The sequence below is a fragment of the Cervus elaphus genome, chromosome 24 (assembly GCF_910594005.1).
Source record: "Cervus elaphus chromosome 24, mCerEla1.1, whole genome shotgun sequence".
NCBI lineage: Eukaryota > Metazoa > Chordata > Mammalia > Artiodactyla > Cervidae > Cervus > Cervus elaphus.
Window position 1 is genome coordinate 59,711,695 of NC_057838.1, and position 280,791 is coordinate 59,992,485.

Below are 280,791 nucleotides of genomic sequence, written 5' to 3' on the forward strand. Positions count from 1 at the left end.
AAAGGGCAGTGCGGGAGCTGCTGGCCTGAGGCTGCTGCCTGGGTTGGGTGGGGGTGGGGGGCAGGGGCTGAGAAGGCTGGGGCATACCCCACCAGGTCTGACACTGCTCCTAATTCCAATCTCTTGCCAACCTTAGACTGAGCTCTAGGCCTTCACTTCTCCCCAGACTTCCCAGAGGACAGGTGTGAGGCCCACGTGGGATGTGACAGATGGTTTGGACAGACCGGGGTGGGGGGCGGGGAGTAGAAAGAGGAAGGGGTGACAGAGCAGCCTGCCACCTGACTATGCAAATGGCCTCTCTGACTCATTGCATCCCCTACACCCCACCCCTGCCATGAGTGTAGGGAGGAAGGGAGCTACTAGGTTATTTCAAAATTCTCACTTCCTTTGTTCTCTGAGCCGTCGGCACGGGAAGTGGGCGCCAAGCATCCTTCCCTGCAGCTGCCGCCCAACCTGCCTGCCAAACCCTCTGGAGAAGCCGCATTCCCTGTCATGGTAGGACAGCAGCCCTCGGCCCCCGGGGAAGGGGACAAGGTGGGGAGGAAGTGATGGGGAGAAACACGGGCTTGGGAGCTACAGACAAGGGTGGGTGAAAGGGACAGTCACCCAGGTGGCTTGGGAAACGCACTGAACCCTGAAGTCATGAGCCATGAGGCCCAAACTCACAGCTTGGTGAGGAGGCTGGGGCTAAGGGCTGCTCTTAGCGGTGGTGCTGGGCTCACTGGTGGTGGTGGTGCTGGGCTGCAAGCCAGGGGGACGCCAGGGCTGTGCCCTGTCTGCCTTTGCTGCCCAACCTTCCCTCCAATTTGTTCTGACCCACAGCAGTTTGAGTGCCTGGGCTGGGTAAGGTGGGCAGAGCATGAAAGAGCTGGGCAGTGGCCATCCTGGCCAAGGCCCTGGGTAGTGGCCAGCCTGAACCCCAGCAGGAGACCCTCATTCCCACCTATTGCCCAAACGGAGCAGGATTGGTTGGGGGGAGCCTGGCAGAGAGCAGAGGGAGGTTTTCAGGGGCGCTGGAGGGACGGGAAGATGCCTCTTTGCTTGGGAGGAAAGAGAAATGACCTCTGAGGAATGGAAGGGGGAAACAAGGGTGAGCCTGGGGAGGGGGGGCGGCTGTTGACCACCAACCTGGCTCTCCTGTCCAGCTAGAGTTTGGTTTTGAGTGAAAGGCTCCATCATGAGTCTAGATTGTGGGTCTCAGGATGAGCTCTGATTCCTTTCTCTGAGTCAAAGGCTGGGTCTCAGATCTGAGTCCAAGTTCCCCATGGGCCTTGGAGATGTGATGGACACTGGAGAGAGAAACAGGAACCTCCCTGGAGGGCTGGGAGAGACGGAGGTGGGAGCTCTTCTGGGAAACCCCCAGAGAGATGGGGCAGAGGAGGTGGAGCTGGGGCTGTATCCTCACCCGGCGCCCACCTTGCAGGGCCCCTACTGTGCCCCGCACCCCCTTTCTCTCCTGGTGCAGGCGGCGGCACTGGCAGCGGCCCTGGCTCAGGGCACCCTGCCTGCCTTCCTGCCCTGTGAGCTCCAGCCCCGTGGTCAGGTGAACTGCAACTGGCTGTTCCTGAAGTCTGTGCCGCACTTCTCGGCTGGAGCCCCCCGGGCCAACGTCACCAGCCTCTCCTTAGTCTCCAACCGCATCCACCACTTGCATGACTCCGACTTCGTCCACCTGTCCAACCTGCGGGTCCTCAACCTCAAGTGGAACTGCCCGCCGGCCAGCCTCAGCCCCATGCACTTCCCCTGCCGCATGACCATCGAGCCCAACACCTTCCTGGCTGTGCCCACCCTGGAGGAGCTGAACCTGAGCTACAATGGCATCACGACCGTGCCTGCCCTGCCCAGTTCCCTCGTGTCCCTGTCGCTGAGCCACACCAGCATCCTGGTGCTAGACCCCACCCACTTGGTCGGCCTGCAGGCCTTGCGCTTTCTGTACATGGACGGCAACTGCTACTACAAGAACCCCTGCCAGCGGGCCCTGGAGGTGGCCCCGGGTGCCCTCCTCGGCCTGGGCAACCTCACGCACCTGTCGCTCAAGTACAACAACCTCACGGAGGTGCCCCGCCGCCTGCCCCCCAGCCTGGACACCCTGCTGCTGTCCTACAACCACATTGTCACCCTGGCACCCGAGGACCTGGCCAATCTGACCGCCCTGCGCGTGCTTGACGTGGGCGGGAACTGCCGCCGCTGCGACCACGCCCGCAACCCCTGCAGGGAGTGCCCAAAGAACTTCCCCAAGCTGCACCCCGACACCTTCAGCCACCTGAGCCGCCTCGAAGGCCTGGTGTTGAAGGACAGTTCTCTCTACAAACTAGAGAAAGATTGGTTCCGTGGCCTGGACAGGCTCCAAGTGCTCGACCTGAGTGAGAACTTCCTCTATGACTACATCACCAGGACCACCATCTTCTGGAAACTGCCCCAGCTGCGCAAACTCAACCTGTCCTTCAATTACCACAAGAAGGTGTCCTTCGCCCACCTGCACCTGGCGCCCTCCTTTAAGGGCCTGGTGTCCCTGGAGAAGCTGGACATGCACGGCATCTTCTTCCGCTCCCTCACCGAGGCCACGCTCCAGCCACTGACCCACCTGCGCAAGCTCCAGAGTCTGCGTCTGCAGCTGAACTTCATCAACCAGGCCCAGCTCAGCATCTTTGGGGCCTTCCCGAGCCTGCTCTTCGTGGACCTTTCGGACAACCGCATCAGCGGGGCCGCGACGCCGGCGGCCGCCCTGGGGGAGATGGACAGCAGGGTGGAGGTGTGGCAGTCACCCAGGGGCCTCACTCCAGGCCCGCTGGACACCGTCAGCTCAAAGGACTTCATGCCAAGCTGCAACCTCAACTTCACCTTGGACCTGTCACGGAACAACCTGGTGACGATCCAGCAGGAGATGTTTACCCGCCTCTCTCGCCTCCAGTGCCTGCGCCTGAGCCACAACAGCATCTCGCAGGCGGTTAACGGCTCCCAGTTCGTGCCACTGACCAGCCTGCGAGTGCTCGACCTGTCCCACAACAAGCTGGACCTGTACCATGGACGCTCGTTCACGGAGCTGCCGCAGCTGGAGGCACTGGACCTCAGCTACAACAGCCAGCCCTTCAGCATGCAGGGCGTGGGCCACAACCTCAGCTTCGTGGCCCAGCTGCCCTCCCTGCGCTACCTCAGCCTTGCGCACAACGGCATCCACAGCCGCGTGTCACAGAAGCTCAGCAGCGCCTCGCTGCGCGCCCTTGACTTCAGCGGCAACTCCCTGAGCCAGATGTGGGCCGAGGGAGACCTCTATCTCTGCTTCTTCAAAGGCTTGAGGAACCTGGTCAGGCTGGACCTATCCGAGAACCATCTGCACACCCTCCTGCCTCGTCACCTGGACAACCTGCCCAAGAGCCTGCGGCAGCTGCGTCTCCGGGACAATAACCTGGCCTTCTTCAACTGGAGCAGCCTGACCCTCCTGCCCCAGCTGGAAGCCCTGGATCTGGCGGGAAACCAGCTGAAGGCCCTGAGCAACGGCAGCCTGCCGCCTAGCACCTGGCTCCGGAAGCTGGACGTGAGCAGCAACAGCATCGGCTTTGTGACCCCTGGCTTCTTCGTCCTCGCCACGGGGCTGAAAGAGCTTAACCTCAGCGCCAACGCCCTGAAGACGGTGGAGCCGTCCTGGTTCGGCTCCTTAGCAGAGACCCTGAAAATCCTAGACGTGAGCGCCAACCCGCTGCACTGCGCCTGCGGGGCGGCCTTCGTGGACTTCCTGCTGGAGATGCAGGCAGCCGTGCCCGGGCTGTCCAGACGCGTCACGTGTGGCAGCCCAGGCCAGCTCCAGGGCCGCAGCATCTTCGCACAGGACCTGCGCCTCTGCCTAGACGAGACCCTCTCCCTGGACTGCTTTGGCCTCTCGCTGCTAATGGTGGCGCTGGGCCTGGCAGTGCCCATGCTGCACCACCTCTGTGGCTGGGACCTCTGGTACTGCTTCCACCTGTGTCTGGCCCGTCTGCCCCGACGGGGGCGGCGGCGGGGCGAGGACACCCTGCTCTACGATGCCTTCGTGGTCTTCGACAAGGTGCAGAGCGCAGTGGCCGACTGGGTGTACAACGAGCTCCGTGTGCAGCTGGAGGAGCGCCGTGGGCGCCGGGCGCTCCGCCTCTGCCTGGAGGAGCGAGACTGGCTCCCCGGCAAGACGCTCTTCGAGAACCTGTGGGCCTCGGTCTACAGCAGCCGCAAGACCATGTTCGTGTTGGACCACACGGACCGGGTCAGCGGCCTCCTGCGCGCCAGCTTCCTGCTGGCCCAGCAGCGCCTGTTGGAGGACCGCAAGGACGTCGTGGTGCTGGTGATCCTGCGCCCCGCTGCCTACAGGTCCCGCTACGTGCGGCTGCGCCAGCGCCTCTGCCGCCAGAGCGTCCTCCTCTGGCCCCATCAGCCCAGTGGCCAGGGTAGCTTCTGGGCCAACCTGGGCATGGCCCTGACCAGGGACAACCGCCACTTCTATAACCGGAACTTCTGCCGGGGCCCTACGACAGCCGAATAGCACAGAGTGACTGCCCAGCACTCCTTTAACCCCACCCCCCACTCCCCGCACACCACCCCCCCCACCCCGTCTTGCCTCTCTGCCTGGGATGCCCCAACTTGCCTCCCTTTGCAATCCCACTGCTCTGTCTGGCCCCCTGGCATAGAGCAGGCACACAAATAAATGCTGCTGGAGGGCCAACAGCTAACCCTGAGCTCACTGGAGGTGCTATTGGGAGGAAAAAGGGGAGAATTCACCAGGCCTAAAACAAAGGGGGGAGCAAGAGGTGATTGGGGGTAATTACCATGGAGGAAAAGGGAGGGCCCACAGGGCTTAGGCTGGCAGGGTTAGGGGGGAAGCTGCTAAGGGCAGTTGTGTTCACTGGCATCTTTTCCGGACAGTGAGGTCTTGATCCTTCCCAGAGAAGAGACTGGGTCTCCTGACCCTTTCGATTCAAGCTTGGCATTCCTCTGTAACTGGCCTCAGGATCTATCTCCCTCACCAGCAGGGCCTAGGGTGCCTCGAGGGCAGGCAGGGAATCTGCAAGCCTGCTTCATTTCTGACTGGCACCAGATTCCTAAGAGGTGGCAACCAGGGGGAATGTTCATTCCTAAAGAGATCAGGAAGATGTGCAGCAAGCTCAGAGCGGGTGACTGCGCCTTCTGGTGGCCATGTTTATGCTGTACCAGGGAGGCTGGTCCAGGCTGGGGAGAGGAAGGCCTGTGGGTGAATCCAGGCAGCAGCGAGCTGAGAGCCAGGGAAGAGTCTAAGGTGAGCTCACAGCCCATCCCTTTCTGTATCCACCTTGAGTGCATGCTGAATCTCTCTGTTCTGCATCAAAGGGACACCTCGGTGAGCCGTCACCTGGCTTCAAAGGTGGGGCCTCCCTTTCCTGCCCCTGCCTCTCATAGCTGATTGTACATAGGTGGGAGTTGCAGCCACAATGGAGTGTGTGTGTGTGTGTGTGTGTGTGTGTGTGTTTCTAGTTTTGATGCTAGATTTTGGTGTAGACTTTGGGATGCTGCTGGGAGCCTCGATGTCCAGTGTTTGGAGAGAGCCTGTTCAGTGTCTCCACAAGTGCATGAGGAGTCATGGGTCCTGTCAGGCCCAGAGTCCTTGAGCTGCTTTGCTCAGGCCGGCTGTCTCCCATCCCCACAAGTAAACCTGCCCTTTGAGGAACAGAGGAGACACGTGCAGCTCTTGGTTGGAGCTGGCGTCTGGGGCGCTGGGAGAGAGGACCCAGCTGAGCTGGCCATGGGCCCAGTCTGGGGCTGCTCGGGGGCTCAGGAGCTCAGCGCTCTGGGCTGGAAGGTTGGAGCTCAGGCAGACTTGGCTAATCTTGCAGCCTGGTTGTGGGGATCCCTGGTAGGGACAGGAGGCTGCTTTTCCTCCTTCCAGGCTATAGCTGGGAGAGAAGTCTAGGCCACCTTCTCCTTTCTGACCTGGGTACAGAGGCTCCTGCTGGAGGCTGGCATTCCCTATTATCTGCCTGCCTAAAAGAAAGACAGAGGAGGGTCTCTGACTATCTGCAGCCCCATGAGGGCCCTGATCCAGTCCAGCTTCTGGAGGAGCAAGCTAGCATGGCTCCATGCACTTCCTTAACCCATGCTTGGGGAGAAAATAAAACAAGAACTGTCGTTCCCCTAGGCTGGAGTCTTGTGGGTGGGGCAGAGGGGGCTGCTGAGTGGCTCTGAGACTGTTCTGGCCACATCTGGGAGCAGAAGTCAGGACCCTGCCCAGGGCACCACATTTGGCGTGTGGGAAGCACAATTTGCCTATCTCTGACCAACAGAGTCTGCCCTGGGGCAGACCCTAGCTAGGACCTCTTCATTCCCGGCCATGTACTCATGCTCCCAGTCCTGGTTCTTCTGAGGATTCAGAAGAAGAGCATCTTAGAGATAATGCATGGGGGCTATGGTTGGAACACTCTTGGGCTCCACTTAAATCAGTCTAGAGGCGTCTGTGGTGCTCAATTCAATTTGCAGGGGAAAGTTCTGCTGTCATCGACCACATCTAGAGGCAGAGCCACTAGCCTGGGCTCTGCAGGGGGTGCTAGGAACTGGGCTCCTGTGGTCAGGAGGGACGCTGGTGGCTGGCCCTCTCCTCCACACTGCTGCACGTCCTCAACCATTAACACTGCCCACAACATGGCTTTGCAAGGCTGGGGAAGAGATGGGCCTTGGATCAGATTACCTGGGGTAACCACCAACTCTGCTATTTGGGTTATCCTGGGCAAGTGCCCTCCCCTATAGAGACTGCACATCTGCCTGTGAGAATGGCCAGAGTTACTCTGCAGGCTGTTACAAGTATTTATGGTAATGTGTTTCAAGTCTAGGAGACCTAGCTGATTGCCCAGTGGTTATTTTTAGGTGAGGGACTTATGCTGAGGACAACCAGCTGATGGGACTTTGAGAGATTTTTCTCTCTCTATCCAGAGATAGAGCCTCCTGAGTCAGGGCCCTTGCCCAGTGCACTACAGGGGTTCAGAGGCAACTGTGGTGGAACTGATTTCGGATGCATGCAGCAGTAAGTGCCAGTTTGCAGCAAGCAGCCGGGAGCCATTGCTGGAAGCAGGGTCTTACTTTCCCAGTCTGGGAGTCCTAACCACTGGACCACAGTGGAGCTGAAGAGGAAAAGTTAAAATTTTTTATAACCTCCTTCTCCTTCTGCCTCTGTAACTCAGCTTGCCCCTTACAAAGTCTAGATCACGTAGGTCATGTAGTCTTAGAAAGTGGGGACTTGCAATACTAGGAACTGGAGTTTATCTCACTCACCCTTGTCCTGCTCTTTGCAATCGCCCAGCCCCTGCAAACCTGCTTAATCATGCCTGTTCAGGCCAGGCATCCCCCTCCCCATCTTGACCACTGTACCCGTGCGCGCAAAACCCCTTAGTTTAAACCAGCCTATTAACAGCTAGTGTTGCCCACTACAGTCTGTCTATAAAAACTCTGTAATCCCTTTGTTCAGGGCTCAGAGCTTGGAGTATTAATTCCTCTGGGGCCGCTGGCGTAATGAATCTGAGTTCTCTAACTCTCCAAGCGTGGTGCTTGGTTTCTTGAGTACTGGTTTCTGCAACAGAGCCAGCAGTTAGGCTAAGGTCCCTAGTCTTTGCCTGCTTAGTCAAGAACAAGGTAGGAGGTATAAGGTAAAGGGTAAAGTAAACAGTTTATTGAAAAGAAAAGTACATGTGGAAAGGCACACAGGTGAGCTCAGAGAGAGATTCTCGCCTTTTTGAAGTTTAAATCCTTTATAAGGGGTCAGTTTTCGGGGTCTTTGTCTTCCCTCAGGCCAATCATCTTGCTCTGTCTCCCTCTGGTTAATTTGTCTTTGGACCCTCACCTGAGGTTTGCACACATACACCTTAGCCAAGATGAATCTCAAAGTGAAGGCTTCTGGGAGGAGCAAAACTCATTATGGCCTGGAATAACCTCTGATTTTCAACTCCAAGGAGCCTTTCTGAGCATGTGTAATGCCTCCCTTATCCTTTACTCAGGCAGGGTTTTTGCCTCTCTTTGTCCTTGTCATGATTATTCCCTTGAGATGTTTACAAGCGACAGAGACTGGCTATTTACCCTGTTTCTGAGGTTACTTCCATTTTGGAGAGGAAACAGGAGGCTGGTAGTAAATTCCTCAACTGGAGCCCACCTATCTCTTGCCTCAGGAAATTCAAAGAGGAGGCTGGCTGATTGTAAATATCCAACCTGGAGCCTGTCTATCTCCTACCTCAGAATCAGAGGCTCACGAACCTGGGAGCAGGACTGGGGCACCTGCATACCCACCCTGCTGTTGCCTCCTTGTGCTTCTCTGCCACTGGGGATCAGTGAGTGCTAGACAAGTCGAGGTCTGGGCACAAGACTTAGGACAACTTGACGGGAAGAAATGTGAAAGTAAGGAAATTCTACCTGCTAAGATTCTAACTTACAGCTCTCCCATTTTCCTCTAGGACACGTTATTTAATGCCCTGAAAGTGAAAATGTTAGTTGCTTAGTCCTCTCCAACTCTTTGTGACCCCATGGACTGTAGCCCTTCAGGCTCCTCTGTCCATGGAATTCTCCACGCAAGGATACTGGAGTGGGTTGCCATTCCCTTCTCCAGAGAACTTCCTGAACCAGGGATCGAACCTGGGTCTCCTCCATTGCAGGCAGATTCTTTACCATCTGAGCCACCAGGGAAGCCCATTTGATGCCCTAGGCTTCTGAATATTCTTAGGGAGCTTCCATGACACCATCCATTTTCACACTTCCATCTTTATTAGAAACCTTGCTTACATAAACTTCTCCTATGTAAGCAGGTGATGAATCCTTTCGCTCCTGCAGCAGTGCTCCCCAACATTTTTGGCACCGGGGACCCGTTTTGTGGAAGGCAATTTTTCCACCAACAGGGATTATACAGGGAGATAGGTTCGGGATGATTCAAGAGTGTTACATTTATTGTGCACTTGATTTCTATTACTATTATATCACCTCCACCTCAGATCATTAGGCATTAGATCCTAGAGGTTAGGGACCCCTGCCCCGCAGAACATCCCATCATCCTTTGTCCTCATAATCACAAACAGCAGGGAGAAGCTGAGGTAATGACCTTGTTGACCCCCCCTGGCTCTGAGTCTAAACGAGAAGGAAGGTGGGTCTTGATAAGCATTGGGAGAGAAACGTGACCCAAAGTAGAGGGGAAACTACTGGACGGAAAGGAGGTGGAGGCAGTTCCAGGCGTGGGAATTTGGTGGACAATGGAAGGGCCCTGAAGGCTGTCCTGGGGGAACAGGGCTGGGAAAGCTGAATGAGGGCGTTTCCTGAGCTGAAAGGAACCTCGTGGTGGTTCCCAAGGGATATGACTTCCATCTTACCCAGGGGTCCTGCCCGGTGCCTGGCTTTATCTGATGGGACCAGGACTCAGCCAGCTCTCTCATCGCCTGGCCTAGTTCGGGGCATAGACCCACCCCCAGAGGGTCCGGAGTTGAGGCCAGGAGTCTCTCATTCCTCCAGTTGCTTGGCTGTTCTTCAGCTCATCTATCCATTCTAGAAAAGTAATCTTGCAGGTTTTCACAGGTCGCTGTTATAGGTTGAAAGCTTGTGTCCCCTCCTTGGCTGAAACCCTAACCTCAGGTGATGGTGTTTGGAGGTGGGGCCTTTGAAAATCTAATTATTTAAATTAGGGTAGGAGGTAGGCCCCTCCGTGGTAGGATTAGTGGTTTTATAAAAAGAAGAGGGGGGGATTTTCTGGTGGTCCAGTGGTTGAGGCTCTGCCTTCCAATACAGGTTTGATCCGTGGCAGGACTAGGCTCCCACATAGTGTGGGAGAACTAAGTTTGCAGGCAATAACTACTGACCCGGCAGTTCTCTAGGGCGCACATACTGCAACTACTGAGCCTGCGCACTATGAAGCCCACGTGCCTCAAGCAGCTACTGCGCATGTGCACTCTGGGGCACACCTGCAACTACTGAGCCTGCGCACGTTGGAGCTCAGGTGCCACAAGCAGCTACTGCGCATGTGCACTCTGGGGCACATCTTCTGCAACTACTGAGCCTGCGCACTCTTGAGCTCACGTGCTGCAGTTACTGAGCCTTCTCAGCTCTGAAGCACAGGCGCCTCAAGGAAAGGCCCGTATGACACAACAACTCGACGCAGCCAAAAAATAGAATAAAGTAATTAATTTTAAAAAAAGAGAAGAGGAAGAGATAAAGGTCACACGCATTTATAGCGAGCGAGAAGACAGTTGTCTGCAGGCCAGGAAGAGGACCTCCGCCAGTAACGGAATCTGTTGGCAGCTTGACCCAAGAAGTACAGCCTTCAGAACGGTGAGAAACGTGGTTTCTTGAGAAACGACGGTGTTGTTTAAGCCCCGCCCTCTGTGGTGTGTAGTGACAGCCGAGACAGACCCCTTTTGCTTACTCAGCACATTTGCTTCGCGTTCGCTGTGTGTCAGGCCCTGTGGGTGGCGCGGGACTCGAGAGTGTCGGGGAAACGATCTGCAGGGTGAGCGACCAGGGCTTTGAAGGGCAGTGCAGCGGGGAGGCCAGAGCACACAACAGGGAAATGTCTTAGCTCTGGCATTCAGGGACGGTCTCTCCGAGGATTCTTCTGAGTGAAGAGGGGCAGTCACCTCACGAGCCAGGGAAGAGAAATCCGGGGGAGAAACAATGGCTAACACCAACCCCTGGAAGCTGGTGGGAACCTCCATGGGTGTTTGAGACCCAGGAGTCTGTGTCTACACCTGAGGCTAAGTGAACGGGTAAGGGTGGGATGGGTGATGAGGTTGCAGAGATGGATGGGATCTTGATACCAGAGAATCTCATCAGCCTATTATGACAATCTAGAATATTTAAATATAATTTATTCATTTGGCTGTGCTGGGTCTTAGTCGTGGCGTGCAAACTCTTAGATGTGGCATGTGGACTCTAGTTCCCTGATCAGGGCTGGAACCTAGGTCCCTTGCATTGGGAGCTTGGAGTCTTAGGCCCTGGAGAACCAGGGAAGTCCCAACCATCTGGAATCTAATTGGTACAATTTGAAAACCCAGAAAAATTTTCTGCAGGGGAGGGACAGGACTTGATTTTGGGGGCGGGGGTAGGGAGTGCTGCAGCTTATGGGATCTTAGTTCTCTGACCAGGGATTGAAACTGAGCCCTCAGCAGTGTAAGCGCTGAGGCCTAACTGCTGGACTGACAGGGAACTCCCTATTTTTTAAAAAGCTCTCTCAGGCTGCTGCGTGGGGTAGAGGCTGGGGCTGGGGCAGGTGCCAGGGTGGTGGCGGCACAAGCAAGAGAGAAGCAGCAGAGGTGTCGGGAAGTGGTCTGGCTTGAGGTGTATCTTTGAGATAGAACTTACATGATTTGTTAACAGTGCCATGTGCGTCAAAGCGAGCTGACTTCCACACGAGAGGCCGGAGTTAGTGGATCGATAATGGCAAGATGAGAAGGGTAGGTAGTGGAGGAGTGGGCAGCCCTGGGCGCCGTCAGGAGCTGCATGGTCAGATGCTTGTTTATTGGCCATCCGTGATGTACGGCTTGACTGAAAACCCAGAGTGGGGTGTGTGTTGGAGGCATGGAGAGATCCTCAGAGAGGATCTGCAGAGGGGAAGCCTAACATGCAGTCAGAGATGAACCCAGTGGGCGCTCAACATTCAGAGAACGACCAGCTCAGGAAGGAGGAGGACAGTCAGGAGAGGTCAGTGGTCCAGAAGCTTACAGAAAGCTGGAAAAAGGCTAAGGGCAACCACCTCAAATACCACTGGGAGATCCAATGAGAGGCAAAGAGAACGGGCCGCTGGATTTGGCAAAGACATGCATGATGTGGCAAGAAATGAGGGGCCTCCACAAAGAACAGGCTGAAGGACCAAATGGGGAGAGCTAAGCAGAAAAGGGCAGAACAGAGGCGGCAGCTAGGTGGGGGTCAAGACGGAGAGAGAGCTTGTTTTATTATAGGATGGGTGAGCGCCTGCTGCAGGCCCACGGGAAGAAGGTAAGAGCCGGTTGCAGGAATGCACAAGAAGCCATGGGACTCAGAACACAAGGGGCAGGAGTCGGGGAAGGCGCACGGACGGTTGGAGACCACAGTGCAGGATCTGCTGGTGAGACCAGCCTGGACTGCCTGACTTTCACAGGGAAGTGTGAGCGCCAGGGCTGGGGGAGGGAGCGGCTGCCGCAGCACTGACTGTTTGGTGTGGGCAGAGGCTTGGACTGAAGCGGCTGCAGCTGCGGGTTGTGCCCTCAGAACTGCTTGGGTTTGGGGCACAGCTGGGCCGGCCACCGCCTGGCAGGCATTAAAGCCGTGCTGACTTCCCTGCCCTGCCTGTTGTTAGTGCTGCAATGAACATTGGGGTACATGGTGCACATGTCTTTACACATTAGATTTTTCTGGATGTATGCCCAGGAGTGGGATTGCTGAATCTTATTTTTAGTTTAAGGAACCTTCATCCTGTTCTTCACAGTGGCTGTACCAACTTACATTCCTACCAACAGTGTAGAAAGGTTCCCTTTTCGCCACATCCTCTCCAGCATTTATTGTTTGTAGATTATTTTTTTTATAATGGTCATTGTGATGGTGTGAGGTCATACCTGTATGTTTGGCTGAGCAGTATTCCATTGTATATATGTAATCATTAACAAAGGAGGCAAGAATATACAATGGAGAAAATACAGCCTCTTCAATAAGTGGTGCTGGGAAACCTGGACATCTACATGTAAAAGAATGAAATTAGAATACTTCCTAACACCTCTATGTAGTTTTGATTTGCATTCCCTGGTGACTCAGATGATAAAGAATCTGTGTGCAATGCAGGAGACCTGGGTTTGAGTCCTGGGTGGGGAAGATCCCCTGGAGGAGGGAATGGCTGCTCCAGTATTCTTGCCTGGAGAATTCCATGGACAGAAGAGCCTGGCAGCTACAGTCACCAGGTGGACACGACTCTGAGTGACTAACACTTTGACTTCTCTCTAATAATTAGACATGTTGAACACATCTTTTCATGTTTGTTGGCCATCTGTTTGTCCTCTTTGGAGGGATGTCTGTTTAGGTCTTTTGCCAATTTTTTGATAGGGTCGTGTGTTTTTGATATTGAGCTGCATGAATGAGCATCTTGTTATTTTGGAGACTAATCCTTTGTTGCTTTGTTTGTAAATATTTTCCCCCATTCTGAGCGCTGTCTTTTCGTCTTGTTTATGGCTTTCTTTGCTGTGCAGAAGCTTTTAAGTTTAATTCAGTTTAGTTCAGTCGCTCAGTCTTGTCCGACTCTTTGCGACCCCATGAATCACAGCATGCCAGGCCTCCCTGTCCATCACCAACTCCCGGAGTTTACTCAAGTCCATCGAGACAGTGATGCCATTCAGCCATCTCATCCTCTGTCGTCCCCTTCTTCTCCTGCCCCCAATCCCTCCCAGCATCAGGGTCTTTTCCAATGAGTCAAGCCTTCGCATCAGGTGGCCAAAGTATTGGAGTTTCAGCTTCAGCATCAGCCCTTCCAATGAACACCCAGGACTGATCTCCTTTAGGATGGACTGGTTGGATCTCCTTGCAGTTCAAGGGACTCTCAAGAGTCTTCTCCAACACCACAGTTCAAAAGCATCAATTTTTCGGTGCTCCGCTTTCTTCACAGTCCAACTCTCACATCCATACATGACCACTGGAAAAACCATAGGCTTGACTAGACGGACCTTTGTTGGCAAAGTAATGTCTCTGCTTTTTAATATGCTATCTGGGTTGGTCATAACTTTCCTTCCAAGGAGTAAGTATCTTTTAATTTCATGGCTACAATCACCATCTGCAGTGATTTTGGAGCCCCAAAAAATAAAGTCCGACACTGTTTCCACTGTTTCCCCATCTATTTCCCAAGAAGTGATGGGACCAGAGGCCATGATCTTAGTTTTCTGAATGTTGAATGGCTTTAAGCAAACTTTTTCACTCTCCTCTTTCACTTTCATCAAGAGGCTTTTTAGTTCCTCTTCGCTTTCTGCCTTAAGGGTGGTGTCATCTGCATATCTGAGGTTATTGATATTTCTCCCTGCAATCTTGATTCCAGCTTGTGCTTCTTCTAGCCCAGTGTTTCTCATGATGTACTCTGCATGTAAGTTTAATTAGGTCACATTCATTTTTATTTTCATTACTCTAGGAGGTGGGTCAGAAAAGATCTTGCTGTGATTTATGTCAAAGAGTGTTCTGCCTACGTTTTTTCTAAGAGTTTTATACTGTCTCACCTTACATTTAAGTCTTTAATCCAGTTTGAGTTTATTTTTGTGTATGGTGTCAGGAAGTATTCTAATTTCATTCTTTTACATGTAGCTGTCCAGTTTTCCCAGCACCACTTATTGAAGAGGCTGTATTTTCTCCTTGTATATTCTTGCCTTTGTCAAAGATTACATATATACAATGGAATGTCACTCAGCCATAAAAAGGAACAAATCTGAGTCTTTTGTAGTGACGTGGACGGACCTAGAGTCTGTCATACAGAGTGAAGTAACTCAAAAAGAGAAAAACAAATATTGTATATGAACGCATGTATGTGGGAGCTAGAAAGATGGTACAGGTGAACCTATTCGCAGGGCGGGAGTAGAAATGCAGACATAGAGAATGGACATGTGGACACCACCGGGGGAGGGGAGGGTAGACTGGGAGACTGGGCTTGACATATCACTACCATGTGGAAAACAGAGAGCAGGTGGGAAGCTGCTGTCTAATACAGGGAGCTCAGCTCCGTGCTCTGTGATGACCTAGCGAGGTGGGATGGGGGCGTGGGAGGGAGGTTCGAGAGGCAGGGGATACGTGTATAGGTACAGATGGTTCACATTGTTGTATAGCAGAAACGAACACAACATTGCAAAGCAATCATACTCTAATTTTCAAAAAAGGACATGCTAGCTTCCGGCATTCTGGGAGGCCGTGCCATCCTGGGTAGGGTCTGGAGCCACTACCTTGGACCAGGATATTCTCACACATCTCAACAATACAGACTCAGTTTAAAGGGACGAACGACTTTCTGATTCAGTAGCCAGTAAAAACAGGAACCCTGATTTAGACAAGAATTTATTTTCTGGACTACGTGTTTACCATAGATTAAAATTAATATAATTTAATTCACATACAAAGACAACTATGGAGGGACTACCTGGATACAGTGTGACCTGGGGTAGGTGGACTAACTTAGGGCACAACACACTCAGGCCTGAGCACACACCAGCTTGCTCATACCAGAGAAGTAGGATTTCTCTCTTTCGCTCATCATTTCAAAATGTAGTGGCCTCCTGCAGAAGTTGCACTCGGCTGAGGAATGTGGCTTGAGTTCCAGCCCAACTCGCTTCCATGTGGCCAGCAGATGATCTGTGAGGAGAAAGTTTTTTAGGATTAGACGAAGTACATACCCAGGACAAATGGAAATATATGTCCTCAATAAAAACTTGTACACAAGTGTTCACAGTAGCATTCTTTCTTCCTTTTTCTCATGATAGTCAAAAAGTGGGAACAACCCAAACGTCCACCAATTGATGGATAAACAAAATGCGGTATATCTGTACTGAGAATTATTTGGTAGTAAAAGGGAATGAAGTACCAACTCAAGCTACAACATAGATGAAACCTTGAACACACTGTGCTGTGCAATAAACCAGGCACAAAGGGTCATATATTGTACGATTCCATTTACATAAAGTGTTATGTATAGGGAAGTTCACAGACAAAAACTGGATCAGGGCTGGGATGTGGCTGCAAGTGGTGTAAAGTTTCTCTCTGAGGTGATAAAAACATTCTGGCATCAGAGTGCTGACGGTTGCACACCATTAACTTAAAAACCACTGAACTACGTATTTTGAAAGGTTAGAATTTGTGATATGTGAATTCTATCTTAATAGGCTGTTACTTAAAAAATAGAGAAAACCCAGGTCTGGCTTTACTTTACACCCTTCAGAGAAGTTGCTCCCACACGGCTCCACTGTGCGGGACGGCTGGTTCCTTGTGGAGTAGCCCTAAAGGCTAGAGGCGGGGAAACCACCGTGGGCCGCGGTGGAGGCTCAGGAGGGCAGCACACCTCCGAGGCAGAGGCAGCTATGAGCAGCCTGTTCAGTCTCTGCCTTCATGTGGATGTGGGGGAAAGGACTGGGTTATACAGAACTGTGAGAGTCTGAAATGCTGAACAGAAGGGGTTAGGTGTGAGTCAGTTTTCAGAGAAGAGAGAAGTGCAGAGCTGAGCTCTGGAGGCCGGGGCAGGCTCAGGCTGTCAGGCATCTCTCCTGCCCAGCCACCACCGGGGGTCCCGGAGTCACACAGACAGAGGCATCGATGGGAACATTGAGCAGATCAGCAGGCTCCCTCAGTGCTTCCCATGAAGTGGAGCAAACGACTAAACGTCTTTCACACTTCTGTACCACCTGAGAATATTCTTAATTACTTGGAAAAAGAAGAGACAAATCTGAATGGCTTGAGTTATAAATGCTGCAGACAGCTTCACGCCACTCTCCCTCGGGGCTCTGGCAGCTCTCTGGCTACTCACCCACAAAGTAGCTCATCATCTGCGGCGTGTGGTGGGGCGTGGGGGCGATGCGCAGCAGCTCCTCGCCCCGGGGCACTGTGGGGTAATTGATGGCTTGGACGTAGATATTATGTCTAGTCATTAGTTCATCACAGACCTCCGTGTTTTTAGCAGCATCTGCCACCTAAGATTGATAATAACAGAAGATAAGGCTGGAACCAGACAGCAGAGACTAGTCACACACGTGTCCAAGTGGCTTGGGCTCGAGTTGCATATGCAAACCTGGCAGAGAGGCAGAGTGCTGCCCCGACACCTGCAGTTTAAAGGGTTGTTCACCACAGATCAGAGAATGAAGCCATATTAGAAGTAACTTTCACACTGATCTCCCTCCCAGGCTCTAGAGGGGGGAAGCGGGAGCTCCCGTGAGCCTATTGTGATGGCAGTGGATGTGTGCACCCTGGGGATGAAGGCAGCTTTGGTGATACCAGCTCTGCTACTCAGATGAATTCAACCGTGACGCCAACAGGCTGCCCTTTGTAGCAGGCAGAGCAAGACCTATGTCACAGTGAAATGAATAAAAAGCCATACTTCAGAGCTAGCCAAGCTCCGGCTTCTAGAGCTTCCCAGACACAAGCTCTGTGTTTACCCTGTCAAGGCTAGTGCGCTGGAAAAGGAACCTCTGCTCTAGCCTGCTGGGCTCAAAGGCTTCATTCTCATTGCTGAAGTCAGCCAAAGGCAGAAACATGGCAGATGGCTACTGGCTACAGCCCTTTGCCCCAACAGTCACCCTGCCCAGCCCAAGTTCAGGAAGGCGTGAACCAGAACATCTCCTGGTCAAGTGCAGAGGCCCAGCCCCCAGCAAGTCCAGTCACAGGTCATTACCCGGACAGGGATGATGTGACTGGGGCAGTGGACCACTGGCAGGCCGGCATCCATCAGCATCTGCCTCATGAGCTTCACATTGCGCTGGTGTTGGCGGCGAAGTGCCCGGCCCTCAGCGCTCCTCAGGATCCGCACAGACTCCAGCGCTCCAGCCAGCAGCATGGGCGGCAGGGAGGTGGTGAAGATGAAGCCCGCTGCATAGGACCGGACGGTGTCGATCAGGGAACTCGTGCTGGCGATGTACCCTCCAACGCAGCCAATGGCTTTGCCTAGGAGGAGACAGGTTCATTGATTACAGCGACTGCCCTAAGTGTGCACAGCCAGGCGCTGCAGAGCCTCAGAACACTTACTCTTCTCTCTCTCCTTTGTTTGTCCTAAGACTCAAATCAAGGGGCAGCAGCCCATTTCCAAAAGGGAAAAAGCTGAGAGTGTTACAAAGGGGTCTTGCCCAAAGTCAAATGGCCAAGCTGGTGTCTGACCAGGATCAAAGCACAGGTCTCCAGACCAGGTCTGGCACCAGCGGCTGGTCCCAGCGTGCCTAACACTGAGTGCCACCTCCCCTCTGTCTTCCCTTCCCACCCAGGGCGGCTGCATCCCCCGCACTCTGCACTGCACCTGCTCTGGACGGGGTCCAGCTGGGTGCTCACTCTGAGTGTTACCCTTGAGGCCAGAATGTCAGCCAGCTAAAGACACTAACTTGTTTTGGCAGGACTGGTATTAATTTCTACTTAAGTAATCACAAAACTCCAACAAGGAGTGTTTGCTGGATAAACATGAAAACTCAGACCCTGTTATGGTTGATTTAGGGCTGGCCTCATTTTTCAGTTCTTCATGAGTTCCCTTACATAATCAGTATCTCAGATTTCAAGATTAAGGACTCCAGGAGAGTCCTCCTCGATCTTAAACATTATATTCTGTAATTAACATTCTTGCTTCAACCCCACACATGGCTGGACTGGTATAAGCTGTCACAATGGAAAATTTTTCTCTCCAGCCCTTTTCATCTCTCAGGGACCACACCTTCAAAGGGCCCATGCCATGAGAGCTCTTTACAAGAAAAGGGAGGCTGGAATTAGGACACTTGAACAAGAGTTCTCCTGGCAGGGCTCTGCCCCAAGAACCCCAGGCTCTCCTGGTCTGCACGACGTCCTCATGCCTCTTGACGGGGCTGAAGGACACTCTTTTTTGCTTGCCATCCTTTACAAGGTGCAGGCTGTAAAGTGGCATTTTAGCCAGCCAGTGCATGTGTCTACAACTGCTTTACTAACTTCGGAAATTCTCAAATTTGTATAGATGACATTTTTATTTCATAGACGAAGAGAAGGCCTATAGTAATTGTCTGAATACTGTTCACTTATATTCTTCAAACTGAGGTGGGGTCTACTGTTACCTCCATGAGGAAACTGAGGCACAGAGAAGTTAACCGCCAATCCAAGGTGACACCAATAGTGAGTTACACAGGCAAGACTTACACCCAGCAGGCAGCATGGCTATGGCTTCTGGAGTTGCTCCAAGAGACGCTGCCTCTCAACTAGGAGGAGCAGAGGATATACAAAGACACTGGGTGAACTGGACTGTTCCCACGCGCTAGCGACAGAGCTCGGCACTTCACCACACAGCACCTGAGCCGGTAGCTCCAGGAGAACAGCACTGAAATTCTTCCTTTTGATTTCTTTTTAATATAAGGGAACAATCTGATGCACAGACAGTAAAAGCTATTGCCACGGTGTATACCTAGAGCCACAGCTGTGTTTGGAATGAGCTCAGAGGGCAACAAATGGTACTTCCGTCATGTTAGGCTATGAGATTTACTTTGATTCTGCGGGCCAGGTCTCCATGACTCAAGGGATTCTGCTAAGCTGTGCCACTCACTGAGAAAATAAAAACTTGCTCAAAAAAGTGACCCAGGCTTTAGATGCTATCAGACCATCCCCTCACCTGACCCATTAGACCAGCAGTCCCTGGTTTTGTTGTTTAGTTGCTAAGTTTTGTCTGACTCTTTTGCAACCCCATAGACTAGGCCCCAGGCTCCTCTGTCCATAGGATTTCCTAAGCAAGAATACTGGAGTGGGTTGCCATTTCCTCCTCCAGGGGATCTTTCTGACCTAGGGATGGAACTCTAATCTCCTGCATTGGCAGGTGGATTCTTTACCACTGAGTCAGAATTTAATTTTAGTATGGATTACAGACTGTGCAGAGCACACATACCAAGTGTTCCAGAAATTATGTCCATTTTTGGCATAACTCCATCCCGATCGCCAATCCCTCCGCCTTGTGGCCCATAGAGCCCCACTGCGTGGACCTCATCCACAAAGGTGATTGCTCCAAACTCATGGGCCACGTCACACAGCTCTTCCAGCGGGCACACTGCTCCTGAGGAGAGACCACAGACCATGCTGAAGCACTTGCTGTCTCACAGATTTCTGTTTTGGTAAGGGTTAGAACACAATAATTTACCTTCTAAGATATTTTTAGTATTGGGGAAAGCAATGAACTTCCCCCAGTTTCTGGACTGTTTTGAGATTTGGAGCTTAGTAAAAGCCAAAGTAGAATATCTACAATCACCCAAATCTATACAGTGTCCCCCAACTACAAAATCCTGGCAGAAAGTGAAAAGAAAAGAAACTACAAAAATAACATCATGCTTTTAAGTTCAGGCCTTGTTTTCATTAAAAGTTTTCAGGCTGGCCTCTAGATAGACTTACCGTCCATTGAGTGGACAGTTTCAAAGGCGACAATCTTGGGGACAGCAGGGTCGGACCTCTGCAGCAGTTCTCGGAGGTGGCTGACATCGTTGTGGCGGAAGATGTACTTTGGCACTCCGCTGTTCCGAATCCCTTGGATCATGGAGGCATGGTTCCCAGCGTCAGAGTAAATCTCACAGCCTAACAAGACAAAAAATGCGCTTTATTGCCATCTGTACCAAAGCCAGATTATTTTCTCAACAGTCAAGGACAACAGACTTTGCCCTGAAAATGCTACTTTGCCCTATAGGAAAAAGACCCTGCATGCCAGTTTCTTTCTGGCAAAATAACTAACTAGTGTTTCTCCTCTGAGAGGGCCCATAGATATAAAATAACCCAGTGGCACGCAGTTAATCTGCTTTCAAATCTGGCCCTCTCACTCCAAACTCAATCAAAAGATAACTACACATGATTAAGAGAATTCTCCAACAGATTTTCTTGGAATACAAAGCACACTGGAAGCAATTACTGTAAGGACAAGCCCTGCAAGTCTGATTCTTCATTGTTATCATGCTCTACCAGAACTCAGAATGTTAACTCAGTTAACACTTCATGCTCAACTCAAGAACAAATGCTCCCAGTTCCTAGCATATCTCTTGAGTGGTTTTGGTCTTTTTTGTTATCTCCCTGTTATTACTAAGAAACCCAGACAATTCTAAGGCACCCACAGCAGGCTTCCTACCTGGCATCATCTTAGCCAGAGTGAAGAGGGTTGAGTCGTTGGCCACAAAACATGAGGAGAACAAGAGTGCAGCATCTTTTCCATGGAGGTCAGCCAGCTCCCGCTCCAGGTCCACATGGAATTTACTAGTTCCAGAAATATTTCTAGTACCCCCTGCTCCAGTACCATGCTGTTTCAAAGTGTCTCTTTAAAAAAAAAAAAGCAGACAGAAAATAAATCTCATGGTTCTGAATACTACAAGAACAGTTCCTCCCTCTAGGATTCAGGAGACTGAAACTGATGTTGATGTAGCACTTCTTTCCCTGTGAATATGTGGCCAGAAGTTTCAATCACTTCCTGTCTAGACTGGGTGGGAGAAAGTCTCAACACCAGGGTGATGATGCCTCTGGGGGGATCAAGAGCAAGTGTCCACTTACCAGTCTTAGTTGAGCTTAGTTAATTTACAAAGGTTTCTTTTCTCTGACAAACATCTCTTTCTCTAATAACATGACCTCAGGCTCTAGAGGGACATCTTGACTGATTGTCAGTTATACCCTCTGCGAACCAGTCCCATAATCTTAGGCTGTCTCTATTATTAAACCTCAGACTGGGTTCCCTCTGGCAAGCCTCCTTGGGGAATTTGGCCAGCAACTCTCTCAGGTGTCCTTAACCATGGCTAACCTCCTGAAGGACATGAATGACAGGCTCTACCATCCCACTGCTGCTCAATTTGTATTTCTCCATCCACACCTACAAGGCAGGGCAGGTATGTGCAAGACTGCTTGGTGTAAGAGGAGTCCTTGCTTATGGAGAAGTAGGAAGTGAGCAGACATGTAGTCAGTGAGCCCAGAAACTTGAACCCTTGCATAAAGAGGGGCTCCATCAACTACTTACACGTTACGGTGCCTTTAAAATTTTCCCCTATAAAAGATCCAATCCCTGTAAATTATCAATGTCTTGTTAAGTCATGCCAATGGTATCTGAAAGCTGAGAGCTACTTACATGACGGCTCCACACACCCGTGGGTGGCGACTCATTCCTAGGTAGTCATTGCTACACCAGACAGACACCTGCTTTTTGCTGATGAGAGAGTCCGAATAGTCATCTGCCATGGGGAAGGACTGCGCCTTCCGGTTCACAGTTTTGAAAACTCGATAGCTATGGTCATTTTTTTTCTCATCAATTTTCTTCTCAAAGAAACGATCATACTGAAAAGTGCAAACAGCTAAAAACCAAACAAAAGATGGAACAATCTGATGGTTAAAAAGCACATCTAGACTTTGGTGGAAGACCTGGGTTCCCATCCCAGCTCAGTCACTTGGCAGTAGGGAGGTTCTGGACAAATGAAGGAAGTACTCATCTGGGCAAGAAGACTGTGTATGTCTCAAAGGACACTGTATGTGCCAAGCATTTAACACACACCCCCGCCCCCGATAGCTCAGTTGGTAAAGAATCCTCCTGTAATGCAGGAGACCCCGGTTTGATTTGTGGGTCAGGAAGATCTCCTGGAGAAGGGAAAGGCTACCCACTCCAGTATTCTGGTCTGGAGAATTCCATGGACTGTATACGCCACAGAGTTGCAAAGAATCAGACATGACTGAGCGACTTTCACTTTTCACTTTTCGTGAGCAGACAGTAGGTGCTAAGAAGGAGGAGGCAGGCTCTCAACCGGACTGGCATTTACTATAGACAAGAGCACCAACCTGCATCAAGCAAGGGGCATGGTTTTTTTTTTTTACTTAATTTGGCTGCACTGGGTCTTATTAATAGTTGTGGCATGCAGAATCTTCCATCTATTAGTTGTGGTATGAGGGATCTTTAGTTGCGGCGTGTGGGATCTAGTTACCTGACCAGGGACGCAACTCAGGCCCCCTGCCTTGGAAGTGCTAAGTCTTAACCACTGGACCACCAGGGGAGTCCCAGGGACGTGGTTTTTAATCCTCAACTCACCATGCAATTATATGTTTAATCTGATGTATGTTTAAGTTATAAACTGTCTTGCACTGGGAAAATATCAGGGAGACTCACATTTTGGCAAGTTATCTTGAAGAAGGTGGGACACTCCTTCTGGTCGTTGCTTTCGCATGATATCCTGAAAGTTCTTAAACAGTCCATTCAGCTCCCCTCCTTCGGTCTTCACATTAATCACACTGGGATTCACTGAGGTTTGGGCAACCTCTGGAATACAAGTAACAAGAGGCACAGGGGATCAGTGTTCTATTCTGAGTCCACAATACCTTCCAGACATATTGTCAAAAGTGGCTTACTGCCTAGTTCATAAAAATAGCTCATCATAACCAAAGTGAGATGTAACTGAATATATGAAGCCTCTCTTCTTTAGTTACTGTTTCGTTTTGTTTTCAGAGCTACCAGCCAGCTTTGAGGAATATTAAACTCCAAAAGCTTCCCCGCCCCCCCAGCTGGTTAGCATGCCTTCCCCACTGTACCTCCCAACCCTAACTGAGACAATTTTCTTTATAGAAAACAATTCCAGCCATTTGATCATTTCTGCTGGTGAGGTTTCTTGGGGACCTTGTGTGTTCCATGGATACAGCCACAAATGGAATTAAGGCTTCCACACAACTACCACCACTAACACAGCTTGGGAGTCCTGAGACCAGCACTAACTGCAGTAACACTGTTTTTTCCCTTTTATTCCACCAGATGATGGGAAAGAAACACAGGGCAACCAGTAACAGTTTATGCCTGTGGGGTATTTTCAGAAATTAAAGAGTTACTGTAAAAGCTGGTCACACCCTACACAACACACAGAGAAAAGAAACTCCCACGTTTTACCACACAGTCCCCTATCTAGATGAGCTTTCTCTTTGGCCCTAAAAGAGGAAGATGCTGACACAAATACTCCTCTAGTAATAGCTCAGACAAATCTGAGGGTCCAGAGGAGCCGAAGGACCTCTTCACTCTTGTGAGGGTCCCTGTCATGCTTACCTTCCCTCACGGCATGCATCTCCTGCACATCTTCCTGAAGCGCCAGGCTGGCTTTTCGGAAGACACTGCTGCCGCCCTGGCTCATCTCGGCTGCCAAGAAAGGGCATTTGCTCCCAGTGCCCTGGCTCGAGGCAAGGGAAGGGTGTCCAGACGGAAGCTGCGTGCCATCTGTAGTCTGCTGGGACCCATCAGGAGCCTGCTGCGATCTGTCGGGAACCTGCTGCACCTCGGCTTTGGCGGTTTTATCCTCTGAGGGGGGAAACGGAAAAACTGAAGCATCGGATCTGGCCGCTCAGGACAGAGGCCCACTTGTTTCTTGAGTTGGATTATTTTCAGTAAATCTGCCCCTAATACACTCAGTATATTTCATGAGAGGACACACTCTTGAAGGTAACTGGAAGTGGTCATACAACTTTTTCTCTGCTATTATTTTCTAAACCAAAAACATCAGTTTAGATTCTTGACCAAAAAAGCTTACTGTTGCTTAACATATAAATTATCAGATTTCTCTAAATGGCTCAAAGAAGTTCATGACTTAACACAGTTGGCTGGGAATCAATTTCCTAGACTTCCCTCTCCCCTTGAGCAAATGTGTTCATCTTCCTCTGAAGTCTTTCTTCATCATTCTGGGATACTCCTGTGAGTCATAGGCCAGGCTAGCCTATAACTTGGGTAAGATGTCTCCATACAGTAATACAGTTTTTATTAAAATCTTCTAAAAGGAAAGTAAAAAAAAAACCCCAGATATGGGACTTTCCTGGCAGTCCAGTGGTTAGGACTCTGCATTTCCATTACAGGAGTACACAGGTTCAATCCCTGATTAGGGAACGATGATCTCATATGCCATGTGGCATGGCCAAAAAAATTGCTTTCAAGTTCATTTCATTCACTATAAAAGTCATTAAATACATATTCATTGTAGGAAGTCTAGAAAAACAGAGATCTATCATTCAAAACATAACCATTAAAAAAAAAATAATACCCATATCAGGACTTCCCTGGTGGTCTAGTGGCTAAGACTCCACAATTCCACTACAGGGGGCACAGGTTCAATCCCTAGTTGGGGAAGTTGCACATGCTGTGCGGTGTGGCAAAACAAACAAAACACCAGAAAACAAACAACCCCCGCCATAACCACTGCAGACAACTTGGCATATTAACTATCTTTTCCCCTTTTGTGCAAGTTTAGAAAAAGTTTTACTTATTCTGTATGTTGTTGAAGTGAAAGTCTCTCAGTCACTTCTGACTCTTTGTGACCCTATGGACTATGCAGTCCATGGAATTCTGGCCAGAATACTGAAGTGGGTCGCTGTTCCCTTCTCCAGGGGATCTTCCCAACCCCAGGATCGAACTCAGGTCTCCCCCATTGCAGGCAGATTCTTTACCAGCTGAGTTACCTCTACGCTTGTTTTAATATGCCCTTTTCATTATAAAGATCTACATAAGCTAGTAAATATTTTCTGAGTATCATCTGGGATGGTTACATGATAGTCTGTCAAGTGGACAAGTCACATTTTACTCAGCCAGGAATACAAGAGAAATCTATGGCTAGGACAGACTGGTAAAACAGGGTTTTGATTGTTCAGTAAAAAAAAAAAGCCGTAGCTAATTCCTAAACAAGGGTAAGGAGGAAAAAAAAGTCCTACAAAGGATTAAATCCTTTCTACTAAAAGAATAAAAACCATTCTTTTCTTACAAGTTCACACCCAAAGAACATACCTAACAAGCCTATAGGGTAAATTATTCCCCAGAATTAAGTGGAATCTGAAAAGTTGAATTCTCTCCTGGAAAAGACAGACCAGAACTAAATCTCTGATCTCTTTATTAAAAACAAAATTTAAAAATTAATATACAAAGTAAAGATGTGTTAAAAAAAATTACTACTTTAACAAATGCTGTATGATTCCACTTAAGTGACATTTCTAGAGTAGTCAAAGTCAGAGAGAGAAGGTTCGATCATGTCTGCCAGGGCCTGGGGGAGGAAAATGGGGGGTGGAGTTAGGATTGAGTTGCCAGAGTTTCAGTCTGGGACAATGCAAAGAGTTCTGGACAATGGATGGTGGTAACGGCTGCAGAGCAATATGAATATACTTAATACCACTGTATACGTAAAAGTGGTTGCGATGGGAAGTTTTATATTATATGTACTTTGCCACAGTAAAAAAAAAAAAAAAAGTAAAAAAGAGAATAAGGACAGTATGCTGGCATTTAGTTGGAGCTCTGTTACTGGTTCTGACCAATAGATGTTATGTGTTGCTTCCTGGCTAAAATACCCAAGAGCTGGTGGGGATCAGTGAGTATTTGATGATATTAGGAAACTGCATCATCTTTTAGGTGTGATAATGGTACTGTGATGGTGGTTTAAGAACTCATATCTTTTAAAGGTACAATACTGATATTTACAGAGGGAATTTCTGAAACCAGTTTCAAAATAGTACAGCGGGAGTAGACACGGTAAATGGGGACACAAGTGAAACAAAATTGGCCCTCATTGATTATTGTTGTTCAAAATTGAAATTTACTGTTATGAAAAGTTTTTAAAAGATGAGCTGGTTTGAGACCTTCTCACTTTCCCCTCAAGCAAGAGTGACCCCAAAGCCATCTATTTCAGAGGTAAACCTTTAGGACACCAAAGTGTGGAACACCAGGTCACTGCTTAGAAGACAATGGCCCTGATGACCCAAAGTGTGAACAAGATAGAAATCTTTTGTGTGTTAAGCCCCTGAGACTCAGGGGTTGCTAGATACCTCAGTGTAGCCTAACGTAACTGAAAAGCACACAGGCACAGCTGACTTTCTGGGCTTCCCTGGTGGCTCAGATGGTACAGAATCTGCCTGGAGAAGGAAATGGCAAGCCACTCCAGTACTCTTGCCTGGAGAATCCCGTGGAGAGGAGCGTGACAGGCTATAGCCCATGGGCTTGCAAAGAGTTGGACCCAATTGAGCAACTAACAGAGTTGACTTTGAAGATGGTTTAGTCTGGAATAGCCCACGTGGTCTGGAGCCAGACAAAAAGATAAAGTATAAGATAAGTGACTGCCTGAGACTTCCCTTATGGTCTAGTGGCTGAGACTCTACTCCCCAGTGACGGAGGCTTGGGATTGATCCCTGGTCAGGGAACTAGATTTCACATGTCGCAACTAAGACCTTGGTGTAGCCAAATAAATAAGTGATTTTTTAAAAAAGGGGTGACTGCCTAAGTAATTAGCAGGAATTTGGGGAAGGCATAGCACAGAGAAAGCAGTTGAGGGCAAAAGGCACAGGTCAGGCAACATAGCAAAGGCAAGGAAAAAAAAAAGAAATAAAAAATCACAACTTTAGAAGTTACAGGCTTCTAGATTCCAACTTTACAGAAAGATTCCAAAGATTCTTAGCCTTACGTGAATGAGACACTGACAGACTCCCAACAGATACCAACATGCAACCCATAAGGTGGAACACTGGCCACTGTTTCACCTTTAAAGATGTGAAAACTAAAAGTGCCTACTTTGTGGGGTTAGGATGATGATTCCATGAGATAATCTATGCAAAGAACTGAGCCTGGCACAGAGTAACCCCTCAGCATGATCCTCATCAGCACTGTGTACCAGAACTGCTTCCAAGGTTATAACGAATGCAGACATCCCGCCACCCTCTACTTCACTGCTAATGACACTTACTCTCATTAGCTGGAGGGGTTTCTGTGACCTGCTGGCAGAGTACTGCTGAAGTGGACAGGGCCCGAGGGGCTGGCTTGGCCCCAATTTCCATCATCTTAGGGCAGTTTTGGGCATAGAACAATAGAGATTTGCCTGCCTTCTGCAGAAAGGCGTGAGGCACTCGAGATAAGAATGGGCAGCGACGAACAACAGTCTCCATCTCCCGGAGGTACACTGATCCTGCACAAAGATGAGGAGTGACACCAACACTTGTTAATATTTGTGCAAATACCACCCCAAGGTCACTGGATTGTCACCTGAAGTTTGTAGCAAGGGTACCTTGGGATACTAACGAGTCTCACTCAAAAATGTCTAAGGACAGCACTGATGAGGGGCTAAGAAGTGGTGACCACATGCAACCCAGATCACCATCTTCTTCATTCCCCAGCTACCTACAAAGGCACCTGCAAAGCTACTTTACCAAATACCGTAAATAATGATGATTAATAAGCAAGGGGTTGGGACATGAGGGACAAGTCAGGAACAGGTTTGGGAAGTCAGAAGATCCTTGAGAAAGATGCACAGTGCAGATAAGACACCTTGGCACCCACCCAGGTGGTGAAGTGAGGCCAGGGAAGAAGCCACTGTCATCCATCCAAGCAGAGAGGACTCTTAGGGATCCTGATCTTCTCCTGGTCCCCACACACTCCCAAAACTCCCAAGAAGGCATCCAGTCCAGCCCTGGGTTCCTGAGGCCAGGATTTCCCCGAGGGTATGCCCCTACAGTTCCATGAACTGGGCATAACTGAGAAAGGAGAGGCGTACAGAAGGCCAAGGGTACAAGGGGAAACGCCGCTTGGACTAACTGGGAAGAAAAGTGAAAGTGAAGTCACTCAGTCGTGTCCGACTCTTTGCGACCCCATGGACTGTAGCCTACCAGGCTCCTCTGTCCATGGGATTTTCCAGGCAAGAGTAGTGGAGTGGGTTGCCATTTCCTTCTCCAACCGGGAAGAAGCAAGGGTTAAAACACGAGGGCCTTGGGTCTGGCGGAAAGCGGTGGTCCTGGGCAGGGGAGGTCAGAAGTTATGGGTAGAGGTGGGGGAGGAAGTGTCTAGGACTCGAGATTAACGATTAACGAACGAGGTGTCTAAGACAGGAATTCGGAAGCAGTCGGTTAAATGGGGAATGGCCGTTCGAAAGCGGTCGATTAAATGGGGAATGGCGGAAGGGGCCGATGTGGTAGGAGATCGGGCACAAAAAAGGCTGACCCCAAGGTGGCGGGTGATTAGTGCGGTGGGGGATGGGGTCCCAACGGCTAGGGCAGCGGGGCGCCGGCAGGCAGGACACACTGGGGTCGGGTTGCCCCAGGCGCACGAAGAGCGCGGGGCCCTCACCTGCGCGGGGAACTCGGCGGAGGTGGCGGAGGCCGCAGGTACCCAAGTGAAAGCGCCGAACCAAGCCTTGCCCTTGTCGACGAGAATCCTCAGGCCGCGATCCCTGTCGTCCTAATATACACCCAGATGGGCAGCTGCGCATGCGCCGTGGGCGAGCGCGGCCTCTGCGCAGGCGGGCCGCGGAAAGGGCGGGGCGAGGCGAGGGGGCGCTCCTCGGACTTGGACTTGCTGGGGGTTTCCTGGGACTGCCTGTAGCCGGGATGAACTGCAGTGCTGGGGGCGGATACCTTCACCCCGCACCACCTTGCCGCTTCCCCCACCAAGTACCCCTATGCTTCAGAACCATTTGTGGGGCATCAAAGGGCAGAGTTGGGGGGGAAGCACCTCTAGGGCAACTGAGGGATTATATGGCTATAAAAATAGGTGCCTTGGGTGTAGAGGAGAGGGGAAACTAGGAGTCCCAGACCAGGGCCTTAAGCAGTATCTGACACACCCAGGCTTGTTTTTATGTGGGTGGGAGTGGGGGAAAGAGAGGGACAGGGGAGGCTTCCTGGAGGAGATGGGACTGGGCTGACTGAAGCATGGTGTGATCCTGGGGGTGATTCCCAGGGACCTGGAGGGAGGGATTCGAGGAGCACAAGCGGAAGGAGACCTAGCCGTTGCACTTGTGGTCTGAGATAAAGGGACTTAACCTGATGTAGAGAAGGAGCACAAGGAACAGGGCTGGATGGAACCCACACAGTACGCACTGAGGGGGGCCGGCGGTGGAAGCATGGGGTCTGACCCGTAGTTGGGGATTGGCACATATTGATTATTTTTATTTTCCACTGTGGGCCGTCCAAAGTCCCTTGCTGGCCGCCCGGTCTGGGCACCATCCGGGTAACTCAGGGCTTTCTCCCAGAGTTCAATTGGCCCTACCTCCCTTGAGTCTCCCCCAGACCACACCTGTAGAGTACAGCTTGGCAAAGCCCTGTCAGGAACGCCAGCATGGCCTCCTTGCTCCACACCCTTCCCAGCTTAACTTGGGCTTGGTTGTGCTGGGCCTGCCCCAGGCTCAGGGTTGCTCTCCCCTTCTCCTGAGGAAAGGGCTGCCCAGGTACCTCCTTCCTCAGGTGGGCATTAATTAGAGGGACAAAGTCTAGAGTGATGGTGGCCAAGGTGTGTCCAGGTACTTCCCAGTTGCCTCTGTCTGAGGCTCCAGCCAGCTGCCAGGCAGGTGAAGGAAGTCAAACTGCAGAGGAGACACCAGGGTCCGAAGTGCACTAGGGCCAGTTCACAGGTCCAAGATGAGGGTTTTGCCTGGGAATCTAGGGCTCAACTCTGCCCCATCCTGCTGAGGGGCCCTGGGCAGTGCCCAACAGCTGGAGAGAATGTAAGTAAAAAGATCAGACTCAAGAAGTAGCCAGAACAGAGTAAACACGGTACTGAGCACTTTGCCCATCCCTGGGCCTCATTTCCCTATCTGAGCAATGGAATCATAATCCCCATTCTGCCTACCTTGTGGGGTTGTTTGATCAGAGGCAAAGCAGAAGCTGAAAGAACTGGATATTGGAGCTGGACATGGGTTCTAACCTCAGCTGGATCTTATTTGGTCTCAGGTAGGCCACAGCCTCTCTAAGGCTCTGTTCTTCCTTGTAAAGCTCTCCCAGCCTTGCCACTTGTGTTTGGCAGAGGGTCAGGTGAAGTCATGGTTTTCAGAGGCTTATTGTTTAAACCAACAAGTTTCCAGCCCTCTGGGAATTTCCTGTTTAATGGAAGGAAAGGTTAGGAAACAGAAGACTCCCACAGAAAGTGAAATAGGATGTTGTAAATAATTCCAGATGGAGGAAGAGGCTATTACTCCAACAGGCTCTGGAGGAGAGGGGAATCCCAGCCACGAGGAAGGCTTCCAGAAGAAAGGTACTGGCTGGAGAGGTGGGTGTCTGTGGGACTGCAAGACTGGTGGGTGAGGCATAGAGTGGGAAAACCCAGCTCTGTCCTGGAGGGCAGTATGAGTCAGCTTGAAGAGCTGGGCTGCAGGAATGCACCTAGGTAGTTAGATGACAAAGGCCACAACAGCCACATAGCTTCCCAGTTCGAGGACTGAAATAATCAGACCCAGGAATCTGCATCTTAACCAGGCCTCCCTCCTGGTAATGTGGGGACAGGGTAGCTTGAGGCCACATCTTGGGAAATGCTGCCTAAGTAGTTTCCAGATTGAGATCTTGCTTTTTTTTTTTTTTTAAAGAACTTTATATACTTATTTTTAAAAACTTTGATGGCATTAAGTCTTCACTGCAGCATGCAGGCTTAGTTGTCCTGTGTCATTGGGATCTTAGTTCCCTGACCAGGGGTTGAACCCATGTCCTCTGCATTAGAAGTCACATTCTTACTTATTTATTGGCTGTGCTAGGTCTTCATTGCTGCGTGGGCTTTTTCTAGTTGCAGCGAGCAGGGTCTACTCTCTAGTTGTGGTGCGTGGGCTTCTCATTGCAGTGGCTTATCTTGTTGTAGAGCACAGGCTCTAGGGCGCGCAGGTTTCAGAAGTTGTACTACATGGGCTTGGTAGTTGCAGCTCCTGGGTGGTGGCTCATGGGCTTAGTTGCTCTGAGGCATGTGGGATCTTCCTAGACCAGGGACTGAACCTACATCTCTTGCATTGGCAGGCAGATTCTTTACCACTGAGCCACCAGGGAAGCCCTGGAAGGTGGATTCTTAACCACTAGACCACCATGGAAGTCCCTGAGACCTTGCTAGAAGGGCACAGGCTAAAGCCATGAATTCTAATCTTGGATGTGCTACTTTTTGATTTTGGGGTCTTAGGGAAATTACCCCATGCCCTAAGCCTCAGTTTTTGCATCTGTGGAGTGAGAGTGCCCCTCTGTCTCAGTGGGTAGGCCCCGTTTTGACAGAGTTGAGATCCCTCTCCTGAGTTCAGCCTTCTTGCTCTCCTCTCCCTCCCTCTGCTTTTTCCTTCCCTCTCTTTTCCCCCCCTCACTGCTGTCTTGCCTCCCTCCTCAGAGCTGTGGTGTAAAACACTCATCTTATCACCCTGTTCCCGGGCAGGGGAGCCCAAGCCGCCGTAGTTCAGGCAAGGTCAGGCTCCATTCTGGGAATGACGCTAGGACCCAGCCTCCCCGACTCTCCTGTCTGCGTCATCTTCACCGTCAGGGGCTGTTTCATCCCTTTCCACTCTGTGTCCCAGGAACTATTTTTAGCTGGGCCCCTCTATAAGGATCACGAAGCCCAGGGACCTTGAGCAAACTTCGTGCTTTCCTCTGGGCCTCAGTTTCCACATCTGCCAGCCAGGTGAGAAATCTTGCCAGCCTTCCTCTTGAGGAGACCCCAGTGGACATGGGACAGTTGTGAAGACGGGCAAAAGCTCCAGTCTGTGCTACTGATGCTCAGTGTGGCCTTGGCCTTGGGCCCGCAGTGCCCACTGGGGTGTCGGTGCCTATATGAAGAATGGTGGGTGAGGGACCAGCCTTGTAGAGGTTCTGGAAACAGCTCAGCTCTGCCCTGGAGGGTTGGAAACACAAGCCTCAGGGTTCATAGTGATCGGGCCCAGGAGTTATGATAGGAATTTGGGGATTGGCTGGGACAGGAGGATTCTGAAGCCCCCACCACTTGCCTTGTTCTGGTCCTTCCAGGCTCTGGCTTACCCAGAGCAGGCCTGGGCCTGGGTTTGTGAAGCCATCTGTGGGGCAGGGAGTGGGCTCCTATTGACTAGGGGGAGAAGGGGCCACAGTGGAGCAAAGCCATCAAATGCTCCAGGAGGCAGGTCTAGGGTGGTCCACAAAGAACAACACCCCGCACTCTGTTGAAAGAGAGCAAGAAATGCCCAAAAAAGCAAACACTTATCTTCCCAGAGAGCCCCAGAGGACCCCAGAATCTAGCCTTCCAGCCTAGCACCCACAAACTGTGGCCCAGACAAGTTCTGTTTGACCTACACAGTGCTTTTAAAAACGTGAGTTAGTTGGCAAGATGTAGCAATCCGGAGATTGTTAAACTGAAACTCGGATTTTTAGCTTCTCTTGAGGACTCTGCAGGCCTGGAGCCCCTGGGCTGGCTGAGGCAGGACCTGCTGTCTCCACTTTTCCACTAGTGCTCCCTCCAGTGGGTTCTCAACCCTGAGGACATGTGATGTCCAAGCAGTGACGGCTGTCTGACCTTGCAGACATCTGAGTGTGTGCCTGTAGCCCTAACCCATTTTAGAGCCCAGGTGACTTAAGACTAGAGAGGGGACAGGACTTGCTCAGGGCTACACAGCAGGTGAAGTTTGGGTTGCAAAGGGAACCAGATGTAATGGTTCCTTGCTCTCTAGCCAACATGCTAGGCTCTTTTGCCCTCAGCCGCTGGAGGAGGGTCTGGGGTGGGGGGCTAGGGGAAGGATCGGACTGGTCCAGGGGTGGTTCCCCAGAGCTCGTCCTCAGCTCCCAGCCCTGGCCTGCAGGTCAGGCCTGAGCAGGCCCCCTGAAGTGATGGAGCAGTGATGGGGTGAAGACAGGGTGGAGCGAAGGGACCCGACTGAGCCCACCTTCTCTGGCCGGTGTTGGATGCACAGTGCGAAGGAGCCTCTCTCCCTGCCCTGAGCTTCTGAGGACACACCCTAAGAAAAGGACCATTACAGGCTGTGACCATTGTGGACAGTACACAGGGACGGATGATGGCGGGAAGGAGGGGACCCACCTGGGACCTGGCATCAGGGAGATACTGCCCTGATGGAACAGCCAGGCTCAGGGCCTCGCAGAGAAGGCTAGAGGAGCCTAGTGTGGATTGGGGAATTAAGGGGCGAGGGAGGCTAGAGGCAAGAGGGAGACGAGGGAGGTATGTGGGCTGGGGGTCAGAGTCCCATCCGACCATTGCCAGAATCCCACTGTTACCAACTATGTGATTATCAACCAAGGCAAGGACCTTCATTTCTCCCTGGCCGTGCAGGCATCTAAAGGCCTATCCTGCTGCATTCTGACCCAAAGACGGGGGAGCTGGAACAATGAGGGAGGAGGAGAGAGTGAGTGAGCAAGGCCGAGAGCAGTGGGGCTGGGTGGACCGGGGCAGAAGAAGGCTGGGAGGATGACACTACCATGAACAAGTAGCAACTCTGTTCGGATGCGGGGCCTGGTCCCCACGAAGAAGCCCTCTAGGCCGTCAGTGATTAGCCACATACACTGGACAGAAATTCAAGATGGTGAAGGAACTCTCCCAGGTCACACAGCCAGCAGGTGGAGAACAGGGCTGACCTGCTGGCCTTCTGCCTCCAATCCAGTGCCCCACCCGAGGGAGATTAAGGGAACTGGGAGGAACGAGGCTGGGACTATGTCTAAAGGTTTCAGCTCTCCGCAGAAGCCTTTCTCTACTTCTGGGTGTTGGTCCAGTTTGGTTGGGCTGATGGGAGTGCCCAGCCAAGGAGATGGCCCAGCCTGACCCTTAGAGGAAATCATCCACTTCCAGAAACCTCTGGGCAGCCAGCCACAGGCTCAGGAGGCAAGACTTCATTCTGACTGCACACACCAGCGACACTCTGCTCCTTCTCTGTCCCCCGCACTTGGGTCAGAGGGTCTGGCCTTGGCTGCCTGGCACTGGGACTCTCAGCCTGCTGGAGGCTGCCTTCTGCCCCGCTCTCCTTGCTCCTTGGGGACCCTGGAGGCTGTAGGTTCTCTGCCTTCTACCCTAGAGCCCATCTCTGATGGGGAGAAGCAATACTCCTCTCTGCCTCTTCTCCCTATTTCCACACCATTCCAGCCATCCTTTAAGACCAACCACCACTCTACTGAGTTCTGGTCTCAGGCAGTTCTGTGCCTTTTCCTTTCTAATTCTCAGATGTGGAGTAGCCATCCGCAGCCCCGTTCTCAGACTGAAGGCAGACTCTTGTTTGTGTTCAACTCCCAGCTCCATCCCTCCATTGGTTCCTTAGCCTTAAGCAATTGACGCAGCCTCTCTGAGATTTAGTTTCCTTATGCACAAAAGGAAGTAATACATTATGTGGTGGTTAAATGTTATGTATCCGCCCGACTAGGTGATATTGCTTGTTGTTTAAACACCGATCTAGACGTGGCTGTGACATATTTTGTACATATGATTAACATCTGCAAGTAAGTAAGGGAGGTTGTCCACAGTAATGTGACTGGGCCTAACGCAGTCAGCTGAAGGCCTTGAGGGGAAAACCCGAGGTTTCCTGGAGCTGGACTTCTGTTGCAAGCAGTAATATAGAAATTCTGCCTGAGCTTCCAGCCTCCCAGCCTGCCCTCCAGATTTTAGTTTTGCCAGCCCCCACAGTCACATGATCCAGTTCCTTAAAATGAAATAAACCTCTCTTTCTCTCCCTCTCCATCTATGCTAAATATGTATCTTACTGGTTCTCTTTGGAGACCCTTGACTGGTATACTTTGGTGGACAAGGTTGACATGAGGACTCCCTGAAACACCGTCTGCACCTGGAAACAGCATACAGTTAGTGTTAGCTACAGACAAGGGAATTGAGGCGTGGAGAGGTGACTTGTCCAGAATTTCAGGGCTGGAGTCAGGATTCGAGCCAGGCCTATCTTCCCAGCTCTCTCAATGTGTCCTTGTCTTGTCACCCACCTCCTTGCCTTGATCCTCAAGTCAAGGTGCCCACGGGGCCTTTGGTGACTCCCTCTCTCCTGGGATTCCCTTTGGGTTTAATTAGAGCCCTCAAGTCCCCGTCGGGGGTGAGACCAGAGGCGTTGTTGGGGCCTGACTGCTACTGAGTTAGCTGATCCTTGTGCAAGACTAGCAGTCTTGTGACACGTCAGCCGTCACCAGCCCTCGAACTGCGGTGGCCCTGCTGTGGCTCTTAGAGTCGTTATGAGTGAAATCAACCAGGAGTGATGGCTAAACACCCACCCCTTCACCTTGGGGAAGACTTCTCTGCCCCACTCCGTACTTTGCAGACCTTGCAAGCTCATCTCTTTGCAGCACAGACCTGGATCAGCAGCACAGAGCCCCACAGGGGCCCGATGGGGTGGGACAGCATGGGCCCTGTGCCGCCGGGGCTCAGGCACAGCCCCGTCTTAGCTGCAGCTATGGTCATTCTCAGGAACACAGCCCTCTGTGGCCAGGCCTTCTTCCCATTTACTCCAGAAAAGCCTCATATCCAGATTTTGACGTGAGCACTCTGAATCTTGTCTTGTTTTTTTTTAATAGCGAAACCCTGTTTATTTGAATAGATAATATTTGCTTATGCCGAAAGTGCAAATAGCATGGTTCAGGGTAAACCACGAACATTCCCCTCATACAGGTCTTTCTGCAGACACTGCCACTGCTCTTAGGTTCTCATGGGTCCTTCCAGAAAGATTCCACTCATTTACTCAACATTTATCAGTTGATCGTCTACTATGTGTCGAGTGCTGCACTTACGGAACATAGTCCTTTTTGCTCTTTGTACTTAATACTAATAACTTGGAGAGAGCCCTGTCAGTGATCAGGGCGTGCCCATCCTTTTCCATGACTACGTAATACTCCACCACACTGTTGCTCATCGTTCACCCACATAGCCCCTACCGATTGTTTGGTGGTTTTCAGTTGGTTGCACCCACAGACATCCTCATATGGGGTGAGGACATCTGTGGGATATTTAGAAATGAAATCACTAGGTCAAAGGTCAAATAGAAGGTGAAAAGCTTTGTTTTTTATTTAAGTTTTTAATTTTATATTAGAGTATAGTTGATTTACAGTGCTGTGTTAGTTTTAGGTGTACAGCAAAGTGAGTTAGTTATACATGTATATGTATTATTCTTTTTCAGATTCTTTTCTCATGTAAGTTATTATGGAGTGTTGAATAGAGTTCCCTGTGTTCTACATCAGGTCCTTGTGGATTATCTGTTATATTAATGTGTATGTGTTAATCCCAACCTCCTAACTTATCCCTCCTCCTCTTTCCCCTTTGGTGATCATTAGTTTGTTTTCTGTCTTTCTTTTTTTTTATAATTTTGTTTATTTATTCATTTATTTTTGGCTGTGCTGGACCTTCATTGCTGTGCATGGGCTTTCTTTAGTTGTGATGCGCAGGCTTCTCATTGTGGTGGCTTCTCTGCTGCAGAAACAGGCTCTAAGGTGTGCAAGCTTCAGTAGTTGCAGTTCCTGGACTCTCGAGCACAGGCTCAATACTTGTGGCACTTGGGCTAAGTTGCTCTGCAGCGTGTGAGATCGTCCCAGACCAGGGACTGAACCCGTGTCCCCTGCACCAGCAGTGGATTCTTTACCACTGAGCCACCAGGGAAGCCCTCAAACACTTGTTTTCTAAGTCTGTGAGTCTGTTTCTGTTTTGTAAATTAGTTTATTTGTATTGATTTTTTTTTAGAATTCACATAAAAGTGTTATCATATGATATTTGTCTTTCTCTGTTTGACTTCACTTAGTATGATAATCTGTAGGTCCATCCATGTTGCTGCAAACAGCATTATTTCATTTTTTATGGCAGAGTAATATTCCATTGTACCACATATATGTAGTATACACGTATATATATGCACCACATTTTATTTATCCGTTCATCTGTTGATGGGCATTTAGGTTGCTTCCATGTCTTGGCTACTGTAAATAGTACTGCAGTGAACATTCAGTTCAGTTCAGTCGCTCAGTCATGTCTGACTCTTTGCGACCCCATGAATCACAGCATGCCAGGCCTCCCTGTCCATCACCAACTCCCGGAGTTGACTCAGACTCATGCCCATCGAGTTGGTGATGCCATCCAGCCATCTCATCCTCTGTCGTCCCCTTCTCCTCCTGCCCCCAATCCCTCCCAGCATCAGGGTCTTTCCCAGTAAGTCAACTCTTCGCATGAGGTGGCCAAAGTACTGGAGTTTCAGCTTCAGCATCAGTCCTTCCAATGAACACCCAGGACTGATCTCCTTTAGGATGGACTGGTTGGATCTCCTTGCAGTCCAAGGGACTCTGAAGAGTCTTCTCCAACACCACAGTTCAAAAGCATCAATTTTTCAGCGCTCAGCTTTCTTCAGTGAACATTAGGGTGCATGTATTTTATGGTTTTCTCTGGATATATGCCCAGGAGTAGGATTGTTAGGTCAAATGATAGCTCTATGTTTCATTTTTTAAGGAAGCTCTGTTCCCCATAGTGGGTACACCAATTTACATTCCTACTAATAGTGTAGGATGATTCCCTTTTCTCCACACCCTCTCCAACATTTATTGTCTATAGAGAAGGTCAAAATCTTTGATTCCAACTTTGCTTTTTCTCTCATATAGAATTGTCTGCCCTGTTATAAACAACCTCAGATTCTCAATGGAACGAGGTAGTTTTCAGGAAATAGATAAACAGGTTTACATATTCAGTAAATACTTATTGTGCACCTATTGTTTACTGGGTGTTGAGCTAGGTTCCAGGGAGGCAGCCCAGCTCTCATGGAGTGGACAGTCTAGCAGGGGAGACAGATGTAAACACAAGCCCATCCAAACACATGATCATGTGAGAGTGGGAGCTCACAAGGGTGTTCTGAGTGGCCAGAACAGGGGCTGCTTTATCTGGGGATTTGGAAAAGCCTCATGAGGATGGGACATTCCGTGTAAGTCCTGAAGAATGAGAAGAGGCAACCAGGTGTTGGTTGGGCTGGAGCAGGCCGGACTGGGGATCCATGATCTTGGTTGTCTCCAGCTCTAGTCACTACGCTTCATGATGTTGTTGTTGTTCAGTTGCCAAGCCATGTCTGACTATTTGCGACCCCAAGAACTGCAGCATGCCAGGCTTCCCTGTCCTTCACCATCTCCCGGAGTTTGCTCGAACTCCTGTCCGTTGAGTCAGTGATGCCATCCAACCATCTCATTCTGTGTCACCCGCTTCTCCTCCTGCCTTCAGTCTTTCCCAGCATCAGGGTCTTTTCCAGTGAGTCGACTCTTCTCATCATGATGTGGGCAGATGGAAATATCACCTGTTGTGCCAGGCACCAAGGAAGTGTTGCATACGTCTCATCGTATTACTGTCATTATAGTAAAATGTGAATGAGGAGGCATGGATGAGAAGTTGGGGCTAGTGGGCAGTGCTCAGAAGATGGGCTTGGGCTCTTTAGGCCTTTGAGGACCCTGAGGAAGGCCGATGGGGAGGAGCTAGAAGGCCTCCAAGCCCTTGCTGAAGTCATAGAGGTGGGGTTGCTAGTAGGATGGGGCATGGGGGGCAGCAGAGGCCGTCAAGGGCCCAACTGAGAGGGTCGCCAGAGCTGGCTGAGAAGTGGACCTTTTCCCATGGGGTCTGGGGTTGGGGGACAGATGTGAAGCCTTGGGGTCAATCCTAGGTGAGACAGACCCTGGTGTTCAGGCAGCGTGAAGTGCCAGGTCCAGACAGGGGATTCCGGGGTTGGGGGAGGGCAGTCTTCACATCTACCCAATCTCCAGATACCATCTGGCTTAATGCTGAGGCCTGATTGTGACACCAGCTCAGCGCTTCCCTCCAGCTAACGGCCACCATCCCACCCAGCCCCTGAGTTCCTCTTTTCTGAGCCCCTACATCAAGGTCCGTTGGGACTTTGCCTTCATTGCTTTGACTTGGGCTGTCTAGGGGGGCTAGAGGGGCTCAGCAGAGCTGGTGGCTCAGAGGAGTTTTTCCGTGAGCATTTGATGAGTGAGTGAATGAGTGAATGAATGAATGAATGGAGTGGGTAAACAGGCGAGTCTTCTCTGTGGGCTCTGTGAGTGCATGTGTATGGTGGGTTCTCAGGCCCCAGAACTGGGGGCAGTTTGTGGGCAGGCTGTGTCACCAAAGAGGCAAACGTGGAAAGTGGGAAGCTGATGGCTGGGCAGGAGAACCCGAACAAGGTCATTACCAGGCACCTGGTTGCTCAGGCATTTGTGTGAGTCTGCCCCTGGGGAGATCTGCAAGGACCCTGCCGTCGCACCCCTTCTCGTCCACACACAGGCTCACGGGCCCCTCCCTGGGGTCCAGGCCATCCTCCTCCACACCATCCTCTGTGCTCACCCTGGGCTGGCCGACCCTGATCCTGGTCCTGATTCCGGACCACCATGTGAGTGGTCCGGAAACCACCTGAAGCCCTGTGGAGCTGGGCTGGGTAGGGAGCTGCAGGACAGATGGACACAGGGCTGGTGGCACGTCTTCCCTATCCCAGACCCTAAGCCTTTCTCCTGGCCCTTCTCCCACTGCCTCTGGCCAGCTCATCAGATGACCATGGCTCTGCGTGGGAGGGCTCCCACACTATATCTGGGTAACTACATTTAGAAAGTAGTTTTTCCACAGCCTACGCATGTCTTAGCAGACAGGAAACTGCTGGTAGCTCTGAAGTCACAGTTTAGGTTTGGGAATTCTCAGGGCCAGAGCAGCCTGGTGGTCATTCACAGATGTACACACTGGATGTCTCTCAAATGCACACTTGGCCCGGGACCCACAGGTGCCAGAGTCACTAACACCCCCTCGTGCATAGCCACATGCCCAGCCACTCTAGTCACGGGCCAGCACACTCATACTAGCAGCCACATGTAGCTGCAAAGTCACATTTGTTGCAGGCGGACATGCAGGGACGGGCCGCTGTGCACCACGGCTGTGACGTGGTGTGCACTATCACACACACACACACGGGCCGGGCAGCGTGGCATCACAGGTCTGTGCACTGCTGCTTCACCTTTCGCCCTCACTGCCCCCCACCAAGTGTTCACTAGCTCCCTGGAATGCGACATCACTGTCCTTCGCCCACCTGCCTTCCTGGTGAGGTCAGGGCTATGAGGTCAGTATGCGCCCCCTTGGGAGCTTGGGAGAGAACAGTGGGTTTGTAAATCACCCGAGTCCAGTTGGGGTCATCTCGGGACATTCGTGCACTTTCCAGAGTGTGTGGGTATTATTAGGCACCGGCAGGAGTCCAGAGAGGATACATCAAAGTACGTCACAGAGGTGGCACTGGGCAGTGTTCAGGCTGTTGAACAGGTGTTCTCTGAAAAAAATGTTCTGTGGTCACATAGGTTAGGAATGTGTGTTATATAATTCAGCCGGGCTGAACAAAGGTGAACTGGTTTCTCGTTTGTGGATTTTGGCAGAGCCGTGTGCTGCCAGAGCTCCCGGGAATGGTGTGGGATGGGTGGGGAGGACATAGCGTGAGTCTCATTGCTCACTCACACTGCCTTCTCAGGGCCTCAGGTGGGCTGGGGGCACCTGAGCAAGACTGCCTGGCAACACCAGCAATCCCTGGACCCTTCTGTGCCCACCGCAGGGCTGTGGATTCAGCCACGTGCCCTAGAGTCTGCATTTCTGCCAGTTCTCAGGTGTCGCTGACCCACACATGGAAAACCGCAGACCTCAGAGGAGGCAGAGGAAGCTTTTCAAAGCAAAACTTGCCTGGGGTTGCACGTCTGCTCAGAGCTCCCTCCCAACTCAGTGGAAGGCACGTCCTCATGGTCTGCAAGGCCCACCCACTAGATGACCCCCCAGCTAGTTATTCTGTCCCTTAAGCCCACCCAGCAAATCCCCACCTTGGGCCTTTGTGTTGCTGCCCCTTCCGCCCTGAAACACTCCTTCCTCAGATCTTGGTGGGGACCAGCCCTGCCCTCCGCCCCTGCCTTCTCACTCCTCCAGCCCCGTGCTGTACACCGTGTTCTTCCACAAGGCCTGCCATGACTGTGGCCGGCCCTCTGTGTCTGCACCTGGAGGCCAAGGCCACGCCGTCATGTTCTTGGCTCCATTCCCAGCACCAAACTTGGCGCTGGGGAAGGGGAGGGTCGGGTGCTGTGATGAACAGAGTGGAGGAGGCCAGCAGGGCTAGAACTTTCTCGGCCAGGCCTGAGCAGCTGGAGCCCCCACCCAGGAAGACCCCAGGTGGGGCTCTCCGGTCCGATGCCAGGTCTGCTGCCCTGGGAGGCGGTGGGGAGGAGAGGACAGGTGCCCAGGCCAGGGCAGTGGGGAGTGGCCCTGGGGGCAGTCAGGCTCTGTCACCGGCAACATGTTCCTTATTAGCACTGACCTGTGTCCTCTCCTTGGAGCACTCGGCATCCTGACATATCTCCCCAGGGGTCATGGCAGTGTGGATGAACTCCGCTCACCTGCAGCTCACAGTGATGTGGGTGAGGTCGAAGGGTGTCCTGTGGCAGAAACCAGAAGGTTCTGGGGAGCTGGGGCCAGGCTTGTTTTCCCCGACACACCCTCTCCTGGGTCTGGCCTGCCCTAGGGGGGTGGCCCTAGGGGGCAGCTGGCAGAAGAGGAGTTAGCCCAGGCCTGTCTGACTGCCGGGTGCAGATGACTGGTGGGGAGAGGCTGGGGGAGGGGCAGACCCCCTCTGACCTAGTCCTCTGTGGGGTCTGTGGGGTGGCCGCCTGGAATCTGCACCGGCGTCCCTGGGGCCTGTCTGACTGTGTCCTGCCTCCTTCCCAAAGCAGCTGTGTGTGCTGGCTGTACCCTATAGCCCTCCACCAGCATGTCAAGGCTGTAGGTTGAAGCAGCCTTGGGTATCAGGATAGTCCGTGAAATTGCTCATGATGTCAGTGATGGCCTTGCTCAGGGCTCTCAAGGAATCCTCTGACAAGCAAGGCTTTTTAAATTTGTTACTTTATATTTATTATTGTTTCTGGCTGCACTGCACACAGCATTTGGGATCTTAGTTCCGTGACCAGGGATGGAACCCATGCCGCCTGCAGTGGAAGCACAGAGTCTTGAGCACTGCACACCAGGGAAGTCCCTGACAAACAAGGCTTTGACTTTAGGGTCCTCCTACTCAGGGAGCTAGCATCAGGCCCTGAGCCTTGCCCTGAGTGGCTATGCCTGGCAGATGGACTGCAGGCTGAGGTCCCTGGGTCACCAGCTCTCCTGGGTGTAACTGTGAGCAGTGTCTTGCTTCCCATGTACCTGGGTCTGTCCATACACACACGTGTTCACGTGCAGCAAAGTCTGCAGTCTGCATTCCTGCACTCCCAACCCCACCCCTGCCTGCCTCTTCATGTTCTTAACTGACAAAACATTAAATTAATATCAGGTGTACAATGTAATGATTCGATGTTTGTATGTATTGCAAAACGATCACCACAGTGAGTCGGTTGACATCCATCACCATACACGATTACATAAAAATTATTTTCTTTGTGATGAGAACTTTCAAGATCCACTCTCCTAGCTGTATTCAAATATGCAGGATATAGTATTATTACCTATGGTCACCATGCTGTACATTTCCTCACCATGAATTATTCATTTTAAAACTGGAAATTTTTTTTTTCTTGGAGCTTACTATATGCCAGGCCTGTGGTTTAATCCTCCTGCAATCCGATGCCATAGGTTTGTGTCCCCCCAAATATATGTTGAAGTCATAACTCACCTGTATACCTGTGAATGGAACTTTGCTAGGAAATAGGGTCATTAAAGGGCTTCCATGGTAGCTTAGCTGGTAAAGAGTCCGCCTGCAATGCAGGAGACCCTGGTTTGACTCCCGGGCCTGAAAGATCCGCTGGAGAAGGGATAAGCTACCCACTCCAGTATTCTTGGGCTTCCTTGGTGGCTCAGCTGGTAAAGAATCCACCTGCAAAGTGGGAGACGTGGGCTCGATCCCTGGGATGGGAAGATCCTCTGGAGAAGGGAACGGTTACCCACTCCAGTATTCTGGCCTGGAGAATTCCATGGACTGTATAGTCCATGGGGTCGCAAAGAGTTGGACACGATTGAGCAACTTTCACTTTCAGGGTCATTAAAAACATAATGAAGTTAAAATGAGGTCCTACTAGATGAGAGTGTGCTCTAATCCTACTACTGGTGCCCTTTTTTTTTTTTTTTTTTTTAACTGGTGCCCTTTATAAGACGGCCAGAGGCACATAGAGAGGAAGGCATGTGAGGAAGGAGGTGAAGATTGGAGTTGTGCTCCACAAGAGCTGAGAAACTCCTGAGGCAGAAACAAGGCTGGGGTCCTTTCCTAGAGGCTTTGGGAGGAGCATGGCCCTGCCAGCACCTCGATGACTTCTAACCTCCAGAAGCAGGAGAGAATAAATTTCTGTTGTTTTTAGCCACTGGGTTTGTGGTGTCTTGTTACAACAACCCTAGGAAAGTAATACATTTAGTTTCTGTTAGGATCGCTATTGTACAGGAGGCAATAAGATTCAGAGATGTTAAGCTGTTGCCTACCGGTACATAGCAAGTCAGTGTTACACCTGGGATTGGAGCCCAGATCTGCACAACTCCAAACCTGTGAGCTCAGCCTCTCCCCATCAGACCCCCTTTGGTTCCATTCCTTGACCCACTACAGCGTCCTATTCCCTGCAACCTCAGGGGAGACCCCATCCCCTCCCTGTTGGGGGCCTCCAATATTCTTCACTAGCTCCTAAAACTCTTCCATGTCCTGGCTTCCCCAAGCTCCCATCTGACCTTCTTCCTTCCCTTCCCCAGCAGGCTTCAGGGATGCCCCTCACCATCCCCCAGACCCCGCATGGCCTCAGTCCTTCAAGCTGCTCTCAACTGTCTACATGGGAGTTCTGGTACCCCCACAGCCTGGACCCCCATCCTCCTGTGCATCTCTGTGCAGTCATGATCTCCCTGTAGTTATACCCGTTCTTCCTGTTGCTCCCAGGTCTCCATACCCGGACTCCGTCCCCAGACCTCTCCCCTTCCATCCCTGCTCAGGATGGACCCTCTCTAGGGGAGCACTGACCATACCCCCTCCCTGGCACCCCAAGCTTCCAACATGCCCCATTGCCCCCAAAGTGGCATTTGAGACCACTGTCCAGGCTCCTGTGAACCATGAGGTTCAGACAGAGGAGGCCTCATTTGCCTTCTCTGCAGAGGGCCTCCCCCATCTCCCTGTCCCGAGCCCGCTCTGACCCCCAGCTTCTACCCTGGCCCAGGGTGGAAGCTGCCACTGCCCAAAGCAGGTCCAGGTTTGTTCAGCCAAAGTTGGAGGCCCAGCATGATTTGTCAAATTCTGAGCCAGCCTGTTCAGGGAAGGGAAGGAGGGCAAGGCCAGAGCTCGTTTGATGTTGTGATGACCTTCTGTTGGTCCAGCATAAGTTTGCACAAGGAGGGGTCACTGGAGTCCGTGTGTCCATGTGATGTAACGGGGCATCAGCTTGTACACTGGTACATCGGCACGCGATGTAAGAGCTGTCGTTGGCGCTCCACCTGCTCCCTCCCACTTAACCGTTTGGGGTACACAAGCCTGAGCCCTTATTGCCAGAGACCTCTGCTGAAGGCTTTCTGTGTCCCAGAAACCCCTAGGCCTGAAGGTGCCAGGCTGTTAAGTGTGGGTGGATAGGCCCTCACCCGAGGTGAGGTGACTCTGAGGAATGTCCTGTAACGGGGTCTGGGCTCTCCAGCGACATCAGACTCTGGTTGCCCAAGGTGGTAATTTGCTTAATAATACCCTTCATGGCTCCCCCTCCTCTGTCTCACACTCACACTCCCTACTGGTGTGCTCCCAAACACACAAATTAGCCTTGAATCCTTTCTCAGCTTCTGGAAGAACCCAAACCAAGATATACAGGTACAGGTACACACGTCAAAGGTCTCCCGTAAGCATGGAGGCAAGTGCAGCAGACACACAATCACATCCAAGGACTCAGAGGTACAGGTGGGTGCACACACAGTCACACACCTTCATCCATTCCATATGCTCTCGAGAGGGGCCTGGATGAACTGACAGGACCCTCCATCTAGAAGCACGTAGATCCTCATCCTGCTTGGCCTTCAAATCCCCACCCATGCCTCTTCCTGGAAGCCTTCTCCCCATCCTGCCAACAGAGGGATCTCCTCAGTGCTGGGCGAGCACCCCTAAAAGGACACTCAGAGGGCTCAGCCTGCTTGGGGACCCTTTCCCTGTCTGATTCCCCTGGAGCAGAGGCTAGTTCATCTCCTGGCACCCCCACTGAGGGGGTGCAGTTCAGTTCAGTTGCTCAGTCGTGTCCGACTCTTTGCGACCCCATGAACCGCAACACGCCAGGCCTCCCTGTCCATCACCAACTCCCAGAGTTTACCCAAACTCATGTCCATTGAGGGGGTGCAGGGTCAGCTATATACCTGACCCTCCATAATGCCCAGGGGCCACAGAACGGAGTGAGGTATGCAGCTGGCATTCCACAGATGCTTGTGGACTAGAACTGTCTGCTCCCGCCACTATAGCAAGCCCTTCTCTGAGCCCCAGCATCATAGGGACCCATGGGAGGGATTTCCTAGGGTTCCTCAGGCCCAGTGTTTCCAGGGAGTGAATTGTCCAAAAATTTTGGCGACTATTCCCTGTGCCAAGCCAGGGCTGAGTGCCAGGACCCTCCTGTGATTAGCAGGGTGTGGTCCTTGCTCTCACGGAGTCTAGCCTGGGGGGAGATAGACGAGAAAATTCTAGCATATGAGGAGTGAGGGGTATGGAGGTATGAGGGATGACTGGGGTGGGGCCAGCGGAAGTGGCTCCTCAAAGGCAGGGGCAGGCTGTCCAGGCCCTCCTGGTGCCCAGAGTTTATCAGTTCCCCGGACCACTACATCAGAATCACCAGTGGAGGGGACTTCCCTGGCAGTTCTGTGGTTAAGACTCCATGCTTTCAATGCATGGGGCATGGGTTTGATCTCCGGTCAGAGAACTAAGATCCCACATGCCCATGGGTGTGGCCAAAAAAAAAATAAAAGAATCACCAGAGGGTTTATTATAAATATGGGCTCCCAGCTCCATCCAGCTCTGTGGCTTGTCTGGGAACTGGCATTTAAACCAGCTGCACCCTAGATTCTGGAAAACCCCATGTAGGCCTGGCCTTGGCAATCTCACTCTGTTGAATGACCAGCTGAGTGACTGTTCTATAGCCCTGCTTGTCAAACTGAGGGGGGATGGTGATGGTCGTGAAACCACAGGGTAAACAGGTATATTTCTTTCTTTTTTTTCTTTTTTAAACAGGTATATTTCTGAATATCAGTGTGACTTGGAGTTAACTGGTCAATCATTAAAACAGTAATTTGATATTTAAAAGATATTAAAAAAGGATTATTTGCTAAAATTCATGGTTTAAGATAAAATATGAGAGAACAAAGGACTTTGTAGTGTGGGATTGGACATCTTGGGACAGTTTCAGTCCCCATCTCTGTTGGGGGTGAAATCCTGAGGCCCCCTTTTCTTTCCACCAGGGCCTGAACTATTGAAGGGTTTTTATTCTTCTTCCTGTATACATTAGGATTAAGGGTCCAGGCTGTGCAGACAGACATGGGTTCAAATTCTGGTTGTCTACATATTGATACTAACTCTGTGCTTCATTTTTCCCATCAGTAAAATGGGTATAAATACTGTACAGCTCCTGGGCTTGTAGTTAAAACTTCACATGGATCTTGCTGTACTCCTTCAGTTCAGTTCGGTCTCAGTCATGTTAGACTCTTTGCTACCCCATGGACTGCAGCACACCAGGCTTCCCTCTCCATCACCAACTCCTGGAGCTTGCTCAGACTCATGTGTATCGAGTCGGTGATGCCATCCAACCATCTCATCCTCTGTCGTCCCATTCTCCTCCTGCCTTCGATCTTTCCCAGCATCAGGGTCTTTTCCAAGGAGTCAGTTCTTCACATCAGATGTCCAAAGTATTGGAATTTCAGCTTCAGCGTCAGTTTCTTCCAATGGATATTCAGGACTGATTTCCTTTAGGATTGACTGGTTGGATCTTCTTGCAGTTCAAGAGACTCTCAAGAGTCTTCTCCAATACCACAGTTCAAAAGCATCAACTCTTTGGCACTCAGCTTTCTTTATGGTCCAACTCTCCCATCCATACATGACTACTGGAAAAACCATAGCTCTGTCTAGGCAGACCTTTGTCAGCAAAGTAATGTCTCTGCTTTTTAAAATGCTGTCTGGCGTGGTCGTAGCGTTTCTTTGAACGGGCAAGCGTCTTTTAATTTCATGGCTGCAGTCACCATCTGCAATGATTTTGGAGCCCAAGGAAATAAAGTCTGTTACTGTTTCCACTGTTTTCCCATCTATTTGCCATGAAGTTATGGGACTGGATGCCATGATCTTTGTTTTTTGAATGTTGAGTTTTAAGCCAGCTTTTTCACTCTCCTCTTTCACTTTCATCAAGAGGCTTTTTAGTTCTTCACTTTCTGCCAAAAGGGTGGTGTCATCTGTGTATCTGAGGTTATTGATATTTCTCCCTGCAATCTTGATTCCAGGTTGTGCTTCATCCAGCTTGGCATTTCGCATGATGTACTCTGCATATAAGTTAAATAAGTGGGGTGACAATATACACCTTTGACATACTCCTTTCCCGATTTGGAACCAGTCTGTTGTTCCATATCCAGTTCTAACTGTTCCTTCTTGACCTGCATACAGATTTCTCAGGAGTATTTCTGGTATTCCCATCTCTTGAAGAATTTTCCACAGTTTGTTGTGATTTACACAGTCAAAGACTTTCATGTAATCAATAAAGCAGAAATAGATGATTTTTTGGAATTCTCTTGCTTTTCTGATGATCCAGTGGATGTTGGCAATTTGATCTCTGGTTCCTCTGTCTTTTCTAAATCCAGCTTGAACATCTGGAAGTTCACGGTTCATGTACTATTGAAGCCTGGCTTGGAGAATTTTGAGCATTACTTAGCTAGCATGTGAGATGAGTGCAATTGTGTGGTAGTTTGAACATTCTTTGGCATTGCTCTTCTTTGGGATTGGAATGAAAACTTGTCGGGAGCCTCCAGGATGTGCCCGGGGCCGTGACAAGGTCACGGGACGAGAGAGGAACCTGCAAGGCAGCTCTTCCGCTCGAGGTTGTCCCGGGGGCCTGGTATGTCCCTTTGCTCCTTCTGTCTCACTGCTGTTGGGCTTTCTATTACTTTTTGGAAATATAATATATAGTAATAAGGCCTCCCTGGAAAAGTCCAAGCCGTTTTGGAAATGCTCATGATTGCTCTGGCTCGGGACACGACCATAAACATCAAGTCAGAAAAGAAAAGGCCACGGTATAGTTTGGCTGCTTGCTTAAAAGATGATAATGTTCTAGAATAGAAAAGAGTAGAGGCATTTAGATTTAGAAGTAGATATACTGCTTCAGTTTACTTGCTCCTTGGTTGAGAGGGTGTTCACTATTGCTATTTCCTTGCTGCTATTTGTTCATTGTTTCCCTTTCTTTAAACAACATGGAAGATTATGAGTATTTTTGTAGAATTAGAAAATGGGGTACATAAGATTTCAATAGAAGATTTATATTAACCAGCTTCACTGCCATTATCTCACTATTAATAGAGGTGTTTTGCTGCTTTAGAGGTGTTTTTGCTGTTTAATAGTTAATCATTGTAAATTGAGATTTTGTGGTTTCAGGTAAAGAAAAATATCAGGGTTTTCTCATGGTACTATTCTCAGAAATGTCAAACATGTTACTGTGACCCTTCCCATGTATTGTTTTATTACCCAAAGAATTCATACTATATCTGGAATCTATGGAACATTGTTTTTGTTAGAGTGAAAATGTTAGGCCATTGAGGCAAGAAGACTACGTACGGGACTTTTAAGAAAAAAACTCTGTAATCGGAAAAGTTCCAGATGAATGCATAAGGGAAAAACATGGGGGAAAAAATATTGACGGAAGCACAAAACAATATCTGATGTGATATGTGGTGACTTAAGGGGGAGGTAACGTTCATTCTATAAAAACTGAGCTATCCTAAAAATTTTTAAAAAAAGCTACCTCTTCTACACAACCTTCTGTGTGTATGTGGCTGTCTTCTTCTTCGCCGACGCCACTCATCCCTTGGGTATTCCTAGTCCTGCTGGGGCTGGACCTCGGCAAAAACTGACCTTTTCCAGTCCTGTGGCCACTGCTGAGTTTTCCAAATTGGCTGGCATATTGAGTGCAGCACTTTCACAGCATCATCTTTTAGGATTTGAAATAGCTCAGCTGGAATTCCATCACCTCCTCTAGCTTTGTTTGTAGTGATGCTTCCTAAGGCCCACTTGACTTCACACTGCAGGATGTCTGGCTCTAGGTGAGTGATCACACCATTGTGGTTATCTGGGTCATGAAGATCTTTTTTGTATAGTTCTTCTGTGTATTCTTGCCACCTCGTCTTAATCTCTTCTGCTTCTGTTAGGTCCATACCACTTCTGTCCTTTATTGTGCCCATCTTTGCATGAAATGTTCCCTTGGTATCTCTAATTTTCTTTGAAGAGATCTCTGCTGCTGCTGCTGCTGCTGCCAAGTTGCTTCAGTCGTGTCCGACTCTATGCGACCCCATAAATGGCAGCCCAACAGACTCCCCTGTCCCTGGGATTCTCCAGGCAAGAACACTGGAGTGGGTTGCCATTTCCTTCTCCAGAAGAGATCTCTAATCTTTCCTATTCTATTTTTTTCCTCTATTTCTTTGCATTGTTCACATAAGAAGGCTTTCTTATCTTTCCTTGCTATTCTTTGGCACTCTGCACTCAAATGGGTATATCTTTCCTTTTTTCTTTTGCCTTTAGCTTCTCTTCTTTTCTCAGCTATTTGTAAGTCCTCCTCAGACAACCATTTTGCCTTTTTGCATTTCTTTTTCTTGGGAATGGTCTTGGTCACAGCCTCCTGTACAATGTCACAAACCTCTGTCCAGAGTTCTTCTGGCACTCTATCAGATCTAATCCCTCGAATCTGTTTGTCTGTCACTTCTACTGTGTAATTGTAAGGGATTTGATTTAGGTCATACCTGAATGGTCTAGTGGTTTTCCCTACTTTCTTCAGTTTAAGTCTGAATTTTGCCATAAGGAGTTCATGATCTGAGCCACAGTCAGCTCCTGGTCTTATTTTTGCTGTACTCCTTGGTAAATGAAAATTGTCAGTTATTTTATTGCTGGTGCTATCAGTTCAGTTCAGTTCAGTTCAGTCGCTCAGTCGTGTCCGACTCTTTGCAACCCCGTGAGTCGCAGCATACCAGGCCTCCCTGTCCATCACCAACTCCCAGAGTTTACTCAAACCCATGTCCATCAGGTCGGTGATGCCATCCAACCATCTCATCCTCTGTCGTCCCCTTCTCCTCCTGATCTCAATCTTTCCCAGCATCAGGGTCTTTTCCAATGAGTCAACTCTTCGCATGAGGTGGCCAAAGTACTGGAGTTTCAGCTTCAGCATCAGTCCTTCCAATGAACACCCAAGACTGATCTCCTTTAGGATGGACTTGTTGGATCTCCTTGCAGTCCAACGGACTCTCAAGAGTCTTCTCCAACACCATAGTTCAAAAGCATCAATTTTTCGGCCACAATTCAGGGCTGTGATTATCCTAATTTCTTGGGTATCTAGCCCTGTGTTCCCACCCCAGGTGCTCTGGGGGCAGCCAGCAAAGATCTGTGAGGGGACCCGAGGAGCTGTGACCTGGCATCCTTCCATCTTGCCCAAGTCCCCTGGGTTTGGGTTGGTGTCTCCAAACGTCGGGCTTCCGAGGTGGTGCTAGTGGTAAAGAATCTGCCTACCAATGCAGGAGATGTGAGATGCAGGTCTGATCCCTGGGTTGGGAAGATCCCCTGAAGTAGAAAATGGCAACCCACTGCAGTATTCTTGCCTGGAAAATTCCACGAACAGAGGAGCCTGGCTGGCTAAAGTACTTGAGGTTGCAGTGAGTTGGACCGACTGGGCAACTGAGCACTCCAAGCCCTCCTCGGCTGGGCAGGGGGACATGGGGACAGTGAATTGCTCTGGCTACCGTGGACTGGACACTGTGCCCCGCCCCCCCCCCCCCCCGGCCTCACCAGGAGACCAAAGTCTAAGAGGCTCTGTGACTTGCCCAGGGCCATAGAGCCAGTCCCTATTTTTAGGGCTGTGCAGTTCAATATTGTAGCCACTAGCCACATATGGCTGTTTACATTTAAATTCATTAAAATTGAACAAAATTTAAAATCCTATTGCTTAGGCACAGTAGCCACATTTCAGGTGTTTGACAGTCACGCGTGACCAGTGCTACCTCATGGGACAGTGTGCATACAGAACATTTTCATCATCACAGAAAGATCTCTCAGTTCCACTTATCTCGAGAGTAAGTTCTCAGCTGTGGCTGCCCACTAGACTCACCTGGAGAGCTTTTAAGAAACACCAGTGCCTGGCCCCACCTGCAGAGGTTCTGAGCAGCAGCCAGGGCTGAGAACCACTGCTCTGAAGCCCTGTTCAAATTGTCTACTGGAAAGTTTTCTCTAGTGGAAATGGTTCAAATTGAATTTATACCTTTTGTGAATGCCTGCATCCCTCTCCCAGCTCACGTGTGCAGAGCCAGGGTTGGGGGTTGGGGCTCAGTTTTGTGGAATTCCCTCTCCACATAGTTGGGCTGCCTGGCCCGTTCCCCTCTCCCTGGACAATGTGAAATGGAGGTCCAGCATCTCTCATGGGGTTTCTTGAGGCTGTGGGATAGAGGTCATGCTTCATGCTTGTCATGCCTATGGGGTGTGGGTAGAAGTACTCAGAGGCATCCCTGTCTGGCTTGAGTGGATGGTGAGGAATGTGGCTACTGGCCAGCTCTGTGTCTTTCTGAAAACTGGCCCCAGAGTCCCCTGGGTGCACTGACCTTATCATCCCAGGAATTGTTGCGGCGACTCTAGTCATGCTATCCACTGTTTGCAACACGCAAGGGCAGGCTGAAGCTGTGTGCATACCCAGAGTGGCCACTGCTGCTAGATGGTGGAGCAGAGCTAGGCGAGGTTGAAGGCTGGGGACTCCATGGAACCTCTCCCCACTTTGGGGTGGGCCTCCCCTATAAGAAGGCTGACCTGCAGGGGCATGCCAATTTCACAGTGGGTTCCCCTGAGGCCCAGAATTGCAATGGGTCTTCCTAGGGAGGGTCATCCTGCAGGGGTCACTCCCACAACAGGGAGACCTGCTACCAGAGTGCCATCTATGAGCAGTCTCTTAGGTTGGTTCACCCCAACCTTAGGAGGGCCACATGTCCCTTGTGGCAGGGGGTCTGGGAGTGGTGACAGGGTGAAAGGCTCCCCCTTACAGGGGCCCTGTGTGTGGGCTGTGTACCAGGACAGAGACATGTCTGCCATAGGGGGGCTTGGAAAAGAAGGTCTCTCTGAGCCTCCTCAACATGGAGATCCCCCCAACAACATTAAAGCTCTTCCAACACTGAACATCCCCTGCTCCCATGGAGTTCCCAGTCAGAAATGGGGTTCAGTCTGCTCCACCAGAACATGGGACATGGAGGCGCCAATCTTGGTTTATGGAGACTGTGCTTGTGGTGGATCCTAGGTTGTCTGTGTGGTTTTGTCAGAGTTGACCTCTGCATTTTTATGGTGAGTAAATGAACAAGAGCAGTGGGGCATCCTCAGTTCCTCCTCCCTGAAGTATAAGAATCGCAGACAGTGGGAGCTGGAAAGACCAGCAAGGATGAGTAAAATCTTCCACTGCCTCTCACTTTGAGCAAGTATCACATTTAAAAATCATTTTCCCGAAGGATTTTATAAATGCAGTTTTGTAGATTATGAACTCTTGTAGACCAGAGGTGTTCTCTAACTACAACTGACAAAACCAAAACCACCACCCAGCAACAAGAATGAATGAACCTGTATGTGTAATAGATATGGTTTTCTGCATTTGTTTCCTCCTTAGTGTTTTTTTTTTTTTTCCAGTGGGTTTTGTCATACTCCTTAGTGTTTTCATTGTAAGTATTTGGCCAGTAGGCAAGAGAATAGCTGAGTAAGATGCAGATGTTGAAGGAAAAGCTTGAAAACTGTCATTTGAACAATGCTGAACAATTTTGGGATGTGTGTAAGTGATACTATACATGTTTTAAGGAGAATTTAGTAGTGTATAACTTGAGTGAGCCTGAACGTTTCTAACATAGGAAGCCCCTTCTAACATACAGGAACCAATTTTAAGCCAAATCACAGTGAAGTTAGGGTTAAAAAAATTGAAAGTGAAAAGTGAAGTTGCTCAGTCCTGCTGACTCTTTGCAACCCCAAGAATTGTAACCTGCCAGGCTCCTCTGTCCATGGGATTCTCCAGGCAAGAGTAATGGAGTGGGTTGCCATTTCCTTCTTAGGGTTAAAATGTATCTATTTCCTGTGTCTGGCTCCAGACCTTCCAAGTCCAAAGAAGAGACTCACTCCTCCACATGCCAACTCCCCCTGCTGCCCCCTTCCCCGACCCACTGTCAATCTTTGAGTTCACTGCAGTGGGCTCTGGTATGCAGGTCCAGGCACACACCATCTTAGCTATTTAGATATCATGAGAAATCTCAGGGCCTGGCCAAATCCTAATCAGTGTTTATGTTTTGTTTATGTTCATTTTTTTCAGTCATGTCTGAGACTCTTTACGACCCCATGGAATGCAGCACGCCAGGCTTCCCTGTCCTTCACAATCTCCTGGAGTTTGCTCAAACTCATGTCCATTGGATGGCATCGTTGATGCCATACAACCATCTCATCTTCTGTCATCCCCGTCTCCTCCTGCCTTCAGTCTTTCCTAAAATCAGGGTCTTTTCCAGTGAGTCAGCTCTTCATGTCAGGTGGCCAAACTATTGGAGCTTCAGCTTCAGTATCCGTCCTTCCAATGAATATTCAGGGTTGATTTCCTTTAGGATTGACTGGTTTGATCTCCTTGCTGTCCAAGGGACTCTCAAGAATTCTCCAGCAGCACAGTTCAAAAGCATCAGTTCTTCAGTGCTTAGCGTTCTTTGCGGTCCAACTCTCACATCCTTCATACATTACTACTAGAAAAACCATAGCTTTGACTATATGAAGTGATGTCTCTATATAAGCATATCACTATATGAAGTGATGCTTTTTAATACACTGTCTAGGTTTGTCATTGCTTTTTTTTCCAAGGAGCAGGTGTCTTTTAATTTCATGGCTGCAGTCACCATCTGCAGTGATTTTGGAGCCCAAGAAAATAAAGTCTGTCACTGTTTGCATTTTTTACCCATCTATTTGCCATGAAGTGATGGGACCAGATGCCATGATCTTAGTTTTTTGAGTGTTGAGTTTTAAGCCAGCTTTTTCGCTCTTCTGTTTCACCTTCTTCAAGAGAGTCTTTAGTTCCCCTTTGCTTTCTGCCATTAGGGTGATGTCATCTGCACATCTGAGGTCATTGATATTTCTCCCTGCAATCTTGATTCCAGCTTGTGCTTCATCCAGCCCGTCATTTTGCATGATGTACTCTGCATATGAGTTAAATAAGCAGGGTGACAATATACAGCCTTGTCATACTCCTTTCCCAATTTGGAACCAGTCTGTTGTTCCATGTCTGGTTCTGACTGTTGCTTCTTGACCTGTATATAGGTTTCTCAGGAGGCAGGTAAGGTGGTCTGGTATTCCCATCTCTTGAAGAATTTTTCACAGTTTGGTGTGATCCACACAGTCAAAGGCTCTAGTGAAGTCAATGAAGCAGAAGTTGATGTTTTTGTGGAATTCCCTGGCTCTTTCTATAATCCAGTGAATGTTGGCAATTTGATCTCTGGTTTCTCTGCCTTTTCTAAATCCATCTGGTACATCTGGAAGTTCTTGGTTCACGTATTGTTGAAACCTAGCTTGAAGGATTTTGAGCATTACCTTCTAGCATGTGAAATGGGTACAATTGTGCAGCAGTTTGAACATTCTTTGGCATTACCCTTATTTGGGATTGGAACAAAAACTGATCTTTTCCAGTCCTGTGGCCACTGCTGAGTTTTCCAAATTTGCTGGCATATTGAGTGCAGCACTTTCACAGCATCATCTTTTAGGATTTGAAATAGCTCAGCTGGAATTCCCTCACCTCCACTAGCTTTGTTCATAGTGCTATGCTTCCTAAGGCCCACTTGACTTCACACTCCAGGATGTCTGGCTCTAGGTGAGTGATCACACCATCGTGGTTATCTGGGTCATGAAGATCTTTTTTGTATAGTTCTGTGTATTCTTGCCACCTCGTCTTAATCTCTTCTGCTTCTGTTAGGTCCATACCACTTCTGTCCTTTATTGTGCCCATCTTTGCATGAAATGTTCCCTTGGTATCTCTAGTTTTCTTTGACGAGATCTCTAGTCTTTCCTATTCTATTGTTTTCCTTTATTTCTTTGCATTGCTCACATAAGGCTTTCTTGCTATTCTTTGGAACTCTGCATTCAGATGGGTATATCTTTCCTTTTCTCCTTTGCCTTTAGCTTCTCTTCTTCTCTCAGCTGTTTTGCCTTTTTGCATTTCTTTTTCTTGGGGTTGGTTTTGATCACCACCTCCTGTACAGTGTCATGAACCTCCATCCATATTTGTTCTGGCACTCTATCAGATCTAATCCCTTGAATCTATATATCACTTCCACTGTATAATCATAAGGGATTTGATTTAGGTCATACCTGAATGGCCTAGTGATTTTCCCTGCTTTCTTCTATTTAAATCTGAATTTTGCAATATGGAGTTCATGATCTGAGTTACAGTCAGCTCGCGGTCTTTTTTTTTTTCTGACTGTATAGAGCTTCTCCATCTTTGGCTGCAAAGAATATAGTCAATCTGATTTCAGTATTGATCATCTGGTGATGTCCATGTGTAGAGTCCTCTCGTGTTGTGGGAGGAGGGTGTTTGCTATGACCAGTATGTTCTCTTGACAAAACTGTTAGCCTTTGCCCTGCTTCATTTTAAGTATGGACAATCCATACTTCACCAGAGAGGTGATGGAAGATTCACAAATCTTGAAAAATGTCCAGTCTAGATTAGGCCCAGCTTGGGGTGGGGGTGGGGGTGGGGGTGGGGGCGCGCGTCTAAGGACAGCAGAAAGTGAGCAAGGACGGCCTCTGGTGGACAGGTCCCTCCATTGTTTCCTCTTTTAAACTGGTATTGTAATTTACATCGGGTACTCAGCGCTGAGGGTCCTGAGAAGGCCAGGCTGCGAAACACCCTCTCATATCACAAACTGGGAAACTGAGGTCCACAGAGCAGGGTTCCTTTTTCCCCGAGGTCACACAGCGAATCAGGGCAAGAACTGAGAATATATCCCAGGACTTTCGACTCCACGGATGTGATTCCGAGCGACTAGCGTTCTTTTAAACAGACACTTGTTTTAAGCGCGTTCGGAGGAGCGAACCACTTAAAGAATTCCTGAAGGGCGAATAATTGGCTCTGAATGGGGGTACTGAGAAAAAAGCCGGCCTCGCGAGCGCTTTTAGAGAACACAAGCACATCGAGCCACACCTTCTACTTCCGGGATCCTTAAAGCGTTGGATTTGGGTGGTTAATCCCGGCCCCACCCTCGTGGCATCTTGGGAAATGTAGTCCTGGTACCCTCCAGACACAAGGATGAGGACCGTTTAGGAACTGCAATCCCAGAAGGCTCTGTTCATGGTCTTTTTAGCCTGGCTACGGGTCGGTGGGGGAACCCTTTATTCCTGAAATTTTTAATTTTTCAGGGGGAATGTGTGACGGTGGACAGAGGCATTTGGCGGCGCCGTCCGTAGGTTGCCTGGCCAGGTGGCGCTAGACGCAGAGACCGTGGACCCAGCCCTACAGCTTTCCTTCGGGTCGACGGGCAAAAGCCTGAGGAGCCGCGTCTCCTTTAACCGCGGTGGGCGGGGCGGGGTGAAGAGACCCGCGTTGCTATTGGCGGTGGTTGGGGGCGCGGAAACTGAACGCGCCGCAACGGCTGCCGCCGCTCCTTCACGCTCCTCAGGCGCCTCGGGCGCCCCCGGCCCCGCCATGACCGCGCCCTGCCCGGTAAGTTTCTGTCAGCGGCGGCCGCCGGGGCTTTGTCTCTCTGCGGGGACAGTGGGCGCCTAGCCGGATGCGGGGTTCCGAGCCGGTCCTCTCTGGCCCTAGTTTTCGGTCGGTGCGGGCGGTGCTGAGTTCGGCCACCTGGTGAACGCCTTTTGCGAGCCAGGCCCTGTTCGCGCTGCCGGGGCTAACAAACCAGTAGACTCTGCGCTCGGGTTTTGCTTCCTAGCTGGGCAGACACTAGTACGGCCTGACTGGAGGTGTGACTTGTGGTCAGTGCCAGGCCTCTCTAGTTTCAGTCTCCGTTTCCCTGAGCAGTGGGTGGCTGAATGGGGGGCTTGTTGAGAGTGTACCTATTCTCTGTGTGGGAACAGCTCGGCCCCCGGGACGCCTGCGTCAGTGTGACAGACAGCCCTCTCTCAGCCCCAGTTCCTTCCAGAGGCCTGCCAGGGTACTCTCTGCTGGGTTGTGAAAGTCAGTGACGCTGAGTGGTGGCTTGTTGGCTTTCTTAGGTGTCTGAGCCGAGGGCGCAGCCTGGGAAGCAGGCCTTTTGACCCTTAATGGTGTCTCTCCCCCCCCCCCCCCCACCCCAGTATATAAACCTTTTTTGGGGGAAATGAGAAACCAGCAAGCCTGTGGCATTGGAAGAGAGGGTGCTGGGAGATTTCAGGGGTCCGCTGGCTCGGGGCAAATCTGACCGTGCCCTCGTGGGGGTAGTGTTTTACCCGTGTTCTTTCTAAGAAGCTCAGGTGGAGCCGTTTCTGCTCTGTTCCCCGCCCTCCCCCAGTTGCCGTTCCCTCTCTAGGTGAAAGGCAGGTGTGTTGGGGGTGGAGCGGGGCATGGGGGACGGGAACCTTTGTTCTGGTTACAACTCTTTGGAGTCCTTGCTCTGCAACCAAGGACGGGTTTTCCCCAAAGAGGAGGTTTTGCTGGGCTCCCTGGTCCCCCCAAAATGCTGCTTTGAGGTTACTGATGTTTGGGGTAGGGAGAGATTTTTGCGTGACTGGGATATAACTCTCCAACATGAATTGCTGTTGGATGGAGAAGTCTCTGGAATATTATCGCCATGTCTTCCTAATCTACAGCTTCTGTGATGCTGGGTGGAGTGGAGGTGATGGTAAAGCCTCAGGGGCTTGTTCAGGGTGGACCTTCGGTTTTACTAGTTAGTCCACAGTGGAATTGAGGGTATGGGATCCGATTCTTGAGATGGGAGTTGCTGAAAGTCCCCGTTTTCTCTCCTTGGGTCTTTGAAAAAATAACTTTGATGAGATGTTATTCATATACCATAAAATTCACCCTTCTGAAGTGTAAAATTCAGTGGTTTTTAGTACTCTCACAGTATTGTGTAAGCATTATTGTGTTTCCAGAACATTTTGATTACCCCAGAGAGAAACCTGTACCCATTAAGCAGTTGCTCTCCTTCTTCCCCACTCCCCCTGCATCCCCTCCCTTCGGCCCCTTCAGTCCCTGTCAGCCACGAATCTATTTTCTGTCTTTATTCTGGACACTTCATATAAATGGACTCAGACAAAATGTGGCCTTTGGTGTCTTTCACTTATAGCATAATGTTTTCAAAGCTGTACATATTTCCATTTCGTGACTGAATAAATATCCTGTTGTATGGATGTACCACATGTCGTTTATCCATTTATCTGTTGATGAACAGTAGGTTTTTCCACTTTGTGCTATTATGATTAATACTGCTGTGAATGTTTCTGTACAGGCTTTAGTGTGAGAATGCTTTCAATTCTTACGGGTATTAACCTACAGTTGCTGGGTCATTTGATAATTCTGTGTTTAAGTTTTTAAAAAAGTATTTATTTTTGTCTTTGGCTGTGCTGGGTGTTCATCGCTGTGCCGGGTGTTCATGGCTTTAGTTGCGGTGAGCGAGAGCTATTCTTCCTTTCCTCGTGCGGGCTTCTCAGTTTGGTGCTGAGCACAGCGTGGGCTTCACTCGTTGCAGCACGTGTGCTCAGTAGTTGGGGCTTGAGGGCTCTAGAGCACTGGCTCAGGGGTTGTAGCGCACAGGCTTATTTACTCTATGGCATGTGGAATCTTACTGGACTGGGGTCAAACCCATGTCCCCTGCATTGGTAGGCAGATTCTCAACCACTGGACCACCAGGGAAGTCCTATGTTTAACTTTTTAAGAAACTACCAGATTATTTTCTATAGTGAGTGTTTTTCCTTTTTTTTTTTTTTAAAGATTTATTTTTGTCTGTGCTGGATCTTCATTGTTGAATGCAGGCTTTCTTTAGTTGCTGAGATCGGGGGCTACTCTTCGTTGCGGTGCTTGGGCTTCTCTTGTTGCAGAGCACAGGCTCCAGGGCACACGAGCTTCAGTAGTTGCAGCAGGTAGGCTCAGGAGTTATGGTTCCTGGGCTCTAGAGTACAGAATCAGTAGTTGTGGTGCATGGGCTTAGTTGCTTGTCCGAGTGTGGGATCTTCCCGGAGCAGGGATCAAACCTGTGTTGCCTACATTGCAGGGTGGACTCTTAACCGCTGACCACTAGGGAAACACCCCTCTTTTCTTATACGTTACTTTTATTTTAAAAACTTTATTAATTTAACTGATTAACATATTTTGGGTTGTGCTGTGTCTTATTGCTGCACTTGAGCTTTCTCTCGTTGCTGTGAGCACGGGCCCCTCTCTAGTTGCGTTGCACAGGCTTCTCACTGCGGTGGCTTCTCCTGTTGCTCTTAGGTGCATGGGCTCAGTAGTTGTGCATCGGCTTAGTTGCTGTGCAGGATGTAGGATCTTACCAGACTAGGGGTTGAACCTCTGTCCCTGCTTTGGTAGGCAGATTCTTAACCACTGGATCAGGAGAGAAGTCCTTTTTTTTTAAAATAATATTTTGTCTATTCTGGCTGTTTTATGTTTTATATGCATTTTAGGATTAGCTTGTGAATTTCTGCCCCAAAAAAAGAAGGCATCTGAGATATTTATGAGAGTCTATTGACTCTCTTTAGATCAACTTGAGTATTTCACCTTAATATTAAGTTATCCAAACTATGGACATGGGATGTCTTTCCATTTATCTGGATCTTTTTTAAAAATTAATTTATTTTTAAATGAAATAAGGATAAATATTTTTTATGACAAAAGGTACAATTCACAAACAAGATAGACATCATAAACCATTAGACACCTAATAACAAGAAGCAAACATAAAGCAAAAATCGAAGAAACAAAGGGAAAAGAAAAAATATATATAATCATTGTGAGATATATTAACATTTCTCTGAGACTATTTTATCAAGGCAGAAAAAATAGCATCTTGAATGATGTCATTAATAATTTAAATATAATAGATTTCTATTTATACTAATTTAATCTTATATCCTACTTAATCTTACATCCTACACAAATATATTTAAAATTTTGTATCTCATACATAGGACATTTTAAAAAACTGGCTAAAAGGTAAACATCACTAAATTTCAAAAAATAGAATTTTTTTTGTGATTCAGTTATACATATACACATACTATTTTTGAAATTATTTTTATTATGTTATTACAAAATATTGATTATAATTCCCTGTAGAGTGCTATACAATAAACCTTTGTTGCTTGTTGCATATCTTTTTAAAAATTAGATACATTGCATTACGTTTCATACTAAGTCAAACAAGTGGAATCAAAATGTCATAAATTTTTTAGTTAGGCAAAAATCCCTAAGTTTTCTAAAACATATATGTGTATTATTTATTATATGTATACAAGAGCTTTTCTACTACACCTGATAACTTGATAAAGGCTTGAGAAAAACATCAAAAAATGAAAGAGTTGGAAAAATTGGAAAACATAAACTAAAGGACATGGGAGCACTGAATATGAAATAGAATAAGTGAAACAAACTAGAAAAAATTCATAAATTTTCTTCTATATATATTATGCATTTGTATATATTTATATATATGTATACAAAAGATTTTCACTGTACTTGATAAAGGCTTCAGAAAGAACATAAAAAAAAAGAGAGATGGAGAAATTGGAGAACATAAACTGAATGAAATGGGAGCACTGAATATGAAATAGAAAAGTGAGACAAACCAGATAGAAATAATAGATCATCATATAGTTCAGTTCAGTTGTATCCGACTCTTTGCGACCCCATGGACTGCAGCACACCAGGCTTCTCTGTCCATCACTGACTCCCTGAGCTTGCTCAAACTCATGTCCATCGAGTTGGTGATGCCATCCAACCACCTCATCCCGTGTCACCCACTTTTCCTCCTGCCCTCAATCTTTCCCACTATCAGGGTCTTTTCCAAGGAGTTAGTGATTTTTTTTAGTTCTCACTGTGTTTTGCACATCTTTTTTAAGTTATTCCTAAGTTTTTTCTTTATGTATCATAAATGGAATTGTTTTCATACTTTTATTTTTCACAGTGTTCATTGTTGATAAACTTGATTTTTGTCTATTTTGTATCCTGTAACCTTGCTGAACTTGTTCATTATAATAGTCGTTTAGTGATTCCTTAAAATTTTCCCATATAAGGGATCATACCTTGAGCATTTTTAAACCCTCCTGGTTGTTCTAGGAAGTGTCTTGGACCTAGGGAAGCCCCTTCCTCATCCAGGCTTCACACATTTGACCCTGGCTCTCCCTCAGGAGGACCCCTCGCTGGAGAGGCATTTTAAGGGCCATCGAGATGCAGTCACTTCTGTGGACTTCAGTCTCAACACAAAGCAGCTGGGTAAGAGGAGACATCTTGGACTGCGAAGGTCGAGTTTCTACCTGGGAGGTGTGGCACGGGGGGAGCAGGGCACAATAACTCAGGTGCTTTCTCTAGACCTGTAGCCTGCTTCAGCCAGCCAGTGCTCTGGGCACTAGGCTTTATGAGTTCCATTCTGCACGTGGAGAACCTCAGAGAGGTTGGGGACCTTGCTAAGATCATAAAGCCTTTGAGAGTAGGACCTAGTTCTGGGCTTTTCCCTCCACACCCCATCTACCTCTGAGGTCTGGCCTCAGAATGGCCCTAAACAATAGCATTTCCCTTGGGTCGTTACTGATTCTGTTGTCCACAGTGCCATGGGCACGCCTTCTTATTGAAGATGCCCACCAGTGAGAAAGCTGTGGAGCAGAGCCGGGTATGCCCTTCCCCCCTCTGCCCTTATGCTGCAGCTGAGTGCCCCCTTCTTGGCCACTTGAGGGTTCATACATGGCTGTCATGGCTGCAGTTTTCTTTTTTCTATGGATGAGCTTCCCCTTTCATGCCATCGTCAAGGTCTCCTGCCGGAGACTGCTGGTTTCATGATACACTGGAGGTTAAAAGGGAACCAGAGTCATTTGGGGTCTGTTTCGGGGCCCTTCTGATGGATCCTCTTAACGGTAATGAGCCCACTGGGTTGAGCTGGCTCTCCAGTTTTAGGAGGACTTGCTCTCTAGAGCCTCAGAGTATGTCTCTGGGGAGACCTGGGACCTTTGCAGCCCAGGGCTGGCTTGTGATGGGCTTCTCCTGGGCTGGTTCCTGTGTGGACCTGCTGCCTGGAGAGTCAACAGGCCATACATAGGCTCTCCACACCCCCGCTCAGCAGTCACTGGAGGTGTGACTGTGAAGACGGGGAAGATGGAGCTGGCTGTGACACCGAGTTTCCCTGCTGCCCACCCTGCCCCAGCTCCTGGTGGAGGCTCCAGCCTGCTCGAGCTGAGGGTCATGTGTCCGCTCTCTCCTCAGCCAGTGGCTCCATGGACTCGTGCCTTATGGTGTGGCACATGAAGCCCCAGTCACGTGCCTACCGATTTGCTGGCCACAAGGACGCCGTAACCTGTGTGAACTTTTCCCCTTCGGGACACCTGCTTGCTTCTGGCTCCCGTGACAAGACTGTCCGCATATGGGTACCCAACGTGTGAGTTAAAGATGTGAAGGGGCTTGTCTGAGTCTTGGCCCTGGTGCTGGACTGGTCACAGTAGGACATCTGCCTCACTTCTGAGGGGGTGCCGTTAGAAGCTGGGGCTTCAGTCAGGGCCCTCCCCTCAGGGTCAGCAGGGAGATTCTGGGCTGACCCCAGCCATCCTGGGAGGATCCCACCTGATGCTGCTTGCACGTGGGTGTGGTGGGCAGGGGTTCTGCTCCTGTGGGGGAGGCTGTTGCTTCCCTTTTTGGGGACTGGGGTACTCAGGCCTGGATTGACTTTGGGAGGGTCCTGAGGAGTGGGGAGAGCTTTGATGTGCCCTTAATGGGTTTATGGATTTCCTGACTCTGGATACCCATCCTTGCAGCAAAGGCGAGTCAACTGTGTTTCGTGCACACACGGCCACAGTGAGGAGTGTCCATTTCTGCAGCGATGGCCAGTCCTTCGTGACAGCCTCCGATGACAAGACAGTCAAGGTGTGGTCAACTCATCGCCAGAAATTCCTGTTCTCCCTGAGCCAGCATATCAACTGGGTCCGCTGTGCCAAGTGAGTATAGTCCTACCTGGAGATTGTTGGAGAGACCCCAGGGGTTGGGGGTACAGAAAAGATGCCAGGTGCCATCATCCTGACCTTGAACAAGTTACTTAGCCACTCTTTACTTTTCCCGAGCCTCAACATCCTTATCTGTGAATAAGAACATTAATAGTTCTCACATTGTAAGCTGTCAAAGTTTCACCGAGCTAATGCATGAGGGATAAGTTAGCCAGTTGCTGGCCACAGTCGACCCCCGACATCTGTGCTGACGCAGCCCAAAGTGGGTCATCAGGGGCCACTTATTAGCAATAGCAACAACAAGATAACGTCATACCATCTCTAGACATTTTCTTCTAACTCCTCATGGCAGTCTTGCAAGTTGGTGGCTTCGTTGCCGTTTTGCAGATGAGGAACCTGAGGTTCAGAGCAGTGCAGTATCTTGCACTTCAACACAGAGAGTAAGTGGCAGAGCTGGGCTTAGAAGCTGGGTCCCTGGCACTGAGGCTTGCCTCCTTAGCTCTTGGATGCTCTGCTCCTCAGAGATGGGTTTTGCTCCAGAGCTGCCTGATGGGGGCCCAGGCTTCTGATGGGGTTGGTCTGGAAGTTGGTTTTCCTTTTGGTACGGGGGCCAGTACTGTGGGGGTGGGGCCAGGTTATGAAAGTACTTTTCAAGGCCTAAAAACTGCAGACACAGCTATGCCTACTTCTGGTTTATTCTGTTTATTTCAACAGATCTCACGTGTCAAATCTCTGTGCTCCAGAGGAAGAGGTTGGGGTGTCTGGGGACACCAGGAAACCGTGGGAGTCAGAGATTGGGACTGTTGACCTGTGCTCTTCTGGGGACCCCATGAAGTTGCTTGTTCTCTAGGGCACTCGGTTCTCTGTCCTGGGAGGTCCCTGGCTGTTGTGAGAGGCCCTCACCGTTGAGCTCCTGAGAGTAGGAGGAGCCTGGCCAGCAATTGAGTGTTGAACTCATACCAGGCCTTTGGTGGTGGGTCTCCAGAACCTCAATCCTTTTTGGTTGGCATCTGATTTTGCTGACCCGTTCTCAGAGTAACATATGGACTCAGGGAATCTGGGGACAGGATAACGATGTCCATAGTGAGCTTTGGGCCACTTTGATGCTACAACACCAGAGTCAGCATACATGTTGCCATGTGCAATGTTGGTCACCCCTTGGGGGTGACGTCTTACCTGCTCACCAGAAGGTGGGCACCCTTCTGGCCCATCTTGCAGAGAAAAGAGCATTTGCCCTGGATCACTCAGGGTCAGAGCAGGGTGTGTGGCCCCAGTGCATTCCTGTGCTGGGCAGCTCAAGAAGAGTGACTGGAAGGTGGTGTGTGGCGCCTGTGATGTCTGTTGATTGGTGGTGTGTCTCCTGTCACCCTGTTTCAGGTTCTCCCCGGATGGGCGGCTCATCGTATCCGCCAGTGATGACAAAACTGTCAAACTGTGGGACAAGACCAGCCGGGAGTGTGTCCATTCGTACTGTGAGCATGGCGGGTAAGTTCCTAGATCCTCTCCACCACCTGTAGGCCCTGGGGAACAGCACAGACTAGGGCATGAAAAGGCCTTAGGGGCCTCCGGTGGTGGCATTTGGGGCCCACAGCCATGTCTTTGCTGCTCCCTGGCTCTGCATCTTTGTGTGTGTGTGTGTGTGTGTGTGTGTGTGTGTGTGAGAGAGAGAGAGAGAGAGAGAAAGGTTCTGCCTCATTCCCATCCCCATGAACAATAAGAGGCTTAACCTCAAGGCATGAAACTCTTGGGGCTCTCTCTTCCCTTCATTTTCTAGTTCTCAGAATTGTGACACGTTTGTCTGAAGAGGTTGAACCCAGACCCCCAAAAGGATGTTAGTATGTTCTCCTCGGTGACGACTTTATAAATGAAAGGCTGTTCAGGTTCTTGTGGCGGATGGTGGCTGTTTGTATTGTGTGGCATCACTGAGAGAGGCGCCTGTGTTTGAGCAGGGACTCACCTGATCTGGGTCCCCGAATGAACCCCAGCTTCTGCCCCCAGTAGGCTGAGACCCCCACATCAGGGCCCCTCTTGGGGCCACAGTACCATCCTGGGTGTCACATATGAGTCTGTTGAGGGCCCTAAGCTTGTCTCCTAGGAATAGGTGAGCAGAGGATTTGGAACCTGCTGGCCCCTCTTATCTGGGCCTCAGTTGTCAGGGCCTGCCCGGCCTCTGGCTCAGGTGGGGGCACCGGCTCTGACTGAAAGCCTGCAAGCAGCTGGCTGACCTTTGGTCTGAAGAGCAGTGTCTCTGCTCGAATTTAGAGGTTTGTGCTGAGACTTGCTTCTGGAAGTCCCCCTCAGGTCACTCCTAGCTCTTTCCTCACCCTCTCTCTCCTTTCTGCCTTCCCTTGCCCGCCCGGTAAAGACACAGGGCAGCAGGGAGGTGTTCTGCGCTGAGGGAGTGGCATGAGCAGATGTGTGGGCATGGGGAAGTGCTGGACGTTTTGGAGTCTGTTCTGAGTCAGGTCAGGCCTCCTACAGCACTCGGTGGCCCCCTCTTTCCAGCTTTGTCACCTACGTGGACTTCCACCCCAGTGGTACGTGCATCGCTGCTGCTGGCATGGACAACACAGTGAAGGTGTGGGACGTGCGGACTCACCGGCTCTTACAGCACTATCAGTGTGAGTGTCCCTGAGGGGCTGATGCGGGGCTGTGCTGCGCCAGCTGTCTAGTTCAGGGCTGCGGGGCTTCACTGGGCCCCAGGACAGCCCTGGCTAGCTGTAGGGAGCCCTGGGTCTGTTGGGATCTCCAGGGGTGGGTCATCTATGGCGTGGCTGTCTGGAAACTTGGCTCGGGGATGGAAGGGGTTACTATCTGGCATCCACCAGCCCTCTGGTGGCCATTTGTGAAGTGGCAGAACCTCACGCACACTGAGGGCTAAATGGGGGCTCCCCTCTCGAGGGGCACTTCTCCGGGGCTGTGTATGCCACTTGCCTCCCCCTGTAACAGACGCTCCGTGCTCTGGGGCCAGGCTGATAGCCTGGAGGTGGTGAGGGGGCAGGTTTGTCAGAAGAGCTCTGTGTTGGTGGGACCTCGGGCACCTCTGGTTCCATGGTGTCCTCCACAAACGTGGAGCCAGGAGCTGTTTGGAGGGTCCATTTGTTAGGGACCAGGCTTGTAAACACAGCCTTGGTGCTGTGTCTCCTTATTTAATTGTAGCTCTTGGGAGGCAGGGTGGCAGGCTCCAGGAGGCAGATGGGGGTGGGGTTAGTCTTGTGTGAGCTCAAGAAGAGATAGCTGAGGCTACGGGGGTATGGAACTGGCCTCAGGGCAGGTGTGACTGGGTAGAGATGTGAGTCACCACAGTTGTGGGGATGGGGACCTGGGAAGGGAGCTGGTGAGGTGCCACAGGAGGAGCTGGGAGTTCTGTCGGAGGCTGAGTGGGTGGACAGACCTGGGGGTTTGGGGCAAGACCAGGGAGAGTCAGAGCTAGAGTAGTTTGAAGAACTGTGGTTGTGGACTTGGGACTAAGTTTCAAGGCTCACTTAAAAAATTCACACCCGCAAACGGGAAGGACAGTTCAGTTCAGTTTAGTAGCTCAGTCGTGTCCGACTCTTTGCGACCCCATGAACCGCAGCACGCCAGGCCTCCCTGTCCATCATCAACTCCCAGAGTTCATCCAAACTCATGTCCACTGAGTCGATGATGCCATCCACCATCTCATCTTCTGTCATCCCCTTCTCCTGCCTTCAATCTTTCCCAACATCAGGGTCTTTTCAAATGAGTCAGCTCTTTGCATCAGGTGGAGTTTCAGCTTCAACATCAGTCCTTCCAATGAACACCCAGGACTGATCTCCTTTAGGATGGACTTGTTGAATCTCCTTGCAGTCCAAGGGACTCTCAAGAGTCTTCTCCAACACCCAGTTCAAAAGCATCAATTCTTCGGTGCTCAGCTTTCTTCATGGTCCAGCTCTCACATCCATACATGACCACTGGAAAAACCATAGCCTTGACTAGACGGACCTTTGTTGGTCCTGCTTTTTTTGCCTCTGCTTTTTAATATGCTGTCTAGGTTGGTCATAACTTTCCTTCCAAGGAGTAAGTGGAGAAGAAGGACATATCTGTACAAAGTTGTGGGGTGTGGGGTTCAGAGTTCTCCCCTTGCACCCCCAACAGGCTGTTCTGAGTCTTAGATGTTTGAGGCTAACATTTTTTGGGGTGACTAAAGAAACAGACCTTCCAAGAAGGGAGAGTGGATCCTGGTCTTGAAAAGCATGTGGTCGAGAGTGGCTCTTACACACCTTCAGCATTCCTTGCTGGGTGAGTTTGGGCAGGTTACTTGACTCTGTGTACCCCTGGGACAATGATGAGCCGTGTTTCATAGGTGGTGTTGGGAGTGTGATGAGTTGGTCCGTGACAGGAACTGAGAGAATACCTAAGTTGTGTTGGTGATGCTGATGCTGCTGAGTCTGTCCTGGGGTCCTCAGGTCTGGTTTCCTAGCAAGGCTGGCCCAGCTGGCCCAGGCCTGCAGTACTGCACACCACCACCAGGTGGCAGGGGCCAGCCACAAGAGTGGTTCTTGCTTCAGCAGGAAACTCTGGGGTTTGTCACTGATGGCTGTTTCAGACAGCAGCTTCTAGAACAGAGCCCCAGCAGGGTCTGCCCTCTCCTTGGAGACCACGCCTCTCCTCTCCTTCAGCCTTAGAGACCTTTCTCCTGCTTTGGGCCAGGCCCAAGTTGGAAACTGGGTACATCAGCACACTGATGGGGGAAGGTAGGAGGAGCGGAGTGGTGTTGGGCGGGAATGCTGTCTCTCAGTGTGAGGTCAGGGCACCTTGGACAGGGAGAGATGGGCAGGGAGGTGATGAGGTGGAGTAGCGTCTGGACTCCGCTTCCCGTCTGTGAAGAGGTGGTGTTAGCCTGCCTGATGGGATTTGTGAGGATCTGAGGGGAGAATCCAAATGAGGATTACAGTCTAGTACTGGGTATGTGGTTTTACCACATAAATCTTTGTACTGGTGGGGAAAATCTCCAGGTGACCCTGGGAGAGTCCAGGCACACGTCTGATGGATCGGGTGCCTGGTGTTGATGAGGTACAGCAACAGGTACCTGCAGGGGAGGGCCTGGAGCGCCATGCTGTAGCCCATGTCCTGGCTGGACGTGCTGGGATGGGGTGAAGAGGTGACAGGCATCTGAGAGGATAGCAGTGCTGAGAGCCTGCTTGAGTAGGAAGCCATGTGCCTGGTGGGCGGGCTGTCCATGCCCGATGTTGGGTGAAGGCTGGACATGAGAGTGAGGCAGGGGTCAGGCCCAGAAGATGGGTTCTGGAGACTGCATAGAGGCAAAGCTGATGCTATGGGGTGGAGGGGCCAGCTGAGCCCTGGGGATCTGGGGTGTGAGAAGGTTTGAGGACACATCCTGCATCTCTGAGCTTGAGGGGCCATGGAAGAAAAAGATCCACAAAGCATCCAGAGTGACGGGTGGGGGCCTGGTCTCCCCGCAGTGGACGGCTAAGGACAGTGGAGCCAGGGGAGTGGAGCAAAGCAGGGTGTCCTGAAGAGGGTGGTCAGGGGTGTGGTGACCCACAGCCTGGAGGAGAGTGGAGGGTGCTGGGGAGAGGTACCTCGGGTTCTTGAGGGAGCGGGCTTGGCAGCAGGTGGGGGTGGGAGGTCCATGATTGGCAGGGCTAGGGGGTGGTGGGTGGACTCGGGTGGCATCAGAAGTCGAGTCCTGAGGGGGCCTGAGGTGCATGAGGCTGATGGGCTCCGCAGGGGAATTTCCGTGTGTTAGTACAGCGGTACTTTTCTCTCATGACAGCCACTCAGCAAGCCTGAAGCATTTGATTCCTAAGCACCACCCCCGCCTTAGGGACCAGAGACTTCAGGGGCCTGAAGCACCCCACAAACAGCTGGATTCCCTCTGAACTCCCTGCCCAGTGCATGGCACACAGCAGCTATTCACAAGGCAGCAGGCTTATCCCACCACCTCTGGGCTCAGCCTCCACGGCTCAAGGAAACCTTGAGCCCTTGGTTGGGGGTCCACCCCTCACCCTCTTTGCTGGGCGGGGGACCTGGTCAGGTCTGCTCAGGTCCAGCCGCTCCCCTTCAGAGTGCCGTGGCAGCACCTTTGACCTGAGAGGTGCTCCTAGCCCCTGAGTAGCAGCTGTCCCCCCACCACAAGAGGTCGGGGGATCCCTGGGAGGCTGAATCGCCAAGAAGGGCTCCCAGCCCCTTGGCAACAGGCCCCTAAGTTGTTTTCTGACCCCTTAAGACACCCAGGGGAAAGTTTTTAAGGCCAGTGACATCCAGTGTCTCCCCTGATTGGGGTTTGAGTGCATAAGGCTGTTGTGCTTTTCCGAGAAATTGGTTTGTGATACTGCAGTGTGTGGCCAGCAAGCCCAGGCTGCCTGTGGCCACCCACCAAAATCCTGCTCTGTGGAGGGTACTTCCCGTCCCTTGTTGGGGTGTTAGAATCACTTTGGGTGACAGCAGGTGGCTGGCACCCTTTGTCTCAGGCGAGGAGTGTCTTGCTCTGGCCTGTCACTGCAGAGAGCAGTTCTGATTTCCCAATTCAGCAAGGAGTTGGTGGGGCGCTGGAGCCCCGGGAGTGCCAGTCCCCACGGACGTGGCTTAGGCACCATATGCTCGGAGCCCACACTAAGACTGTTCAGACATCTGAGCAGCCTTGTCCCCGATCGCTTCATGTGCTTTGTGGTTTCCAGGCACGTGTGTTCGATATCCAGGGACAGGGCTGGGTGGTCAGCAGGGCAGGGCTGCTCCCCATTTCACAGATGGGGTGTTTGAGGCTTGCCTGGGTCGTGCAGCGAAGAATCTGCGGATTCCTCACGCTGTGTTGATTCCGGTCATTTACTTGCCCAAGGCCTCTGAGAGGACTTGGCTCTCTCCAGAAGCTCCAGTTAGAGCTCAGAGTTCCAGCTTCTCTGTACATTGGTCCTTAGCAACCCCCTGGATGCCCCGCCCTAACCCCAGACATGGTCATGGAAGGTTTTAAAGCTGCTGTGTAGCCAGCAGGGCAGGTCTGCACCCTTTTTGGGTTTTGGAGACTGAAAGGGTTGATTGTGAGGCCAGGCACTGTCCTGCCTGATCTGGCCAACTCACTGCCTCTCCCCCACTGTCCCTGAGCCAGCGTTCACACAACATTCCTGAAGAGCAGTGTTTAGAGTGTCCTTTGCTGCTGATATCAGAACACCTTCACTGTGTGAACCCATAGGTCTTGTATGCCCACAGCCTCTGTGTCACTCGTGATGCCAGTTGTGTTGTGAGAGCCACCCTGGGTGGTAGGTGCCGAGCCCCTTGGTGGGGTGGGGAGTGTGGTGCGGCTTGGCATTGGTGTGGCCTGTCCCCGGAAGGGACCCGCTGCTTGGGCACCTGGGTCCCTTGGCCAGTTTGGAGCCCATTGGGCAGGGGGGCAGGTTTGCTGAGGGTTCAGCAGGAAGAGCTGTGCAGTCAGGTTGTGGATACCCAGGTGTCTCCTTAGGCCACAAGCTGTGACCTGTTCCAGTACTGGGGGCAGGGTCTGCAGTGACCTCAGGCCCACTCCCTGGCACCCTGGTGACCTGTAGGACCTTGAGCTGGTACATCTCTGACCCTGAGTTGCATCTCTTCTCTGGGGTAGTGGTGGGGGGGGTGGAGTGTAGCCCACAGCTGTGCCTGATTGGCAGCCTGCCATCAGCCGTCACTCATGTCTGCCGTGGAGCCAGGCAGAGGGCCTGCAGCTTCGGGCTTGGTGAAAAGTGGATTGTTTATGGGCCATCACTGCTCAGGGTTTTGTGACAGGAGGCTCACCCCTTCGTGGGGCAGCTGGGCCTCCGTCGTGCAGGGGGACTGTCGTGCAGGGCTAACTCTTTAAGAGGCCTCCCTGGCACAGTCCCACCCTCTGCAGAGCCGGAGAACCTGCCCCAGGCTGACAGGGCTGGTGGATGAGATGGCTGAGCGAGTGGGGAAAGGGGGTTGGTTCTGGAGTCTGGCACATCTCCAAAAGCCTGGCTTGCCAGGCTGAGCCCTCTTCTGCAATAAATGGTTCCAGGTATTTCTACCCCAGCCAGGAGGCCTTTGCTACTCCTGCCATTTATTGTGGAGCAAGGCTTCGGGCACCCTTCCTCAGGGAGGAGGGGTAGTTCCCTCCTTTGGGTGGCCTTGGCCAGGTGGGAGGCCCTGGCGTGGTAGCTGTGCCCTGCCCCTGCGCCTGGCTGGTGCTGGACAAGCCCTGTGCTCCCTGAGCTTGCCTCCCCACCCCATCCTGCTGCTGGCTCTCCCAGCTTTGTATCAGGTCGGGGCGGGGGTGGCACTCATGCCAGCGCAGGCTGCCAGGGGCTGCAGAAACAAGAATAGTGTGCCCTTCTCCGGGCTCAGGGAGGCAGAAGTGCCAGGAGCAGCATTTTGAGGAGGCCCAAGAGGAGATGGGGGTGTGGTGAGGTTGGGGGGGCGTTGCGCAGCTGACTCTCAACACTGTCTGCCGTGGGGCTGAGGGCTCAGGGGATCTGGCTGTGTTTGCCTCCGCCCCCCCCACCCCAAGCCCCCCCGACCCCTGACTTCACCGCTAGTGTGAAGCTGCTTTCTGGTGAATGCAGCCCCTTGGGAGCAGGGCACTGGCTCGCAGCCTAGACACGCACACCCTGAGGTGGCTGCAGGACGCTGTCTCCTGCTCCCCAGACTTGACACTCTTTCAGGGTAAAGGAAGGATTCACTTTTTAAACATTCACTCAATTGTGTCATCATAGTGAATACATTCTGGAAGTATGTAGATGAACAATTAGAGGTCCCCCTATTCCTGTCGTCCTCAGAGAGAAGTCCTGCTCTGTGTCAGGAGCTTCAGTCCACACTTCTTCTGGGTCTGCACATGTCGGTGTTGCCCCCACACGTGGGGGCTTGGTCACACTCTGTGCGCTATTCATGTTCTTCCTGCTACTGTGTGTGGCTGTTGCCTGTTCAGTTCAGCTGGGGTTGCTATGACTTCTTCTCTGCTCTCCATGCCCCTATTTTTGGTAAACACTGAGGGTGCTGCCCCTTTTCCTTTGACCCTGGGTATAGGAGTATGTTGGGCTGTGGGGGCTCTGGACTCTGGCTCCAGGAGCTGACTCTGGGGATCCTGGCAGCCCCGCTCCTGGCCATCTTTCGGAGTTCTGGTGCTGAGAGTGTTCAGACCTAAATATCATGTTATGTAAAGTCCTGGCTGTCTCCCCTAAGTGTGCTCAGGAACGTGAATCCACAGTCCCCAGAACCTGCATGTTGGCCGGGCTGGTGTTTGAGGGGCTCCATGCACCTTTGTCGGCTCTGTGGAGGGCTAGTTCATGGTGGGGGTGTTTATTGGCCCAGCAGTGATTCCTGCATGCTCACGTGCCAGGATGAGGGGTTGGTTTTAGAATTTGCCTTTATATTTATGGCTGTTCTGACTTGGTGGGTTCATGGTTACTGTAGTCTTGCTGATTGCTGCCCCCAGGCCAGTAGTAGTGGGTATGGAGGCAGCAGGTCTTCCTCAGCAGCTGCTCTAAGAAGCTGTGATGTGGCTGGCTGGTCCACGCACTGCCCATCCCCGTGTGTCCTGTCTGGGTCTTGTCTGGATCCCACTCACCAATTGCTTTTTGAGACCCGTTCAGTGTCAGGCCTTGAGCCGGGAGTCAGGGACCCAATACAGCCCCTGCCAGGTGGAGCACATGGTCTCTAGGGGACCCAGTGGGGAATGAAATAACTGCACATAAATGCAAAACCCTTGCTTTGAAGAGGCTCATGGTGCTTCAGGAGGCCAAAACAAGGCCCTGATGGCGAGGTCTAGGGAGGCTTCCCTGGGGCAGTAACTGAACATTGAGCTACAGGGTCAGGGGAAGAGGCCAGCAAGGGTCTTCCCGGTTCAAGGGGAACAAGGGGTAGGAACGTCCCCCAGCTAGGGAGCTGACAGGGCTGGGGGTCAGGTCTTGGAGAGTGAGGGACAGCAGCATGGATTGTGGGGCTTGGGCTAGAGTAGTAGGGAAGAGTCACGGAGGGGCTTGAGCTGTTAAGGGGGTTAAGTGGCAGGACCTGGAGTAGCGTCGGATGCCTGGGGTGGTGGAGGGGGGCATCAGGCTCACTCTGTACAGGCCTCCCAGGCATCATCTGGTAGCCTCCCCACAGGAGGAGAAGCAAGCTCAGCGTGTCAGGGTGGGCCAGTCGGGAGTGGGATCAGAACCCCGGCCTGTCTGGCTCCCGAGAGCTTGTCTTCGCTGTCTTCTCACCCGCCCCACTCACGTTCTTTCTCTCAGGGCAGGGGTGTCGTATTGGCATTTCAGGGGTTTTCTTTTCCATTTGGTTTCCCTGAAGTGGCAGCGTGTGAGACAGAGTGAGGGTTATATTCAAGCACTCTGTTCGCCTCTAGCTTGATGGCTTGGTGAGGAGGGAGAGGCAGAGGGGTGGCTGGATCCCACTGCTTGCCCTCGGGCTCTGGGTGGGTCTCCTCCTGTCCTTTGCTCGTACTGCCCTCCTGGAAAGTCCTTGTGAGGCTCCTCATAGCAGCTCGGGGTGACTGCTGCCCTGGTCCAGCGCTCTGCGGAGCCTTGGTTGGTCCCGCATGCTGTCTTCTGGCTTCATGGGCCTCCCAGCCTGCACCTGACCGCCGTCCTTTCCCCAGTGCACAGCGCAGCGGTGAACGCCCTCTCCTTCCACCCGTCGGGGAACTACCTGGTCACGGCCTCCAGCGACTCAACCCTGAAGATCCTGGACCTCATGGAGGGCCGGCTGCTCTACACACTCCACGGCCATCAGGTGAGGGCATCAGCCTGGGTGGGGTGGCATGGAGTGGGGTGGAGGTGCCGCCTCAAGGTGACCCTTCCCTTGGCGCCTGGGGGGGTGTTAGAGTGTTTTGCACCCCCCCACAGCCTGGGCAGTGGGGTGAGGTGCAGAAACAGGTTTCCAACCCCTGAGAGCTGTGACCTGTGCAGAAGTGCTGGGCCTGGGGCAACAGCTGAGGAAGGAGCACAGGGGTTCAGTTGGATGGGGGTGGGGAGGGAGGCGTCTGGATGTGGTTGGCAGGGTTTCTCTAGGGGCTGAATGGAGTCTGTCCCAAGTGACCTCCAGCCTCCCTTGGTGGCGTGGTTGAGGAGAGCCCTGGGACCCATTCCATGAACAGCCATCAAGCCTCCTGGAGCCCTTTGGAGGCAGAAACAACAGGTGCCTTGCAGAGGTGGGCATGAAGGAGGGGAATCTTCCCACACATTTGCTGAGGAATTCCCAGAGTTGAATCAAGGAGAGGGGCCTTTTCTCTGAGCCGCTTTTAGCAACACATCCGTGCCTTGGCTCCCTGTGTGGGCAGTGACTGGGCACAGGCCCCGGTGGTGGGCTGTGGGAGGTGGGCTGCCTAAGGCTCTGCCCCGCAGCCACCCTGGGTGTGGCTGAGTGTCTCCTGCTGAGTAGAGTGGTCAGCAGAGTGTCTCCTGTTGGGACAGAGACCAGAGCATTACCGTTTGTCCATATCTCTGTTTGTGAGCAGGCACAGGCAGGATGGAGAATAGGGGCACTCTTGAGGACTGAGGGAGGCTCTGGGGTGCTCATGTCTCTTGGGCCAGCAGCTAGGTGTGAGGTGTCTACCCCAGGGCCCTCTGGATCCCGCTGCCACCTGAGTTGGGGTGTATAGGGCCTTGGCTGGGTCTTGTGGGGGCACAGGCCTTTTCTTCTGCTTCCTTGGGATGTGGAGGCCACTTGCCGTCAGCCGTGGTGATCCCTTGTCTGTCAGAGACATGTCTGGTGTGCAGGAGCCACGGACCTGTTCCCCTAATGTTAACACATCTAGGCGTCATGTGTGGCCACTGGGCTGAGGTGACTGCTGCTCTTGTTGTCAGCCTGTGGGGGAATCACCTTGCTTAGCCCTTTGGCAGTCTGATTACTTAGATTCGTGCATAACCAGTTTTGGATCTTATAACCAGGAGGGCATTTGAAAACCATGTAAAGGCTGCTACCTTTTGTGTTCCGATGATAAAGAAGGAAAAGCAATGCACGGAAATACTGTGCAGACAGGTGCATACCAGGTGATCAGCCTGTTTTCTTTTTTCTTGTGAGTGTTCTTTAGACAGCTGACTCACCTCTGAGCCTGAAAAGCCTTGAATGCAGCGTCTACAGGGGCATTCCTGAGCTCAGGCCCAGCATCAGCACATAGGGGAACCTGTGGATGTTGTTCTCTCAGAGAAGCAAGACAGGGGCCAAGATAAGTCATGTGGGTGCCTGTCTGCCATTGAACCTGGAACGTGGGAGCTAGGCTGAGGACAACTGGTAGTTTGGGGTGTAGAGAGTGGGAAATGGCTCCAGGAATCAGTTCTTCCTCAGGGCACCAAGCTTGCAGTGCCCAGAGGAAGGGGGAAGAAAGCGAAGCAAGCTCACCCCTATTCATCTTGCTGTCCGTTTGTCCATTTGTCATCTGCTCCCCAGCTCGCTGGGCTGGGCATCAGGGGTATGAAATGGATGCGGTGGTCCCATCCCCTGGGGCTCATGCCTGGCAAGCAGGGGACTCCCTGGGGCCATCAGCAGAGCTGAGGTGGCATGAGATGCATTAGGAAATGAGGAGAGGCAGGTTGAGTCTTGAGTGGTACTTGGAGGGTTAGGTGAAGCAGGGTGGGCTTCTCCCCCAGAGTGCTGCTCAGATCAAAGTGGGAATCGGAGTGTGAGGCTCACATTTGTTTCTGTTTTGACCCTTGAAAATCCCTACCAAGTACAGACACTTAGCATTGGTGTGCTGCAGGCCCTAGGGTCCTGGGTTTAGGGTGATTCACAGTCAGCTAAGGGTGCCTTCCTTAGAAAGGATAGTGTGGTTGAGCAGCCTTGATTGGGGCTGTTGTTAAAAACAGCCTGCCAGCCAACCTGAATACCTAGAGCAGATAGACATCTGGGCTAGGAGCAGGAGTGGCTTTTCTCTCACCGAGGGGACAGATGTGTGGAGGTTAGACCTGTGTTCTCACTGGGAGCCAGTATGCTCTGTAAATGTCCCTGACCTGTGAGGGTCTATAACATGTTATCGGGCCGAGTGGTTCCACTCCAGGAATCAGTTCTTGGACACCTGTGTTGCCCCTTTAGAGAATGTATCTCCCTGGCCAGGCCCCAGGGAGAGGGCCTGTACCGTGGCTGAGGAGTGCAGCTCTACCTGCATGCTCCGTGCAGCGTCTGGTCGGAGGCTACCCCCTCGTGAAGTGCCCCTGGCCCCGTCCTTCCGGGAAGATGTGCACCTGCGCTCTTTGGCGTCTTGAGCTTCCACATTCTGTTCCGGGAGGTGACTGAGGGCCTCACCCAGCACAGCTGTCACTGGCCACTTCCTAAAGCCTGTGGCTGAGCAGCCCCGTGGCTCCCTAGTGGCCCCGGATGCCCAGAGATTCTGTCCCATGGAGTAGTTGGCAGATTTGAAAGCAGCTTTGAGTCCTGGTGGGGGAATTGAGGCCCAGAGAATGGTCTAGGTGGCTTAGGGTTGTCGAACCTGGGACAATTAACCACATCTACAGTTTCCACCACACCCGCTGACCTCATACGTATGACTGTTAGAAGTTGCGTTGTAATCTCACTCTTGTTTTTAGTAATAGATCACTGGTCTGTGTAGGGGGCCAGCAGTCCTTATGGCTTCTTGTGTTCCAGCTTCATTGGATGACAGCGTTCTGGTCAGTGGGAGAGGGATCCCCTTGAAGTTTTGGTTTGGACTTGAGGACTTCCTTGTGATTGCCCTCAGGCAGAGCCCCGGGGGAGCTTTAGAGGGAGGGCTGTTGAGTTATTCTGCCCCGTGGAGCAGCAACCCCCTTGGGCCTCCAGTTCCACACCTGTGAGAAGGTACAGTGCAGGCCAGGGGTCAGAGGCCAGCTGAGAGAAGCCAGCCGAAGGGGGCTGGAGCTGGGGTGAACCTGACTCTGACTAAGAGAGGGGGCTCTGTGTGTGCCAAGGAAGCGTCTCTGTGTTCTGTGCGGGGACTGGCCTGAGCCACCTCTAATGGGGGAAGAGCAAGGAAGGGTCAGAGTGGAGAAGGAAGGGTCGGGGAGGCACAGCTGTTGGGCAGAATCTCTCTTGCCCTGGGTTGAGGCCAGAAATCTGCTGTCTCTTGAAGGCACAGGGCCACCAGGACAGCCATGTGCCAAGCGCGAAGCTACGATCAGGATCACCTGAGGTGGCCTGGGTCTCCTGGGCAAGGCCTGCGTGCAGCTGGTGCCCCAGGGGTCTGACCCTGCTGGCAGTTTGGTTCTCTGGTGTGTGACTGGCCACACTTCCACTGGCACATGAGGGGCCGGCTGACTTGTGGGGCTGGGGGCGGACATGAGTTACTAGTTTGTTGTAAACCTAAAGGATTCTGGGACTTCCCCCTGCAGTCCCGACTTTGAGATTCTGAGCCACAAAGGGCCATTCAGGGGGTGCAACTGGTGATTGAGCGAGGCTCCTGTCCCGTGGGAGCTTGCATCACACATGCTGTACCCCTGAAACAGCTCCCTGGCTGCTACTGGGGCTCGTGTGGCTCTTGAGAGACTTCTTTGAGGTGAGTGTCCCCAAGTGACTTGGGGAACAGGCCCGAGAGCTGGGCAGGCCCATTGCTGTCTCCAGCCCAAGTGGGCCCTGGCCTTTCGATTGCCCTGTTGCTGTTGCTGCTTGAGGGCAGCAGATCTGCAAACTCCAGCTGAGCAGACAGTCCCTTTGCCAGGGCAGGGGTGTGGGATGGTTCAAGGAGCCTTTTGGGGCTGAGAGGTGGCGTAGCCCTCTGCCTCCACGTGAGTCTGCCATTCAGGTGGAGAGTGAACAGAGTGGGGAGGCACTGCCAACTTGGGTATGGGGCACTGCCCTCCTTCCTCCGCCTTCTCCCCTGGGGACACTGGGACGATTTCTCTGTCAGTGATCTGGTGGAAAGGATCCCTCCCGGTCACTTTTGCCACCTGCTTTGACTGAGGCCAAATGTCTGATGTATTTTATTGGGGAGAGTTCACAGCTTTGTCTGATGCCCTGCTTTCTAAGGAACCACCTGAGTATTTCCAGCTTATACCCACCTGTTTCTGGTTTAGAAAAGATGCTGGACACTCTCTCATCTTGTTCAGCCAGAAAAGCATGAGTTTTGGGGGGCCACAAAAGGGAGGAAAGGGCTTGGGTGTTGGGATCAAACCATTCTGGCACCATCTCTTACCCTTTGACAGTGGTCAAGACCTTGCCTTTGCCAGCCTTTCCTCCTCTGTAAGAATGATGCCTGTACCTGTCATAATGGGAGAGGATGTCTGTGTTGCTCAGCACCAGACACAGTAGGTCCTCCCAGGGGTCCGTCCCTTTTCTGTGCAGCTCTTGGAAAATGACCCCGTGCTTTGCTAGGTGAGAGCTCTTTTTTCTAAAATGTTTATTTATTTTGCTGTGGTTGGTCTTAGTTGTGACACTTGGGATCTTTAGTTGTGGCATGTGGGATCTAGTTCCCTGACCAGGAATCGAATCCAGGCCCCCTGTATTGGGAGTGCAAGTCTTAGCCCCTGGACCACCAGGGAAGTCCCTAGGTGAGAGCTCTTTAACAGGCAGTTTACAGTTTCTGTTATGGGCATGGTCCTGGCACCATGGGCGGACAGTGTTTGTTAGGAAACTGAGTACATGGTAGCGGGCTCTGATGACAATCCCTGTGTTGGGTGGGTCAGGGCCATGGCCATCAGCCCTTTTCTGTCTGGGATGGGGCATGTCCATTTCCCCTCCTCCCACTCACCCCCAGAATCTCTGTAGGGTTTGTCTGGCTTCTTATTTTGCTTAGGGTTGTTATCATCCACTCCATAACGTCCTCTCACTCTGACTTGACTTTTGTCCACAGCTTCTAAAATCCATTCCCCAGTGGGCGGGGTACAGTGATTCCCTGGCCCAGAAGTCCTTGTCCCACCAGCTGCCCTGAGTGGTTTGGCCTATTGCTGTTTTGGTCTCTAGGTCTACTTGCCTCACCCTTTAATTGGGTCTCTTCCAGGGCCTCACCCCTGGAGGACAGCCTGGTATCTGACGGCACTGGGTGTCTGCAGAAGACAGTACTCTCTCTGAGGCTCTGGAAAGTCTTGCCCTTGGGGATCCACCTAGACCGGGATAGTTAGGCAGGAGGGAGGGGAGTCCCTGCTTCTTGCTGGAGCCAGTACAGAATTCAGGTTGTCTCTTCACGGGAGCCTCTTCATCCCACAACACTCCTCACTTAGCAGTGGAGAGGGCTTTCCCACCAACTGCCCCAAGCAAGGCCTCCCCCCACCCACCCCCTACCCCGAGTTCTGTGTGGCAAACGTGGGGACAGTGTGCTAGAAATACAGATTTATTTTTCTGTATTTTCCGAAACATAATCTCGAGCCATGCTCATTTGGTTTTCGTCCCCAGAGCTATTTGGGAGAGGATGGTAGGTGGGGCGTGGGTGGGGAGTTAAATCTGGTGCTTGTGGCTGTGCAGTTGGAGTTCGTGTCTCTGTGGAGTGATGAAACCACACAGGGACCAGCAGGCCCGTGGTTCCCCACACCACAGCGGCCCTCAATGGGGCAAGTACCCATCACCCAGGGCCCCCAGAACCCCAGACTCTGGGACAGCTGTCTGTCTGTGCCAGGGGCTCAGCTCAGTTGCTGAGAAATCAAAGGCTCTGAGAATGCGTCAGCTGATGCTACTGGCAGCTTCTGCCTTGCTGGGGCCTGGGCTGGAGCTGGGGAAGTGGCATTAAGCGGGGCCCACCTTCCAGGGGGAGACACGGCAGCAGGACAGAGTGCCTGTGCACGTGGGCCACCCCGCCGCTGCCCCAGGTGGAAGGAAATTCTCAGAACAGGCCCCTCCTGCCTCGTTTCTTTGCGCCCTGCAGCTCTTAGGTAGTCGGTTAATTTGGGGGACTCGTTTTGCTGCTTGAGAGGCTTAGATCTGGCTTGGATGGCTGGGCCCTCCTGCAAGAGGTGAGGGAACATAAGAGGGAGGAGAATCGTTCATGTGCTCCAACTGAAGTTACCAGTAACTCAGCATGATCCTCTGTTCCCTGCTGGCAGCCCAGGTTAAGCGCTGGGAACAGGTGTCCTTGGCTAAGGTCAGGAGCAGTCTAGGAGCTAGGGGGCTGTTCCTTGTCCATGGGGCTCCCTAAAGGGACATCCACCAGGCCACAGCAGGTTGAGTGAGTTCATGCAGAGCCTCTCTTTTGGGGTTTTGTGGAAGACACAGTCTGGTGGGCTGGGTTACGGTATCTCTTTCTGAGCACAGGGGTCAGAGTCAAGCACCCACGCCAGAGGCCTCCTTGATCTCCATGTGTGTGTGTTTGAGGGCCACACTTCTGTCTCTGACATGGGGCATGTGGAGTGACATTCCATTGTGTTTGCTGGAAGCCAATGAAAAACATCAGAACACTTGGGTAGTGGTGATGGGGGTGCCTGTCTGGGCCTTTGCCGCTGTAACTGTTGTGGACACAGTAGCCAGGGTTCAGGTGTGCAGGGCCTCAGGCTGGAAGAGGTGAGGAGAGCGGAGAGGTCTGGACAAGCTGTAGGGGCTGCGGGGTGAGGGTCATCAGAGCTGTGGGATCTAAACACTACAGCATCCTTTGTTTTGCCTCCCCACCCCCGCTGTTAATGCTTTGCTGTGTGAGTGTGAAGGAACCAGCCAGTGGGGGTCCCTTGGATCTAGAGGTTGTCCAGGCAGAGGCAGTGTGTGGTGAAATGACTGGGTGTGAGTCCAGCCAAGCTTGAGAGCCATGTGAGGCTAGGTCAGTGGGGAGAGGGAGGTGGGGCACCTGGCTGCATCTAGTGCTCCCAGTGATCATCTCAGAAAAGGCTCAACTGGCCAGATCTGGGGAGGGAACGGGGAAGGAGCTGATTGAGCCTATGCAGCATCCCTGCCAGTGGACCTGGCCCCTAGATGGGCACCCCCAGTGACTGGGAGACGGGTTAGATCCACACTGCTGGGGCCCCAGCTAGAGCTGCTGCTCAGAGTACCGCTCAGGAAGCACTGAGAGGCCCTGAGAAGAAACAACTTGGCAACATGCCTGCCCTGAGCCGGTAAATGAATGTATCAGGAGTGAAGGGAGAGGACAGTCTCAGAGAACACACATCATACCGGGTCCCTGCCGGGGGTGAGACAGACTCCCCAGCCCCCAGGGTTTGGAAACTGGAATGCACTCCTCAATAACTGCTGGGCTTCAGAGAGTCCCAGTGAAACGGGACACTGGGAGATGAAAGACAGGAAAATACTGCATAGTGGAAGCTTTGGGGATCTAAGATCTAAGGTGGTGCGTGCTCAGTGGCAGTCAGAGGCAAATTTCTAGCCTTAAACGAATTTACTGAAAACCAAGAAAGATTTGGGTAGTCTGGGTCTCCAAAAGCCCACTGAGGCTTGGCGTGAGGATCGTCAGTAGTGGAGAGCTTGCATCTGTGTTGCAGTCCATGATGACTTTGGCCCACAGCAGAGCCCAGGGACAGCCGTCCCCTGGGCTGTGCTTCAAGTGCCCTGGACTGTTTTGTGCACCCCGGGTAGATGGGTAGGAGCCTTTGTGGAAGGAACACCGAGGGACCTGGCGTAGGAGCCATGCGGTCCTCTTGGTAAATGGGCACCGTTGGGGAGGACCGTGGGCCTCCACCCTGAGGGGTCCTCAGAGCACCCTTGTTGCTTGCACCCTCCCTGGCATTTCCTGGGACCTGGACCCTGGGGATGGCTCTAGTTCTTCTTGCCTCCCAGCACCTGCTCTGTGGACCTGATGCCCCTGCCAGACTGGGCCGCTGGCCACATTCTTCAGTGGTCCTGCTGCTGCTTGGCCTCCAGCATCTTGTCCCCAACCTGGCATCTGGTGTTGAGTGACAACAGGAAAGGAGACTGACCCATGAGTATTTGTTTGGTTCCTTAGTTGCTGTGACTTCTTGGAAACCTGCCCTTCCCCAGTGAGCTCTGGGCAGGCAGAGAGCCCGGCTTTTTGACACACACTGTACTATTTTCCTTCCCTTTTCTCTTTCCTTTTTGTTTTTCCTCCAAATGAAAAAACAGTTTTATCGTTTTATCTTTGTATTCATGTAGTGTAGCTATATACTCATTAAAATATTGAAAGTATGGGGCGGTTAAGAGATTTCTAAGACTCAAGTAAACTTGTCACCTGAAATTGCCCCCCCTTAAGTCCTGTCAGCCTGTGGTGACTGTCCTCCTGGAAGGCTATCTGGGCGATACACGACCTGCTCCCACCCTGCACCCAGACCCTGCACCTGCAGCTGTGGTGCTCCGCTCCTGGTGTTGTATTCTCACCCACGCAAGTGGACATTGTTTCCCGTCAGGGAGAGTGGGTCTCCTTTGTCCTGATAGATGGCTGCCCAGGACTCCTGGGTTCTTTGACCCCAGCCCCTGGGGCCCCACCTGCACAGGAAGGCAGTGAGAGACATGACTGGAGGCTTCATCCCTGACCCTCAGCCCTGTCCTCCCCTCTTGGACATGTCACCCTTCAGAAGGGTAAACATACAGACCCCGTCTGAGGATTAAGTGCATCAGTGCAAGTGAAGTGCTCCAGGCAACCTGAGCACTTGGTGTTAGCCAGCCTTATACTACTTCTTCATCACCCCCCTTTATGGGCAGCTCAGGGAAGAGGAACTGTGGGTAGATTGCAGAGACATAGGCAGATGTGCATTCTCCTGCAGCTCTGTCTAACCTGCCTTCCCTTCTGGGCAGCCTGAAGCTGCCCTTGCTCCGTGACCTCGGGTCCCTTTCCGGCCTACAACCTGTCTGGTCTTTCTGGCACCAAGTGGAAGTGCTTCCCAGTGTTCCTGTTGTCCATAGGTGTGTGGACAACACCGCTGTGTCAGCCCCGCTGACAGAGGCCCCTCCCATGGGCAGCAGGGGTTCCTGTTGCTCCCTGTGCTGCTCTAGAGGAACTGAGGTGGCCGTAGACAGTGGCTGCACTATCGTCCTCTAGGAGAGAACCTCCTTTATCTGGCTTTGCTTGGGGAATGCCAGATAGAACCACACTAAAGTTTGGCCAAAAGGAAGCGATGGTTTGTCGTGGTGTACTTAGCCAACTCTTGCTGTGTGTCTTTCTGCCATGGGTTTCAGGCATTTGAGGAAGAGTCCTCGCTCTTTACGAGAGATCATGTCCCCTGCCCCAAGCCTGGATGTGCTCACTGGCCCTCAGGGCGTGGCCGGGCATAGGCCTGGCATCATCCTTTGGACAGTTGTGTGGCCCTTCAGCATCTGAGAAGCCAGAGAGTCAGGTCTCCTCCCAGGGCCCCAGCATGAGAAAAGTGACGTATCCATTAGAGGGACACGAGGTAGGGCATGGTCTGGTCAAAGGGACCAAGTTCTGGCCCCAGTGCTAGGCCTGGGGTAAGTCAGTGCACCTCTCTGACCACTGTCTTCTCCTTGGAAAGTGAGGACAGTGGTGTCGGCCTAGCAAGGCTGTCAGCACAGACTGTCTCGCTCATCCTGTCCCTTGACCGCTTGGCCCGGCCTTTGTCAGGGGTGTCTAGGAACAGAGCCTCAGTGGTCGTGCTCATGCATTGGCGCCTGCCAGTTCCTCCGCCCAAGGTTGGGGAGAACATGGGCTGGGCGAGGTGCTCAGCCCTGAGTCCTGCTGTCACTGTCACTCATGATGTGCATTGAGGATCTAGAGCGACCTTAGGTGTTTGTTCTTTTTGGCTTGTTCTCACAGGGTCCAGCCACCACGGTTGCCTTTTCAAGAACGGGGGAATATTTTGCTTCTGGTGGTTCGGATGAGCAAGTAAGTAAAGAATGGTCTGAGGGGTCCCAGCAGATACTGAGTAGAACAGACAGGGGACCGAGGTGCCCCGGGGATGGATGGGCTGGGTTTCACCAGCTTCCTTGGGCACTTTCAGCAACCTTAAAGGCTGGATCTTGGGGTGGGGTGCTCAGAGCAGCGCCCTACTTCCCCAGAGCAGGTATGCTGCAGGCGCCGACCCATGGCAGCATCTCAGAACTCCTGATGCTCAAACCAGTGTGGGCTGGAAGGAGTCTGGGTTAGTGTTGCCATGAGAAAGATAAAATAGAGGCTTTTTGTTTTGGATTTTTTTGGGCCATGAGGCAAATGGGATCTAGTTTGTCGACCAGGGATCACTCCAGTGCCTCCTGCATTGAAAGCGTGGATACTTAACCACTAGACCACTGGGGAAGTCCCTAGAGTTTTTTAGGAACTTCTTTTTCCTGATTCTAGGTGAATAATTAGATAATTATTGGATGCTTACTGTGGATCTAGTAATGTGGGCAACACGGCAAGAGTGTGCTCCCTCACTGACTCCTCGGGGCAGCCCTGGGGGATGGGCCTTCTCTTAGCTGTTCTGTGGGTGAGGAAGCTGAGTCTGAGCTAGGACATGGCTGGAGGCTGTGCTCCACTGTCTGCTGGCCATTGCTCCCCAGCCTGCTCGTGTGCTGTCTGAGGGACAGCATTTTCCAGCTCCACGACTGCAGAGCTAGAACATGTGTGAGGAGGTCCTGTCTTGCCTTGTCACCATGTACCTGGGGTGTGGCCTGGAGTCTGGGACCTGGTAGGCCTCCCACTGGAAATCTTTCTCCGGGTTCTGGTGTAGTGCTGCTTGGCCAGAGAACCATACTTCCCTGAGCCGGGGAGGAAAGAGTGGCTGTTCTGAGCTACTGTGACCTGGTAGGTTGCCCAGAATGTTCATCCTGCTGCTCCCCAGCCTTACAGCTCTGATGGCTTCACTCAGGACAGTCCCACTGGCCTCCCAGTGAGCTCCAGCCCTAGCTGATTTTGGTTCAGTCTGTCAGCAAAGCAGAGGGTGGTTGGAGGCACAGCTGGGCTACGAGATGGCAGGTGTCTTCCCACACTAGCATCAGTTCCTGTGCTTACCAGACAAGGCAGACTCCTGAGCCTTCCCTGGGTGTGGAGTCCTGGCTCATTGCTTAGAAGACTAGGGACACTAATAAATCCACACCATAAGTAAAGTCACAAGAGACACCCTGGTAGGAAGTAGGGCCCCCACCCTGAGCCCTCCTTTGGCAGCCACCGCTGTCAGCTCCCTGGCTGCCTTCTTATTGTGTGCTCTGAGAGCCTTTTGGGAATGGCATTTGATATTCTCTCTCCACATTCCTGATAGCCATTCCTCTGCTCAGGATTATTCAACAGTTAGACTGGTGCAGTGCACAGAACCCTATAAACAAGGGGGTGAGTGCTGACATTATTTTTGTAAAGGGGACCAATGAGAGACCCTGGATCCCCATCAGCTGGGGATGGTGAACAGTGCTGCTTTGTGGGTGGTGAGCAGCTTCTCACAGAACCAGGCTTATGACTGCATCCCGATGCGGGAAGCATCAGGGGACGCTGAGTTTCCATCTTATGTGGATCCGGCAGTTTTTCTGTGGCCTCAGCTGACTACTGGCCATGATTCACAATTCCTACCATCCTGGAAGTGGTCCTGGAGGAGTGCAGCTGACACCCTCCAGCAGGGAGCACTCTTACCCAGCTTTTGTAGGAGGAACCTCAGGGCATGAAGATCCTTCCGGTGGGAAGTAGAAGAATGGATGTGTTAATCACTTCTCTCTGGGGCCAGACTTCTCCCTGGGGCCAGTGTCTGAGTTCCACAGCAGCCCTGTGAGGTGGGAACTACCATTCATCCCCATTTCACGGATGAGGAAACCAGGGCACAGAGAGATGAGTCTTTGCCTAGATCCACACAGTAAGGGGTGTAGCCAGGATCTTAACCCTAGTGGTATGGCCTGGAGTCTGTATCTGAACCACTTCTCACAGTGAGGCTGGCCAGGCTGCCACCGTAAATAACTTCTATTTTAGTGGGGAGATAGGTGATAAACAAGGGAAAGCGGACAGAGATTTAAACAACTACTGAGTCTGATGCCTTGAAGGAAATAGAGAGCTATGCTCAAAACTAGCAAGAGGGCCAGGGAAGGCCTCTCTGAGAAGGTGGCGTTAGGGCAGACATTTAGCCTGAGATGCTCGCTATACAGAGCCTGGGCCTGGGATGCCTCAGGCACAGGGAGCAGCCATGCGGGGCCCAGTGGTGATGGTGACTCTCCACCTGATGGAGCGCGCGATCCTCTCGGGGCTCTCCAGGGAGGTGGGGCAGGTCCGGAGATGAGTGGGGTGCCAGATGGGGATCACAGTCTCACCATTGGCCCAGAACTTTGGCAGTAGCCTCTGGGCCCATTTTCTCCGTGAAGAAGAACAGGTAAGGGGTATTTCTCCTCCTGATTCTGTGTGCTTGTTGGTCTTGACAGGTGATGGTTTGGAAGAGTAACTTTGACGTCGTCGATTATGGAGAAGTGCTAAGAGTGCAGAGGCCCCCAGCCGCGCGGGCCAGCTCCTCTGGGACTCTGGTAAGTGACCTGACAGGCATTATCCTGAGCCCTGTGGCTGGTGGACTGGGTCATGGTCAACAGCACTGGGCTTGGGGACGGTGGGGGCGCTGCAGGCTTAGGTTCCAGGGAAGAGACCCGGGTAAGATCTCATGATTTACCAGAAACTTCTTAGGTGCTTGTGGTGCTTTGTTTCAAATCTGGAGTGAACAGACAAGATGTGAGGATGCTGTTAGCGTAGACTGCCGGCTGCCTAGGCCCCGCGTCATCTGCTGGGGGATCGTTCCTGTGGTTTGGGCCGCTGGCTGGTTGAGGCCTGAGGAGAGGAAGGACATCTCTGGTGCTGAGCCTCAGACGCAGTGTCAGATTCCTAGAGGGTGCAGGGCCTGAAGCCACAGCTAGGACGAATGGGAAGGGCCCCAACCCTGTTCTCACTTCCTTTTTTTTTTAAACCATGGAAAGGAAGTTCCTCAGCCACAAACCATTTTTAGTGCCTTTGTTGGTAAAAGGGCACCCAGTGTTCCTGAATTAAAAACACTTCAATAGCTAACAATATTTTTTGGACAAATATTTGGGGTAAAAAAGATAGGCGATATGGTCTTACTCTTTGAAGAAGGTAATTTTTAGCTTTGGCTGAAATAAACAGTGACACCAAGGAGGTGGAGCCACTTGGATTGTAAGCTCTGGTGCAGGCTGCTTAAATCTCTCCTGCCTGGACCTTAGTGGCAGCGTGGCCTCTCCCACACGCAGAAGCTGGCCTGAACAACAGGAAGCGGCTTGCCCAAGGCCCCCAGCAACTCAAGGTTGGCCCAGAATAGAACCAGGAAGCCTCTAAGTCCATTCCAGGGCTTTCTTTGGCTCCAGCAGAGGGCCCTGCCCCTCCCATGCCCTGTCCTATGTCTCTAGGACATAGAGGGACTCCCTCTAGGAACACGCCAGTTTGGGGTTTAAAGATTTTCTTCCAAGAGTTGCCCTTGGCCCAGAGGTTTTGTTCTCCCTCCGCACTTGCTAAGGAGCGTCCAGTTCTCATCTTTTGATTTTGTTGGGAGAGTGGTGGCTGGGTTGCCCAGTGGTCTGCTTGCCGCTATTTCATCTTCCACCTATAAAAGCATTTTCCAGACTGTGGGGTTGGGATCCCTTGAGGTCCATGCCCACCTCCCCTACAGCTTCCCGTCTGTTGGGTATTTATGGTGAACCACGCCCTGTTGAGGCCTTGACGTGTAGTGCCCTGTGTATTCCTGACCTTGTCACGATGAGTGCTCTGAGTGACTGTTCTCGTTCACAGTTGAGACATCTGGGGCCTAGTCGCCTGCCGCAGTGTCTAGACCTAGGGGCCCACCATGCTGGTCCCCCTGAGCAGGGCTGACTAAGCTAGAAACTGGTGGTAGAGGTGGTAGAGGGCTGGTTGGAAGCTCTTTCCCATCCCAGGAGAGGGGTCTGCCATCTGTCTCCTGTGAATGGTTAGTAATCAGCAGCAAGGGGAGAACCCCATGCTCCTTTTCTGGTAGCTTTTGGGAAAGTAACTTAGCTGCCCCATGTCCCTTCAGTCTGAGCCAGAGACAGGGTGTGGGGCACCCTTGCTTCCCACAGCTGCAGGGCCTGGTCATCTAGGATGGAGGGTGTGGGGTGGGAAAGCCAGCAGGACAAGGCAGGGTAGGGTCTGGCTGGCCGAACCATTAGAGGCCTCGGAAGGAACGTTTGTTCCCGAACTAGCCTCAAGCCTTCTGCCCAGTGAGCATCACCCTGTGGGGCTCAAATCGGGAAAGGGGTGTGGGATCTAAGGTCTGCACCCCGGCTCCGTGGTCCAGGTAAAACACCCACTTTTCTCAAACCTCCATTTCCACAGTGGGACCTGAACACCCCCACAGGCAGGCTTCCAGGACCCCACGTCTGATGTAGGTGACTTCTGCTAACCCAGAAAGTGACTTGACATTTTAATCCTAAAGTCATTCTTTGTTTCAGGCTTTTTTGCTCATTTGTCACAGGCCCCTTTGAGACTCTTGAGTTGACATGTAGGTCCTCCAGACATACCACGTCCACACATGCATACCACCAGTGTACACTTGAGTGGCTCTTATCTCAGGACTCCCAGGTCAAAGAGGAGAGCTGGGGAGTGGGGGGAGGTTGTTTGTTTTGTTTTATATATGTAACAGAAAATTCATCATTTTGCCTATTTTTAAAAAGTATATTTTTATTTATTTATTTGGCTGTGCTAGATCTTAAGCATGCAGGATCTTTGGTCTTCATTGTGGCATGTGGACCATTTTGCCTTTTTTTTTTTTTTTTTTTTTAAGATTTCTTCGTTTCTATGGCTATATAGGGCCTTTGTTGCTTCTGGAGGACTTTCTGTAGTTGCGGTCTGCGGCCTTGTCATTGCAGTGCCTTCTCTTGTTGTGTAGCATAGGCTGTAGGCCTGTGGGCTTCAGTAGTTACGGCCCCTGGACTTTAGAGCCCAGGCTCAGTAGTTGTGGGGCATGTGGGACCTTCCAGACCTAGGGATCGAACCTGTGTTCCTTGCATTGACAGGCAAATTCTTTACCACTGAGCCACCAGGGAAGCCCCCATTGTGCCTATTTTTAAGTGTACAGTTGAGTGGCATTAAGTACATTCATACTGTTGGGCAACAATCACCACCTCCATACACAGAATTTTTTCATCTTCCCGAACTGAGGCGAGCTAGTTGGTATAGTGCAGCTCAGTGGCTAGGTTTTCCCCTGAGGTGGGGAGGCGGGCTGATGAGTGTAGTCTTCCTTTCTTGCCCACGGGCTTCCCAGGCCCCGAGGTAGTGCTGGTGACTGATTCTGTGGCCAACCAGGGTATCTCAGCTCCTCAGGGAGCCCCCACTCCTCTAACTCTGTCCACATAGCATTCTTCCAGCGACGGAGGGGTTCTCTGCCTTGGTGCTGTCGATCCTTTGGGCCAGATGAATCTTCACTGTGGGGGCTGTCTGTGCATTATAGGATGTTTAGGAGCATCTCACTGGCTTGCCGGTAGCACCCCCCACCCCTAGTTGAGACAGTCAGAAATGTCTTCAAACATTGCCAGCTGTCTCCTGGGGAGCAGCACTGCTCCTGGTTGAGAATCACTTCAATAACTCCTGTCTTGGGAGTGAGCCCAGAAGAGGGGCTTCTGCCGCAGGGGTGGGTGGGGGTGGGAGGAGCTTGGGGATGGCACTAACTCTGGAGCCTGTGATCCTGCTTGATGGGCCAGATCTGGGCTCTCCCCCAACCAAGCAACTGTGGCCCAGGTCTCTTAGTCTGGCTTTCTAACACAAGCCCATTTTGTAGAAATGTTTGGCTTATCAAACTTTGGAATCTCCAGGGGTGATGGTAAACAGCAGAAAAAGACCTTTAACAGTTTGATTTTCCTTACTACACTCAAAGTGTGCTCTTGCCCTTCCTGCCTGCAGGCTTCCCCTGGCCCTAGGTGCAGTGCCTGGTGAGGATTTGGTGGCTTAGCTTCTCAGGGAGCCTTGAGCACCACCGCTGTGCCAGGGAGCTCTTGATCCTGATGTCCGCCTCCCCCACCCCCCCAGCCCTGTTTACACTCTGGGTCTCAGATTCAAATGCCACATGAGTCACCCCTGGGCATTTGGGGATGTTAGAAGCACATTGGGCCAGGTGCTGGATCTTGAATTCTGGACCACATGCCTGTTAGAGTTTGGCAGTCTAAAGCCAGAGGGGCAGACCATGGCAGGGGCAGCCCTGTGAGCCTGTGACAGCCCCTGGCCTGGACCCCTGCCCTGGCTGTGGCTTCAGCGCTTGCTCTTGGAATGAAGGCCATCCTTGAGCCCACTGTGAACAGAGCTCTGTTCAGTGCTAGAGCTATTTTCAACCTCTGGTTGAAATTCACAGCTTATTTTTAGACACATTTCATGTTGAAAAGCAAAAGCCATTTCCCAGCCCTTCAGAATGAGAATAATGGGTTCCATTTTCCCTCTATTCTTGGCTGAGTTGTGATGAGGAGGGATCTCGGGACTGTGGCTAAAGAGCTTTCTCTCCTTGGAATCCTACAGAGGCAGGACTGCAGCCCGTGCCCTGGGCTGAGAATGGGCAGGAAACGCCACGTTCTGCCCTGTGGCATGCTGCATGGTGGAAGAAGGTTGGAAGGTTTCAAGCAGATGAGTGCCTCCAGAGGGGCTTGTGAGGGTCCCAACATGCTGTCTGTGGCAGGGGCTTGTACTGGCATTGCCGGGGGACTATATTGAGCTCTGTTTCCTACTCCAGCCCTGGTCACCTCACCCTCTCTCACTCATTCTCATGGTTCTCACTCCCTCCTGTGTTTTCTGCTCAGTCCCTGAGGCTATTGACCATTGTGTTTTGGCTGACCTTGGATTTGGCACCTGCTCTCCAAGTCCCAGCCACTATAGCTGACTTCTGCCTCAACCACAGAAGCATCCTAAATATTGTTTTTCATAGCAAGGATGCATTTATTCTGATAACAATCTTACTCTTGCCCTCCTCCAAACATCTGAGAGCCTGTTGTGCAATTAGGAAGGAAGGTTGTGCTGGGTGGGGTGGGAGGTTAAGAAGGCCCAAATTCTAGGTAATTCAGTAAAACTAGAAAACCACTTCCTGAGTTCTCTGAGCTGACTGCCCTCCAGTTCAGAGAACCTTGAGGTCTAGGGCCAAGGGCTTTTCTCCACTCACCTCGGGTGGGAAGATGCCGACTCCTCCTCCTCTGTGAGATTGCATGAGGTGTTACCCATCAAGCAGGCACTTGAAACCATGCCTAGCACATGGCAAGTGCTCTCCAAGCTCTATTTTTATTATTTAAAAATTTTTTTTTCCTTTTTTCTATTTTTAGAATATTCCTTTTCCTTCCTCTGTCTGACAGAGCTAGACAAGCCCCCTGGCCCTGCTGTGGTGAGGGACAGCAGGCCAGGGGGTGGGGCGCTTCTGACCAGGTTATCTTCGAGGTTGACTCTGCTCAGCAGGCTGTCCCTGTGAGGGCTAGTGCAGCTTCCAGACTCTTGCAGGCGTCAGTTATACATCCTGATGAGTAGCCTGAGTCCTCTCTGCTTCCACACACGAAAGCAAATCTATGAGGTGGGAGGAAGCACCTTTCCTTTCCCCCTTGCCCCCACAACTCCTTGGGCACAGTGCCCAGGACCCCCTGAGCCTCAGCCCTCCTCTTCTGTCCCCAGGAAGAGGAGGCCAGGTTAGCCAAGGATATCTGGTCCAAGGCCTCAGCCTTCACTCAGGGTGGTCCATTTCTTCTTCTTAATTACTCTGGTCCACAGAGCCCCTGACACCCCCTGTACCCCTGCTTCAGTTCCCACATTTTCTGTTTGCAGAGTGGGCTTGACTTAAGGGTTCTTGGGCCCTGATTCCTGGTCCAGAGAGCCCTGGCACTGGATGTTGTCCCATGCTGAGGATCTGGGAGTCCTGGGTGGCGTTTGCTCAAGATCTGGGTTTTCAGGCAGGGCCCTGGCCTGAGGAGTCATCAGATCAAGGTAGGGAAGGGGCCCGTCTCCACCTGTCTCATAGATTTGCATTCTTGGGAACTTGGGAGACTTGGGTCTCTTGGTGAGAACACACATTTGTAGCTGGCAGTCACTTTTCATAGTGAGGAGAAGTGTGGATCTATAGATGAGGCATTGTGAGTAACTAGAGCAGATGTGAACCCCAAGTTTACATGTCTTAGAGAAGAGCCTCTCCTTTCGCTACTTAAGGCCAATTCTGGCTCAGAATTTTCTATGCTATTAAAGGGGGCTCTTGGCAACAGATCCTCAAGCAGTTATCTAAGGCCATGCCACCCTGAACGTGCCCAATCTCGTCTGATCCTCAAGCAGTCAGAGGGTATCAGGCACATGGGCATCGAGAGCCTGGTGAAAGACACGGGGAAGCAGACCCTCCCTAACTCTCCCAGCACTTTCTTGCCTGGTTTGACCATTGTTGGGCCTGGCAGGGTCTGGGCTTTGGGGGCAGACTTGGAAACAGTGGGGACTTTGTTTTCATGTTTCCTGGGACTTAGTGGATAGGCCATCTCTGTGTGACTCCTGTGGCATAATTCGTTCCCACCCCCGGTGCTGCACAGAGGAGAAACCTGAGCCTAAGGTCACCTGCTGGTGAGCAGCACAGGCCCGGATGAAGCCTGTGTCCCTAGCTCTCAGCTTTTCTGTTAGGGACGTTGAGAGACTCTTAATTGGAAACAAGTAAGAGGTATTCTCCCCATTTCTTAAGGGGGCAAAAACATCCTGTCTTCCTCAGCCCCCAGGCCAGATAGCCAAGCCCTGCACGGGACAGACTGGTGACTCAGAAACACAGCCCTTTGTCACTCTTGTGTGTGCGCGCTTGTGTCGACCCCTGCAGTTCCCCTCGGGGCCTCTGGTGTCTGCATGCCTGTCACCCTCGGTGAGAGTTGAGTTCCCACTGCCCATCCCTGTTATCACCCACTCTAAGACCCCAAGGTTCCTCTTCTAAGAGGCATCTCCAGATCATCTGGGATGGGCTGGGCACCATATAGGACAACCGGAGACCTGGCTGGCCAGGCGCTTTCTGGGGTGAGTACAGCACTCTTACTAGGATGGCTGCCGGGGAAAGATTCTTGGGCAGCCCTACTGGGGGGGTGGGTGATGCTGGAAACTTGTGGCTCCTGGAGTCCCTTTAAGAGCTTGGCTGGCAGTACTGCCCCTGTGTCCTGTTCCTAGCCAAGGCTGAGGCCTTGTCAGATATAGCAAGTCTCTTCTGTGACCTCAGGCAGGTCATCTGGAGTCTCTGTATCCTGATTTCTCCCCACCAGCCTACTTTACTCCTTCGGGCATTTTCCGTTTTGCGGGCTCACTCTGCAGAAGACCATCCGGTGGGGGTGGGGGGTGGGGCAGCTGCAGCAGCCTTTGCTGACTCTGGTGACGGAGGCCCGCAGACGAGTTGCCTCAGTCCACACTGGGATTGCATGTTCCCCCCGCCCTTTACCTGAGTGGAAGTCGTAGAAAGTGCTCCAGGTTTCTTAGTTTCCTTGAGAAGCCAGAGGATCCTAGAAATAAAGAAGTTCAGTGTTTGTTCTGCCTTTTTCCAGTAGTCATGTCTAACTCTTTGCAACCCCACGGAGTGTAGCCCACCAGGCTCCTCTGTCTATGGAATTTTCTAGGCAACAATACTGGAGTGGGTTGCCATTCCCTTCTCCAGGGGATCTTCCTGACCCAGAGATCGAACGAGGGTCTCCCACACTGCAGACAGATTTCTTTACCATCTGAGCCACCAGGGAAGCCCCCAAACTATAATTATTAAATTATTTTGGGCTGCACTGGGTCTTTGCTGTTCCCTGGGCTGTTCTCTGGCTTGGTAAGCGGGGGCTCCTCTCTGTCCTTCTCATTGTGATGGCTTCTCTGGTTGTGGGGCACAGGCTCTAGGTGCATGGGCTCGCAGCACGCAGGCTCAGTACTTGTGGCTCATGGGCTTTAAGTTGCTCCGTGGCATGTGGAATCTTCCTGGACCAGGGATCAAAACCCATGTCTCCTGCAATGGCAGGTGGATTCTGATCCACTGTACCACCAGGGAAGTCCCCAAGCTACAATTTTTGAAGAAAGTTTCCTGCTTTGGACAGTGGCTGATGGGTACCGTGACCGTGCACTGTCCAGGAGCACCAGAGACTCTGATACAGGTAGCAGAGGGCTCCCTGGGGATCAGAGTGAGGGACTGGCCTCTTCCCTCTGACCCGATATGTCCAGTTCTGGGAAGCAGGCAGGATCCCCTCTCCTTTTCCTTCCAGAGGCTATAACTGACTGACTGGCAGGTGGGTCAGGGCTGCCACCAGGTACACGGTAAAAAATTACCGTGTTTCCCAGAAGGGACGGGTTGCTTTTCACAAGCAGGAGAACGATTTTGTGGAAGTGCTCTGGGAGAAGTTTCTGGGCTTCCTGGCAGTGTAGTGAGGAGACAAGCCTTTTAACATGTGATGTTTACTGAGCAAGCCTCTTGTGGTGGTTCTCAAACTTTGGTGTGTATCAGAATTTCCCAGAGGGCTTGTTAAAATTCACCTTGTCTCCTCCCCAGAGTGTCTGATTCAGTAAGGGAATTTGCATTTCTAACAAATTTCTGGTGATGCTGATGCCACTGGAAACCAATAGATTGAGACCCTGGCATGCTGGGCAGGGAGACGGTGGAAGGAGAGAGTCTTTGTCCATCTTAGGAAGTTTCTACAACTTGGGAGAGGCACCTGGAGAATTGGCACCCCTTCAGCCCAATTTGGAAAGAGGTGTGGTTAGTTCTGATCTTTGTGCTATGTTAGAAGAAATCCCAGTGTTGCCCTGTGGTCTCTTTGGACCTAAAGGCACTCTTTAAACCTGCTGGGCTCTGTTGACAACTGAGCAGGCAGATGTGTGGTTTTATCACCAGTCAGTCAGAGGGAGAGTGGGACCCCAGGCAGCCCTCTGAGCTTCTGCTGAGCCTGTCATCCTCTGTGGGCTCCTGTCCTGGCCCCTAGTGCTGCTACATCAGTCCAGTCATCAGTGCTTGAATCCACATTCTCCACGCCACCTGCCTCCTGTGTTGTCCTCAGTGTTCACCTCTTACCTGGCAGATGGGGGTGCCTAGGTCACCTCCCGTCCTCCAGGGCCTGCAGGGCCTTTAGGGAGGTTGGTGGGTGAGTCTCTGACACCTGAGCTTGAGATGGCCTGGGTGCTTGTGGCCCAACATTTAAACCCCCAGGTGGAGGTCATCTTTGTAGATCCTTTTGGGGAAGTGCCTCCAGATGGCAAGAGCAGGAACAAGCCCCAAAATGGCCCTGACAGCTGTGACATGTAGAGGATGGGGTGGTGGGATGGGCAGAAGCTGAACTCCCTTCTCCAGCTGCCCGTTCAAGGGGATGATGGTAGTTTCCTGCCACTGAAAAATTCCCATCCATTTCACAAGGTCCCTATCCAGAGAAAAGCACAATTCCTAGGAAGGAAGGCCTATTAATGACTAAACCAGCCGGGGGCGTAGTCTCCGAAATCCAGGGCAAGGCGCATTCACACAGTCACAGTGCCATGAAGATGGGTGAACTTGACTCTGGAATCCAGACAGAGCCTGGATGCCCTTGTGTCCAGCTCTGAGTGCATTGGAATACACCTGGTGCAGGAACCTGGGTGTGCACTGACACCGTAGAGAGCTCTCTTTCAAGGTCTTTCAAGGGTCTCAGAGCTTCTTTGGGTTTCCTTTCCTCCTGGCAGCCAAAGCACGGGTTCAAGGTCAGTGGAGATTGCACAGTTGCTTGTGCATGCTAAGTCGCTTCAGTTGTTTCCAACTCTTTGTGACCCTATGGACTGTAGCCCACTAGGCCCCTCTGTCCATGGGATTCTCCAGGCAAGAATACAGGAGTGGGTTGCCATGCCCTCCTCCAAATGATCTTCCTGATGCAGGGATGGAACCTGCGTCTCTTGTGTCTCCTGTATTGGCAGGCAGGTTCTTTGCCACTCGCACCACCTGGGAAGCCCCCACAGTTGCACATGTGAGCCCAAATCACAGGACAGTGGGTTCCTCACATTGTGGCACTTTACTCTGAGGTTAAAATGTCCTGGGCAGGCACAGGCCACATGCCTTGGGTGTTTTTGTTTCACCTGTGGGGCCACTGCTGTGACGCTACCATTTTGGTGACAGCACTAATCCACAGCCGGGTTAGGCGATGCTGACAAGTCCCCTCTCCACTGAAAGCCAGCAGAGGCCATGCACACAAAGCAGGGAGGGTGGGCAAGAACTGAGGCCATTGGCATCTAGAGCCAGTCTGCCTGCCTGCCTTCTTTCCTCCTTCCCTCCCTTTCTTCCTTTTTCCATGGAACTTTCAAACTCAGAAACCTGAAAGTGGAAGAAATGAGCCACAAGTGGAAATAGACTGAGTTGCTTACATCTGACTGTGTCTCTTCAGCCCCCACCCTCTCTGTTCCCCAGCAGAGCTGCATTCATCCTTTCAGTCTCTTTCCAGGTGGCACCTCCTCCACGCAGCCTTCCCAGAGGGAAGGCTGCGAACTCTTCCTGCCCTGCCCACCCAGAGCACTGCTTACTAGAGCAGCCCCTCTCTGCTGCAGTCAGTTATTTGCAGGCCTGACTTTTTCCTCTGTATCCGCGTGGTGCCCAGCATGCCTCTGGAACAGGAAATCTGAGTTCAGTGGACACATGCCTGCTGTCTGTGGGCAGCATGGGTGGAGTGTGTGAGGCTGGAGGCAGGCTCTGGCTCTTGGCCTTTGGCACGTTTGATGGTCCCAGGCTAAAGGAAGGAAACCACTTGCTGGCCTGGTTTGTCAGCTTCAGGTTAGGTGGCATGGCATGGTGTGGGTCGTGGAGGGTGGGAGAATGTACACGTTTGGACTAGAAGTTTTAGTCTTCCTTTTCATTTCATTCCTTTTCATTTTCAGTGGAAAAAAGCCCTTTGCAGCTTATATTTTCCAGATTGGATGGCAGCATGGCCCATGTGGTATAAGGGTGTTGAATAATGCTTGTGTTTATGTTCTCATTGGTTACCATGGAAAAAAATCAGAATAGATGGTTTCCATGGAGATTATCTTAAAATTAGTTTCTTTGAAGTTCTGGACACTGCTGCAGGGTTCACTGAACACTGTTGATGCAGTTAGGGCTTTCTCTATGGCAGTACCAAAGGCTATCCTGGATGTTTGTAGATTTAGCCAAATTTGCCTCCTGTGCTTGAAAGTGTCAAGACACCAGAGTGGGAGTGATCTTGTACCTCAGCTTCTTCCTGGGGTCCTACTTGCTTGGCCTCGGCTCCACAACTCATTCCTGTCACTTGGAAGCTTTTTTTTTAACCTCCAAAAAAAAAAAAAACTTTTGTATTGTGGAAATTATTAAGCTAGCACAAAAAGTAGAATATAATATAATGAACCCCTCCATGTACCTGTTGCCTCACTCCAGCATTTTGTCAACCTTGTTTTTTGTCTCCTCCCACAGTTTTTAAAATAATTGGAATATTTTTGTTTAATCCAGCTATTTTATTTTACCCTAAATAAAGACTTCTTTTTGGTTAAATAAATGCAGCTTTCTTACCACATCCAACAAAATGAATAATTCCTTAATATCAGGTGCCTAGTGCATATTCACATTCTTCTTCATTGTGTCAAGAACGTTGTTTTGTGCTCTTTGTTCAGAGAAGGATGTGGGAGCCTTTGAGAAACCCCACGTCTCCCCTCCCAGCGTGGTCCTGGGACGTGGAGAGGCTCGGTGCTCTTAGCTCAGAGCTGCAGTTGGGCCAGGCCAGGCCAACCTCGGGGCTCCACCCTCCCACTGTCCTCACGGAGAGTTGTGTGCTCTGAGCTCCGGGAAGCCCTTGTCGTCCCCGCCCCGCCCCGCCGGAGATGCATCAGCGTAGGTGGGCCCACCACCACCAGCTGTCCTAGGGCAGGCGTCCGCTGGGGTGCGCTGTCCCCCTTCACAGCCTGTAGGGGGACGGAGGTGGAGAGGTGCTGTAACCTTGATTCACAACAGCTGTGTGCAACTTCATGTTCCAGGAAGGGGGGCTGTGAGACCCCGGATTGGGAGGAGGCAGCCTCGCTCAGCTCCTCCCTTGGCAGCACCAGGGTGAGGGCTTTGGCTCATTGGAGGCCTGCAGCCTCTGCGGGGCAAGCAGGGCCAGTCTTGGCTGGCTGTCTCACAGGCTTTGCTCACGTCCTGAGAAGCTGCACAAAATATGAATTACCGAATGGTGGGAGTGGTGCCTGGGGATGATCGGTGTCTCTAAGTCTCTCCATTGAACCAAGTGCAAGGAGAGTTTAAAATAGCCAGCCTTTGTTCCCGAGGTTTTAAACATTCAACTCCAGTAGTTACAATGAGCTGTCTTCAAGTGGATCTATAAATAAACTGCTACTGTTCCTCTTTGTCACCGAGAGCTTCGGCGTCTTTCAGAGACGTCGGCTCTGCTGCTCATCTTCATTAGATGCCTCTCATCTGCCGGGCAGCTGCAGCTATCAGCAAGCTGGGCTGACACGCATAGTGCATAATGACAGCCACACGTTCCTTTTTAAAAAGCCACCGTCCCCCTTGACTGACTGCACAGGCAAAGACGTAGCGTTGCATTGGAGAAACCTGGCAGTGGGGTCAACATCACCACTGATCGAGGTCAGTGTCGCTCATACAGAAGACCTGTCCATACGAGCTCTGTGATGTCATACACGTGACATCACACGTGTGGTGCTCCTGTAAAAAATGCCTAACCTCACTCCAGTTGTGGGAAAACATCAGACCGAAACTGAGGGATGTTTGACAACATAACTGACCAGTAATCTTTCTTAAGTGTCAGTGTCATGAAAGACAAGGGAAAGCTGAGGAACTGGACAGATTTCAGGAGACTAAGGAGAAAAAACTAAATGTGGTACAAGATCCTGGATAGGATTCTGGAACATCAGGATTCAAGGATATTAATAGGTAAACTGGTGAAGCCTGAGTGGAGCCCTTCCTTGGTTTGGATAATGGAATTGTCCCCATGTTCATTTCCTGGTGTGACCATTGTACTAATGATTATGTAAGATGTTAACACTGGGGGAGGGATATATGGAAATTTTCTGTACTATTTTTTGCAACTTTTCTCTGAGTCTAAAATTAGATCAGAGCAGTTTAAAAAACAAAAACTGCCATTGATGCTTGAGCTTTATTGGAAGCCTTGATTTCCCACCCAGGGTGTCTTGGTTCATGGTGTGGAGAGCAGGTTTTTCTGTCTCACAGTAGGAGGTAGCAACCCTAGGGACTCAACACCCAGCCTGAGGTGAACTGAGCAAAAGCTGGCCCTACAGGAAGCAGGTTGTGTTCAGAGGGCACTCCTACAAAGGTGTCGGTCACGCCCCCTGGGCACCACACGGCGGCGTTGTCTGCTTCTCAACATTGGTTCTCAGAATGCTCCAGAGGTGCACCTGCTCCAGGAACTCCGGGCAGACTGGCAGCAGATGCTCCACACATAGCCTCCTCCTGACACTTCCCTGGGCCTCACGGAGGACCCCACTGCCTGCCCCACCCTCTTCCTTCTCATTTGTGTCCCTGACCCTGGGCTCTGCCTTGCTGCTTACCAGTGTGGGATTCTGGCTGTACCAGGTGTGATGATCTGGGGGTTTCCACCCCTAACGGCCTGATTGATCTCCTCCACCCTTGGAACCAGGAGCAGGCCAGGATCTCCCCTGCACACAGCAACATTCTTCCTGCTTGATGGTCTGCTTGCTTCCTGGCTGCCGCCACCAGTTTGCAATCGCTTAGCCTCTCTTTCCCCATTTCATCCTCACTCCCTTCTCCGCACAGCTTCTCTCATGGGTCATTTCAGTAGGACCGTCCTACTTTTTGCTCCTGGAGACATATTTGGACATTAGAATGCCTTTCCATTTCCTGCATATAACCAAGGCCCTCCTTTCATACCTTTGAAACATTTGGCTTCGTAAACCAGCCCTCTTGTGTAGGGGGAGATACTTGGAAACCCTCGGACAACACGGCTGGGAAGTCAGCAGGAGATGTCTGGCTTTGAGCCCAGGAGTGGCTGACATAGCTGGGGGTGGGGGCCTCAGTTTTGCTTTGGGCCTGACTGAGGAGATGGGGGTTCCCTGGTTGTACATTTAACATCTCCCACATGCCAGGGAGGCCCGTGACCCATGCAGGTGTAATAGGAGGACTGAGGCCGCATGGTCTTTGCCTCAGAGGGTGTCTCAGGAGAGGACTGTGAGGTGTGAAAGTGGGCCACGCTGCCTGCGGTCTTGCCATTTGGACAGCACCAGTTCTGAGTGAGGAGGTATGGGTCAGGCATGTGGATCCCTCATCCTCCATGTTAGACCCATCCTGCGGCTTCTTCATAGGTCGCAGATCCTTAGTTCAGAGGACTCCCTGTCTGCTTCCCATTGGTGGGAGCCTGGGATCACAAGATGGCTATTACACTGAATTGGGATCTGTCATTTTGAAGAGCCTGATTAGGTTCAGAGGATTCGTCCAGCCCCTTGTCGCTGGGCCTCTTGGCTTATTTGGTGCACAGAAGACCCAGGGCCCCGCCCTCTTGGGAGTCTGGTGTAGGGAACTCACAGCGGCAACCTTCATGCTCATACTCGACGCAGAAGCCAACAGCGGTAACCAAACCCAGTGCTCATACTTAGGCTGCCTTGAAAGAACATTGGCAGGACTGCAGAACAATTAGATGATTTTAAGAAGCCAGAATTCCTCTTGGGTTCATGGCTATGTTTAGAACCAGAAGTTTCCTTTCTTGTTGGACTCTGGGCCGGAACCCTAAATTATAGGGCAGACAAGACTGTAGTAGATCTAGTCCACAAATATGTGTGGGGAACACAGTACCAGCTTTTTCTTGAGCTTTGACTTGAGAAAACAGCTGTGCCTATTTCCCCTGGAGAAGCTGGAGCTGAGGGGAGCCCGAGTGAGCTCAGCTCTGTCCCCTGCTCCCCTCGCCAAGGCCAGGTTTAGCAGACAGGGAGACAGGCAGACTGGTTGACTGTTAGCTTTCCGTGAGGCCAAGTGTCAAAGCCAAAGGCCTGAGGTGAAAACCAAGAAACATCTGTGTATGTGATTCTGTACCCTCGCTTAGCAGACTATGTGATGAGCAGTTGGATGAGAGATTAGGTTGAAGAGATTTAACCATGGTGTGTGTGTCTGTCCATTTCTTCCAGCTTTGCACTCAGGGTCTATACTTGGAGGGTACCAGTGAGCCCACCCAGGTCACTTCCATCTCCCCTCTCTAGTCAGACCCAAGCCTTGGGCAGTAGTTTCTGGATACTTTGGTCTATTACAGAGTTTCTGTTTCTGGAGCAGCCTGGGCAGAGGACAAGGTCCAGTGTTAGAGATTAAAAGAAAAGGAGAAATTTCAGTCTTGAGCAAGTGTTAATAATTAACCACCCCACCCAACCAGAGGGGGGCATTCTGTCAAGTCAGCTTGTGACATCTTTGTGGTAAAACTTCAGCCACTCCTGGCTTCCAGCCAGCTGTATGCAGACCTCACTCGCTCGTGACTGGCAAGCTGTGTATGGACCCCTGAGCAGCTGAGGACAAAGTTCCATAGACTGGGTAGCTGCTGCTTAGGAATCCCTGCCTGGGACATCTGCTAACAACCAGGGAGTCACTGAAATGTGACTCTTACCCTCTGCATTTGGAAACCATCACTCACAGGCCTCACCTGTGGTCTTCAGCCTTAGGTTTCACCCGTTGCTAATGTCCCCTGGCCAGGCAGTGATTGTCACCTTGAGAGCAGAGTGGCAGTGAGGGGCAGTGTCAAGTGCAGTGTCATGGGATGGGCTGGTTGGGGTCCTAAGGGCATTTCAGTTGTAACTGCATCTTTTTTAGGTCAGACTTATTAATACACAAATAGTAACATTCACCATTTTTAAAAGTGAACCATTCTGTGAGTTTCAATAGTTATGTAATCACTACCATGGTCAAGTTATAGAATGTTTCCATCATCTCCCAAATTTCCTTGTGCTTCTTTGTAGTCAATCCTGTCTGTCCACCTCCAGCCCCAGGCAACTGCTAATCTGCTTTCTGCATTTTTCAGAATTTGATATAAATGAAATCGTACAGTTATATACTCCTTTTACTCTGGTTTCTTTCAATCTAATTATTTTGACAGTCACCCACATTGTTACATTTATCAATAGTCATTTCTTCTTCTTTTATTTTTTTTTAGTATTTATTTATTTGGCTGCACTGGGTCTTAGTTATGGCATATGGGATCTAGTTTCCTGACCAGGAATTGAACCTGGGCCCCTGCATTGGGAGCACAGAGTCTTAACCATTGGACCACCAGGGAAGTCTCTTCCTTGCCATTTTCAGTGTCTCATACTTTTTTATTGAATGCCAGTCAACATGTTGAGGATGGCAGAGGCTGAGGTAAATAGTCTTACCAGGAGTTGAGCTTAGTTTAGCATTACCCTGCACTTAGGGTGAGGTCTGGGTGTTGGAGGATTTTTTTCAATGTTCCTGCTCCACCCCCAGCTTTCAGTCTAGCCTGGGGCCCTGCCCCTCAGAAAGTGTCTATGTCCATGGTCTTGTCCCTCCCCTGGCAGTAGGCTGTTACTGCTTATTACCTGTTGCTCGCTAGCTTTGTTGGAGGGATTCTGTGTGTTCTGGGCCAGCTTCAGGCTTAGGCTCTGTGTCCCTGGGTCTCAGGAGTAGGGCATTCTCAGTAGTGCTGCCCCTCCCTCAGCCTTTGAAGACCTGAGTGATCTCTCAGGATGGTTTCCTACCTTTCCCACAGGAATAAAGGGTTTCATCTCTTTTGCTCTTCTCATAGCTTAAGAATTGTGTTCCACAAGTGACAAAGATCTTGGTGGGGCTTTGTGCCTTTTCCGTAATTACTCCCCTCCTCCAGGCCTGCACCCTTAAGGATGGTCTTCTTCCATCCCTGCACGCCACCCTCCCCACCCCATCTTTCTAATGAATGTTCCTGTGGAGGTCTGTGGAGAAGACCTTTCAGTTCAGTTAGTCAGTTCAGTCACTCAGTTGTATCTGACTCTTTGCAACCTCATGGATTGCATCACGCCAGGCTTCCCTGTCCATTACCAACTCCCAGAGCTTGTTCAGACTCATGTCCATCAAGTCGGTGATGACATCCAACCTTCTCATCCTCTGTCATCCCCTTCTCTTGCCTTCAGTCTTTCCCAGCATCAGGGTCTTTTCCATTGAGTCAGTTCTTTGCATCAGGTGGCCAAAGTATTGGAGCTTCAGCTTCAGCATCAGTCCTTCCAATGAACATTCAGGACTGATTTCCTTTAGGATGGACTGGTTTGATTTCCTTGCATTCCAAGGGACTCTCAAGAGTCTTCTCCAACACCACATTTCAAAATCATCAGTTCTCCTGCGCTCAGCTTTCTTTATAGTCCAATTCTAACATTCATACATGACTACTGGAAAAACCATAGCTTTGACCAGACAGACCTTTGTTGGCAAAGTAATATCTCTGCTTTTTAACATGCTGTCTAGGTTGGTGATAGCTTTTCTTCCAAGGAGCAAGCATCTTTCAATTTCATGGCTGCAATCACCATCTGCAGTGATTTTGGAGCCCAAGAAAATTAAGTCTCTTACTGTTTCCATTGTTTCCCCATCTATTTGCCACAAAGTGATGGGACCAGATGCTATGATCATAGTCTTCTGAATGTTGAGTTTTAAGCCAGCTTTTTTAGTCTCCTCTTTGACTTTCATCAAGAGGCTCTTTAGTTCCTCTTCACTTTTTGTCATTTGCATATCTGAGGTTCTTGATATTTCTTCCGGCAATCTTGATTCCAGCTTGTGCTTCATCCAGCCTGGCATTTTGCATAATGTACTCTGCATATAAGTTAAATAAACAGGGTGACAATATACAGCCTTAATGTACTCCTTTCCCATTTTGGAAGACCCTTTGAGCAGGTTAGCAACCTGCTAACCCTTGTTAGCTAACCTTGTTAGCTAACCCTAACCCTAACTCTAACCCTAATTTTTAACCTACTCCCCTTGTTCCTGTGGGTTCTTCGCTCTCACCCTGACCTCACTCAGCCTTGCAGCTTGCTAACATGGAAACCTAGTTCTTCTCACCACTTGTATGGCAATTGGTGTCCTGCTTTCCCAGGCTTTGCTGGAGGTGAGCCGATGCTCACTTCCTGTTTTCCTTGGAAGAGTCTGCCTTTCCTTACATTCCAGGCTAGTTGTTTGCTCTGTGATCTCAACACTCTGATTGAAGATAAGTTAACTGTCAGTCATGAAAGTTGGACCGTAAAGAAAGCTGAGTGCCATAGAATTGATGCTTTTGAACTGTGGTATTGGAGAAGACTCTTGAGAGTTCCCTTGGACTGCAAAGAGATCAAACCAGTCCATCCTAAAGGAAATCAGTCCTGAATATTCAATGGAAGGACTGATGCTGAAGCTGAAACTCCAATACTTTGGCCACCTGATGCAAAGAACTGACTCACTGGAGAAGACCCTGATTCTGGGAAAGATTGATGGCAGGAGAAGAAGGGGACGATGGAGGATGAGATGGTTGGATGGCATCACTGGCTCAATGGAGATGAGTTTGAGAAAGCTTCAGGAGTTGGTGATGGATAGGGAGACCTGGCGTGCTACAGTCCATGGGGTCGCAAAGAGTCAGACACGACTGAGTGACTGAACTGAACTGTCAGTCGTGTCCAACTCTTTGTGACCCCATGGACTGTAGCCCACCAGGCTCTTCTGTCCTTGGAATTGTCCAGGCAAGGATACTGGAGTGGGTTGCCATTCCCTTTTCCAGGGATAAGTTAAGATCCTTTTAGATTGTTTGTCTTTTTCTTGTTAGGATGGGATTATCTTGGGTGGGAGCTTGTTATCCATGTCCGCCCCTGGATGATGAAAAAGTGAGACCAGAGTAGTCAATCCAGAGAACAGTCAAGTTACCCCAGATGGCTTGACTTCTTGTCCAGGAAGGACCTGCAGGCCCTGCTCTTACTTTATTTTATAATGAAGATATATGGGTTGGTTACCCATGTATTTGAGTGGCTGAGAGCAACCACAGACATTATGCAGTTCCTACTGTGTGCAGTGCTGAGCTTCTGGTGGCAGCAACAGAAACTGAGGCAAGCAGGTTAGCTTACTGTGAGAGCCCAGGGTCCTGCACCAGGGTGAGATTTCCACAAAGTTAGATTGATTCATACATTTGAGGATGAGATGGTTAAATAGCATCATTGATTCCATGGATATGAGTTTGTGCAAACTCTGGGAAATAGTGGAGTACAGGGAAGTCTGATGTGTTGCAGTCCATGGGGTCACAGAGAGTCGGACACGACTTGGCCACTGGACAACAGCATAATTCTGAGTTTCACCTTTTTTTTCCCTTGTAATGTTAAGATGTTTTTATTTGGTAAGAATGCAAGTTGCTGACTTGGTGCAGCTCCCTACATATGTATGTGTGGGACTAATGCTGTTACAGTTTTACTTGTGATAGACCTAGCTGAGGACCACCAGGCAGGGCCCCTGGTATCCTTTGATGTTGAACAGACAACCCTTTAAACACTGCTCTTGGTGTCCCATCACTGTCATTACCCACAGCCTGTCACGTGCGCCTCTTCCAACTCTTGCCCATCATCTTCTTATCTCTGCTTTGTCACTTACTTGCCAAGCTCTTGGGGAATGCCACATCTGCAAAGTGCTCGAGTGCAGGTGAGCAGCTCTCTGGGGCTGAACTGCTGGCCCTTTGCCTTGTGGGGAGGTGTCATTCCACAGGAATGTCATCACGGTGGGCTTGGCTCTTTGAGGTGTCGTCGAGTGTGTGTGGAGGGCCTGCCGGCTCTGTGTTCAGCTCTGCCATGCAAGCATTCCAGGGCAGGTGGGGCTGGGGAATGACGCAAAAAATATTAGAGCCGGGAGCTGGGAGCCTCCATGAGGATGGAAGAGGCGCTGGGCATGTGGCAGCAAATCCACAGGCGATGTCCCCTGTCAGAGGCTGCTTCCTGTCAGGAACTCCCTGTACTTTGAGTTCAGATCCCAGCTGTCATTTCCTGTATTAGAATAAGTTATTTAACCTCCCTGATTCTGCTTCCCCATCTGAAAATTAAGGCCAGTGATGCCTGCTGTGAAGGGTCATTGTAGGGATTAAATTAAGTGACATCTAAAATGCTGGCACATAGGTGACAAGTAAACCACAGTGGTGTCCGTCTTTATGTGCTGGACTGGCAGTGTGTTAAGTGCTGTAATGTCTGTAGTCCTGGTGAAAGTAAAAGCAAGAGCAAATGGCGTGGCTGGAGGAATAGCCCAGGGCAGGCAGAACCCTGGACTTGTGAGCAAGGCTGGAGGCTGGGTACCTTCTGACAGTTATTTCCTGTCTGAGCTCCGGTTCCTGTAGCCTGTCTTCCCAAAGCCGCCACCCTGTTTGGGGCATGTGGCTGCTGTCCTCAGTCTTCCTTTGGAGTTGGCTCAGCTTGGGCTCAGAAGGAGGGTTCCTGTTGCTGAAGTCAGTAGTGCTCATCCCCACCCCTGCCTCCAGAGGCTTGGCTTGGCACTGTCTATCTCCAAGCCATTTTGCAGAAACACTCAGAATTTCCATCCCGTCCTTCCCAGGCAGCAGGCAGCGCCCGACTGGTCACTCCTTGAGGATGCTGGTCATCAGGACAGAGGGCTGCCAGGTTCCTATCCTCCCTCTGGTGGCCTTTCCTGAGGGAGCCAGGGGGACTCAGTGTCAGGAGGAAGGGGAGGGGGTTCTTTGGAAGTAGTGGGTGTAGGCTCCTCCAGAAAGCCTTGTGGGTGATTCATAGATAAGCGTTTCTCACAGTCCAGCCCTTGGAAGTACAGGCCCAGTTGTCACTCCCATTTTACAGATGAGGAAGTGGAGGCCCAGAGGGACTAAAACTCTTGCCTAGGGCCACCTAGCCTGTCGAGGTAGAGCTCAGATGTTGGCCAGGGGCTGTCTGAGTCCCTGCTCTTCCCCACTCTGCTCTGTCTCCCAACAGAACTGCCTGGGTCTGGGGGCCACAGTGTTGAAGGCCAGTCAAGGCTTCTGAAACATTTCCCTTTGGGATGGGCTTTGAGAGCTGAAGTGTAACAACTCCTAGAGGACTGGAAGTCCCCCAGGCCCCATGGGCCAAGGTCTTAACCATGGCCACAGCAGACAGCAGGCCTGTGGATGTGGCATTGCCCTTGTTTTCAATTATGCTCCTCAGGTTTGTGTCTCACATTCAAGTTCTCTGTAAGCACTGGGGCCTGCATTTTTCCAAGTTCAAATTGACGTGCACTTGAGAGTTTGTTAGCTATGAGATTAGAACACTTTCCTAATAAAGGAAAATATGCAGGTAGAGGCCATGTGCTGAGCTGCCCTTCTTTGCTGGTTGGTACTTGTCTTCTGGGCGGATTTTTTTCAAGGATGCTGAGGCCTGCCCAGGAGAGCATGCCCAGGGCAGAGCCACTGGATTTGTCCCGGAGATGGGCCAACTCAGATGAGATGCCAGCTGGCTGCTGATCCTAGGTGAGCCACAGTCGTAGCTGGTGTTCTGCCGTGGCTGGGGCTTTGAAGGATGAGGGAGTGCTGGCTGGAGTGCCCTGCGCTCTGTTGTGTTTGGGGAGTTGACAGGCTTTGAGCCCAATGATGTGTCCTGGGTTTAGAGGGGAAAGGAGTGATGAGTGCAGGCAGGAGACAGGGAGAGAGAGACACAGACATGTGGGTGGGAGGCGGGCAGTCTGGCTTTGATTCTTCCCGCTCATGTGTCCTGTCTCTGAAGATGAGTGGCGGGAGGAACAGGATCGGGGTAGGGCAGGTCCAGGTGTGCAGGAGCACAGAGGAGCTTCTGATTGGGCGTGAGGGGTTGCAGGGTGAATGGATAAGGATGCTTGGAGCAGGGGAAAGGAAGGGCGGATGAGGGGACCCTGGGAGCCAGACACAGGGCAGAGGTGGGAGCAGCGCTGGGGAGGGAGGCAGGCTAGAGCAGGGTCCCCTGTCAAGGGGCTTGAATTTTCTCTCAGAGCCTATGGAGAGCCCCGGAGGACTGGCAAAAGCCAAAGAACAACGTGTAACATTTTGAATGTCTGTCAGTCAGATTGTAGTTGAAAACATTGAGTCCCAAGGGTGGCTGCATCTATGGGTTACTGGGGTTTGGGGCTGCCCTCAAAACTGAACTGAGGAGTGTCAGCCTTGCTGAGCATGTCATTCCCACAAGGAACAAGTCCACAGAGGAATTGTATCTTCCTGAGACATTTGGCCATGCTGTCTTTGGGAACCAGGTGGTTCCCGGCATCCTGCTCTGGCTGCACACGTGCACGATGCTTCTAGGGTCTGGAAAAGCCTTTGTGTGCAGAGCAGTGCCTGACTTTGGGGAGACACGCATTGGACTGGATTAGTCCATTTAGGAAATCACTTGTCCAGTGGCGGCGGTGGCAGGGGAGGATGGCTTCTGCATTCCGGGACTGAGGATCTTAGGAGCACCGAGTCCTTCAGGTTCCCGGAGTCTTCTCTGAAGCAGCATGGGGCACCTGTCCTGTGGATGCTGACTCCGCCAGCCATTGGACCAGCACTTTCACATAGAATCTGTCTGCCCTGGGGATCTGCGCCAGGGCAGGGCCGGACCCTTCCCTTAGTTCTGGGCCATCCCACCCCTAGGGTGGGGAGTGGGTGTTGGGCTAACTAGGAGGAAGGGTGACTTCAGGGGCCAGCATAGACTTCAGGGGCCCTGGACTCTGAGAGGCCTCACACTGGAGGTTGCAGGTCTTGTGAAGAGCTGGCAGCCCCTGGCCTCTCTTGAGGACCTCCAAGAGCCCAGCCTGACATCCCTCCCGGGGCCCTGCAGCCTGGACTGCGATTGCTTTGATTCCACTCCTCGCTCTCAGTCTCTGCTCGGAAAGGAGGGCCCAGAAGTGGAGTCCCGCCCTTGCTCACCAACATTTGGAACTCGTCTTCTCAAGTTTGCTGATGGTTTTCCCCTTGATCCTTTGAGGGGCTCTTTTCCTCAGTGTTTCCTCAAGACTAAAGGGCTCCCTTTCCTTCTATTGTTTTCAGCCAGAAGTGGACCCCCTCGTCCCGCCCGGCAGGGGCAGGAGTCAGGAGTCGATGCAGAGCCAATCCCAGGAGCCCGTGAGCATGCCCCAGTCGCTGACCAGCACACTGGAGCACATCGTGGGCCAGTTGGACGTCCTCACCCAGGTAGGCTGTGACATAGACTCCCCCCATCATCTGCACTTGGCCTGGCCATTTGGACCATTTGAAGTTGGCCTACTGGTCCTGAGTTTTTAAAAAACATACTTATAGTGTACTTATTTTTCAGCCCAAATAAATGAAATGGCAGTGCCTGCCCTGGGATCCTGTCTCTCAGAGCCATTCAATCCCTGGCCAAGCCACTGTACCCCAAAATCACCAACACTGAATCCTGCCAGGGATGCCCACCCAGTGTTAGCTTGGGCCACAACAGAGCTTTGAAAGAAACACTGTCCCTTCATTTGACTCTTCACTGTGGGCGGGGGGCAGTCCAGGGACGTGCCAGGAACTGTGCACAGAGCGTCAAGGCACCGAGAGCCCAGCCAGGCTCTGGGTTTGAGGTGGCACTGCTCCTTACCCTCTGAGCAACCTTGGAGATGCCCCTGTGGCTCTCCAAGCCCTGGTGTGCTTATCTGTCACGAGCCTGCCATGTTTTGTTTGTTTGCTGCAGCGGGTGTTAGTTGCAGCATGCGGGATCTTTAGTTGTGGCATGTGGGATCTAGTTCCCTGACCAGGAATCGAACGCAAGTCCCCTGCATTGGGAAGCACGGCGTATTAGCCACTGGACCACCAGGGAAGTCCTGAGCCTGCCATATTTATGGTCAGAATTAAAGGAGATGAGTCTGCAAGCATTGTTTGGTCTGTGCCTACCCCTGGGTAGCTGCTCAATAAATGTTAGCTGTGGCGCTGATCACCCTCATCCGTGAAATCCATGTGGCCCCACCTCCACCAGGCGCGTAAATGCAACTGGCTGCTCATGGACAGTGGTCTGTTAGGTGCAGAGATTTCAGTGAAGCAGAATGCCCTGACGAGAGGTGGCGGCCAGCACCGTGGGCATGCCCGGAGGGTCTCTCGTCCTGGGGTAGAGGAGCAGCTCTGCACAGGGAGCAGCAGCATGCCTGCAGGTCTGGGCCAGGGGTTGGGGGTGGGGGTGGGGACCACGAGCACATCCAAGCAGTGAGCAGAGTCCAGCACAGCCAGCATGAGGCATGTAGGTGGGGGCGGCGACTGGGCGACTGCAGGATTTAAAGATCCTCAGGCTCCTGCCCGCCTTGGCTTTGGGCGCAGACCACTCTCCTGTGCCAGCTCACGGTAGAAGGAGGGCACAGGAAGGAGGTAGTGTCCCCTTGAGTCTCTGATGGAGGTGGGGGTGAAGTGGCATGGCGTCTCTTCTGTACCGCTGGCTCCGGGCTAAGTTCGAAGAACTCCTCCACACGGTGTCACATGGTCCATGTGTCACAGCATCCCAGCTAGTACTGCACGCCTTGGACCCACTGCCGGATGGACATTTGAGGGGAAAGGTCAGGCATCGGTGACTGGGGGGGGTGGTGAAACTGTGTGCACATCACACCGACATCCCTGAGCGCCCTGAGCCCTGGAAGAGAAGGCCTGTACTGAGAAGGGGAGAAGCAAAGACTTAGAAAACATCCCCCACCTCAGAGCCATCAGAAAGCACCTAGCCTGCCTCGTGTTCTTCACAGCCTCGTCAAGTGAGAGATCAGGGGAGGTGGAATGAATTAGAACTTTATAGGATAAAATTGGAAATCAAGTCTGAGAGGGTGGTTAAAAATAGCCTCATTGCATCCAGAAGAGTATAACACTAAAAACATTTCCTTTCACTGTGTTTTAAAGGCGTACACGGAAGGTTTTGTTATGTGTTAGCAGTCAGGAGTCTGATAGTAACTTCGTAAGAAACTGGCATCTCAGGGAATAAGTGAGCCTCTCTGCCTTGGCCTGTGGCCGGGCTCACACCTTTCAGCCCCTTTGCAAGTCCAGACGGCGCTGCACGCCTGACCAAAGGCCAAGCCCGTCAGCCAGTCACCCACTGTGCTGGACGGTGTGCATTCCTGGAAGCTAGAGTGTGGCTTGTTTCTGACGGACTCAACTTGGGTTCCAAGGTGAAGTCCCTATCAAGGTCTTAGAGCGCAACCTGTTTTTGAAGTGGTGTGTGTTGGGGAGTGTCTGCACTAAATTGCGTGCCACCTCGGGCTTGGTTGTTGGTTGTTTTCCACGCCCACGTCCTCTCCTGGAGTTGGGGCTCTCACTGAAGTGTTCAGCCCCAGCCAGAGCTGTCCCATTCAGGTTGGAGGGTCCCTGGCCCCTTCTTTAGGACCAGCCTGGCTGAGGACTGTCCTTTCTGGAGGCTCCCCTCAGGTGTAGAGCTGGATGACCACTGCCATCCTTGTTCCTGTTGGGTATCTCAGCTGGGCTCTGCACCTCCTGTGGGTACTGGCCTCAGACGCTGCCCCCTTGGCAGTGCTCCTTACCATCTGACGCACGCCTATGCTGTGCAGGAGCCGAGTGTGTCTCGGCCACCCCGACACTGACTCCTGCTTAGTTCAAAGTCCCCTCTCCCTTACATCACTGCCTCTCCCGTCCCCCACAGGCTAGTCTACTTCTGAGCAGCCTCTGAGAGGGACACGGGCTTCTGTCCTGCTGAACATCCTTCAGGGAGGAAGCCTGGGGCTGCAGTGGGCAGTGGCCGGGATGTTTAGTGGAGTCACAGAGTCCCAGGTGACAGCCAGCACCCTGCTGTGGAGGTTCATGGTCCTCAGAGCCTGCCTTCCTGCTGGTGCGACCCGCTGAGTTTATCTGCAGACCAAACCTGACCTTCCTGAAAGTTACGGTTGGACACTCTGGCTTAGTGCTCTGTGGTCACAGCCCAGTGGCCCAACCTCTGAGGCCACTAGCCAGAAAGCACACCCCCTTGCCCTGGCCCTTCTTTGTGTTGGAGAGACCCCCCCTTTGCCCCTGCGGAGTTGCTGTTTGGGGTTTCACTGCCACTGAGCTCCTCAGGGCCTTGATCCCACCTGGCTACCTTACACATCCCTGTTGCCTGTGGGGAGCCGTGGTCTGCCCTTGGGTGTCACGGCTGCTCTGCTCAGCTCAGTGAGCCGCTGCCCATTAGCCTGGGTGTACTGCTCTCCTGGGCTTGGGAGCCAGCGCCATCCCTCATCACCTGGGTAACTTTGGGCAGGGGACGGGGCTTCCCAGAGCCTCAGCCTTCTCGCATGTGAAGTGGGGACAGCCCAGCCTGCTCGTGTCCTCTGAGCGCAGTGGGGAGGCTCCAGGTTACCTGGGTGCTAGACTGGCGCTGACTGTGAAGCAGGACATGAGGGAGACGTTCTCGGGATCCGAGTGGGAACGCACTGGTGTGGTCAGGTGACAGGAGTGGACATGGCGCAGGCCTCTGTGACCGCTGGAGTCCCAGGGATGCTTCTGAGCTGCCAGGAGGCTCTAGTGGTCTGACTAGCCATTAGGATGGGAGGGAGATAAACAGGAGGTGTTGCCCCCGGTCCAGGAAGTGGCAAGAGGGACCGGGGTGCCTGGAGACTATTGAAAATCGGGTGGCTCGGGGTGGGGGGGTTGGCACTAGATGGGAGCGTTGAACCCAGATCCAGGCATCTGGGCCAAGACTGAAGCTCTGCAAAGATGTATATACATCTTGTGATAGCTATTCTTTGAACTGAATCATTGTAATGGTTGCTGCGGAAAATATATTCCCTAACAATGAGATTTAGGTTTTTCTTTGGGAGATTTCTTGTTTTTCAAAACCCCTCATGGGAATTCTCAAGAGCGGCTAGGGCAGAGATCATGGATGTGGGTGCTGTGTACCGTGTGCCCTCCCCCGCCTCCCGGGAGCCTATCCTGCCCCCCACTCCCATTCTGTCCTGCGGCCGCCCTGTCACCGTCCTGCTGGGCCTGCCCCAGTTGTCTCTTCCTGAGATAGATGGCCTGACTGCAGAGGCCTGCATGGGGCCAGAGCAAAGCTCCAACCAGGAGTCAGAAGCCCCAGATGCTTTGGCACAGCCTGCCTCTCTTTCCATCTGTGTGGACTTGGGGAAGCTGTGGTTTCCTCCTCCATGGAGGGGAGACATTAGACCCTGCCCATCTATCTGTCCCGGAGGTGGGCAGCAGGGGTCGGCATCTCAGGTGGGGCCTGAGACTACTCTTACGGCCTTCTTTCCGTGAGTCACCGCTCCCTGCTGCCCCTGGCCGGGCTGCTCCCCTTGTGGCTACTCCGAGGGGAAGGGCTCCAGGTGGACCCCTGCCAGGCCTGCCTGCTTGGTGACAGGCATTCAGTGAGTGTCCGGACAGAGGCCTTTGTGTTCTTGTGGGGGTGCTGCCAAATGATTTCAGGGTCCCTTTCCCAGGTGCTGGGAAACTAACCAGTGAGCAGGGAGAGGCTGTTTTCACAGCCAGCGTCCTCACCTCCCACCCTGGCACCCTTTGCTTCCTTTTCGGACTCCTGAGTGACAGAGGGTGGGTGGTGTCTGGAAGCTGCGGAGGCCCTGCATCTTCCTCAGGGGCGAGGCCCGAGGTGTGCCCGTGTGGACAGGACCTGGGAGCAGGGGAGGCTGCAGTGAGGGGCCTGGGCCCAGCAGGCGACCAGTGGTTTTGCCTCAGAAACTCACAGCAAAGTTATTTTTGACTCTGGTTTCATGTCTTGCTGCTTTTTAAAAATACCAAGCCATGAAATTCCTGTTCCAACTGTGTTTTTTCGTGGCAGCCGTGCTCAAGACTGTGATGTCAGACATTCAGGTTCCTGTGAGTCACGGGGGCCGCTGGGCTCCAGGACTGGAACCCGAGCCATGGGAAGCAGGTGGGGGCGGGCCACCCAGCCCTGCTGGTTAGAAGGTCCAGGTTGTTGTGACTCTGATGACCTAACTCAACAAGGATAAGGATTTTGGCCTGTTTGCCTTGGGGAATTGGATACAGTGACACGTTGCTTTGAGCCCCCCTGCCCGCCATGGTCCCTGCAATTTCCTTTCTGATGGGCTGCTTAGGTGAGGTGTCTAGTTCTACCCTGGTGGGAAGGTGTGGGACTTCTGGGCCCACCTGCCATGGACTGAGTTGCCTGACCACTCTGAGGGGCTGTCAGAGTCCCTCTTTCCTGGACAGACCAGCTGCTGTTTGTGGAAACAGACTCCAGATTTTAAAGCAGTTTCTCCATTTTCTCTGGGGGCGGGTCCTCGCAGGTATGTCCAGATGGAATTCGTTGGGAAGGTGTACAGAGAAAGTGCCCAGTGACCCCTGTTTGTGGGTTGTGTGCACGCTCCCCCCACCCCGTACTCCATGGTAGGTGCACACACAGGTGGGGCCACAGGGGATACTGTTGCTGGTTTCTGCAAGAGCGGGCCCTCCCTCAGGTGCATGTCTCCACCTTGCCTCGACTGTGTACAGTCCTGAGTGGGTTTACCAGCCTCTTCATGGATATTTAAGGGCTGCCCTTGGGCCACGGTTGAGTTCAGGACAGCCAGGGCTCCTGCCTCTTGAGGTTGGGAGACAAGAGACTTGTTTTTCCTGTTAAGAGGCTGCTTCCTGGGGACAAGGGACTGAAGATACTCTGGTCTGTTGGATACTTTGGGTCCCCCTCCAGACGGTTGCAGAGCAGCTGGCCCTGGCCTTCCCCCAGCCCTGTTGCTCGTTCTGGCAGTTTGTCCACAGGCTTCTCTGGCTTTGCAAATGCAGAGGCCTGGGGAGTACTGAGTCAGGGCCAGCACTGCTGGCAGCACTCAGAGACAGGCCATGAGGGGGGCTGGATGGCAGCTCTGTGTTCTGTCCTGTCTGTGGTTGTGGCAGAAGCACCCCCTCCCCAAAAAAGCTGCAGATGGAATGCCCCCACCCACCACATGGGTTTGGGAAGGCTGCGGTTACCTCTGGACCGGGGAGTGTTCACGGTCATATGAGATTTCTCCTGGGAGGCCCAGAGCGGGCTTGGAGCTGGCAGTGGGGGCGGGTGGGGGGCGGGTGGGGTTGGGCCGCAGGAGCTGGAGCACTAGTCTTGAGCAGGGACCTCTCGTTCAGCCTGGCTCTGGATAGTTCTCAGAGGATGGAGGAAGGGGACTCAAGCAATTTGCTCTGGGGACCCAAGGGCCCTCCCTAGAAGAGTCAAGCATAGGCCACAAGAAGGGGCCCATGAGTCTTCCGGTTGTGACAGGCAGCCCCAAATGGGCCTAAGCAGCTCTGAGATTAACCAAGCCCTAGCTGAATGCTTGGCCCCTTGGTGCCCTCATGAATGAAGCACCATGGGAGCTGGGAGGGCTTGCTGTCAGGTCTGCCATTTGTCTCTGCCTCTCTGCAGAGGGCCCTGTGGGCCTGCACTGTTGGTACAGACCCTTATTCTCCCCATGGTAGCTATGGCTGGGTGGAGGAGAAAAAGCAGAAAGGAGCTTTCAACTGAGCAGAGCATGGCATTTGGGGGAAATGGTTCTGTGCCCCCTGTTCTGAACAGGACCTAGCTGGTGGCTTTAGAAAACTGGCCAAGATGAGAGGCTGGGTCTCCCAGCATGGGCAGTGGGCACTCGGCAGGGCAGGGGGAGACTGTGAATCCTGCATCCCTGCACCTGTTGGATGAGGGCCACAGCCTGACTTGCCAGGCTGTACTGAGGTTTTCAGACCTCCAGCAAGCTATCGAGCAGTCTCTCTGACTTGTGACAATTGTGTTTTATTGGGTCTTAGCTAATCAGCTATTGTATATGGACTGCTAAAAATCTGAGTATCTGAAGAAATGGGATACTGAAGGTGGCCAAGGTTCATGCCCTATTTGGACTCACCCTGGAGCCAAAGCACAACAGAGCCTATGCCTGTGCAGTGACTGGCATCCTGCACCTTGGGGGCGTGTCCCTCCCAGAACCTAGGCGTCCTGGGTGGCCTCTTCATGGCTGGCAGAGGCCAGGGTTGGCAGGGAGTGTATGGCTCAGGTCTTTCTCCTGGTGGGGGTTGCACCTTATGGTCCCGGGAGCATCCAGTTTTATGGATGGTGGTGAGTGGACCTGCTTTTTACAGCCTCTTCTTTGGGGGTAAGTAGTAATATGGAAAAGCCTGTATTTATTTAAAAGGAATTGCTATAAGGTCACAAGGAAGGTGAATTAGCCAAGATTCTCTAATCCCATAGCTAATCCACCAATAGAAAATAGTGTTTTATGTACTTCCTGAAGAGAACTAGTCCTCATTAGAGGTGGGGGTGGGGGGATGCAGAAACACCAGAGAAATCCTATATCCCTGAGATAATGTGAAGCAGAAATGTGGACTGAAGGGCTCAAGGGACAAAAGCTCATTTTGTGATGTTGGCAGCAGGCTGCAGGATGATGAGGGGTGGTTAAAAAGACAGTTGCTGAGCCCAGACAGCTTGAGGGGAATGTCTTTAGATCTTGTTTTTCTGTACATCAGATGTGTGTGATCTGGACGAGTTAACCTATCAGACAGACATCAGCATGAGCAGGAATCTCCATTCCTTCCCCTTTAGAGTTCAGGCCTTGAAGCTTTCAGTCCCATCAGGTCGGGAGTGGGGGCAGCGGGGAGGGGAGGAACTGGGCTGCTTCCTGGATTTCTGTCCTGCTTCGCACACCCTCACTTCCTGCTGAGGTCAGGAGGCTTCCTCCCTCCCCAGGCCAGCTGGCAGCAACCCCTCAGGCTCCAGCCTGTCTGCCCTCCTCTTCCTCCTCCACCGCTCCCTCAAAACTCCCCAGATCCAAACCAAGCTGGGGGAATGTCCTCAGAAGCCAGGCAAGCTCATCCTCAGGTGCCCCAGGACCTGGACCTGCCTTCTCTGCATCCTCACGGCAGTCAGGGCCTGGCGTGTGTCCATCCAGCAGTCAGTGTGCCCCTATGACACGCCCAGGGCTGTGCCTGGGAGCAAGCAGAGACAGAAACCCTGTGCCTATGAGGCTGGCACTCTGATGGCCATCAACCAGCTGCTTGTGAGCGGGTGTTCACACCTCTGACTCGAAGGCCCCTGGCCCACAGACCTTCAGGCGCCAGTCTCAGGCTGGGGCTGAGACGCAGACCTTTGGTGGTGGGAAGAGCCAGGCCCAGACCGGCAACCCTTCCCGAGGGAGATGGGCTAGCCCCTTCTGCCCCCACACACCTCTGACATGTAGTGGCCAGCTGGCCAGGGTACTATTGAGTCAGGGCCCCGCGTGTGTACACACACACGTGTACCACCCCGAGAGCCGGAACTGGAGCTGCCAGGAGAAGAGGCTGAGCCAGGCAGGCGCTGGACCCAGCAGCCCTGCATTGTTTTGATAGCTCACAAGACCCCACAGCAAAGAGATTCCCCTTTTATTGCATCTGTTTTAGATCTTTAGAATCTGAGTGAAGTCAAAAGCATGCTACAGGGGAGATTAATTCCACATTTTTCCATCTTTGCAGTGAAACCCAAGGAAAGTTAGACGTTCTGTGCAGCACAGTCGAGTCGGGGGCGCTAAGCCAATGGCTGCCCCTGGATGTTGCCCACACACGAGTGCCCCAGTGGCATGACTGGGTGACTGCCCTCTCTTTGAGGCTCAGGGCACATGGGACCCTCCATTCCCCGCCCCCAGGAATCTGGTTCCTGTGTTGAGGGAAGGGGGCTGGGGTTCCCCAGCCCCTCTGGGGAGACTGCCTGGAGAAGCCAGAATCAACCACAAGCCTGGAAGTGATTAAAAGGAACTTTCCGTCACAGGAGAACTTTAAGAAGCAGCCAGACCACCACGTGCCCTGATGGCTCAGACCCTGCGAGGCCTGACCACAGGCTGTCTTTGGGGCCTCATTTGGGCCCCTCCCCCACAAGCCCAGCACTCAGCCAGGGCCCCTGTGATCCAGGAGAGCCATGTTCCCACGGTGAAGCCCTGCCAAGAGCAAGTGCCATGTAAATGTTAGCTATGATAAAGTGTTAACGATGGCTCTACAAGACAAGGACTCTGAAGTCCAGATCGGATAACTTGCCAAGACCACTCAGCAAGGTAGTAAAAATTCAGGTTTGAACGAAGGCAGCATAGCCCTGGTGCCGTGCTCTCCCTACCCAGGACAAAGGCGGAGGCTGGCATTTTCTAAGGCCCACACCCGTATCAGCACCATGACGTGCTGAGAGAGGAGGAGGGCAGGGACCGGCGCCAGGGTGAGGGCGAGGAGCACTTCTTAGGGGCGCAGGGCTGGAGCGGGGCTTTGAGCAGGCAGGGTGGGGCAGAGAGAGCAGTAGTGAAGGGCAGCACCAGCCTTGAGTGCAGGCCCAGGAGCCTGGCCTTTCGTCCTGTGCTGTTGAACAGAAAAGGAATACTGCCAAAGTGGTATGGAGGGCAAGGGGGTGGGGTGTCTCCAGGAAGCCAAGGTGAAAGGATGAGGACTAAGAGGAGTGGTCATCCAGTCCTGCATCCATGTGGGGGCCCACAGCACTGACTGCACGATGGGGGTCCTGGGGTCGGGTGAGGAGGCTCTTTGGGCAGAGCCCCGACAGCACTGCCGCGCACAGCCCCACACGGCAGCAAAGGGGACACCCTGTATCAGCCCTTCCCATGGCCTCCCCCACCCGCTCAGCGCCCTGCGTGCTCACCCCATTGCCCCTGCCCTCCCCCGCCCTCTCCCAGGTGTCGCCTCTGCCCTGCACGTTTCCCTTCTCAACCTGACCACCTTCCCACGCTGTAGCAGATGTGTGCTTATGTGGCTCTCCTACCCCCAGCCCTTTGCTTTCTTCCCTTCTAGACTGTGAGACTCCCCATCTCCTGGTTTCCCATGAGACTGCCTTCCCAGGGCAGTTTGAGCTCCCCTCGCCATGAGGCAGTGCACTAGAGGGGACAAGTGGCTGAATGTCAGCCCTGTTCTTCTGTCGTCTGTCTGGGCTCAGCCACGGCGTCCACCTCTGAGCCACCTGTCTCCCCTGCTCCAGGGAGACACAGGAGGGCCTTTCAACCATAGAAACCAATACCACTCTCCATAGGGGGCCCCAGGCACCCTGGGGCTCTGCTTAGAGCAGTGTGGACAGGGAAGCGCCGTGGCTGAGGGTTGAGGGCTGCAGGAAGAAGAGCTGTCCCCGAGCTGGATGGCAGCGGGGAGGATGGTGGGGAAGCCTGGAGTGAGTCACCTGTGCACAGGAAGCTTTGTAAGGAACTCGCCCAATAGCTGAGAAAAATGTAGAGAGAACAGCTGGCTGGTCATCCTCATCCTTTCCTCTCGTTCAAGGTGTTGTTCACTGTCAGTCATGGCAGCTTTGCCAGCAGCCCACCCAGATAGGACTGGTACTGCAGCCCCTCAGTGCCTGTAAGCCCCTAGGAGCCAGCGTCTCAGTTACCGCCTGGGATGGGCTCCTGATGAGCGTGCGAGTGCAGGATGATGTCAGGAGGGCTCGTGGTGTCCTGAGGTCCCTCCTTTGCAGAAGTTAGGGTTCTAGTAGTTTTCCTGCTGCATTTGCACATGGGGAGTGTGCAAGAGGTCGTCAGTCAAGATGGTGGCAGTGGTGGCTCTGGACAGAGCAGCAGCTACTGGAAGGGACCTGGCTCGGAGGGTGCAGCTAGGTCTGTGATCTGAAGTGCCGGCTCACTCAGTCCCGTTTCACTACCTGTTGTGAAACTAAGACAGCTGTGATGAGTTCCCGAGCTGAGCCTCTTCTCCCAGGGTCCCCTCTGGATCCAGCACTTGGTAAGTTGGCCACAGGAGCACCATTCTCCCTGGCTGGTCCAGCGAGGCAGTGCCGGGGAGTGGAGGCTCCCCGACTCCTGTCCCTTTTTGACTGCGGGCCCTGGGGGCCCTCCTCCACTCTCCTTGTGGCCACTGCTCTTTTTTCCCTGTTCGGTAACTCCAAACCAACCACTCTGGCCTCCTGGCAGTGCCAAGAGAGTGCTGTGTTCTCTGCCTTGGGACCTTTGCCCCCGCTGCACCTGGTGCTTGGCCTGTCTTGCGCTGTCTCCGCACAGAGGCCTTGGGGCCTCCTCTCAGGGTTGGCACTCTTCTTCCCAGGTCTGCTGGCCCGGGCCGTGGCCCCAGAGCGGGTGAGCCAGGTCAAGGGGCTGGACTCAGGCGGCGCTCAGTGCCTGTGGGCCAGGTCAACACATTTCTTCTTGCATTCTCCCTAAACACAAAGTGAAAAGAGAGATGGAAAAAGAGGCTTAAAAAGGAGCCAGAAATGAGAGATGGGGGAAAGAGCTGAGGAAAAGTGCAGGGCAAGCTCACATGAGAGGAAACCAGGCCAAGGAGAAAGAGGAGGTTGACAGGGCTAAGGCTGCGCCATGGGGTTGTGGGGGCCTGGGAAATGGGCAGTCGATGGGAAGGGGTGGGGAGCGTGTGTGCCTGAAAGGGCTGCGCTGCTCCATGAGCCTGCGGGTAACTTGAACCTGTCCTGCTGTGTTCCACAGCTTCCCAAGGTGGGGGATTATTCTCCCGGGGAGCACTGGTTCTCGCCTTCCCCATGTGATGCCCGCAGAACTCTCCCCTGGACCGGAGCAGAGCCCCTGGGAGTATGGCTGCCTGGCCCCTCGCGGGCAGAGGCCCCACATACCCGCTTTGACTTCTCCCAGTGTCGCAGATGTGTGAGGCCCTGTGGCAGGAGTGAGGGTTGAGGCTCCCCTTGGCCACCTTAGAGGCCGGAGGAGATACACACACCCAGGTTCTGTCCCCTCAGTTTGTGCCCTGAGGGGGCGCAGACACCTGGTGACTCAGTGCCAGCAGAGAAAAGGCATCTGAGGCAGGAAGGTTTGGAACCGTGATGCTGTCAAAATGTCTCCCGTGTTGCGTTCCCTCCCACTTGGAGTTCAGGGCCCCGGGTGTCAGACTTAGCACCGAGGACTGGCATTTTGGTGCAACTCCTTCGGGCGTCACTATAATTCATAGGGGACTAAAAATAAAAGTCTGTCTCTTTAAAATTGGTTATTTTTACATCACACTCAGAAAGCCCTTCAGGGTGTTTCATAAAGCGTCTTACACTGTTGAACTGTGAGCGAGAGAAGCGGCTCGCCCTGTCAGTGTTGCCCCCATAGGAGACAGGTCACAATGTCTTTTCCCCGCTCGGCAGGAAAATCAGGATTCAAAAGATTCAGCCTTGCTGAGTCTCCCAGGGAATTTTCCTCAGAGAGTTCTGACCAGGTCATGACAGGAACCCCACCCATTGGCCCCAGCTGGCCTCTCCCGTGCTCTTGTGTTTGGCCCCCAATGCCTCCAGCATCCTGCTTCCTGTGGGGCCCCTGGGTTGGGTGGCCCTTCACTCGGCACCCACTGAGGGCCCAGCTACTTCCCAGGGGTTGTCAGTGGCCTCACTGACATGGTCCTGAGCCTTGGTCAGAGCCCCCGCACGCCTGCACCAGAGTCTGCTCTCCAGGATCCCGGGGCTGTGGATTCAGCGCCCTCTTCCTCTCCCTGTCTCCCCCCAGCTCCCTCTGCCCCCATTAATGAGGATCATCTGAGAAATGCAAAATAACCCTGCTGCTGGCCCAGGCTTCTTCCACTACAGCCCCATGCCTGCCTGACCCTTTCAGAGGGGCCTCAGCCGTGCCCATCCTCATCCTGTGTTCTTTTCTCTCTCTTTCCCTGTCTGACTCACCACCAGGTGCTGGTGGTTCATACCTCATGGCTCTGAGTCTGTCCACGTTCGTCCTTAGCCCACCCACCACCACCTCCAGACCAACCCGCCATCATACCCTCTCACCCTCTCTTGCCTCCATCGTACCTAATCACAGCCACTCCCAGACCATCCCCATGGAGCAGCCAGAGGGGCCTCACCTGGCCTCAAGCCCCCAGCCCCTTCCTGCCGCTCGGAGGCTGGAGCTGGGGCTGCCGGGTATGGCCTGCAGGGCCGACCCCATCTCCTGCCTCCTCCCAGGCACCTCTCCTGCCTCTTGCCTTCCCTCCCACCTCAGGGCCTTCCTGCCTCTCTCTCCTGGTGAACTCCCCCAGTCTTAGCCCTCTCACTTCCTAGGGCCACCTCCCCTGGCTCTGACCAGGCAGCACCCCGCAATCTCCCAGCACACACTGCAGTCCCCACAGCTGCTTAGCACCGGCCACCAGCTCTCTGCACATCCTGTGGGGCCAGCTGACCCTGTGTGCTCTGCGCCGTTGTCACCCTGGACCTGGCAGGGGCCAGCACAGGGTGGTGCCCCAGAGGATCTGAGTGAGTGAGGAGAGTGTCTCCAGCAAGGGTTGGAAAACTTTTTCTTAACAGTCAATATTCTAGCTCTGTGGACCATAGAGTTTGTCACAACTACTCAACCTGCCCTTGGAGCAGCCATGGACAAAAGTAAGCACGTGGGCATGGCAGTAAAACCTTATTTATAAAAACAGGCAGCAGGCCAAGTGTGCCAGCCCTTGGTCCAGAGAAACAACAGAATTCATTCAACAGCAAACAGGAGTGTTTCTAAGGGAATGCTTTCCCTTAAGAGAAGGGCAGTGGCTTTCTGGAAATTGTTGGTAATAGCAGGAGAAGGTGTTTCTGAAACAAGCCCCCAGGTGATTCTCTGACAGGTGTGACTTTGAAAGTGAAACTTATGGTTCCCCTGTGGCTGTGACCCTGGGAGGCAGACGGTGTTGGGCAAAGAGTGACAGTGTCCAGGCATGGAGTCCGAATTCTGCTTCCTGTTGCTTTGATTCAGGGAGGACGGTGCCTCATTTAAAGTGGAGCCCAGTCTTGTGAGGGGTGGGGCGCCAGTGGTGACCTGGGCAAGTCCCACAACTTAGTTGGGGTCTGACTGCTTGTGTTGTAGGGAAAGCACCCCAGTGAGAGATAGCGTCTAAAATAAGGGTGTTAGGGTCACTTGCCATTGCATACATATTAAAAGGTTTTTGTCGCTATATCCCTATATTATTGCCTTTTCATCGGAGAAGGCAATGGCACCCCACTCCAGTACTCTTGCCTGGAAAATCCCATGGACAGAGGAGCCTGGTGGGCTGCAATCCATGGGGTCGCTAAAAGTCGGACACGACTGAGCAGATTTCACTTTCACTTTTCCCTTTCATGCATTGGAGAAAGAAATGGCAACCCACTCCAGTGTTCTTGCCTGGAGAATCCCAGGGACGGGGGAGCCTGGTGGGCTGCCGTCTGTGGGGTCGCACAGAGTCGGGCACAACTGAAGTGACTTAGCAGCAGCAGCAGCATTGCCTTTTCATAGCTTAAAATTGTGATTTTCATGATAATTCCAAACCTAAATGTTTAGCTAGATAAGAGGCTGCTCCGTGGGCATGGGAGGTGTTTGAGGCCTGGGAACCGCCTCAAAGAGTGGCCAAATGATGTGAGGACACTGCTGGGTGACCGTCGGGGGTGTCCCTTCCAGCTGCTTCTACTCATTTAATCCAGAGCCACCACACCAAGTGGCCTGGACAGAAGGTGGCTGCCACTGGGTGAGAAGAGAGATCCATGGCTGTGTCCTCAGGCAGCTTGAGCTTGGGCACAGGGCGGGGGACAATCAAGGCTGCTGGGTCCCAGGCCCAGTAGTCCTCAGGCACTGCCGCAGTGAGCCGGGGCAGGCTCAACACGGTGGATGGGGACAAAACAGACGTGCGCAGTTCCTGGCACGTCAGCCCTCACTGAGGCCAGGCCACCAGCGTTCACAGTCCAGGTTTGTCATCTGTATGCTGTGTGACTTTCAGCAGGTTAATATCACTGTGCCTTGGTTCGTTGGCAAAAAATGGGATGATAAAGGCTCCCGCCCTGAGGGGTCATATTGGAGTGCTTGGAATATTGTGAGCACTCCATGTCAACTGCCAAGAACAGCCCCTGGAGCTGTGTGTGTCAGGAATCAAGATGGGGCTTCCCTGGTGGCTCAGTGGTAAAGAATCTGCCTGCCAATACAGTGGAACACGTGTTCAATCCCTGGTCCGGGAAGATCCCATATGCAGCCAAGTAGCTAAGCCCATGTGCCTACAAGCCATAGAGCCTATTTCTGTAACAAAAGAAGCCACTGCAATGAGACGCTCACGCACAGCAACAAAGAGCAAGCTCAGCAAAAAGAATCAGGATTCCCCCACTCCCACCTCGAGCCCAGTCCTGGGTCTTCCCTCAGGTCTTGACTTTGGGGGCCTCATGTCTGGATGGCACAGGGCCAAGGAGAGTGTATGAAGCTTCCTGGTTTCTCAAAGGTCAACAGACAGGAGGGCCCTCTCTGTGGAAGAATTTTGGCCCCAGAGTCCCGGCTGATGGCTGTTTTTTGTTTGTTTTTTTTAATATTTATTTGTGTATTAATTTGGCTGTTAGTTGCTGCATGCAGGATCTTTTTGTTATGGCATGCTAACTCTTAGTTGCAGCGTGTGGGATCTAATCCCTGACCAGGGGTCAAACCCAGGCCCCCTGCACTGGGAGCACAGAGTCTTAGCCATTGAATCACCAATTCAATGATAGCTGTCTTTCCCAGACACTTTGCCCAGACCAGTCTGCCCAGGAGCCAGAAACCCTGACTCCTCGGCCCCTTCTCCAGTTTCCCTTGGCCCTCCTTAAAATTAAGTTGCTAATCCTATGACACCATGTCCGGCTGGGCCATTTCCTTCTTTGGGACCTGCCACAACACCCAACTTTCACCCCCCTGGGGACTTTGTGAGAGGCTGGGACCAGGTCATTCACCCTTGAATAAAAGGAAAGTGAGGTGACTGGACTGGGAGCGTGGACTCAGAGGGACTGCAGAGGTGTTGTCTTTCCAGTGCTTCTCCTCACCTTCTAGGGCAGGTTGGCATTGTCTCCAGGCCTGGGGAGTATGGGCACCAGGTGGCAGAAGGAAGAGTCCCAGGGCTGGACCAGGGCATGAGGTGGGGTAAGCTATGAGCAGCCTGCTTGGTGTGGCCCCAGGCACGCAGGACTGAGGGCAGGGCTCTGCCCTGGATGTCAAGGCAGCACATGTTCACAGAGGCATGCTGAGCCCACAGGTGAAGGTCACAGTGCAAACACAGCACAGGGCATGGCCCAGAATCTTATCTGTACCTGTGAGGGGTACTGCTGCCTACTCACATGGACCCCTGGCTGCTCCCTGCAGGTGGCCTGCCTGGCCTCTCACTGCGTGTACCACCAGCCCTGAGTGTGTCTGACCTCTGCTACTTGGCTGCCCCCATCAGAGCCTTCCACCACTGGGGAAGCCCTCTCTCTGGTGGAGGAAGGTGCGTCAGCAAATCAGAAATCAGGGCTTCCGGGCTTCACATTATCAGAAGAGATAACCGTTTCCCATGAAAATGAGGTCCCATGCTCTAGTGGGATAGGATTATTAAGACAGATTTGTAAAGCAGAGACTGTTCTAATGTACAGAATTTCAAAGCTGTGCTTCTCTCACCGGCCCATTCTTCCAGCTCAGATGGGGTTTGGTGGGATCCTACATGACTGGGAAGAGCCTGGTGGACTTGATCAGTGCCTGGTGGCTGCCAGCCAGCATCTTGGCAGATTAGGCTGGGCACACGGGGAGTGGGAGGTGGAGACCAAACAGAGATGATGCGGCTCTTCCAGAAGCTTGCCTGGGGGAAGGGGAGAAGCTGCAGATTTGAGAGGGGTGGGCTTTTTTTTTTTTTCCCAGCCCATTTGTCTATAACATGCTATGAAACCCCCCCTCAAGCGTTTATGGCTTCCAAAGGAAGGACTTCCCAACACCTTCCGTTTAGGTGGCTTGAGGTAAAATAGATAATGCTTTTTTGTTCAAAGAAGTTTAACATCATCAAATTTAATGACCATATTTCTACTGAGCTTGAGTAACCCCTGCCCCACCACCCCCCACCATGGAGCACTACTTAGTTAGCCCCATGAAATGCGTGGCACCCCTGGTATTGACATTGGCCCAAAACCCACTGCCTCCACATTTGGAAATTCGGTCCCTATGGAAAAAAACTTTCTTTTAAGTGTGTGTGTGTTGGGGGGCGGTACTGGCCAGAAGAGGACAAGCTGGCTGGCTCCCCCACTGGGGCCTGGAGTCCGGGACCATCGGAAAAAGTCTGGATGAGGAATGATTCTGGAGCTTGGCTCAGTGTGGGTTTTGCAGCAGCCAGTGGAAACTTCCAGGAATGCTGCTCTGGGCCAGCCGGGGGCTGTTTCCGCTGCCACTTTTACGAACCGCAGACCCCCTCTATGGCTGGCCGGTCAGTAGAGGGGAATGTGATCGTCTCTTTCAGCTCAGCTCTGCCTCTCAGGGTGCCAGTTCATATTCCACAGGCAGCAGCTTTTCAGGCTCTGTCCTGTGCCCTGGGGCTCAGAGCCCCCTGCAGCCCGGCCAGCTTGTTTAGAAGGGGCCAGCCGCCAGGAGGAGCAAGCCTCCATGAGGCTGATATCTGTGCGGGATGCTGTGAGAATTTATAGCAGCCTCAGAGGGGAAACTCCCTCCCCAAATGTTTCAGTGTTTTATTAAATATGTGAAAGGAAAGTTTCATTTCTACTGGACCAAGGCCCAGAGCCTCCATGGAGCCTCGGGAAGGTGGCAAAACCTCTTGGGAAAGCCCACAAATGGGTAAAATTAAGAGAAAGTCTTGTTTCTTAATCTGACCCCTTTCTAATGCCTGTAGGCTACACGGCAAGGAACCAAGCCTGCTTCATTCCCAGTGTACTTGTGGGCCTGCATGGGCCTGGACACTCCTGCACTTCTGCCAACGCTCTGTCCAAAGGCAGAGGAGGGGGGCAGGTTTTGCTGCCTTGTCTGGGGGCCAGGTCGGCAGACGAGCCATCATGCCAGGTGTGCAGGAGAGGCCAGAGAGCCAGTCTCTGCCCCCCAGAGGCCAACAAGACGGGCATCGTCACTGTGGCCAGCGTGGGCCAGGCTGACTCATGCTGGGCACCACGATGTCACCTCACAGTCTCCAGGACTGCTGTGATCTTGGCATTATCGTTCCTGTTATAGCAGAGAAAATGGACTCAGAAACAGGGTGTTAGGGCCTCAGCCCCAGACAGCACATTCCTGCAGCCGTCCCCAGTGGACTCAGACAGGCAGTGGCCCTCCTGGGTTCAGGTTTCTCCCCTCCAAGCCTGGGAAGCCCCTCCAGCTGTAAAGATAAAAGGCCTGGGCAGGACCCAGGTGAAGTCCCTTCGTTTGTGGGTGCAGTTTTCTCATCTTCGGAATGGAGATGGTTGATGGTCTCTGGTTGGTTGGTCTCTGAAAGGACAGATGAGCAAGTGCTTCTGCTCTGCAACTCCAGTCTAAATGTCAGACCACGAGGGCCTGCTTTCCCTCACTGTGTCCTTCCGATGCCCACAAACATCAGAGAAGTACCTTCCCGAACCAGCAGGAGCAGACATGAAGACCCAGGGACAGGGCACCAAGCAGCAGCGTGGGTGGGAAAAGATGGCGTTTGTTCCGGGGCAGCTGAGCAGGCCTGGCTGAGGGCAGCCCAGGGGCCCCTCCATCCTGAGCCTGAACATTTATTTTGCAGACAGTCTCCATCTTGGAGCAGCGGCTGACACTGACAGAAGACAAGCTGAAGCAGTGTCTGGAAAACCAGCAGCTAATCATGCAGAGAACAACACCGTGATCAGGGGAACAAGAATCAAGAGCTCGGTCGATTTGGGGGGTGGCAGGTCGGGGATTTGTACTGGACACTTGGGTAAATAAATAAGATTCAGCCCTGGGAACCATATCCATCCCAGAGCCCCAGGGGTTGTGGACCTATGCCCTGTAACCAGAGACTCTCCACCTGGTGATGGGAGGCCCCCATAGGCCGGGCCCATGTATGCACAAATGATATACCTAGTTTATTGTGAAGGAGCCACTTCACATTAATGTTTGTTACCTTGGAGTCTGAAGGAGCCCTAGGATGGAGCTCTCCTCTGGAGGCAGGAGCCCCAAGTCACCCTGCTTTTCACTCATCCTTTACTGACCTTTCTGCCATGTGACTGGCTTTGTCCTGTATCTCAGAGTAGGGATAGACCACTTGGTTGGATGAGCCAATAGTTTCCTCTAAATCTGACAAAAGGCCCAAAGTGGGCCCGTCTGTCTGATTTATCCAGGAACAAGCCCTCTGGAGGGGGTGGTGGCTTTGCAGTGGCCTTGATTTCTGTCCCACATGTTTACTGGGGCCTGATGGCCTCTTCCTTTGCATCCATGAGGGCAAAGGAACCTGAACATTAAAATGAACTTGATGGAGCTCGTCACTGGAATGGCTTGTTCTGAGTGAGACCTAATCAATTCCTCCATCCCCAGGGTCCATAAAGGGAGAACAAAATGACATCTGGGGAGGGCCCCTGCCAGCATTACCTCCAGAACTGCGCACACCCTGCTTGCTACTGTGCGGGGTCTTCAGAAGCAAGGACAGCCAGAGTCCCTCTGGCTGGCCTGGCCGGCTGCTTCAGCTGGGACCTGGAGGCTTCAGGCACCTGCATGTCCCCTTGCTCATGAGGGTTCCGTAGGCTGCCTCCCTGCATCTGTGCAGGAAAGCCAGGCAAGTGTTCCCCATATGTCTGCATTCAGCCTCTTGGGGCCCTGCCAGCCAGGGAGGTATTTACCCTCCAACACACTTGCCCTGCCCTGGGGCCTAGGGGAGCGGGCGGTGTTAGACTCCCAGGAACTGTCAGTACCAGGCGGCTAATGAGGTTCCCAGCCTCTGCAGGTTTCAGGTGGGAGCAGAGGCTGAATGCCTTAAGAGCTGAGACTGACAAGAGGCAGCCTGTGTTGAGTCTCGATGAACAACAAGCCTGGGGGAGCTGCTCTGCCACCTGGGTGGGGAGAGAGCTTCAGTCTGGAGTCAGGTCTCAGGCTCTGCCTTTGGTCGAGCTGCGTGACCTCAACGTGGTGATGTAACTTCTCTGAGCCTCAGGTTCTTGTGTCGGGTAGCAGAGGTGACCACCCCACCAGGTAGGCACTTGACAGGCCCATGGCTCCCTGGCCTACCTGTCCCTCTAGGAGGATGGAGCTTACTATAGATGGGCAAGAGGCTGACGACGCGGGATGTTTCAGAGCCCCCAGGAACCTGCTGCAGTCCTCCACATGGCCCTGCTAGTCTGTAGAAGAACCAGGAAGTCTTGCTGGTCTAAACTGATAGGTAAGTTCCTCAGCTGCCTCGGGAGGTCATGGTTCCCAGTCTCTGAAGGCTTTTTTTTTTGTTGTTGTTTTAAGGAGATATGGTTTATCTATTTATTTAATATTTATCTGGCTGTGTCTGGTCTTAGTTGTGGCATGTGGGATCTTTTGTTGCTGTATTCAAACTTTTGGTTGCATCACGTGGGGATCTAGTTCCCCAACTAGGGATCAAACTGGGCCTCCTACACTGGGATCATGGAGTCTTGGCCAATGAACCACCGGGGAAGTCGCCCTGGAGGCCTTTAGGGAAAGTTTGAGCGGCCCCAAGTCAGCTTGCTCAGGGGGGACAACCTTGTGGGGCCATGCTTGTCCGTCCCTCCCAGGCTGGCTGCCCTGCCCCTGACGAGACATCGGCTGCCTTGTTTTGGCCGGTGGAGCTGGAGCTTCCAGGTAATGGGGCTGTGGTGATTCGGGCAGCCAGTCCAGGCGAGGTTGTCTCCAGAGACACAGGGTGCCCCAGCAAGGGGCCTTCAAGGCATGTGTGCCAGCTCTGCCCACAGACCGAGCACGGGTTGCCACTCATCACGCCTTCATTGTATACCAGGATCAAGTTTTTAATTTTTCTCTGAAATCTCCCTTCCTCAGTGAGAAAAAATGTGGGTTTGAGAGTCTGTTAACGATTTGGGAAATGGCCTGGGAGGCTGTAGTGTGGTATTTTCCCCACCACCATTATCAGATGTAAACAGTCTAGAGAGGGTTGCTTACCCGCCACCCCCCCCCCCCCACCAAACAGCACACAGCCTGTCTGGGGGGACAGTATCGGCGTGACCTGGGCTTCCCCAGATGGAGGGGGACAGAGCTGTGACCACGGGCCATCTGGAAGGGCTTTGCACGAGGAGTTGGACCAGGGCCTCCTGAGGGGTTTCCTGCCACACTCACCTGCCTTGATGGAGTCACCAGCCAGGCCTGGCACAGGGGAGAAGGATGGATCTTGGAGAGCTGTCTTTGTCTTTGAAACATCACAGAGACCTGCGGCCTCCAAGCCCGGGGTCAGTGTGAGTGACCAGGTTGAGGCAGAGTGTGGGGGCTCAACTAGGCAGTGCTGGCTGGGCTAGTGGCTGACAGGTCTGGCTATGGGGGGTGCTGACAAGCGGTCGGCGGCGGGGAACATGAGGGGACTTGGCCCAGTTGGGGGCCCCATGACCGCCTTTCTTGTGGTCTCCCCAAATGACACTCCCTGCTAGCCCACCCCAGCAGCTCCCCTGTGGCCGGGGCTCTTACCAGTCCCCCAGATGTGCTACCAAGCTCAGAAGCAGTCCTCTGGAAATGTGAATGCCTCAGCTTAGCTGTCATCTCTCCTAAGTTTGGATTTTGGTAACTGAGATTCCAGAAAACCAAACTGCAGAGGGGGGGTTTGTGGCTAGGAAGATGTTTTTAGGCTAGGAGGCTTTTGTTAGGAAGTATGTCTTCATGACAGATCCCAACCCCACACCCCCATCCCTTCATGCTCTAATTTTCCTACCATGCGGAATGAAAGAAGTGTCTCTGACTTAAGTTGCAGCCCCCTACCTACCCTTTGCCAGATTCCAGGAATGGATCTGTACTTCCTGCCAGAGAAAGAGAGAGGCAGGGCAGGTAGGCTCCAAACCAAGCAGAAAGCAGCCTCAGAGTTCAACCCCTGCCTGTGGCAAGCCCGCCACCCTCCCCTCCTGAGGCACCCCTCCCAGGAGCCCGACAGGCTAAGTGCCGAGGGGTCCCCACAGACCGGTGTCCCTCCAGAGACTGGAGGGGCATGAGCCAGCCTGTCCTGGAGACTCTGCCATCCTCACATCCAGCAGCGTCCTTGTCCCTGGGCTCCTGATCTCCACAGGGGTGTGCTGCTTAAGAGAAATCAGGCAAGAGGGTAGGGCAGGGCAGTCAAAGGCCCCTGACCCACTGCCACAGCCCGCTCTGCCCCCCTGCTAGCTCCGTGACCTTAGATGGGTTTAGTAACCTTGTGGAGATGGTTTGTGAGCTAGTTCCTGATGCATCAGGCACAGGAGGTGCCCAGAGCGAGTGTGCTCATTGGGTGGCTGGAGAGAGACTTCTGGAGGCTCGGACCCCTTCCCCAGAACTTGGCCTGTGTCCAGGAGAACGCAGTCTGGTGGTCCCAGAGTCGTGCTGGCTCTGAAATTCTCCATGGCCAGAGTTCTGGTCTCTTGACCCCATGACCGCTGCCATGGGCATCCCCAGTGGTGGTTTTGAGAGCTGGGCTGACAGACAGCCCCCCCACCCCCACCCGAGAAGGCAGGCCCTTCAAGGCCGCCACTAGGGCCAGCGCAGGCTTGGGGGTGGGCGTTTGTGATTGCCGGGAATCCCGGAAACCCAGCCCACTGAGCCGGCGCGAGGGTGGTGAGTCACACTGTCCCGGCTCCTCGTCATTAACCTCGCCTTCCTAAATGATCTGCTCAAGAGGAGCCCCTGATGGCTCCAGCTTCCATGGGTGTGTAGTCATTTACGGGGCACAGACATCAGCCCCAGAGTTTTCTCCAAGCGCCCCCTCCACCCCACCCTGCTCCAGGCTGCCAAGGAGGGAACCGTGTTGCCAAAGCAGCAGCGGCAGACTGAAGGCCTGAGCTCACTTCCTGTGAGCATCACCACCCTGACACCAGGCCTGTCCCGTTGGGTGGGCTCCAGCCCACCCCAGCTGTCACTCTAGCACCCCGGGCTCACTCTCAGTCGCTCTGGGGAAGTCTCTCTAGAGGCCCAGAGCATGGGGCCCTCACATCCAGGCTCACGGATGAGACTGGAGCCGGGCCAGACAGCCTGGGGCGAAGCCATTAGGAAGCTTTCTGTGCCAGCCCCTCCTCCCGGCTGGGAGCTGCTGTGTGGAAACACTCTCCCAAGAACCTATTTATAGAGCAAGGCTGAGCATGGTTTCAATTCAGGTGAGGCCACCTTGAACCCCCTATGCCTGGGCGTGCTTGTGACAGGAACCTCGACCTCTGCCCCCCACTCTTTCCTACCACCCGTGAGAAACCTGAGCACTGCTAGATGAGGGCCCTGGGCAGGAGCGGAAGTCCTGTCGTCCTGCAGCTTCCGTTTCTCAGTCCGAAGCTGCTCTTGCAGGCACGAATACTTGCTTCTGAAAGTGGGACTTTGACTCTCTCTTGGGTGCTCAGTGTGCAGCGGTCTGGCCTGTAGGAGCCAGCTGGGGTCATGGTGTCACTCAGCCACACACACTGACGTCAGCTCCTGGCCTCCATCCTTCTCCAGCTAGGCACCCGGCATCAGCTCTGGAGTGGAGACCGACTGCGGAACTGTGGCCGTCCCCAGGCACCTGGGGCCCACGTTCACCCAGTCCATGTTGTTCTGGTCTCAGGCCTGGCCGAGGGCACCAGTGCCCTGCAGATGCTCTGCTCAACTGGCCTCTCCTCCAGACCTCTGCCCTGCCCCTGCCTTTCCCCAGCTAGGCTCAGCCCAATGACGTGCTTTGACCTGGCAGGTCTCTGGAACCAGCCAGCTCCCCCAGAAGCTCCTGTGATGCCCCACCCACCTCTGCTCTGAGCCCCTCAAACTGACCCCAGCCAGAGTCACCCAAGGACATACCCTCATGCCCAGGGTGGGGCTGGGAGTGCCGATCGTCCTCCCCAGGGCCAGCACCCCCTCAGCTCAGCCCCCAGAATTGTTCTCCATGACAGCTGGTCCTGGATTGGCTCTCCTAGAAGCCTCTGGGACTTGGAGCAGGAGAAGCAACGTAATTAGTCTTCCCGGACCCTCCAGGCAGCATCTCACATGTGCCTGTTAACTAGAAACAGAAAGTGCTTCCTGTCGTGGAGGCCTGGGCTGGCCAGAGTCTGGGCTGCTGCAGTGGGACTTCTTGGCCCCAACTGTGAAGTTAGCCTTTGCTCCCAGGGTGGCCTTGGTTCTGAGGTTGGGTCCAGTTTGCCCTCAGTTGGGATGTGCTGAGGAATAGGGCCATTTGTGAGGTTTCCACAGGGATGCCCATGCCCTTTGCAACATATCCCAAAGTCACCTTTTTTTTTCCCAGTTCTAATATTTTCTTAATGAAGTATAGTTGATTTATAATGTTAAGTTCAGCTGTATAGCAAAGTGATTCAGTTATATATATTCTTTTTTTCCATTGTGGTTTATCAAGGGATATTGAATATAATTCTGTGTGCTACAGTAGGACCTCATTGTTTATCCATTCTATATATAAAAGCTTACATCTGCTAACCCCAGCCTCCCACTCCAGTTCTCCCCCAGCCCCTTCCCCCTTGGCAGCCACCACTTGGTTCTGTATGTATGTCCATGGTTCTGTTTGATAGATTGGTTCATTTGTGTCATATTGTAGATTCCACATAGAAGTGACATCATGTGGTATTTGTCTTTCTCTGACTTAACTTCACATAGTATGATAATCTCTAGTTGCGTTCATGTAGCTGCACACAGCATCATTTCGTTCTTTTTTCACTAGTATTTATTTATTTGGCTGCACCGGGTGTTCCTTGTGGCACGTGGGGTTTTCTAGTTGCAGCATGTAGGATCTAGTTCCCCAACCAGGGATTGAACCCAGGCCCCCTGTGCTGGGAACACAGAGTGTTGGCTGTTAGACCACCAAGGAAGTCCTTCATTCTTTTTTATGGCTCAATAGTAGCCCCCTGTGTTTGTGGACCACATCTCTACCCATTCATCTGTTGATGAACATTTAGGCTGTTTCCATGTCCTGGCTATTGTGAAAAGTGCTGCTATGAACACAGGTGGTGGTGGTATTTGTTTAGTTGCTGAGTCATGTCCAACTCTGTGCAATTCCATGGCTTGTAGCCACCAGGCTCCTCTGTCCATGGGATTCTCCAGGCAAGAATACTGGAGTGGGTTGCCATTTCCTTCTCCAGGGGATCTTCCCGACCCAGGGATCGAACCTGAATCTCCTGCATTGCATGTTGATTCTGTACCACTGAGCCGCCTGGGAAGCCCAAACATAGGTTTGCATGTATCTTTTTGAATTATAGTTTTTTCTGGCTATAGGCCCAGAGAGGGATTGCTGGATCATATGGTAATTCTTAGTTTTCTGAGGAACCTCCATCCTGTTCCATAATGGCTACGCAATCCCACCAACAGTGTAGGCGGATTTCCTTGTCTCTACACCCTCTCCAGCATTTACTGTTTGCAGACTTTTTGATGACGGCCATTCTGACTGCTATGAGGGTATATCTCATTGTGGTTTTGATTTGCATTTTCTCTAATAGTCAGCGATATTGAACATCTTTTCATGTGTCTGTTGACCATCTATATTTCTTCCCAGGGTCTTCTGTTGGGTTAACTGCTTCTGGTTTAGGGGAACCTCAGCTCTGGAGGCCCCTCTTGAGGGGCTGGGGCTTAGTCTGAGGCAGGTTAGGTGAGAGTCTGCCCAGCACTTGGAGCAAGCCCCCCTGAGCAGCCAGACCTGCTGAGATGAGGCTTGCTCCTTTCCTGCCTGATCTGCGTCTGCCATTGGCCCACTCCATCTGTTCTCAGCACAGCAGCCAGAGTCAGCCAAGCCGTAAGATTAAAAAATAATAATAAAAAGAAAACTTGTAAGCTAGCTCATGCCAGCCCTGCTGAACCCCTTCCAGCAGTTCCCCAGCCTCCTTTAAGTACAGGCCACAATGCTCACCGCAGCCAGGAGGCCCTACTCAAGCTTGCCTGTTGCCCAACCCTCATCTCCTACCACCCTCCAGCCACCCCTCAGGCCCCTCCAGCCACACCAGCCTCCTTAGTGTCTCCGACCCCAGGGTCTTTGCACCTGCTCTTCTGCTAGGAGTGTTCTGACTTCACCTCTCTGCCTTGGCCTGCCCATCCACAACATGGGGTAAGAACAGTAGAGGCCTGTAGGGGTGCTGGAGAGATGTGCTGAGACTATTCCCACAACACTGTAAGAACAGGCTTTATCCCAGAAGGGCTCCAGTGCGTGGCCTGGGGAGGTGGCTCCAAGTGCGAGCTAAAGGGCTGGGCCCCCATCATCCACTCCTGTGGGCCAGCTAGCCACAAGACCTACTGCAGGCCCGGCCCTGGTTGGCCCGCTGGAAACCTGGGGCTCAACCAGTGCTCCTGGGAGGGAGACCAATTGTACCCCATGAGGCCCTCCTGTCGGCTCCTAACTGCCACGGGTCTCTCTCATTAGACACCCCACTCCACATGCCACCATGGATCCTACAGAGCCTTTTCCTATGAGGCTTCTAGCCACCAGGCCAATCTGAGTGCCCAGGAATGGACAGGGAGGGCAGGAGAAGCAGCCAACCCACACGCCAGGTCTCCTTGCCCACCCCCAAGCCTAGAACGCAGAGCTGACAGGTCAGTGGCCTTGCTGCACCCAGGGCTCTCTGGTGGGGTCGGGGTAGCTGGGCTGGATCTGAATGAGCATCTTGCTGCTGGGTGGATGTGGAGGGGCTTCCTCACGCTCCCATGGGCCCTGCCATGTACCTGGTTCTATCCTGCTCTTAATGACTCAGAACCCCAGGCCAAAGGGTCAGGGATTTGGGGCTTTTTCTGCCTGAAGGAGAGAAGTGGGCCCTCTAAGGGGTCTCTCCTGCCGCTGCCACCCTTCCCCTCTCTACCCCCACAGACTGCTGGTCTGGGCCCTCCTGCAGGGCTGGGAGCCTGGCAGTCACCTTGTGAGGGGGGTGGGGGGCAGCAGGACTTGTGAGGATAGTCTTCCCTCCTCTGGCCTCCGCTCTCCCTCCCTGTCCTCCTCCTCCAAACACATGGTTCCAATCCCCTCTCAGGCCCCTCTCCCCCTCCCCAGCCCCTTCCCATTTCCTCTCAGAGGCCCTCACTTGCATGTGGAACTCATTAGAAGCCCCTCAGGGCTGGTAACACAACTCTTGGGGAGGGGGCCTTGTCCACAGCCCCCATGCTGAGAGGAGCAGCCTCCCTGTGCAGCCTTGAGCTGGAAACCACAGGAGCTGCGCTGGTTGGGGGAAGTGTGGCCAGGCATCCGGCTCAGCTCTGTCCAGTGCTCATTTAATCATCCTGGCCTCCCCAGGAGCTGGGATGACTTCCGGTCCCACTGTGGCATCGGACCTGCTGGTAAAAAGCAGACCTCAGAGCACCTGGGGTGGATCACAGGGAGAACGTGGGGTCTGAGCAGCTCTTGATGACCCTCAGCCTCTCATCTGAAGACAGGAAGGGAAGTCCAGGGAAGAGAATGTGGTATGAGCAGCCACTGGGCAACATAAAGCCATTTTCTCTCCTGAAGGACAGGCTGAGGGCAGTGCCGTGGACGGCTGGGAGTGGAGGTTATGCAAAAAACGGATGCTCTGGTCCCCTGGAGTTTGGGAAATGCCAGATATGGCGTTTGGCCAGATGCGGCCAAAACTAAGCCCACTGTGTTCCTGCAGGGCTTCTCAGAGCCTTGAACACACCCCTGATGCTCTGCCGCCAGGGCCAGAGCTCAGAGTGTTTCTCAGACATCTGACCACGTGACCCTCTTTCTCCAGGTACTCTTGGTGAGACTAGCATTCTGTGGATCCACTTTGGACAGCTCTCTAGGCAGAGCCCTGAGGAGGCAGGAGGCAAGGGTCAAAGCCCCCTGCTGGGAAAGGCTCCCCGAGGGTCAGAGTAGGGGCTGCTGTCTTCCAAGACTGAGCAAAGGGTGGGAGCTGAATGGTAGTCACAGCTAAGGAAGGGTTTACAGGGGGCTGGTGTGGCTGAGACTTGGAGGGAGGGCCAGGCTTGAGTTGTGCCAGGGCCCTGATGATGCCCAGTCCCTCCCTGCCCTTCCCCATGGGAGCTAGGCGGGCAGCTGTGGGCACCGAGGCGTGAGGCTGGGGACAGGGCCTTCCCCGTCCCACATCAGCCTCGGCTCAGGCAGCCACCCACTCCAGGTTCAGAAGAGTTGCTGTCTCCTCTGTCACCCTTCCTGGCGCCACAGCCTCTCTGCCCAGAGTCCATGCTGCCCACACTCCACAGCGCAGCTGCATACCAGCCCCAGTCCTGAGCCTCTGCTCCAGGAGCCCTTCCCACAGGGGGCACTGCCTGCCCCCAGGGCCCTCTCCCCACTATCCAGGCACAAGAGGGCTGAGCCGGGGAAACATGTGCTCAGCCCTGGGCTGGACCCTGCTTCTCCTCCTGCCTTGCATGGTGTTCCCTATGTACCCCAGTCTGCAGAGGAGGAAGCAGGCCTGGAGTGGGGAGGCTGCTGGTGGAGTCAGCATTACAGCCAGGCCCCTCGGTCAGGCTGCCAGTCTCCACTCCTCCCATTCCTGTTGCCCGCCATGCATGGGGCCAGTTGGGAGTCTGTGCCCAGCGGCTTAGGCCAAAGAAGCCCTTCCCTCTGATAATCCAGGGTAGAACCCACCTGACTGTCCTGCACCCCTGAGAGTTAGAGTAGTAGGCAAAGATATTGCCCCCCCCCTTTTAGATGGAGAGGCTCGGCGCCTCCAGGGGCCAGCCAAGTCCACAGCAGCACCCCAGATCTGAGGGTTCCAGCTCCCCCACTGTGGGTGCTCTGTGTCCCAATAGTGTTCACGGCCTGAGGGATCCAGCCACTCCCCAGCCTGAGTTCTTGGCCTGGCCTAGTGGTTCTGGGGAAGGTTTTTATTTTGTGGTGTTTTAATTTGGCTGTGCCAAAACTTTGTCGGGGTCTTTGTTGCGGCATGCGGGATCATTTGTTGCAGCATACAAACTCAGTTGCGGCATGTGGGATCATCCCTGACCAGGCATTGAACCCAGGCCCCCTGCGTTGGGAGTGCAGTCTTAGCCACTAGACTGCCAGGGAAGTCCCACTGGGGAGGTTTTGACAGGGGGCTTCAGCTCTGGCCAAACTGCCCTCAATGCCTCACCCCCACGAGTCCCAGTCTCAGAGCCACCACTCTGGCTCAGGCCAGAGGGCTGTGCCATCAGGGCAGTGCTGGCTTCTAGCTGGAGACTGCATAAGCCACAGTGAGGGGCAGGGATGTAAGCAGAGCTGGCCCCTGGTCCTCCCTGTGACCACCTCCGAGGGCCCCACTAGGAGCCCTGAGACTCCACTGGTCCCTCGTCTCTCCCCAGGGGACCCTAGTCTTTGCAGGGATGGAGTGCCCCAGGTTTGGGGGGTACATGCCCCTGTGGCAGGAATAGGGCTGGGTGAGGCCACATCAAGAACGGGAGTCACCCAAACTGTTTCCTAGTGCAAGCACCCCTGCCTGCCTACCTGTGAACACAGGACGTTCAGCGCCAGACAGCTGAGCCCATGTGGAAGTACGTGCTGGCCATGAAACCTGCGATGGGGCTGAGCACAGGCCTCAACCCAGCAACCTCATGTCAAGGCCAGGCCAGCTGGCTCCCAGGTCATTTCAGCAGCCTCATCGTGGTCACGTGACAGTGATCGCCATCACTGTCACTGTCAGGGCCTCATGGGAGGGATTCCTGAAAAACAGGGTGTGTGGGCCAATGGGGAGTGGACCAGACAGGCCCAGGCTGGCAGCAGGCAGATGCTAATAAGGCAGTTGGGCCTGGCAGCTACAGAGAGACCTACCAGGCACCACCCCTTGGCCCACCAGAAGCACCCATCCCAGGCCCCTGGCACATCCGCCCGCCAGGTGCCCTGGGAATTCCCAGCCGCCTCTACCCTCCCAGCCCAAAAGGTTGGATTGACTTTACTGTCAGGAGCCTGCCACTGCTAGCTAGCCTACTCGAAAAACCACAGCTGGTTTGGGCAAGACAAGACGAGGGCACCACCCCAGACTCCATCACTGCTCCTTGCCTTTGCTCTGGCTGGGAATGCCTGCCAGAGGCACCCTCCAGCCACCCCCCAGCCCCACCCCTCACCGCAACAAACCATTGGAGCTCCAGGCCCTTCCTTGCAGAGGTGGCCTCAGAAAGGATCAGAGGTGTCAAGCGGGAGGCCAATGGTGACAGGGTGGCTGCTGCACCCCCAGAGCCCTGGCTTCCATCCCTGAGCCCCAGATGGGCTCATGAGGTGCTGCCCAGAACCCTGAAGTGTCACAGAACTGAAGGGGGAGGTCAGTCCACGGCAGAGGTTCTGGGGAGGGGTGTGAGAGCAGAGGGCTCACCTTCACCCACAGCTTCGGGGCAGGGGACCTGCTGAGCCCTTTCCTTCTCCTCCACCTTCCTCTAAGCTGCAAGGAAATCGGAGCCAGCCGCTGCTTTCTCGGGGCTGTTGAGCTGTTTCTCCTGGCCCTCTAGGGGTGACCTCAGTTTCAACATATGGGGCTTCCCCACGCAGTCCAGCCCTTCTTCCAGGCTCGCGAATGGTGGTGTGCAGGGTTGGGACCCAGACTTGGGACTTAAGGGACCCCCTGGGTCCACTGGGAGTGGGAGTTTGGGCTCAGTCTACAGAGGGAGGATGAGATGCCCCAGGTTGGGTGGTGGCGCGCGCTCTCAAACAGGGAGTCTGAAGCCACCAGCCTGAGGACGGCCTGCCAGGCTCGGTGGGAGCAGGAGCCACCCCATCATGGTAAGGAGACATCGACTCCGGGCAGCCCATGCAGGACAGACTGAGGCCCAAGTGAGATATGGAAGTGAAAGGTTTCTGGGATCCTCCAGTGTGGCAGAGAAGGGCCAGAGGCATTTTAAATCACAGGACCATGCTCATGGCTGATGACCCGAGTCCAAAAGGAAGTCGGATCCCTATTCTGACACAGCCACCTCCAGTGGCTCTGGAGACCGGGCAGGGGCAGGGGGAGGATAAGCATGCAAGTCAGTCAGACCGGTGAGTGCTAAGGCCCTGCAGGGGCCTGGGCTGGGGGGAGGGAGGCGTGCAGGGCAGAGGATCCTGGACCCTGAGGGGAGGTGGGAGAGGGGCCGCGCCAGATCACTGAGGCCACACTGGTCTGGGCCACTGTCCCACTGGGATGTGGGAGGGTTCAGAGCAGGGAAGGACCCAGTCTCCTTCTCAGAAGATCCCTGTGGCCGCTTGGTGGGGGATGGACTGTGGGGATGGAGCAGGGGGCGGGGAAGGAGGCTAGTGAAATGATCCAGGGAGACAGGAGGGCCTGGACTATGGAGCCACAGTGGACAGATTCTGGGTTGTGGGAAGAATTAGCCGTAGAAGCGAGCACTGGATGGCACACATACCCTCTCCTCGCTCATGCCCCAAGTCTGTCCCCAACCCTGCCAATGAGGGCCCGCTGCCATTCCAGTGACAGGAAAGAGCTGGTAGAGCAAGGGGCTCCCACGCTCAGAGCCACCTGGGCACCGCTGGACTGGGGGAAAGGAGCTCTGGTTCTTAGTCTGGGGCCCAGCCCCCTGCCCAGCTGGGGCTATAACCATGGGCCTTCATTGCCCCACTGGTCAAAAGAGTTGACAGCCCTCTCAGGGTTGGTGCAAAGCTTGTACATGAGACCATAAGGAAACAAGCCTCGAGAATATCAGGCAGGCGCCTGATCAGGGAGACGACAGGGGCCTGTGTGTGGGAGCCCCAGGCAGGCATATCTGCCCTTCCCACTCGCCTGTGTTTGTGTTTCCTTTCCATCACCTGGGCCACCATGACTCACTGCAGGCGCCTTGGGTGAGTGAGTTAACTGGTTGGGGTTGGAGCCAGACCCTTAGGTAAGGCATTCCCTTCCTAGGCCTAGGTTTCCTCATCTGTAAGATGGACACACAAGGCCCTGCTTTGCTCACCTCACTGGGGAACCTGGGGTGGTGCAGGGCCGAGGAGGTGAGCACTGCACTGGCGTGAGGGCAAACGGTACAGCCTTTGTGCTGGGACCAGGCCTGCTGCACATCAGTCCCGGGTCAGCCAGCCGTGAGCAGGGCTTGAAATGTTCAACTTGTCTACACGGACAAGCCTAGTGGACCGCCCCACTTCTTGAGGGGAACTGCAGGCCTGAGAGAGCTTGGAACAGAGGGCAGGTGGGGTCATGAGAAAGGCCTGGCTGGGCCCAGGTCTCTGGGTGACCTCATGGGGACTCTGGTGGTGCAAGGAGGCTCACACAGGGGAGGTCGCAGAGGCAGGATACCCAGCCTCTGGGTACCCAGAGTTGTACCCCAACTCCAGCAAGCTCAACCGCCCACAAGTAGGTAGAGAGTGGAAATGCTGGGCCCTGCAGGGAAGGATTGGGAGCAGGGGCAGAGTCTGCTGAGGTTAAGCAGCACAGGCTTCCTGAGGCCGTGGCTTTTCCGAAGCTGGAGATAATTTCAGGAGGGTGGGGTGTGGAATAAGGAAGTGTGTGGAGGCAGGGGTGCTGTGTCTGGGGCACTGAGGAGGAAGCAGGAGGAGGTCAGGGTGAAGTGAGCTGGGGGTGGGGACAGAGAGGCAGAGCTGGTCCGGCTATGAATTGGGAATTCAGCAAATAGGTTTTATTTCACTTGACTACCACAGGTAATCAACTGGTTTTGAGGCCTGAGGATGGTTCGTCAAGTGCTGGGATTGACTAGTAATGCCTGCCTGGGAAGAATCACGGCTGAGCGGTGAGTCGTCCACACTCAGGCCGACCCTGTGGGCTGGTGTGTGCCCAGCAAAGCCACACTTTCAAATGAGTAGCCCCGGGAATCCACCCGGGGAGGCTGGCCGAGGGCCTGCAGTTGCTGCTAGGTGGGCAGCTGGGAGAGACAGGATGACATAGTCTAGTCTCCCTCTGAGGTTCCCATGCTCCCTTGTCCAGGGCAGGTGCTCAGAAAAGGAGCCCAAATGGGAAGAGAGGCTCCCCACCTCTGCCTTCTCCAGGCTCCCTGGGGAGTTCCCAGAGCTCTGCCCTGGCTTCCATCCTGCTGGCTTTCGTCCTCTGGTTCTCCCTGGTGTGAGCCACTCTCCACCCTGCTCCCCAGGGCCTCAACACCTGGGCCGGGTGGGAGGAGGCTGGATAGGCTGGCTCTGCAGTTGCAGAGCTGTCCCAGGCAGCAGCCTGTCTGTGCAACTCTCATCACCATCACCAGGGCCTGGCATTCCCCGCTGGGAGGCAGGCAGGGATAGACCCTTCCACTCCATCCAGAACCAGTCAGCCCAGAACACCCCAACCTGGGCCAGTAGGGAAGGGTGGGCCCAGGTGACTGTGGATTCCACCAGCCTGTAACAACCTCTCTGGGTTCTCTGTCTGTGGGCACCCCTCTTAACTGGGTGGCAAGTGCCCAGACATACTCTGTCTACATATCACAGAGAGTATGTGCACATGTGTATTGGACATTTCTGCACGAGGGTGCATTTCCACTCTCTACCTACTTGTGGGCGGTTGAGCTTGCTGGAGTTGGGGTACAACTCTGGGTACCCAGAGGCTGGGTATCCTGCCTCTGCGACCTCCCCTGTGTGAGCCTCCTTGCACCACCAGAGTCCCCATGAGGTCACCCAGAGACCTGGGCCCAGCCAGGCCTTTCTCATGACCCCACCTGCCCTCTGTTCCAAGCTCTCTCAGGCCTGCAGTTCCCCTCAAGAAGTGGGGCGGTCCACTAGGCTTGTCCGTGTAGACAAGTTGAACATTTCAAGCCCTGCTCACGGCTGGCTGACCCGGGACTGATGTGCAGCAGGCCTGGTCCCAGCACAAAGGCTGTACCGTTTGCCCTCACGCCAGTGCAGTGCTCACCTCCTCGGCCCTGCACCACCCCAGGTTCCCCAGTGAGGTGAGCAAAGCAGGGCCTTGTGTGTCCATCTTACAGATGAGGAAACCTAGGCCTAGGAAGGGAATGCCTTACCTAAGGGTCTGGCTCCAACCCCAACCAGTTATTGTATTTGTGTATTTTTTAAAAATTATTTTGTTTTTGGTCATGTCAGGTCTCAGTTGTGGCACATGGGCTGTGTAGTTGTGGCTCACAGGCTTAGTTGCTCCGAGGCATGTGGAATCTTAGTTCCCCCACCAGGGATCCAATCCTTGTCCCTGCACTGGATCACCAGGGATTTGTGTTCTGTGTCTTTCTGCACACACACATCTGTGCCTATGAGCATGTATGTGTGAACACATAGATCTGTGTGTTTGGGCCTGTATTATGTGTCCTTAAGAATGTGTGTGTGTGTGTGTATGTGCACACACACAGATGTGTACAGCCAGGAGTTCTATCCAGGACAGGAGAGTTGCCAGGCCTTTCACAGTCCACTCCTGGCCTGGCTTAGACACTACCTGTTCTGACTGCAACCCAGTCAGGCACCTCACCAAGGTATGTGGGAGAAGCCATCCCAAGGTTCAGGGGCAAGCAGAGAGACTCCTAGTCTGGGTCTTAGGCAGGGCTCTGGATGGCACATCTCCTCCAGCCTGTGGAGTGGTCCTGGGTAGAGACCAGCTCTGTCACCAGAGCAGGGACCCTGGACTGGAGTGCCCCACCCCTGCCTCTGCTCAGCTCTCACAGTGGGAAAAATCTGCCTTTGTGGAAGCAAGCAGGAGCTCACCCCAAATCTGTGCGAGGATATGAGGGCAAGGAATGGACAACCCTCCCCCGCTCCTGCCCAAGACATTGAAAACATGGTGGCTCATCTCTAAGAAATCCAGGGGCACCAGTGGGGAAAGAAAAATTTGCTTCCAAGATGCTTATTCTTGGTGACACAGTTCCTGGGTCACCATGACACATGGACATGGGGTGGGGGGCGGCTGGGGTGGTGCACACCAGTTCTATTCAGTTCACATCAGAGCTCCCGCTGTCACAACCAAGCTTTGCCCCCTGGGAAGTCTCTTCCTCCACCTTGTGGTTCTGGGGCTGAATGTGTGCAGACAGGACGGATGACTCCAAATGTGTCTGTTGAGTTCAGGCCTGGCAACTAAGGGATGAGGGATGAGACAGAGGTGGCAGGAGGAGGAGTGGACTTGGAGAAGGGAGCCAGGCCACTGGACATACAAAGGGAGAGTTTGGGGTTGGGGGGGTTGCTGTAACTATGACTGTGATAAAGTCCAGAGCAAAGACGGGGGCAGGGTCCTGGGATCACCTAGCCTAGAGAATCTAGAAGCTGGGATATTTTTCCAGAAGATGGACAAAGGGTGAGTGCAAAAAATGTCCAGGCTGAGGAAAGTGTGTGCAAAGGCCTGAGGCATGTGGGAGAGGGGTCTGTTCTGCAGACAACTCCATACCCCACCCACAGCTCCCCACTCACCGCCAGGGACCCACCCTGCCCTTCAGGGAGACCCTAGTGAGTGGGGCATCTCTTCTAGGGGCTGCAGGTGAGGAAGGATCTGAACCTGGAAGGGCGGGAAAGGCCACATTCCTGAAGAGGAGGAATGCCTTTGATCCCAAGGCCTGGCCCAGGCCACCCAGTCCCCTCTTCCAGGATCCCTGAGAGGCTCACAGTTGCAGAGCAAGGCCCTGGGCAGGGGCAGCTCTGACGTCTGCTGTCTGACCCTAAGCAAGTTCCTGTCAGGCTCTGAGCTGTGTATGTACATCAGAGGGTTCTGTGTCTGTCCACCGCCCCTTCCCCCAACACCCAGGGGCAGCCCTGCTGGGATCACTTTATGCATTGTGTCCAGCTGGTCAAGGCTGGAGGCAGGGCTTTCACTCAGGAACCAGGGCTTTGGGCTCCTCTCCAGCCAGGGTGACGGGGGCCCAGGACCATGCTGCATGTCGGATGGCCAGGCTAATTTTCTTCCACTCCTTTGCTTCCACTGTCACCGCCGCCGCCCGCCCCCCCCCCCGCCCCCGCAGATGCTGTCCCTTGTCCTCTACTACAGGAGGATGCCCCCACCCCCAGGGTCTTAGCAGTTCTACGCATCCTCACAGGCCTCTCCTCCAGGGTGGTTGTCCCTGAGAGGAGTCCAGAGTGGGAGGGAGAATAGGGAGCCATCACAAGCTAATTGTGGGAAGGTGGGGCTCTTTCCCTCTCCTGGGAGGGGCACAGAGTCCCCTCTCCATTGGGCCCCCACTAATGAGAACACTGCTGTAGTCCACACTCCAACAGGCCCCCAACAAGCCCACCAAGGAATGACTCATTGGTGAGGAGGTCCTCTCCCATGTGTGTCTGCTCAGACCTCTCTTTTTTATTACTTGGCTGCACAGCCCAGCATGTGGGATCTTAGTTCCCTGACAAAGGGGTGGCACCTGTGGCCCCTTCATTGGAAGCGCAGAGGAGTCAATCCCAGGACTCTCGTTTGAGTGCTGTCTCCATCCCTGCCGACCAGCACCTGGACTACCACCTCCTCAGGCTGACAGACTTGAGATGGACTGTTTGGGCACTGTTGGGCCCAGCACCCTCCCACATGGGGAGACCTGAGGCCCAGAGAGATGAGAACTATCACAATGTATCAGCGAGTAGCAGAGTGTGCATCTGAGCCCCTCAGGCTCTGCGAGCCCTTTCCACGCGTTCCAGATCCCCAGGCAAGAAGGCACTGCCCAGCAACCCTAGGACAAGTCTGCGTGAGAGGCCAGGGACCTGCTTTTCCTATCACCTCTCTGGGCCTAGAATCTCGGGTGATAAGACCATCTATGACTGCAATACTCTGGTCTTTCCGGAAATGTAACCGTGGAAGAGATCCCTGCTCCTCTGTGACACAGCCCTGCAGTTGGGATGAAACCTTCAGGTAGACTCTCCTCCGCGAGGACAAAAGAGCGTTAATGGGGAGGTGGGTAGCTGGGAATGCTGCAGGGCCGCTCCTCTACGTGGTCGGAAAGCTCAAATCCTGCTGGTTCCAGAGGCACGAACTCTGGCAAATCTCAGGCACTACCGCCGTTCATCTCTGACCCTAACTCTCTCCTGGATGTAGAGGCAGGGTGGTGGGGAGCCGCCCAGCCTTGGGCAGAGTGGGAGGGGGTAACCCCAAGGAGGTGGCCGCACTCCGCCGGGCAGGGAACGGACCGCACGGGCTGCAGCATCATTCAGGAACTCCCTCCCCGGCGCAGACAGCCTTGACTCCGTAGGGAAAGCGCGGCAGGCCCCGAGCACGCGCGCCGCTCTAGTGGAGCCGCTTTGTTCCAGGGCTACCTGCGGCTCCATTCACCTCCTCCGCCGAGCCAGCCGGCCTGCCACCCGCAGCCAGTGCCGCTGAGGCCCCGCCCAGCCCGCGCTGGGTGGAACTTTTGGCGGGCCCCGCCTTCCCTCTGCCCGCTCCTTAGGCTGCGATTGGCGCTCTGCGTGGTGCGTCCCGCCTGTCATTAAAGTTGATTCGTGAGTTAGGAAAGGTGGGAGGAGGAGAGCAGATTGCAGAGGGGGCCCCCTCCTTCCCACCCCGGGCCTGTGGAAAAGTCACGTGGCGCTTCACTCCGCGCCTGTCACCACTCCGCTTGTAAAGCTTTCTTAAAGGTCCCGCTGTCTCTTCCCAGGGCCGGTCCTTTTGGGGATTTCTACAACCTAACCCGCGGAGGGTGGCACGGCCCTGGGCCTTCCTACGAACTTCGCAGCTGCCTAGTTCTGCTTTCTCCCTCGGGCCTGCTGGAGTGAGATGACCCCTCAGGTCTCCAGACGCAGAGCCCTCTTTGGGACTGTGCAGCCGCCTGAAACGGTGACCGCCTAGGCGCCCTGGGAATGGCACGGAGAGGGTGTTCAGTTCCCGTTTGCTGAACTCGCTGGGAGTTGTTCATAAATTAGTGGAGTCGACAGGACTTCGGCTCAGCTAGATCGCCCCTTTTCTCTGCTCCATCCCCGGGAGATTGCGGGAATGTAGGGGAGAGGATCTCTGGAGCGGGAACCCCCGAGGACAGACAGCTCTTGAGACAGGCACAGAACTGGGAGCTCCGGGATAGGGACCCAGGAGTGTCTTGGTCGGGCCCCTGGGAGAGTTGTAGTGGGTTCTGGAGGCAGCGCTGAGGCCGAGCGAAGGCCAGGGGGCTGGTCTCCGGGCTTAGGGGACCGTTCGCGTGCTCGCATACCCCGTGGGGAGGGGCGGCGGAGCCGCGGCGCCTTTAAGCTCGGGAGCCGCGGCGCGGCCCCGCCCCCTCGAGGACGCCTAGGCGCGCGGCCGCCTGAGACGCTGTTTAATTGGGGCTGTCAGGCCGCGGCGCGCGCGGAGGGCCGGGCGGGACGGAGGCCGGGAGGCCGGGGCGGCGGGCGTGCAGCTCGGCGGGAGGCGGGCGCCCGGAGACGCGGCCGGGGCGCCGTCCCAGGGCAGGGCTGCCCGGCCCCGGCCCCGGGCCGCCCGCGCTCCCCATGAAAAACCAGCTCCGCGGCCCCCCAGCGCGGGCGCACATGTCGGCCTCGGGGGCGTCGGCGGCTGGGGACACCGGGGCGGGGTCGGAGCCCGGTGCGGGGTCTGGATCTGGCGCCGGCACCGGGGCAGGCGCGGCGGCGGGCGCAGGGGCCATGCCCTGCAAGAGCGCCGAGTGGCTGCAGGAGGAGCTGGAGGCGCGCGGCGGCGCGTCCCTGCTGCTGCTCGACTGCCGGCCGCACGAGCTCTTCGAGTCGTCACACATCGAGACGGCTATCAACCTGGCCATCCCGGGCCTCATGCTGCGCCGCCTCCGCAAAGGCAACCTGCCCATCCGCTCCATCATCCCCAACCACGCCGACAAGGAGCGTTTCGCTACGCGCTGCAAGGCGGCCACCGTGCTGCTCTACGACGAGGCCACGGCCGAATGGCAGCCAGAGCCCGGCGCTCCCGCCTCGGTGCTTGGCCTTCTCCTGCAAAAGCTGCGCGACGACGGCTGCCAGGCCTACTACCTCCAAGGTAAGGGCGGCTGCAAGACCCAGTCTGGAATTGGGGCTCTCCCGTGGCTCCCGGATGCCCCCGACGGAGGCGGCTTTCTCTCCCCGTGCCCGGCCTGTCCAGCCGGCGCCACGTCTCCCCCGCCTGCATCCTCCCCTCCAGGGCTCCAGCCCAAGCTGTGCGGGTGTAGGCTGGTACAGTGGCCCCCTCTACACCCCTTTCCGGGCATGATCTGAGTGGGCTGAACAAACTTTTCCGCACTTGGGCTTTCTTTTTTCCCCATTGTTGGGGCCATGGTAGATCCCAGGTTTCCCTGGAGCCCAGCAAAGGAGGGAGGGTCCCCTCCTGGGCACCAATTCAGCTCCTCCAGTCTGGAATGGGTGTCCCTGGAAGGCCAGGGTTAGGACAGGAGCCTTTAATCACCACCCTCGCCCCTGCCAGGGCAGAGGGAGAGTTTGGGTTGGGGGACCCCGGGCATCCCCCTGTGGGGTTTATCATGGGGGAATCACCGCCTCTTGGAAGCGCTTGGGGCAGGGCTGTAAGGAGTGTCGCTTGCCCCAGCTCTGGTTTTCCGAGACCCCCAAGTCCCGTAGCCAGCCACTCCAGAGGTGGTGGAAGGGGGAGGCAGCCCTGGGAGGCGAGTGACTGCAGCCGGTGTTTCCAATTAACATTCCAAAATGGCCTCTTGCTGGCAGCAGGGCGGGCAGACGGGAGGGGAGGGGAGGCCTGCGGCACCCTCGGGCGCAGGGCCCATGCTTAGCTGTAGCGCACTCCCCATTTCTTGTCCCTGTAAAGCCCCCAGCAGCCTCCCCTTCTGTGGGTCCAAGGCCAGAGTGGGGGTACGTTGAGTTCTAAGGTGGGTTATGGAGAAGAGGAGCTAGGACCCCTTTTATGAACTTGCTCCTGCTGGGGGACAGAACCAGCCGATACCTTCACTACCCTCCCTGGCAGTGGTGGGGAGTGGGGGCAAGCGCCGGATTCCCAGTTGAGGGCCCAGGCCCTCTGCCTCGAGCTGACCCAGATGCAGCTCTGGCCTGTGATCTCTTCTGTAAGAGGGTTTGCAAACCCAGCGGTATTGGCCTGAGATGGGGTTGTTTGCTTTCCTTTACTGCTTAGCAATTACTGAGCACCCATGGGTGCCTGGTACAGGGGAGCTGTGGAAGAGACATGGGCTGGACTCTGTCCTCACGTGCCCTAAAGTCAATGGTGTGGCTGGGGCCCTGAAGCCCTGTGGGTTAGGGTATGGTGCTCAGGCATGTTCCTTTACCACCTGGGGTCTCAGTTTTCCCCATCTGTAGAGTGGGCCACAGGACAGATGAGGAGAAAGCCGGAGAGAGGGTACACATGTAAATACTTAGCACTGCCTGTGTTGTCCATTGGTGGTGGTGTGGTCCTTGCTGTGAGGAGCCCTGTTTGGGGATGCCGGGCCAGTGGTACTGTCAGCCTCACACGGGCCCTGTCCACCCCCCGGGGCCACAGGTGGTTTCAACAAGTTCCAGACAGAGTACTCGGAGCACTGCGAGACCAACGTGGACAGCTCGTCCTCGCCGAGCGGCTCGCCCCCCGCCTCGGTGCTGGGCCTGGGGGGTCTGCGCATCAGCTCTGACTGCTCGGATGGGGAGTCCGACCGAGAGCTGCCCAGCAGTGCCACCGAGTCAGACGGCAGCCCCGTGCCGTCCAGCCAGCCGGCCTTCCCTGTTCAGATCTTGCCCTACCTCTACCTCGGCTGCGCCAAGGACTCCACCAACCTGGATGTGCTCGGCAAGTACGGCATCAAGTATATCCTCAACGTCACGCCCAACCTGCCCAACGCCTTTGAGCATGGGGGCGAGTTCACCTACAAACAGATCCCCATCTCTGACCACTGGAGCCAGAACCTCTCCCAGTTCTTCCCCGAGGCCATCAGCTTCATTGGTAAGAGCTCCTGTGCCGGGGCAGGGGGCAGGCGTGCGTGTCGGGATGTGTGGGGCTCTGGGTGTCACCGCGCCTAGCTTGGCTACCTGTGGGCCTGTCAAGGCTTGTGTGGAGCCCTGCATGTGCCAGCCTGTGCCAATGGGTGTACCGGGGCCCACTGTGCGTCACCACTGTGAGGCCCTCAGGGCCGAGCGGTCCCCTGATCCCTGGACTCTCCACAGCTGCTGGAGCAGCGTGGACTCTGCTGTGCTGTTTGGGGCTCAGCACGCTCAAACGTCCCAGCTCTCAGACCTCCCACGGGTCTCACTGGCCCTGCATCACACCTCAGCGCATGTTTCTTGAGGACAGGCTGTCACAGGGCCTCTTTGGGCTCAGGGGGCTGAAGGGTAGTCTGGAGCCAGAGGCCTACCCCAACCTGGCAGCTCTTGGGACGTGCTGACCCAAAGAGCCTCGGGGTGGCCTCGGCTGTTCCCGGCAGCCTGTGGGGCCGGCTTGGTATCCAGGCGGTGAGGGGAGGCAGGGGAAGGCCTCCCCCAGAGCAGTGTGCTCTGCCATCTGGCTCGGCGCCCTCTGAGCCCCTGCATCCGCAGCCTGGCTGACTCGGGCTCCTTATCTCTGACCTCCCTGCCCGCTTCCTCCTTGGCCAGCTGGAAGCTATCAGTCGGCAGGTCACCGTCCCTGGCTCAGCCATCCCCGGGATTCAGGAAGGGGATACGGGATGAGGGGGTGAATGTAAACCCTGGGCTCTGTGAGGCTGGTGACCAGGGTTCTGCCCAGCCTCCGGGCAGCGTTTTCCCACTGGCAGCTGTGTCCAGTGGAGGGCGTTTTGGTGTCAGCTGGGCCGGGCTCGCTTTAATAACAGGAAGTGGGAGGCTTCCCCGCCTCATCCGCTTACTGGGAACCAAAACTAGGTGCCTGGCTGGGAGGAAGGAAGGAAGCTGGGGCGGGGGAGGGGTTGTGTCAGGGGCTATCCGGAGCTTCCCCACTCTGCCCCGAGGACGTGCCCAAGAGGGTATGGGTGCCACCTCAGCACTCATGGTCTCCCCAGTGAGGTGTGGGGTGAAGGGGGGGTGACCCAAGACTTTCCAGGGCTGAGCCTGATTTGTAGGTGCTTTTATCTCCCTTGGAGGCCCCTTTACATTAGGGGAAGGGGACAGAACAGGATATAGAGGTGGGGGGAACTGTGCTCCCTGTTTGACAAGAGAAGGAAATGAGGCTCAAAGATCCCATAGGACTTGGGGTGAGGGGGTTGTGGGGGCAGAGAGGGGATGAAGCACCAGTCTCCCTAAGACCCAGCCCCACCCTTTAAAGAGCTAAAAATAAAGCCAGCAGGAAGTGGTTTTACTTGGGATCACCTGGGTTTGGGTTTGGGGACCAGGCTTCCCCATTATCTTGATGTATTACCACCACTGGAGGCTTTTCTCTACCAACCCCCTTATCCTGCCCCCAATTTCAAGGTCAGACAACGTGTTCCACGTGAATCTGTGGCATGTGTCTTTTTCCCTGCTGGTCTTGCCCCCAGTCGGTCCCCGAGTCTGGATTAAGCACCTACTGCATGTTCAGCCCTGGGAATCCTCGAATGGGGTTGGGAAAAGGGAAGTCCTGCCAGGCCCGAGACTGTGTGCGCCCCCGAGGAGCAGTCTGCGAACCTCTGCTTCTCCTGCAGGAGTGGGCTTGGCTCCTGGGGCTCAGGCGGGAACCCCAAGGGCCCCAGGGCTGCCTCTGTCTCATTCATCTGTGTCCGCAGCACAGCCATGGCACAGGGATGCAGCCGCCCTCACATCCGGGGGTGAGAGAGCATAGGACTGAGCTGGTCAGCGGCTCAGCCAGCATGTGAGCTCCAACCGCGTATCAGGAGCCTGGCCTCACGCTGGGGAGGGTTCGGGGGAGAGTTGATGGAACTTGAGTGGCCGTGCTGGGAGGTGTCACTGGCTGGGCCCAGTCCAGAGCTGAGCGCTGCCCTCTGGTCCCTTGTGGAAGGGCCTCCATGATGCCCACAGCCCAAGGAGGCTCTCAGGGCGCCCCTGGAGCTGCCCCAGGAGGTGGGCTAGCAGGGGTGAGTGCTGCGTGTGAGGAGGAACCCTTGTGTGGCCCTGTCACTGCGTGTGTCTGCCTGTCTCGTTTATAAGAGAACCTTGGTAGCCATGCTGCAGATGACCTGAGAGGACGCAGGTGGCTCCTCGGCACGTCACGTGCAGCACACAGTTCCAGCGGCGGGAAGACTGGCTGCAGGCACAGGGCTCACGGAGCCCTGGCTTGGCTCCGACCTCTAAGGGCCCTGTGAGTAAGCCTGTCCGTCCGACAGAGCAGAGACTGGGGTGCAGGCGTGGCCGCTGGAGCTGTGGCAGAGCCCCCCACAGGCATGCCCTTGGCCTTGACCCCCAGTTGCCATCCCACCCGCCTGGGACTTCACCAAGTCCCTCAGGAGAGTCGGGCGGCACCAGTCCCTTGCCGGGTCCCGCCCTGTGCCCGACCCGCGGGAGCTCCCTGGCGGGAGCACCACCCTGACCCACGCCCGTGTGTTGCAGACGAGGCCCGCTCCAAGAAGTGCGGGGTCCTGGTGCATTGCCTGGCAGGCATCAGCCGCTCGGTGACCGTCACAGTGGCCTACCTGATGCAGAAGATGAACCTGTCGCTCAACGACGCCTACGACTTTGTCAAGAGGAAAAAGTCCAACATCTCACCCAACTTCAACTTCATGGGGCAGCTGCTGGACTTCGAGCGGACGCTGGGGCTGAGCAGCCCGTGTGACAACCACGCCCCCAGCGAGCAGCTCTACTTCTCCACACCTGCCAACCACAACCTGTTCCCACTCAACACGCTCGAGTCCACGTGAGGCCGGGGGCACGGGGCGGCAGGCCAGCCCCGCCGGGAGGGCCCAGGCCTGCTGCCTCTGGCCTGAGGAACCCAGACATCACCTGTGCCCAGAGGTGAGCTCCCCTTGGCATCCCATAGCCAGGCCTCCGCCGGCAGGACTCTCCGGAGGGGCCCGAGGCGATCAGACACACAGCTCTGGGAGTCCCTCGGGGCCTCTCCTTGTCCCAGGACACTCCTTTCTGCTGATGGCTCAGCCAGTTTGGCTGTTTTTTTAAAAGACTCATCCACGGACCTGAGTTTACTTTTTACTTTTGGCAGGTAAACCCAAGCTCCCTGGAGCAGAGAGAATGTTGAAGCTCTGCTTGATTGTTCTTTTTTTGTAATGAAAAGTGTTATTTTCAGGCTACATGCAACAGTGGATTGTATAAACCAGTATTTCATCCCTTTCTTGATCCAGTGAGAGAGAGAGAGAGAGGTGTTACCAGTTTGTTTTTTCTTCCTATTTCAAAAGCAATTCTTGAGTTTTTGTTTCTGTTTTAATGGAAAAGACAAACCCCACGTTGATCTTGACCAAATGCATTTTGCACATGTGTGAAGCCTCCATTTCTGCAGCGGCCCTTAAAGGGGGTGGCTCGCTGCTCCCAGCAGGGGTCTCCCAGGCCTGCCTGCATCTCCCACCTAGGCCGAGCCCAACCTGGCGCTGCATTCGCCTGTGATGACCGTTGTGAGTGGTGGGCTGAACAGGTGACCTCTGCCTTCTCTGCCTACCCACTTGCCCTCTGGTGGTCCCTGCATACCACCCCAGGCAGGAGAGGAGGCCACAGGGGACTGCCAAGCAGTAGCATTAATCCTCTGGGCTCAGCCCTGAGGAGGGCCCCAGGCCCTTTTTATATGTACCCGCTACTTCTGTCTCTCTCTCTGTTTGTAGCTGAGGGTGCAGGCCCAGTGGCTGGGGAAGCTTAGGTGGAGGGCGCAGCCCTGCCTCCCAGGGCTCCTCCCTCACCCTGGCTGTTGCTTGGGTTCCAGCTGCCACTCCCAGCCCCTCGACCCGTGGAAGCCGGCCCTGTGCGCATCTTGCCCATGCCTTGTATTAAGAAACTCACATCCATTTCAATCCCGGGGGGTGGGGGGGGGTGGGGCAGCAAGGGCAGACAGGGAAAGGTGTGTGAGGCTGTCCACACCGCCACCCAACCCCGGTGTCCACAGAACAAAGCCACGGAGTCCATCATCCTCCTCCAGTCCTGTTCCTTCTCCAAAACTCCATTTTCCCAGGTGGTGGAACTGCGTGGGGGCCCAGGGAGGGCCGGGGTCCCTGAGCGAGTCAGCATGCGGCGTGTGAGTGAGGCCACGGAAACTCTGCCCCAATGCATCTTACCTCACAGGGCTGGTCTTCAGGGATTCTTCAAGGCAGCAGATGAAAATCTTGCCACAGTTGAGAAATTGACAAGAAGCTTCCATGCTGTGTACATGGTTCTCTTTCTCTCTCTTTTTTACCTTTGAAAAGAAAAACCCAGAAAAATGCATCAGATTTGTGTAAATGAGGGTATGCCAACAGGGGTGGCCAGTTTTGCTTTATGATCTTATGAAGGAAAATTTGTGACCCTACACACACACACACACGTATATATATATATATATATATATATATATATATATATATATATATATCCCGAACCAGCAACGGGACTTTGTTTATATTGCAAATAAATATTATTTTTTCTTTAAAATGAGTGGTGTCTCATAAGGGCCAGGGCAATGAGGAGAAGCACTGTGGCCATATCTGGGGGCCTGCAGGGCACTTACTGGGACTGGTCAGAGGTGCCCAAAGCTGGGAGGAGCAGCTGGGGTGTGGGTCGGCGGGGACACTGTGGCTTTGGTCCCCGGGGTGACAGGAGAGCGAGGCGTGGAGACGTTCCGTGCACCAGGGTCACACGGCAGAGCCCCTGCTTGCCTAGACACACCCAGCGCTGCCCGCTTGGACGCCGCCCAGCCGCCCCAGGTCCTGACCTGCCCCTGCGGCCCTGGCCCTTCCTCTTGCTGTCTCGGGGGCGGGACATGGCTGTGCATCTGTCAACCTCACTCTCCCCGCCACCGTCCCTAGGATGCCTGCGGGACCTGATGCTGGGTAGTGAGTGGGCCAGCCCCGCGGGAGCCACGGCATCCATTACTGTGCGGTGGGGCCAACACACCCCGATGCCCAGGGCATTCCCGTTCGGGCACAGTGAGCCCCGCACCTTCATTTCCTGGTCTTGACCTGGGCCTCTGGGGGGCCTGGTCCATGCCTGGCTTCCCCAGGGCAGCTGAGCGGCAGCCCTCCAGGCGGGCCCCTCTGGAGGCTTCAGACTCAACCCTCGGGCGAGCAGGGAACACCAGAGGGGCCTGGAGGGGTTGGAAGGCCACGGCCCGAGGAGCAAGGCCCCCAGTGGGCCCACAGCCCCAAGTCAGGGACAGGGAACTGGGAGCCCCACCCGCAGGGGCTCCACCTCTGACCGAGTTGGCCCCAGTCAGGAACTTGAGGATCTGGGGTGCTGACTCCGTCTCCCCGTCTCTGCTGCCCCCCTGGTGTTATCCCTTCTGCTGTGACCAGCACTGGCCCGGCTCCAGGTGGCAGGTAGGTGGGCATGGCAGGAAGAGCGTGATTCAGCCCCTTCCTTAGGACTCCCCACTCCGGGGCCGTCTAGGCTCCCTCCTGTGTCCCACCCCATCTCACCAGAAGTTACATCCAGCAGTCCAGTCACCGCCCCACTCATCGTCTGGTGAGGGCTGCGTGGGCTCGAACCCCAGTGTGTGGCTGTCAGCCTTCTCATCTTTCTTTGGCTGCGCTGGGTCTTAGTCTTGGGCCTGGGGATCTAGTTCCCTGAAGGGAGGGAACCCGGGCCCCCTGCGCTGGGAGCATGAGGTCTTAGCCACCAGACCCCCAGGGGGAAGTCCGCAGCCTTCCCATCTTTAGAACTGGGGAACACCAGGCCTGAGGGAGGGGCAGAGCAGCGGGGGCTGCTGTTGCTCGCGGGCTCCCTGGGGCCTGGGTCCTTCTGTGCCAGGGGCAGGCAAGGGGGTGGGGGCCCGAGCAGGCAGAGACTGGACCTTTGTTCCCCCGCTGCCCTCCGCCTGGGCTGGGGAAGCCCGCGGGTGCTGGGCTGGGGGCTGGGTAAGTGCCTGGCAGTGCCTGCGTGCCCAAGCACGGGGCTGGGGGGCCGCTGGGGGGAGCGGCCGTCTCCTCCTCAGCCAGTCCTCCAGCCAAGGGCTGAGGGGCGATGCCGCCTGTGCAACCCTAGGCCAGGGGGCCTCTCTGACCCTCAGCGTCCTCATCTGCAGCAGCTCCCACCTCACTGCCCTGCCTGGCCGGGGCCCTGGGTCCTTGCTCTGACCTTGGCTGAGGCCGCACTTACTCTGGACTGCTGTCCCCACGCTGGCTCCCAGGGCATGCCTCACGGCCCCTCACTCTGAGCTCTTGTTTCCAGTCTGTGTTGGCCATGCTGTCCCCGCCGCCCCGTGGGCCTGTCCATCCCAGGCCATCTCTGGCTGAGGTCTAGACGCCAGCGGGGCTCAAGGACACCCGGCTCGCTCTCGGTGCCCTCAGCCCCATCTCTCTCCTCCTGACCCTCTTTTTTTGTGCCTCCCTTTGGGTTCCAGTTTCTGTCCCCATCTCAGCCCGGGCCTCCGAGGACCCCCTCATCCACTTAGCGTTCTCGGGGGAGGATCTGAGCCACTCAGTCCCTCACCTGCACATTCATCCAGCAGCCATTTCCTGTGCCGACCCGGCACATGTTCCCAGGAGTGGGAACATGCCTGAGGGAAGCTCAGTGATGTCAGGCTGGGTGGCGGGATAATGGGGCCTCGACTGTCCTACGATATATGAATCAGGTGCAACAGCAGGAGTGACTAAGGCTGGACACAAGAAAGAACTTGTAACCTGTGGAGGAGTCACCTTGAAGCGGGTGTGACAAGGAGACCACATAAGAGATGAACTCTCTCTCGGTGGTCCTGTGCTGAGCCTGGGGCAGAGGGAGGCAGCCCTCAGGAGAGGGCCACTCCCCTTCCCCCAGGGCCCCTCCCCAGAGTGCAAACACAGTCATCCCCAGTGAATGGGGCAGGGCGGGGGCAGGCGGCAAGACTGTGCAGGCCGGCCCCCGGACGCTGTGTCTGCAGCGGGCAGGCCCTCCGCATCAGCGCCGATGTGGCCGGGAACACAGGGACCCACAGCCAAGCCCTTAACAGAAGCCAGAGACGCTGAGCAGAAGCAAGGCCTGCCCACCCTGCTCCCCCAGTCTTCTCACCCACGGGGCTGGGAGCCTTCTCCCTCCGGCCCTATGGAGGACCAGATCCATGAGCGCGTGCACACACGGCCCCCTCATTTCTCAGACAAGACAAGCCCAAGCAGGTCTCAGGGTGATGAAGGAGCCGCCCGCCTCTGACTCCAGCCTCCTCTCATCAGGGTGTGGCCGGTGAGGTCATCCCTTCCCAGGCAAGGCCATTACAGACCATCATTAGCGACTCCCCAGGGGTAAGATGAGGCCTCTGGCTGTGGGCCAGATGAGCCCTGACGGGCGACAGGGGACGCCAGCCCCTGCCAGACCCACTTTGCTCAGGTAGGCAGTCCCCTTCCCGGGGCTGCTCTGTCACCTATCCCCGTGGCGTCTGTGCATCTGGAGGAACCCCATCCGCCCGCTCCTCACCCACACCTCCTCCTCCAGTCCCAGGGCCCTTCCGCCCCTGCTGCAGGCCAAACAGGAGTCACAGCCCCTTCTCCGGGGCTGGATGGGCCAGGAGGGGAGTGGAGGGATGTGGTCCAGAGGACAGGGGAGCCCCTAAAGAGCTGAAAGCCCAGGGCTGGCAAGGTCTGGTTGTCACTAGAAAGACCCCCTAGAATGGAAGTTGGTGCAGCTACTGTGGAAAACAGTATGGAAGTTCCTCAGAAAACAGAAAGAGAATTACCGTATGATCCAACAGTCCCACTCCTGGGCATATACCTGGACAAAACTATAATCCAAATAGATACACACATGCCTATGTTCAGGGCAGCACTATTCCCAACAGTCAAGACATGGAAACAATGTGTATATTCACTGACAGATGAACGGGTAAAGACGACGAGGTGTATATACACAACAGAACACTACTCAGCCATGAAAAAGAACGGAATAATGCCATGTGCAGGTACATAGACAAACCCAGAGGTTATCACACTAAGTGAAGTTAGTCACAGAAAGACAAATACTATATCATACCACTTATATGTGGAATCTAAAGTACGACCCAAATGAATCTATCTATGATGAAATCAACACAGAGAATGGACTGGTGGTGGTTGCCAAGGGGGAAGGGGGGGAACGCAGTGGGAAGCTGGGGGCAGTGATGTACGTATTTGTATGTGGAATGGATGACAACAAGGTCCTACGAGAGAGCACAGGGAACTTTCAGTATCCTATGATAAACTATAACAGAAAAGCATATTTTAAAGTGAATGCGTGTGTGTGTGTGTGTGTATACATATAGAGCTGAATCCGTCTGGTGTACAACAGAACTTAACCCAGCATTGTAAGTCAACTATACTTCAATTAAAAACCATTGTTAAAATTGTTTTTAAAGAAAGGTCCTCTAGTTTCTGAGTGGAGAACAGGCTAAGTAAGGGGCAGGTGTTCGGGACGGGGGACCCTGAGGAGGCTAGGATGGTCAGTGTGAGCGCTGGGGCTGGACCACTATGGCCTGGGAGGGGCGAGGAGAGGACGGCACTGCAGGGCCGGCAGGCCTGTGCGACTTAGCAGGATCCTATGGGCCTCTCCAGGACAGACCCCCCCACGCCCGGCCCCCCGCATAGCCTCTGCTGCAGCTCCTCTGTGAAGTACCCAGATAATACTGTCAGATCACATTTCCTGAGTTGTTTCACAGACGTGAAAACCACCCACCAAATGGAAGATGTTAACGACTTGATGACCACGAGGACAGCAGCCCCTAGACCTACTGGGTCCCAAGGATGGATAACGGTAGCCCCTGTGACACCGTCCTGTGACCTCACCATCAACCAGAGAATCGTGCACAAGCGGATCACACAGCCTGCGACTCCCCTCCCTCACCTGGCCTTTCAAAATGCTTCACTGAGACCCTGTGGGGAGTGGAAGCGTCTTGAGCGCCAGCCACCCCTTCTCTTGTACTGACGCCCGCAGTAAACACTGCCTGTCCCTCACCACAACCCAGGGTCAGAGATGGGCTTCACCGCGCACGGGCAGGCGGGCCTGGGCTTGGTTCTGGCCACTGGAGTCCCTATTGCCCTGCCCCCACCCTCACTGCGCCCCCACATGCTGAGACCACCGGCGTCCTCCCTTGTATTGGACAGCACAGCCTGGAGGCCCCTCCCAGAGCCTCAGTTTTCTCATCTGTACAGTGGGGTTGAGAACTGTAGTTCTAAGAGGAGATGGCAGGATGAAGGGTCTTCCTCTCAGTGAGGCCCTGGGAACATGAGCAGGGGCTGATGCTGATTTAACTGTGGCCGCCCCCTGATGAGGGGCACCCCCGGGGCTGGCCACTGCTGATTCCTGTGTGATCCTGGACAAGCCTCCTCCCCAGTCTGAGTCCTCGGGTTCCCTGATGAGAAAAGTGACTCAGGGGACCCACCCCCCCAGACCCTCAGTTCTGTCTCAAGGCGTGGACAGCCTGACATCAGGAGTCGCCTAGGAGCCCGTGCCCAGCCTGGGGAGAAGGCCAGGGTCCCGGGCCAAGAGGCCGTGGCTGGTGTGGGGGTGCCTCTCTCTGCCAGCAGAGCCCTTAGCTGCAGCCCCTTGAGAACTTTCGCCCCTTCTGTCTACCTGCCCAGAGGACTCCCCGCAGTGTCCCCTGACCCAGGGTCCAGAAAACCTCTCAGAGCGCTGCCAAGCGGCCCGGGGGGAGCCCTGGCCTCTGCTCACAGCTCCACGGTCTGCTCCTCCCCAGTCCCAGCCTGCGTCTGGGGAAGGGTCAATCGTGGAGCGTGAGTGTCTTCTGGGGCCATCAGGAAGGGCCTTGCACTCAGCCTGCTCCCCGTACTCTATCCCTTTGCTCCTTCCTACGTCTCTTGCCCAAAGACCCTCCTCACTAGCCCCTGAGTTCCCCAGCCCTGTCCCTCCGTGGCCCTGCACCCAGGGGACCCCGTCTGTCCTCTGCTCACACTGGCCCCAAACCTAGGCTTGCCGGGAGCTGCTTCTCTTCAGGCCCCGATGGAGCTGGGAGTAGGGGCTTGGGAAGGTGCTCCTGGACGGGGAACAGCCGGAGTAAGGCCTGGCTCCTGCTTTTACTCCAGCCACCTGGAGCCAGGCCCCGGCAGCCCGGTCCTCTGCCCAACCCTGGTCACTCGGGGCTCAGGCTGCCCTGCTTTTTCTCTGTCCCATTGGCACGTGTGGGCTGGGACCCTGGGTGCAGTGTTTTCTACGCTGCTGACTCTCTTCTTGGGCCTTATTCCTGGAAGCGGCATTTCCGGGTCTAACACCTGTGCTCTACATTTTCCAGTTGGTTTCGGAAAGGAAAGCAGGACCGTCTGTCGTTAACTTTTGGCCGTCATTGTTTCTAATTCAGAGAAGCCGTGTGTCTGCAGTGCCGGGCGCTCAACAGGGCACTGGGAGCCGAGTCATAGGCCAGAGGCTCCAGCTGCCCCTCAAAGCTGTTCTGCCTGGGAGTCTGGCTGGCATCTGATCCTCTGGCATTTCTAATTGCAGTAAGAGTAGTAATAATAACACAGCCCCATGGCCCTCACTCTGGGCCAGTATGTCCCTCTGGATTTATGTGGTAAACTCATGTAATCCTCCCTGCAGCCCTGGGAGGGAGGTGCTGACCATCCCTGATGGGCAGATGTGGAAGTCAAGCTGAAAGGGGTCCACTCTGGGGTCTGAGTGACCGTCTGGCTGACTCTTCTCATAGGGAAGAACCAATCTGACCCCGCACTGGACCTGTTTCTTTTGCTCTAGCCTTTGTGTTCTATTGCTTTTGCTACAAATTCAGAATGCTGCCTAGGGGACTTTGCTGGTGGCTCGGGGATAAAGAATCCATCTGCCAGTGCAGAGGCCCTGGGTTTAATCCCTGGTCCGGGAAGACCCCACACGCTGCGGTCCAACTAGGCCCGCGTGCCACACCTGCTCAGCCTGCACACGTGTCCGTGAGCTCCAACCCCTGAAGCCTGCGCGCCCAGAGGCCGAGCTCTGCAACAGAGAAGCCAGCACAGTGAGGGGCCCGTGCGCCGCAGCTGGAGAGCAGCCCCGCTCCCCGCAGCTGGACGAGCCCTACAGCAATGGAGACCCAGCGCAGCCAATAAATAATTATCTTTTGTGAAAAACAGTTTCAAAAGAAAAAAGAATGCTGCCCATAGCCTGAAATACCCAGGCTAGCCCATTCTCAGGGCTCTGACTTTTACAGGTTCCCTTTCCCATTCATACAAAGATAGAAGGTTGTGGAACAGAGAACCACGTTTGTCTTATTGGAAGTTTACAGAACGTCATGACCTGAGTTCCATGGACAGCCGCGAGACTGAAGATCTGACACCAGGTTTGCAACAACTAACCACACCCCCACCCCCCTTAAACACAAAAGAAGCCTGAATTCTAACTCCGGTGAAGTGGTTCTTCGGGACTCTAGTCCACTATCTTCTCAGTTTGCTGATTTTTTTTTTAAAAAGCCGCTATCCTTGTAGCAACAAATCACCTCTCGATTTACTTGCCTGTTGTGTGGCCAACAGTACAAGCTTGGACTCAGTACCACTCAACTACCCCAGGCATGAGCTCCACTGAGGCTTGGGGTCTCTCCCAAGCCTACCACCACCTGGGTTCCCACCAGTGCTGACCGCAGGAAAGCAGCATCCTGAGGGAGGGAGCCTGTACCCCTCTTTCTGAGGGGATTACCATGCATCTGTGGGTTCTGGGGGCCAGGTGGGCAGAGGAGGCAGAGGAAGAATGCTGGTAACATCTTGGGAGGCTGTCCCAGAGTGCACAACCTGGAGGGCCAGAGGCTCAGGGACACGCAATTCTAATAGGTAAGGTACCTAGGGATTAGATCTGGTAGACAAAGTGCCTGAAGAACTATGGACAAAGTTCATAACATTGTACAGAAGGCAGTGATCAAAACCATCCCCAAGAAATGCAAGAAAGCAAAGTGTTTGTCTGAGGAGGTCTTACAAATAGCTGAGAAAAGAAGAGAAGTGAAAGGCAAGGGAGAAAGGGAACGATATACCTGACTGAATGCAGAGTTCCAGAGAACAGCAAGGAGAGAAAAAAAAGCCTTTTTAAAAGAACAATGCAAAGAAATAGAGGAAAACAATAGAATGGGAGAGAGTAGAGATCTCTTCAAGAAAACTGGAGATATCAAGGGAACACTTCATATAAGGATGGACATAATCCAGCACAGAAACGGTAAGGACCCAACAAAAGCAGGAGAGTTTAAGAAGAGGTGGCACCGATACACAGAAGACTGTATAAGAAAGGTCTTAATGACCCACATGACCACGATGGTGTGATCACTCATCTAGAGCCAGCCATCCTGGAGTGTGAAGTGAAGTGGGCCTTAGGAAGCAGTACTACGAACGAAGTTAGTGGAGGTGATGGAATTCCAATTGAGCTATTTAAAATCCTGAAAGATGCTGCTGCTAAAGTGCTGCAATCAATATGCCAGCATATTTGGAAAACTCAGCAGTGGCCACAGGACTGAAAAAGATCAGTTTTCATTTCAATGCCAAAGAATGTTCATAGTACCAGACAACTGCATTCATTTCACATGACAGCAAGGTTATGCTCAAAATCCCTGAAGCTAGCCTTCAGGAGTACATGAACTGAGAACTTCCAAATGTACAAGCTGGGTTTAGAAAAGACAGAGGAACCAGAGATCAAACTGCCAACATCCACTGGATCGCAGAGAAAGCAAGGGAATTCCAGAAAAACATCTACTTCTGCTTTATTGACTACGCCAAAGCGTTTGACTGTGTGGATCACAACAAACTGGAAAATTCTTAAGAGATGGGAATACCAGATCACCTAACTGGTCTCTTGAGAAACTTATATGCAGGACAAGAAGCAACAGTTAGAACCAGACATGGAACAACAGACTGGTTCCAAACTGGGAAAGGAGTACATCAAGCCTCAATACCGTCACCTTGCTTATTTAACTTATATGTAGAGTACATCATGTGAAATGCTGGGCTGGATGAAGCACAAGCTGGAATCAGGACTGCCGGGAGAAATATCAATAACCTCAGATATGTAGATGACGCCACCATTATGGCAGAAAGTGAAGAGGAACTAGAGAGCCTCTTGATGAGAGTGAAAGAGGAGAGTGAGAAAACTAGCTTGAAACTCAGCATTCAAAAAATTAAAATCATGGCATACGGTCCCATCACTTCATGGCAAAGTGAAGTGGGGAGAAAGTGGGAACAGTGACAGATTTTATCCTCTTGGGCTCCACAATCACTGCAGATGGTGATTGCAGCCATAAAATTAAAAGATGCTTGCTCCTTGGAAGAAAATCTATGACAAACCTAGACAGTGTATTAAAAAGCAGAGACATCACTTTGCCGACAAAGGTCCATATAGTCAAAGCTATGGTTTTTCCAGTAGTAATTGTATGGATGTGAGAGTTGGACTATAAACAAAGCTGAGTGCTGAAGAATTGAAGATTTTGAACTGTGGTGTTGGAGAAAACTCTTGAGAGTCTCTTGGACTGCAAAGAGATCAAATTAGTCAATCCTAAAGGAAATCAGTCCTGAATATTCATTGGAAGGACCGATACTGAAGCTGAAGCTCCAATACTTTGGCCACCTGATAAGAAGAGCCGACTCATTGGAAAAGACCCTGATGCTGGGAAAGACTGAAGGCAAAAGGAGAAGAGGGCGGCAGAGGATGAGATGGTTAGATAACATCACTGACTCCATGGACCTGAGTTTGAGCAAACTTGAATAGACTCTGGCAGACGGTGAAGGACAGGGAAGCCCGCCTGGCGTGCTGCAGGTTGCAGAGAGCCAGACATGACTGAGCAACAACAAGGCATGTCAGAGGCCTCCCGCAGAAGGGGACATCCCGTGGTAGAGGTCCTGCCTCCAGGCCTCTGCACAAGATATTTCCTTGCCATGAATACTCGGCATCACCATCACTCCCTTCAAATGGCCACACCTGTCTACCCTCTCCCTAAGCGTGGTTCAAATGCCTCCTCCTGCAGGAAGCCTTCCCAACTTCTCCCCCCACCCCCAGTTGACGTTCTGGCGCCTCCTCTGACTCCCACAGTCCTCTGTGCAGAGCCATCCCCTCTGGGGGCCTTGATGGCCAGGGTGCTGACTCATCAGCCCTCTGGGCACCGTCTGGGGCAACTCTGGGAACCTGCCCTGCTCAGGATGTCAGGCCAGTGTGACCTGTGCACACAGACATGCTGCCTGTGTCCCCAGAGAACACACTTACTGTGTCCTCACGCTGCTGACTGGGTGTCTGCCTGTGCAGATGCTGACGAGGTGGGCCTGGGCCCCTCTGCGCCCCTGACAGGATCTCTGGCCTCTGCAGCCCTGTTTTCCCTGCCTCTGTGCCCACCATGGTCGCCTGTCCTCCCCTCTGGTTTTAGCCAGAACTCATGTTTATAAATACCTGCCACCGTGACAGCTAAGTAGAGGGGTCTGGAGGCCACACTAATTGATTAATTAAACCCTCTCGGTTAATTAGCTCTGTCCCTCCAGGGAAAAAAGTCTAGAGCTGGAGCCAGAGCCTCCTCTGGGCTGGGGGAGGGTCTAATTAGCCTGGGTCAAGCAGAGCCTGATGCCAGCTGATGGGGGCAGTGGAGAGCCCTGGAGGAGAGGAAGTCTGGGTACTGGGGCCAGGGGGGCGACAGTAGGGGGGTGAGGGGGCCCCAGCTTGGGTGTGAACCAGCCCCTCCCAATCATCCTGCCCAGCCTCCTGGCTCCTCACCTGAGCCCCAGAGGCCAGGGGGACCAGGAGGAGGGCGGGGGGTGCACTGGAGGGGGCAGGATCTGTGGGAGCAAAGGGGTGGAGGCTGACCCCAGGAAGATTTCTAAGGGCCTTTACTTGGTTACGTCCCCACATGGGCTAAGGGATACTCCAGTCTCTAAAGGGGCCTCTCGCCCTTCGCTGCTGTAGCACAGTGAAGGCCCTGAAGGGCAGCACAAGAGCTGGAATTTTCTCTGGATGTGGGAGGACATGGCAGGTTTGAAGCCAAGGAGGGACCTGATCAGTTTCGGTTTTAGAAAGATGTGGGGTGCGGTGTGGGGGGTCAGGGGGGCGGTTGTGCTCAGGGGAATGGATTAGAGAGCAGGAGAGGGGTGGGAGCTACAAAGAGGGGGGCTTCAGTGTCCAGAGAGAGCGGGGGTCCACCAGGCATGGAGACTTTGGGGGAGGCAGGTCTAGCCCGGGTATCAGCAGACTGGCTGCTAATGCCCTGTGGTCTGGGCCACCCATTCCTTCTCTGGGCGTCTCTCCCCTCAGCTGCAAGGGTCGGGGAGGGGTTCCCAACATCTTGGGGTGTGCGGTCAGGCCTGTCTCCGCGGCCCAGGACAAAGCACCTGCTTCACCCCACCCCAGCTCTCCTGACACCCAGGCGTCCTGCCCAGCAGGCTCCCATGTCTGTGAAGAGCCCAGCCCCCAGCACCGAGACATTGGACTCAGCCCCGTGGAGCTCAGGGGACGGAGGGGCACCTCCGGGTGGATACCTGTGCTGGCCCAGCCCGGGAGGGGGCTGGCCCCGGGAGGGGAGGCCGCCAGCCCGGGACACTCCGCCCGCCGCGCGGCAGGCAGGGCTGCAGGCTTGGCAGGCGGCCGACCCTGGGCCGGTCCTCCAGCTCCCCGAGTGGCGGTCCAAGTGGGAACAATGACCCTTTCACGTCACGCCTCCTTCAGTCACAGCAACTTTGGCGCCGCGGGACAAAGGGGCCGTTTCATCATTGTTGGGCTGGATCAACAGCCCGCCCGCCCTGAGCCCCGCTGCCCCCGCCCAGCCCAGGCTCCCGGGCCGGGGAGGCCGACCGCCCAGCTGGGCCAGAGCCCGGCAACCCTTTCCCCACTGGCTCAGCCACATCCGTCCAGAGACCCCCTCGCCTTCCTGGCCTTTTGCCCCTTCAGGCCCAGTCGGAGCTGGGGCCAGAGCCACGCTCTAGGAGCCCCCGAGGACCCCAGGTTCTGCCCCCTCCCGAGCCTTGGTCTCCCTCCAGTGGCTGAGAAGGACTCCCAGGCTCCATCCACATCTGCTACCCTGACCCTGAAGGCAAGACTTCCCACTTGTGTTCCTGCCCCCAGCCAGCACCGGCGCCCCTGGCCCACGGGTGCGGAAGCAGGGGAGGCCCTTGGTCTGAGTCCTCGCCAGGCCTCTGCTCCCATATGGCCATTCTGCGGCATGAGCCAGCTCAAGACCCCTTCCGCTCAGCCTCAGGCAAGTCTCCCTCCACGCGCAGCTGGCCCAGAGGCCAGGGCACACGCTCCCCACCACAGCCCTGCCTCCAGCCTCCTCCTGTTAGGACCTGGGGACTGGAACCCGAGCCCCCAGACCTCCTCCCTTCTCCACCTGGCCAGAGAGTGTGCTGGGGCTTCCCGAGAGGGAGAGCACTGGGGCCTTAGGGAGCAGGTCCCAGGCTGGGGATGGAGACATAGACTGCGCCTCCTACCTGCCGAGGTCAGAGCTGTGTCAGAGAGAATCCAGAGCCCTGGGGCCCTGGGCACTGCCCCAGAAGCAGGCCTGTGGGATGGGTGGTGACCTCATGGTGGGTGTCCCAGACTTGGGACTGCAGGCAGCATGGTGTTGGTAACTCACCCCCAGTGGACTGCAGGGGGGGCTCCAACTGCTGGGGGCCACCAGGGGATGGGGAAGCAGAGAGCTCAGCGAAGGCCCGGGGGTTGGGGGTCACCCCTGGCTGCACCTGCATGAATCAACTGTTACTGCAGCCAGTTCTCAAGAAGGCCCTGTGCTGTGGGCCCAGATCGGCCCTTCTGCTCAACGAGGGCACAGGCTCTACCAGGAGAGCTCTTTCTTCAGGACCCCAAGAGTGGGGCCCCAAACTGGGAGGGGGAGAGCCAGGGGCACGTGAGTGTCGCAGTTTTCCCCACTTTACAGATGAGAATCCTGAGGCTCAGAGGGTGAAGAGACCTGTCTAACCACACAGCTGCAAAGCAGAGGCTCGGCCACCAGCAAGGAAGGAGCCGGGGTCTGGGGCCGGTCTCCCTGGCATCTGGGTGCAGGAAACAGGCTGGCTGCCCAGGGCAGATACCTTGTGTGTGGCTGCAGGGAACCTGCAGGGCCAGGCCTGCCTCCTGTTTCCTACAGCTGCCCGCCCGCCCAGCCCCGCCCCGCCCGGGGGCACTGCACACACGCTGCCCATCTGCCCCGCTCACTTCCTCTGACTAAGACTAAAGGAGCCCTCCTTCAGGGCACTGGAGCTGGCACCCGCCAGCAGGAAATGCCTGGCCCTGCCCTCCCCAGCGCCTGTCTGTCCCGCACCCCTCTCCCGCCCCATCTGGACTCCTAGGAACATGTTGGGGCGGGCCGCTGCCCTGGGTGGAGGGGGCCAGGCTCACTGGGAGTGGAGGTGGATGCTCTCCCACCCGAACCTGGCCAAGGGCCCCTTCCGACCGGCTTCAGAATCCCTGGAGCCCGAGGTGTCCCCAGCCCACTCAAGCCCAGGACCCTGGGAGCGGGGGAAGGGCTGAGCCCCCGCTACAAGATCTGGGCTCTGAGCATAGTTTCAACCCTTTTCGACTCCCAGGCAGCCTCTGAACTCTGTCCTTGCAGACGCCTGGGGAGCAAGTGGGAGCCTGGCCTGATGACACTGGGGCTTCTAGGATCCCTGATGATCTCCTGCAGCCGCCACAAGAGTAAGGTGGGGGTCGGGGGTGGGGCTTCTGGCAACTTCTGGCTCCAACACCTTCAGTCCAGGCTCGGGCCCTGGCTGCGGTCAGCACCTGCCCAAGCGGGGTCTGGACTAAGCTACCTGAGGCCCGGAGGCTCAGCTGCCGGAAGAGCCATGGGCCTGCAGCTGGGTTCCTGCACCCTCTGGACCTCGGTCTCCCCAGCTGCACACACCGCTTGGACTCACTGAGGGCTGCTCCCAGTTCAGACACCCTGAGTTCTTGTATAACACCTGCTAAGCCAGATGAACCATGGTCTGTTAGTCAGCAGATAATGGGGTCAGAGTCACCTCATTTGACTCAACGGTCCTGGGAGGACCCCTCTGTCCTCAGCCGGCCCCTCTGTCCTGACCTCCCAGGACGGGTCACTCTGGGGAGGACACAGCGTCCCTCAGCCCCAAGACTCCCGAGAGCCTCTGTGCAGGAGTGCATCCCTCCGCTGCCCTGGACTCGGTGACCGGCTCAAAGCTGTGTGAGCCAAGGCCAGCTCTGCCTTCTCTGGACCTCAGCTGCCACCCCTATGCCGAATCTGTTCCCTCTCTGGGGGCTGTGGCCAGGATTAGAGGTGTCTCCTGAACAAGGGGCCGTGGACACACCCAAGCCGGGGTGACCCAGGGGATGAGTTCTCTGGCCTAGCTGGCAGTCTCTCTTTGCTGACTGCTCTGCAATCCCACCACCAGAAGTGATCTTTCACTTCCCTGAGCCTCTCTCCAGGGGATAACAAAGATACCTGTCTCAGCAGCCGTGGGAGTGACTTGTCTGAGCCACCAGGCCCCAGGGACACTGGGAGCAGCTGTTACTGGGTCTGGCTTCTGGGAGGTGGGGGAGCGCCCAGACACCCTCAGAGCTGCTGGTTCTGGGCTGACAGTGGACCCCCAGGGCCTCGCCCCACTGGAAGAGGCCCCCAGGACACACTGTAGGCACTGCCCAAGCAGCCACACCGCAGGGTGGGCCCCTGCCGGAGGAGGACGGAGCGGGTGGGCGTGCCGCCTTGAAGGAGGGAGACACAGTCTGGTGACCCTGTGGGGGGTCACCCTGTGGGGGGAGGAGTGGGGTGCTGGGCCACTCTGTCCAGGGGGAGGGCGGGGGGGGGGGGGGGGTCAGGCCCTCCGGAAGGTGGCCTGAGGCCTCTCTCCTCTGACAGCAGGACTCTGCATGCTGTGATCTGAGCCTGAACCTTGGCTGCTGGGAGCCCTGGGGCCTTGGCCGAGGCTAGTGGCCTCAGCCATGCTCCTCCCTCCCAGGAGAATGCCGCCTCCTGGATATCCGGGGCCAGTAGTGACCTCCGCCTGAAGCTGAAGACCTCAACATCAGCTCTCCAAACTCCTCTACCAGGCTCCCATTTTACTGTGAGCGTGGAAACTCAAGGTCAGAGAAGTTCAGTTACTTGGAGTTTGGGGGAGGGGCTGCCCACACGCCAACCCTTGCCTGGGAAAGAATGATAAAACTGGGGTGCTTTATCCTTGGGTCAGGCTCAGCCCCAGGGAGGCTTCTGGACGAGGCTACCTCATGGCCTGGCTATGCACACACTCCCATCTGTCCCCAGCCAGCTAGCCTCCGACCTGGCTTAGCACTGCCTCCTCCAGGAAGCCACTGGGATAGACTCAAATTCCTTCACGGTGACCACCCCCGTCTAATCAGTGGTCAGGGCCTGTCTACCTGTGGGGCCCCCATGAGACTGCAGGAGAGCAGGGCTAGCCTGCCTAGCCCTGAGTCCCCACAGACTGAAGGGGGAGTCCTTCTATCATGGGGGGACTCCAAGGGGCCACAAGTATGACAGCTTCCAGAGCAGTGCTGGGTCACAGATATGACTGCCTCACAATCTGCCAAGGCCGTGGGCCTGGAGACACTTTCTGAAGGCCATCTAGCTGCTGGTGTCAAAAGGCCTAAAAATACGCGCAGCCTTTAACCCAGCAGTCCTGTACCTGGGGATCTGCCCTAAGGAAATCGCCACTTGAAGGAGAAGCAGTGAGCCTCCAGTTGGCTCTGCGGTCTTAGAAGAGTTGCTTCTGGGCCTCAGTTTCCCGGGCTGCACAAACATACGGCCCTCACACCTCATTTGTGCTGTGATCCACCCAGGCAGACGTGACATAATCCTCTTCTACTATTCTCCAGATAACCCTGCCAATGCGGCAGAGTCCCCCTCTTATTTACAGAGTGTAGGGCATCCGGTAAGGGGGTTCAGGAGACCAGGCCCACTCTGGGGCCAGCTCTGCAAGCTATGGGAAGAAACTCCTTCTGGAAGCTGCTTCTCTCATGCTTGGGGGGGGGGGGGTGTGTGTCAGGGCCACCATGTCTATAAGCAGGACCTTGTCCTGTGACCTTGAAGCCACCACCCCGGCTCATACCAGTTCCAGAAGCTGGTGTCCAGCCTCCTCCAGGGGACTGCCTCCTCCCAGGGGAAACAGTGCTCTGGTCATGCCCGCCGTCCTTCCATGGAGGATGCTGCCCACTATGCCTGGGTCACTGCGTGGGCCCCTGTCCCCTGTCCATGGCCTTTCCCTGTCCTCTCTCTGGGACTCAGGCCGTCTCTCTCCCCAGCCATGCAGCTCTCAGAGCCCCCTCCACCAGGTAGCAGGCTCAGATTTCACCTCTGGGAGTCCTACACCCTGTTACCCTCCCGCGTGGCAGTCATCATGAGATAGGAGGGAAGGGGCAGGACATGAACACTAGACACATAAAGGAGGGACACAGCTATTGGGACGCAAAAAAGACCAATCGGAACCAGCTGACACCAAGGCAGCTTGAGAATAGTCTGGTCATTGACTCAAAATCACTCCCCCTTATGCCTTAATAGTTCCAAGACGAACCATAAAAGGTCAAAAAGTGGGCAGTGGCCCAATTCCTGGAAAATCCCCACCATTCCCTGAAATAGTAAGAATATTCCTCCCACTTGTTAGCAATGAAATTACTAATCCCATGAACACCTACAAGCCTTGGGCCTGCTCTCAAGTTCTGAGCTGGTCCACATTCTGCCTATGGAATGTGTTCCTCTCAGTAAACATGCCTCTGCTTTTCCCTGGCTCCATCTTGACTTCTTTTCTGCATGAAGCTGAGGACCCTCACTTGGCAGTGGCCTGTCCTAGTGACTCCTGTGGGTCCCAGGACGTGACACTTCCCTCTCCTGCAACATCTTCTGTAGCGACCATGAAGGGACCTCAAAGGTCATAATCTTGCCCCACTTGTTGTGCTATGGCTCCCGTGGCCGGGACTGAGGGTTCTGAGACGTGAAAACCAAGTAGCCTGTTACGTTACTTGACGCAGTCCACAGCACCTGGCAGAGACCAGCTCTCTGGTTAGTAAGGAGCCTGCCGGGCCTGAGACTCCTCTCTGCTGGCTCTCTCTCCTTCTTCCCCACCTTCTGGTTAAATCACTCCATCCCTTTGGACCTGAGAAGATCCATGAGACAAGCACCCAGACACTACAAATAAGTGGTGACTTCATTGGGCGAGTTTTCCCTCTGTGGCTCCTTGAGCCCGATTCCCCTCCCTACTCATTCTCAGTTCATTTCCAAGACCCAGAACTGCATCCAGGGACCCAAATAGAGGACTACAGGAGTACCCATTACATTTGGGGCCTGGCCTCCCTGCATCCCTGAGCAGAAGTCACAGGTGGCCACGTCCCTCAACGGATCACAGACATACATTCATTCACAAAATCCATCACCCAAGGGAAGGGATATTCCCCTCCTCCTCCTCAGCTCTTCCTGACTTCTTAGACTGTTGGCTGGTCCTTGAGCTCCCTGGCCAACTTGGCCAACAGGCCAGGTGTTGTCTCTGTTTCACGGCTATACAGAGGGATTCCTTCTTAGTCTTCCCTGGAAAGGCCCATGACATTAATACTACATATATAGAAAACTCTAAAAATTCCACACACACACACAAACTAGTAGAACTTATAAACAAATTCAGCAAGATAGCAGAACATAAGATTAACATTCAGAAATTGGTTGCATTTCTTTACACCAACAATGAAATACTAGAAAGGGAAAGTAAAAAAATTAGCTTTTAAAATCATACTCCTATAAAATATTAATACTTAAGAATTAATCTTACTAAGGATGTGAAAGACTTACATGCTGAGAACTATAAAACATTAATAAAGTAAACTGAAGGTGACTCAAAGAAATGGACAGATATCCTATGCTCTTGGATTGAAAGGTTTAATATTGTTAAAATAGCCATACTACCCAAAGCAATCTACATGCAGAGTAAATGCTATTCTTATTGAATTATCCACAACATTTGTCACAGAACTAGAACAAGTAATTAAATTTGGAACCATCAAACACCTAGAGTTGCCAAAGCAATCCTGAGGGGAAAAAAAAGACTCTCCCAGACTTCAGACAATACAAAAAGCTACAGTACTCAAAACAGTGTGGCACTGGCACAAAAACAGACATATGGATAAACGGAAAAGAACAGAGAGCCCAGAAATAAGCCCACATATCTAAGGTCAACTAATCTTTGACAAATGAGTCAAGAATATACAATGGGAAAAAGACAGTCTCTTCAGCAATTGGTGCAGGAAAAGTTGGACAGTCACATTAAATCAGTGAAGTTATAACACACCCTCACATCATGCACAAAAATGAACTCAAAATGGCTTCAAGACCTCAACGTAACACATGATACCATAAAACTCCTGGAAGACAGCGTAGGCGGAACATTCTCTGACATAAATTATATCAGGGTTTTCTTAAGTCAGTCTCCCAAGGCAATAGAAATAGAATGAAAAACAAATGAAGGACTAAGGGATCTGCCTGACAATGCAGGGGACACAGGTTCGATCCCTGGTCCGGGAAGATTCCACGTTCCTTGAGGCAACTAAGCCCAAGCACCACAACTACTGAGCTGGCATGCTGTAGCACTGAGGCCTGCACACCCAGAGCCTGTCCACAACAAGAGAAGCCACTGCAGTGAGAAGCCCATGCACCGCAACTAGAGAGCAGCCTCCACTCTGCAATGAGAGAAAGCCCACACGCAGCGGTGAAGACCCAGCAGAGCCAAAAAATACACAAATATTTATAAAAAGAATCATGTATTTTTAAAAAATGAACAAACAAATGAGACTTAATAAAAGTTACAGACTTTTGCACAGGAAATGAAGCCATAAATAAAGCAAGCAACCTATGGAATGGGAGAAAATATGTGCAAATGACATGACCAACAAGGCATTAATCTCCAAAATATACAAGCAGCACATATAACCTAACAACAACTACAACAAAAATCAAACCCAAATGAAAAATGAAGAGAAGACCTACACAGATAGTTCTCCAAAGACAAAATACAGGTGGCCAATAAGTGCATGTAAAGATGTTCAACATCATTAATTATTAGAGAAATGCAAATCAAAACTACAGAGGTCCTACCATACACCTGTCAGAATGGCCATTATTAAAGAGTATACAAATAACAAATGTTGGACAGGATACGGAGTGGCCATTATTAAAGAGTATACAAATAACAAATGTTGGACAGGATACGGAGAAGATGGAACACTCCTAAACTGTTCTTGGGAACACAGGTTGGTGTGGCCACCAAGAGTGTGGAGAGTCTTCAGAAAAGTGAAAAGAGAATTACATATGATCCATACGATTGTTGGATCCATATGACCCAGCAATCCCACTCCTGGGCATACATCCAGACAAAACTACAATTCAGAAAGATACATGCACCCCTATGTTCATAGCAGCACTATTCACAACAGCCAAGATATGGAAACAATCTAAATGTGCATCAACAGATGAATGGATAAAGATGTGGTACATACACACAATGGACTACTACTCAGCCATTAAAAAGAAATCCTGCTATTTGCAGCAACATGGATACAACTAGAGACAGTCATACTAAGTGAAGTAGGTCAGAAAGAGAAAGACAAATTCCATATGAAATCACTTACATGCTGAACCTAAAATATAACACAGAGACTGGATCAAAATGGCGGAGGAGTAAGATATGGAGCTCACCTTCTCCCACAAATACATCAAAAATACATCTACATGTGGAATGATTCTCACAGAACATCCACTGAATGCTGGCAGAAGACCCAAGACTTTCAAAAGGGCGAGAAAATCACGTAACTGCATAAGGCAAAAGAAAAAAAGAGAGAAAAGAATCAGGACAGGTCCTGAGCCCCTGGGAGGGAACATTAAACATGGAAAGCTTTCCGCTCACCGGGAAGTCCACTCTCCAGCCTGAAAACACTTGCACTGGGTGAGCAGGGGCTAGGTGCTGAGGCTCGGGCTTCAGAGGTCAGACCCAGGAGAGGACTGGGGTGGGCTGTGTGGGGACAGCCTGAGGGGGTTAGGGTGTGGTCACCACAATGTGGGAAGGAGCCTGGGCTATTATTGGGGTGGGCACAAGAAGAGGGGGGGACTGCCACAGGAGCTTCTTTCTCTGCACGCTCTCAGGCAGCAGGGCACCACCTACACACACTCCAGGGGTGGGTGTGAGCCTCTGCTCCCATCTCAGACTCCAGAGGCAGACACAGGCTGCAGCTGCTGCTGAGGGTCCCGGGATCGGGCACCAACTGCTGCCCCCGCCTTCCTGGAGCCTGTGCCGGTCACACACCTGCGCATCTTCTATCAAGGGGATAACGGCCAGCACATGCCGAGGAAAGAGACAGCAAGCACCCAAACTGGTAACTGCCCTCATGCCAAAAAAAAAAAATTAAAACCACACAAGTTATGCAGGGATGCTCCTGCATATAAAATACTCTCCAAGACTATAACAGATAATTGTTTCTCCTTCACTCACAGGGTAAGAGAAATACAAGCAAAATGAAGAAGCAGAGGAATCATTCCCAGTTAAAAGACCAAGAAAGTTCCCCTGAAGGAACGATGACACAGACCTCTTCAGTCTAACAGACATGTTCAAAAAGGAGGCAATGAAAATACCGAAGGAATTTAAAAAGGCTGTCAACAGAAATGGAGAACACTGTAAAAAAAAAAAAAGAAACCAGAAAGACCTCCCTGGTAGTCCAGGGGTTACAAATCCTCCCGCCAGTGCAGGGGACGTGGTTCAATCCCTGGTCCAGGAAGATCCTGTAATACACGGGGCAACTAAACCTGTGTACCAGAACGACTGAGTCTGCATGCAGCAACTACTGAAGCCTGTGCGCCGAGAGCCTTGCTGCAACAAGACAAGCCACCTCAGTGAGAAGGCCGCACATCACAACGGAGAGCAGACCCTAGTTGCCATGACAGAGAAAGTCTGTGGACAGCAACAAAGGCCCAGAGTGGCCAAAAATTAATCACTTAACTCTTTAAAAAAAATAAACACTGCAGGCCAGAAAGGAGTGGTAAAATATATCCAAAGTCTTGAAAGGGGAAAATCTGCAACCTAGAGTATGCTACACAGCAAGATTACCATTTAGAATAACAGGAGAAAGAATTTCTCAGAAAAGCAAAAAGTAAAAGAATACAGCAGTACTAAACTTATCCTAAAAGAAATATTGAAAAGTCTTCTCTAAAGAGAAATAAAGACGGAAGAAATAGCGAGAAAAAAAAAATCACAATAGGAAAGTAAATCATTTAAATTAGCCAGTATATGGATCAAGAAGGGAAAAAAAACAAAACCTATTTGTGAAAGAGATGACAAACACAAGGAACAGCAAAAAGATAAACATGAAGATGTAAAAAAAGGACACCAAAATCATAAAACGTGAACACGAGTAAGAAAATACAAATTTTTTAACATGTGTTTGAGCCTATAGGACTACCAGTCCAAATCAAGCAGATTCAGGCAAGGATACTTGAAAACCAGGGCAACCACAAATCAAAAACATAAAATAGATTCACCAAAACCAAAAAGAAGAGAACTCAAGCATAAAATGAAGGGGAATCATCACACCACAAAAAAGAAAAAAAAAAAGAGAGGAACAACAGAGAAAGAATCAACTGTGGAATAAGGTTTAAAATGGCAACAAATATATATATATATGTGTATCAGTATATGTATCAAGAGCCTACAATATACTGCCTACAAGATACCACCTTAGGGCAAAGGACACATATAGATTGAAGAGGTGATGTTAAAAGATATTTCATGCAAACAGAAATGACAAGAGGCAGGAGTGGAAATACCCAAATCAGACAAAACAGACTTTAAACCAAAGGCCAAAGATAAAGAAAGATAATACATATGATGAAAGGATCAGGTCAAGAAGATTTTACATTTGTCAAAACATATGCACCTGATATGCGTGCCTGTGTGCTCACTCGTGTCAAACTCTTTGCGACCCCATGGATTATATAGTCCACCAGGCTCCTCTGTCAATGGGATATCCCAGGGGGTTGACATTTCCTCTTCTAGGGGATCTTCCCCACCCAGAGATCAACGTGCATCTCCTGCACTGGCAGGCAGATTCCTTACCACTGAGCCACGTGGGAAGCCCTGCACCTAATATAGGAGGACCTAAATATATAATATAAACACCAACAGACATAACAGGGAAATGGATAGGAATACACAGTAGGACACCTTAACACCCCATTCACATCAATGGACAGATCTTCTAAAGAGAAAATCAATAAGACAACAGAGATCCTAAATGATAGAACAGTTAGACTTAATTGTTATTTTCAGGACATTAGCTCCAAAACACAAAACAAAACCAGAAAACACATTCAAGTGCACATGGAGCCTTCTCTAGGATTGCCCTTATCTCTAGGGCATAAAACTAACCTCAAAAAATTTAAAAGTATAGAAATTATTTCAAGTATCTTCTCTGGCCACAATGGCGTGAAACTAGAAATCAACTACAGGAAAAGAAATGAGAAAAAAAAAAAATTACATGGAGACGAAACAACATGCCACGAGAAAACAAATGGGTCAACAAAGAAATCAAAAAGGAAATCAGAGAAGACCGTGAGACTCACAGACAAAGAATGAACTTACGGTTGCCAGAAAGAAGGATTTGGGGAGGGACAGTTAGGGAGCTTGGTATAGATATGGACACACTGTTATATTTACAATGGATGATGAACAAGGACCTACTGTACAGCACATGGAACTCTGCTCCATGTTATGTGGCAGCCTGGATGGGAGGAGAGTTTAGTGGAGAAGAGATACATGTATATGTATGGCTGAGTCCCTCTGCTGTCCATTAAAACTATCACAATATTGTTAATCAGCTATACTCCAATACAAAATAAAAAGTTTTTAAAAAAAGAATACTTTGAGACAAACGACAATGAAAACACAACCATACAAAATCTATGGGATGTAGCAAAAGCAGTTCCTAGAGGGAAGTTCACAGTGATACAGGCCTTCCTCAAAACAAACAAACAAACAAAAAAAAAAACAAGAAAAATCTCAAAAAAAAAAAACCAACCTAACCTGCCACCTAAAACTATTAGAAGAAGAACAAGCAAAACCTAAGGTGTGCAGAAGGAAATAATAAAGATCAAGGAGGAAATAAACAAAATACAGACAATAGAAAAAAAAAATCAATAAAACCAAAAGTTGGGGCTTCCCTGGTGGTCCAATGGTTAAGAATCAGCCTTGCAATGCAGGTAACACAGGTTCAGTCCCTGGTCCCAGAAGATTCTCCATTGCCACGGAGCAACTAAGCCTGTGCACCACAACTATGAGCCTGCCCTCTGAGCCCACGAGGCAGAGCTACTGAGCTCACATGCCACAACTACCGAAGTTCACAGGCCCAGAGCCTGTGCTCCACAACAAGCCACCATAATGAGAAGCCTGAGCACCTCAATTCGAGAGAGAGTAGCTCCCGCTCGCCACAACTAGAGAAAGCCAATGCACAGCCACAAAGACCCACTGCGGTCATAAGTAAATAAACTTTAAAACAAACAACCCAATCAAAAAATGGGTGGAATGCATTTTTAATTAAATAGACATTTCTCCAAAGAAGACATTCAGATGGCCAGTAGGCACAAGGAAAGATGCTCGACATCACTAATTATTAGAGAAATGCAAATCAAAACAACAATGAGGTATCACCTCACACTGGTCAGAATGGCCATCATTGTAAAATCTACAAACAATAAATGCTGGAGAGGGTGCAGAGAAAAGAGAGCCCTCTTACACTGTTGGTGGGAATGTAAATTGGCACAGCCGCTATGGAAAACAGTGTGGAAGTTCCTTAAAAGAACTAAAAAATAAAACTACCATGTGGCCCAGAAATCCCACTCCTGGGCATATACCCAGAGAAAACCATAAAAAGATACATGTACCCCAGTGTTGATTGCAGCACTATGTACCATAGACAGGACATGGAAGCAACCTAAATATCCATCAACAGAGGAATGGATTCCCCTAGTGACAAAGTGGATGAAATTCTGCCTGCCAATGCAGAGCACCCTGGTTTGATCCCTGGTTCAATCACTGGTTTGGGAAGACCTCAAATGTTGCGAAACAAGTAAGCCTGTGCACCACATCTATGGAGCCCGAGAGCTGCAATTGCTGAGTCCCTGTGTTGCAACTACTGACGCCCACATGTCCTAAAGCCCGTGTGCTGCACCGCTGAAGCCCCTGCACCAACAGCCTGTGCTCTGCAACAAGAGAAGCCACAAAGAAGACCGCTGTGACCAATAATAACAATAAATATTTTAAATAAATGGGTTTAAAAACAACAACAACAAATGAATGGATAAAGAAGACATAGTAGGTCCAGTTTTAAGGTTCACACTCCCAATGCAGGATGCCTGGATTCCGTCCCTGGTCAGGGAACTAGATCCCACATGCCGCCAAGTAATAAGAGTTCACATGCCCCAACTACAGATAGATCCAGTACGCTGCAAGTGAGACCCAGAAAAGCCAAATAATTTTTTTTTAAAAGAAGATATGGCACACATATATAATAGAATATTACTCAGGCATAAAAAAAACTAAAATTGTAGAGACTGTCACACACAATGAAGTAAGTCAGAAAAACAAATGTTCATATTAACCCATATGTGTGGAATCTAGAAAAATGGTAACAATAAGAGTTATTTGCAGAGCAGAAACAGAGATACAGACATCGAGAACACACACATGGACACCAAGAGGGGAGAGAGAGGGGTGGGATGCATTGAGAGATTGCCATAGTCATATATGCCTTACTAGGTGTGAAACAGGTAACTGATGAGAACCCACTGTGAACAGGGAACTGTGCTCAATGCTGTGTGGGGACCTAAACGGGAAGGAAATCCACAGAAGAGGGGATATATATACACATAGATGGAATACATATGGCTGATTCACTTGGCTGTAAAACACAAACTAACACAATATTGTAAAGCAACTATACTCCAATACATTTTTTCAAAAGAATAGATAATTTGGACAGACCGATCGCTAGAAATGAAATAGAAGCTGTAAAATATATATAAAAAAAAACAACCAACTCTCCCTACAAACAAAAGTCCAGGACCATATGGCTTCACAGGAGAATTCTGCCAAACAAAAAAGAACTCACACCAATTCTTCTCTAACTCTCCCAAGAGACTGAAGAGGACAGAACACTCCAAAATATACTCTATGAAGCCAACTGACACCAAAAACAGACAAAGATACCACCAAAAAAAGAAAACTACAGGTCAATATCTTTGATGAATATACATGCAAAACTTCTCAACAAAATATTAGCAATTCAAATCCAACAACACAGAGAACGACCAAGTGAGATTAATCCTAAATTCACAAGGATAGTTCAACATACACAAAACGATGTAATACACACCACATTAACAGACGTCAAAACTCACATGACAGTCTCAACAGATGCAGAAAAAGCATTTGACAAAATTTCTCATCCATTCATGATAACAATTCTTACCAAACCGAGTAGGAACACATCTCAACATAAGAGAAGCCATTTCTGACAAACCCACAGCCAAAATGATACTCAATGGTGAGAAGCTCAAAGCTTTCCCACTAAAATCTCGAATAAGTCAAGGATGTCCACTCTCACCACTTCTATTCAATATAGTATTGGAAGTCCTAGCCACAGCAATCAGACAATAAATAGAAATAAAAGATACCAGAATCAGAAAGGAAGTGGTAAAATTGTCACTAGATGCAGATAACATGATCCTACATTTAGAAAGCTCTAAGAACTCCACACTAAAACTACTAGATTTAATAAAGGAATTCTGCAGAGCAGCAAGATTAACATTAAGACATTGCTTGCATTTCTTCACACTGACAATGAAATATTACAAAGGTGATATAAAAAGAAACACCTTTTAAAATTGTTTGAGGACTTCCCTGGTGGTCCAGTGGCTACAGTTCTGCACACCAAATGTAGAGGACCCAGGTTCAAACCCTAGTCAGGGAACAAGATGCCACAAGCCACCACTAAGAGTTCACATGCCTCAACTAAAGATCCTACATGCTGCATTAAAGATCAAAGTCCCCATGTGTCCAGCTAAGACCCAGCACAGCCAAATAAATACATGAACAAAGGTAATTAATTAATTAAATTGCACCAAAATAAACACCACAACCACACATATAAGAATAAATATGACCAAAGAGGTGAAAGACATATATGCTGAGAACTATAAAACACTAACAAAGGATATTAAAGTGGATTCAAAGAAAGATATCCCATGCTCTTGGATTGAAAGAATTAATACTGGTAAATGACAATACTACCCAAAGCAATGTACAGATTGAATGAGATCCATATCAAATTATCCATGACATTTTTCCCAGAACTAGAACAAATATAAAAATTTATATGGAACCATAAAAGGCCCAGAACTGCCAAAGCAATACTGAGGAGAAAAACAGAGCAGAAGGTATAACTCTTCCAGACTTCAGACAATACTACAAAGCTACAGTAACCAAAACAGTGTGGTACTGGTACGGAAACAGACATACATCAACAGAACAGAATAGAGAGCCCAGAAATAAACTCACACACCCTCAGTCAATTAATCTTCAACAAAGGAGGCAAGAATATACAATGGAAAAAAGATAGTCTCTTCAGCAAGTGCTGCTGGGAGAGTTGAACAACTCCATGTAAATCACTGAAGTTAGAACGCACCCTCAGACCATGCTCAAAAATAAACCTGACTTGCCTTAAAGACTTCAACGTAAGACATGACACTATAAAACTCCTAGAGGAGAGAATAGGCAAAGCATTCTCTGACATAAATCATACCAGTGTTTTCTTAGGTCAGTCTCCCAAGGCAACAGAAATAAAACAAAAATAAACAAATGAGAAAAACAAATGAAAAAAAAACTAAAACAAGCTTTTGCAAAGCAAAGAAAGCTATAAATGAAAAGACAACCCATAGAGTGGGAGAAAATATTTGCAAATGATATGACTGACGAGGGGCTGTCCTGGTGGCTCAGCTGGTAAAGAGTCCACCTGCAATGAAGGAGCCATAGGTTTGATCCCTGGGTCGGGAAGATCCCCTGGAGGAGGGCATGGCAACCCACTCCAGTATTCTTGCCTGGAGAATCCCATGGACAGAGGAGCCTGACAGGCTACAGTCCCTGGGGTCACAAAGAGTCAGACATGACTGAAGTGACTTGGCTGACAGGTAGGCATGACCAACAAGAACTTAATTACCAAAATATACAAGTAGCTCATACAACTCAACAACAAAAACCAAACAACCTGATCAAAAATGGGCAGAAGATCTAGACATTTCTCCAAAAACAAAGTATAGAACATGAAAAGATGCTCAACATCATCATTATTAGAGAAATACAAATCAAAACAACAATGAGGTATCACCTCACACCAGTCAGAATGGCCATAATTAAAAAGTCTACAAATAACAAATGCTGGACAGGGTATGGAGAAGAGGGAATCCTCCTACACTGTTCTTGGGTGTGTAAGTTGATGCAGCCACTGTGGAAAACAGTATGGAGATTACTAAAAAAAAAACTAAACATAGATTAAATTATGATCCACCAAACCCGCTCCTGAGCATATAGCTAGACAAAATATAGTTCAAAAAGATACATGCACCCCTATGTTCAAAGCAACACTATTCACAATAGTCAAGACATGGAAGCAACATAAATGTCCATCAACAGATGAACAGATAAAGAAGATGTGGTACACACATATACTGAAATACTACTGAGCCAATAAAAAGAATGAAATAACATCACTGCAGCAATGGATGTGACTAGAGACTGCCACATGAAGAGAAGTCAGAAAGAGACAGACAAATACCATGTGAAATCACTTACATGCTGAACCTAAAATATAACACCGAGACTGAATCAAGATGGCGGAGGAGTAAGATATGGAGCTCACCTTCTCCCACAAATACATCAAAAATACATCTACATGCAGAATGATTCTCACAGAACATCCACTGAATGCTGGCAGAAGACCCAAGACTTTCAAAAGGGCGAGAAAATCACATAACTGTGTAAGGCAAAAGAAAAAAAAGAGAGAAGGAGAGAAAGGAATCAGGACAGGTCCTGAGCCCCTGGGAGGGAACATTAAACATGGAAAGCTTTCCGCTCACCGGGAAGTCCACTCTCCAGCCTGAGACACTTGCACTGGGTGAGCAGGGGCTGGGTGCTGAGGCTCAGGCTTCAGAGGTCAGACCCAGGAGAGGACTGGGGTGGGCTGTGTGGGGACAGCCTGAGGGGGTTAGGGTGTGGTCACCACAATGTGGGAAGGAGCCTGGGCTATTATTGGGGTGGGCACAAGAAGTGGGGGGGCTGCCACAGGAGCTGTGGCACAGGAGTGTGGAGAAACCTCCACACACTCTCAGGCAGCAGGGCACCACCTACACACACTCCAGGGGTGGGTGTGAGCCTCTGCTCCCATCTCAGACTCCAGAGGCAGACACAGGCTGCAGCTGCTGCTGAGGGTCCCGGGATCGGGCACCAACTGCTGCCCCCGCCTTCCTGGAGCCTGTGCCGGTCACACACCTGCGCATCTTCTGTCAAGGGGATAACAGCCAGCACACGCCAAGGAAAGAGACAGCAAGCACCCAAACCTGTAACTGTCCTCATGCCAAAAAATATTAAACCCACCAAGCTACCCATGGTCTCTCCCTCTTGTAAAAAGCCCTCCAAGGTACTTTCCTGGTGGTCCAGTGGGTAGGACACCAAGCTCCCAAAGGGACTTGGTCAGGGAACTATATCCCACAGGCTGAGAGGAAGCCCTGTTGTAGCCAAATAAGTGAAAACAAATTTTTTTCAAAAGCCCTCCAAGATTACAGAAAATAAATGTTTCTCCCAAACTCAGAGAGTAAGAGAAATGTAAGCAAAGTGAAGAAGCAGAGGAACCACTACCAGTTAAAAGACCAAAGTTCTGAGGAACAATGACACAGACCTCTTCAGTCTAACAGACACTGACTTCAAAGCGGAGGTAATGAAATCACTGAAAGAATTAAGAAAGACTATCAACAGAAATGCAGATGACTATTAAAAAAGGAACTAGAAACTATGAGGAGGAGCCAAGAAAAATAAGAAAATTCACTTGTTGAGACAAAAGCTGAGCTCAAGGCAATGAATAGCAGAATAATGCCGAAGAAAGAATAAATGACCTGTTAGAATAATGGAAATTATCCAATCAAAACAAACAAACAAACCCAGAAAACCAAATAAAAAAAAAAAATGAAGGCAGTAAAAGGGACCTATGGGGTAACATAAAGTATGCCAATCTACACATAGTAGGAATTCCAGAAGGAGAATAAACAGCAAAGGGGATTGAAAATGCATTTGAAGAAATTATGGCTGAAAACTTCCCAAATCTAAAGAATACAGATATCCAGGGATGGGAAGCACAGAGGGTTCCAAACAAGATGAACGCAGACAGATCTATACTGAGACATATGATAAAAATAACGGCAAAAGTTAAGGGAGAATTCTAAAGGTAGCAAGAGAAACACAAAGAAGTTAATTACAAGGAATCCTCCATAAAGTTATCAGCTGATTTCTCTATAGTAACACTGCAGGCCAGAAGAGAGTGGCAAAATACATTTAAAGTCTTGAAAGGGAAAATTCTGCAAACTAAAATAGTCTACTATGAAAGATTATCATTTAGAATAGGAGGAGAAATAAAGAATTTCTCAGAAAAGCAAAAAAACACAATACTAAGCGTATCTTAAAGGAACTATTGAAATGTCTTCTCTAAATAGAAAAGAACAAAAAGATATGAGAAGAAAAAAATCACAATTGGAAAGTAACTCACTTGGATTAGTCAGTATATAGATCAAAAAGAAAAAAGAACTAGTTGTGAAAGTGATGACAAATACAAGGAACAGCAAAAGGATACATATGAAGATGTAAAAAAGGACATTGAAATTATAAAATGTTGGGAAGGAGAGTAAGAAAATGCAGATTCTTTTTAATATATCTGAGCCTATATGACTATCAGTCCAAAGCAAGCAGATATAGGAAAAGATTAACATATTTGAAAAAGGGTAACCACAAATCAAAAACACACAACAGATTCACAAAAACCAAAAAGAAGAGAACACAAGCATAGAATAAAAGGAAATCATCAAACCACATCAAACCAAAGAAAAAGAACAGAAACAAACAATGGAGAAACAGAATCAACTGGAAAATAAAGTTTAAAGTGGCAATAAATATGTACGTATCAATTTTAAATATCAATGGACTAAACGCTCCAATCCAAAAACAGAGTGGAAGACTAGATAAAAAAAACAAGTGCCTACAATATGTTGCCTACAAGAAACCTACCTTATGGCAAAGGACACATATAGATTGAAGAAGGGATGGAAAAATATATTTCATGCAAACGGAAATGATAAGGTGAGAGTCCCAGTACTCATATCAGACAAAATAGACTTTAAAGCAAAGGCCATAAAGAAAGATAAAGAAGGACAATATATTAATATAATCATAAACGGATCAATACAAGGAGAGGATTTTACACTTGCCAACAAACATGCATGTAATATGTGTACATGTGTGTTCATTTGTGTCTGACTCTGCAACCCCATGGGCTGTAGTCCACCGGGCTCCTTTGTGCATGAAATTCTCTAGGCATGAATACTGAAGTGGGTTGCCATTTCCTTCTCAAGGGGATCTTCCCTGCAATGGGTCTCCTGCACTGCAGGGGGATTCTTAACCACTGAGCCACCTGGGAAGCCCTGCACCTAACACAGACGCACCCAAATACATATAATAGATACCAACAGACATAAGCGAGAAATGGATAGGAATACAATCATACTGAGAGACCTTAACATCCCATTCACATCAATGGGCAGATCTTCTAGACAGAAAATCAGTAAGGCAACAGAGATCCTAAATGATATAATAGAACAGTGAAACTTGATTGATATTTTCAGGATGCTATGTTAAAAAAAAAAAAAACCAGAGTATACATTCTTTTCAAATACACATGGAGCCTTCTCTAGGACTGACCACAAACTAGGGCATAAAACTAACTCCAACAAATTTAAAAGTACAGAAATTGTTTCAATCATCTTCTCTGACCACAATGGCATGAAACTAGAAATCAACCACAGGAAAAGAAATGAGGGAAAAAAACGACTACATGGAGACTAAACAACATGCTATGAGAAAACAAATGGGTCAACAAATCAGAAACGGAATTAGAGAAAATCTTGAGACTCACCAATTTAAAGAATGAACTTACGGTTGCCAGGGAGAAGGATGGGGGAAGGGATAGTTAGGAAGTTTGGGATGGACATGTACACACTGCTCTATTTAAAATGAATAAGAACAAAGACCTACTGCATAGCACATGACACTCTGCTCAATGTTATGTGGCAGCCTGGATGGAAGGGGAGTTTGCGGGAGAACAGATACATGTATATGTACAGATGAGTCCCTTCCTTGTTCACTTGAAACTAACAAAACATTGTTAATCAGCCATATCCCAACACAAAATAAAAAGTTGAAAAAAGAATACCTTGAGACAAATAACAATGATAATACAACCATACAAAACCTAAGGGATGTAGCAAAAGCAGTTCCTAGAGGGAAGTTCAAAGTGATATAGGCCTTTCTCAAAAAAACAAACATAAAAAATCTCAAGTAAACAACCTAATCTGCCAACTAAAACAATTAGAAAAAGAACAGCAAAACCTAAGGTCAGCAGAAGGAAGGAAATAGTAAATATCAGGGAGAAAATAAATAAAATATAGATCAAAAAACAATAGGAAAAAAAATCAATAAAACCAAGAGCTGGAGCTTCTCTGGTGGTCCAGTGGTTAAGAATCAGCCTTGCGATGCAGGGGACACGGGTTCAATCCCCAGTCTCAGAATATCCACATGCTGCACAGCAGCTAAGCTTGGGCACCAAAAATACTTAGCCTGCAGTCTAGAGCCCACAAGTCGAAATACTGAGCCACATGCCACAACTGCTGAAACCCAGGCACCCAGAGCCTGCGCTCCACAAAAAGCCACCACGGTGAGCGCCCTAGCACCTCAACTAGAGAGAGCCCGTGCACAGCGACAGACCCGGCACAGCCATAAATAAACAACATTTAAAACAAACAATCCAACCAAAAAAATGGGTGGGAAGCATTTTTAATTAAACAGATTTCTCCAAAGAAGACATACAGATGGCCAATAGGCATGAACAAATGGGTCCACAAGGAAATATGCAACTGGAGAAGAGTGGAGAAATAACTCCAGAAGGGATGAAGACACTGAGCCAAAGTTGAAACAATGGCCAGTTGGGGATGTGTCTGGTGGTGAAAGTCAAGTCCAATGTTGTAAAGAACAATAAAGCACAGGGACCTAGAATGTTAGGCCCATGAATCAAGGAAAATTGGAAGTGGTCAAACAGGAGGTGGCAAGAGCAAACATAGACATTTCAGGAATCAGTGAACTAAAATGGACTGGAATGGGCGAATTTAATTCAGATGACTGCTGTATCTACTATTGTGGGAAAGAATTCCCTAGAAGAAATGGAGTAGCCCTCATAGTCAACAAAAGAGTCTGAAATGCAGTACTTGGGTGCAATCTCAAAAATAATAGAATGATCTCAGTTCATTTCCAAGGCAAACCATTCAATATCACAGTAATCCAAGTCTATGTCCCAACCACTAATGCTGAGGCAGCTGAAGTTGAACAGTTCTATGAAGACCTACAAGACCTTCTAGAACTAACATCAAAAAAAGATGCCCTTTTCATCATAGGAGACTGGAATGCAAAAGTAGGAGGTCGAGAGATACTTGGAGTAACAAGCAAGTTTGGTCTTAGAGTACAAAATGAAGCAGGGCAAAGGTTAAAAGAGTTTTGCCCAAAAAAATGCCCTGGTCATAGCAAACACTCTCTTCCAACAACACAAAAGAAGATTCTACACATAGACATCACCAGATGGTCAATACCAAGATCAGACTTATTATATTCTTTGCAGTTGAAGACGGAGAAGCTCTATACAGTCAGCAAAAACAAGACTGGGAGCTGACTGTGGCTCCAAACATGAACTCCTTACTGCCAAACTCAGACTTAAATTGAAGAAAGTAGGGAAAACCACTAGACCATTCAGGTATGACCTAAATCAAATCCCTTATGATTATACAGTGGAAGTGACAAATAGATACAAGGGATTAGATCTGATAGACGGAGTGCCTGAAGAACCATGGACGGAGGTTTGTGACATTGTACAGGAGGCAGTGATCAAGACCATACCCAAGAAAAAGAAATGCAAAAAGGCAAAATGGTTGTCTGAGGAGGCCTTACAAATTAGCTGAGAAAAGAGAAGTGAAAGGCAAAGGAGAAAAGGAAAGATATATCCATCTGAATGCAGAGTTCCAAAGAATAGCAAGGAGAGATAAGAAAGTCTTCCTCAGTGATCAATGCAAAGACATAGAGGAAAACGATAGAATACGAAAGACTAGAGATCTCTTCAAGAAAATTAGAGATACCAAGGGAACATTTCATGCAAAGATGGGCTCAACAAAGGACAGAAATTGTATGGACCTAACAGAAGCAGAAGATATTAAGAAGAGGTGGCAAGAATACACAGAAGAACTATATAAAAATATCTAATGACCCAGATAAGCATGATGGTGTGATCACTCACCTAGCGCCAGACATGCTGGAATGCAAAGTCAAGTTGGCCTTAGGAAGCATCACTATGAACAAAGCTAGTAGAGATGATGCAACTCCAGCTGAGCTATTTCAAATCCTAAAAGATGCTCCTGCTAAAGTGCTACACTCAATATGCCAGCAAATAAGGAAAACTCAGCAGTGGCCACGGGACTGGAAAAGATCAGTTTTCATTCCAATCCCAAAGAAGGGCAATACCAAAGAATGTTCAAACTACTGCACAATTGCACTCATCTCACATGCTAGCAAAGTAATGCTCAAAATTCTCAAAGCTAGGCTTCAACAGTAGGTGAACTGAGAATTTCCAGATGTTCAAGATGGATTGAGAAAAGGCAGAGCAACCAGATATCAAATTGCTAACATCCGCTGGATCATAGAAAAAGCAAGAGAATTCTAGAACATCTACTTCTGCTTTTTGACAATGCTAAAGCCTTTGACGTGTGGATTACAACAAACTGTGGGAAATTCTTAAAGAGAGAAGAATACCAGACCACCTAACTTGCCTCCTGAGAAGCCTGTATACAGGTCAAGAAGCAACAGTTACAACTGGACCTGGAACAACGGACTGGTTCCAAATTGAGAAAGGAGTACATCAAGGCTGTGTATTATCACCCTGACTATTTAACTTATATGCAGAGTACATCATGCAAAATGCTGGGCTGGATGAAGCACAAGCTGGAATCAAGATTTCCAGGAGAAATATCAATAACCTCAGACAGGCAGATGACCCGATCCTTATGGCAGAAAGTGAAGAGGAACCAAAGAGCCTCTTAATGAAAGTGAAAGAGGAGAGTGAAACAGCTGGCTTAAAACTCAACACTCAAAAAACGAAGATCATGGCATCTGGTCACACCACTTCATGGCAAATAGATGGGGAAAAAATGGAAACAGTGACAGGTTTAATTTTCTTGGGCTCCAAAATCACTGTAGATAGTGACTGCAGCCATGAAATTCAAAGACACTTGCTCCTTGGAAGAAAAGCTATTACAAATCTAGACAGCTTATTAAAAAGCAGAGACATTACTTTGCCAACAAAAGTCCATATAGTCAAAGCTATGTATGGTTTTTCCAGTAGTCATGTATGGATGTGAGAGTTGGACCATAAAGAAGGCTGAACGCCAAAGAATTGATGCTTTTGAACTCTTAAGAAGAGTTCTTGAGAAGACTTGAGAAGGAGAAGACTCTTGAGAGTCCCTTGGACTGCAAGAAGATCAAACCAGTCAATCCTAAAGGAAATGAATCCTGAATATTTATTAGAAGGACTGATGCTGAAGCTGAACCTCCAAGACTTTGGCCACCTGATGTGAAGTGCTGACTCATTAGAAAATACCCTGATGCTGGGAAAGACTGAAGTCAGGTGGCAAAGGGGAGGACAGAGGACAAGACGGTTGGATGGCATCAGTGACTCAACAGACATGAGTTTGAGCAAGCTCTGGGAGATGATGAAGGACAGGGAGGCCTGGAGTGCTGCAGTCCATGGGGTCACAAAAAGCCAGACACAACTGAGCAACTGAACAACAACAATAATAGGCATGCAAAGATGCTCAACATCACTAATTTATTAGAGAAATGCAAATCAAAACTACAATAAGGTATCACCTCACAGCAGTCAGAATGGCCATCATCAAAAAGTCCACAAAAAATAAATGCTGGGGAGGATATGGAGATAAGGGCACCCTCTTACATTATTGGTGGGAATGTAAATTATCACAGCAACTAAGGGGAACAATATGTAGGTTCCTTAAAAAAATTAAAAACTACCATATGAAGCAGCAATCTCACTCCCGGGCACATACTCAAGACAAAACCATAATTCAAAGTGATACAAGCACCCCAATGTTCACTGCAGCGCTATAAACAGTAGCCGGGACATACACACAATCTAAATGTACATCAACAGAGGAATGGATAAAAACATATGGCAGGACGTCCCTGGTTGTCCAATCACTAAGGCTTCACTCTCCCAATGCAGGGAGTCTTAAGTTCAATACCTGATCAGAGAACTAGCTTCCACATGCTCAACTGAGAGTTTTCATGCTGCCAGTAATGATCCCACGTGCCACAACAAGACCAGGCACAGCCAAATAAACAAATACTAAAAAAAAAAAAAAAAAAAAAGATATGGCACATATATATGGAGTATTACACAACCATAAAAAGGAACAAAATCATGCCATTTGCAGAGATACAGATGGACCTACAGACTGTCATACACAGTGAAGTAAGTTAGAAAGAGAAAAACAAACATCATATATTTAGGCATGTATGTAGTATCTAGGAAAATGGTACAGATGAACCTACTTCCAAAGCAGAAAAGCAGAAACAGAGATACAGATGCAGAGAACAAATGAATGGACTCCAAAGGGGAAGTGGAGGGATGGGGAATGAATAAGGAAATTGGGATAGACATATACACATTATTATGTATAAAATAGATAACAAATGAGAACTCTCTCAATGCTGTTTGGTGTCCTAAATGGGAAGGAAATCCAAAATGAGGGGATAAATGTTTATGTATGGCTGATTAACTGCTGCACAGCAGAAAATAACATAACATTGTAAAGCAACTACACCGCAATAAAATTTTTAAAAAGGAATAAACAGATAATTTCAACAGACTGATTACCAGAAGTGAAACATAATCTGTAATTTTTAAAAAACACCCTATAAACAAAAGTCCAGGACCAGAGGGCTTCATGGGAGAATTCTACCAAACATAAAAAGAACTTACACCAATTTTCAGACTCTCCCAAAAGACTGAAGAGGAGAGAACACTCCCAAATACATTCTATGACGCCACCTGATACCAAAACCAAACAAAAATACCACCAAAAGAGAAAACTACAGGCCAGTATCTTTGATGAATATAGATGCAAAAATTCTCAACAAAATATTAACAAACCAAATCCAACAACACATAAAAGCAATCATACACCATGACCAAGTAGGATTAATCCCAAGTTCAACAAGCATAGTTCCACAAACACAAATCAATGTAGTATACCACATTAATGAAAGTAAAAAACCACATGATCATCTCAATAGATGCAGAAAAAGCATTTGACAAAACTCAACGTCCATTCACAATAAAAACTCTTACCAAACTGGCTATAGAGGGAACACACCTCAACATAAGAAAAGACATTTCTGACAAGCCCACAGCCAAAATAATACTCAGTGAAAAGCTGAGAACTTTCCCGCTAAATTCTGGAACAAGACAAGGATGTCTACTCTCACCACTTCTATTCAGCATAGTATTGGAAGTCCTAGCCATAGCAATCAGATAATAAAAAGAAATACAAGGTTCAGCTTTCCGAATCGGAAAGCAAGAGATAAAACTGTCACAGATGCATATAACATGATACTATATATAGAAAGCCCTAAGGACTCCACACTAAAACTACTAGATCTAATAAAGGAATTCAGCAAAGTAGCAGGATATAAGATTAACATTCAGAAACTGGTTGCAATTTTTACACTGACAATGACATGTCAGAAAGTGAATATAAAAAAATAATACCTTTTAAAATTGCAGCGGGATTTACTTGGTGGTCCAGTGGCTAAGGCTCTGCACTCCAAACACAGGAGATTCAGGTTCGAACCCTGGTCAGGGAACTAGATTCAACAATCTGCCAACCAAGAGTTCACATGCTGCAACTAAAAGACCCCTCATGCTTCAGCTAAGATCCCACACAGACAAGTAAATAAATGAAAGAAGGTAAAGATTAAATAATGTTGCACCAAAACAAACACACGAACAAACCCTTAGGAATAAATCTGACCAAGGAGGTGAAGACTTACACACTGAGAACTATAAAGCATTCACAAAGGAAATCAAAGTGGATTCAAACAAATGGAAAGACATCCTATGCTCTTGGATTGGAAGAATTAATGTTGGTAAATGGCAATACTATCCAAAGCACTCTATGGACTGAATGTGATCCCTATCAAATTACTCATGAAATTTTTCATGGAACTAGAACAAATAATACAAACATTTATATGGAACCAAAAAAGACCCAGAATTGTCAAGTCAGGGTCAAAAAATCGTCAGGAAAAAGAACAAAGCAGAAGGTATAACTCTTGCAGACTTCAGACAATGCTACAAAGCTATAGTAATCAAATAGTGTGGTATTGGTACAAAAACAGACATAGTGATCAACAGAACAGAATAGAGAGCCCAGAAATAAACCACACACCCATGGTCAATTAATCTTTGACAAAGGAGGGAAGAATATACAATGGAAAAAAGAGTCTCTTCAGCAAGTGCTGCTGGGATAGGCGGGCAGCTGCATGTAAATCAGTGAAGTTAGAACATAAATTCACATTATACTCAAAAATAAACTAAAATTAAAGACTTCACAAGACATGACATTATAAGAGAGAGAAGAGAGCATAGGCAAAACATTCTCTGACGTAAATTGTACCAAAGTTTTGTTATGTCGGTTTCCCAAGACAATAGAAATAAAAACAAAAATAAACAAGCAGGACTTAATAAAACTTAGGAGCTTTCACACAGCAAAGGAAGCCATAAATAAAATAAAAAGACAAACTATGGAATAGGAGAAAATATTTGCAGATGCTATGACTGACAAGGGCTTAATTTCCAAAATATATAAGCAGCTCATACAACTCAACACCACCACCAACAAAACAACCCAATGGAATAACACGCACAGGACCTAAATAGACATTTCTCCAAAGACAAAATACAGATGGCCAACAGGCACATGAAAAGATGCTCAACATCACTAATCATTAGAGAAATGCAAATCAAAACTACAACGAGCTATACCCAGGCATTAGTCATCAAAAAGCCTACAAACAATAAATGCTAGAGAGGATGTGGAGAAGAGGCATCCTCTTACACTGTTGGGAATGTAAGCTGGTGTAGCTCCTATGGAAAACAGTGTGTAGGTTCCTCAGAAAATTAAAAATTAAATTACCATATGATCCAGCAATCCAATCCCACACTGGGGTATATACCTGGACAAAACCATAATTCAAAAAGATATATGCATGGGGCTTCCCTGGTAGCTCAGTGGTAGGGTCCACCAGCCAATTCAGGAGACATGGGTTTGCTCCCTGGTCCAGGAGGATCCCACATGCCATGGAGCAACTAAGCTTGTGGGCCACAACTATTGAGCCTGTGCTCTAAAGCCCAGGAACTGCAACTAATAAGGCCCATGTGCCCTAGAGCCAATGCTCTGCAACTAGAGAAGTCATGGCAATGAGAAGCCCACACACCACAACTAGAGAGTAGCTCCCAGCTCATTGCAACTAGAGAAAAGCGCAGCAGGAACGAAGGCCCAGGGCAGCCAAAATAAATAAATAATTAAAAGAAAACACACTTGCATGGAGTGTAACATTCATCCATCCACTCACACACATAACCACTGTATCACTCCATGGACCCACTTGTAACCAAGACCCAGAGCAACAGAAAAATACCGTCAAGACCTAGAATATCTCGACGTGAGCCTGCCAAGACCACTTCCTAGGCTTCTACCTGGGCAGTTTCCCTGCGTATGAACCTCAGTGAATAGGGTCACACGGGACAGACTCTCACAGGTGCTCTGCGTTCCCTGGTCATGTACCTTGGGATGAAACATTTGATTCCATTTCCCACATCAACATTTTACTTTCAATATTTCACTGTTGGACTTCCCTGATTGTCAGTGGTTAAGAATCCACCTGCCAATGGCTGGGGACACACAGGTTCTATCCTGTGTCTGGGAAGATTCTACATGCTGCAGAGCAACTAAGCCTGTGCACCACAACTATGGAAGCCTGCACGCCCGAGAGCCTGTACTCCACAACAAGAGACGCCACCGCAATGAGACGCCCAAGCACCGTAACTAGAGAAAGCCCCTGCACAACCACAAAGACCCAGCACAGCCCAAAATAAGTAAATAAATAAAAGCAAAATTTTGAAAATATTTCACTGTTGTTATTTTAAGGTCTTCTTGTAGATAGCCTTTATCAGATTAAGAAATGTCCTTCTACTCCGAGTTTTCTATGAGTATTTTATTTTTAATGAATGGGTCATGCATTTCATTCAATACTTAGTATGATCTACTGATTATGTGATTTCTATGCATTATTCTGCTCATTTGACAAATTATATAGTAGATTTTACAGAGTTAAACCAGCCTGTATCCCTAGAATAAACCTAGAATAAATAAAATACCCAGAATTACCACAATGTATCATCATCCATAGTATTTGTTGCTGGATTTGGTCTGATAGTATCAGCTTGGGTTTTTGCATCTATTGAATAAATGCATGCATATGACTGGCCTATGATTTTTTTTCTTTAAATTTTTTGGTAGATTTTGGTTTCAGAGTAGCACTGGCCTTATATATTAAGAATTCTTTCCCCCACCTTTTTTTCTTTTCTGAAAAAATTCTTAAAAATAATTATATTTGTTACTAAACTTTATTGTGGAATTCAGTTGTGAAGCATCCTGGCATTTTACCTGTGGTAAGACTTCATTGTACGCTCAGTAATTTTATACAAAACCCTTCAGATTCTGCATTTCTTCTAGTATAAGTTTAGCTTACAAGCTTTGAGATATTTGTGTGTTCCATTCAAATCTTTAATTGATAAATTTTAAAAATATACAGTCATAGGTTTTTAATACCTTCAAAAATTGAAGCAATATTCTATTTTCCTTTCTGCCTCTGTCCACATGTACTTTCTTACTGTTTTTCTTAATCGGCCTCCTGGGAGATCAATCAATTTGTTTATTCTTTTTCATAAAACAGTGTAGAATTTTAAAAAAAGATACATGCACCCTTATATTCATGGCAGCACTCTTCACTATAACCAAGACATGGAAACAACCTAAATGTCTATCAACAGATAAACAGATGAAAAAGATGTGACACATGGATACAATGGAATATTACTCAGTCATGAAAAGGAACAATATCATACCATTTGCAGCAACATGAATACAACTAGAGATTATCACACTAAGTAAGTCAGAAAGAGAAAGACAAATATATATCACTTATATGCTTAATCTAAAATATGGCACAAATGAACCTATCTACTAAAGAGAAACGGATCCTAGACACAGAAATCAGAGTTGTGGTTGCCAAGGAGTGGGAATGGAGAGGAATGGACTGGGAGTTTGGGGTTAGTAGATGCAAGCTATTTTATATGTATATATATGATAAAAGCAGGTGACATGGGTTCAATCCCTAGGTCAAGAAGATCCCCTGGAGAAGGGAAATGATGATGCACTCCTGTATTTTTGCCTGGGAAATCCCACGGACAGAGGAGCTGGTGGGCTATTTATATAGTTCATGGGATCTCAAAAAACTGGACACGTATTAGCGACTAAACAGTAATAATGACAAAGTCCTATTGTACAGCACAGGGGACTATATCCAATCTTGTGGGATAATCCATAATGGAAGAGAATATTTTAAAAAGAATATGTGTGTGTGTGTGTGTATGTATAGCTGAATCACTGCTGTACATCAGAAATTAACACAACATTGTAAATCAACTATGCTTCAATAAAAATGATATTGATTTAAAAAAAATACCAATATTAATGCTGACAACCCCCAAAGGGCAAGTCCTAGTAAATAGCCATTTTATCACTCAATCTGCCCAAGGAACTGGGAAAAAATTAAAGAAGGCAACTGTGAGACCCCAAATCCCCATAAATAAGCTATTGGTCTTGGCCTCTGTAGTATCTAACAATAGAGACAGGCTTGAGGAGGCAAAGAGGATTCAGAAACAACAATGAAAGGCACAATCTCAGCAGAGGCCCTGGCTTCCGCCCCTCCTCAGGGTTACCCCCATTGTGACAGCCCATGGTGAGGGCAAGACTAGAAAATCTAGATCTGAGCCACTGCCCAGCTGGGAATGGACCAGTTTTAAATAAAGCAAGGAGGGCCGCTGTAAGGACAAATGCCTCCTGCGTGGAAAACATCCACTGGGACCCTGCCTGACATGCAAACCATAGAACCACTGAAAGCGGGGTTGCCCCCGTTCTGAAGGGGACTTGGGTCTCCCAAACCGATGCTGGCAGAGAGGACTGAAGCCTGATGGGGCCCAGGACCATCCCTGGCTCCCAAAAGACACCTGGGTCATTTCCCAGGAGGAGCCTTGGGTAACCCTTAACATGGCAAGTGGGAAAGTTTGTTTTTGTTATTAATAGATCCACCTACTCTGTGATAACATTTTTTCCCTGGATCCTTGTCTTCCCCACCCTGTATAATAATGAGGATTGAGAAGCCCAAAGCCAAGTGATTCACACGACACACATCCCTCAGCTACTTTTTAGGAAAGTTTACCTTAGCACACCAGTTCCTGTTCATGCCTGAGTGCCCCATCCCCGTGCAAAGAAGGGAGATGTTCACTCAATTCCAGGTGAGAGTTCAATTTGGAGATTCCACCCCGCCAGAGAAGGCACCCACAAGGAGAAACCACTGCTCTTGGCCATGGAGACCACCCCAGTCAGCCTCAGAGGAGGTATCCCCTTCACCCCGTATTTTTTGTCAAGTAAACCCCTCTGTCTGGGACACTGAGGTTCCTGAAAGGGCTATAATGTGCCTTTAGGTCAGGTTTCATTGAAACCCAATGCTGATGACCCACAGAAAAAACAGTAACCCTTGAGACCTGAGGCCCAATGAGGTTCATCATTTAATAACCCAGTTATTAAAATATGGGCTTTTACAACCCTGCCAATTTCTGTGTAGTATTATGTTGGTACAAACGTAATTTCAATTTTTGCATTGTTGAAATTTGCCATTTGATATTGGAATACATTCTTAAATAGATGTCATTGTTATATATCATTTTAACGTGCATTTCTTGCTTTATTTTTTTGCTGTTTATTTTATATTCTAGACTATGGAAATGATGCTAGACAAAAAGTAAATTTGAGCAATTTTCTTATTTTAGTTCAAAATGGGTTGTAAAAGCAGCAGAGATTACTGACAACATCAACAATGCATTTGGCCCAGGAACTAGTAACAGATATACAGTGCACTGGTGGCTCAAGAAGTTTTGCAAAGGAGAGCCTTAAAAATGAGGAGCTTAGTGGCTGGCCATCCAAAACTGACAACAACCAATTGAAAGCAATCATCGAAGCTGATCTTCTTAAAACTACACAAGAAGTTGCACAAGAACTCAATGTCAACCATTCTTTGGTCATTTGATATTTCAAGCAAATTGGAAAAAAGGAAAAGCTCAATAAGTGGGTGCCTCATGAGCTAACATGTATGCTAAGTCTGAGTCTGCGACCCCATGGACTAGAGCCCATCAGGCCCTCTGTCTATGGGATTCTCCAGGTAAGAATACTAGAGTGGGTTGCCATGCCCATCTCCAGGGTATCTTCCTGACCCAGGGATTGAACATGCATCTCTTACATGTCCTGCATTTGCAGGCAGGTTCTTCACCATTAGCATCATGTGGGAAGCCCTCATGAGCTGACAGCAAACCAAAAAAAGTCATTTTGAAGTGTTGTCTCCTCTTATTCTACGCAACAATGAACCATTTCTTGATCAGATTGTGACGTGTGATGAAAAGTGGATTTTATATGACAACCGGCGATGACCAGCTCAGTGGCTAGACTGAGAAGAAGCTCTAAAGCACTTCTCAAAGCTAAACTTCCACCAAAAAATGGTCATGATCATTGTTTGGTGGTCTGCTGCCTGTCTGATCCACTAGAGCTTTCTGAATCCCAGTGAAACCATTACATTTGAGAAGTATGCTCAGCAAACCACTGAGATGCACCAAAAACTGCAGCACCTACAGCTGGCATTGGTCAACAGAAAGGGCCCAATTCTTCTCCATAACAACGCCCAATCATACGTTGTACAACCAATGCTTCAGAAGGTGAACAAACTGGTCTACGAAGTTTTGCCTCATCCACCATTTTTAATCTGATCTCTCACCAATCGACTACCACTTCTTCAAGCATCTTGACAACTTTTTTCAGGAAAAACGCTTTCACAACCAGCAGGAGGTAGAAAATGGTTTCCAAGAGTTTGTTGAATCCTGAAACAGGGATTTTTATATTACAGGAATAAACAAATTTACTTCTCATTGGCAAAAATGTGTTGATTGTAATGGTTCCTGTTTTGATTAATATAGATGTGTTTGCGCCTGCACATGATTTAAAATTCAAAGTCCAAAACCACAGTTACTCTTGTACCAACCTAACACCCCTGCTTCTGCCTGCAAAGTGGAGAATACAGGCTTGTTCAAGACCAGAAGGTGGTTTACGAGGCAGTGGTCCCAGTTCACTTATTAGCCCCTAATCCATACAACCACACTACCCTAAGTTTCAGAAAATGCAAACTGTTTATAGTGCCAGACCTAAAGGACAACTTCTTTTGCACTCCCCTGCACTCAGACTCCCAGTACCTCTTTGCCTTTGAGTGGACAGATCCAGACGCTAGTATAACTTCCCAGCTAACCTGGACTCTGCTGCTCTAAGGCTACAGGGATAGCACCCACCAATTGGTAACGGGTCTCTCCTATACTGTGTGGATGACCTCCACATAGTCCCACTACGGAAGATTCAGATGATACCACCACTCACGTTCTCCACTTCCTAGGTGAACAGGATACTGAGTCTCTCCTCACAAGGACCAGATATCCATACAACAGATTAAGTATGTGGGAAATGTGCTGACCCACCAGATGAGGACGAAAAGGAAGTCACTGCAACCCTCCAACACCTACTCCCGACCCCAACAAAGGAGTAACTGAGGACCTTTCTGGGGATGGCAGAATTTGGACTCATAGCAAAGCCCTTTTATGAAGCCCTAATAGAAAGTGACCACAACCCCCTCAACTGTGATGAAAACAGCCAACAGGTGTTCCTAGCTCTAAAATGAAAATTATGGACCACCTCTACGTTAGGTCTCCCAAACAGAAAAACCCTTTTTCTCCTCCATATAGCTGAGAGACAAATAGGTCCAGTGACTAAGGTTCCACACTCCCAATGCAGGGTGCCTCAGTTTGAACACTGGTCAGAGAACTAAATTCCACAAGCTACAACTAAGCATTCACATGCCCTAACTACAGATCCCACATGCTACAACTACAGATCCTGCATGCCTCAATAAGACCTGGAACAGTCAAATAAATTAAAAAAGATTTTTTTATAAAAGAAGATACGGCACATATATATAATGGAATATTACTTAGCCATAAAAAGGAACAAAAATTGTGCCATTTCCAGAGGTGTGGATGAACCTAGAGACTGTCATATGGTGAAGTGAGTCAGAAAGAGAAAAAAAATCATAAATTAACCTATACATGTGGAATCTAAGAAAATGGTACAGATAGACCTATCTGCAAAGCAGAAAGAGAGATACAGATGTAGAGAACAAACATATGGACATCAAGGGGGAAAAGGAGGGGTGGGATGCATTGGGAGATTGAGACAGATATATACACACTCCTATGTATAAAATAGATAAGTAACGAGAATGCACTGTATAGCACAAGGACCTGCACTCAATGCTCTGTGGTGACCAAAATGGGAAGGAAATTCAAAAAAGGGGGAATACGTGTACACATACACAGTTGATTCACTCTAATGTACAGCAGAAACAAACAACATTGTCAAGCAATTATACTCCAATGAAAGTTTAAAAAAAAAAAAGATAATTTGGACAGACCAATCACTATAACTTATGTGCAGAGTATATCATGAGAAACGCTGGGCTGGAGGAAGCACAAGCTGGAATCAAGACTGCCGGGAGAAATATCAATAACCTCAGATATGCAGATGACACCACCCTTATGCAGAAAGTGAAGAAGAACTAAAGAGCCTCTTGATGAAAGTGAAAGAGGAGAGTGAAAAAGTTGGCTTAAAGCTCAACATTCAGAAAACTAAGATCATGGCACCTGGTCCCATCACTTCATGGCAGATAGATGGGGAAACAGTGGAAACAGTGGCTGACTTTATTTTTCTGGGCTTCAAAGTCACTGCAGATGGTGATTGCAGCCATGAAATTCAAAGACGCTTACTCCTTGGAAGAAAAGTTACAACCAACCTAGATAGCATATTAAAAGCAGAGACCTTACTTTGCCAAAAAAGGTCCGTCTAGTCAAGGCTATGGTTTTTCCAGTGTTCATGTATGGATGTGAGAGTTGGACTATAAAGAAAGCTGAGCACTGAAGAATTGATGCTTTTGAACTGTGGTGTTGGAGAAGACTCTTGAGAGTCCCTTGGACTGCAAGGAGATCCAACCAGTCCATCCTAAAGGAGATCAGTCCCGGGTGTTCGTTGGTAGGACTGATGTTGAAGCTGAAACTCCAACACTTTGGCCACCTGATGTGAAGAGCTGACTCATTGGAAAAGACCCTGATACTGGGAAAGATTGAGGGCAGGAGGAGAAAGGGATGACAGAGGATGAGATGGCTGGATGGCATCATCGACTCAATAGATATGGGTTTGGGTGGACTCTGGGAGTTGGTGATGGACAGGGAGGCCTGGCATGCTGTGATTCACGGGGTCACAAAGACTCGGACACAACTGAGCGACTGGACTGAACTGAACTGAATCACTATAAGTGAAATATAATCTGTAACTAAAAAAAAAAACAAAAACAAAACAAAACTCCCTACAAACAAAAGTCCAGGACCAGATGGTTTCATAGGCAAATTCTACCATACATACAAAGAAGGACTTACACCAATTCTCAAACTCTCCCAAAAGACTGAAGAGGAGAGAAAGCTCCTAAATACCTGCTATGAAGCCACCAACACACTAATACCAAGACCAGACAAAGACACCACCAAAAAAGAAAATTAGAGGCCAACATCTTTGATGAACATAGATGCAAAAATTCACAACAAAATAATAGCAAACCGAATCCAACAACACAGAAAAAAGATCACACTCCACAACTAAATGGGATTTTTCCCAAGTTCATAAGCAGTTTCAAGATACACAAATCAATGTAATACACCACATTAACAAATATCAAAAACCACATGACCATCTCAATAGATGCAGAAAAAGTATTCAACAAAATTCGACATCCATTCATAAAAAAACCTCTTACCAAAGTGGATATAGAGGGAACAGATCTCAACATGAGAAACCATTTCTGAGAAACCCACAGCCAAAATAATACTAAATGATGAGAAGCTGAGAACCTTCCTGCTAAAATCTGGAACAAGACAAGGATGTCCACTCTCACCACTTCTATACAGCATAGTACTGGAAGTCTTAGCCACAGCAATCAGACAACAAAAAGAAACACTTTCTAAATTGAAAAACAAAAGGTAAGATTGTCACTAGATGCAGATAACTTGATACCACATATAGAAAGTTCTAAGGACTCCACACTAAAACTACTAGATCTACTACTAAATAAAAGAATTCAGCAAAGTAGCAGGAAACAAGATTAAAAATCAGAAATTGGTTGCATTTCTTTACACTAACAATGAAATATTAGAAAGGTAATGTGAAATACATATATACCTTTTAAAATTGCACTGGGACTTCCCTACTAGTCCAGTGGCTAAGACTCTACACTCCAAGTGTAGAGGACCTGGGTTTGAACCTTGGTCAGGGAACTAGATCCCACAAACTACAACTAAGATTTGCATGCTCCAGCTGCAGATCCTGCATGCTGCAACTAAGACTCAGCACAGTCAAATAAATAAATGCTTTAAAAAAAAAAAAGAAGAAGAAGAAATGGCACATATAAACAGTGGAATGTTACTCAGTTATAAAAAGCAATGAAAACTGTCATTTGCAGATACGTGGATGAACCCAGAGACCGTCATGCATGGTGAAATCAGAAAGACAAAAACAAATATCATATATTAACCCATATATGTGGAATCTAGAAAAATGGTACAGATGAACCTATTTGCAAAGCAGAAATAGAGATACAGCCATAGAGAACAAACACGGACACCAAGGAGGGAAAGGCAGGGTGGGATACATTGGAAGATTGGGATAGACATATAGACACTACTATGTATAACATAAATAACTAATGAGAACCTACTGTGTAGCACAGGGAAGTGTACTCAATGCTCTGTGGTGACCTAAATGGGAAGGAAATCCACAGAAGAGGATATATATATATATATATATATATACAGTTGATTCACTTTATAGCAGAAACTAACACAATATTGTCAAGCAACTCTAATCCAATAAGAATTTTTTTAAAATAACAGATAATCTGGACAGACTGATCACTAGAGTAAAACAGAATCTGTAATTGAAAAAAAAACAAAAAACAACTCCCTACTAACAAAAGTCCAGGACCAGATGGCTTCACAGGCAAATTCTACCAACATACAAAGAAGAACGTACACCAGTTCTTTTCAAACTCTCCCCAAAAGACTGAAGAGAACACTCCCAAATACTCCCTATGAAGCCACCAACACCCCAATACCAAAAGCAGACAAAGACACCACCAAAATAGAAAATTAGGGGCCAGTATCTGCGATGAATATAGATGCAAAAATCTGCAACAAAATATTAGCAAACCGGATTGGTCCAACACCACATAAAAAAGGTCACAAACCACTACTTGGGATTCATCCCAAGTTCACAAGCACAGTTTAGCATACGCAAATCAACGTACTATACCACATTACTGAAGGTCAAAACCCTGGGCTTTCCTGGTGGTTCAGCGGGTAAAAAGTCTGCCTGCAATGTGGGAGACCTGGGTTCAATCCTTGGGTTGGGAAGATCCCCTGGAGAAGAGAATGGCTACCCACTCCAGTATTCTGGCCTGGAGAAGTCCATGGACTGTGTAGCTCATGGGGTCACAAAGAGTTGGACACGACTAAGCGACTTTCACTTCACTTCACATGACCACCTCAATAGGTACAGAAAGAGCATTTGCCAAAAATTCAACATCCATTCTTACCAACTCCCAGCTCTTACCAACTGGGTATAGAGAGAACACACCTCACCATAAGAGAAGCCATATCTGAAAAACCCATAGCAAAAATAATGGTGAAAAGCAGAAAGTCTTCCTACTAAAATCTGAAACAAGACAAGAATATTCACTTTCAATCACCAGTATTGGAAGTCCTATAGTCCATGGGTTCGCAGAGAGTCAGACGCGACTGAGCAACTAAGTACAACACAGAAGAGCCACAGCAATCAGACAATAAAAAGAAATAAACGGTGTCAGAATTGGAAAGCAGTGGGTAAAATTGTTACTAGATGCATATGACATATATAGAAAGTACTAATAAGGACTCCAAACTAAAATTACTAGCTTTAATAAAAGTGGAAGGGTTAGTTGCTCACTCATGTCTGACTCTTTGCTACCCAATGGACTGTTGCCCACCAGGCTCCTCTGTCCATGGAATTCTCTAGGCAAGAATACTGGAGTGGGTAGCCATTCCCTTCTCCAGGGCATCTTCCCGACCCAAGGATCAAACCGGGGTCTCCTGCATTGCAGGCAGATTATTTACCGTCTGAGTCACTAGAGAAGCCCACTAGATCTAATAAAGGAATTCAGCAAAGTAGCAGGAAACAAGATTAACATTCAGAAATTGGTTGCATTTCTTTACACTGACAATGAAATATTAGACAAGTAATTTTTAAAAAATACTTTTAAAAATCGCACTGGGACTTCACTGGTGGTCCAGTGGCTAGGGCTCTGGACTCCAAATGCAGAGGGCCCAGGTTTGATCCCTGGTCAGGGAACTACATGCAACAAGCTGCAACTAAGAGTTCACATGCCACAGGTAAAAGATGAAAGATCCCACGTGTCACAGCTAAGACCCAGGGCACCAAATAAAGAAATAAGCAAAAATAAAGAAAAAATAAATAAACTGCATCAAAACAAACACACTTAAACAACCCCTAGAGATAAATCTGACCAAGGAGGTAAAAGAATTATAGGCTGAGAACTATAAAATATTAACAAAGGAAATTAAAGTGGATTCAAAGAAATGGAAAGATACCCTATGCTCTTGGATTGGAAGAATTAATATTGGTAAATGGCAATACTACCCAAAAGAGTCTATAGATTGAATGTGATCCTTATCAACATATCCATGACATTTTTCACAGAACTAGAACAAATAATACAAAAATGCATATAGGAACATTAAAGACCCAAAATTGCCAAAGCAGTACTATGGGGAAAAGCAAAGCAGGAGGTATAACTCTCCCAGACATCGGACACCACCACAGTTACAGTAATCACAACAGTGCACAAAGACAGACAGAGACCACTGGGACAGAAGAGAGACAGCACGGAAATGAACCCTCAAACCCAGAATCAGTTAATCTTGGACAGAGGAGGCAAGAACATGCAATTGGAAAAAGACAGTCTCTTTAGCAAATGGTGCTGGGATAGCTGGACAGCCGCATGTAAATCAGTAAAGCTAGAACACACTCTCACACAAAAATAAACTCAAAATGGCTTAGACTTCAACCTAAGACATGACACCATAAAACTCCTAGAAGAGAGCACAGGCAAAACATTCTCTGACATAAGTCATACCAATGTTTTCTTAGGTCAGGCTCCCAAGGCAATAGAAATAAAAGCAAAATAAACAAGTGAGACCTAATAAAACTTACAAGCTTTTGCACAGCAAAGGAAGCCATAAATAAAAGAAAAAGAGAACTCATGGAATGAAAGAAAATATTTGCAAATGATATGACCAACAAGAGCTTAATTTTCAAAATATTTAAATAGCTCATACAACTCAACAACAACAAAAAGCCAAACAACCCAATCAAAAATAAGCAGAAGAACTAAATAGGCGTTTCTCCAAAGACAAAATACAGTGGCCAACAGGCACATGAAAAGATGCCCAACATCATAATTATTACAGAAATGCAAATCAAAGCTACAATGAGGGACCACCTCACACCAGTCAGAATGGCCATCATTAAAAAGTCTACAAATAACAAACACTGGAGAGGGTGTGGAGAAAAGGGAACCTTCCTACACTGTTCTTGGGAACGTATGTTGGTGTGGCCACTGTAGAAAAGGGTAACAGAGGTTCCTCAGAAAACTAAAAATAGAATTAGCATATGATCCACCAATCTCATTTCTGGGCATATATCCAGACAAACTATAATTCAAAAAGATGTATGCACCCCTATGTTCATAGCAACACTATTCACAATAGCCAAGACATGGAAACAACCTACAGGTCCATCAACAGATGAATGGATACAGAAGATGTGGTACATACATATAATGAAACACTGCTCAACAACAACAAAAAAGAATGAAATCCTGCCTTTCACAGCAACATGGATACAACTAGAGACTGTCATACTAAGCAAAGTAGGTCAGAAAGAGAAAGACAAGTACTTATGATATCATTTATATGCTGAATCTAAAATATGACACAAAAAGTGGATCAAGATGGCCGAGAAGTAAGATATAGAGTTCACCTTGTTCCACAAATAAATCAAAACTACATCCACAGATGCAATGATTTTCACAGAACATCTACTGAATGCTGGCATAAGACCCAAGACTCCCAAAAGGGCAAGAAAATCTCCATATAACCATGCAATGGCAATAAAAAACACAGAAAGGAATCAGGACAGGTCCTGGTCTGGGAGGGAACGTTAAATGGGAAATCTTTCTGCACACTGGGAAGTCCACTCTCCAACCTGAGACACTTGCACTGGGGTGAGCAGGGGCTGGGTGCTGAAGCTCGGGCTTCAGAGGTCAGACCCAGGAGAGGACTGGGGTGGGCTGTGTGTGGACAGCCTGAGGGGGCGAGGGTGTGGTCACCACAACTGAGGGAGTATGGGAAGGAGCCTGGGCTATTATTGGGGCAGGGAGGGGGGAATGAGAAGAGTGGGGACTGCCACAGGAGCTTCTTTCTCCACACACTCTCAGGCAGCAGGGCACCACCTACACACACTCCAGGGGTGGGTGTGAGCCTCTGCTCCCATCTCAGACTGCAGAGGCAGACACAGGCTGCTGCTGCCGCTGAGGGACCCAGGATCGGGCACCAACTGCTGCCCCCGCCTTCCTGGAGCCTGTGCCGGTCACACACCTGCACATCTTCTATCAAGGGGATAATGGCCAGCACACGCCGAGGAAAGAGACAGCAAGCACCCAAACCGATTACTGTCCTCATGCCAAAAAATATGAAACTCACACAAGCAACCCACAGGCATTCTCTCATATAAAAAACCATCCAGGACTGTATAAAGAAAGAGAAGTTGCTCAGTCGTGTCCGACTCTTTGCGACCCCATGGACTGCAGCCTACAAGGCTCCTCCATCGATGGGATTTTCCAGGCAAGAGTACTGGAGTCCCAAACTCACAGAGTAAGAGGGCTTCCCTGGTGGCTCAGAGGGTAAATTGTCTGGCTGCAAAACGGGAGACCTGGCTTTGATTCCTGGGTGGGGAAGATCCCCTGGAGAAGGAAATGGCAGCCCATTCCAGTACCCTTACCTGGAAAATCCCATGGATGGAGAGGACTGGTAGGCTACAGTCCATGAGGTCTCAAAGAGTCGGACACAACTGAGCGACTTTTCACTTTCACAGAGTAAGAGAAATAGAAGAAAAATGAAGAAGCAGAGGAACGACTCCCAATTCAAAAACCAAGAGAACTCCCCTGAAAGAACAATGACACAGATCTCTTCAGTCTAATACTCACTGAGTTCAAAACGGAGGTAATGAAAATATTGAAGGAATTAAGAAAGACTATTGACAGAAATGCAGATAACTATAAAAAAGGAAATAGGAACTATAAGGAGGAGCCAAGAAAAATTAGAAAATTCATTTTCTGACACAAAAGTTGAGCTCAAGGCAATGAATACCAGAATGAATAATGCAGAAGAAAGAATGAATGACCTATTAGATAGAATGGAAATAACCCAATTAAAAAAAAAACCACAAATGAAAAAAAAAATGAAAGCAGCAAAAGAAATCTATGGGATAATATAAAGTGTGCCAATCTACACATAGTAGGAATTCCAGAAGGAGAATAAAGAGAAAAGGGGATTGAAAATGTATCTGAAGAAACTATGGCTGAAAACTTCCCAAACCTAAAGAAGGACACAGATATCCAGGGACAGGAAACACAGAGGATTCCAAACAAGATGAACTAATAGAGACCTACACCAAGCCATATGATAATAAAAATGGCAAAATTAGGAAGGATTCTAATCCTCCCTCTCTTCCTTTAGGAAGAGAAAAACAAAGAGTTAATTACAAGGGATTCCCCCATAAGGCCATCAGCTGATATCTCTATAGTAACACTGCAGGCCGGAAGAGAGTGGCAAAATATATTCAAAGTCTTGAAAGGGAAAAACCTGCAACCTAAAATAGTCTACCCAGATAATTATCATTTAGAATAGGAGGAGAAATAAATAATTTCTCAGAAAAGTAAATACTAAACCCATATTAAATACTGAAACATCTTCTCTAAATAAAAAAGAACAAGGAGATATGGAAAGAAAAAATCACTTAAGGTAAATCACTTAATTTAGTCAGTATACAGATCAAAAAGAAAAAAATCCCTATTTGTGAAAGTAATGACAAACACAAGGAACATCAAAGTGGTAAACATGAAGATGTAGAAAAGGACACCAAAATCATAAAATGTGGGGAAGGAGAGTAAAAAAATGCAAATTCTTTTTTTTTAACGTGTCTAAGCTTATATGACTATCAGACCAATGCAAGCAGATATAGGAAGGGACAAACATACTTGAAAAAGGGCAACCACAAATCAAAAACATACAATAAGTTCACAAAAACCAAAAAGACAACAAAAACATAAAACAAAAGGAAATAATCAAACTACAAAGAAAAAGAAAGGAACAGAATCAACCGGAAAACAAAGTTTAAAATAGCAATAAATACATATGTATCAATAATTATCTTAAGTATCAATGGACTGAATGCTCCAAACAAAAAAGAGAGTAGCAGCAAATTAAAAAACAAAAACCTCCTACAAGACACCCACCTTAGGGCAAAGGACACATATAGACTGGAGAGGGGATAGAAAAAGGTATTCCATGCAAACATTAATGACAAGAAGGTAGAGTTACAATACTTGTATCAGACAAAATAGACTTTAAAGCAAAGGCCATAAAGGAACATAAAGGAGATCAATATATAATGAAAAAAGGATCAACACAAGAAGAGAGTTTTCACTTCTCAACATATATGTACCTAACATGCATGTGTGCATGCTCTGTCGTTCTCATTCCTTCCAACCCCATGGACTGTAGCCCACTAGGCTTCTCTGTCCATGGGATTCTCTAGGCAGGAATACTGGAGCGGGTAGCCATTCCCTTCTCCAGGGAATATTTCCAAACCAGGAATCAACCTGGGTTTCCTGCATTGCGGGTAGATTCTCTAACACGAGCCAACTGGGAAGCCCTGCACCTAAAACAGAACCACTCAAATACATAAAATGAAAACCAACAGATATAAAAGGAGAAATGGATAGGAATGCAGTAACAGTAGGAGACCTTAACAACCCACTCACACCAATGGACATATCTTCTAGACAGAAAATCAGTAAGGCAACAGAGATTCCAAATGATACAGTAGAACAGTTAGACTCAACTGCCATTTTCAGGACATTACATTAAAAAAAAATACACAATCCTTTCAATTGCACATGAAACCTTCTCTAGGATTGACCACATACTAGGGCATAAAAGTAATGTCAAGAAATTTAAAAGTACAAAAATTATTTTAAGCATCGTCTCTGACCACGATGGCATGAAACTAGAAATCAACCAAGGGAAAAGAAATGAGAAAGAAATGATTATATGAAGACTAAACAACATGCTATTAAAAAAAAAAAACAAATGGATCAATGAGGAAATCAAGAAGGAAATTAAAGAAAACCCTGAAACCCACACTTAGAGAATGAACTTACGATTGCTGGGGGGGAAGGACAGGGAAAGGGATAGTTAGGGAGTTAGGTATGGACATGTACACACTGCTATATTTAAACCGGATAACCAACAAGGATCTGCTGTATAGCACATAGAACTCTGCTCAGTATTATGCGGCTTGCCTGGGTGGGAGGGGAGTTTGGGGGAGAATGGATACATGTATATGTAGGGCTGAGACCCTTTGCTGTTCATCTGAAACTATCACAACATTGTTAATCAGCTATAGGCCAATAGAAAATAAAAAGTTAAAAAAAATAATACCTTGAGACCAACAACAGTGAAAATACAACCATACAAAATCTATGAGACGCAATGAGAAGTTCTTAGAGGGAAGATACAAGCCTTCCTCAAAAAAACAAACAAGAAAACTTTCAAATAAATGACTTAAAGTGAAAGTTGCTCCATTGTGTCCGACTCTTTGTGACACCATGGACTATACAGTCCATGGAATTCTCTAGGCCAGAATACTGGAGTGAGTAACCTTTCCCTTCTCCAGGGGATCTTCCCAACCCAGGAATCAAACCCAGGTCTCCAGCATTGCAGGCAGACTCTTCACCAACTGAGCCACACAGGGAAGCCCAATAATACTGGAGTGGGTAGCCTATCCCTTCTCCAGGGGATCTTCCAGACCCAGTAATCGAACCGGGGTCTCGTGCATTGCAAATGGATTCTTTACCAACTGAGCTATCAGGGAAGCCAAAGTGCTACCTAAAACAATTAGAAAAAGAAGAACAAACAAAACCTAAAGTCAGCAGAAGGATGAAATACTAAGGACCTGGGAGAAAATAAAGAGAGATTAAAAAACAATAGGAAGAAATCAATAATAAAATGAAAAACTAGGTCTTCCCTGTTGGTTTGGTGGTCAAGAATCCGCCATGCAATACAAGGGACATGAGTTTGATCCCTGGTCCAGGAAGATCCCCTGCAGAAGGAAATGGAAGCCCACTCCAGCCTGGGAAATCCTTTGGACAGAGGAGCCTGGCAGGCTACAATCCATGGGGTTGCAAAAGAGTCAAACACGATTTAGCAACTACACAACAACAAGCACACTCTAGGGCTCATGAGCCAGCTAACGAGCCCCTACACAGCAATTACTAAAGCTCCTAGAGCCTGTGCTCCACAACCAGAGAAGCCACCACTATGAGAAGACCATTCAACATAGCTAGAGAATAGCCTCTGCTCTTTGCAACTGGAGAAAGTCCACATGCAGCAATGAAGATTCAGGGCACCCAAAAAAATAAAGCACTGTTTACATGTCAAAAAGATATTTAATAAAAAAAGAATGGGAGAAAATATTTGCAAACAAAGCAACTGACAGGGGTTACCTCCAAAACAAACAAACAGCTTATGCAGCTCAATATAAAAAAAACCTAACAGGACTTCCATGGTGGTCCAGTGGTTAAGAATCCAATGCAGGGGGTATGGGTTTGATCCCTGGTCAGAGAAGATTCCACGTGGTGCGGGACAACTAAGCCTGTACACCACAATCAAGAAGCCCACACAACTGCAGCTAAAGACTGGCCCTCACTTGCTGAAACTAGAGAAAGCCCAAGCACAGAAACAAAGACCCAAGGCAGCCTAAATAAATAAAATTTAAAACAAACAACCTAATAAAAAAAATTGGCAGAAGACATTTTTAATTAAATAGACATTTCTCCAAAGAAGACAAACAGATGGCCAATAGGTATATGAAAAGGTGCTCAACATCACTAATTATTAGAAAAATGCACATCAAAACTAAAATGAGGGCTTCCTTGGTGGCTCAGTGGTAAAGGATCTACCCACCAGTACAGGAGACACGGGTTCGATCCCCAGTCCAGGAAGATCCCACAGGCCATGGAGAAACTACAACTATTGAGCCTGTGCTCTAGAACCCAGGAGCCACAACTACTGAAGCCCACGGGCCCTAGATTCCATGCTCTGCAACAAGAGAAGCCACCACGATAAGAAGGTTGTACACTGCAATTAGAGAGCAGCATCTGCTCGCCGCAACTAGAGAAAAACCCTTGCAGCAACAAGGACCCAGCACACCCAAATATAAATAAATAAAATTATTAAAAAAAAACTAAAATGAGGTATTACCTCATACCAGTCAGAATGGCAATCATCAACAAATCTACAAACAATAAATGCTGGAGAGGGTGTGGAGAAAAGGGAACCCTTGTACACTGTGGGTGGGAATGTAAACTGGCACGGCCATTATGGAGTACAGTATGGAGGTTCCTTAAAGAACTGAAAATAGAACTACCATACGACCCAGCAATCCCACTCCTGGCATATATCCAGAAAAAAAACCAGAATTCAAAAGAATACATGCACCCCAGTGTTCACTGTAGCACTATTTTCAAAGGCCAAGACATGGAGGCAAACTAAATGTCCATCACAGAAGAATGGATAAAAAGATGATATGTCAGGACTTCCCTGGTGGTCCAGTAGCTAAGGTTTCACACTCCCAATGCAGGGGGCCTAGGCTCAATCACTGGTCAGGGAATTAGACCCCACATGCTGCAACTAAGAATTCACATGCCACCACTAAATATCCTACATGCCACAACTAAGACCTAGCAGAGTTAAATAAATAAAGAATGATAATTTAAAAAAAAATATGGCACATATATACAATGAAATATTACTCAGTCATAAAAAGAAATGAAATCATGCCATTTGCAGAGACATGGATAGACCTACAGTGGTAATACACAGTGAAGTCAGTCAGAAAGAGAATATCAAATATCATATATTAACACATATATGTGGAATCTAAAAAAATGGTACAGATGAACATATTTGCAAAGCAGAAAGAGAGATACTAATGTAGAGAACAAAGGTATAGACACCAAGGGGGTAAAGGTGGCAGTAGGATGAATGAGGAAATTGGGACAGACATACGTACCCTACTATGTACAAAATGGATGCTAATGAGATCTATACTCAGTGTTACGTGGTGACCTAAATGGGAACAAAATCCAAAAAAGAGGGGATATATATATATGTATGGCTGATTCACTTTGCTGCACAGCAAAAAATATCACTGTAAAGCAACCCTACTTCAATAACATTTTTTTAAAAGAATGTATAGAAATTTTGGACAGACTAATCACTGGAAGTAAAAAAGAATCTCTAATTAAAAAAACAAAAAACCTCCCTACAAATAAAACTCCAGGATGAGAGGCAAATCCTTCCAAACAAACAAAGAACTTAGACTGATTCTTCTCAAACTCTCCCAAAAGTCTGAAGAGGCGGGAACACACCCAGATAACACTCTGAAGCCACCTGATACCAAAACCAGGCGAAAAGCAAAAAAGAAAACTACAGGCCAGTATCTTCGATGAATACAGACACAAAAATTCTCAACATAGCAAGTTGAACCCAACATATAAGCAAGGCCACACATAATGACCAAGTGAGATGCATCCCAAGTTCACAGGATAGTTCAACATTTGCAAATCAATCAATGTAATACAACACATTTACAATGGTCAAAAGCCACACGATCATCTCAATAGATGCAGAAGATGCATTTGACAAAATTCCTCATCCATTCATGATAAAAAGTCTTACCAAACAGGGCATAACCAGAACACACCTCAACATAAGAAAAGCCATTTCTGACAAACCCACAGCCAAAATAACACTAGACAGTGAAAAGCTGAAAGCTTTCCCACTAAAATCTGTAACAAGTCAAGAATCTCCACTCTGACCACTTCTATTCAACATAACATTGGAAGTCCTAGCCACAATAATCAAAATATAAATAGAAATAAAAGGTATCCGAATTGGAAAGCAAGAGGTAAAAGTGTCACTAGATGCAGATAACATGATTCTATGCATAGAAAACCCTAAGGACTTCACACTGAAACTACTAGATCTAATAAAGGATTTCAGCAAAACAGCAGGATGCATTAATGTTCAGAAATTAGTTGCATTTCTTTACACTAATAATAAAATATCAGAAAGATAATGTAAAAAAAAATAACTTTTAAAATTGGACTGGTGGTCCTGTGGCTAAGGCTCCATGTTCTAAATGCAGAGAGCCCAGGATCAATCCCTGGTCAGGGTTTATGGGATCTATCCCACAAGCTGCAACTAAGAGTTCACATGCCACAATTAACAACTGAAGATCCCACATGTGGCTTCTAAGATCTGGTGCAGCTAAATAAATAAATGAAAACAAATATTAAATAAAATTGCAACAAAACAAACCCTTAGGAATAAATCTGATCAAAGAGGTTAATACACTGAGAGCTATAATACATTAATAAAGGAAATTAAAGCAGATTTAGAGAAACGGAAAAATATCCCATGCTCTTGGGTTGGAAGAATTAACATTGTTAAATGGCAATACTACCCAAAGCAATCTACAGATTTAATACGATCCCCATCAAAGTACATTTTTACAGAATTACAATTACATTTTTCACAGAAATAGAATAATCCAAAAATGTACATGGAACTACAAAAGGCCCAGAATTGCCAAAGCAATCCTGAGGGGCAGGGGGGAGGGAGCAGGAGATATAACTCTCCCAGACTTCACACAACACTACAGAGCTACAGTAATCAAAACAGTGCAGTATTGGTACAAAAACATACATACAGATCAACAGAACACAACAGAGAGCCCAGACATAAATCCACATTATGAAAGGGACAGTCGCTCAGTCGTGTCCAACTCTTTGCAACCCCATGGACTGTAGCCCACCAGGCTTCTCTGTCCATGGAATTCTCCAGGCAAGAATACTGGAGTGTGTTGCCATTTCCTACTCCAGAGGATCTTTCCAACCCAGGGATCAAACCAGGGTCTCCCAAATTGCAGGCAGATTGTTCACTATCTGAGCCACCAGGGAAGCCCCAAGAACACTGGAGTGGGTAACCATTCCCTTCTCCTGAGGATCTTCCCAACCCAGGGATCAAACCCAGGTAGATTCTTGCATTGCAGGCAGATTCTTTATAAATCCATGTATCTATGGTCAATTAACCTTTGACAAAGGAGGCAAGAATATACAATAGAAAAAAAAAAAAGCAGTCTCTTCAGGAAGGGTGCTGAGACAGTTGGACAGCCACAGGTAAATCAGTGAATTTAGACCACATCCTCATACCATGCTCAAAAATAAACTCAAATTAGCTTAGAGACTTCAACAAAAGTCATGACACCATAAAACTCCTAGAGAGCATAGGCAAAACATTCTCTGACAGGTCGTACCAGTGTTTTCTTAGGTCAGTCTCTCAAGGCAATAGAAATAAAAACAAAAATAAACAAATGGGATATAATAAAACTTACAAACTTTTGCACAGCAAAGGAAGCCATAAATAAAATGAAAAGACAAACTATGGAATGGGAGAGAGATAGGCTTGAGGAAGAAAACAGGATTCGGGAACAAGGAAAGGCCCAAACTTGGAGGCAGCCCTAGCCTCCACCTCTCCTCAGGGTTACCTCCCTGTGACAGTCCATGGTGGGGGCAGAACTAGAAAATCTGGATCAGAGCCACTGCCCAGCTGGGAATGGATCTGTTTTAAATGCAGCCAGGATGACTTCCCTGATGGTCCAGTGGTTAAGATTTCACCTGCCAACACAGGGGACACAGGTTCAATCTCTGGTCCAGGAAGATCCCACATGCCTTGGGGCAACTAGGCCCTTTTGCCACAACTACTGAAAGCCTGCATGCTCTAGAGGCCATGCTCTGCAACAAGAAAAGTCACCACAATAAGAAGCCCGGACGTTGCAATGAAAAGTAGCCCCCACTCACAGCAACTAGAGAAAGGCTGCTAAGCAATGAAGACCCAGTGCAGCCAAAAATAATTAATTTAAAAAAAATAATAATAAACAAATGCAGCCAGGAGGGCCGCTGGAAGGACAAATGCCCCCTCTATGGGAAAAATCCACAGGGCCTCTGCCTGATATGCAAACCAGAGGGCCACTGGAAGCAGGACTGCCTCCAGTCCTGAAGGGGACTTGGGGCTCCCAAACCAATGCTGGCTGAGAGGATTGAGGGCCCAGGACCCACCCTGGCTCCCAAAGGACACCGGGGAGGAGACTTGGGTAATCCCTGGCATGGCAGGTGGGGAAGTTTTTTTTTGTTATTAACAGATCCACCTACTCTGTGACGACTAATTTTCCTGGACCCTTGTTCTCCCCATCTGGTATAGTAACAGGGATTGATGGAGCCCAAAGCCAAATGATTCACAACACCCCTCAGCTGCTTACTAGGGAAGTTTACCCTGGAGCACCAGTTCCTGCTCACGTCTGAGTGCCCCATCCCCTTGCTGAGAAGGGAGATGCTCACTCAATTCCAGACAATTGTTCAATTTGGAGACACTCTCAGAGAAGGCACCTACCAGGAGAAATCACTGTTCTTGGCCATGAAGCCCGCTTCAGCCACCCTCAGAGGAGGTCTCCCCTTCACCCCATACTGTTTCTCAAGTAATCCCCTCTTTCTGGAACACTGAGGTTCCTGGAAGAGCTATAATGTGCGTCCAGGTCAGGTTTCCTTGGAACCCATGAACAAAAACAGTATCCCTAGAGACCCGAGGCCCAATGAGGTCCAGCATTTAATAACCCAGTTCTTAATATATGATCTCTTATGACCCTGGGGAAATGAGGATACTGTCTCTCCTCACAATGCCCAGATTTCCACACAACAGATTAAGTACATGGGAAACATGCTTACCCACCAGATGAGGACCAAAAGGAAGTCACTGTAAGCCTCCAACACCCACCCCCAACGAAGGGGCAACTGAGGGCCTTTCTGGGGATGGCAGAATTTTGCAGGATTTGGGCTCATAGCAAAGCCTCTCTATGAAACCCTAAAAGGAAGTGACCACAAACCTCTCAACTGCAATAAAAATTGCCAACAGGCGTTCCTAGCTCTAAAATAAAAATTACAGACTACCTCTGAGTTAGGTCTCCCAAACTTAGAAAAACCCTTTCTCCTCTATATAGCTGACAGACAAATAGCCAAAGAAATCTTGAGAAAGAAAAACAACTGGAGGAATCAGGCTCCCTGCCTTCAGACTATACTACAAAGCTGTAGTCACGACAATAGTATGGTACTAGCACAAAATCAGAAATATAAATCAATGGAACAAGATAGAAATCCTAGAAATAAACCTACACACCTATGGTCAATAAATCTATGACAAAGGAGGCAAGACTATACAATTGAGAAAAACAGCCTCTTCAGTAAACAGTGCTGGGAAAACTGGACAGCTATATGTAAAAGAATGAAATTAGATCATTCTCTAACACTATACACAAAAATAAACTCAGAAATAAACTTTTGATTGGTCTCCCAGAGTAATGGAAATAAAAACAAAAATAAACAAATGGGACTCAATTAACTCAAAAGCTATGCACAGCAAAGGAAACCATAAACCAAAGGAAAAGACAACCCACAGAATGGGAGAAAATATTTACACATGATGCAACCAACAAGAGATTAATCCCCCAAATTTATGAACAGCTCATATAACTCAATATCAAAAAACAAAACAAAAAAATGAGTTTCCCTAGTGGACCAGTGGTTAAGAATCTGTGCTTCCACCACAGCAGGCGTGACTTCCATCCTTAGTTAGGGAACTTCCACATGCCACGAGGTGCAGTCAAAAAATAAAATAAAAACCTAGACAATCCAATTAAAAAATGGGCAGAAGACCTATATAGACATTTCTCCAAAGAGGACATACAGAGACATACAGAGAGCCAAGGGGAACATGAAAAGATGTTTTAAATCACTAATTATTAGAGAAATGCAAATCAAAACTACATTGAGTTATCACCTCACACCAATGCGAATGGCCATCATCAAAAAGTCTGCGAACAGGCTTCCCTGGTGGCTCAGTGGTAAAGAATCTGCCTGTCAATGCAGGAGACACGGGAAGATTCCACCCTGGCCAGGGAAGATTCCACATGCTGCAGAGCAACTAAGCCATACACCACAACTACTGAGCCTGTGCTGCAGAGCCCAGGAGCTGCGACTACTGAAGCCCATGTGCCTACAGCTTGTGCTCTGCAACAAGAGAAGCCACTGCAACGAGAAGCCCAAGCACCGCAACTAGAGAGTAGCTATCACTTGCCTCAACTAGAGAAAAATTCACGCAGTAACTAAGACCCAGCACCGCCAAAAATAAAATAAATGGATAAAATTATTTTTTTTAAGTCTACAAGCAATAAATACTGGAGAGGGTGTGGATAAAGGGGACCCTGCCTGTTCTGTTGATGGGAATATAAAATGGTAAAGCCACTATAGAAAACAGTATGGAGGTGCCTTAAAAAACGAAAAATAGAGCTACCATGTGACCCAGCAATTCCACTCCTAGGCATATGTCCAGAGAAAACCATGGTTGAAAAGGATACGTGCAAAAAAAAAAAAAAAGGATACGTGCATCCCAATATTCACTGCAATGCTGTTTACAACAACCAAGACGTGGAAGCAACCTAAATGCCCATGGATAGATGAATGGATAAAGATGTGAGATATAGACAGATAGACAGATATACACACAATGCAATATTACTCAGCCTGAAGGAAATAATGCCATTTGCAGCAACACGGTTGGACCTGGAGATTATCATACTAAGTGAGGTCAGTCAGACAGATAAAGACAAATAGCATATGACATCACTTAGTGCAGAATCTTTTAAAAAGAAATGATACAAATGAACTGATTTATAAAGCAGAAACAGACTCACAGATTTAGGAAACAAATTTATGGTTACCAAAGGGGAAAGGCCCAGGGGAGGGATAAATTGGGATTTGGGATTGACGTATACACACTACTATATTTAAAATTACAAAATAAAAGATAACCAACAAGGGCCTCTTATATAGCACTGAAAACTCTACTCAATAGACTGTAATAACCTAAATGGGAAAAGAATTTGAGAAGTATGTATATATATAACTGAATCACTACTCCGTATACCTGAAACTAACACAAGGTTGAAAATCAACTATGCTCCAGTATAAAATAAAAATTAAGTCATAATCATTTTACAAATTAGTTAATTTAAAAAAAACAATGGTTTACTGATGGAAGCAGCTTTATACATGAAGGGGTAAGGCTATCTGGCTATGTCCATAGTCAGTCTGTGGACAACTGTGAGCCTGGACTTCTACCCTCTTAGATTTCCATCCAAAAGGCCAAGCTGATCCCCTTGACCAGAGCACTCCAGCTAGGAAAAGGGTTAAGAATCAATATAGGAGGATTTCCCTGGTGGAGTGGATAGGAATCTACCTGCCAATGCAGGGGATATGGACTCCATCCCCAGTCTGGGAAGATCCTACATGCCGCAGAGCAACTAAGCCCATGGACCGCAACTACTGAAGCCCTCGCACCTAGAGTCTGTGCTCCATAGTAAAGTGAGACACCACAGTGAAAAGCCCATGCACTGCAACAAAGAGTAGCCTCTGCTCATCAAAATTAGAGAAAGCCTGCATGCAGCAACAAAAACTCAGTGAAACCAAATAATTAATTTTTTTAATAAAAGAAAAGAATCAATAGAGGATTTCTCTGGTGGTCCAGTGGTTAAGGATCCACCTGCCAATGCAAGGGACACGACTTCCATCTCTGGCCCAGGAAGATCCCATACGCCACAGGGCAACGAAGCCTGTGCACCACAACTACTGAAGCCTGCACGCTCTAGAGCCCATGCTCCACAACAAGAGAAGCCACTGCAATGAGGAGCCTGTACACTACAACTAGAGAGTAGCCCCCCCACCTGCCGCCAAAACCAGAGAAAGCCTGTGCACAGCAGGACCCAACACAGCCAAAAATAAAACAAATATTTTTTAAGTCAATATATGGGAAGCCATAATAAATAAAAACAAAATTTTTTTTTTAATAAAGAGTCAACATACAGGCTTCCCTGGTGGCTCAGTGGTAAAGAATCAGCCTGCCAATACAGGAGACACAGGTGTGTTCCGTGACCCTGGAAGATCCCACATGCCTTGGAGCAGCTAGGCCTGTGTGTGCACTGCGCTCAGTCATGTCCAACTCTTTGTGACCCCATGGACTGTAGCTCACCAGGCTCCTCTGTCCACGGGATTTTCCAGGTGAAAATACTGGAATGGGTTGCCATTTCCTCCTCTGACAGATCTTCCTGAGCCAGGAATCGAACCCACGTCTCCTGCATTGGCAGGCAAACTCTTAACCACTGGACCACCAGGGAAGCCCAATTATGCCCGTGTACCACAACTACTGCGCCTGTGCACCCCAGAGCCTGTGCTCTGCAACAGAATCTACCGCAACGAGAAGTCCATGCACCACAGCTAGACAGTAGCCCCCAATCTCCACAACTAGAGTAAAGCCCTCGTAGCAGTGAAGACCCAGTACAGCCAAAAATAAATAAATAAAATAAAAATTCTAAATATATATATATCAGTTCAGTTCAGTTGCTCAGTCGTGTCCGACTCTTTGCGACCCCATGAATCGCAGCACACCAGGCCTCCCTGTCCATCACCAACTCCCGCAATTTACTCAAACTCATGCCCATCGAGTTGGTGATGCCATCCAGCCATCCCATCCTCTGTCGTCCCCTTCTCCTCCTGCCCCCAATCCCTCCCAGCATCATAGTCTTTTCCAATGAGTCAACTCTTCGCATGAGGTGGCCAAAGTATTGGAGTTTCAGCTTCACCATCAGTCCTTCCAATGAACACCCAGGACTGATCTCCTTTAGGATGGACTGGTTGGATCTCCTTGCAGTCCAAGGGACTCTCAAGAGTCTTCTCCAACACCATAGTTCAAAAGCATCAATTTTTCAGTGCTCAGCTTTCTTCACAGTCTAACTCTCACATCCATACATGACCACTGGAAAAACCATAGCCTTGACCAGACGGACCTTTGCTGGTAAAGTAATGTCTCTGCTTTTTAATATGCTATCTAGGTTGGTCATAACTTTCCTTCCAAGGAGTAAGCGTCTTTTAATTTCATGGCTGCAATCACCATCTGCAGTGGTTTTGGAGCCCCAAAAAATAAAGTCTGACACTGTTTCCACTGTTTCCCCGTCTATTTCCCATGAGGTGATGGGACCAGATGCCGTGATCTTCGTTTTCTGAATGTTAAGCTTTAAGCCAACTTTTTCACTCTCCTCTTTCACTTTCATCAAGAAGCTTTTTAGTTCCTCTTCACTTTCTGCCATAAGGGTGGTTTCATCTGCATATCTGAGGTTATTGATATTTCTCCCGGCAATCTTGATTCCAGCTTGTGCTTCTTCCAGCCCAGCGTTTCTCGTGATGTACTCTGCATATAAGTTAAATAATATACACACACACGCACTGATTCCAAGTAAGGATGCCTACTGCTACATGTGCACGCTGTCATGTGGGAAGAAAGAAGATTCCTAACAAAGGAGTCCCTATAAAACACCACCAGAAATTGTAGAACTCCTAGAAGCATTCCAGCTTTCAAAGGAGCTTGCAGGGTCGCCAAAGGCACAACACCTCCTTACAAGGAGAGACACCCTGGCCAGCAAGGCCACCAAGGCTGCACCCAGGCACAGCTGCAGTTCTCAGGCCTGACAGCATCTCCTTCCTGACAGTGCCACCCTGCACAGCGGAAGAACTGGAGTGGGCTGGCTAAACCTAAGGGGCTGAAAAGAGACCCCTCAGGGTGGCTGACAAAAGAAAAAAGCTTCTCATTCCTGCATCAAGGAATGGAAAGTAATTAAGCACTTCCTGTTCAGAGTGGGACTCCCTATCCAAACTGGTTACTTAGGTGTTCCTGGGCAAGGGACTGTCCCAAACTGTTAAAAATGTCACCAGGTCTTGCGAGTTTTGTGGCTGCCTTGCCTCAAGAAGCTACTGCATACCTTCTCCCCTCACTCAGCCCATACAACATCGGGGAACCTATGCAGGGGAAGGCTGCCACATGGACATGCTCCCATGAAGGGGATGGAAACACCTATCGGCATTCATAGAACATCTTCACAGGGTGGACAGAAGCTTTCCCTATTAGGACTGAAAAGGGAATAGACATATCCAAGTTTCTGCTTACAGAGAGAGCTGTGAGATCCCAAAGTTTCCAGAATGATAACAGACCTTCTTTCACTGCCAAGGTGACCCAACAGGCTTCCTCAGCTCTAGGTATTCACGACCACTTCCACTCTTCCTGGAGGCCCCAATCTTTAGGCAAGGTGGAAAAAGCAAATCATGTTCTAAAAAGAAGGCGTCCAACTCTATGGGAGAAGGCGAGGGTGGGATGATCTGAGAGAACAGCATCGAAACATGTATGTTATCAAGTATGAAACAGATCACCAGTCCAGGTTGGATGCATGAGACAAGTGCTCCGGGCTGGTGCACTGGGTTGACCCAGAGGGATGGGATGGGAGGGAGGTGGGAGGGGGGTTCAGGATGGGGAACACATGTAAATCCATGGCTGGTTCATGTCAATGTATGGCAAAAACCACTACAATATTGTAAAGTAAAAAAAAAAAAAAAAAAAAATTCTCTCTGAAAAAAAAAATTAAAAAAAGAAGGCATCCAAGAAAAACAAAGAAGAAGATGCTTGCTAAGCTATGCCAAGAGACTTCAGAAACCTGAGTCTCCCTTCTGCCTGTAGCCTTTCTATGGACGAAGATGGCACTAAAGGGAATTTTAAAATTGAGCCCATTTGAAATGACCTATGGGAAGCCCTTTGTGAGTTCAGATCTCATTTGATGAGGAAAGCCACAAATTCATCTTGAGCCAAGTTCAAAGCGCCCTCCAAGAATATGGAAACAAAGTGCTGCCCATCCCACAGAGAAAGGTCAACAGATACACTACTGTATATAAAATAGATAGCCAATGGGAATTTTCTGTATGACTCAGGGAACTCAAACTGCGACTCTGTAACAACCTAAAGGAGTGGGAAGAGGTGGGAGGTGAAAGGGAGGTTCAAGAAGAAGGGGATATAAGTGTATCTATGGCTGGTTCATGTTGATATATGGCAGAAATCAACACAATATTGTAAAGCAATTAGCCCTCGATTAAAAATTAAAAAAATTTTTTTTTAATTATTTAAAGTAAAAAAAAAAAAGGAAAGGTTGAGGTCTCCATCCACTCAGGGCACTCTGTCCTACTAAAAACCTGGAAGGAAGGGTCACTGAGGACCAGATACAACCAAAATGGAAGGAACCATATCAAGTGTTCCAAAGTACCCCATCTGCTGCCAACCTATGGGGGGTTACTACTTGGGTTCATCTGTCTAGAACAAAACCTGTATCTTGTAAGTCCCAACAGAAACCAGAAGAGACCTACTCCTGCGAGTCCATGCAAGACTTCAGACACCTGTTCAAGAGAACAGGTAAGTGACTTCTTGTGGCTGTGGTGGGTTGGCCTAGTCATCCTTGTGTTTCTTGACTATCATGCTCTTATTCTGCCACTTTTCAGGAGCCCCTACCCCGGTAAACATCTTTGCCTCAGCTAGGTCTGAAATAAAAAAATAGAGTACTATGATGCCAAAAGCCATAATATTCCTGGTAGGACTTCTGATGATGGTCATGGCTCGAGAGGAATGAGAAGATCATGCTTTAATAAACAAATATAAAATAATCATCCCGGGAGAAAACCTAGTTAATTGTTGGGCCTACTGTAAAAACTCTGGCTTGCAACCATCATTACAGGTACAAACAGGTACATACAACAAGAGTTTTACCAATTCCATGAGTTTCCAACACATGGAAACCATCTCCCCACCAACCCCAACCAATACAAGTGTAACAGGCAATACGCCTATCAGGCCTAATGCCTTGCCCACATTGAACTCTTTTTAAAAAAGTGACATAACTTTTCTGTTAATCATGGCTACGCTTTTTTTTTTGGTGGTGCCATATGTAGCAATCTTAGTTTCCTGACCAGGGATCGAACCTGTGCCCCCTGCATTGGAAGCACACAGTGTTAACCACTGGACCTCCAGGGAAGTCCCAATCATGGCTACTTTTGTTACCCAGAAAAGTTGTCCTCTTCCAGTTCAAGATGGCGGAATAGAAGGATGTGCGCTCATCTCCTGTGAGAGCACCAAAATTGCAGCTAGCTGTTGCAATTGACAGGAAGACACTGGAACCCACCAAAAAAAGATACCCCACATTCAAACACAAAGAAGCCACTGCAAGATGGTAGGAGGGGCACAATCACAATAAAATTAAATCCCATATCTGCCAGGTAGGTGACCCACTGACTAGAAAACAATAATACCAAAGAAGTTCTCACACTGTTGTGAAGGTTCTGGACCTCACGTCAGACGTCCTAGCGCAGAGATCTCACAAAGGGACTGCAAATCCCCAGGTAATCTGCCCTTGAGGGTCAGCGGGATTTGACTATAGGACTTCCAGAGGACTGGGGGAAACAGACCCTCTAGTCTTGGAGGATACAAACAAAATTGTGCACATACCAAGACCCAGAGGAGAGGAGCAGTGACCCCACAGAAGACTGAACCAAAACTACCTGCTAGTGTTGGAGGGCCTCCTCTGGGTCAGTAGGGGCTGACCACAGGGTACAGGGGGCACTGGAAGGACCCCCTTGGCATAAACCCTCTTGGAGTTCACCATTAACCCTACCATAGAGCCACAGACCCCAGGGCTGGGTTGCCTCAGGCCAACCAACTATCAGGGAGGGAGTACAACCCCATCCATCAGCAGATAATTAGATTAAAGCTTTACTGAGCAAGGCCCTGCCCACCAGAGCAAGACCCAGTTTTTCCCATCACCAGTCCCTCCCATCAAGAAGCTTACACAAGCCTCTTAGCCTTATCCATCAGAGGGCAGTCAGAAGATGCAAGAAGAAACATAGTCTCACAGTAGCTAAAACAAAAGCCATATTACAGAAAGTTAATCACGATGAAAAAGCAAAAAAGTATGTCCCAGATGAAGGGACAAGACAAAATTCAAGGAAAACAACTAAATGAAGTGGAGATAGGCAACATTCCAGAAAAACAATTCAGAATGATAGTGAAGATGATCCAGAATCTCGGGAAAAGAATGGAGACAAAGATTGAGAAGATGCAAGAAAGGCTTACCAAAGACCTAGAAGAACTAAAGAACAAACAAACAGAGATAAATAATACACTAGAAGGAATCAACAGCAAAATAACTGAAGCAGAAGAAAGGATAAATGACCTGAAGGACAGAATGTTGGAAATCACTGCTGCAGAACAAAAAATAGAAAAAAGAATGAAAAGAAATGAAGACAGCCTAAGAGACCTATGAGACAACATTAAACACACTAACATTCACATTATATGGGTCCCAGAAGGAGAAGAGAGAGAGAAAGGACCTGAGAAAATATTTGAAGAGATACTATCTGAATACTTCCCTAACATGGGAAAGAAAATAGTCAAGCAAGTCCAGGAAGCAGAGAGGAACAGAGGTTTTTCCAGGAAGGAAAAACCCAAGGAGGAACACACTGAGACACATAGTACCCAAACCGACAAAAATTAAAAACAGAGACAAAATATTAAAAGCAACAAGGGAAAAATGACAACAAACAGGGAACTCCAATCAGGCTATCAGCTGATTTCTCAACAGAAACTCTACAAGCCAGAAGGGAATGGCTTGATATATTTAAAGTGATGAAAGGGAAGAACCTACAATCAAGAATACTCTACCCAGAAAGACCCTCCTTCAGATTTGATGGAGAAATCAAGTTTTCCAGACAAGCAAAAGTTAAGAGAATTCAGCTCCATCAAACCACCTTTACAACAAAAATGCTAAAGGAACTTCTCTAGGCAGGAAACACAAGAGAAGGAAAAGACAGAAAATAAACCCAAAACAACTAAGAAAATGGTAATAGGATCATATGTATCGATAATTACCTTAAATGTAAATAGATTAAATGCACTAACCAAAAGACATAGACTGGCTAAATGAATGAAAACATCTGCATGTATGCACTTCCACTTACCACATCATTCTGCTTGACCCCCCTCAAATTGCATGTAATTATTTTATATCGTTATGTTAACCATGGTTCCATTATGGCTTGCAATTATCTTTTATTTTTTGTCTGGCTATTGATTGTGAAAACTGATAAACATCTTCTATTGTGATTATGCAATTATTACTCACTTAATACCATTGTATCATGATTGGTCAACAGAAAAATAACAGAACTCTATATCACCAAAACTAGGATCTAACAGAAAAACCTGTAATCACCGATTAAAATCTAGATGCATATCAGAATTATCTTGAAATTAAAAAAATAAATAAAATGCCCAGGTATTGTTTTTTTTTCTCCAGAGCTCCAGAAGTGTTTCTAATGAGCGGTCATGTTTAAAAACAACTGGGCTATATGATGATCTCTTACTTTTATCTAGCTTGTTTCACTTTTCTACTTCATATTCAGTGCTTCCATTTCATTTAGTTTATGTTTTCTAATTTCTCCATCTCTTTTTTTTTGGATGTTCTTTCTCAAGCCTTTATCAAGTATAGTAGAAAAGCTTTTGTATATATAAATATGTATAATACATACATTTCAGAAAATTTATGAATTTATGCCTAACTAAAAAAATTATGATATTTTGATTCCACTTGTTTGACTTAGTATGCATAGAAGGCTAGATTTATAATTAAAAAAGAGACTGCAACAAGCAACAAAGATTTACTGTATAGCATAGGGAACTATAGTCAACATCTTGTAATAATGTACAATGAAAAAGAATTTCAAACATAATATACGTGTATTTGCATAACTGAATCACCTTGCTGTGTACCTGAAACATGGTAAGTCAACTATACTTCAACAAAATACATATATCACACACAAAAAAGGCAGTCATGCTTCTAGCACCGCTACCCCTCTACTGGTTCTCTTGGCTATGGTGAGCCTCTTAAGAACAGTCCCTGGGCACCAGATGGTAACATTACCACAGCGTTTAGGAAGTCAGACCCAAACTGCATTCCCACAAATGCCTCCACTCTCTGTGCTAAGAATGAAGCCCTGACCCCAGGTGCATACAAGATAGGGATGGAATGGACTAAACCTGGGGCTGGAAGCCGTGGGTTAAAACCGTCTCACTACATCATCTCATCTAAGCCAAGGGCATGGAATACTCCCAGATTTAACTACCTTGCATATACTAATGGGCCCATGTCTCTGCACTGCGTTCATAACTTTTCCTTTCCATGGATCTAGATGGCTGCTTCCTGGCTAAATTCTTCTATCCCCATTTTTTCTTCTTGGTAGGCGGCATGTGACACAACTGAGCATGCAAGTATGCATGCGTGTGGAATCTTAGTTCCCCAATCAGGGATCAAACCTGCGCCTCCTGCGTTGCAAGTGCAGTGTCTTAACCATCAACTCCCAGGGAAGTCCCTATTCTCAGACCTCTGATTGCACCTTCAGGATCTGTCTGGATAGCAGCACTCCCCAGAGTAAGCGTCCAAAGACAAGGTACTCCAGGGTAATCCCACCCCTATACATGCTTATCCTTATAAAATGTGTGCACAGGGGAGCCTGTACATTAGGACATTTGGTTCTATTCACTGTCACAATACATAATAATATTTAATATCATCCCAGGAGGGTTATTGGATTAATACTGGCAGGAACAGGACTGGCAGGTGGATTAGCAGCTGCTTGAGAGGCTGTGCCTACCATGAGGTAACCCTAGAAAACCTAACCTACATTTTAGGCAACCCAGCCCGGGACCACTGGCAATGCCCCAAGTAGACTTTCAACTTCTTTCAACTCACTGGCCAATGTTGTTGTGGACAATAGATTAGCCTTGGATCACTTGCTGGCCAAGCAGGGTGGTGTCTGTGTGGTCATAAACGAAACCTACCGCACCTATATCAACAATTCAGGCCAGATTGAGATGGACATCAAAAAGATTTATGAGAGACTTTCCTGGTGGTCCAGTGGCTAAGACTGTGCTCTCAATGCAGGGGCCTGGGTTTGATCCCTGGTCAGGGAACTATATCCCACATGCCGCAACTAAGAGTTCACATGCCACAACTCAGATCCTGTGTGCCACAACTAAGACCCAGTGCAGCCAAATAAATACATTTTCAAAGGACTTAAAACAAGTATCATGGTTACACCGCTACAATCAGGGATTAGACCCTAATGCCATCTGGTCCATTATCAAGAGCAGCCTCCCTAGCCTTACTTGGTTCCTTACTTGGACCCCAAGAAAAGATCATACTCTTCCCCCTCCTCTTTGGACCCTGCCTCTTTAACCTCCTCAGAAAGTTCATGTCTTCCAGGTTACAACAGTTCCACATCAAAATGAGGGTTAGCAGAGGATTCCAGCCCATACCCCCCTCTGACTTAAAATAAGAAGCTATCCTGCCCCTGGGACCCCTATACCAGACATACAGAAATTTTTACTACCTGACAGGCAGGGTCAATGCCCCTACTCAACCCTGAAACAGCTACAGAAAACAGATTATTGTCCTTCTACATCCCATAAGAATATGGGAGTAAGAGACTTCCCTGGGGGTCCAGTGGCTAAAACTCCCTGCTTCCAAGGCAGGGGGCCCAGGTTCAAACCCTGGTCAGGGAACTAGATCCCACATGCCACAGCTAAGATCTGGCGCAGCCAAAGAAATAAGTAAATATTAAGAACATATGAGGAAAAAAAAAAAAAGAACATATGAGGGAGGGAGGTTCAAAAGGGAGGGGCTTATGTATACCTATGGTTGATTCATGCTGATGTTTGGCAGAAACCAAATAAATTCTGCAAAGCAATTATCCTTCAATTAAAAAGTTGAAATTGAGAGAAAAAAAAAAGAATATAGGAGAAAATCTCTGATGGGGAATGAGATAGGAGGGGAAGGGCAGCACACAACCACTAGATATTGAAGAGGCGCAGCTGTTGGTTGGGATGCGATTAAGATCAAATGGAACCAGCTGAAATCAAGCAGTATTCGAGAATGGCCTGGTCATTGGCCTTCAGCTCATTATACTTTCTTTGTAATACTCAAAATCACTCCCCCTTATGCCATGATAGTTCCCAGATGGTTGTAAAAGGCCAAAAAGTGGGCAGTGGCCCAATTCCTGGAAAAATCCCCCCTTCCCCGAAACAACAAGAATAATCCTCCCACTTGTTAGTATAGGAAATAACTTGGCCCATAAACATCTACCACCCCCATCCCCCGGGGCTGCTCTCACTTTCTGAGGGTCAGCATTCTGCCTATGGAGTGCGTGCATTGTGCTAAATAAACTTACCTCTGCTTTTCTCTGGCTCCATTCTGAATTCTCTCCTGTGAAGAAGCAAGGACCCTCACTTGGCGGTGGTCTGTCCTAAGGACTCCTGCGGGTCCCAGGACGTGACACTTCCCTCTCCTGCAACAGTGAGAGGCCTCTACCCTGCCGGTGGGGTCTGATCAGGGCTGGGCTGGGCTGCGCTCTTTACGCAGCGCTGGGTTACCACGCCCTGCTAAACCCCAAGGGCTTCTGGGAAGGCACGAGGCTGAGGCCCTCTCTAGGACAGGCTAGCAGGCACATAGACTACACAGCCCACGGGGACCTGAACAGGGTCCCCCTCAGAGTCCCCAGCCTCAACACAGCATTAGCGCGGGGACGCCTGGACACACCTGTCTAGGCCCTGGGAAGGTCAGGGCTGCACAAGCCCTCAGGGGCCATTTGTCCCCCCACCCACTGCCAGGCCCTGAGGCCTGCAAACCTCCCAACAGGAAAGTGGAACTTCTGGCCTGTGCTCTGTGTGAGTCCAAAAGCCAGAAACACAAGCTGCTGGGCAACGAGTACGGCGTGGTGATTCGGTAATTGATCCATTCGCACCGTGGGCTGCACCTGGTGGTTTGTTTGCCTCCCAGGAGCTCACAGGCCAGCCCAGAGAAGGAAGAGGAAACTCCCAGTGCGGGCTCTGTTCTAGGCACATGTCCTCTCATTTCAGCCTCCCAGGAAGGGATTTCCCCCCTCCACCCCCCATCTTGTGGGACATGAAGCAGAGACTTACCGGTAAGTCTTACCAGTAAGGGGTTTCCTGCCTCCAGCCCTTCCGCTCCTGTCACTGGGGGGGGTGTCCTCTTTGGCCCCATGGCTGGCCACCGTCTGGAGTCCCACCAGGCCCCTGTATGCCTGGAGGTGGAATTCGGGGCATGGGAACCCGCTGAAGGATGGGGATCAGGGAGAGCCGATGAGGGCTGGAAGTGAGGTGACCAGCTTCAGTTAGAGGAGAGGGACAGAGGGGCAACGCCACCTGGGAAGAACAAGCAGCAGGACGTGCCTGTGGGTTAGGCGCGGGCTCTAGGGACAGCTGCTGAGAGAGGGCAGTGGCTGGACTCCTGGCCGGTTCTCAGTGGGCTCTCTGTGGGAGTGGGTAAGGTCCTGCCTTGTCAAGCTGGGATGCACGCAACAGCTCGGAGCAGGGTGGACTGGGTGGACATGCAGGGGAGATGTGTGGTGTCTCCTCTGGCCAGTGCAGGGCTTAGGTGGCCCCAATCCCGGGCCAGTGTCTGGCAGCCTCTTGCTCTGCTCAGACAGCAGGCGGCCTGAGAGAGGTGACAGGTTCAAATCCTGACACCAGCATCCCCTATCTGTGTGACCTGAGGCGGGTGTCCATATGGGCAGCAAGAGTACTCGGCGCCAGAGTGACTCTGCGCCAGAGACACGGATGAGAAAGGCCCGTGTGGATGCCCTACAGTGGTTGGTAGTTGTCCTCCTGGAATCTGGTGAGCATGCCCAGGCCTGCGCCTTCCTCTCCCCTTGCCATCACCTTGCCCCAGATGACAGATGGGGAAACAGCCTGGCTCGGTACTCTGACTGGCCCAAGACCACGGTAAGTCTGCACCAGAAGCTGCCTAGCTTCCTGCCCCTCGGTGTCCTGGACCCGCAGGAACACCAGGCAGGCACTGGGCTCGAAGCAGAGATGAAGAACAGACCTGCCCCAGGGAGGCCTGCCTGTGAGTGTTCAGCCCTGTCCCCGCTTCACCCCATCCTCATTTCAGCCCTCCACCCTCCCTGTCCTCCGGCACAACACCCACTCTGGGCACTGCCACCGTCTCGGAAGCCTTCATCCACCCCCGAGTTCACTGAGCCCAGGGCTGCTGCAGGGAGGCGTGGGCAGGGACGTGGAGGCCAGTGGCTCCTTTATTCCATCCAGCCCAAGTGCAGCCAGACTAGGCTGGGAGTACAGCTCAAGGGAGGCTGTAACCACCACGGGTCGGCCCGCCCCCAGACGGATGCCCAGAGGCAGCGTGGGTCTCCGGGGCAAGAGGAAGGGCACGTGTCCCCAGTGTATCTGCTGCCACTGAGGGTGGGACCCCTCAGAACCCCAAAGACGTGAGAGGAACATGAAGCAAGTGACAGAGAGGAAGAGAGGGAGGAGTCGGGATGCTGAGCAGGGGCTAAGCCAAGACTCTCGGCCGCCTAATGTCTGGACCAGGCCTGGAGCCCCAGCCGGGACTCTGCGCCCAAGACCCAGGCCCAGCCCACCTCCAGTCGTTGTCCCCAGCCAGGTGGGCAGAGAGGCCCAGGTGGAGAGAGAAAGAAAGACAGAGGGCAAGAGTGCCCTGGCAGGTCGCCGTGATCCGGTCTGTGTGGACGCTGGATGCTAAGGTAGGGGAGGTGTGGTCCTTGGGCTCTGCGTAGGTGCCCCCCAGCACGTGTGTACTGGGGTGCCCCATCTGCCCCCGCATCACCCCAGGTTTTAGATCTGTGACATGTGTGTTACACAAATGGGATCCATCTGTACCAGCAGCAACAACCTCCCCCCAACCAGAGGCTTGATCCACTTTCCGTGCCAGCTTCCACATCCACCTCGTTGGAGTCCTGCGCATGGACTCGACTATGGGTGTTTCAAGTCACTCAGTGCCCCCCCCATTAAGGATTCTTGCTAGGAGGATGCTCGTGAGCAGAGGGACATACCCGGGGAGTGCGTTGAGGCCCCTCTGGGACCGCCGTGCACGTCTGCTGCTAGGATCATGGATGCTCTGTGGCTCTGGGCCTAGGTTCCTCACCTGTAAAACAAGGAACAACACTGAGCACCCCTCACAGGGTCAGGAGAATAAAAGGCCGTGGGAGACTGCCCGTAAGGCCAAGCTCAGCATTGTCCGGGGCACAGCAAGAGCCGTGTTTCTCGGGTTTCTTTTTGGGTTGCTAAAATTGTCATGTGCCTGTTCTGTCCTCCAAGGGGCTAGGCCAGCTCAGTGTGGGGTCCCGCTGCTGGCAATGTGCCTCCCCACAAACCACGAAGGAGGGGACTTCCTAGGATGGGGGTTTCTCTGGGGGAGGCAGCCAGGTGCTTATCTCCTGAGGACTGGAGGTCTGTGTCCATCTTCCGCTGGGTTGATGTGACCGTGTCCGAGAGTAAAAACCCTGCCACACCTGAGGTCCCAATGCCCCCAACCAAACCCAGGTCAGGCCCCTCTGGGTGTGGGGGTCCCAGGGGGCTGCGGTGGTGGGGCCGACACAGCTGTGCCTGTCTGTCCTCCTGTCCCTCCACAACAAAGCCCCCAGGGACTCCTTTCTGCACCAATGTTCATGCTCACTGGCTCCTCCCCCTGGCCCTGGAGCCCATCCCTGCACAATCCAGACCCCTCTCCCCCGCCAGCACGGCCCAGGCTAAAGAGTACCCAGAACCCCCGAAGCTGGTCATGGGCAAAAAAGGCTCTCAAAAGCACCCCTAGGGCTGCCAGATGAATTCCAAGACTCCCAGGTTGCCCCCCTCTCCCCCAGCTACATTTCATTCGCAGAAAGTATTCTGCAAATACTTTCCAGAAAAGCCTCTGGCTGGTTCTGGGTCAAATTTACTGCCCTGGACATTAGGGCAGAGAGAGGAGATCCAGGGTTCATCTCCCAGACCAGCCCCTGGTCCCGGCAACACCGTGGACACATCAACCCTTAGTGATACCAAAGGGGAGGGCCACAGGGCTGAAGTGTCCACGGTGGGGCAAGGCCCAATGTGAGGGGTCTCCTCACTCCTTCATCCTCCCCCTCCTCCCTCTACACTCCAAGAATTGGGTTCTTCTCTACACTCTCAAAGGTGATACTGTCTTCTCGGATGGAACCACCGTGAAGAGCCAGTAAGCAGTGTGCAGAGGTGTCCCTGGTAGGGAGATACTGAGACCAGTGTGCCCAGGCCCAAGAGAGGGCTTCACCAGCTTCAGGGACTCACAGAGGGAAAATGTCACTATTTCTGCTCATCAGTTTGCTCGTTTTAGACTTAATAATTTGTTCAGAAATGTATATTGGGCCCCACTGAGCGCCACTACCTGCAATGTGGGAGACCCAGGTTCAATCCCAGGGTTGGAAAGATCCCCTGGAGAAAGAAATGGCAACCCACTCCAGAATTCTTGCCTGGAGAATTCCATGGACAGAGGAGGCTGACAGGCTACAGTCCATGAGGTCACAAAGAGTGCCACGTGACTGAGCAGCTAACACACACAAGTGCCAAGGTAGGGAGGTGGGGGAAGCAGAGCAGCCTGGGGGTTTCTGACAGTTTGGGGATACCAGCTTTTAGCTGGCCAGAGGGACCCAGAGCTTTCCTCCACCCAGTGGGTTTGTTCTGGTCTCTGGCAGGCACCCAAAGCCCCTCTGGGCAGACAGGGCTCTAGACACAGTTCTGAGAACCCTGCATTCCAAACCCCCCGCCCCCGGGCCACTTCCTAGCAGTTCTGCCTTTGGGCTGGTGCCCTCTCCTCTCTGGGTACTGCCTCCCTCTGGAAGAAGAGGACAAGGTAATGCCTAGTCCCCAAGGTAGAGGGGACAGGACGGAGGCCATGCAGGCAGCTCCTGAGACATGGTGAGTGCCCAGTGACCTAGCACCCTGTGGATTTCCCCTCCCACTCTGTCCAGGAAGCTGAAGGCAGGGTCATGACCCCGTGCTCGCTCCCTTTGACGAGACGAGTCCAAAGTCCACACCTCCAGGCCTTGATTTCCCCAGCTGTGAAGAGGAAAGACAGAATTACAGGGACCCTACCATGGCACAGAACGCAAACAGGAAATGCTCATTTCACTCCATGCCCAACGAAGCCCAGCTCCTTGCCCCCGGAGGGCATGAGGTAAGACAGCCAGATGCCTGCCTGGCCAGCAGGCACAGGGGCGGGGTCTGGGTGGCAGAGGGTGGGGTGGGGACAGAGCCCTTCCGCACCCTCTGCCCTCTGAGTGACCCTAGATTATCTCCTCCAGACAGCTCCTTCCGCCAGCTCTGCCCTCTGGCTACAGCTTATCTCCCTGATAAATGGCCCCACTGTCCTGCCAGAGGAAGAGCTGTCTGTGTCCTTCAGAGCCCTCCCGGCTCCGGCAGGGCCCCGTGAGTGAGGACCTGGGCCTCGGCATGTCGGCATGGTGGCCAGAGAGAGGTCCCAGGCCACTGACCCAAGTCCTGCAAGGTGCTCTGGGGGCTCCGGCCCGAGGGAGGCGACTGTCTCGCTGCCAGCTACCTTTCTGGGGAGACTCTGGGCTGAAGCATGAGAAAGGCCAGGTCTTGGTGAGTTTGAGAAGGCAAGGCCCCGTTCTCACAAGGCACTCACCATCCTCTCCCAGGGCCCCCAGCCCCTGCATGCCCCCCACCTAACACGCGCATAGCAACAGGACACCCCAGCCATGACCTGGTGGCAGAGACAGGCTGCTTTGATCTGCACATGACCCTAATGTGACCGTCGGCAGACGCTGACTGGGGGCTGGATCCTGCGTACAGGCCATGAAGAGGGGCAGACATGAGCAGGGACATGTCTGCTGGGTCCTCTGGGGCCTCCCAGTTAGAACAGTTGCCTGAACACTGGTCCTGGGGAGGGGTGGGGGCGACTGGCCCAGGCCCCCAGCAGAACAACCAGAGTCTCCAGGGCCCTGCAGGACAGGGTCAGGTTGCGCCCTTTTGCTGACAGAGATGGGCTCAGAGAGCACACATGGAGGAAATGTCTTCCCTTCCTTTTGGTCCACAGCCGAAAGTGGGTCCACTGATCCTGCGTTTCCTCCGGCTTCAGCCTGACGCCGATACAAGCAAAGGCAGGCCGTCTGTCCACGGCCAGATCCGCAGTGCTCAGCCAACCCTTGGCACGTAGCTGGCTCTGAAGAAATGTCTGTTGATGAATGAATCTTGGCTCCACACACATCTTTGATACTCTAGGTTCTGGCATCCAAATATAATGTTTCATTGAAAAAAATTCTGCACTTATTTGGTGCTGAGGTGGCTCCCAACACATGGCCAGGGTCACTGCTGTTGCTGTTCACTTCAGAGCCGCCCTGAACCAGCTGCTGCCAATGACTTTGGGGACCGGGCCTGGGGGTGGTTGCCTTTTAGGGTCCAGGGTAATCATCTCTGCAACATCCTCAGCTTGTGGGTATATGAGAATGCATTTCAATCTTACTAGCTGACGTCTGTGCCTGAACTTAAATTTCTATTAATAGAAACACTGTGGTTTTTTACATTTACTCATCATTCAACATATATCCCAGGGACGGGGGAGCCTGGTGGGCTGCAGTCTATGGGGTCACACAGAGTCGGACATGACTGAAGTGACTCAGCAGCAGCAGCAGCAGCAGCAACACATATTGACTAAGCACATGCTCTGGGCTCATGTGGGGTGAGACCGTGGGATCCAGCTGTGGCCATGAGAAATCCAGCCACTCTGGGTCCTGGGGGCCACCGTCAGTGGAACTAGCACACAATTAATTACAGGGTCCGTGAATGCTCTGAGGAGAAGTGTAGGGGGCTACAGGGACAGGTGCCAGGGGGCTGTCTTGATCTGGAGGCTGGGAAAGCTACCCAGAGAGGAAGCTGGAAGCCAACTCTGAAGAGTGAGTAGGCGTCAGCAAGTGAAAAGGAAGGGGACATTTTCCAGACAGAACAACCTGGGCAAAGGCCAGATGGCCAGAGAGGCCATTAAACCCTGAGTGCTCACTGCAGCCGAGTTCCCGGGGAGGCTGGACCAGAGTACACAGAGGCCATCTGGGGGCCAACAAAGGGGAGGCATGGCAGGTCAAGCAGAACGAGCAGGAGGCCAGAGGTGACTTTGAGAGGTCCCTCGCTGCTGCTGGAAGTCGGTAAGCTAGGATTTCACAAACCCGAAGTCTGGAGCCAATCTCGCTGATATGGCCGGGGAGACAGGTTTTTTTATGCTCTCTGTCATCTCCTCCTGCTTGTCCAGACCACTGGCTCTCGGAGGCAGGGGCCGGTCGGTGTCTAACTCATTTCTGAGGGCCCAGCAGCCATCACAGAGCCAGACATACGGCAGGAGGTAAACAGAAGCCTCCTGAGTGAGGGCGCACACCGACCTGGCGCCCCACCCGTCTGCCCAGCACAGCCCGTGGAACTGCCCGCCAGGCCCTGACTCTACCCACTGGCTCGTGTCCTCGACCGAGCAGGGCCGGGCCCTGCAGGACGTGCTGGACAGCAGGTCACACATCCAGGAAGCGGGCTCCGTGCCTTTCCTCACGCTCCCACGCTGGCCGCCAGCCGGGGAAGCTCCAGCCCGGAAGCCCTCCCAGCATCAGGCTTAGGACTGCAGGCACCACACTGGGGCCAGATCAGACCCAGCCTTGGCGGGCTGCAGAGGCCCAGGGTCCTGCCTGCCGAGACCACCCGCGGCCCTAGCGTCACCTCGCATAGCCAAGGTGGAGACAAGAGGTCCCGGGTCAGGTAGAGGACAGAACACAGGGAACCTTGGATGGGACTGGAAGGGAGCAGCACAGCCCACGCAGGGAGAACTGTCCACCAGGTAACAGTGGGCCAGTTCAGCACAGGCGGACAGGAAGCAGCGAGCTCTCTGTTCCAGGAGGTGTGCAAGCAAGACCAGAAGTTGGAGGAACCCCCAGGTCCCCTCTCCTCCCTGCTGAAAGAACCCCTCACCAACCATCCTCTCTCCAAGGAGCCCCAAAAGCCACCCCTCCTGCTCCCAGGGGACCACCACTGTGGCTGTGTGGCCTTGGCAACCCCCGCCCCCCACCTCACTTGCCTCTTCTGTGACACAGGCGTGGGCGAGCTCAGGAGGTATTTTCCTTCCATTCTCTGCTCTCAGCACCACACAAGGACTGCATTTATGCTCGACATCCATAATGATTTTCTTCTAAAACAAAAACATGAAAAGTTCCAAACCAATTAGTGAAAGCACAGGAAGGCACCTTAATTTCAGGACACAAAGAAATACCATCAGGCTCCCATGTTTTCCTTGTGGTAAAACATTGCTTCTTCAAAGGCCCTAGGCTGTCTGGAAGAGGGGGGAGACCAATGTGGGAGGTCCCAGGACCCCCTCATCTGCCCCCACACCCCTTTATACCTATACTGGAACCCCCAGGATGGGGCTGTGGTTCCAGCACACACACACACACACAATCCCCTTCTACTCCTGGGATCACAGGTCTCCTCTCCCCTTGTACTTCTGATGAAATCCAATCCCCGAGCATGACTGACAAGGCCCCTGGATCTGAACAAACCAGTGCCTCCACCCACTTCTTGACGCCCCTCCCTCACTCTCTGCTCCTGGCCTTTGCACTTGATGTTCTTTCCTCCCGGAACTCTTTTCCCCTGGCTAAGGACATATGCATCCTTTGGGACTCAGCTTATATACCCCTTCCTCCAGGAAGCTCTCCCTGACCTCATCAAGGGTTCCCAGGGCCACTTGGGAACAGCCCCAGCCACAGGCCTGCTCATCCTGACATGTACTTCCTGGTCATATGTCTGTCACTTCCACTGCTACTCAGTGTCTCAGAGCTCAGCACAAGGCCTGGCACAGAGAAAGTGTCCAGAAAGTGCTTGATGAATGAATGACTTGATCCCCCAAGTGCCCTCAGAATAACAAACTGGCCTTAACTAGATGTTCTGGGTCTAAGCTTGTTGTCAAACCCCAGGAGGATACAGCCTCACCCTGAGCCTCAAAGTAGGTCTGAGACTGGGGCTTCCTGCACCCTGGGGTGGGAGGGTGTGTGCGCCCAGAATTCTTTCCTAACGTGGTCCTGTTATTTAGGGATGGGTCAACCGAGAGCCCTCTGAGCAGGAAGCAGGAAGGAGAGCTGGCCCTCTGTTCTCCTACCCAATCCCCAATTTGGAGGACATGCAGCCTGTAATTTGGAAGGCTAATTCGGTCCAGGGATGGAAGGGAGCGCTCTGTGTGCTGAATGATGCCACGCCCTCCCAGGGGAGGAAGTGTCCTCTCCTCTGCTCTCAGGCACAGGCCACGCTGCTCCAGTGGATCCCAAGGCCTGGGCGGAGCCCCCAGATCACTGGGTAGACAGCCCTCAGCCAGAGGAGAAGGAGAGAGGGAGAACCCTGGGGTCCAGTCCCCTTGGCCACTGACTGCCCAGACAGGGGTTACCTTTGTCAGTGGGCCTCAGACATCCAAAAGAACTAGTGGGGAAAAAGAAAAAAAAAGAACTAGTGGTCAGCAAGGACTAGGGTCTGAGAGTGCCCCAGACAGCCACTCCAGAGAAACAGCAGGGAGATGGGGACTGTGAGGACCTGGCTCAGAAGCCACACTCCCCAGCGATTCCTCACTCCTGCCGCTGTCTGAGCCCAGTTACAGAGTCACTCAACATCCCTCCAGCGTGGTGGGCGAGCATGCTGTTTCCAGTCGCTGAACACTGTTCACCTCCTCCCCTGGGAAGCCCTCTCTGACCACCAGGCTGGATCAAGAGCCACTTCTGGACTTCCACTGTGCTTCCCACTTCACGGCCCTGGGTGTTTTGCCTTAGAGGCGCCTCCCCCATCAGAACACAGGCTCAGTTAGAAAGGGCTCAGAATATGGGCCTGGTTGTGGTCACCTTGGTGGCCCAGAGCACTGCCCAGGGTCCAGTTCAACAGAGAGGGTATGACAGGACAGGCAGAGAGGCTGCTCCACTGACTGCTGTGTGGCCTTGGGCCAGGAGCGGCACTTCTCTGGGCCTCAGTTTGCCTGTCTGTGGACCACACACACGGCAGGATTTCAGTACTCAATGAACATGTGAGTGAATGAATGAGAAGCTGGTCTAGATGCAAATCAAACCCTCAACAATTTCTCTCCTCACTCAGGTCACAAGGCTCTCTGCCCAGGTACATGCCAGCAGGGGCTGCCATTGGCTTTGGGATGAAGTGGACAGAAGGCCCGGGGGATGGTCATGGCCGGTGGGACCTGCAGGGGAGCTGACAAGCTGGAACCCTGATGGTGATGGGGGACAGAGCCTTGTGGGGAGGGCATAAAGACTTCCGGGTGACAGGTGAGGTCCCGAACACACCTGGTGTTTGAGGACCCCGGCCTGCCTGGGGGCAGCACCCTGGCCCCAACTCACCCACACCTCAGCAGCTTCTCCCAAAACTTCTGCTCAGCTCTAACCGTCTGTCACCGGGGCTGGTGATTCACACGCTCCGCTCCTCTTTCCTCTTCCTGACTAATTATAACTTCTGCGTGTTTTTCCCCCTGGAAAAAAATGTCTTCTTAAAAAAATATATCCCCAAGACAGCAGTAATTAACTTAGTGAGTGCCAGTGTGCAATCCAGACAGACTCTGAGGACGGGAAGGTCCCAGGTGTGGGGAGAGGTCTTCTGTCCAACAGTGGAGGGACGTGGGTGGGACGTGGGTGAACACGGGACACGACGCAGCAGCAGCTCAGCCTATCGCCCGCCCCACCTATCGTGACTCTGGGGACCCTGGGGAATTACAGTCACAGGAGCTGTCATGGGGACTCTATGGAGTACCTCTTTATGCTGGGCACAGTACCCGGTGCCCACCAAGTGCACGGACATTCCCTCCTCTGACACCTGCTCGAGTCAGCCCTGCTGGTTCCAGAAGACACAAGACGAGACCATGCCCAGAGTCCTGAACCATCAGTGCTGGGGTGAACCATGAGGCCTGTGGCACTGGTGGTTGTGTGTGGTGGGGACCATGGCCAGTGGCCCAAGCAGAGGGAGGCCAAGGGCCGTGAGTCCCTCAAGGGACAGGCAAGCATAGGCCCCTCTGGTCTGTCTCCCGCTCAACTACCTTCTGGGAATAGAACTTTGGCCAGAGTTGAGACCACAGGAGTTGTCTGAGCACTTGGTGGGGCCCAGTGAGCAGACGGCAGAGCAGATGTCTGAGCAGGTGCCCCAGCCTGGTGGGAAGAGGAGACACTGCCAGGACTGGGTCCCAGAGCAACAGTGACAGAAAGGCTGGGACATCTGAGACTGGGTCCGGGAGCCAGACTGAGACAGAGAGGGGGCAGAGATGGAGACTAAAACAAGAGAGAGAGTCAGGTCTGAGTCAGAGCCCAGAGGATGAAGATAAACCCAGAGAGAAGAGACAGAGACCCAGGGCAGGGGACTGAGCCCCAGACCGAGCAGCAGAGACAGCTGAGACAGGAGAGCAGCCCAGACCCAGTGTGGCCAAGGGGCTGGTTTAGTCAGAGAACCAGAGGCCCGGGGGTCTAGGAAAGAGCTGGGAGAGAGGGAGGGTTGAAAGTGAGAAAAGAGGTGGAGGCCCAAAGCCTCGCGCGGTCCGGCTCTGCTGGTGGGGGCCCTAAGGACACGGGGTGGCCCTGGACACTGCAGGCCTGGCATGGGAGTGGGTGCATGGGGCCGCCTCATCTCTCATCAATCCAGGAGGACTGCCTGGGGAGGTGGCTCCAGAGGGACGGAGCGCGTGGGCATCAGGAGAGTGAAGGCGCCCAGATCAAACGAGCAGGGGGGCCCATCCTGGGAGGAGTCCCCGGTTCAGGCTCTCTGAGGCGGCCCGCCTCCCATCTCCACCAGCACAGAGGTAAAGAGCCTCCCCAGAGGCTGAGGAAAATCCAGGCAAGGCTAAGGCTTCTCCTTTTCTCCCAGGGAAGGGAAACCCTGGGGCTGTCTGGGTGGTCAGCCTGAGCACAGAGGCCTCTTGCCTTGCCCTGCAGAGCCGTGCACCTCCCAGACAGGACCGGGAGGCGGGCAGATTCAGAGCTGCCCCCTGAGCCCAGGACATGGCAGCCTTCCCTGGTGTCAGGCTGGGACAAGCTCCCACAGCTTATTCCCCACCATCCTTTAGGAAACACATCCCCTCTACCAGCCTCCACAGGGGATCTGTCCCCGTCCTCAGATTTCTCAGGCAGGGCCGGGTTTCTCTCAGCTTAGGACAGGGCTGTGCTTCCTCTCCCAGACCCTCAAGACAGGGCCCATCTCTCCCCTCGGACCCTCCAGGCTAAAGAAGGACCCTGCCCCCAGGCCCCTGGCATCACTCTTGTCTTCACACCCCAGGAGGTGTTGACAGCCTCGCTAACCACAGGCAGACTGCCCCTGGCTCCAGCCATCACCTCCCCCAATTCCTCTGGACACCTGACACGGCCGCTGCCTGCCCTGGGTCAGGGCCCAGTGCCCAGGACCCGTGAGCCAGGCAGCTGTCGGGATTTCCGGCTCAGGGGGCCTCCAGGGCTGACACCTCTTAGTCACTTTCTCATCTGGACTCTCCCGGCCAAGTCTCTGATCGTCCGGGGTCGGCTCTGGATCTTGGAGCATCTGTCACGGGAAGGGAGGGGGACATAGCAGGGAGAGGGTAGCCTCAGGTGGCCTTGAGCCCAGAAGACTAGCACAGGCTCCTGGATGTGCCCTTGAGCCCCAGGAAGGAGGGAAGAAGGGGTCGATGATCCCTGGGAGCGGGGTTCACCAATGTAGGACAAAGCTGCCCATGCAGGCCCTTCATTCTTTGGCCACCACGGTGGGCTGGGAACACTATGGTGATCAGGGCATTTTGATGGAGATATATGTTTCATGGATCCCTGAGACAAACCAAGAAATCTCCTTTTTCAGTGACATTAACAGGGGGCAACACGACTCCAACAGGGGTTTGGAGTTCTGACAGACCGGGTCTGTCCAGTTCGGGCTCTGAGGAGATGACCAAGCCTCAATTTGCTCATCTATAAAATGGTACCACCATTTACTTACTGCTGAGAGAATGCTGCAAATAATCGAGATTCACACATGAAGCTGAAGCATGAAAGACTCTGCTTTCGGCTCCCAGATCCCACTGGAGGCTCCCAATTCCCCATTCCCCAGAGTCCCCTTTCTCTTCCAGGCCTCTCCTGGCAGAAGGAGACAGGCAGCCAGCCCTCAGCCTCCAGCCCCTCTGCAGCCTGGGGCAGACCAAGCTGAGGTCAGAGAGGAGGGAGAAGGCCCAGGTTGGGGCAAGGAGCCAGGAAGGCCAGATCTGATCCCCTCCTGGGTGGGACCACTGGTAAGCCCCCCACACCCACCGTCGGGGACTGGACTGGCTGCGTGCCTTCCTGCTCCAGCCTGGAATCCTCAGGCCATCCCAGGGCTCAGTCGCCCTCTGCACCCCCATGCTGGCTCTGGCCCCCTTCCAGGCCAGCCTGACCTTTGGCCCCAGCTCCTCTGACGAGCAGAGAGGGAGGACACGGGGCCCACCCCCATCGCAGACCGTTTTTAGCCCCCAAGGAACTCGGCGTCCTCCCAGCAAGGGTGCGTGGGTCCCAGCTGGGTATTAATAGCTCAGCCGGGGGAGGTGACCGGGACTTTCACAGCCAAAGCCTGGAGGCCTCGCATCCTGGGCGGGCAGGGCCGCCCTCTTGTTGTCCACTTGTCCTTCACTGGCTCCCCACCATTCCTGCCTCCTAGGGGTTCTCTCACCTCCCTCCAGCCCCCGACCCACCCACATGCCTGGTGCCCCCCCCACCTTGTTGAACCTCCCTGTACTACCCTGTGGGGAGGGGGTGACCTCTGAGGTCAGGGGTGGGTAAATGGCCGAGGCCGGTTCATGACCAGGCCCCGTGGGAGATGAGAACAGAGTGGGCTGTGATAAGGCTTCCCCCCTGGCACCCTCTCCTCTGCCCGCTGGCCTCTCATTCCTGCTTGCCTCCTCCACCCGGCTCCCTCACCGGCTGCTCTGTGGGCTTGTCCCCACATCTCTGGCCACGCTGGGCCTGGAACGGAGAAGAGGCGGGAAAACCCAGCTGACAGGATGGAGGCCCAGACAGTGCTACCTGCACGCGGCTCAGGGCGGGCCGCAGCGGCCTGAACTGGCTGCACAGCCACCTCTCAGGGGCAGCCTGGGAATGACAGGGCCCTGGGGCGTGAATGGGGACGCAGGGCTTTGGCACAGTTCCTCTCGAGACCCCTACTCAGTGCCATGGAAGCATCTCACACACCCGCCGTGACCACTGCCCCTTACTCTGTTAGCTTATCTACCCCTACTCCAGGGCCTACAGTCCGGACAGTAGAAATCAGCAACACTGATAGAGCGTGATCAACACGGAGGCAGAGGCGTGATCATCCACATTTCAGAGGTCAGCAACCAAGGCTCCCATCCTGAAGGCAGGGGGCTGGGACTGGGGGCCAGGCCCCCAGCCTTGCTCTAGTGGCTTTGAATACAACATCCTGTCTTATTTATCACAGGTGGGTGTCGCCATCCCACCACCGGTCACTTCCAGGACAGAGTTAGGACAGCTTCTGAGTCTTTGCGGACTTCTTTCTCAGCTAGCCATGGCCTTCAGCACTGGACTGATTCCAACCTCTAACCTCTAACCCTACCTCAGTCTGAGACCTGACCTTGACCTCAGACTGAGCTTAGCTCTCCATTCTCATGAAGTTCTGAGTCACAGCCCCTACCCTCTGACCCCTGACTCCAAGCCAAGTCTGGACCTCTGGCCACTGGACAAGACTGATGCCTGACCCTTTGACCTCAGCTCCCGTTTAAGTCTCAGCCCTGAGGCCCAGGTTGACACCGGGCTGACACCCACTGGTTCCCACCCCAGGCTGAGCCCCCAGGCCAGCTCCGGTCCCTGCTTGCCTTCCTGAGCCTCAGTCCTGGACTCACCCTGGCTCCCAGCTTCTCAGCCTGGAGGAGGCCCTGCACGCTCCTCACACTCACTCAGCCACCCCCCTCACACTCACTCAGCCACCCCCACGCTGAGTTTTGAAGCAAGCTGACACAAGGAGCACATCACACCGGGCGATTTATGACTTGGACTAGCAGAGGCTGGAAACATATGCTATTTCTGGGCTGGAGCTTGTTGTTTGGACCACGGAGAAGCAGAACCCACGGCAGAGGGAAGGGAAACAGACGGGCAGATGGGCCCTAGTGCACACAGACACCACGTGGTGGGCTGCAGGGGCCCTGGGTGACCTGGGGCTGGGGCCACGCTCTTCCGGAGCAGAGAGGCAGGTGCGCCCACACTCTCCAACCCGGAGGAAACCAACGACAATAAATGGGACACTCCCCTCAAGTCCTGCACCTAGTTTTCTTCCTAGCTGCAGAACCCACACTCCCAGCAGCTCAGAATGGAACTGGGTCCAAGTCCCGGCTCTCCTTTGCACAGGCTGTGAGCCCCGGGGCGTGCCGCCTGGCCTCAGCCTCCGACAGTGTCAGCGACCCGAACTGTAAGATAGGGAGGGGACACTACCTTCCTCGTGGGGTTTTCTGAGGACACACGTGGAGGCAGAGGCCCAGTACATGTCTGGCACATGGCTCACAAAGGAGCAGCTACTAATATTTTATCAAAGATCGAAGTCCAGCCATTCCAACTGGAAGGTCAGTGGCCTCTCACTTCCGCTCCCACCCTAGGGCTCCTGGGGGACACAGTTTGGAAACCCTTGACCTAGATTCTGGGCTGGCCATAGGACCAAAAGTAGCATTAGCTGATGATTTACAGGAGCCGGAACAGCATGGAATTTGTCAGCGTGGAATTAGGTCACAGAATTCTTGAAACAGAGGAGCCACAGAAGCCAAAAAACTCAACATCTGAAGGCACAGTGATCTCCTGGGCCAAGAATGGTGTGGACCAACCAAGAAAGAACAGAGCCCTCCCTTGGACAGCAGGCTGCGGCACTGTCTCATGTCCTGGAGTGTCCTGGAGCAGATGGAGGGCCTCCAGCTCCACCATGATCTCCACAGCCCCTCATCTCCTGGAGAATTCCCACTTCCCCATCACCACTCTGCTCAAGTGTCCAGAAAGTCCAGCTGTTCCCAGGCCCCCCTCTCCCAAGCTAGATCACCTCTATGCCTCCTCCCAGGACTCCCCGCCCAGTAGCAGGGTCCCTAGGGTGAATCTCAGAGGGCCACCTCTGCTGCCTACCCTCAGCCGCCAGACACTCTGCAGAGTGGGCTTCGGACACACCGATGACTCTAGGCCCTGCCGGCTCTGGGCCAACATTTCCTCAAGAGTGAAGCAAAGGAGCTGACCCCGTGGGTAGAAGGTGAGCACCTATGCACTGGGAACCCACTGTTTTACCTCCGTCATCTGTGATTCGGGAAACAGAGGGTCGGACAGGAGGACACGCCCAAGGCCACACGGCTGGGAAGTGGCAGGGGGCAAGATCTGACCTAAAGCTCCTGCCTGCCCTGAGAGCAGGGGCAAGAAGTGAGGTTCCAAGTGCAGGTGGGCTACCGCTAGGCGAGCGGCCGCAGAGACCTACAGCCCCCAGCGCACCCCGAACCCCGATCGCTGGCAGCTCCCAACCTCCACCACGGCTGGCTGAGCCCCACCCCCGATGCCATTCCCACATGACCTTTCCAGGTGGCTAATGAGGGCCGGGGCACCACTCAATAATTGGCCTCATTAGGCGGCTGGGGCTGCCCAGGGGATGGGGTGGCGGATGCTGGGCCCCGCGGGGACAGGCCAGACAGCCTCCCGTTAATTACCTGAAAAATCAGACAATTAGGCCTCCTGCCACCCGCCTGCCCACGTCCTGCTGGCCCCTAATTACCGATGACTGCTGAGCAGGCCGGGAGTGACCTGGATTTGGAACGGGGACCACTCACTGCCATCTCCCCCATCCCCCACCCTGCATCCATCACAGGCTCTGGAGGTAGAGAGCTGGGGGGAGTGTTCTCAGGGAGCTTCCTGTCACCCCATTCCTGGACCTTGCCCACCCACTATCTCTCCTGCCAAGGGCAGCTCTGGAAAAAAAGAGATGGACACGTGGAGCCCTGGTAGCCCTCAGGGAAAGATGGGTGGACTGCTGGAAGGAGGGGTGAAGACCCAGAGACTGGAGTCCAAGAGGTGTGGGGGCTGGTGAAGAAACTGACCTCCCCTTCGTGCCTGGCTCCTCCAGGGAGAAAATGCCAGACTGCGTGCAGGAGTGGGAATGCCAGAGAGGATGAAGCTGAGAGCCCTCCTTGGGGAAGGCCCCCGTGGCCCAGGCCTGGGGAACCTGGGCCTGATCTAGGGGAGTGCCCCAACTCAGGAGAGCTAGGCCTAGACAAAGCATGACCAGGGTACAGCTTGTGGTGTTGCAGGAGGTGTGAAGAGAAGGGCTTGGCCCGGCTGGGGCGGTCCTGGAAGATTAGACGGAGCCAGGTGGGGGTGCACTGCTGCAGGCGGAGGGAACAGCACATGTGAGGGCCTGGAGGTGCATCCTTTTCTGCTGAGAGCAGTGACAGAGAGGCAGGGTGCCCCTCAGCAAGTACCCACCAGGCACCAGGCCATGGAGGGAGGGCAGCTAGGCTGGCCCTGCCCCAGGAGGGCCGGGGACGCGGGCTGGGGGCCGGGGATGCAAGCACAAGCCGGACAGACATGAACCCCAGGCCTCGTGCAGCTTACAGTCTCGCAAGGTACATAATGTTCCTGTTGTTGTGTTGTGTGGCAGATCACCAGTGTCCGATATATGATGGATGCTTGGACGGATGGACGGACGGCAGACTAACACCCCCCGCCCCCTGCCCGGGTGAAGGTGCAGACTTGAGACAGAGCCGACCTGTTACTCCCCATCTTTGGCACCCTCTGCCTCTGTTTGTCATGTAAGAGCCCTGGGCCAGAAAGAGGGGGGATTCCCCAGGCTCTGCACCTCTCTCCATTGCATTTGACCTCCCCAACTGGCTCTGGCTCTCCCGGAAGCTGGGTACCCTCCCCCGCCACCAACCTTGCACTCCAAGCCAATCTGACCTTCACCTGCTGAAGAGTGAGGGAGTAACCTTGTGGGACATTCAGCTGGAACTGGACATCTTGGGGGGATGTGGGTCCAAGGGTTGGGACTCCTGGATGAATTTGATGGTGTATCAGTGAGAAGAGGTGGGGAGAGGGGCTCAGCCCCCACACCTCACCCACTTGGGTGGGACTTTTTGAGGGAGAGGTCAATTACCTTTGCGGTTCTTATTTACTTCTTTAAGTATAGTATTTGATTAATGTAAAGGAATGTCTGTGACAATAGGTAATAACATAAGGGGCTTTCTTGAGAGTCCCTTGGACTGCAAGGAGATCCAACCAGCCCATCTTAAAGGAAATCGACCCTGAATATTCACTGGAAGGACTGAAGCTGAAGTTCCAATACTTTGGCCACCTGATGCAAACAGCTGACTCAATGGAAAAGACCCTGATCCTGGGAAAGATTGAAGGCAAGAGGAGAATGGGGCGACAGAGGATGAGACGATTGGGTGGCATCATTGACTCAATTGACATGAGTTTGAGCCAACTCCAGGAGAAAGTGAAGGACAGGGAAGCCTGGCATGCTGAAGTCCATGGGGTCGCAAAGAGTCAGACACGACTTAGTGACTGAATGACAACAACAAAGGAATGTCTGTGACAATACATAATAACCTAATGAACGCTGGTGACCTACCGTGCAACACAAGAACAGGATCAAAGTGTGCTTCGCGAGACTATAAGCACCGTGAGACCTGGGGTTCACGTCTGTCTTGCTTGTGCCCACCTACCCTGTCCCCAGCACCCCAAACAGCACCTGGCACCCTGTGAGCTAGCAACAGATTTTATCAGGGGAATCTCCGGGTGTGTGACACCCCTACCTGACTCCTACCTCCCCCAGTGTACCAAGAATGCTCGTTTATCACTTGCTCTTTTGTAAGAGCTCGATCATATGCATTTGAACGTCTCAAACAGTGCTGTGTGGTTTCACCCTGGTGGAGGACTTGATAAAAACGGCTTTGAACTGAGTGTAGTTTCCTGCAATTTGTGTTCTTCCCTCTACTTTATGCTTTAGGGTTCACCCCTACTGCTGCGAGAAGTGCGGTTGATTTCTTAATTCTCCTGTTACTGGATGTTTGTGTTGTTCTTAGCTTCTCCTCAGGAACAGAGCTGCTAAAAACATCCTGGGGGGTGGGTTGTATTACCATTATTGTTAATGATAATGTTCCCATCCCGCCGGGGTATACACTCCCTCTTCTCTCCCCGACCCCCCTGCACACAGGGACCCTTCCCAGGCACACTGGAGCCCAGGAACGAGGTGCTCTGTGACCTGAGCCAACCCGAGAGGGGTAGGGGAGGGGTGGGTCGGGGTAGGGGTCCGCAGCTACATGACACTGTGCACCTCACATCTGGATCCACACCCATGCACCCCACTTCAACTCAACCACATAAGTGCATCTGGCTCCATGTTCAGAACAGGATGAAATGAGAAAACAGATTATGTAGCTGGACAGTCCTTGGTTCAAAGGTCCAGTCCTGTGGTCCAGTGGCTAAGACTCCATGCTCCCAATGGAGGGGGGCTCCGGGTTGCATCCCTGGTCAGGGAACTAGATGCCGCCTGCCGTAACTAAAGATCCCATGTGCTGCAACTAAGACCTCGTGCAACCAGATACATAAATAAAGGTCCGGTTCATCATGCACAAGACCTAGGATCCCGGGTGAGTCACTTCTTCTTTCTGAGCCTTGGTTTCCTTGTGTGCAAAGTGAGGGTGACTTTAGGACAGAAGGTTGCAGAGCCCCGCGAGTGCTGAGAGGTGAGAGGCGGGCAGGGGTAGTTGCTCTTTTCCCTACTCCACTTTGGCTCCTTCTGCTCTCCATCTAAGGGGACTGCCAGGGCATTCAATCACCACCCCTACGGATAAGGAAGCTGAGACAGAGCATGAAGGGCCCCCACCCAGCGCCCTGCAGGTCCCAGCCCATTCCTCCTGCTGGGCTGACTGGCCCCCCCACCAGTGTGTCCCCCACTGCCTCTGCCGGGTCTGCACAAAGGACAGCCATCGGTCCCCTCTCCCCATGAGACCCTGGCCCCACCATTGAGCCTCCTGCGCCCTGTCTCGTGCTCTGTCTCGGCCCTGGGGTACAAAGCTGGGGATGGCAGAGAGGGCAGCACCAGGAGGCCAGCAGGGCTGGCAGCCCATTGTGCAGCCCGACCTCAGGCTCCTTCCTGGGCCCCACGGTGACCTCCCTCGTCCCATGGGCACTGGAGCCCCCACCCTCCCAGACCAGCCCGCCTTCATGCGGGGACCCCAGGTCCTGCTGGCTTAGGGCCTCATGGATTCTACCACAGCCCCCAGCCTGCTTGGAGGGGTGGTCCCATGTAGGCTGTCTCAGCCCTGTACCCAGGGGGTGATGGGGGAGGTCTGATGCCGCCTCTGCAGACAGACGGAGGAGGTGGGGCTGCGAGAGGAGGCTCGGCTTGCCCAGGAGTCTAGTGCTTCATGCTGCAGTTGCACCCAGCTTTTGGATGAGGATCTGGGGCTCCGTGTCCCACCACAGGGAAGGCGAGAGGAGACCAGGAGCGCCCCCTGCTGTCACTGCTTGCATTCAATAGCGCAGAGCTGAGTGGAGGGAGGTCTCCTTCAAACACAGACTTCCTGCTGGGAGAAGCCCGCTGCTACTACCCAGCCAGACTGGCCCCCTCCGCGGTGCGCGGCCAGAGATCAGGGACAGCTTTCACCCCCAGCCCTACTCCGGAGCTGGCCTGAAGAGAAATGGGTGAGACAGGGCTGTTCCCTTCAGCCCCCCGCACCCCTTCCCACCTGCCAGCAGCGCTTTTCTCCTTCTCCTCACAGGGAACCCCCTCCCGGCTGCAGCTCCATTCCCTCCAGGCTCCCGCCCCCGCAGGCCCCCGGGCCCCTCCTCCACGCCGGGGGCGGGAGCACAGTAATTCGAGTTATTTTTAGCCAAGCCGCATCCTCTAAGAGACGCAAGTCAAGGGGAAGCCGCCCCCGCGCCTCCGGGAGTTTCGGAGCTTCTTGCAGAAAAAAGATGGGTTAAAACCAGTGCTTGGAGGACTCGCGCCAGTCAGACAGGGCCAGCGCTGTGGCAGGCGGAGCGACGCCCCTGGGTCTCTCACCCACGGCTCCCTGTGCCGCGGGCTGGTTGTTAGGGGTGGCCAGGGGCCCGCACGTGCCCTCACTGCCTCCACTCAGCAGTTGTCCTCAGCCGCCCTCTCCTGGCTCCATCCCCCCCATCGTCATCCCTGCCTGCTGGGGGCTGAAGAGAGCATCTGGGGAGCCATCCCCATTCTCCCAGCCCCCTCTGGGCGGGGTGCCCTGGGGGTGGGCAGCCTACATGTTTCCAGGGGAGATTTGGGAGTCTGGGAGAGGGCCAGGTATCACCAGCCGGGCCTTCTGGCCATTTCAAGCCTTTTCCCTGGGGGCTATCAAATGGGACAGGGCCCCGTCGGCCAGGCCCTGTGAGGGTCCCCAGAGCCTCACCGTAACCCACAGAGCAGTAGGTGGCACGCTCATCCCTGTCTCACGAGGTCACGGAGCTATAAGAGAATGGAGCTTTTGCTCAAGGTCACCCAGCTGCTAAGTGTCAAGGCAGCAAGTGGGTCACGCCCTCCAGCCTTCACCAGTGGACAGACGGTGAGTGCCTGAGAATGTGATGACCCACTAATGAACAAGAGTGGCGGGGGGACATGGAAAGGAAGGACCGAGAGCGCTGCGGAGGAGGGATGCTGTATTGGGACCCACCTGCTGTTGGAGACCACAGCACGCTCTCTCAGAGGCTCGCTCCTCGGCTAGGATGTGGCCCTCCTTTTCCCAAGCTGTCATCGTGCGTCTCCGGCAGCATCCAAGCCCAGCAGAGCTTCCAGGAGTGGCCTTGACAGAGAAATAGCTGTGCGACCCTGGGCAAGTTACCTTACCTTTCTGGGCCTCTGTTTCCTCACCTGTAACAGAATTAACAGAAGCAGCCAGTTTGCAGGTGTGGCGAGGACCAACGCACAGCTCCTGGCTCCCAGCCCTAGCAGAACGCCCCTTTCCTGCCCCGGCCCTGGATTCAGGATACCCACTGTGGGCCAGGCCTTGGGGGCTTCGGGGGTATGGCGACAGCTCTGGGAGGCCCTCATCAGCTGCGGACCAGTGCCAGAGAGCCATGGGGAGCAAATGCCAGCTTGAGCCTGCTCGGCCCACAGCATCCTCCCCACCCCACCCCCACCTCTCCCTGACCTCACAAGGCCGGCTGCCCCTGTGCCCCAGCAGCCCTCCTCCTCTCCCAGGAAGGCTCCAGAGCCCCTCTTCCAAACTCCAGCAGCTCCTGCCTAGACAGACTCTCTCTGTTCTGCATCCTGGGGTGCTGTGCCCGCAGCTTCCTCCTGTCCCAGCCCTCAGGTTCTGCACTTCACAGATGCTCCAGGTGATCCTGATAGTAGCCCTGGGCCTGCAGATGAAGGATTTCAAGCTCACAGGCCCAGCCACTCACCTCCCAAGTGGAGCCAGGGGTCATTCTTTCTGTTTGCTCCATCACAGAGAATCTCCCTCCAGGCTGTGGGCTGACCCTGTTTTACCTGGAGCGTGGACGAGTGAGGGGCAGATGCTGGGAGTTTGGGGGATTTGCCCAGGGGCCCAGAGCTTGGAAAGGGCAGCACTTGGGCCAGAGCGCTTCTCGCGCAGAGGCTCTCAGTGGGACCTTGCGGGTTCCAGCTCTCCTGTGCGCCTCCTCGGATCCCCAGCTCCTTGCTGCTCTCTCTGGTTTCCCTTGTTCCTCCCTAATCTGGGCCAGACCTCCTCCCTCCCTCACTCCATTGTGCCCTGGAGGCGGAAGTGGGTTTACTGAAGCGCTAAATGGGGAGCAGGCAAGGCAGGCCCAGAGCCTTCCCCAGAACCACCCCGAACCCCGCCTCCACACCATAAGGCACAGCCCTCCTGGTCCCCGCTGCCTGCTCTTCAAGCCAACAATAAGGATGCCCCCCTGCCCTGCCCCGCTCTGACCACCCCGGTTCTGCCTTTGCCACATCCTCTCTGTGTACCTTGGGCAAGTCCCTGCTCATCTCTAGACTTCAGCTTCCCTACCTACAGGTGTGGAGAGGGGATCCCGGTGATCTTCAAGACCCTTGCCCCAACGCTGGTTTTCTCATCCTTTCCAGGGGCTCCTGGGTTGCAGCCTCTGTGACCTGGGAAAGAGTACAGACTTTGAGAGTTGGGGGTTTGAAATCTTAGGGAGGTGATTTCATTCATTCATTCATTCAGAATTCTTGCAAAGGCCACTTCACCCTTCCCTCTTGCCCCTTGATCCACCCCTTGATCCTGAGCCTGGGGTGGCCCTGGGACTCAGCCCCTGGGCCATAACAGGGGCTGGGAAAGGAGCCCTCCCTACCCCAGCTTCTCTTTAGCCCCAGCTAGAAAGGTGTGCACAGGCTGGAGGGGCATCCAGGCACGATGGGGCTCAAGGAGAGAGAGGACCTGGAGAGGCCACAGTTGCCATGGCACTGCAGTGCTGGCTCCACTGGAGGCTGCTAGTGGGGAAGGAAAGGGGTCCCTCCCAGTCCTCAGCTTCATTCTTCCTTTTCAGATGCTCTTTCTTCCCCTCAGACACAGGGCTGAGAGTTGGGGGAGCCTCTTGTGAATACAGTCCTGCCCTGTCTGGCCCCCTCTCATGCCCACCTATTCCATCCCTCCCTTTCTGGCAGGTCAGGCCTCCGTGTGGCTGAGCATCTCCACCTTCACACCCGGCCAGTCCCTGTGCCTGAGACCCACAGAACCAAGCCCGGCCCAAGCTGGCAGGAGAGGAACCTGCCCTCCTCCCCGGGACACTGCCACCACCACCACCACCCCCTCCTTCCTAGGCATCTTCTGGGAGGGGCCAGTGGATCTGAGCGGAAGCAGGGCCAGCACAGGGGATACCCCTATTCTGAGCATCTGTTGGCTGTAGAGGCCAGGGTTTCTCCCAGGTCACCTGTCAGTATCACAGGGTTTCCTTCATGACCACATATCATCCCATGTTCCTCTGGTCCTGGGGTGGGGGCATCTGGACCACAATAGCTCTCCCAGGTGGCGCTAGTGGTAAAAAATCTGCCTGCCATTGCAGGAGATACAAGAGATGCGGGTTCGAACACTGGGTCGGGAAGATTCCCCTGGAGAAGGAAATGGCAACCCACTCCAGTATTCTTGCCTGAAGAATCCCACGGATAGAGGAGCCTGGCAGACTATAGTCCAAAGGGTCGTAAAGAGTCGGACATGACTGGTGATTTAGCACAGCTCTCCATTTGGCCGTGGGACGTCTAGCAAGTCAGGCCCAAGGACTCCATCTCCTCGTCTGTGAAATAGGGTGATGACAACCCTGCCAGCTCCCAAGGACCCTGGGAGGCTTCCTGCCTGCTCAGCATCCCCCCACTGTCACAGGTGGAGAGACTGAAGCTCTGAGAGGTGAAGTCACTCCACTGGGGAGCAGCAGTCAGAATTTGAACTCAAGTCAGATATGGAAACCTATTCCTTTAACCCCCGATAGGCATAACCTCCAGTAACTCGGATGTAGACTAGCAGGGGCTGCCCAGGGACACCCACATGCTCCACTTTCTCTGCCTTGATCCCTCTTTGGGATCAAGGTATAGGTGGGACACCCTATACCACCACCAGGAACCTGGAGCCAGGGAAGATTCAACCTACACAGAGAACCTGCTGAGAATGGGTGTGGGGTTGGGGGGCTGGTGGGGGTGATGGGTGCTAGACGCTGGGGTGTGAGAGGTCCTGAAGGCTCAAAGGGCTTCTTCCCAGAGGGGTGCTCCAGACAGCGACTGGCAGCCCCATTCCATCCGCAGTCCTGTGCTGCCCCCATGTGGATGATAGGCTAACATTCTCAGCTGAAGATGTCACATCACTTCATGGCCAGGAACTCTCCAGAGGGAATATGTGGCCTGGGACTGTGAAGGTGTCTCAGTGACTGGAGGAATGTGCTACCCCCAAGCCTGTGTGGCACTTATCTTGTCTCTTCCTGACAGATCCTGGGCTCCAGCCTGGCACTGCAGACTGCCCACCACATTTCCTTTTTCCAGGAGCTTCGGACCCCAGACTTTTGGAGGAAACTCAACTTGAGAGCTATATTTTCCAACCCTCCATCCCTTATTTCAACCTCTATTCCCAGTAATTTCTCATACCTGAGAGCTTGTCACTCTGGGAGCAGCCCATGGTGTGGAAGAAATTCTGCTTGCAAAAATGACCCTGATCCGTGGAGCTGGTATTTGCCTCCCTCAGACATAGCTCTGCCCTCTGGGGCCACAAGAACCAGATGGTCTCTCACAGGAATTTTCAACCAGATCCAAAGCTTAACCCGGTGTTCAGGGGCCTCCTCTCTGACTCCCAGTCTTCTCTCCTAAAACACTGTGGTTCTGACGAGCCACTCCAGTTCCTCCTATCAGGGCACATGGCAGTCTCTGTCCTTCTGTAACTTTGGGACTGAGGGGACCCAGCACCCCTGAGGACTGTGGTGGCCCTCCATCCTGAACCTTCCTTGGAACCTGTGCTCTGTTAGCATTCACTTGACACTGACATTTTCCCTTAAGTCATGTCTGCCTCCTCAGGAGCCTTATGGGGAACAGTGTGGCTGGAATGAACAATGATTAAATACTTAATGTATACTCAGCACAGTGTTCAGTGCTTTATTCCAATTATCTGGTTTAACTGATAAAGGAAACTGAAGATGAGTCAAAGAAATGGAAAGATATCCCATGCTCTTGTGTTGGAAGAATTGATACTGTTAAAGCAGTCATACAACCCAAAGCAATCTACAGATTTAATGTGATCTCTATCATATTACTCATGACATTTTCCACAGAACAAGAGCAAATAATCCTAAAATGCACAGGGAACCATAAAAGACCCAGAATCGCCAAAACAATCCTGAGGAAAATGAATGAGGTTGGAGGCATAACCCTGCCAGACTTCACATGATACTACAAAGCTACTGTAATCAAACAGCCTGGTGTTAGCACAAAAGCAGATACATGTATCAATGGAACAGAATAGAGAACTCAGAAATAAACCCATATACCTATAGTCAAGTAATCTTCAACAGAGGAGGCAAGAATATGCAAAGATAGTCTCTTTAGCAAGTGGTGTTGGAAAATTGGACAATCCCATGTAAACCAATGAAGTTAGAACGGACCCTTACTCTATATGCAAAAATAAACTTCAAATGGCTTAAAGACTTAAGTATAAGACAGGACACCATAAAACTCTTAGAAGGGAACAAAGGCAAAGCATTCTCTGATATAAATCATACCGATATTTTATTAGGTCAGTCTCCTAAGGGGATAGAAATAAAAACAAAAAGAAACAAATGGGACATAAACTTATAAACTTCTGCACAGCAAAGGAAACCATAAGCAAAATGAAAAGGTAATCTACAGACTAGAAGAAAATATTTGCAAACAGTGCGACTGACAAGGGGTTAATTTCCAAAATACACAAACAGTTCATACAACTTAATATTAAACACACAAACAACCCAGTCAAAAAAATGGGCAGAATACTTAAATAGACATTTCTCCAAAGAAGACATACAAATGGCCACCATGCACATGAAAAGATGCTCAACACTACTAATTATTAGAGAAATGCAAATCAAAACCATGAGGTTTCACCTCATACAGGTCAGAATGGCCATCATCCAAAAGTCCACAAATAGGGCTTCCCTGGTAGTCCAGGGGATAAGAATCTGCTTTACAATGCAAAGGACACCAGTTCGATCCCTGGACTGGGAAGATCCCACATGCCACAGAGCAAATAAGCTCAAGCACCACAAGTACTGAAGCCCACGAGCCTAGAGCCTGCACTTCACAAGAGAAGCCACCACAATGAGTAGCCCACACACCACAGCTAGAGAGTAGCCTCCACTGTGCAACTAGAGAAAAGTCTCGGCAGCAATGAAGTACAGCCAGAAATATAAGAAATAATTTTTTAAAAAAAGAACTGACTTGTCTCTGTGAACTCCCTCCAGGCTGACTGATGTCTTGCCCACTGATTCAGCCATCTGCCTGGATTTGTGAAATATTTACATTTAATTCTGCAAACATATATCAGGTCTCCACAGGTACCCTGGCACGGTGCCAAGCACAGCAAAAATAACGCCAGATGTCCCTGACCCTGTACATTTCAATAAGTAGGCCCCAGTGGATCCCACTTAGGCTGTGGGTTGGGTTGTGGCTGGACAAGGCCTGGACAAGACCACGCCTCTGCAGGCCACAAGGCTCAGGCGCATCACACCCAGTCCCACCCAGACCAAGGTTTGTTGGGTCACAGGGGCCTCACATGTCTGTCTTGTGCCCAAGGCACAAGAGACCTGGCTGACAGACATTCTGCTGAGTCCAGCTAGCAGCTCTGCCCAAGGCTATGCCACAGAAGCCTCCACACAGACAGAGGGTGAGTCCCTGGGGGAACGGCTGAGGGCTTCACCATTTTTGTGTTAGAAACTCCTTTGACATTTGGTGATGTTTATTGACCTCCTCTCAAAATAAGATTTTTTAAGCGTGTAAAATAAAATAGGATTACAAAAGGTTTTCATGAAGAGGAAAAGATGTCCACAGGTTACGACTGAATGAATAAAATCAGGTTACAGAAGAGCTTACATAAGCTCTTTGTACATTTATGAAGAGAAAAAGAGACAGATTGGGAGGGGAGAATGAAAAGGAGGAGGAAGAGGAAAGAAGAGAGGAAAGAAAGAAACAGGGAGGGAGGAAGGAAGAAAGAGGAAGAAGAAAGGAAAGGAGGAAGGAGAGAAGGAAAGGGAAAAAGAAAGGAAGGTAGGTAGGAAAATTCTCTCTTTATACCTATGGCTGGCCCTACCCTCTTTTCCCACTGTGAAAAGCATGGCAGGCCAATGGCTCCCAATCATGGTTCCCTTTAGCCCCCAAAATGGTCCCCTCAGATCATAGCTAAAGCTCTTCATCCTTGTCATTGGCTCCTCCCTCGCTCCGCCCTGGGCCCATCCCCACAGCACTCCAGGGGTACTGCATGGCTGTCATCCACCTCTGAATCTGCTATGGCTCTCTGCTCACTGCTCACTCTGCCACTGTCAAAACCTGGCAACAAGTCCTCAGCGTGTGTCTGTGTGCTTCCCTTTCTCAAGGTGTGAGAGTCAAAACCTTCTCTTCTGGGAATTCCTCGGCAGTCCAGTGGTTAAGACTCAGTGCTTTCACTGCTGAGGGTGTGGCTTCAATCCCTGGTCAGGGAATAAAGATCCCACAAGAGGTGCAGAGTGGCCAAAAAACCCCCCAAAACAAAACAAAAAAACCCACCTTCCCCTCTTTGCCCCAACTTCCGGCCCCACCTCTCCCACACCCTGGGGCCTTGCACCACCCCCATCTCCTATAGTCCCCACCTCTTCCCACCAGCTCATCCGCCTGTTCTCAGCACTCATCAAGGACTTAGCTTCTGTAGAGACACCTTCCTTCCTGGCCTCAACGGATTTTTTTTTCTTCTCTTAAAAAAAAAAAAAATTGGCCATGCCACACAGCACGTGAGATCTTAGTTCCCCGACCAGGGATTGAACCTGTGCCCCCTACAGTGGAAGTGTGGGGTCTTAACCACTGGACCTCAAGGGGAGACCCTCAATTGTTTCTTTGTTGGCACTCCGCCACCCCTGGAGCATCTGAGCCTGCTCTTCATTCTCCTAACTCAACCTGCCAGATTTCTCTCCCTTTTCTCAGGAATGCTTCAATAAGGAGTCGCCTGTGTGTCCAGCCCCCACATCCTCCTTTCCCTTTCACTCCCCAACTCTCTGCAACATGTGTCAGTCAATCCATGAACTTGCCTGCCAAGGAGTGCAAGGAGTGTCCATTCAGGGTGGTTGGGGGCGGGGTGGGGGGGGTGGAGGGTTCTCAATCTCCTGTTCTGCATCAAGTGCTGTGCCAGGCAATGGAAAACGACAGTGACCAAACCAGTCCTGAACTCATGATGCTTGAGCCAATGAACACACATACACAAGTAAATAAAAAAGGTAATTAGAGGCTGGGAAAGTTCTATGAAGGAAGCAAACAGAATGAAAGGACAGAGAGTAACTGCGGAGATGGGGCAGAAGTTCTCTATTTTAGATAGGGCAGTCTAGGGAGGCCTCTTCAAGCAAGCACACCATCCAAAGAGCAGGAAGAAGGCAGTCCACCTGGAGTGGATAGCAAGTGCAAAGGCCCTGAAGCAGGAACAAGTATTTGTGCCTGGCAGGAAAGAAAGAAGTCCATGGGGGTGGAGAGAAGTGAATGATGAGTTGCCAGGATTAGGGGAGGTAAAGAATTCATCTCTAATGCAAGGGGAAGTCCTTGCAGACTTTAAGTGACAAGATCTGATTTGTATCTTAAAAAGTACCCTCAGGGAATTCCCTGGCAATCCAGTGGTTAGGACTCCACACTCCCAGTACAGAGGACAGGGGTTCAACTCTTGGTTTGGAGGAAGATCCCACATGCCGCACCCGGCCAGAAAAATAAAGAGAAGTGCCCTCAGACCCCACCGCTGTGTGGGGAAAAAAACTGTAGGGTTAAGACGTGACAGGGCAGTAGAGTTATCAGGAGGCAATGTTTACTCATTTTGGGTATCAACAGACATATCACATTCAATGCATCTAAAAAGAAAACACCCAGGATTAATGTATACATATAGCTGAGTCACTTTGCTGGGCACCTGCAACTCCTCTCACAATACTGTTAATCCGCTGTACTCCAATATAAATTTAAAGTTAAAAAAATAAATAAATAAATAAACACCCGAGCCATTGGCTCCCTCAGAATAAAGCAACAAGACCCCTGTCTCTCCCCCATTCTTGCCCATTTCTGTAGAAGGCACGATCTTCAACTGAAGGGCTACACTGGCCTTCTTTGTCTCCCCAACCTTCTGCTTCCCAAGCCCAGTCTACTGTCTTTCTTTATCCACTCCTATCCACCTTTCGTGTCTCCCTCAGCTCCAGGTAAAGTCCTGTCCCAGATTCCTCACAGCTCTGCCTCCTCTCCTCTGCCCCCTACAGTTCACTCTCCAGACAGTAGCCAGGGGTACTTTTTTCGGCACACGAATTTCCTGTCACTTCCCGCCTAATGTGTGTTCCTCTAGGACTCCCGTCGCCTTCAAGACCTTTAATGAGACCTGAGACTCAAGTCCAGGAAATATAGGAGGCAAAACCTGAATGAGCCGGCCCGGCTTGTTAACCTCGTCTTCCTGTCGAGATTGTATCCTCCGGGCTTAGGAACCTTTCTTCACAGAGTTGAGGGAAGCTTTTCCAGTAGTGCCTTCCTGCTGCGACGAACCTATTTCCCGTGCTGCACCGCGGCTTTCCTCTTTCTCTTCCGGTCCCACGCGCTTCGGCATCTGCGGGCCCTGGTGAGTGTTAGTCGCGCCGTATCCGAAGCCATCCGTGACTCCTGGATGGCTGCGGGGCGCGAGGCCTGGCGAGGACTGGGAGACCGGCGCCTGGCTGTGGGGAGCGAAGGCCGCGGGGCGGGGGCGGTGCTCATGGGTTTTCACCGGGTGGATGGGAGTGGGGAGAATTCAGATTTAGGGGGAGAGCGCAATCTTGCGGCTGGGGGATGGTTTCAAGGTACACTTAACCTAAGTTTGGAAGGGGGAGACTGGCGTCGGGGCGTACAGAGTGAATCGAGGCACATGCGTCTGTGCTGCAGCCTCATTCTGGCTGCACAATCTTCTAGATCAGGGCGAAAAGGTAGACCCAGTCTGGCGAGCCCCCAGCTCTGATCTCCACTCTCGTTCTCCAGGTGCAGACATGGCCAAGTCCAAGAACCACACCACGCACAACCAGTGTAAGTTCCCTGGCCCAGCCTTCATCTAATGCCCCAGGCCCAAGCAAGGATTAGGGATAGTGGCCAGGGAAAGAAGGCACATTTTCTACTGTGGACATGGGGCTGATGTTACTTTCAGCATTACCTTTGGAGTTTACATTTACAAGCCTCCAGATACCCATTTGCATTCAGTGGTAAAGGGTTTCTTAAACAAATATTAAGTAATGGGAAGTTATGGTTCTCCCCGGCTTGCCAGCTGTGATGGTTGTCATATTAGAGGAAATCTCTTACTTTGGTCTAATTCCTTTCCTTTCCTGCAGCCCGAAAATGGCATAGAAACGGCATCAAGAAACCCCGATCACAACGATATGAATCTCTTAAGGGGGTGAGTGTGTGCACCGAATCACATGAGTGTGTCTGTTTGGCTCCAGTTGCACGGACAGGGTCTTTCATTCATTCTTGTGCTTAACTGTCCTTCGTTTAACTTGGACTTCAAGCTCTGCCAGGCCCGTAAGAAAGTTTTACTTGGCCTTTATCGGCCTAGGGTATAATCTCCTGGTCAGGTGGTAACCTGCTACCTGAGGGCGGTCTGATCATCTACCTTGGTCACTTAGAGCCTTTCAAGGGAAAGGATGGCCTTGCCTGTGTGTACCTGGTACCTTGTGAGCTGCATTCCATTTTGACCATCCATATGACTTGATCTCACCCAGTGCTAGGCTGGAAGGGTGGGCAGCTTCCCTTCCTGTGCTAGGGAGTTCTCTAACGATTAGCCAGGAAGGCTGATGCCGTGGAGTCTGAGCAGAACTGTGCCTTCTCCCCACTTGGCTTCTCCCCTGTACCATTGGTCCCTCCCCCTCCCCCTCTTCCCTCCTTTAGTCTCTTACGTTATTTGACATTTTTTAAGGAGGAGGGGGTGGGGTATCCTTGAGGGGGGTTTTGGGGAAGACTCAACCAAAATCCTGCTACAGGAATTTCTTCTTTCCTTCTGCGCCTGCATTTGAACTCTACTGGGCTCTGGGCATGTAGCTCTGAAAACGTGTTCTGTGTATAGAATTAGCAGGGTGGCATTACTGACTTTTGGGGTGGTGGTACATGTTTCTCTGCAGATAAGTTTCTAAGGCTCAGGTCATTTCTGCATTTAAGGTTGACTTGATGCTGTCTCGACTCCCAATAGGCCTGATAGTCTCCAAGGTGCTGCTATAGAGAGGGGGGACCAAGGTTGACTTGGCCCTTACATGCTGCACTTACAGCTGCCTGTACTTTTCTTGTCTACCAGGTAGACCCCAAGTTCCTGAGGAACATGCGCTTTGCCAAGAAGCACAACAAGAAGGGCCTGAAGAAGATGCAGGCCAACAATGCCAAGGCCATGAGTGCACGTGCTGAGGCTGTCAAGGCCCTCGTGAAGCCCAAGGAGGTCAAGCCCACGATGCCAACAGGTGGCAGCCGCAAGCTCAGCCGACTTGCCTACATTGCTCACCCCAAGCTCGGGAAACGTGCTCGTGCTCGCATCGCCAAGGGTCTCAGGTTCTGCCGGCCAAAGTCCCAGGCCAAGGCTCCAACCAAGGCCAAGCCACCTGCAGCTGCGGCTCCAGCTGCCAAGGGTGCCCAGGCCCCCACCAAAGCTACAGAGTAGAGACCTTCATCTGCCGGTGTGAGGACAGAAGGACTGGTGTGACCCCCTGGGCTGCTGTCTGCGTGGCGCTGGTGTCCTCCTGTGCTATTTGTACAAATAAATCTGAGACAGGATCTGTCGGTCAGCCTGTGTCTATGATCCCAGGGCTGGAACTAGGGTTTGGGTCGGGTGGGTACCAATGTTTTGTGTGGGAGTAGAGTTTTAGCCTTCCCAGATTGGTACTGTGTGTGAGTCAGGGGAAATATGGCCTTGAAGTGCAAGAATGGGACCTAGTAAGTGAGTGGGTGGGTGCCTCTGGGATACTGGGACACACAGGCTGCTGGACTGGGCAGGATGGTGGGAAAAGAGAAAAAACCCAAACACCTTTGTCAGGTCTTCAAGCTTATCCAGAAGAAAGGGGAATTCTGCACTCTGGCCTGAGGATTTCCAGGTTCCTAGCAGGCTTGGGCAGCATTCACTACTCTGAGGTGAATGGGCTCCCAGGAGGCCAAGCACTGGTGGCACTACCTTAACTTGTATGACTTTGCTGTCTTCCTCTGCCCCCGGATCAGCTGTTTAGCCTGCGGTCTTAGTCCTCAGAGCAGCCAGTGAAGGGCATAGTCACACTAGAGCCTCAAGACTGGCTTTTGAGTATGGTGGTCATTTGTAGTCCACCATTTGAGTATGGTGGTCACTTGGGGCATTGGGAGGCTCAAAGGGAGTTACTGATATACCGGGGCAACAGGTACGGCATATGGTGTATGGTCCCTCATCTCTGAAGTAGTTGTTATCTTTGAAACCCTGCTCCATGGACATCCTTGCTCTTAGTACTTCGGAAGTGGCCCCAGTTCACAGAGACTTTATTGTAGGGCAGGAGGGAAGGGAGCTCCTTGGCAGTGGTCCAGGGTGGAGGTTGGACTGCACGGGGCTCAGCTTTCACTGGGCAGGACCGGCACACTGGCCAGGGCAGGCAGCAGCCGAGTGTATATGTCGACCCCACGGAGGAACACGGCCTCGTGCAGCCGTTCATCGTGGTCGTGGAGTAGGACAGGCGTGCGGTTCATGGGTGAGAAGCCCAGAGCCGGGACCCCTACCTGCAGGGAACGAGGGGAGCTATCAGCGGGAAGGCCAGCACCCAGGAACCAATCCACTGCCCACCCTTTTGTGAGCGGCTCACCGCACGAAGATAGCGACTGTCCGTGGCAGCGGGGAAGATCTCTGGCTCCAGAGTGAGGTTCCTGTAGAGGGTGAATGTGAATGTTCTGGTGAATGTGGAAGCAGGGAGGGCAAGGGAAGGATTGAAGGAGCAAAGGAAGGTGGAAGAGAGGGGAAGGGGAGAGGAGGGCTGGCCAGCGGTGCTCACATGTCTTTGCAGGCCCCGCTAAATGCTGCCCACCAAGGGTCTGAGTCATCAGTAGGTGTCACTTGGGGCTCTGTCCACTTCTGTGGGGAGAAAGATGGCAGGATCAGGACAGAGTCTGCGCATCTTGCCCTATTCTTCATAGAGTAGGCTGTGCCTGGCACAGGACACACCCCCACCCACCTACCCAGACATCCAGCTGGCCAGTCCAGCAACAGGCCCTTTTTCAGTCCTTCAAAGGCCACAGGCCAGAGACCTCTGTCCTCCACTTCCCATCCGTCCTCAGATCCTAGCCCAAGTGCCCCTTGCTCAAGAAGGTGGTCCCAGACCTCAGTCTGGTCAAAGACTCCAATTACAAGTCCACACAGTATAAGGTCCCACCCTTTCCTGGATCATATGTGTTCATATTTGATTCATGTCTATTCCTCTCTTCATGCTATAAGAATTGAGGGCAAAAATTCTTGTTTAATTCCACTCCCCAGTGTTCCCCAGCACCCAGCAGTAGCCTCTACAACTAATGCTTGCTGGTTAATAAAACATGTCTCACAGCTAAAGAAATGTCAGGATGTATGCACGCACACCAAGTGTATAGTGACCCACGCAGCAAACCCAGTCTCCCCAGCTCCTATGACTCCCCCGTCGTAGGCGCCCCTGTCCATACCTGAGCACACTCGAAGGTGACCCCCTCGCCAGCTGCCTGGCACCAGTCCTGCAGCTGCCCCTCGAAAGCCTACGAGAAGGGAGGTGAGCTGACCCCGAGGACTGGGCTGAGGACCCAGGCTCCCTCCTCCAAACCCAGGTGGAGGTGGCACCTTCAGGTCCACATCCGGGGCCACGCGGAAGTCAAAGCTGGCACTCATGGTGGCAGGTACCACGTTAAAAGCCACGCCGCCTTCTAGGATAGTCAGGTTCACGGAGGTCACAGCCCCCTCCTTCAGTTGAGGGTCTGACTGCAGCCTGTGGTGAGGGGGCAGGGGCAGCCAGCAGCAAGGAGGAGGAACAGATAAAAAGGTGGCTCAACCCCACCTCCTCCCTTGCAGGACCTCCCAGAGCCCCGTGCCCTTTCCCAGTCTGCCTCACCTCTGCCTCTCCTTCTCCCGAAAAGCCAGGATGGAGCTCACGACCTTGTGCTAGGGGAGTGTGAGGTGACATGTGACAGGGGCCCCAGGACAGAGCCTCGGGAACTCCCACACTCCCTCCCCGTGGGCCACACACCAGCTTCTCTGCTGCTGTGTCCTCAATGAATCGCGAGCCGTGGCCCGGCTTCCCGGTGCTGGTGACCCGCACCCCTGGGAGAGGCAGGAGGAAGGGGGTGGCTTCAGAATGGGACAGTTTGGAAAAGCAACCAGCCCCGAGATGGGCCCATGGCCTTCCCCCTCCTTCCAAACTCCTCAGGCAGGGCTCTGTCCCCCTCAAAATGCACATGGTAGAGCCGGTTTCTGCCCACAGTTAGGACCTCCACTCAAGCTCAGGAAAGAGACGCCAGGGTAGGAAGGGGCTGGGAGGCAGAGGCCCTGGGTTCAAGGCCTACTCAGGCCCCAACGTGCTGGGGAGCCCTGGGCAGACGGACCCCTGTCCCTGCTGGCCCAGCCTCCCATCTGCACGGTGATCCCCACCCTCCAAGTGCATACTCACACCAGGGGCTCCGCTCACTGTAAAAGACAGTGAAGGCGTCAGTGGGGTTGGCCAGGCCTGGGGAGGAAAAGGCGGTTCAGAGGGTGGAGTGGCCCAGCCTTCACCAGCAGCCTCCCTACCCTCGGCTGGTTGCTCAGTGGCCTGCCACTCTCCTCACCCTCATCCAGGGCGAAGCCAGGCCTCAGGGCCTGGAACTCAGGCCGCTTCACAAACAGCTCCATGCCTTGGTGACCCCCAATCTCCTCATCTGTAAAGGCAGTAGGAATGTGAGATAGGGTGGGTACCCCCAACACGCTCTCCCTGCCCCTGAAGGTGCCCCCCACCAGCCACTCCTACCTGGCACAAAAGTCAAGTGGATGGTTCTGGGGAAATGGTGGCCTTCAGCCTTCAGCCTCCTCACAGCTTCCAGGTATCTGAGGGGCAGGGAGAGGGTGTAAGCTGGGTGCTGGGGGAAGCCATCAGATGCTTGAGCAGGCAGGCTGGAGCCTTGGGCCCTGCTCTGCCACAGCCTAGCAGGTGACTCCCAGCAAGTCTCTGTCCCCATCTCCCCATCCAGGCAATGGTCATAGCAGGAATTCCCACCCAAGGTAAGGGGTCAAGATGTTCCTTGGCCTTGAGGTTCTCCAATCATGCCTGGGTCCTGTGAGGAAACTGGGAATGAAGGACACTCACTGGATGCTGACACACTTCATGTCCTGGGCACCCCTGCCATAGATGTAGCCGTCTGCATCCTTGAAGGCCTCAAAGGGATCATGACTCCAATATTCCTGGGGGCAGGGGCAGGAAGAAGGACCCAAGCCCCAAATGTAGTCATTAACCTACTTTGCTCAACTGTGGTCCTGCCCTGAAGAGGGCTGCTGACAGCCGTCATCCCTCATCTCTGCCTCCCACCTCCACCACCAGCACACCCAACCCACCCTGGCATGGAATGGCTACTGGGCAGAGGTTGCCGGAGTGGAGTAATACTCTATGAGGTCAAGTCTGCCAGGACCAGCACTGTGGTCTCTCTGCAGTTGAATGGGCAGGTCTGTCCTTTGTCCACAAGGGTTGTTCCATTCTGGGACACTGTGTTCCCACACCCCCACACCCCCAAGACACCTGGAAGACAGGAACCACATCCGTATGGGAGTTGAGCAACACGGAGGAGAGTCTGGGGTTGGTGCCTGGCCAGGTTAACACGGTCACTACACGGCCAGGTGCCACCTAGAGAGGGCCAGGAGGAGGGGTAGTCAGTGCAGGGCGAGAAGCTGCTTCAGGCCCACCTCCCCCTTCCCATGCAGCGCCGCACGCTCACCTCCACTTTCTGACAGCCCAGGCCCAGCTGGAGGGCTCTCTCCTCAAAGAAGGCCACAGCTGCCCCTGGGGACACAGAGAGCCTGACTGCTACTTCTGCCTCCCCACCCATCCTCACCTCCCATGGGCCCAGGCAGAGATGCGGGGGACATCCAGAGAGGGGAGCAGACACCTGCCTCCACACAATTCCTCATCCATAAGAGACCTTTGCATCTCAGTCCCCAAAGATGTTTTTTTGGCCAGTGATCCTTTGTGGAAGGCCAGGTGGGAAGTCCAGAGTGAGAAGCAAGTGTCATCGTTACCCTCCTTAAAGATGAGAAAACTGGGACTTCCCTGGTGGTCCAGTGGTTAAGACTCCGGGCTCCCAATGAAGGGGGCACAGGTTCCATCCCTGGTAGAGGGAACTAGATCCCCACATGCTGCAATGAAAGCTCCCACACATGGCAAGTAAGATCTGGCACAGTTAAATAAACAATTTTTTTTTTTTTAATCTGGGGAAACTGACTCAGAGACACAAGGCTCACCAGCTGGGATTTGAACTGGACCTAGGTACAGAGTTCTGTGGCACCAAGTCTGATTCCTTAAGGGCTGTGGCCTTTGTTCAACCCCGGGAGACTTCCGGGAGCCTCTGCTTCCCCTCCCCAACCGCAAGTCCTGGGGAGTGAGGCGAGAGATGTTCCTTATCTAAACGCCGGTTGTAACTTTTGGAGCAGCACAGACTGGAGAGGCTGCTGAGAAGTCTGTTGACCCAGGGAACGACTTAGACCAGTGGCGGAGCCATCTGAGGCAGCAGATTAGGCTCAGCTGGGTGACAGAGGTTGCTGCCTGGTTTAGAGCATAGTCCCCGTCCCTGAAGCCCCACCACAGGTCCTGAAACCGCCGCGTTCTCACCATAGTCGGGCTCGGGCTGGAGGGTGCGGATGCGCAGGTACTGACGGAAGAGCGTCACGGACGGGTGCTCGCCCTCGCTACCTTCGCTGGCCATGGTGCGGCCCTGCCGTGGTGAGCTGGGGGGAAAGCGAGTGGCTGCCTACTCCCCGCACCTGGGGCAAGTGGACTCCATCTGCACGTCGCCCCTCCCCAGGGCGGCTCCCCAGACGTCCCCCGTTACAGAGCCCCCATTCTGTTTCAGGCACTGTGCTGGCCACTTTCAACACAGTTCCTTGTTTAATCCCCCAAGGAGCCCCATGAAGTTCGTGCCTCTGAATGCACACATTACAGAGGAAAAAGCAAAAAGAGGCTCAGAGACAGCTAGAAAGTAACTGAGCCACGTTTGAACCCACACGTTGACTCCCGCCGCCCTTCTCGAAAAGAAATTTCCCCATTGCCTGGATTTCACACTTCAGGGAGCTCCAGATCCCGCTACCCGTCTCCAACGCCCCCCACCTCGCTCTCGGCTGGTCTTGGCCCGCGCTCGCCGCTTGTCGTCCGCCCTGGACTCTGGGCGGGACTCGGGGTCCTGTGAGGTCTCAGGATCAAAACTGCCCAGGTCCGCCCACCACGTGGCCGGACCTCGCAGGGCGGAACCGAAGACTGCGAATCAGGGCCATTCCAGACTCTAAGGCCCAGTCGGAGAGGGCGTCCCCGCCCGCCAGTGGTTGCAGCCTCCACCAGTTACCTGAGGCTGGGATTCGGGAGCCCGCCCCGGGACAGCTGCCTCCACCACCAGCTCCGCCCCGCACCCGGAGGCGAGCTCTGGGCTGACCCCGCCCCCGCAGGCCCAGTCCCGCCCAGCAGGGCACGCCCCCGGCCCCGCCCTTGGTTCTGTGTAGCCGGCCCCACCTCCTGCAGCCTCCCGATTGGGCGAGAAAAGAAGGGGGCAGGCACCGGCTGGAAACGTCGCAGCTGCCCGCCTGGGCGCCCCCTCGCTCTCAGGGTTCAGTCCCGCTAAGTCCTGCTGGAGCTGGTCCCCACCTGCTCCGCCACCCCCTCCCGCGAGTCTCTACTTCTCCCCTCTTCACGCTTCAACTCCTTAGGGACGGCCTCAGCGCTCCCTGTGTGGAGAGGTATACTGGTTAACAACAATCTGTGAGTGCCAGGAGGCTGGTCCAGGTATCCTCAGGATCCTGTTCCTGGCAGGGCATAGAGCAGACGGACGGCGTGCCAGGCACGGAGGATAAGTGAACGGATGAGTGCCTGTGTGATCGCGCCGCTGTGTGGGCAAAGCTGTGTGTCAGTGGGTGACTGTGTATGACCATGTGAGTGTGAGATGGTGGATGTGACAGAGGATGGCACGCTGAGAGGATGTAATCGTGACGCTGTAGACAGAAGGAGAGGTAGGAAACTGCACAGATGCATACGTGTGGCACGTTCTTTGCTGATCCTGTTGCCAGGTTCCTTGGCTCTTCTGCAGCCACCGAAGAAGGACGATAAAAGAGGCACAGGTGTCCCACTGGCCACCCACAGGCTGCACACAGTTGTAGCTGCCCATTTGTGTGTCCAGCTGTCCTCTGTACTCAGCCAGTTCCGGAGGGTGACTCAGCTTGGGGAGGGGTGGGGTTGAAGACTTCAACCTCTGGGCACAGGGGAGGCAGGCTAGGAAGGTAGGGTAAGGTCCATCCAACCCTCCTGGGGTTTAAATTCAGCTGCTGACCCACATATTCCCAGACACAAGCAGGCTTGCTGGTTCACCAGCAATGCTATTGCTGGCATGTTGATTATTTTGAATTAAAGTCACTTAAGAAATGTCCAATGCAGGAGGGACATTCTGACCCTCCTTTCTGTCTCCCTGAAAGCAGGAAAGAAATCTCTGTGAAAGGTACATTCCTTGGATCTGGAGATAGGACACCCTTATCTCCAGAGACAGGGAATGCTGGCCAAGAAGCCCCTATAAACCAACTTTGTTACTTCTTTTAATTTACTACCCCCAAGCCCAAACTCTGTTTATTAATAGAGTATTTACTAATTGAGCATCCAAAATATGTTTTTGTCCTGTCAAGTCCTCACAAATTTATTGTCTAAAAAGTATAAAAGCTGCCTGCTTTGGTCACTTCTTAAGTCTCATTTCTATGAGACCTCCTTGCACACAACTAAAATTTCTTTTTCTCCTGTTAATCTGTTTTGTGTCAGTTTTATTGTTAGTCTAACCAAGAATTCAAGATGGGGAGAGAGGGAAATTTCCCCCTCCCCAACACTATGTTACAAGATAAACCACATTCCCCATCCCCTCCTCTACACATCCTGCCCCTTTTGGCCATGGAACCTATATCCTGATTCACTCATCTCAGCCACCAGACCCTGGATTTCCCATCAATCCCAGTGATCATTTAGCAGGAGTAATGACCCCTCTCAATGACAGTCCCATCTGCCAGCCCCGTGTGGCCAAGTGCTCTGCTTACCCAGACTCCTTCAATCCTAAAACCAGTTTCTAAACTAGGTGTTACATCACACCCATTTTACTGATGAGGAAACTGAGTCACAGACTAGCCACTCAGCAGCCATCTAGTAAGTAGCCTATGGTCTTAGCCTTCTCAGGCTGCTGGAGCAGTCCCTCCAGCTCTCAGTCCCGAGCAGTCCCACACTTGGCTCCAACTCTCACCCCACCTGCAGCAATGCCAGCAAACAGGACCTGTCACTCCCCAGGTATGACAAAAATGCTTTTTTTTTTTTTTAATTGTGCCTCTGAGATAAATGAAAGGTCCCGACTGGGTCTAGCCCTCTGGCCTCTGCCCTCTAATCACAGGGCCTGCTGCCCTGGTGGGGACTGGTCCAGACCCTCCAAGTTCAAGCCAGGCCTGGGGCCTGGACAGTGGGTGAGCTCACAGTAGCTGGTCAAGGAAAGCAAGGAGTTCGAGGTGGAAGTCTTGTGGCTTGTGGAGGTAGCAGGCGTGGCCTGCATTGCGCAATTTCACCGTGGAGTGGTTGGGCAGATGGCGGAGCTGCCGCAGTGACTCCCGAGCCAGGGTGCGGTCCAGCTCCCCATACAGGATGAGAGTCGGGGTCTGCAGGGCAAGGCAAGGGGCCATGATCCTGGGGCCTGAGGGGGACTGACCCTCAAGCCACCTCCTTAGGATATCTTCCCGATACACCTCATCTCTTCCATCCATATCAAGGATGAGGCCATGTATCCTCCAAGTACAACCTATGTGTTTTCCCCCCATGACCCAAGCCAGGGACAGGAAGCCAGGACTTTCAGGGACCCTCCTCCCAGTACCTTCACAGCCTGGAATTGTTCCTGGGTGTAGTTCTGGGTGGAGGCAGGTGCAATGGGCACGAATCCACGCAGCTGGTGGTGGCCTCGCATCAGGAAGGGCAGGGCATAGCGGCCACTCAGTGAAGGGCTCACCAACACGGCGTTCTGCACATTTAGGTCCTGCAGCACTCGCTCCAACAGCTCTGCCCGCCCTGCCTCTGTGCTTGCCTCCTTTGAAGGTGCCGAGTTCCCAAAACCTGGGAACAGCAGAAGGCACCAGCTGAGGGAGGCTGGGAAGGTGGTCAGGACTTCCTGCTCACCATAGTGGTTAAAGAGATGGGGACCAGTGGCACATAACATCTGCCACCCCCAAATCTCCTGAAGTTATGTTTTTGTAAGGTGATAGGGCTGTTAAGAAAACCATCTTTCATTCATCATATTGGCAAAACTAAAGATTGATACAGACCTCCCTGGTGGTCCAGTGGCTAAGACCCTATGCTCCCAATGTAAGGGGCCTGGTTTCAATCCCTGGTCAGAGAACGAGATCCCATGTGCCACAACTAAGACCCAGCACAGTCAAATTAAAAAAAATATATATTGATAATACACAATGTTAGGGAAGATGAGGGAAAATGGATACTTTCATGCATGACTGATTGGAGAGTAAATCCATACAGCATTTTTGGAGGGTAAGATAATATTTGTCAAGAAATTTTAAATGTGTGTCCTCTGACAGATCAATTGTCCCTGATGGCTACCCTACAGAAATTATTGCCCATATGCTCAAAGAAGCATGTTCAGGGTCCTCCCTGGTGGTCCAGTGCTTAACACTCTGTTTTTCCAATGCAGGGGGCATAGATTCCATCCTTGGTTAGAGAACTAAGATCCCACATGCTGTGTGGCATGGTCAAAAAATAAAATAAGCAATGAAAAAAAAAAGAAGAAAAGAAGAGGCATGCCCAAAGATGCTTCAGCTTCCTTAATTGAGCATTTTGACTGACACTGAAACCAGCCTACACAGCCACCGATAGAGGAGTGGCCAAATGAAAGCTGTCCATCCCTCCAATGGCACACATTTGGGTAAGGGAGGGTCACAGTGCCTGATATGACCCATGAGACACGGCCGAGGGGAAGAAAACCAGGTTGCACAGAGATTCGCTAAGCAGGCAGGACACCAGTCATGTTTACAACCCCCACCACATAACCCTGCATCTCTAGGTATAAAAGCACCCAGAGAGGATCTGGCACCCTCAAACTGCTTAGAAAAGTGACAGGGAGAGAGAAATGGCATGGGTCTCTGAGAGGGGTCACTCTTGGTTGATTTTTTAATGACAAGAATAACAGCAAAAAATCATTTGTGTAGCTGAAAAAGACATAAAGCTACCTAGTTTGTCATAAAAAGAGCAGTGAGATCTCCCCATGTGATCTTTTGTGAGGCAGGTCATGTTTCTTTCTTTCTTGGTAAGGTCATGTTTCTAAGCGCTCTGTGACATCCAACAATCCACTCTGTAGTTTTCAAGGTAGAAAATAAAAACACAGAGCTTTTCGTGTTGCCCCTTTGTGTTGTGACTTGCCACTGCCTGTCTAGACCCTGGGGTCCAGATGAGCCCCAGCCACACCTTAGGGCTTTCCCAGCCCTCCAGTTCTACCCTCTGGCATGCTGTCCCTTTGTCCCTGCTGCATGTGACGTCCCTGGACCCAGGGGCGGGGGCTCACCTGGAAGGTCAAGGGCCACGGCCCGGTAGCCCCTCTGCGCCAGCAGCTGCAGTGTGCCCAGCTGCTCCCACGTCCGGGAGCTAAAGGCCTTTCCATGGAGCAGCACCACATCCACCCTGTGGGCACACGGGGAGTGTGTGTGTCCTGGGGGTTCTTTTTTCCAAGGCTTCTCCCACCGCCCTCCCAGGCCCTGAGCACTTTGAGTTGAGCTGGGGGTGGGTCCCACATGGGGACTCTCCTTGGGCCTAATCCTTCTACTACACCCTAGGGTAAGCACCTACCTGTGGGCCCGGTGGGATGGGAGCACCTCACGGTAAAAAATGGGGGAGCTGCCACGGGTGAGACCAGCCAGGATCGTGACATTGGAGTCTCCCCAGAGCCAGGAGGTCTGCTCAGGGGGTCCTGGCAGCCCCACATATAGCAGCAGCATGAACAGCAGGCCCAGGCCCAGGCCCAGCAGGGCAACCTGGGACCGGCTCATGGAGGTCTGTACCACAGTCTGGAGGAGAAGAGGAGGTGGAGAAGAGGGTAGAGCGTAGAGCTGAGCTCCCACAAAACCCCCTCAAATCCCACCCAGGGGTTCCCAGCAGAGGAAAAGCTCAGCTCTTGCCCTTTCCTCTGCCCTGGGCAAGTGTCTGAGGGTTCACACCCAAGTACTCCACATGCCAGGGCAAGGGCTCAGATACCCCATACGTGTGAGGAGCATCTGAGATGTCCCCCTGGCATCAGTGGCCACCACCATCCTTGTGCCAGCTAAAACCACTTCCACTCATTAAGTACTTATGACAGCCAAGCCCTGTCCTAGGCCCTTCACATGTAATGACTCATGAATCCACACAAGAACGCTAGGGAACAGATATGATTGTAGGTTTCTTATAAATGAGCAAACTGAAGCTCAGAAAGGTAGATTCTCTTGCCTGATGTGCAGTGTAGCAAGTAGCAGAACTGACACTTGAGCCCAGGGCCAGGCTCCCAACAACCAGGCCACACTAATTTTGCTAAGAAGGAAACTGGGGCTGGGAGGTGATGGATGAACTAGTGGTCGGAGTGGTGACGGTCATCAAAGGTGAAAGACATCAAAGGGTAAAGCAATGTCCCACTAAGGGCATGTTTGCAAATGGTTCTTTTTATCAGACTGCATACAATAATGCTAAAGTCAGAATGTGATGGGAATATTTAATGTTCTACCCCAACTAGTATTAAGTGGGAAGAGAACTCATGGAGAATATCCCTGATGGAGGAAGTGCCTAGGCCTGAGTATGGGGCTAGCAAGAAGCATGGCACACTTACAAATGGAAAGGGCAGCAGGAGGCTGGAGAGACAAATGCCTCCTACCCCCCAGCTTTTTTCGCCAAGTGACCTGTTTCATGGACTCCTCCAGTCTGAGTCTTTGCCAGCCCGGAAGACAGACCTCAGGACCCACACCCGGAGCAGTCAGCCTTGACTTTGAGACTCCTCTGCCAATTCCTGGCTGTGTACTTTGTTTGTCAGTAAAATGGAGAAAATAACCTTGCAGCTGCCCTCCCAAGCCTTCTGTGAGATTTCAATAATACAGGGGGCCTGACCAAGGGCTAGCCCATCATCATGTTTTGGGTCTAGGGATCCTTGTTCCTGGATTCCAGTGAACATGTCTTTATCTGAGTGCCTGCTGGGCACTGGCCCTAGATCTGAGCTGGGGAATCGCCTTGGACCCCACCCACCTCTCCCAGAAATTTTGGGGATGTTTCCCAAGCCCCCAGCCCCAGTCTCCAGGGTCAGGTGGTGACGGGGCAGTGGCAGCCCCTCTGGAGCAGAGCCAGGAGCTGCGTGGAGGAAGAATACGCTCCTCTCTTCTTTCTGCCTACCACCAGCCTCAGATGCAAGCATCCAACACACCAGCCTAGGTTCCCACCAAGTAGAGTATCCATGCTGAACCTCTCCTGTGATGGGCCTGGGGCACTGGGGCACCTCTCCAGGTAGGGAGGAATGGCACTGCAGCCATTGCTACGGCAACCCAGGCAGCTGGAGCACTACACAACAGTATGCTACAGAGATGGAAGAGGGGGAGGGGAGGCACTGTACCCACGTGAGGTCCTTGGTATACGTTTCAGAATGACACACAGGTGTACAGACATGCACACAAACTCTTGTCCCCAAACACTTTTCCTCTGTACAAGCTAGTCCCTGCATGGACACACAGCCTTCTTGCACATGCATGGGCCTGTGTACAATCGATACCTTGAAATACACCCTCAAAATCACACATACATCAGTTATCAGGAAGGCAGACGCACCGGTAGACACACACACACACACACACACACACACACACACGCTTTTAAAATCATATGCAGACCCTCGTTATCTCAAGCACACAGTCATATACACAATCTTAAAACTACACATATACACACGAACGTGTACTCTGAGGTACAGGCAGACACCCACCCAAACACCGATCCTGAGAAATACACATACATACAGGTAGATATACACCCTTAAAGCCACACAGCACACAGAAACACACACAATAGATATAAACAGACACAAGCGGGCAGATAGACTGACATACTGCCCCCCAGCGTAGGCACACAGAAAAACTGACACACATCACACACGCACACACACACACCCAGGCCCCCAAGAACACACTGCCAACAACTGAGCGGGTGCACACACGTGACAACGGAACACAAACAAGCACACTGGCTCCCCCAGCGCGGCCCCTCCGGCGGTGGGACTCTGCCCCAGGGCTCCGGGGGCTTGCAAGGGGCGGGGCAAGAACGGCCCGCCCCGGGCAACCTGCTGGCCTCACTCCCCGGGGACACTTACCGGGCCAACCGGGATGACTGGACCCGCCGCCGTTGGGCGGGCTCTGCTCGGATGCGACCAGGGTCCAACAGCGCCGCGACGTTGTCGCTGCTTCCACCACTCTGCGGGCCGCTGCGGTCACTAGGTGGCGGAGAGCCTCGGTGCGCTTGCGCACTCCGCGGTCTCAGTCCCGCGCCTGGGGTGGGGCGGGGGGCACCCCAAAGCACAGAGGCCCGGCTCCACTTCCCACTGTCCAGATTTGCTAGGTTGTTTTTCGGCCTGAGAGCTGGGGCATAAAGAGAAGTCACCCGACTTCTTCCCACCAGCGTGTCTCCACCCTTAGTCTCTGGTCTGTATGGCAGGGTTAAGGATAAGGGTTGTCTTTAGGCCCACAAAGGGTTGTCACCACCGCAGAGGGTTGTCTTAAGGACCTGCTGTCTGGCATGGAAGCTTCACTGTGTAACTGCCAGATATTAGTATTGTTTTGAAGCAGCCCCAGGTCTCTGGTCAGCCACTTCCCTGGCCCCTGCAAATACACACACACACACACACACACACACACACACACGCTCTTCCCTGGCCCCTGCAAACACACACACACACACACACACACACACACACACACACACACACACACACACGCTCTTCCCTGGCCCCTGCAAACACACACACACACACACACACACACACACACACACACACACACACGCTCTTAGCCAAAGCCCTGGTGGCCTCTAGGCTCCTTCATGCCATTTCCTTCTCCAATGCATAAAAGTGAAAAGTGAAAAGTGCAAGTGAAGTCGCGCAGTCATGTCCGACTCTTCGCGACCCCATGGACTGCAGCCTACCAGGCTCCTCAGTCCATGGGATTTTCCAGGCAAGAGTACTGGAGTGGGGTGCCGTTGCCTTCTCCGCGATCAAGGCTAGACATTGGCAAAACTTTGCATTCTAATCAGTCTGGCTTCCACTGTGTTCCAGACTGAAAACTCTGGGCTTGGGCAGCCCAGGCTGGGGACTGGGCGGGGGCGGGGGGCGGAAATTGGGGAGGGAGCAGGATCGATGAGACCCCAGAGGAACCCTTCTTCTCAAGACACACCATATGCACCAGGGGCAGGTTGCTCAAGGTCTCTGGGCCCGACCCAGTCCGGGGTACATGGGGTCGAGGGGCATGGGGAAACCGAGACCGCTGTGAGAAGATGGGTCTAGCATAGCAGCACCCACCTCCCTGCGACGGATTGCGGCCACAAGCGGGCGCCCTGGAGCACGGTTCAGCCCCCGCCCTCCGGCGGGCCACCTCCCTCCTTCCCCGCACCAGCCCCTTCCCTGCTTCCCCGCCCCGGCCCCAGTCGCAGCCTGCACTCGCCTGCCTCCTCGCGCAGCTCCCCAGGTACCTATCCTGCGCCCTCCGACTCTCCCTTTCTCTAGTTAGAACCCACCCCCCACCCACCGCAAAGTTTCTCCCCTTCTTATCTTAGCTCCCCTTCCTAGTGTCTGCCCCCCTCGGCTTTTGCATGCACCTTACCAGACCCTGCGATCCACAACCGAGGTCCTCGGAGGGGACCGAGCCAGAGGTGGTGGTGCCGGAGACCACGTCTGGCCTCGGCCGACTGTGTGTTGGGCCTCAGCGGGCAGCGCGCTCAGCACCTCGCGGGTTTCGTGAGCCGGAACTCCAAAGCTTTTCCCCGCTCAGCGCTCCGGTTTCCGGCTCCGGAAAATAGTTTTGTTTTTTTTTTTTTTCACTCCAGCCCCAACTCCGTTGGGTTTGCGTTGCCAATCCATGACCTATATAGCAGTGCCTGGAGGAGGAAAAGGCTGATAAGCAGAATAGTCAGCTCCTTACTGTTGATACCTTTACTATGCTTACTGTGTGCTGGGCACTGGGAGTGTTTTACACGCCTGGCTTCATTTAATCCTATCTACCACCTAGGAGCTAAGTTCTATTGTATTATCCCCAAAGGCAGGAAAGAATACTAACAATGGGAACAATAATTGTAACGGGAGCCCCATGTATTGAGTTTTTTCCAAAGGCAGGCACACTCAATTATGTGTTTTTTTTTTTTTTTTAACTCATACATTCTTGAGGTGGGCATTCATGTCCCATATTTCAGATGAGGAAACTAAGGCAATTAGGTAGTGGCAGAGGCAGAAATAACACCTATGTTTTCCTCATCCCAGGCGTGCGCCTAGAGTTCTGGGAGCCTCCTTGCGGCTGCAGGAGAGACCCCTGCCCTCTCTGGGGCAGCCTCCCTGCTCCACGTGGGCAGGGTGTTCTGTGGCACCAGCACAGCAGCTGGCATGGCGGGCGCGGAGCAGCATGAGGGCACCACCCAGGTGCAGGGCCAGAGCCTCTTCTTCCGAGAGGCTCGCCCCGGCGGTGGGCAGGCCGCCCGCTTCTCCGTGCTGCTGTTGCATGGCATACGCTTCTCCTCCGAGACCTGGCAGAACCTGGGCACACTACACAGGCTGGCCCAGGCTGGCTACCGGGCTGTGGCCATTGACCTGCCAGGTAACTCGGGGGGCGGGGGCAGGCTTCTGGACAGGGGTTGTGGGGGCCTCACTGGGGACCCAGGGCTGGGGGGCTGGGGGGATGTAGCCAGGCTGATCCGAGCTAGACAGGTCAAAGTGCACACTACAAGGGCCTTCAAGCTTCTCTAGTCCATCCAGATACGGTCTGGACACTGCCCAGCTGCATCTCTGTTGCTCGGTGCAGTGTCTCCGTGTCTCTGAGCCTGTTTCCTTATCTGTAATGAGATAACCACACCCATTCTGGAGGATGGTTTTAATGAGAATGGATTGAGATGTTCCATGTGAGTATGTGACCTGTATGTAACACAGAATAATTAGTACTCAGCTGATGGCAAGTAAAATGTTTTGAAAGAGCCGTAAACACCAGCTCTGTTGGAAGCCCTAAGGAGTGTCCCCTGGCACCTTTGGGGATGGCTAAACCCCTGGTCATGATCCCACCTACAAAGCCCTAAGTTAGGTCCTGAGAGAGGAAAGGGCAGCACCAGACTGCCAGTCATAACCACAACTGGCAGGCCCCAGCCCACGGTGCCAAGTGTGAAAGGGGCAGCATGGCCAACCTGCTTCGGTCTCTGGCCATGGCTGGTATGGTTTCAGCGTCCAAGGGCGGGCCTCCAGGACGGGACAGGATTGGTTCTGATAGTGGGTTGGGCCGAACTTCCAAGCCAAGGCCATGAACTAATCCTTCTGCAGAAGGTAGGGACTGAGTAACCAGAGGGGGGATATGTGTGCAGAGACCACCCCTCATCCCCTGTCCTGGAGGCATCTACCCTGCCAGCCCTGGGACAGGTGCCTCTGAAGCAGTTAACTCACTAAATTTTCACAACAATCTCAAACAGCAGGTACTTTTGTTACCTCCTTTTAACAGATGGGGAAACTGAACAGTGGAGAGAGGGCTGAGGGCACTTTCCCAGGGTTACATAGTAAGTGGATCACCGGGACTTGGATCCAGCCATGTGGGGCTTCAGAGCCTGATTCTTTGAGGACACTGTTCTGGTGGAGGTGGGCACAAACATGGAGGGAAATGCCTTATGCTTGCCACAGGTACGACAGACCTAGGTTGCTGTAGGAATAACTACATGCATGTTGCAGGAACCTGACAGAGCTTGACCTAGGAGGGCTTTCTGGAGGAAGGGACTATCTCTCTGCTGTCTTCCTACTCACCACCTTTGTCTCTCCCACACCTGAATCCCTGCAGGTCTGGGGCGCTCCAAGGAAGCAAAAGCGCCTGCCCCTATTGGGGAGCTGGCCCCCAGCAGCTTCCTGGCAGCTGTGGTGGATGCTTTGGATCTGGGCCCCCCGGTTGTGATCAGCCCATCGTTGAGCGGCATGTACTCCCTGCCCTTCCTCACGGCCCCAGGCTCCCAGCTCCGGGGCTACGTGCCAGTGGCCCCCATCTGCACTGACAAAATCAATGCTGCCGACTATGCCAGAGTGAAGGTACCCCTGTGTGGGAGGCTGAAATGCCCCTGCCAGGAGCAAGGAAGAGTCCATCCTGGGGCCCCGGGGGGACCGGGTAACCAAAGGGGTAGTTTCTGAGACGAGTTGAACCACCAATCTCTACCCTTGGGGTAAGCTGATAGCAGATTACTATGCCAAGCCCTTGCTGTGTACTGGGGCAGACACAAATTTATGCCTCTCCATACGACCCTTTCACTGAGCCAACCCGTCTCTCCCCATCATTTGCAGTGACCCCAGGAAGACACCAAAGTGATGGGGAGGGCTGGAGCTGATCTCTAGGAGGCTGGGTCTGGTATGGCAGGTCCCTGTTGACTTTGCCTCCTTTTTCTTTCTCTAGACATCAGTTCTTATCGTTTATGGAGACCAAGACCCTATGGGTCAGACCAGCTTTGAGCACCTGAAGCAGCTGCCCAACCACCGGGTGTTGGTCATGGCGGGGGCAGGGCACCCCTGTTACCTTGACAAACCCGAGGAGTGGCATACAGGGCTGCTGGATTTCCTGCGGGGGCTAGCATGAGGAGCAGCCCTGCTGATGCGGATGGGCCGCTTGCCTGCCCTGCTCTCGCTCTTGCTCATTCTCTCTCCTTTCCTTTGTGGGTTCCTTCTCATCCTGTACATTGCAACAGGTATGTCTGTCTATCTGGGTTCTTTTCTTTTAGGGTCTGTCTTTTCCTCTTCTTTCTCTTGCAGGGACAGACTGAAGAGGTGAAATCGAGAGGAAAAAAATTTCAGGAATCAAGGGACATAATCTGGTGGAGGGTAATCCATTAGATGAACTTCTCCTATAAGTTTTCCTCCTCAGCTTGCATTCCTTCTGCTCTGCCCAGCTTCTCCCCACCTACCACCTCCTCCTTTGGCTGCTCCACTGGGTGGCACAGCCCCTGACTCCGCCTCTTGGGCCACAAAAATATACATGCCCACATGCATGCTTACAAATTAGAGTCATCTATGTTCCCAAATATGACCCTTCACTTGGCCGTACACACAGTTGGGAGCTGACACTCACGGCAGCGTTGCACTGCACGCACAGACACACACACATATTCTGCCACCACACAAGTACTTACACAGGCACATTCTGCCCTCTCCATATCTGGGAAGGCAGAGATCCCATGAGGCCAGCCCTTGCAGGAGACCCTCTACCAGGCTTAGGGTATGGCTAGCTCTGAACTTCACTCACCCACAGGTTGCAGCTGGCCCCAGATCACAAATGCTCCCAAAGGAGGAGGGGGCACCACTTCGACCCTCAGATCTTCCAGCTGGGCGCTCCACAGCTCCCCAGGCCTGGGTCTTCTCGGCCTGTCTAGTTTCCTGCTTTGAGGTTTGGTTGGTAGGGAGACCAAGAGTGAAGGTCGGTGAAATAAAGTGATGCAATTAGACCCGCAGGCTCTCGCAGTTTCCAGAGCGCCGCCCCTCCCCCGTCCCTTGGGGACCGCCACTGCGAGCCCCTCCCCCACCCTGGCGGGACCAGATGGTCCCCCTGCCCTTTGTCCACCGGGCCAGATGGAGGGGAAGGGAGATTGGATTCCCCTCCCCACCCCCACACACCCAGGTGCCAAGAGACTCAGCTATAGGGGAGGTGGAGGTCAGTGGGACCAAGCTGAGCCGATTACGGAGAAGGGGAGGTAGACTTGAGCCCCAGGGGGCGCATCGGCCTGGGGCGCCGTGCGGGGAAAGCGAGAGCTTGGGAACCGCCCAGCTCCCCCCGCCTACTCTTATCCCTTCCCTAGTCGAGTACTCAACTACGCCGCGACCCTAGCCCAAAAAAGAATTCTGGGGGTAGCTTTGGGGAGGAATCACGGGGCGGGTGCACCGGGTCACACCGCTCTCAGGCCCCTCCTCCAGCTGGTCCGGTAACCTGTCCTGGACGCACGAGGGCCGGGCCTGGCGGAAGCTGGGGGTGGCTGAGGGTGTGGGGCTTGGTGGTGGGCGAGAGCCCCGCGCGGGGATGGATGGCGCAGAAGCCAGGAGCGCCGGAAACTCGGCCCCGCAGAGGGTCGAAACCTGAGCTCCGAGGGATCCAAGCGGGAGCGGGGCAGAGGCCGAGATGGGGGTGCAGGGCACTCGGGACGGAAGGACCAGCTGGCCGAGAGCGAAGGGACTGGGAGCGGGGCGCAGCGCGGGCGGCGCGGGCAGAACCGTGACTGGGACCGCGCTTCAGGCCGGACCCCCCTCGCCCCCCACTCCCGGGAACTGGAGGAGCTGCCGGGGGAGGGTCGCGCCAGCCCTCCCGGAAGCGGCCGCCGCTCGGGGCGCACCGCGGCGCGCGGGGCGGGGCGGGCGGCTGCGGCACTGGGGCGGCTGGGGCGGGCCCGCCGCGCTGTAATCGGATCCGGGGAGGGGGCGGGGAGGGGCCGGGCCGGGCGGGCCGGGGGTGGGGGGGGCGCGGAGCCGGGCTCCGGGCCGGCCGGGCTCCGCGCCTGTCAAACCCCTCATTGTTCGCAGCTGATGTCACTCGCAGTTGTGAGCGGCCGCCTCTCCCGGGGACAATGTGGGACTGAGCGGCCCAGCCGCCGCGCCGCCGCCGCCGCCGCAGGACAGCCCCAGCGAGGTAGGGCGCGGGCCGGGCGGGGCACCGCGGGTCGCGAAGTTTGGGGGTTCGGCCGGGGGGCGGGTAGCCCGCGCCAGAGTCCACAGGCCGGGGTCCCGGGTTTGGGAGACCGGGAGACTGCGAGGAACACGTTCCCTGTCCCACACGGGCCCAGGCCTGCACAGGTGGGGGGCGCTGGTCGGCCAGAGGAGCCCCCAGTTACCAGGGAGGGGCTTTCTGGACCCGACACCCCAGATTTGAGGCCCTCATCCCACCTGCTGTTTCTGTCCTTTGGACCTGTTCTCTAGACCTCCTGCCCTGGCTTCTGGTTCTGCTCCACCTCTGTCCCCATCAGCCACTCCCCTGCAGTTCCTGGCTCAGCACACACCCCTTCCCATTCTCTGCAGTCCCTGGGGGCGCCAGCCACAGACCTCCAGGCCAGGGGTGTGTGCAGATGTCAGTTTGGTGGCTCTGAATGGTCCCTGGTGCCCTGTGGCTCTTGAGCCCCTCAGCTCTGACCTAGCTTCTTAGCTGGAGTCAGAGGAGGTGCGGGGGCTCTGGCTACTCACTTGAGCCTGGCCCTGGAGCCTGCCTGGCCAGGAGAGGGAGGTGCCCGCCTCCTCACTCCCCATCCCAGGCCCGCCATCTTGGGACCTGTGGCACCCAGTGCCCCGCCCGGCTCCAGCGCCCTGGGGAGTGGTCTTCAAAGGGATGCACTTAGGGCCAGGTGCAGTCCCTCCTCCTGGAATTGGGCTCTCAGTCCCCCAGCAAGCCCAGAATGATCACCTTCACGCTGGTCCAACACAGCATGTGTCGCCGGGGCTCTTCTTCTCCCACAAAGAGTTTTTAGACCCCAGGGACTCCCTAGGACCTTAAACATCAACTCCAGCCTTCACTCTTCCCTGGGATTACCCTCGCTGCTTCCGAGCCAGCACCTGGGACCCTATTGTTTTCCCATCTGACAGTCCCCTAGCCCCTTGGGGCCCTGGAACCCCCTCAAACTCCAAGGCGCCCCCATCCCTGCCCCCACCCCCTAGCCTTCATCAGCATGCAGGCTCAGGCCGCCCAAACACAAGGGGATTGTTCTTCTTGCATGCTCAGGGTGGGGGGCTGGGAGCAGGCGGCCCACACACCCTGGCAGGCCCAGGCCACAGGGAGGCTGGCTTTGCCCCGCCCTGTGTCCCCAGACAGGCTCTGTCCACCCTCCCTACTCCCATCACCGCCCCCCAGCCTCCATCACCATTGCCTGGTGGCACTGACCTCTTGAGGAAAGAGCTCTGAGCCACACAGGTGGACCCCGGGGTTCCGCCAGCTCTGCCAGCTGCCTCATTCTCGTAGCTTTGCAGACAAGCCCCTTTTTCTCAGGGCCTCAGGTTCCTGTCTGGCAAGGCCCTTCCAGCTAAGACAGGTTGCGCCTGACTTTGTGAAACCTATCCCACACCACAGCTCTTCCTTCAGCCTCCTCTCTCCATGGGGAAACTCACTCAGGGCCCCCAGAAGTCTCAAAGCAGGGTGCAGATCCCCCACCCCAGTGATATGCCCGGCGACTGCCTAGACTCAAAGACACAGCAGGAGCAAGGGCTGGGGTGCTGGGGAATGGGAACTGGGAGTCCTGCCCAGGCAGATCCTGACGCTCCCATGCGGCTGGTCCCCTGCGCCCTGAGTCTTCTCACCCCGCTCTTACAGTTTTCTCTGGGATCCTTAGCCTCATCACTGGTCTCTGATGCCTCCGAGCCCTGAGTCCTTTCTTCTCCCTACAAACTGAGCCTGGTCCTGGCTCCTGGAACTCTGCATAGTGGAAAGGCAGATTCAGAACTGCCCAAATGGGGCTCTTAGTGACAGGCATCTTTGAGGAGCAAAGAGGCCTCAGTGATTGGAAGGTGTGGGGAGGGCTTCATAGAGGAGGTGGCATTTGAGAAGGATTTTGACAGAGAGTGGGGAGGATGGGCAGGTGAAGCTAGGATCAGCCTGGGCAAAGGCCCAGAGGCTTGGAGGTGCTAGGCATGTTTTGTAGTCTGGTGTGTGTGGGGGATGGGGTAGAGATGAGACAAGAGAAGTTGGCAGAAGCTGGATCATGAAGGGCCTTGACGGCCTGTCTGTGGAGATCAGGCTTTATTCCTTGGAGACTGAGGAACCAAGGATGGCTGTTGGGCAGCATCTAGAAGCTAGAGAGACCTTTCTCAACAGGGGTGAGACAGTGAGGGGATGGGTACCAGTGAGTGGGTGGGACTGTACCATGAAGTTGTGCCTATTCGCCTGGAGTCTAGTCTGTGCCTGGCCCTGCCTTGCTTCCCTTGGCCCTGAGGACTCCTCTTGGTGGTAGGGGGCAGGGGCGGGGGGCATTGCCTAACGGTGCTCTAAGGAAGACTGTAGCATTTCTGGCACTAGCCAGCTTGTCAGAGATTCCCT

At 51.6% G+C, this 280,791-nt stretch overlaps 9 protein-coding genes, 1 long non-coding RNA gene and 2 other non-coding genes across 23 annotated transcripts in view; 7 read left to right on the forward strand and 5 right to left on the reverse strand.

The window, feature by feature from the left end:
• The first annotated feature begins 296 nt into the window (after positions 1 to 296).
• Positions 297 to 5,416, forward strand: TLR9 (toll like receptor 9). 2 transcript variants are annotated; one of them, XM_043886969.1, is made up of 2 exons: positions 297 to 495; positions 1,424 to 5,416. In XM_043886969.1, the coding sequence occupies exons 1-2, from the start codon at positions 493 to 495 to the stop codon at positions 4,508 to 4,510; spliced, it is 3,090 nt and encodes a 1,029-aa protein (XP_043742904.1). In that variant the 5' UTR covers positions 297 to 492; the 3' UTR covers positions 4,511 to 5,416. The 2 variants fall into 2 exon arrangements, with proteins under 2 accessions (XP_043742904.1, XP_043742903.1); XM_043886968.1 differs by lacking the exon at positions 297 to 495 and having other exon boundaries at positions 689 to 5,416.
• Positions 5,417 to 10,269: 4,853 nt separating this feature from the next.
• On the forward strand, positions 10,270 to 128,129 carry POC1A (POC1 centriolar protein A). Of its 5 annotated transcripts, none has more exons than XM_043885389.1 (11): positions 10,270 to 10,287; positions 61,827 to 61,911; positions 62,893 to 63,064; positions 63,438 to 63,617; positions 65,001 to 65,108; positions 66,129 to 66,244; positions 74,185 to 74,318; positions 84,145 to 84,213; positions 86,700 to 86,798; positions 109,158 to 109,301; positions 127,419 to 128,129. In XM_043885389.1, exons 3-11 carry the CDS (start codon positions 62,904 to 62,906, stop codon positions 127,515 to 127,517), a joined length of 1,110 nt encoding a protein of 369 aa, XP_043741324.1. In that variant the 5' UTR covers positions 10,270 to 10,287; positions 61,827 to 61,911; positions 62,893 to 62,903; the 3' UTR covers positions 127,518 to 128,129. The 5 variants fall into 5 exon arrangements, with proteins under 5 accessions (XP_043741324.1, XP_043741325.1, XP_043741322.1 ...); XM_043885390.1 differs by lacking the exon at positions 10,270 to 10,287 and adding an exon at positions 30,593 to 30,610; XM_043885388.1 differs by lacking the exon at positions 10,270 to 10,287 and adding an exon at positions 56,872 to 57,213 and having other exon boundaries at positions 61,756 to 61,911.
• On the reverse strand, positions 14,989 to 28,862 carry ALAS1 (5'-aminolevulinate synthase 1). 2 transcript variants are annotated; one of them, XM_043885382.1, is made up of 11 exons: positions 28,712 to 28,862; positions 27,339 to 27,557; positions 23,681 to 23,929; positions 22,760 to 22,909; positions 21,734 to 21,956; positions 20,753 to 20,937; positions 20,032 to 20,211; positions 19,535 to 19,699; positions 17,327 to 17,595; positions 16,466 to 16,628; positions 14,989 to 15,300 (listed from the first exon to the last, which is right to left on the reverse strand). In XM_043885382.1, exons 1-11 carry the CDS (start codon positions 28,851 to 28,853, stop codon positions 15,140 to 15,142), a joined length of 2,106 nt encoding a protein of 701 aa, XP_043741317.1. In that variant the 5' UTR covers positions 28,854 to 28,862; the 3' UTR covers positions 14,989 to 15,139. The 2 variants fall into 2 exon arrangements, with proteins under 2 accessions (XP_043741317.1, XP_043741319.1); XM_043885384.1 differs by lacking the exon at positions 27,339 to 27,557.
• TRNAG-CCC lies at positions 102,411 to 102,482 on the reverse strand. The gene has a single exon. It is a non-coding gene; the product is annotated as a tRNA-Gly (tRNA).
• A 17,983-nt stretch (positions 128,130 to 146,112) lies between the features above and the next one.
• Positions 146,113 to 153,908, forward strand: DUSP7 (dual specificity phosphatase 7). The gene is made up of 3 exons (XM_043885385.1): positions 146,113 to 147,471; positions 148,930 to 149,364; positions 151,893 to 153,908. The coding sequence occupies exons 1-3, from the start codon at positions 146,955 to 146,957 to the stop codon at positions 152,198 to 152,200; spliced, it is 1,260 nt and encodes a 419-aa protein (XP_043741320.1). The 5' UTR covers positions 146,113 to 146,954; the 3' UTR covers positions 152,201 to 153,908.
• A 48,711-nt stretch (positions 153,909 to 202,619) lies between these two features.
• TRNAW-CCA lies at positions 202,620 to 202,692 on the forward strand. Its single transcript has one exon. It is a non-coding gene; the product is annotated as a tRNA-Trp (tRNA).
• Positions 202,693 to 236,802: 34,110 nt separating this feature from the next.
• LOC122683177 lies at positions 236,803 to 251,858 on the reverse strand. The gene is made up of 4 exons (XR_006337647.1): positions 251,712 to 251,858; positions 249,631 to 249,731; positions 248,311 to 248,507; positions 236,803 to 237,147 (listed from the first exon to the last, which is right to left on the reverse strand). It is a non-coding gene; the product is annotated as an uncharacterized LOC122683177 (long non-coding RNA).
• Positions 251,859 to 256,652: 4,794 nt separating this feature from the next.
• On the forward strand, positions 256,653 to 259,076 carry RPL29 (ribosomal protein L29). Its single transcript, XM_043886479.1, has 4 exons — positions 256,653 to 256,914; positions 257,307 to 257,351; positions 257,651 to 257,715; positions 258,607 to 259,076. Exons 2-4 carry the CDS (start codon positions 257,315 to 257,317, stop codon positions 258,961 to 258,963), a joined length of 459 nt encoding a protein of 152 aa, XP_043742414.1. The 5' UTR covers positions 256,653 to 256,914; positions 257,307 to 257,314; the 3' UTR covers positions 258,964 to 259,076.
• A 709-nt stretch (positions 259,077 to 259,785) lies between these two features.
• On the reverse strand, positions 259,786 to 264,867 carry ACY1 (aminoacylase 1). Of its 2 annotated transcripts, none has more exons than XM_043886466.1 (15): positions 264,617 to 264,867; positions 264,122 to 264,237; positions 263,232 to 263,296; positions 263,036 to 263,140; positions 262,610 to 262,704; positions 262,274 to 262,350; positions 262,095 to 262,184; positions 261,938 to 261,994; positions 261,518 to 261,591; positions 261,383 to 261,432; positions 261,115 to 261,259; positions 260,964 to 261,032; positions 260,306 to 260,385; positions 260,120 to 260,180; positions 259,786 to 260,036 (listed from the first exon to the last, which is right to left on the reverse strand). In XM_043886466.1, the coding sequence occupies exons 2-15, from the start codon at positions 264,213 to 264,215 to the stop codon at positions 259,872 to 259,874; spliced, it is 1,227 nt and encodes a 408-aa protein (XP_043742401.1). In that variant the 5' UTR covers positions 264,216 to 264,237; positions 264,617 to 264,867; the 3' UTR covers positions 259,786 to 259,871. The 2 variants fall into 2 exon arrangements, with proteins under 2 accessions (XP_043742401.1, XP_043742402.1); XM_043886467.1 differs by having other exon boundaries at positions 264,122 to 264,273; positions 264,617 to 264,742.
• Positions 264,868 to 265,064: 197 nt separating this feature from the next.
• Positions 265,065 to 273,663, reverse strand: ABHD14A (abhydrolase domain containing 14A). Of its 2 annotated transcripts, XM_043886476.1 has the most exons (6): positions 273,391 to 273,663; positions 271,890 to 272,154; positions 269,360 to 269,577; positions 269,079 to 269,194; positions 267,384 to 267,619; positions 265,065 to 267,171 (listed from the first exon to the last, which is right to left on the reverse strand). In XM_043886476.1, the coding sequence occupies exons 3-6, from the start codon at positions 269,557 to 269,559 to the stop codon at positions 266,989 to 266,991; spliced, it is 735 nt and encodes a 244-aa protein (XP_043742411.1). In that variant the 5' UTR covers positions 269,560 to 269,577; positions 271,890 to 272,154; positions 273,391 to 273,663; the 3' UTR covers positions 265,065 to 266,988. The 2 variants fall into 2 exon arrangements, with proteins under 2 accessions (XP_043742411.1, XP_043742412.1); XM_043886477.1 differs by lacking the exon at positions 271,890 to 272,154.
• Positions 273,020 to 277,231, forward strand: ABHD14B (abhydrolase domain containing 14B). Its single transcript, XM_043886478.1, has 4 exons — positions 273,020 to 273,255; positions 274,044 to 274,374; positions 275,590 to 275,831; positions 276,190 to 277,231. Exons 2-4 carry the CDS (start codon positions 274,164 to 274,166, stop codon positions 276,367 to 276,369), a joined length of 633 nt encoding a protein of 210 aa, XP_043742413.1. The 5' UTR covers positions 273,020 to 273,255; positions 274,044 to 274,163; the 3' UTR covers positions 276,370 to 277,231.
• Positions 277,232 to 278,240: 1,009 nt separating this feature from the next.
• The window catches only part of PCBP4 (poly(rC) binding protein 4), a 10,324-nt gene continuing 7,773 nt past the window's right edge, over positions 278,241 to 280,791 (forward strand). For 2 of the 4 annotated variants that reach the window (XM_043886469.1, XM_043886470.1), the window contains exon 1: positions 278,241 to 278,403. The gene's annotated coding sequence lies outside the window, so the exon portion shown is untranslated. The remainder of the gene's footprint in view (positions 278,404 to 280,791) is intronic. The other 2 variants (XM_043886472.1, XM_043886468.1) reach the window with 1 other exon arrangement.

Bases quoted from the DNA above. Each gene is read 5' to 3' on its own strand.
- TLR9 (XM_043886968.1), top strand. From the start codon at position 1,265: ATGGGCCTTGGAGATGTGATGGACACTGGAGAGAGAAACAGGAACCTC.
- ALAS1 (XM_043885382.1), bottom strand. From the start codon at position 28,853: ATGCGCAGCTGCCCATCTGGGTGTATATTAGGACGACAGGGATCGCGG. The intron at 20,938-21,733 runs GTAAGTAGCTCT...TTTTTTTTAAAG, and splicing joins CGGGTGTGTGGAGCCGTCAT to AGACACTTTGAAACAGCATG. The intron at 19,700-20,031 runs GTAAGTCTATCT...GTCTCTCCTCAG, and splicing joins AACTGTCCACTCAATGGACG to GAGCAGTGTGCCCGCTGGAA.
- POC1A (XM_043885386.1), top strand. The intron at 84,214-86,699 runs GTAAGTAAAGAA...TGGTCTTGACAG, and splicing joins CTGGTGGTTCGGATGAGCAA to GTGATGGTTTGGAAGAGTAA. The intron at 86,799-109,157 runs GTAAGTGACCTG...TATTGTTTTCAG, and splicing joins CCAGCTCCTCTGGGACTCTG to CCAGAAGTGGACCCCCTCGT.
- DUSP7 (XM_043885385.1), top strand. From the start codon at position 146,955: ATGAAAAACCAGCTCCGCGGCCCCCCAGCGCGGGCGCACATGTCGGCC. The intron at 147,472-148,929 runs GTAAGGGCGGCT...CCGGGGCCACAG, and splicing joins CCAGGCCTACTACCTCCAAG to GTGGTTTCAACAAGTTCCAG. The intron at 149,365-151,892 runs GTAAGAGCTCCT...CGTGTGTTGCAG, and splicing joins CGAGGCCATCAGCTTCATTG to ACGAGGCCCGCTCCAAGAAG.
- RPL29 (XM_043886479.1), top strand. From the start codon at position 257,315: ATGGCCAAGTCCAAGAACCACACCACGCACAACCAGT. The intron at 257,352-257,650 runs GTAAGTTCCCTG...CCTTTCCTGCAG, and splicing joins CCACACCACGCACAACCAGT to CCCGAAAATGGCATAGAAAC. The intron at 257,716-258,606 runs GTGAGTGTGTGC...CTTGTCTACCAG, and splicing joins GATATGAATCTCTTAAGGGG to GTAGACCCCAAGTTCCTGAG.
- ACY1 (XM_043886466.1), bottom strand. From the start codon at position 264,215: ATGGCCAGCGAAGGTAGCGAGGGCGAGCACCCGTCCGTGACGCTCTTC. The intron at 262,705-263,035 runs GTGTCTTGGGGG...CCCTGCCCCCAG, and splicing joins ATGTGGTTCCTGTCTTCCAG to GAATATTGGAGTCATGATCC. The intron at 261,592-261,937 runs GTGAGTATGCAC...TGCCTCTCCCAG, and splicing joins CAGTGAGCGGAGCCCCTGGT to GGGTGCGGGTCACCAGCACC.
- ABHD14A (XM_043886477.1), bottom strand. From the start codon at position 269,559: ATGAGCCGGTCCCAGGTTGCCCTGCTGGGCCTGGGCCTGGGCCTGCTG. The intron at 269,195-269,359 runs GTAGGTGCTTAC...GTGTGCCCACAG, and splicing joins CCATCCCACCGGGCCCACAG to GGTGGATGTGGTGCTGCTCC. The intron at 267,620-269,078 runs GTGAGCCCCCGC...TGCTGTTCCCAG, and splicing joins CGTGGCCCTTGACCTTCCAG to GTTTTGGGAACTCGGCACCT.
- ABHD14B (XM_043886478.1), top strand. From the start codon at position 274,164: ATGGCGGGCGCGGAGCAGCATGAGGGCACCACCCAGGTGCAGGGCCAG. The intron at 274,375-275,589 runs GTAACTCGGGGG...GAATCCCTGCAG, and splicing joins TGTGGCCATTGACCTGCCAG to GTCTGGGGCGCTCCAAGGAA. The intron at 275,832-276,189 runs GTACCCCTGTGT...TTCTTTCTCTAG, and splicing joins CCGACTATGCCAGAGTGAAG to ACATCAGTTCTTATCGTTTA.